The sequence below is a fragment of the Peromyscus californicus genome, unplaced genomic scaffold (assembly GCF_007827085.1).
Source record: "Peromyscus californicus insignis strain IS unplaced genomic scaffold, ASM782708v3 Scaffold_17__1_contigs__length_78620276, whole genome shotgun sequence".
Classification (NCBI taxonomy): Eukaryota; Metazoa; Chordata; class Mammalia; order Rodentia; family Cricetidae; genus Peromyscus; species Peromyscus californicus.
Window position 1 is genome coordinate 55,342,219 of NW_026294469.1, and position 288,358 is coordinate 55,630,576.

Consider the following 288,358-nt stretch of genomic DNA (forward strand, 5'->3'; position numbering starts at 1 on the left):
AGTTGAAGATCTGAAACACAATCAATTTCTGATGTTTATACTTCAGAAAGAAATTAGTTTTCAAGCTTGCTTTCTTCTATGGTCCCTTGTTTTGTTTGTCACACAAATGCTCATCTCTATTTGGAAAGATAACAGCATTTCACAGTCTGCCCATCAAGAGCTATGGATAAAGCGTAGACAAAGTGCCAGCCTGAAGGGATGGGAAATGTGGGTTGTCCTGTTTCCTTCTGTTAAATGCGTGTTGTACAACATCTCTCTCCCACCCCTTTCACCATTGCTGAGAAACTGGAGGAGTATCTCGCTATCATAATAAATAGATGTCATCACTGGTTGGTAGTTGGCTTACCTCTGTTTCTTGTTTCTATGATAAAAATACTCTGACTAAAGTATCTTAGAGGAGAGAGCTGTTATTTTAACTCATAGTTCAGGGCACGATCCAGCATGGTAGGGAAATTAAGGCAGTAGGAGCTTGAAGTAGCTGATTACAACATGCTCACAGTCAGGAGAACAGAGCCATGCATGCATGCATGCATGCATGCATGCTACCACTCAGCTCACTTTCTTCACTATTACAGTCTAGAAGTCCCTGCTCAGGGAATAGTCCTACCCACAATTAAGATGGCTTCTTTGCTGCACAAATTAAGCAATCAGTATAATTCCTCATAGACATGCCTAAAGGCTCATCACCCATGTGATTCTAGATTCTGTCAAGTTGGCAGTTAATACTAAGAGTCATACTTGTTCCCCACATTAGGCCATGATAGAATAGAATAAATGTCACCTGAGAGGGTGATGCAGTAGGAGTCATGGGAACAAGGAAGGATCAGGACCTCAGATAAGGTATGTCTGAATGGCTTTATAGGTCTAGAAAGCAGAACCAGGTTTTTTTTTGGGGGGGGGGTCTTCAAGACAGAGTCTCTCTGTTTAGCTTTCACTGTCCTAGAACTCATTCTGTAGATCAGGCTGGCCTTGAACTCACAGAGACCCACCTGCTTCTGCTTTCCAAGTGCTGGGATGAAAGGCGTGCACCACTACCACCTGGCTAGAAAGCAGAACCTTTTATGGAAGAGGAATATCCTGGCTCATGTGCCCTGAGTGTGCTGAGCTTAATATGCTTTGAAGCGATAAACTTTGAAAGATTTCTAATGATAGAGTAGGGATAGAGTTGAAGATAATCTAAGAAAGCTGTCCAAAGTTATACTCAGAATAAATGATAACTGTGGCATTTAAGTCCAAGCAGTGAAAATCCCGAGTTTACACTCAACCATCATGCCTGTTCTCTCTCCTAAGTGACAGGCTAAGTCCCACTCATCTCTGAAACATACAGTAGGACACTTAAGTTCACGGAAAAAAGGAGAAGACTTGAGAGGACTCAAGTTTAGAACTATTCAGTGAATTGAAAATTGGGTGGTTTGTCAGTAACCATTAACTTCAAGGACTCTAGTCAACACTCGCAGGAACACCATAGAAAAGAGAGCTGATGGGACTGGAGAGATGGCTCAGTGAGTAAAGGTGCTCACTGTCAAACCTGATGGCCTGACTCACATGGTGGAAGAAGAGAACCGACTGCTGCAGGTGTCCTCTGACCTCTGCACGCACCCCATAGAACCCCTGCTCACACTCGCAATATACATATAGGAAACAAAAGAGATCTGCTAATGATCAGACTTCTCACCAATCAGAGAAAATATTGTCAGTCTGTGAAAGTATCAAAACCTGAATATAATAGCAAGTAAGGACATGTTGGGTGTGAGAACATCTGGGAAGAGACTGTTCAATGCCCCGGTGAGCATTTCAAAGCCTTGCCATCGTCCTTGGGGATGTTTGGGTTCTGGATAGACAAAGAAGATACTAGATGTTGAGAACACATAGCTATTCAGAGGATTCTAGCTATTTGCTATACAGATGAACCCTGCGGAAGATGCACATGGAAGGTTCTGAGAGCTGGCAGTCTCGTGTCCATTTAAAGTAACAGACAGATCACCCTATCCAAAGCTATCCTAGAGTGCTGTGGGATGGTCTGTATGTCAAATCTGTTGCTCTGATTGGTCAATAAATAGAACACTGATTGGCCAGTGGCCAAGCAGAAAGTATAGGCGGGACTAACAGAGAGGAGAATTAAGGGAACAGGAAGGGAAAGGGAGACACTGCCAGCTGCCACCATGACAAGCAGCATGTGAAGACGCTGGTAAGCCACAAGCCATGTGGCAAAGTATAGATTTATAGAAATGGATTAATTTAAGATATAAGAACAGTTAGCAAGAAGCCTGCCACGGCCATACAGTCTGTGAGCAATATAAGTCTCTGTGTGTTTACTTAGTTGGGTCTGAGCTGCTGCGGGACTGGCGGGTTAGAGAGATTTGTCCTGACTGTGGGCCAGGCAGGACCAGAAAAACTTTAGCTATACTAGAGGTATTGCTAAGCCATCCTAAATGACTAAATCCTAGCCCCAGTTTTTTTTTTTCTTTTTCTTTTTCTTTTCCTATCACTAGCTCTAATATCCTCTGGTCAAGCGAGTATTCCTGTTCTTGCTCTCTCTGTAGGTCTGGCTTTGACCTCCATCTATCACTTGCACCATAGCCCACAGTTACGCTGTCAGCCTCCATTCAGAACAAGGCCATGCCTCTGTTAACTTGAGCGATTAGCTGTATACGTTGACAGCTCTCCTGATGCAGTGTCTGGCCCCATCTTCACACAACACAGCAGTGAGTGGCTCTGGGCAGTTTTGTTCTATAATAGATCCTTTGGAAGGTTTGTAGTTAATTAGCTTGGTGTAACAGCATACTCAGAACCAGTAATAAGTATGAAAATGACCTCATGGGGATTTAATCATGGCATACTAGGGCGATTTCTTTGTAATCAGCAATTCGTCAAGTGCAGTAAAAATAAGTGCAGAATCAAGAGTTCTCAAACAGCACATTCCTTTTCCAACTATAAATCTGTTTATGCTTACTCATTCTTAATCACGGAAAGTTGGATTCTAACTTGAACTATTACACACACACACACACACACACACACACACACACACACTAAGTACCTCCTCTTGAAATTTAGACTTTGTAATTCTTTTTATTGTTGACACTTAAACTTGAGGTTTCTGTCCAGTTTTTCATTTCAGAAACAAAACTCCTTTTGAAAGTTGGGTTCTGCCTAGCTTATGTCTGGTACCTCAGGGTACAGGAGACCTTTCCTTGGCTTTCTTTTGATGCACAGTCCTTCCCACACTACACAACCGGAAGTACTTCTTTGTTTTTGGTCTAAACATAGCTGCTCCTTGACTCTAAATGTATGCTGCCTGGCACTACCATAAATTTGAAAAATTGTTGAGTTAAATCAACATGTTTGTAACTTTTTGTCCTTGATTTTGCCCTGAGTGCTTAATAAGAATGAACAAGAATGCTGTTGTGGGATATTTGTATGTGGTATGAAGGTGTATTGTTGTTATTGGTGTAATTAAAAGCTGAATGGCCAATAGGCAGGCAGGAGGTATAGGTGGAATTTTCAGGGAAAGAAAGGAAGAAGAAGAGGAATCTAGGTGTGCGGGATATGCCAGGAGACATGGAGAGGAAGCAGGATGGGCTGTACAGAGTAAAGGTACTGAGCCATGTAAAAGAACATAGATTAAAAGATATGGGTTAATTTAAGTTATAAGAACTAGCTAGGAACAAGCCTAAGCTAAGGCCGAGTTTTCATAATTAATAAGTCTCCATGTCATTATTTGGGAGCTGGCTGGTGGCACAGAAAAAGACTCACGACAGAATGCTTTATTATTCAATAGTCCACCCATTCAGTAGTGCCCCCCTTCTATTTTGTAGAACAGTTTGAGAGAACTGATGTTAATTCTTCCTTAAAGTCTTGGAATTTAACAGGGATTTCATCTAGTTCTGGGTTTTTCTTTTCTTTTTTTGTATGCAAATTTGCTTTCATCTTTAATAAAATTAATTTCTGTTAATTTTTAAAAGAAAGAGTCCAACTGTGTATGGTCCAGACTGGCCTCAGATTTACTGTGTAATTCAGGCTGGTCATCTTGAGTTCCTGATCCTCCTGCCTCAGCTTCCTGAATGCTGAGATTATAGCTATGGGTGTAGTTTAGAAGCACCGGCAAGAGGACCTTGGAAGTAATGTGTATTAAGGATGAGGAAAAGAAAACATTGGAGGCTGTGGATGTGGCTGGTAGGATGCTTGCCCTGCATGTATGATGCCCTGAGTTGATTGTTACTATACACAAAAGCAGTCTTTAACTTAAATCAGATAAACGTTACTTAGAATTTCTCTATGGGGTTAAGACTTTGTGACTCTTATTTAAGAAGCCCTTAACTGATATCACAGATACCCCTTTCTTTTTTCCTCCAAAAGCTTTAAAAAATGTGTCTCTTCCATTTAAGTTTTTAATTAAATATAAAAATAATGCAAATCAGTGATCCACTTTATTTTCACACGTGAATAGTCACTTATCCCAGAACCACTTATTGAGGAATCCTCATTTCTGTGTAGCTCTTCAGTGTTAGCTCTACTGTACATGGAATGACATCTGTGGTGCTTTGTCCATCTTCTGTTGCTACAGCAAAATAGCTGAGGCTGGTTACTTACTAAAGAAGTTCATTTAATTCTCACTTCTGGAGGCTGAAAGTCCAAGATCCAGTGGCTGAATTTATGTCACTTCTTGCAAAGGCTCCCTTGGCTTTGTCACATCGTGGCCAACGGCATCATGGTGGGAACACAGTGAAAACAAGCCATCATATGATGGGTGACAGGAAGCCACAGAGATTCAGGGGCCATCCATGCTCTTCTTCTAATAACGGGGAACTGATTGAGGTCTGGTGAAAGCTATATTAGTCCTTTCCATGAATGAGATCTCCAGGAGTCCACTCACCTCCATTAGACTGTTCTTAAAGGGTCCACCACAGTTCACACCCCACCTCTAAGGACCAAGATCCCAGTGCATAAACTTTGGGGGACATACCTGAACCATATGTAGGCCACGACACAGCGTCAGGCCTTTTCTGGTCTCTGTTCTGTTCTATTATTCTTGCTCTGAGCTAAACGCTGACTAATTATTAGAGTTAGTTTTGTAACAAAGCTTGGCAGCTGTTTGGGGCAAGATTTAGACCTTATTTTTAAAAATGTCTTTTTCTTGTTTTCTTTCTTTTTCATTTTTGCTAATTGTACTTTTTGTTTTAAAACCACTTTAATTCCACAGAAAACTTTACTAGAATTTAAAAAATATATTTTTTTAAATTTTGTTTTATGTATATGAATGTTTTGCCTTCATGTATGTATGTGCACCATATGCCTGCCTCCTGCCTTTTGAGGCAAGATGCGGGCATTGGATCTCCTTCTGAAATTATAGACAGCTGTGAGCTGCCGTGTGGGCTCTGGAAACTGAATCCAGGTCCTCTGGGACATGTGGTCATGCTTGTTTCTTGCTTTCCTTTCCTGATGTTTGAGGGCAGTGTTTCTTCTGCGTTGTCAACTCCATCCTTGATGTCTTTCTTATGATTGGTCAAGTCTATTGGTGATATTTTATTTGGTTCCCTGACGTTTTTAGTTCTAACATCCCTATATACTTTTATCCCCTCAGATCCATGTTGCTAATTTTTAGATTTGCATTACTTCCTTTACCATCCATTTTGTGGGCTTTCTCCCCATTGTTGACTTTCCCCCGCTATGACCTAAGTTGAATTTCCTTTCTTGTTTTAATCTCCCTCGAGGCCAGTGATTACTGTTGCTCTTGCACCTTTGAAATTTCACGTGGAATTTCACCTGTTTAAATCCAACAGTCGAAGCCCTGTGGTGTTTTGGTGGAGTCATATGGTCTTCTGTTTTCATGTAGCTTGTATTTCTGTGTTTTGATTTGCACATCTGTTGGATAACTCTTTCGGTTTTATTTGGGGACATTTTTACATGACACCCTTGAGGATTCCATTTCTAATATGATTTGGAGAGGGGAAAATGAACTGCTGTGACTGTAATGACATCAAACCCACAGGATCTAGAAATACGCCTCCTTAACATCCACTACCATTTCACCAATGGAAATAAAGCTGAAAATGGAAAGACTAATGTGGATAGACCGTGAAGTTACAATTACTTAGGATAAATGTGGGGACAGTAAATGAATAAGGCACAAGGAGGCAGGGAAGGGGAAGAACAGAGAAGAAACAAGAAAATGAAAGAAACAAGGCGACGAGGGATGGGAAAGAATGCTGTGGGTGGGAAAAGGGCAAGAAAAAAGATAAAAGCAGGAAAAAGACCTCCTAATCACAAGAAAGCTTAAAAACAAAATTTGATACATGTAAGGAATAAAAATTTAAAACCTAAGAATGTTTATGTAAAAGGACAGGAAGATAGTCATACTAGTAAAGGAGTAGTTGGATGAAGGAGGACCTCTCTGCGTGCTGCTCTCTCTCAACAGGGGCAGACTGCTCATACCCTGTTCAGCTGACTCTGACAGTCAGCCTGCCTTGTCTGTCACCTTCTTGCCACCTGCAAACATTTCTGTATGAGTGGACTGAGCTTGTTACATGAGGCTCCTCACTGCTTTTCCCATGAGTCTCTTTCTCTCGTCAACATGCTAGGCATTCATTAGCTCAAGGTAGCCATGCCTGCGCTCTCCTTTCTTCCTTAATCAGTCCTTCTCTACGCACCAATTTCCAAGTTCCAGACAGCATCTCATTAGGCAATGCCTGAAGAGAAAATTGTCCTCCATCACGCTATCCTGACAGCAGCAACACTTGAGGCTGCTTTTTAAAAATTATTTCTTTCATTTTTTGAGATAATATAATTATCTTCAAACCTTCCCATATACCCTTCCTGTGCTTTTCAAATTCATTGTCTCTTATTTCATTAACTGGTGTGTGTGTGTGTGTGTGTATGTGTGTGTGTGTGTGTGTGTGTGTGTGTGTGTGTGTGTGTGTGTATAGGTGTGTGTGGGAGGGGGGTGTATTCCTAAATACATAAGTACAACCTGCTCAGGCTGTATAATGTGAATTGTTTGCATATGTTTTCAGGGTTGACCAGTTGGTTTTGGATAACCAATTAGTGTGCTCTTCCCTAGGGAAGTTTGTTTCTCCCATGCACAGCAGTCCTTAGTTGCCTGTAGACTTTTTTTTTTTTTTGCATGTGTATGTGTGTGTGTGTGTGTGTGTGTGTGTGTGTGTGTGTGTGTGTGTGTGTAGGAGTGAGGCCTTCTGGGATCTTCTTCAACCACATTAACATATCTGTTGTTATCTTTGTTCAGCTCATATTTAGACAGTCATGTTGGTGAGACTTTACGGATGTAGCTTCTGACATTCCTAGGAGACACAGTCTCACAGCAAACTCCCTGTTCCTTGGGCTCTTAAAATCCTTCTGCTCCTCTTCTGCAACGATCTCCAAGCCTTAGGTTGGGAGCCTAGAGACCCCTGAGCAGGAGCTGACCTGAAAGCCTCCTCCCTGAACTAGCTTTCAAGGTGCCAGAAGGTGCCACACAAGCTTCCAAAGGAGGCAAGCAGACAGCAGACCTGTGTAGCTATGACAACTATGAACCACAGTGACCAGCTTGGTCCAAGAAGGAAATCATGCCTGACTGGAAACCTAGCCAGCTACCCAGGGCTAGTGAAATTAGGGATCTTGGAGGAGAACCAACAACCGCTACTTTACTAAACTCACATAATCTCTAACTACATTCTAAACATTTGTTCTTATTCCCATATGTAAGTGTAGACCTCATTCTACATCAAAGAAACTTCTCTTTGCAACAGATGGAGACCATTATAGAAAACCAAAACCAATCAAAATGTTGAGTTGTGGAGCCCAGTCTCAGTGGAGATTGCTTTTTAGATCTCTGGACAATATTTGAATTTTTATTAACGTGTTATGTGGGCATGCCTGCCACAGTGGGCATGTGGAGGTCAGAGGACACCTAACAGTTGGTGAGTTAGTTCCTTGTTTCCAGAGTGTGGATCCAGGGGGTCAGGCTCTGGGGGTTAGGCTCCAAGAAAGTGTCTTTACCCACTGAGTTCTCTCAGCAGCCCAGATTTTAACACTAGTTAATGCTACTAGTTTACAATTTTGAATAAAATGGCAGGTCATGTTCAGAATGGCCCTGTGATGGAAGTCACATTATCTATTTTCTTGTGCTCTGTTGTTATAGTTTATTGTACAATGTTTATTATATTTTTATAACTAGTGTGATTTGAGAATAAATTACTTGTCTGCCACATCCTCTCAAAAGTGGGAGATGAGGCACTAGAAATAGTTCAAACAAATGAGGTTCTGGGGGTCGCTAAAAGAAACCACTTAATATGTTCTAAATCATTTGCAATTAGTGCGGATTCGCTGTTAATCATAGCAAACTGTGCAAGGAGTGCAGTACTCTAATTTATGCTCGGCTAGATGTTTTAATGGGAAATGTCATCGGCAGCACTAGTGGAATTTTTGGCAACAATAGCAAACTATGTGTGGTGGCTAATATGCCACATTAGGCAATGAGATAATACCATGCTGTTGACATGTATTCATTTGTCTCTCTAACTACAAATAATTGGAAAAACAAAAACTTTGATTTATTGGTGTCCTTGTGGATTTTGGAAAATAGCAAGCCATTATACCCACTTCATTTTAGTAGCATCATATAATTTAACAATGCAGTCGCTTGTGTTATGTCTTATACACTGTCACGGTGAAATCCATCAGAAGTTGTTTTGGAAGCATTTCATATTTTCATGACAATTGGAGCATATCTCAAATAAATTTTAAAGTTTCAGGGCACACTGAAGACTGAGTTGTAGGAACAAAAGGATGAAAATTTGAAATAGAAGTGTTTTTATTTTCATTCACAGTTTTTAACACTTGTTCATTCACAAAAGTTCCTTGGATGTTTGGGTGGCTCCAACTCATCTTGGACAAGATTATTCATAAATCCACTAGATCCACAATTAGGCACAGGCTGCTAGTCCACAAACCCACCCATGTTAACCTTACCAAGGCATGGTTTTATCTGGGACACCTGTTAAAGTACGAGTTCTTATACACTGTTTGTTAACTCACCTGTTAAACAAGTGAGTTCAGGACAGTAGCTATAGTTTTGAACAAAAAAATTAAACAGGTACAAATTTAAATTGAGACTTGATGAAAGACTAATTTGGTACATTTTATTTCTTAAATATATGTGTGTGTCTCCTGAGGAATAATTTACCTGTTTGGGCTTAGAGACAGGTGAGCTTTATTTATAATTTTAAAGAGATAAACATAAATGCTTTCATTTTGACAGAGAAATATATTTAATAACCATTTCTAGCCAGGTGATTTTATTTTTGATTAAGACGTAATATAGGCATGCATTTCTGATGTTAAGTGGAATTTCAGTATAGAGATATGGTGAGTAAAGATCTACCTGGACCTGCAAAATCCATTCTTTATGTACAGGCCTCGTTGCTGAGTAAGATCTCTGAAGATATTTGAAATGAAATTAATTGCACTTAATTATAGTTATTTTCCTGTGTTTTAGATCACTAGCAGGTATTCCCCGACCCAAATATACTTCGGTACCCACTAACCACTCTTTCTTCACCGCACTCCTCCATCTTCCCCAAGCTCTGCTAACAGCCATTTACCTGTAACAGAGCATCTATCTACTCACAGCTGTTCATAGCTTCCATGTTCAGCTAAGGTTACAGTTGGGGGAATTTTAAGACATTTAAAAATGAGGTCAGTAACCAAAAGGTTTTGCTTCATAGTTCCTATTACATTATTATGTAGAGAATATGCCCCAAGATGGTTTGTGGCTATGAATAAGCAAGTGAATAGAATCCATACAACAAGCAGACACTGGAAAATTCTTATTCAAGTGTTGACGTTTTCCTTTCAGGCCTCAGTCATAGGAAAAAGAGGTTTTGTTCTTTCTTTCTTTTTTTTTTTTTGGAGAAATTGGTACTTTATCATCAAGAATATAGCTGTCACTTGCTAAATCTTTGGGAGGTATGACATTGAAATCCAACAGTGTGAGGACCAGAAGACCAATTTAGGTCCTATAGCTGTGACAAGGTAAGGTTCATAGTGACAACAGGTAGGACTATGTAATTTTTTTTTCTGAATATTGGATGTGCTTGGCTTTGAAGTACTCAAGCAAAACTCTGAGCCTATGTTCAACTCAATATGACCTTCTGTGGGGAGAGGATCTTTTTTGTTATAGCTAACTTGCCAGAGGCTGAAGGAACATCTCATGCATCAAGCTGAATAACTCTCTCTGCTAAAAATGTTCTTTCCACTTTCTCAACGTGAGATAATTACAGCAAGCAGTGTCATTTTAGAGGAAATGAGATACCAAGAATACTCTAAAATTCTATTGTTTCATAATCCATGGACACCTTAAAACTCATTTTTTAAAGTTAACCCGACACATTGTATTGCAAAGTGATGTAATTGCTGGGGCGGGGTGGGGGGAGCTGTTGGCCTCTGTCAAAGCCTTATTCTCAATGTTTTTTTTTCTTTATTTTATAAGTCATTGGAAGTTTTTAAGCTAGACACCTGTCTTAATTTATAATTTAACATGGTGGCTATGTAGGAAAATATACACATATATTTTATCTAGAAATTGGTTGCAGTACTCAAACATTCAAAGTAAGGTAGTGTATGGGCTTGGGGTTTTTGTGTGTCGACTTGACACAAGCTGGAGTCATCAGAGGAAGGAGCCTCAGTTGAGGAAATGCCTCCATGAGATCCAGCTGTATTCAGCGATGAGCAGCAATGCTGAAGTGTGAGCCAAATAAACCCTTTCCTCCCCAACTTGCCTTTTGGTCATGGTGTTTCATCGCAGCAATAGAAACCCTAACTAAGACCGGTAGGTAGCAGGAACCAGAATTTTGAAGAAAGTTAAAGGAACAAGGTATCTACTATGCTTGTAAATCAACAAAATCGTGTTCACTTCCTATTAGGAAATTCACTTGCATTTTCAGTTCCTAAATCCTATACAGATCACTAGAATTATATAGCGACCAAATTCTATGACTTCTTTCCTAAGAAGTTAAATTACATCACACATTCTACTAAAACCCCAACATTTGTTAACCATTTACATATTTTCCTTAATTTGCTCCAGTCTGTTCGTGCTCATTCTGTGGCCGACATGCAACACAAAGAACAATACATTCCTGATCATGTGCTATCGCCACAAATATATAATCTGTCTGCCTTCTGAATAGTTAGGTGTTGGGATAAAAATTGTAGCTCTGTAAAATTAAATGTTATATAAATTTCTTAATTTGGGGAATTTCATCCATAGATAAACTAAAATACAGTATTACAAGATAAAACATTCAAAGTGTGTTTTTAAAAGTTCTACGAAAAGGCTGGGCCGTGGTGGCACAAGCCTTTAATCCCAGCACTCGGGAGGCAGAGCCAGGCAGCTCTCTGTGAGTTTGAGGCCAACCTGGTCTACAGAGTGAGACCCAGGACAGGCACCAAAACTACACAGAGAAACCCTGTCTTGAAAAAACCAAAAACAAAAAAAGTTCTAGGAAAAGAATTTAAGCAATTCATATATTCATGAATATAATAGTATGTGTATGATGAATATGATAATCTGTGTAAGATACACAGTATTGTTTATTCATTCCAAGTAGGCGTTGAAGATCCCTTTAGTGCTATCCTGTTTACAAGGAAAAGGAACATAAGTCTGTGAGCCATCTTTAAGGGCTACTTGCCAACTTGATGGTCCTGGGAGTAATTTAATGTACTTTGTCATAGAAGCTATTTTTATATTCTTAGAATTCTTTCCATTATTTTTCCATTGAAACTCTGCCATAGCCCACAAAACAGATTGAGATAAATCAGGATGTGTTGATGATGATTATCTGCCCCTGGGTGAGAGCTTATTTTCCTTGATGAGCAGTTACACAGGATTTACACCTTCTCAGCACCTTACCAGTATTGACTCACTGTTCATGGAAGCCCGCCACCCAAGGCATTAGTATTTTACCTTCATTTCCCACATGAGAAAACTTCTGTGCAAGGAACACAGCTAGTAAATGGCACAAGAGGGACCTGATGGCAGCAGACACTCTCGCTCCAGTCTGTGTTCTTTCAGTTAAATAAGTCAAAATATACACATTATTATTTTATGTGTACTTTCATCAAAAGATTGGTGCTGCTTTCAGGATTTAGAATGCTATATAAAAATCCCATGAGCTTTTAAATCTTATATACAGCACAAAATAAACAATGAGAGTAAATACAATATAAAATTCCAATATTCATATCGAATGGACCTGATAAAATTCACAGGTGATGAAACATGAGTTACTGAAGTATGAAGAGGAAATTGGTAATGAGTGCCAGGTAGAAGTGGTTGCTTATAATCCAATTGGAAATTTTAAGCAAGAATAAATAGTAGAGATATGAATTTGTAATTCAACCTGTTTCTAATAATACTGAGGCAGATGTCGAATTAGTTAGATTTATCATGACTAACACAAAGATAAAGGAAAAAGAGAGACATTCTAGATGGAAATGCCAAATGTTGAGGCACCCAGAGCACATCTGGAACAGAGTCAGCTGGATGATGAGTCCAGACAATGCAGAAGAATCTTGAAGAAATCCACTCTAGTCTGGTATGCTTTCACTGGCCTGTAAATCTGGATGTGTTCCTTACCTTACATTATTCTTACTTAACTCAAAAGAAATGTCTCAATGGGAATTCAGTTCATGCAAACTCAGGTAGGAGATAAAACACTTTGAAAGAATAAACCACGATGATTACTTTTTGTTTTAATCTCAATGGGTATTTTTTTCTCTCCCAATTAAGAAATAGAACATGTAGGTATTGGATACATTTAGTCTGTTCTAGTTGTCAAGTTGAAATTAAGTGTATAGAAACACTTGAAGGACTCTCTCATTGCTTGTATTTTATAGTTAACATTGTATACCAAGAATTTTAAATGTTCATAAATATTTTACATATATTCCTATGGATATTAGCTTCTTTTCTATAAGTGAAAATGATATTGACCAAAATGAGCCCATATTATGAGTGAGAAGGTTTTGTTCTATGGATTAGTTCTGGAAACAATGACTTAAGGAAATTAGTATAAATCCCATGATCTGAAGTTTGACCATTTGTAGCAAAACAGAAACAATAGTTTTCCACCCGCTTTATTAGGGTATTGATTTCTTTCTTTAAAAATTGCCCTGGGTGAGAATAACTCTCTCTGAAAATTCTGTTTTATTTTTAACTTGGGAGTTATTTTTTCTCATTTCCATTATAATTTCTTTTGCCCTAAGCTTATTTCTTATAATTTGTCTCCGAAACCATACGGTGTCTTAGTTACCATTGCTGTGAGAAAACACCATGACCAAGGCAACTTTCAAAAGAAAGCATTTAATTGAGAGTTTACTTACAGTTCCAAAGAGTTAGTATATGATCACCATGGCAAGAAGCATTGGCAGCTTCAGGCATGGCTCTGGAGCAACGGCTCTGAGAGCTCACATGATCCATAGGCTGTCGGCAAAGAGAACATGAGACTGGACCTGGAATAGGATATGGAAACCTCAGAGCCCACACTTCCAGTAACATACCTTCTCCAACAAGGCCACACCTCCTAATCCTTCCCAAATAATTCCACTAACTGTTGGACCCAGCATTCAAACACATGAGCATACAGAGGCCTTTCTCACTCAAGCCACCACACATGGCTTTATTATTACATTTTTGAACTTTGGAAAGAATTTGCATCTGCATGTGTATAGGTACACACACCCATGCACATGTAGAGGGCATGTGGTGTCCTGTTCCATCACTCACTACCGTAGTCCATTCCTTAATAATGGTCTCTCATTGAGCCTGGAGCTGAGGTGGTAGTCAGCAAGCCTCAGTGGTCCCTTTGTCCCCATTCATCATCCTCTCTGTGCGCAATGCTGGGCTTACATGCATTTGTGGCCTTGCCTGGCTTTTCCAGTGAGTGCTGTGATGGGAACTAAGCTAAGTTGCTAACTGCTGAGTCATCTCCCAGACCCTTTTGTATCTTACTATGGACTTTTTGGCTTTATTATTATGATGTAATAATATAATAATTTTATCCCCTTTCTAATATCTATTTATTTGTCTTTTGGTATAGAATCTCCCAATCTTTCTCAGATAGGACTATAACTTGTGATCCTCCTGCCTCAGCTTCCTCACTCCTGGGATAATAAGGATCACATTCAGCTTACAATCCTTATCTTAGTCTTTTATTATTTTAGTTCTATGCTGCATACTTTTGATCAGCAGAATCTTTGGTTCAGGGATTATATTTGAATCTTATAAGTCTTGGCTCCCAATGACCTAAGATGTTTAACATAGAAATATTAAAATTAGTTACAAAAACATTTGTCACACTTTCATCAAAATTTGTAATAACAGAAGGTTCTCAGAGAAATTAATAATTAAGACCATCAGTCCAGGTAGCAGAAGTGATTATTAACATGAAGACAAAAGTTTAGAGTGCATGGCTATTATGTCCTCAAAATAGAAAACGACTGATACTGAGTATGTTGTGAGCTCTGTGATGGACACCACAAGAAATTAAACACAGAGTAAAGTAAAGGGGCAGCATGGGCAGCTTTAGAGTTATCATCTGAACTGTAAATCAGTAGAAACTGCTCCTGGGAACACATCTGATTGCTCTAGAAAGTAATTAGAATGCTGCTGCTTCTCTCTGGAAATACCATGGAGGATGGATCCAAAATACATTATGTGACTGAGTAAAGTTTAAAACTGGTGTGATTTTACTGCATTCTGGCATTCTTGGGGAAATGTTGGTTCCATTACCAGCATGCAATCAGTCAAAAATGTTGACCCGTATGGATTCGTTGCAGAAGCTATAAGAAAACCTCACTGTTTTGATGTGGTTGCAAAACAATATGTTAACTGTATATGTGAAAGACCCAAAGTGATTGATAATAGTAAGTCTTTAAATATTTGCATAAAGGTTCAACTTTTAGGGTTTTACTTTATCTATGTATTTGTGTGTACTTGTTATGTGAGTCTGTGTGCACATGGAAATCAGAAGAGGATGCTGAGTGTCTTCTTCCATCAGGCTGCACTTACTCCTTTAGGGTAAGGTCTCTTCCATGAACGTGGGGCTCATGTTTCCATGGAGAGGCTGGAATCCAGCAAGCTCAAGCAACCCTCCCATCTCCACTCCCATCGTAGCTGCGATTATAGGTGTGTGCAGGATTCCCAGCTTGTGGTGTGGGTGCTGGGATCCAAATTCTGGTCTTCATGATGGCAAAGCAAGCGGCCTTCACGACGAGGCCATCTCTAACTAGGTTTCAACTGCTGTCCCTGTAGAATTAAATTAAGGTTTTAATGATCAACCCTTGTTTACTTAATAGGCATGTATGCATTTGTGAAAGAGGAAATGTATGTCTGATATACTTATTGAGGAAAAGCAAAGGGCTGGGGAAATGGAGCAGTCAGTGAAGCGCTTGCTATCTACGCAAACGTGAGGAGCTGAGTCTGGTTCCTTAACACTCATACAAAAACCTGGGTCCAGCAGTACACACTTAAACTTCCATGCTAGGAAGGCAGAGACAGGCAGAAGCTTGGAGCCAGTCTAGATAAATCCATGAGCTCCAGCTTCAGCGAGAGACCCATCCAAAAAGATAAAATGGTGGGTGTTAAAGGAGAACACTGATATTGCCTTCTGACCTCTGTGTGCAGATATGCACACATGTACTCACACACATGAACACACATACACACCTCACACAGATAGACACATTTGAAGTAAAGGGGGTAATCTATCAGTCTTCTTTTGTTCAAGAAGGTGCTGTTCAATGTAGGACTAACTTTGCTCAGTGGATATTGATAGCCGAGACTATACTGAAAACATTAATACAGGCACCAAAACCACAGCCACTAGCTGTAATTGGAATCTGGTTTGCATTTATCCACATGTATTGCTAAATTTTTAGGTATAAAGAGTGAGCCAGAAGAAGGTCTCCTATCCTTATACATAACTCATCCTTCTTTTGTTTCTGAGGATTCCTCCCTTCCTTTGTACCTTCCTTTCCTGAAATTCTCCCAGGCCTCAGGCTTTCTTCTTCAACTTTCCCTTCTCTTCTTTCTAACCTTTCCTGAAGAGTCTTTTCATCAGTGATTGACTATGAGGAGAGATTGTTATAAAAATGATTAAATAAAGGGGAATTAAGAAATCAAAATGTCCAGCTCTGTGATTTTGTTTTCAACTCACCTGTGGCTATTAGTACTTTTGAAAACTCCTAGGTTCACATTTTTATTTAAGTAAAAATTTGTATATGAAAATATCCTTGAAGAGATAATGAATGAACTTTCTACAAAGACAAAAACATGTTAGTCCAGGTTATAGTTGATTTTTATTTATATTGTGACATGGGTGCATATTCTTTGTTTCCAGAACCTGTCCCATCTCTCCCCTCCCCCTGGCAGAGTATTTTCTAATGGGTCTTTCTTTAAGGATAACATGTACTGTGAAAGAACTCACATTTTCTGCTTTTGTTAGTCAAGTTTTTTTTTGTGTGTGTGCAAATAAGCTCACTTTGAAAATGCATGATGAATAGGTTCACAGACAACATAATAGAAAAGTGGTATGGAACAAGTTTTTAATTAAACAAAAGTACATCTTGCAACTTGTTTTGTTACTTTTAAGAAAAACTGTTTTGGGATGATTAAAGGAATGAACGCCCGTGACGTGCATAGTCTCCCCGCCTTCAAGGCCAACTTGACTGATGGTTTTATTCGCAGGTGCAGCTTTCCTGACTCAGAAACCTGAGCTGTGACCGTACAGCATTACAGCTGTCTCACTCTACCATTTTCATAAACAAATGAATCTACCTTCATAACCCAAACAAAAACCTCATAAATCTGGGATTATTAGCAAAAATAAAAGTTGTCATTTTGAGTTTGGGAACAATAATAGAGATACGAGGCAACCAATGCCATTTTCTGTAACACTACGTGGCTTAAGGAAGTAAAACATTGTCAAAGATTTCTCTAGTTGCTACCTCTAAAGTTCTTGTCATTTCTGCCTCTTCTGTGGTATGCTTGATGAGTTGTTATCACCACTATAAGGATGTGTTCATATCAGATCTCTAACCATCCTATGAACTCTGTGTATATTTATTAAAGTGATAAATGGCAGAATTAAGATGTGTGCTAATCTCTGTTTTCCAGAGGTGAAAATGAGATGGAGATTTCTATGTATTTTGCAATAAAGAAGCTCTGTCAGGATACAGCTCTGTGGACAGCATTTATAGAGTAGAATGATCAGTTCTTGAGCCCAACTTGAAGGGCATTGGCCAGAAGGAGCTCTCTCCATTCTTGGGAGACTCAAAATAACAGTAACAACTTCTTATAAAATAAATGTGACATGTCATTTTACAAAGAGGAAAATGGGTTTTCAGTCCATTTCCTCCGTGACACTTACTTAGACTTTAAAACAGGCAACTTCATATTTTCTAAAGACAATAAAAGAAAGTTAACTTTGCTCATGCTTTTGATGATCCTGCAGCACCAGGAAAGTAGATGTGGCTCCAGAGAAGGTTTTGAAAAGTCACTGCATTAGAAAGTTTTTTTTTTAAATAGATTTTCTTTATTGATAAATGGTACCTGCACAGGTAAAGAGAGTACATGTTGTTCAGGGCAAAATAATAACTATCAGAATGTGTTGCTAGAGTTTTCCTGCCTGACCCACAGTCAGGACAAATCTCTCTCACCTGCCAGTCCCTCACCTGCCAGTCCCACAGACGCTCAGACCTGACCAAGTAAAAACAGAGACTTATATTGGTTACAAACTGTATGGTCATGGCAGGCTTCTTGCTAACTGTTCTTATAGCTTAAATTAATCCATTTCCATTCATCTATACCTTGCCACGTGGCTCGTGGCTTACCGGCATCTTCACATGCTGTTTCTCATCGTGGCAGCTGGCAATGTCTCTCTGACTCAGCCTTCCACTTCCCAGCTTTATTCTCCTCCTTGTCCTGCCCACACTTCCTGCCTAGCCAATGGCCAATCAGTGTTCTATTTATTGACCAATCAGCAACACATTTGCCATACAGAACATCCCACAGCAAGAATGCATCTTTCTTCACAAGACCCCTTTCAGCTTTTATGTCAAAGAACTTCCAAAACCACAATGATGATTATTCTTGCAGGGACTTCCTTCCTGTTATCAATAAATACCTTGGGCAGAATCTCTGATTAACCATATGATAACTTCATATATACTGCAATGAGTTACCATGTCCTATAGATGATATTATATGGTAGAGCAGCTTCTTCTGAATTGAAACATTCTCTCCAGGACTTAGAGAGGAGTCCCATGCTGTGGGATGTCCTATATGTTGTGAATATATGTTGCTATGGTTGATTGATAAATAAAACACTGATTTGCCAGTAGCCAGTCAGGAAGCATAGGCGGGACTAGCAAAGAGAAGACTTGGGGGAAGAGGAAGGCAGAGTCGAGGAGATGCAGCCAGCCGCCATGATGAGAAGCAAGATGTAAAGTACCAGTAAGCCATGAGCCACGTGGCAAAGTATAGATTAATAGACATGGGTTAATTTAAGATAAAAGAACTAGATAACAAGAAGCCTGCCATGGCCATACAGTTTGTAAGCAATATAAGTCTCTGTGTTTACTTGATCGGGTCTGAGTGGCTGCGGACTGGCAGGTGAGAGAGATTTGTCCTGACTGTGGGCCAGGCAGGACCAGAGAAAACTCCAGCTATAGGCCCAAGAACTCCAGAAGTAAACAAACCTCACCTGTCTGGGGGAGCTGAAACTCTTGAGTCACAGGGCTCTTCCCCAAGGGCTATAGATGCAGCAAACAGATGCTGGGGCAGAGACTGACCTGCTGAGGGGCTGAGGGATTTCTCCAACCTGCCAAGCTTCTAGCAAGTTGTCCAGAAAGCTCCAGCTTTTGTGAGTTGTGTCAGGGGTGGTCGTCTTGGTAATGCCTTTGATTCTTCCCTCCTTCTCTCAGTAACTCCTCACACATAATCCTGTCAGTAACCCAATAAACTCACTGGGTCACCAATTTAGACTGTGGCGCGATTTTGACTTTGAATGATTATGGGCTCCCTATCTGGGTCAGTAGAGTTGAGGGGATCGTGTCTTCCTAGGAAAAGTTTTATTTGATACACTAACTGAAGGGGACTCCCAAACAGGGAGTGGGGCCAGGGCTATCTTCCAGACCCCTGATTAGGCACAAACCACTACACCCAAATACCTGCTTTCACAGAGAGAGCCTTTATTAAGCAGGGAAGAAGTTAAAGTGGCTGCTTTCTGATTCAGGCAGAAAACAGCAGCAAATGACCTCACAGGTGTCATTCTTAAGAAGAGGAAAATGGGAAGTCTGTGTTAGAATGGGCTAGGATGTGGTGATAAAGGAGACAAGGGGTGAAGGGGAAGGGGACAAGGGAAAGGGGGCAGGGATATTTGTCCCAGAGGGACAAAGGACTGCCTCTGGATAGAGGGGAGACAGACGTGACACAGGCAAGTGGCAGTTTATAAATGGAAAGGGAGAAACCCTGTGTTAGGATGAGGTGTTTAATTTTAATTGGACATGTTAATTAGGTGAACCAAAGGAGACTTCTGATTGCTGGACTTTGGTAGTCAGCAGCAAGAGGGGGAAGTGGCCAAATAAAATAGATCCTGGTGGCTAGCTTTAGGACGTAATCTAATGGTTTTTAGCAAGGCAGAGGGAATGGGGGAGAAGGGCAAGGCCTGCCAGAGCCACATGCTCAAGTGAGCTAGTATCCCTTCACTAACTGATTTTACTGCATTTTATTGGCAAGTCATGATCCTACTCATAATATTTGTTGTTCAATATCCTGAGAAATGTCATCAATATTGAGTGTGGTGGTTTGAAAGAAAATGGCCCCCAAAGGGAGTGGCACTATTAGGCCTTGTTGTGTGGCCTTGTTGAAGTAGGTGTGACCTTGTTAGAGGAAGTGTGTCACTGTGGGGGCAGGCTTTGGGGGTCTCTCTTGCTCAAGCTTTGCTCAGTGTGACACTCAGACTACTTCCTGTTGCCTGCAAGATGTAGGACTCTCAACTCCTTCTCCAGCACCATGTCTGCCTGCACACCATCATGTCCCAAAAGTGATGATAATTGGACTGAACCTCTGAACTGTAAGCAAGCCACTCCAATGAAATATTTTCCTTTATAAGCATTGTTGTGGTCATGGTGTCTCTTCACAGCAATAGAAACCCTAACTAAGACATTGGGGGTTTAAAAGTATGAATGTATTTTATTTTTTAAATCAACCATTTTATTAAATTGGAAACATATGCTCACCAAAAATAAATCAAACCATTAGAGAATTATAAACATATAAAAGTGAAGAAAATGTAGTGAAAGTAATGATGGTAAAAATGAGTAAAACAATGAAATTTGTTAGTGTTACTAGTAAATAATATGTTTACAGAAATACACAGATGGAGATATGCAAAACATGGATTCTGTGTGTTCATAATTATGCCTCATGAATAATTTTAGACCCTGTCTTTAATGTAGTAATGTCAACAAAGGAATTCTGAAAAATTTCAACAAATGTGTACATGCAATTCACATTTCTCCGTAATCTGGTATATGTTGTCATTTTAGCCATTTAAAAAAATTTTGATACTTGAGCAAAATAAACCTCTAAAAATCTATGCAACATTGTAAAACTCCAGAGTTTTAGAGAAGAGCAATCTGAAATTTCAGGTTTCTGAATCACTTAATAGAGAAATTGGATATATTTAACTGAGGTGGGATATGGAAATGGGTAGGGGATCTGAGTAGGAAGATTAAGCCAACAGTTCTGTTCATAAGTGATTGGATTCGGTTTCTGTGGTCCTGTCCATGATCTCACTTTCCATAAATGCTACAGGTATGAGAAAAATGGTTGTGTCTTTCTCAGGGGCCTGTAGAAGAGTTGTCTGGAAGTAGACTAGAAAACTGAAGCAGAAGAAGGAAAGAGTAGCATTTCTGGAAACCCGAGTGAGGAAACATGTCAATAGGGGGATGTGATAAAGTGTGGCCAGTTTTGTAGAGATCCTGAGCTAAATGTGTTGGTGATACAAAGCTTCCAGATGGTCTGGCCTGGTGGTTTAAAGAGCAGGTGAACCTGAGAAATGGAGACAGCAAGTCAGACACCACAGGAAGATTTTTGCTTAAAGTATTTTGACCAAAAGGAATTAACGATGAAAGAAGATGGTAAAATGGAATGAAAAACTTATACTTACTTCTTAAGGCGTTTTAATATTTATATTTAACCATGACACTCCCACCTCCCACCCCCACAGGTGTGTGTGTGTGTGTGTGTGTGTGTGTGTGTGTGTGTGTGTGTGTTACATTTATATGTGTGCTGTATGTGCAGGTGTGCAAGCTTGTCACATGTAGAGACCTTCAGGTATCTAACTCTATTGCTCTCCACTTTGTTAATTTGAGGCATGTTTCAGGTTCTTCCTGCACTGGCACTCACATATTTCAGCTAGGCTGGCTGCCAGCAAGTCCTAGAGAGCTTATCGATGCCCACCTCTGTATCATGGTTACAGGCACACTGCTCTCCTCTGTGTCATGGTTACAGGGATGTATAGGGCCACAGCAAGCTTTACATTGGTGTTCCTGGGCCACTTCTTCAGCCTAACCATTGCACTTTTTGACTCTGGGCTGCCCATCCTTTTTCAGCTTTGGAACATTCTTTGCCTGTATCTTTTATAAGACTGCTCTCTTTGATTTCTTCTTCCATAAGACTCCAATTATATGTATGTCTTACAAAGGAATCTAGAAGCCTGCCCACAAGAGGAGCCAGCAGTGATGGTTAAAACTTTTCATCCCTTAAGACTGCATCAAAGAATGTACTCCTGTGTTGCTGGATCCTAATGGCTCCCTTGGGGGAAGAGGGTGAGAAGGTACGATGTCAACGATACAGACACTGGGAGTCAGTTGAAGGCAAACAGCAAACTCATTTATTCAATAATGGGGAAGGCCTTATATACCCTCCTCCCAGCACCCAAGCTGTGTCCCAATTTTGTGGCATTGTGTGGTCATTCCCTCATTGGCTGGGCATGATTAGGAACTCTGACAGTGCCTGTTGCTGGGCCCTCGGGCAGACTCCAGGTTGGCTCACAAGGAAATACATTATGTGTATGACTGGGCAACTGGTTTGAGCCAATTTCCTCAACCCTATGGGCCTGTCCTACTACACTCCTGTTTACTTGAAATTGAGTAAGTAGGAAGAATGGATAAGAGCACACCTTCCTTTTTTGTCAAGGAGGATATCTGAGTACATTAAAATGGATAATAGTTGTGGGACTTTTTACATATTCCATACAATAAATATATTTTATTTAGTATTTTTCTCAACTGAAAAGATAAAATGCATGTTAGCTTTTAAGTGGCAAATCTTATACTAATAACACAATCTGTCCTTTGTTACAATGATTCCTTTTATATTACAGAGTTATAAATAATTCATTGAAGGAGTTTTATAACAGTATCCATAGAAAATGACACCAACATTCTTTGAAAGGATCCACTGCCACTTTTGTTTGCTGTGACATTTTCTTTCAAATCTCCACTTTTTCCTGCATGTCTATAGTGGATTCTACTTAGAAGTGATGTGTGAAACATGAACGTCTTGAGAATATTAACATTTAAAATCAACTAATAGAGCCATCTGTTAGTTTTAGGCATGTGTATGTATCTCAAATCAGACTGGTGTTGTTGACATGGCAGCCAGTGTCACCATCAAGAGCAGCATCCTGTAGAAATGACATGACAGGAAAATGAAGGCTCCATTAAAATAAAACCTTTAGCACACTTTTATGGCTTGCATAATTCTGGATTAACTCACTGTAGGCACTTACATGGTCAGGTTGCCATATCTCTCTACCAGTGAGGAAAAAAAATGACAGGGTTTTCTGAATTTTCCTTAATACTGTTTTATTTGAAGAATCAAATCAAGCCATTGTGCAGTTTTCAGCATATCTGTTGGAGATAAAATACCTTTCATGAACTTGCTTTGCAGTGTTACTTGCTCGGTGTCATCCAATTCTTGCCCATTGCAAAGAAAATAGGTACTTACAGTATACATACTATAAAAATAAGGGCAAATGTATTCTCTCTTTACAGTTTTAAAAAATGTGCTGGCATTCATATTCAGCATTGTGAGCTGCTTTTAAATTCTAATTTAATATATCCCCCCTTTTGCTTTAATCTTAGTCAATTAGTGAAGTTCCACCAGCAGCTACTTCTAGGATGCCTGACTTAAGCATCTTCATCTTTGTATTTGAGGTCATTATGTGACTGTCATGCATACAGAATACACGCTTCATGTAGAGTACCACGAAACCTAAGAGCCTGGACCCCCTCCTCAGATTTCACTACTCAGAAGCATTGTTTGTCTTCACAATTCTCGCATATTTGCATCCACACATATCCACACATCAGTACACTACCCTTTTCCCAACATGTATACAGATAAACATGCACAGGAATAGATAATTGGACAGAAAAATATTTTACCAATCTAGTATCTGATTGAAAACATTATTAAGTCATAAATTAAAATTATTCTTATCAGAATTTAAGAATAAAAAATGAGGTGGATGGGAATGAGAGCAGGAAGGGTCAGGTTGTCAGGGAGGGATGGAGAGAGAGAGTATGGGGAGAGATGACTGGAACTGGGGGGCATTTGGGTGGTGGGTGGTGGTGGTGGAGACTTGGAAACCTAGTGCAGTAAAAACTCCAGGATTCTAGAGGGTGACACTAGTGAGGACTCCCAGTAATGGAGGATACAGAGCCTGAGCCAGCCACCTTCTCTAAGCAGGCAACTTCCAGTGATGGGACTGGGACACCACCTCCATCACACAACCTTTGACCTATAATCAATCCTGTCTGCTGTGGCAATGGTGGCCTAGGTGGGAGTGACCAATCAATGACTGGTCTAATTTAAGGACCATACCATGAGAGGGAGTTCATGTCCAACACTGCCTGGCTGACCAGGAACAGAAGGTTAGATAGCCCAGAGACCTAGGATAGAAAAATAAACAAACAAACAAATAAACTGATTCCTAATGCTATTCTGTGGTATTCATAGATTGGTGACTAGCCTAATCATCATCAAGAGGCTTCCTCTGGCATCTGATGCATGCAGATGCAGAGACCCACAGTCAAACATTAGGCAGAAAGAGAGCCTAAGTTGGAGATCTCCATTGAGTCCCTCCCCACTGGAGCTTGAGGAACTCCATGGAAGAGCAGGAGGAAGAATTGTAGGAGCCAGAGGGGTAACAAATATCAGGAGAACATGGCTCACAGAATTAACTAGGCAAGACTCACAGGGGCTCACAGAGACTGAAATGACAATCACAGAGCCTGCATGGGTCTTCTGCTTACATGTTATGGTTGTTAGCTTGGTGTTTTGTGGAACTACTAACAGTGGGGGGCAGGGTATCTCAGACTCTTTTGCCTGCTCTTGAGACCCTTTTCCTACTACTGGGTTGCCTTGCTCAGCCCTGACAGGGTTTGTGCCTAGTCTTACTGCATCTTGTTATGTTCAGTTGATATCCCTGGGAGGTCTGCTCTTTTCTGAAGGGAAACAGAGAAGTGGATCTGGGGGAGAGGGGAGGTGGAGGGGGAGTTGAGAAGAGTTGAGGGAGGGGAAACTGCAGTCAGAATATTGTATAAGAGAATTTTTAAAAAGATTTTTAAAATGAACTATTAAATTTAATAAGAATTTCATAGTAAGTTTTGCTTTTTCTGAAAATAGCCTTCAAAGGACAAGAAAAAACAATGAGACATGTAAGAGGCTGAGACATGATGTTTCACACTTGTCTTAATTCCTGCTTCTATAAACAGAGTAGTTTCATATAGTTCATATTCCCTCCTTTCTCACCTCTTGTTATGTAATAATTTCTTTTGAGATTAAAATCCCCCATCTAAGAGCAAAGCTTTGTTAAGACACAGGATGTTAAAGGGGAGGTGACACATTCTATCCTACAGGGGACCTCATGAAGTTGAGGAAGTGAACAACTCAGTAGCTTCAGGAAGTCACTGAAACTGACCAGATTTGCTAGGCCCCTTCCTCTCCAAGTGTATATATGCAGTAAGACTACTGAAAGACATTTTCAGACCAGCCAAGCAGCCTGGAAGGAACAGTGGCTAGCTGAGCTGCCTGGAAAGGACATCCTCCAATATGCTGAACCGCAGTCTCAGGATTTTTGGGTTTTTTTGTTTGTTTGGTTGTTTTTTTGTTTTGTTTTTGTTTTTGGAGTCAGTTTCTCTGTGTAGCCCTGGATGTCCTGGAACTCACTCTGTAGACTGGGCTGTCCTCAAACTCAGAAATCCACTTGCCTCTGCCTCCTGAGTGCTGCCATTAAAGGCCACCCCTCATTCCCCCACCTCCCCCACTACCCCGGCTAAGTGCTCCTGGTTTTAAGCTTTCATGAGTAGTTTATTCCCCAGGAATATTGTTACATAGTGCTTCCTTTTAGATAGTCCAACCATTAAGTTCCTTGAAGAGGTACATGAACCTTACTATTCTGTAATCCTAATTTCTAGGTTAACAATACTGTTCATAAGGAAATCTTATTATTACCCCCTCTGCCACAGTTTCTCTAATGCTGAAATATTTTTGTGTCTATCCTGTGAATAAGTCTTCAAATGTATTCAGTACTTGTTTATGAATTGAATTTGAATTCATCTCCAAAAGTTAAATTTAGCATACTATAAATACTTCAGATATTGACTAATAACTCAGTGTCTGTCACTCTGCATCAAAGAAGGAAATCCAATGGGCAGTGGTGGTGCACACCTTTAATCCCAGCACTCAGGAGGCAGAGGCAGGTCGATCTCTGTGAGTTCGAGGCCAGCCTGGGCTATAGAGTGAGTTCTAGGAAAGGCACAAAGCTACACAGAGAAACCCTGTCTCAAATCTCCCCCCCCCCAAAAGAAGGAAATCCAAGCTATAAAATAAGGAAGTCAAGTTAGAAATAGGGGGTAACAGGTTTTCTGTACCCTGATAATGTTTCTCCACTGACACAGTAAGCAGGATCGAGCTGAATTACAAAAGTAAAAGACCAGGTTTATTTTGGGCAAAACCACTCCCGGGTGAGTCCTCCAGTGATTGAGGCAGGAGATTGAAAAGAAAATCATATGGCCAAACTAAAGGGAGGCACTTATGTACCCTGTAGTTGAGGGGTGATGACATGTCTGCCACAAGCTGGGTTTGTGCCCAAGTATGGTACGCTTTGGGTGGGGACTTGGGCAGCTGGTAACTTCAGGGGAGGAGCCACCAGCACTGCCAAGAATGGGGATCTAGACTTTTTGGCTGTTTTTCTTCGTTGGAGGTTTTTTGAGAGGGTGGGATTTGGAGAGAGGGACATGGGTCTTTCTCAGGGGCGAGCTGGAAGTTCCAGCTGAACAGAGGGCAAAGGAAGAAATCAGTGTTAATGATCATCTTGTTGTACAACATGCTAAGACATGGGGTAATTTCAGGGCAATCTCCCTTCAAGGCTGCAGGCAGAAAAATCAATTTTCCGGTACAAATCTGTCAAAATGAGCTTTGATGTCTAAATTGAAGTAGGCCAAAAAAAATTGCTTTAGTTGCAAATTGCTGTAGTTTTCTAGAGTGGTAGGAAAATGTCCATTAATTTCACATATTTTCTAAATTATGAGTTAAAAAGCTTAGATGGATACAACTTTGGTTTTTTAGCTTCATTAAAACCCATTATATTTTTATATAACTTACCAACTTTATTGTATATTTATAATAAATCTTTGAAATAGTTGCAGTAAGTTAAATAAGAAAATTAAAACAGAAAGGATAGTGAGTTATATGGAATGGAAAGAGGGGAGGAAAAAGATGCCATAGATTAAGAATAAATCATGGACACAGCAGATACAAGTAAGAAAAGAATCCTCCACCTAGGGAAAGACTAGAGAAAAAAAAGATCAGGTGCATCCTGGCTTCTGATCCTCACTCTTGGCTTCATCTGTGATTAGTCAACCATTTTTGAGCCTATTTGCAGACCTTGAGTGTCTTTGCTCTTCTGAGCCTCATGCACATGCACCTGAGCAGCCTGTGCCTTGAGGCTAGAGAAAGTGGTGGCCTTCTCTGCCCTAGTGCTTTCTTCTAGACACTGGACCTCACTTCTAAGCACTGCCTACCAAATGGCCTTGCCAAACACAGTCCTTCTCTTTCTTAGGTGATGTGGTAGTTTGAAAGTAAATGGCACATAACATCTGGAAATCCAATTAGCACTTGTTGCCTGTGAAACATCCTGCATGTCTCCAGGCTGGATATTTCTCAGTGAGTCTGAAAAAGAGAATTTTTAAAAATGGTACATTTATTAATTCTCTCTCCCTCTTCTACTAATGCCTCCCCCACACCTCTATTAACATGACACCTTTTAGGAGTTCATGCTCTCTTTCCACCATGTGGTTTCCAAGGATAGATTCAGGTCCTCAGGCTTGGCAGCAATGTCTTTACTCACTGAACCATCCCAACATGATGCCTGGCAATCCATTTCTCCCAAACACATTAGATATCTCAGATATTTCAAGTTTTTTAAGCATTTATATGTGTGCACTCTTCCTAGTAAAACATAATTATCATACAAGAACTTGCATATATTTGGCAACCTGTGATATAGATTCAAAAAACAGTTTAATAGTAGCATACCAATATAGGAAATAGATTAGCTAAATACTGGAAAAAATCACAGTATATGGAAGCATATTTCTCAAAGTGAAAGCCTTCTCTTGCCTTTTCCAACTGTGATAAGGAAGCTAATATTGCAGTTTTATTTGATTCTGAAGAATTAAATCACATTTCTTCACTTGATGTGTGGGAATTCTGAAAGACAGAAGGATTGTGATGAACAGTAAGAGGCTGTGATGGGGACAGTGAACTCCACCACTCAGTCATTCCTGGTCCAGCTGGATGTAGCACTGGGGACTGTATAATTTGACTTTTTGTCTCCAGTATTTTCGTAGCCCATAATAAAATGAAGGTAGGGAGCCAATATTCAGATCCAATGACTAATTTACTTTTTGTTTGCTTGTTGAGACCCATGCTAGGCTTGTGGACTCCGTGGTCATTGTAGTATAGTCTGTGCTACTATGGGGCTCACAGGAAATGAGAGTGGAAATCAAGATTAATTATTAATTTATGTGTAGCTAGAGTTTTCCTGCCTGACCCACAGTCAGGACAAATCTCTCTCACCTGCCAGTCCCACAGCTGCTCAGACCCAACCAAGTAAACACAGAGACTTATATTGCTTACAAACTGTATGGCCATACCAGGCTTCTTGTTAACTGTTCTTACAGCTTAAATTAATCCATTTCTATAAATCTATACCTTGCCACATGGCTCGTGGCTTACCAGCATCTTCACATGCTGTTTCTCATCATGGCGGCTGGCAGTGTCTCTCTCAGCCTTCCACTTCATAGCTTTTTTCTCCTCCTTGTCCCGCCTATACTTCCTGCCTGGCCACTGGCCAATCAGTGATTTATTTATTGACCAATCAGCAACACACTTGACATACAGACCATTCCACAGCATTTATGTTAATAATTTTGATTAATTTAATTAAGTAAAGCTAATAGTTTATTATTCATAATAAAAATTAAGATAATCCCATGCTTAGAGTTTTTCAAGCAGAAGGTAAAATGTCCAAAGGCATTTATTACATTCATACACATCTGCACCGACATAGATACCTTAATTCAATAGCTGGCCTATCCATCAAACTTCCAGAAACAGTCTTGCTTTTTTAGGTCCTGAGTACTTTTAGTCCCTTCTCTTAAGGTATGGCAAAGGGAGAAAGAAGATCATAGACTGTAAGATAAACTGACTGTAGCATTATATAACCTGGGATGTTTTTGTCCATCTTTAAAGCAAGAAATCTTAACAGCTTTCTATGAGAATTAGTAAGTTTATGTTCTGAAGCATTTGTATGCATGTCACATATCAATACATAAAGAAATGGCAGTAGTTTTCATGTTAGGAGGGATGGATGGGTGTTGCATTATCACAAAAATGGGAAGCTTTTGAATCAGTTGCTGGGAGAGTATAATACACCACACAAAGGAAAAAAAGTGCTTGAGGACATAGCTTCACCAGTCAGCAAATGAAAGAAGATTGCAAAGGGCATTTGTAGGTTGGAGACTGATTGTGGTGGCAGAAGAGAGGAATCACATGTCCGATATGTCTAGAGATATTCTCATGGGACCTAGAGTTGAGGGGTCCTTTTATACAGTTGGCATTGTCTGGGGAGTTTGAACTAACCTTAGGAATCTGAATGAGCAGAAGCATAGGTCTTGGGTTTACAAAAATTAGAATTAAAACCCAACTCACCAGCTGAGTGGTTTCTGTGTGATAAATAAAACCAGTAATATTACTTAACAAAGAATAGTTGGTGATCTAAGATAATGCAATAAAATGTGTATTGTATTGTGATTACATAATTTATTGAATGGCTATCATTATCTTAAATGTTATGAGAGTTCCTGGAATCAGGGTAGTTGTGTGATTCTATTTTAATTGTAGAAGATGCAGAATGAGTAATGGAGATTTAACCACTGGGTTATGGTCAAAGAACTGCAGAATTTGAACATGGGGAGAGCCAAGAAGGTGGCTCTTGCAGGGTGAGAAATGAGGTGCCAAAGTCAAAAGTACACTCAGGGATTTGTAAGGAGTCTGAGGCCATAGATTTAGAGATTAACTCGTGATGCCAAGTGCTTGACTGTCAATATACCTTGTGCACAGAAACATGTTCAGTATCTACAGAAACTAACAGAGCCCTATGGCAAGACATGCACTATGGACCCAAGCCATCAATATCTATGGGAATAGGGTTTTCTGAGCAGACTGAGGCAAACATCAAGGCTATGTTTCCTGACCCCTGAAAAGGTCTTTGAAGTGGTATATAAAGGCTGTCAATCTAATCTGTCAGATGCAGCCAAGGATGGAAAAATATTCATAAGATCTGTCCATTTGAAATCTGAAAGTGATCTAGAGAGGAACTCCAAATAAATAAAATAAAATAAAAAAATAAAAACCCCTCAGTGTAAGATGTACATAAATGAAAGGTAACATGGAAAGCTGTCTGTATCTATAAATAAAACTCTTCTTTGTTACTATGGATGGTAATTTAACTGTTATTCTGAAGAAAGGGAGAGAGCCAAAGAAGAACAAGGAGAGAGGCAGAAATGAGAGAGTGGATGGTTGATAAGAGCTGCCTCTGGTGACTTTTATGAGACCAAATTTGTTTATTTTCTCACTTAATTATGTTTGTTTCCACTGGAAATCTGTAAAGACAAAAGCCATCATTTCAGAGCATTAGTAATGATTTGTAAAACATGTTTATTTTACAAATTCTGTCTTTCTGTAATGATGATTTTCTATGTATACGTAGCATCATTCTGATGAAGGCTGTGATTAAGAAGTCTTTAGAGCTGTGCTGACTCTCTACAGCCCACGACATCATGATGTCATCTAAGATGGCTTACAAGGCAATATCTCATGTTTGACATTGAGTTTAATGAAATGTTTTGGTACTTCCAAAACTCAATCTCTTCCATGCACTTCAAAGGGATCCTATGTAGATGAGTCTCTCTCAACAATAGACAGATAATAGAATTGGGCAGCCTGCCTGGCTGCAGTTCCACATCTATGAGTCCATGAGCTCTGTTCTCCAGCACCATTATAGAGTCATTTCTTGCATCTGACTTTTATTTAGAGTATGTGAAGCCAGCTTTCCATGGCTTCTTCCTGGTGCTTATAAAACAACCATGAGGTGAGAAGTGAAGAGCAGACACACATGTGGCTGAGCAGATGGCAGTGCTGTGACAGAGAAAAACTCCCCGCCATTTATTCGCTTGGAAGAAAGCAAACAATCTGTGGAAACTGAGTGTGTTGGCGACTGCACAGCAGCCCCGCCATGTTTGTTATATCAGCAGCTCTTTCTCTTTTTGAAAACTGCCTTCAGAACAATCTTTTCTATTGTCAGATCTCCTCACCTGCTACCCAGGCTTGCTCCAAGCAGCTGACACACTGTCTTACATAATGGAGACTGGAGATTATAGACTCAAGAAAACTACAGTCCTGTTTTCTTTTGTTCTTAAGAACGTGACCACCTCTCCTCCTCCTCCTCCTTCTTCTTTTAATTTTTTTACTTTTTGTTTTTCAAGACAAGCTTTCTCTGTGTACTTTTGGTGCCTGTCCTGGATCTCACTCTGTAGACCAGGCTGGCCTCGAACTCACAGAGATCCACCTGGCTCTGCCTCTTGAGTGCTGGGATTAAAGTCATGCACCACTGCTTCCCAGCAACACTCACTTGTCACCCATTCTATTTTCTGTCTCCTACGCTCTCCTCTGTCCATCTCTGTTTCTCGCCCCCCCCCCCCCATTTCAGAAGCACTTCTTATCTACTCCAAGAGCAACGCTTATTGCTTCCATCTGTCCTGCCTGTTCGAGATATTTTGATTACTTCTTGCATTTTCCCACTTTCTATTACTAGTTCTTTCCTAATACCAGTTAAACCTAATCTAACTTTTCCCATTAGGGTAAAATAAGCAACAGCAACAAACCCCAAAGCAGTGAGCTGTCACTGCTGCCAACAGCTCTTTGGTCATCACTGCTGCCCCTGGTTATCTGTATCATCCTCCCTGCTTCCTCCTTCCCCCTTGATTTTCATTCACATTGCATTTCCTTAGATGTTCCCACAAGAGGTGCCCCCACCATACCCTGACTTCTGCCCCTTCCGTTCTTATCAAGGAAATGCTTCTAAGTTCTGTGTCTTTTCAGTGTCAACACTATCATTTTGCCCTGGTCATTTAGATATTCCTTCCTGAATGTTCTCTAAACTCACAGCTCTAGGGAGGACCTATATGTTAGTGGTATGGGGATTTGTGCAATGGTTGGTTTTCATTGCCCATTTGACACAGTGTAGACCCACTTGGGAAGAGAGTCTCAATGAGGGGTTATATAGACCAGGTTGGCCTATGGGAATGTGTGTGGGGGTAGTCTTGATTAAATTAATTGAAGTGGGAAGACCTACCAATAGTGGGAGTTACTATTCTCTGGATTTGAATCTTGAATAATTGTATAAGAATAGAGAAAGTAAGCCAAGAATTGTGTGTGTGTGTGTGTGTGTGTGTGTGTGTGTGTGTGTGTGTGTGTTTGCACATGGCATGTGTGCATTCATTTCTCTCTACTTTCGACCACAGATGCATAGTGATTAGTTGCTTCAAATTCTTGCTGCTTTGATGTCTATGTGGTGGATTACATTTATTGATTTATTTACACAGATGTTGAGCCATCCTTTCATCTGTTGGAGGAGGCTGAGTTGATCAGGGTGAATTACCTTTTGATGTGCTCTTGGCTTTGATTTGAGAGTATTTTATTGAGAATTTCTGCATCTGTGTTTACTAGCAGGATTGGCCAATGATTTTCTTATTGTTGCATCTGGCTTCATAAAGTAATTTTTAGAAGTGTTTTTCATTTTGTGTTTTACAAAACAATTTGAGAAGTACTACTCTTAGTTCTTTGAAGGTATGGTAGGATTCTGTGATGGATCTCCTAGGCCTGGAATTTTTTTAGTTGGGAGATTTAAAACTACTGCTTCTCTCTCATTGCCTACAATGCATCTATTAAATTATTTATTTCATCTTGATTTAATTTTGGTAGATCATATGTATTTAGAAATTTATCCATTTATTTTGAATTTTCCAGGTCAGTGAAATATAGATTTTCCAAGTATGCCTTTATGATTCTCTGAATTTTCTCAGTATCTGTTAAAGTGTTTGCATTTTCTTCTCTAATTTTATTAATTTTGGCATTATCTCTCTTTCTTTTGGTTAATTTGGCCAAAGGCTTGTCAATCTTGTTAATCTTTTCAAAGTACCAACTTTTTGTTTCATTGATTTTTTTGTATTATTTTGTTTGTTTCCATCTTTTATTTCAGCTTCAACTTTCATCATCTCTCCCCCATCAACTCTATTGTTCGTTCATGTTTTTCAAAGTCTTGTGGTTGCATCATTAAGTTATTAATACCCTATCTCTCCAGTTTTCTTTATGTAGACACTTAGTGCTATAAACCTTCCTCTTAGAGCAGCTTTCACTGTGTTCCTTAGATTTTGATACATTAAGCTTTCAATTTCACTCATTTCTAGCAATTTTTAAATTTTCATTCTTGCTTTCTGCCATCATCCAATCTGGCTGCAGATTGCATGCGACTTCCCTCCCAGCCTAATAGTTTGTTCTTAGCTTCCATGGGTTTCTGTCATTTTTGCTCTTGATGATATCTAGCTTTATTCTTTTGTGGTCAAACAATAAACAGGATCTTCTGAATTTTCCTAAATAAGTTAAGGCTCGTTTTATGTTCTAACATGTCATTGATTTTGGAGAAAGTTTCATGGGGTGCTGAGAAGAGAATGTCTTTATTATTGTTTGGGTTGAATGGTCTATAAATGTCTGTTAGAGACATTTGATTTCTACTGTCATTTAACTGTTGGGATTTTGTCTGGATGGCCTGTCTGTTGGGGAGAGTAAAGTATTGGAGTAACCCACAGTCACTCTGTTTGGGTTGATTTGTCATTTCAGAGCTAATAAATTTTGTTCTAAATGAAATTTGGTGCCCCTGTGCTTGGTGTATAACTATTGAGAATTACAATATCTTCTTTTGAATTTTTCCTTTCATGAGTAAGCAAAGTCCTCCCCTATCCATTCTGACTAGTGTTGGTTTAAAGTCTATTTTGTCAAATATCAGAATAACTACACTTGCATGTTTCTTCTTCCATGTGAGTAGACGACCCTTTTCCCTTCTTTTATGCCAAGTTGGTGTATGTCCTTGATAGTGAGATGTGTTTTTTAGAGGTAGCATGAAGATGGATCCTGTTTTCTAATCCACACTGCTAGTCTTTGTCTTTTTATTGAGGAGTTGAGACCATTAATGTTGAGATTTATTATTGAATAATGCTTATTAATTGTTGTTACTTGTTATTGTTGTGGCTTATGTTATTTGTTACTTGTTGCTGCAGTGATGTTGTCTTAAATCTCTTTTGGTTAAGTGTACTGGAATTATATAGCCCTTGTGCCCTTTTTTTGTATTTTTAATTTTCTCTTGAGACTGAAATATTCCTTTCTGTATTGGCTGTAGTGCTAGATTTGTGGCTATAAATTTCTTAAATCTATTTTTATTGTGGAAAGTTTTTAATTTTCCTTTGATTATGACTGATATTTTTTCTGGATGTTTGACCTCCCAAAGGTCTCTGAAGTGCATTGGTGATCATTTAAAAAAATTATAGAACATCTGTTTTGATTATTTTGAGAGAGTTTGTTTTCTGGCTCTGTCTATTTGGTGTTCTGTTTGCCTCTTGTGCCTTAATAGGCATCTCTTCTCTTAGATTTGGGAGATTTTCGTCTATGATTTTGTTGAGAATATTTCTTGTGCTTTTGACCTGAGTCTCATCTCCTTACTGTATACTATTATTCATAGGTTTGGACTTTTCATTATGTCCCAAATTTCCTTCATGCTAACTTCTTGGGACTTTTCAGGCTTGACATTTTCTTTGACTGAGTCATCGATTTCCTCTGCCATGTCTTTGAGACCTGATTTTCTCTTTCACCCAATCCACTCTGTTGCTGACACTCTGAGCTTTTTGTTTGACTTCCTGAAGTTTCCGTTTTGAGTCTTATTTCACCTTGGCATTTTTCATAGATTTTACCTCTTTATTGAATTTCATTTGTCACATCTTGAATTTTAAAAGTTGTTTTATTTAACTGTTCATTTGTGCTTTCATGGTTCTCATGCAGGCATATGTTTATATCTTCTTTGAGTTCCTTGAACATACTTATAATTGTTTTTGAAATCACTACCTTGTGTATTGTCTAAGATGCTTTTCTCAGAGAACATTGACAGTGGGGTTGTTAATTTCTGGAGGAGACACACTGCCTTGGTTTTTCATGTTCTTTATGCTTTTGCGATTGGACATAGACATCGGGAATCAGGCTGTTGTTAATGTTTGGATATCTGGTCTCAACTTTGTTGAGTGGTTGTTTAGGTCTTTGTTTGCTATTAACCCAAATTGTTAGGTTTCAGGCAAGCTGAACAATGTTTGATCTTGGGGTCACTCTGTGTTGGTGTATGAACAGGGTATAGAAAACGGTCTCAGCTTGGCTACTGATAGGTGCAAGTTCTGGGCCTAGGGGTAAATCTGTAGTCATAGAAGAATCTCTCTGCTGATCTCCAGGATTTTTAGAGGGATCTGGGTTTTACAGGTGGTTTTGGAGTTCCAGGTTGGATTCTAAATATTTCCAGTGCTGGGCAGGGTGGTAGATGAGGGGACTGATCCTAGATGGAATGTTTTATTTTGGATGAAATTTATACAACTACTATCACTACTTTTTAAAGAGTTTTCCTAACTGGGCGGTGATGGCACATGCCTTTAATCCCAGCACTCGGGAGGCAGAGCCAGGAAGATCTCTGTGAGTTGGAGGCTAGCCTGGTTTACAGAGCAAGATCCAGGACAGGCACAAAAACTACACAGAGAAACCCTGTCTCGAAAAACCAAAAAAAGAAAAAAAAAAAAGAGTTTTCCTAATGATTGCTGAAAATTTCCTGTCAGTTGTTTGTCTTAGTTTAGAATGATACATGTATTTTAATTATACAATGAAGAAACTGTAAATTTAGGACAACCTCCTTATTCATGCATAGGGATAGTTCTGATATCTCAGCACAGATCACTTTGTAGAATTATTAACACAGAGAGCATAGTAAGGAGAATTTATTTCAGATATAAAATTCTTTAGAGAATTTCCTTCTAGTTATTTCATTTACCAGTTTCATCAAGGAGGAAGACCTTTTGGATGCCAATACCACTTGAGACACTTTGGTTTTACTAAATATATGGACAGGAAGAGAACTCAATAGTAGCCTGGGAAGTAGATTACCAAAACCTTCTCCCAAGAACCTTTGCAGACATGTTTTGTCTCTCACACTTAAAAAACATTTTTATCAATGTACTAAAAACTGGACAACTTCATATAATTTAGATTTCTAGCTACCATGGGGGAAATTAGAAAATCCAGAAATCCTGGGTTTACATTTCTGCTTGTCAAAATTGATCCCAGTTACTCACTTGCTCCAGCAAAACTCCACCTCCGAACAGTTCCACTCTTGAGAACAGTGACACCACCTGAAACAAAACCTTCAAACAGATGAGACCACCAGGCCATTTTATGTCCAAACCACAGTACTCTGCCCCTGGCCCACATGGACTCAAGGCCATCTCATTATGAAAAACATATTTACCTTAACTCCAAAAGTCCGTATTGTCTTTAACTGTCAAATACTGTTCCAGAATCCAAAGTCTTTTGTGAAATTTGAGACATTTTCTTAAGCCCTATAAAACAAAACAAAACCAGTTATGTACCTCCAATATACAGAGGTGCTGAGCAAACATGTCCATAGGTCGGCATACATTTCAGGGTTATAGCATCTCTGGAAACCTGGGGTGTCCACTGTTAACTTATGTTTCACATTCCCAGCCAGCCTCATGCGATGGCCTCCCAAGGTCTGCCCTCGAAGGCTCTAAGGAACGTGGTCTTGAGCATTGTTGAACCTCTCACTCTTGCCTCTCTCATGCCTGCAAAACCCAAACACTGGATGACACAACCACGTTTCCTGCCAGCCTGAGAACTTGCAGCCCAGCCCTCTTGGACCCAAACTGGAGTGGCCTCTGTCTGCCTTGGCTGCTGAACCTGAGAAAATCCTTTCGTTGGGCAGTTGTTTTGAGCAGAGGACTTCTTCAGAAGCTCAGTTGAAGATCTCGGTGTTGAAATGCCTTAGCATCTTCTACAAGCCCAAGCCTTCCAGGGGAGGGCTCATGCCTTTAGGGTACCTTTGGTAAGGCCCTAGTGCTGAGCATGAGGTTTTTCTTCAATGATGCTGATCTCACTAACAGTTGTAGCTGCTTTGGCATCTGCCTTGTCTGCAGTATTAAACCCACCCATGCACTTCCTTATAATGCTACACTGTCCATAGCAGTGATTCTCAACCTGTGGGTCGCGACCCCTTTGGGACTTGAATGACCCTTTCACGGGGGTCACATATAAGATATATTGCATATCAGATATTCATGTGACAATTCACAGCAGTAGCAAAGTTACAGTTATGAAGTAGCAACAAAAAATAATTTATGGTTGGAGGGCTCACCACAACATGAGGAACTGGATCAAAGGGTCGCAGCATTAGGAAGGCTGAGATCCATTGTTCTATAGCTTTCTGCTCCACATTCTGATCTCTTATGATGCAACCTGAACGCTGCTACCCTGTACTAAAGTTTCTTCGTCAAAGCAAATTTTCGCATTGCTTTTGAATTGGCTCCACTCAGCATACACTCAGAATGCGGCCATATTCTTTGCTAGAATGAAGCATGAAGGGCCTGTTGAGCAGTTCCTAACAGTCTTTGTTCACCTCTGCAACCCTGGGATTCAGGCCTCTTCTGTCTACCTTTCTCTTGCATTCTCGTCTTCCATACTCCCCAGAGAAGAGCCCATCAAGCTCTGCTTACAGAACTCTGGTGCCTCTCTAGTCCACAGCTCCCAACTCTTTCTCCTGCTTTCCCTAGACCATTTCCTAAAGCTTCCAAATTACAGTCAGGTTCATCCCAGCAGTCTCTCCACTATTGGCTACCAGTTTTCTGTATCCGTTGCTCTCTTGTTGCTATGACCAGTATCCGAGAACAGTTGACTTGAGGGAGGGAAGGTTTATTCTGACTTGAAGTCCAAGGGGGGAAGAGCCAATCATCAGTCATGAGAGGAGGGTGAGGAGTCTGGCTGCATCACATTTCCAATCAGGAAGCAGAGAAAGAACAAACCTCACAGTTTGCCCCGGGAACTCACTTGGTCCAGCAAGGCTCCACCTCCTGTGGATTCTACAACCTTCCAAAACAGCACCAACAGTTGTGCTGACACACTTTATGAAAATGTCTCTTGAATATCCCCAAAAGAATTTTTGGCAGAGCTCAGAGCAAAGTTAATAATACCCCCACTGAGATCATTTAAGACTATATACTTAGCCTGCTGTCCTACTGTGTACTCAGCCTGTTTATGTTTAATAAAACAATGTAACCAACCTTACTATGCCTTGAATTTTTCATGTCATCAGCTTTTACAAACCTAAGCTAATGCATATCTTTAATCTTAAGTGATTTACTCTTCCATGGTCTTAACCCAGAAGGGGTTTGTGTGAGTGTGTGTGTGTGTGTGTGTGTGTGTGTGTGTGTGTGTGTGTGTGTGTGTGTGAGTGTGTGTGTGTGTGTGTGTGTGTGTGTGTGTGTGTTTTGTGTTGATCATTTCCTGACAACAGCCAACAGGTTGTAAGCAACCTTAAAACAAGTATCTGCCTAGACGTTGGAAGCAATGTGTGGATCTAGTTTGATGATGTCTGCGTGGCTTTGTTTCCTCTTCTGGGTCAATAACTTCTTTCTTCCCTTGTAAAGGCTTAAGATCAGTTAAAGGTCTCTGTAAGGAATCCCTCATCTATTTCCCATACTACATCTTTCATGCTGCTCAATAAGTAGAGCATAAAACCCTGTGTTACCCTAATTGTCGTGCTAGAAACCTCATCCAACTACTGAGGGATCTGGATGCAGAGATCCATGACTAGGCCCTGGGTGGATCTCTGGGAGTCCAATTAGTGAGAATGAGGAGGGTTTATATGAGCGAGAATTGTTGAGACCAAGGTTGGATAAAGCACAGGGACAAATAGCCAAAGGAATGGAAACACATGAACTATGAACCAATGGCTGAGGGGTCCCCACTGGATCAGGCCCTCTGAATGGGTGAGACAGTTGATTGGCTTGATCTGTTTGGGAGGCATCCAGGCAGTGGGACCAGGTCCTGTGCTCATTGCATGAGTTGGCTGTTTGAAACCTGGGGCCTATGCAGGATTGTTTGGCTCGGCCTGGGAGGAGGGGACTAGACCTACCTGGACTGAGTCTACCAGGTTGACCTCAGTCTGTGGGGAAGGCTTTGCCCTGGAGGAGATGGGAATGGGGGGGGGGGGCTGGGGGGAAGGTGAGGGGGACGGGAGGGGGGAGAACAAGGGAATCCATCGCTGGTATGTAGAACTGAATTGTATTGCAAAATAAAAACTAAAAAAAAAAACCAAAACCCTGTGTTAGGGACAGGCACCTCAGAAAGACTGACGATACATACACAGAAAAAGATACAGGCATAAACACAGGCCTGGGACAAAGAGATTGTATGAACACATATAGTAGACAGACTACAGAGAAATCAGTAACCACAAACTACAGATAGACAGAAGACACAGAGAAGTGGAGAATTCAAATTTGGGCTCAACCTTAGTCAAATTAATCCAAGAGGAAGTGACTTTTCATTCTTTAATGCCGCATGGAGGCATTTGAGTGTTCTCTGGGACTCTCATTAAAGCATTAACTGATGTAAACAGTGAAGGGCCAAACATCCAAACAGCTGAGAGTCTGGACCAGTTCACATTCCAACCACAGTACTTTGTCTCTCATATCACTGGTGTTGGGAGAAACCAGCTTCCACATCAGGTGTGTCTTTATGGACAGGCTCGTGCAATGTGCTACAGAGGATTCCTGCCACAGTGATGGCAATGAGTGTGACCTTGCATTTGAATGCCCGTTCTACCTGTCTTAATAAAATTCTAGTCCTGAGTCACGTATCAGCTGCAGCCTCAGGAGACTCCAGGCCACCTAATCATTTCCAATTTCTTGATTGACAGAAAATTAAGCTTCTGGTTCTTGAAAGAATTTGTGACCTAGCTAATCCAAGCATATATTAAAAAAACTCAATAATAATAATAAAAATGCTCTTTTAAGAAGATGTAGACGTCTCAACTGAAAATCTAATGTGACACTCGAATAGGTACAAAGGAGTAGGCTGAGAGCATACTTGGTTTTCCTGCATCATGAAGAAAAGGCCCCTTAGGCTCATGGCTCTTTCCTTCCCACTCTCCCTGAGTGAATTACTGTCACACTTCGTGTTCCGAGTCCTTAAACATCAAGAATGATGCACTACATCAGAAACTAGATCCAAGTTGTTCATATTTGAGAATTTGAGCAAGAAATGGGAGCAAAGTGTGAACTTTTTAAATTTTAAGGTGCCATTTTTTTTCTGACTTTACTAGGAAAAAAATCAGTTATTAATCTATTTCCGGAGGGAGTAGTTTCACTAATATATTTTTAAAAGAGAAAACTAGAGCCCAGGGCAGCTCTCTTTCAGTTGTTTGTTAATGACTCAGCTGTCCCGGCATAAATTCTGAGACAGCAAGGAGTTGTCTTTTGCTCAGGGACACTCTCGTGTACAAACCCTGATGAAAAGTCAGGAGCAACTTTAGCTGAGGTGCCACTGGGTATAAGGAGATTGGTAGCAGCCTGTGTTTCAACATGACAGGAAAAATTCCCAGATCAAAACCCCATTTCGCTATGGATATAAATCTGAAGGCATTTGAAAACGTTTATTTGAAGGTTACTATTGTTCAACAAAATTCTATTTCTTTTTATATTTTTCTTTGTTCACTTTAGTGATAAAAACAATGGAAGTATAGCTTTGTGGTTGTGAGGGAAAGAAGTTGAGGTCATCTGTTTTCAGTTTGCAAATTCCCGAATCAGATGGCAAATGCCTATAACCTAACAATTGGGACACTGAGACAGGAGGGACAGGAGGGACAGGAGGGTCCATTTGTTCGAGGCCAGCCTGGACGCTATCTCAAAAAAAATAAAATAAAATAAAAGAGTGAGAGTGACTCATATTGAATTTTGCTAATGTGTGCCATGGCAAAAACCAATTAGAACGAACCAGTTGTGAAAGAAAAAAAAAGCTATATATGTGGCAGTGTTAAAATTAAATTTGTCAAGCTTTATTAACATGCATGACATAACAACTTTTAGTTAAAATTTCACCTTTGGGAAGAAATCAAGTTTTATATCATTTGGATTTAATTCTTCCTTTTAAAACAAAAATACTTTTTCCACAAGAGCAGGAGGTGAAGGGAAGCGTTAACTTGGTAGTCGCATTTCCTCTGAGGAGTCTGTGTCCAGCGGAGGATATTGTGTACAGTGCGCATTTCTCTGAGGAGGGCTCCGTTGTATGCATCACGATAATTTTACTAGGATCTTTGACCCTAAAAGGTTGAAAACCTCTGGTTTTCATTTTGTTTTTTTTCCACTGGGGAGTACTTGGTCAATTTATATCCACTTTACTTGAAAATGTATTCGTGGATTAATAGCTGGACTTTTTTTTTTCTGTTAAAGCTTTTTGTTAGGCAGGGGTGGAGAGATATTTCCGCTGGTCATGTGCATGCCTCACAAGCACAAGGACCTGGGATTGATCCCCAGAACCCACAAAAAATAATTCTGGATGTAACAGTTTGTGTTTGTGATCCAGCCTAGTCTACCTGGCAAGCTACAGGTCAGTGAGAGACCTTGTCTCCAACAACAAGGTCATGGGATCCCTGAGAAATGATGCTGAGGTTGTCCTCTGATCTCCACATTCTTGTGCCCTCTATGTTCCTGCACACACATTAAAAAGGAAACATTTATAATGAGAATGAAGCCTGCTCAGTCTAAGGTAGCCTCATTGACAAAACCATTCACTGTTACTTCTGAACCTCAAAACCACGATATTGAGGCTATCCTTAAATTTTGAAAAATAAGTGTGTCATGTTCTCTAGGCAAATGCTGATTTTTTATTTTGGAAATGAAAGATTCTAGTTCTGTTAGAAATGTAACAGTGTACCACATCTGCCCGTAGGGGACTGAACAAGCATGTTCTATAATTCATTATCTTCCCTTCCACAGGTCGTTCTCAGAAAGTTCACATAGTGAGATACAGAGAAGTAGAATGCATTCAAATTCCATGAATCTCATTATTATATTGGTGTATTAAACTGAGGCAAGGCCTAGAAGAAGTCATCCACAGTATTTTAACAACATGTTCCTTGTAGGCAAATGTCATGATCGTTAAGGTCAGCTGAAATTAGAGAGAGGAGAGATGGGGACGGCATGGCATCTTATTTTCCTTTGTCACAGGAAGGACTTGGAGCAGATGCCTGCCAACCTTTGTGTTACTCAATAAGGGGAGGTCCTCACAATTTAACAACCATCAGGGTCCCTTCCCAATAAAACAGTTCCCTTGAAAATGGGATAGTTTTGACTAGCTCATTTGCAAGATACCTGGCATGTGATTTTCTTAAAAGCCTAGGCTGCCATACAATATGCCTATTTTAATCTAAAATGTACATCCTATAGTGCACCCTAACAGTTACAGTAGTAAAGAAGTTTACATATAGACATTGACATGAACATTGATGGTTCATAGATCACCGTTAATTTTACGTAGTGGGATAGAACTGTAAATAATGTTGCAAAGAGCATTTTATTGTGAAATGATTACATTAGTATTTATCTCGAAATCTCTCACATCAAAGTTTTTGACCCACGCAATATTTATGAGTTAATTTTCTTTTTCCCTACATCAATTTAGCAATTTGAATAATAGTCTTTATTATAAAATAGTAAGGGGGGCCACTGGCAAATATGAGCCAACTTTAAGACCCCCAGTGTGACACACAAAGAGCCACTGGTAGAAACGAAGCAAACACTGACTTCAGAGGCACTGTCACTTGCCAGTTAATCTTTAAACAAATGGTTGAGATTATATGGCATATCTTTGGGGACTTTCGAAATGGACAAAACAAGCTAGCACATTACCTGTTATATTAATGAGAACTGTGAGTAGCTGAATGAGTTCACATGAGGCACACTGAGGCCATTAACAAGCCAACAACAGCTCCTACATTAATCAGTCACATGTGGAAGCTTGGCACACTTGTTGGCACACCTTCTCTTACAGAATTAGTATGCTTTTCCTTTAAAACAAAAAACTTAAAATCACTTTCACTAAAGAACTCCCAAGTAAATGTCACACAGCTGGATTAAAGTAGCTACTCAAACAAGCACTTGCCCAGAACCAGATTCTGTGCACCTTACTGAACTTCTCTACATTATAACAGTTCTTCTGAAGTCGTGATGCTTCCCTTTGGATTTTAAACTTTCACTATCAATTATGTTTTTGTGTACGTACCCATCACAAAAACTTTAACAATTCACGGCAGAGTTAAAACTAGGAAAACAATTGGCTTTATGTTCTTTACAACTTCTGTGTCCTTTACCTGCATTTATACTTCCTATCACCTAATAGTGCCCTCTCTTGTCCCCCTTTCTATGTCTTATGCTGTACCCACACATACATTGCTTACATATATACATGTATACATTATAGGCTAGGATCTGCAAATGAAGGAGAATGTATATTTCTTTTTCCCTTTCTAAGATGGGGTGATGTACTGGCTGGTTTTGTGTGTCAACTTACACAAGCTAGAGTCATCAGAGAGGAAGGAGCCTCAGCTGAAGAAATGCCTCCATGAGATCCAGCTGTAAGGCATTGTCTCAATTAGTGATCAATAGGGAAGGGCCCAGTTCATGGTGGGTGGTGCCACCCCTGGGATGATGGTCCTGGGTTCTATAAGAAAGCAGGCTGAGCAAGCCAGAGGAAGCAAGTCAGTGAGGAGCACCCCTCCATGGCCTCTGCATCAGCTCCTGCCTCCAGGTTCCAGCCCTGCTTGAGTTCCTGTTCTGACTTCCTCCAGTGATGGACTATGATCTAGAAGTATAAGCTGAATAAACCCTTTCCTCCCCAGCTTGCTTTTTGGTCATGGTGTTTCATCACAGCAATAGAAACCCTAAGACAGTTGACCTCACTTAATATTGTATATTTTAAGTCCATAAAATACCCATAAATTTTATGATTACACTTTTCTTTAGACTGAATAGTGTTCCATTTTATAAGCATACCAGGTTTTCATTATCCGTTCACCTGCTGATGAACTAGATCAGTTCCATTTTCTTGCTACAGTGAATAGAGCAGTAATATACATAGAGTGCAAATATGTCAATGGTAGAGTATGGAGTTCCCTGGGTACATGCCCAGAACTGAAATTGTTGGCTCACATGGTAGTTCTATTTTTAATATTTTGAGGAGCCCACAAACTGATTTCCATAATGGCTATGTTAACATTCAGTCCTGTCAACAATGAATCCTTATTCATGAGGTCCTCATTCTCCACATCCTTTCTGATACCTGCTATCAGATTTTTTCATGCTGTATGCATCTTTATTATCATTGTATATTTATTATTTAAAACATTGATGACAGCTATTTTGACTGGGGTGACATGGTATCTCAATGTAGTCTTAACTGCATTGCTCTGATGGCTAGGGATGTTGAAGACTTTTAAAAATTACTACTAGCCATTTGTGCTTCTTTTTTTAATCGGTCTATTCAGTTCATTATCCTACTTTTTGATTGGCAGTTTTATTCTAATTTCTGCATTAGATTCTGAACATTAAATTCTGTACAGCTGGTAAAGACGTTCTCCCAGCCTGAGGGCTGTCTGTGGGGTTAGATGTTACTTTCCTTTGCTGTGCGAGTTTTTATTTTCATGTGGTCCCATCTGTAGAGATGTGGGGCTAGTTCCTGCTCTGCTGGGGCTCTGTTCAGAAAGTTCTTGGCCTCTTCAATATTCTTGAAGATTATTCCTTGTGTTTTTACCTAGAAGTTTTAGCAATTCGAGTTTTAAATTAAGGTCTTTTATAAATTTGGAATTGATGTTTGTACAAGGTGAAAGACACAAATTTAATTTCATTCTTTTGCAGGTGGTTATCCAGTTTGGTAGCACCATTTATTGCATGGACTATCATTTTTTTCCAATATGTGTTCTTTCCTCCTTTGTCAAAAATTAGTTGGTGTAGCTTTATTGGTTAATTTCTGGATCCTCTACCCTATTCTGTTGGTCTGCTTGTCTGTTTTTTATTGGTCTACTTGTCATAGAGTATGTAAGTACCAGGCTGACTTTTTCGATACTGTTGTGCAGTATAATTTGGGTTTGAGCATTGGGATAGGTGTTACATGAAATCTGTAGATTAAAATTTTGGTAGTATAGCCGTTTTCACAACATTTAGTCTGCCAGTCCTGGAGCATGGAAGTTCTTCCCATCATCTAGTGTCCCTCGAATTTCCACTGGGAAGGCCTTTGTCTCCTTTAGTTAGATGTAGTCATTGATACTTAATTTTTGGAGCAATGGTTTTGTTTCATTTACTTATTTTTGCTTGTTTTTACATCCCAACCAAAGTTTCCCCTACCTCCCCTCCTCCCAATTCTTCCCTTCCCCCCACCTCCCTTCTGCCCCTCCCCCATCTACTCCTTCACTGCTTCTCTTCAGATACAGGTGGGCCTCCCTCCCCTGGCTATCAGCCAACCAAGGTATATCAAGTTGCAGTGAGACTAGGTACCTCCTCTCCTATTAAGGCTGGATGAGGCAACCCAGTAGAAGGAATGGGTCCCCAAAGCAGGCATCAGAGTCGCAGACAGCCCCTGCTCTCACTGTTAGGAGTCTCACAAAAAGACCACAGTCCACAACTGTAACATACAGGCAGAGGGCCTAGTTCAGTCCCCTGCAAGGCTCCCTAGTTGTCAGTTCAGTCTCCATGAGTCCCTATAAGTCCAGGTTAGTTAGTTCTGTGGGTTTTCTTGTGGTACCCTTGACCCCTCTGGCGCCTCAATCCTTCCTCTCCCTCTTCCATAGAATTCTCCAAGCTCCTCCTAATGTCTGGCTGTGGGTCTCTGCATCTATTCCCATCAGTTGCTAGGTGAAGACTCTCTGATGACAGTTGGGCTAGGCATTGACTGACCTATGAGCATAGCAGAATATCATTAGGAATCATTGACTTTTTTTTTTTTGCCAGTCATGTTTGGTTATAACTTAGGTCTCTGGTGTATCCCACCTCTGGGTCCTGGCCCTCAGGGGTAAGCTCCCTCTCAGGATATGGGTTTCCAGCTGGGTCTGTCATTAGTTGGTCACTCCCACAGTTTCTGTGCCTCTTTACCCCAGCACATCTCGTAGCCAGGTCATATTGAAGGGTTTGTGGTTGGATTGATGTTCCAATCCCTCCACTGGAAGTCTTGCCTGGTTACAAGAGATGGCCAGTTCAGGTTTGGTATCCCCTATTGCTAGGAGTCTTAGGATTACCCTCATTGATTCCTGGGAGTTTCCATTGTACTAGATTTCTAGCTCATCTCAGAGATGCCCCAGATTCCAGTCGTCTTAAGTCTCCTAGTACTTAAGAGCAATTTTAAATTGAATATTTTTCCTAATTTCTTTCTCTAAGAGTACATTATTGGTATATATGAAGTCTATCTTTTAACTTTGATTTTTGTGTCCAAAAACTTCAAGCGATTATTAGGTCTAAGCGTTTTCTAGTAGACTCTGTGGGAATCTTTTCAGTAAGGAATCATGTCATCTGCAAATGAGGGTATCTTGACTTCTTTTCCTGTTTTTATTCCTTTAAATGTCTTTCTCTTGTCTAATTGCTATAGCAAAAACCTCAAGCACTATATAAATAAGAGAGGGGAGAGTGAGTATCCTTGTCTCGTTCCAGATTTTAGAGGAAATACTCTATTTGCCTCCATTTAATACATCATTGGCTGTGGGTTTGTTGTATATAGCCTTTATTATTTTGCAGTATTTTCCATCTATTCCTAACATTTCCAGGAATTTTATCATGATGTTCTTTCAGCATCAATTGAGAGGATTACGTGGTTTCTGTACTTCGGTTTGTTTGTTATATTACATTCATTAACATATGTATGTTCATATATATGTTCACACATGTGTTCATATATATGTTCAATATAATGTATATTGAACAAATCTTGCCTTTCTGGGATGAGACCATTTGGCCATAATGTATGATTTTCTTAATGTGTTCCTGAATTTGGCCAAAGAGCATTTTAATTCCAGATGTTCTTGTTCCTGGGAATCTCAGCACCATTGACGTGGCCAGCTCTTCCTCATCTTCTTTCTTTCCTAGTTTTCCTGCAGGTACCCACTTCAAACCTATATCCAAACTATACTCAAGGGTGAAAGAAGAGACTGTACTGGTCTCTTTACACTTTTTATGTAATTTGCTTGTTCCGAAAACTTCGGTAATTTCTGTGTTTAGTCTCAGCCTTATCAAAGAACATTGTGTTTTATTTGATAATAAAGGCATATGCACAGCTTACAGAAATACATAGGAAAAATAATTGAAAGCACAGTCCAGCAGAGATGATCAATTTGTTTCTTGCTTTTTATTTGGAGTGCTGTTTTGAAAAGTATTGAAACAATGGATTTAAAAAGAACAAAGTGAGATTTCTGTTATGCCCTTGAACCTAAGAGTAACCAACCAATGTCTGATCTGATTTAAGGCCCACTCTATGAGATGGAACTCATATCCAACATTGCTTGGGTGATTGAGAAGCAGAGACTAAATAGCCCAGAGACCTATGGTAAAACCAAATACTACTGGTCTTAAAAAAAACAATGACAAAATGATTCATAATGATATTATGCTATCCTACAGATGAGTACCTTACTCATCCATCATCAGAGAAGCTTCCTCCTGTAGCAGGTGAGAACAAATACAGAGATCCATGGCAAGACATCTCTCTCTCTCTCTCTCTCTCTCTCTCTCTCTCTCTCTCACACACACACACACACACACACACACACACACACACACACACACACACACCCTTGGAACACACAGCTCTAAATGGGTTGTCTCCATTAAATCTTTCCCCTTGGAGCTCAGGGAACCTGAACGAAGAGGAGGCAGAAAAAAAGTGTAAAAGGGAATGGAGGACATCAAGAGAACAAGACCCTCTAAATCAACAGAGAGAAGTTCATATGAACTCACAGAGACTGAAGCAGCAAGCACACGGCCCGCACGGGTCTGCACCAGGTCCTCTGCATATATATTATAGCTTTCTGTTTAATATTTTTATGGACCTATTGAGTGTGTGAATGGGTGGGTCTCTGATTCTTGTGTCTTCTCTTAGGCTCTTTTCCTTCTGTTGGTTTGTCTTGTCCAACTGCAACGTGATGGGTTTTGCTGTCTTTTATTTTGTTATGTTTTGTTATCTCTTAGAAGCCTTTTCTTTTCTAATGAGGGATGGAAAAGAAGTGGGTCTGGAGGGGAGGGGAGGGGAGATGGGGAGAAATTGGGAGGAGTAGAAGGAGGTGATTAATCCTACAATAAACATATTGCATGAAAATAGAATCTATTTTCAATAAAAGGGAAAATTAAAATCAATTTTGCTTTTTTGTTTTAATTTTGCGTGTATGAGTATTTCATCTGTATGGGTATATGTGTGCTGTGGGAGTGTCTAGTGCCTGAGGAGGCCATAAGAAGGCATCAGATGCCCTGGAACTAGAGTTACAGATGGTGCTGGGCCACCTCATAGGTACTGGGAATTGAACCTGGGTCCTCTGCAAGAGCAGGAAAAGTTCTTAGCCACTGAGCTAATTTTCCATCCCCAGAACCTTAAATTAGTAGGTAAACATTTTTGTGTACCACTGCAAAAGACAAGTACTACCATTAAATTGTATTACATTCTAAAAAATAACTTTGTTGTTTCAAGTTATACCATTATTGAAAAGGCTTATTAAACATTTATTTTCACTCTTTCATTGTAGTGTCTCATTTTTCTGTGAGTATAATACAAATAATGCTATTGAAATAAATTTAATGTTCTTGAAACTTTTTCACTTAGTCTCATTTTAAATAGAATTAAAAAAAATCCCCCATCAGATATATCCTCCTCCAGTGGGCCAGCAGCATTGGTGATGTGCGTTGTATTGGCTGCCTGACATTTGCCCTGCCTCTTGGATGGACATGCTCTGTTTGGCGGTGACTGTGGCCTTTCTAGGTTTCAATGACATTAGATTATTTTTTTCAACGTCTATCTCAGGAGAATTAAAATGAATTTGTCCTGGAAACCATCTTATGCTTTTATGTTTCTGTCTCACAAGCCGCGACATGGTATTATTTGAAACAGTATGGCAAAGTTTTACCTTGGCAACAAAAATCTTGTTTTTAAGTCTGGTATTACATAGATTTAAACTTTCAACATGACATTTGAATATGTTGATCTTGATATCCATGTTCCTGTGATAAGAGTTTTTGTAGTCTTCTGTTGGCAGAACATAGTATTATCAACTGCAGTTGATATTATTAATTAAAATTAATTAAATAATTAATTAAATTAATTAAGGGGATATCAAGCAATATTCTTCTTCACTTTGTGCTTTTTCACCCTATCTCCTTGTCCCAGGCTCTGCTCTCAGGACCTACCACTCTATTCTCTGTTTTTATGCACTCTTTTAAACCAGACTACACATGTAAGCGAGATCGTGTAGAATTTTTCTTCTTCTGTCTGGTTGACTTCCTTTATGTTTGCTCACTTCACTTATGTTATCACCAGTAAAAGCCTGTCACTCTGACATACACACATACATACATACACATTAACATATACTATCATACACACATACTAACACACTTACATACTAACACTAATATCCACACACAAAGACATACTAACACTCACATACACTAACATACACACTTAACATATGCACAAACATACTAAAACACTGACATGCACAGGCACTAACACACACAAACACACTAATATACACTAACACACGCACATAAGTACACACTAATATTCACACACAAACACAGTAACATACACTTACATACATACTAACACTCACACACAAACACATACATATACACTAACAGATGCTAACATACAAACACACACATGTGCACTAACAAACATGTTTCTAATTTCTTACCCACTCATCCTTGATGGACATTGTGGTTGTTTTCATATTTTAGCTTTTGTGAATACTGTCCAGTGACCTCAGAATACAGACAGATACCTTTATGGGGGGATGATTTCATCTCCTTACTGCCCAGGGAAGAAATTGCTGGACCACAGGGGAGTTCTTTTTAAATTTTCTTTAGGAGTGCCCTATAGGTTCCCACAGTGGTCGTGCAGTCGCCTGTAGTACCAACAGAACACCAGAATTCCATTTTCTCCACTTTCTCACCATGATCTGCCATTTTAGCCTTTTCATAAAAACCATTGTAATGCAGAAGAGGTGACTCTTCACTATGGTTTTGATTACATTTTCCTTGTAATTAGTAATGGTCAACTGTAAGCATTTCTGATGTTTTCGTTCCAGAGAGTTCTATCCAAGTCCTTTCTGCAGTTTTTAATGGGGTCCATTTTTTTTTTTTTTTTTGGTATTGAGCTATGTACATTCCTTATACATTTTGGTTATTAATCCTGACCAGATACATGGTTTGCAAATATTTTCTCTAAATTAATTGTATTGAATGTTTCCTTTGCTGTAAAGAAGGTATTAGTTGGATGTGAGGGCAATCTGGCTGCAACATCTGTCATCCCATTGATCACCAGGGTTGATTTGACTGATCTGGCTGGCTAGGCAGGTGTCCCCTTCCTCTCTTACTGCTCCATACAAGGGAAGCTGCTCTTGGTGGAAGGGATGACCTTCCCCGAATAGAAGAGGTCTTCGGTCAAGGTTATACAAATAGCTGCACTTCCCTACTAGAACTTCCAAACAAGCTGTCATGAAAGTATTAGTTTTATGTAACTATAAGTATTTTACTAGATATCAAATATAATAATCTGTGACATTTGATAGAGTGTATAGTTTTTATATACTTCACACCTTTCAGTGCAGCAATGAAAATGCTTTAAAACACAGGCATGTCTCCAAAGTCCTCCATGAAATATTATCCGAGCGAAATACATTTCTTTCAGGGACAATCTTCTTCCTCAATGTACAATATTTTATACATTGTATTTGTTTTAATGTACCCTTTCACATTGCTGATTTTTATCTTTTCCAACTTGAAATTGGAAAGGACAAAGGCTAACTTGCTGTTTTGTAACAACAATGTTGACTAGAACTTGACTAGAACTTGAAAATTACCCCTCTTCTTATCACTCCCTCCCTCCTTTTCTGTTCTCTCCTTCCTCTGTCCTTTTCCTTTTAAAAGCTTGTAGTTCTTCTTTACATCATTTTTTATCCCATGGAATTAGATATTTACCTATGTATCATCAAGATTTATCTTTTAAATAAATATTTGACAAAGGTAAGAACCACTCAAACTCAGGTGAAAGTAATTTCACTATTTTTATAATACTTGCCAATAATTTATGCATAATTCTTAAAAAAGGTGAAAACACAAACTTTCTTTAGGGTTGCTTTAGATGCTGGTTGACTCCCTAGGATACTTAAAGAGAAATTTCTGTTTAGATAAGTTGATAAGAATAAAAATTGCTAATGAAGTCATACTGAGAATTTAAGGTTTTTTGAAAGACACATCAGAAATTTGAGACAACTGTAAATTTCTATCTATAAGTTGTGTTTTTGTACTGATTGAAAATGACAGAAATAAACTGTTGTCATGCATGAACATACACACACATACACACACAAGCCACATTCTACACACCACACCCCCCATACACTCACACACTCCACCCCCCACATACTCCCACACATACCCACCACACACACACACACACACACACACACACACACACCCATAACCCTATTCCTTCTTTGTCAATACTTAACCCTACCTAGTCTCATAATTTTCTCTTAATTTACACTTCTGTGGATTATTAAAGTTCAGATTATCACAGATATCTTAATTGGCAGAATGGATCCATAGTGATTTATTTGAAGAGCAATATGTTGTGTTATGAAATAAATGTTTTTCTTTATTAGAGACAATGAATATCAATATATTACAGTCTAACCTAAATGAGTAAACTTTTTTTTCAGTAGTAGAGATAAATCAAGTAAGAAATGTGATAAGAATGACTGCTCTGTATCTGAGTTGGGACACAGGGCTACCCCTCCGTGCCCTGGCCATGCCATTAAGCTTGTCAAAACTGCTGTCAGATCCTTGTCTTTTTCTTGTATGACCAGATGACATGACCAGTATTTCACATGGTAGGTAGAACATCGAATGTAAGGATTCATACTTACCACTCATTTCAGTGACTGCTATACAAAAGTGCCTAGTCATTGTATCTTATTCTGATCATGTTTATTGTTAATATTGGAGGAAGTGAAATGGTAGCCGAGGATTGCTCTCTTATTTTCTGATGAAGAATGCCTCTATTCCTTGTTGGAGGGTGTTCTGGTTAGTTTAAACTGTCCACTTGGCCCAAGCTAGAAACACCTGTGAGGGACTAAATGAGGAACTAACTGGACGGGTTTAGTCTGTGGAGGATGGTCTTCATTGTTAGTTGATAAAGAGGAAGATCCTGCCCACTATAGACAGCACCATTCCTGAGGCTGGGCCTGAGCAGTGTAAGAGTAAAGAGAGCTGGCAGAGAGCAAGCCAGCATGCATTTACCCTTCTTTGCTCTTGACTGTGTGTGTGATACGACAGCTGCTAGAGTTCCTGCCTTGACTTCCCCTAGTGAAGGACTGTAACTTGAAACTATAAGCCGAGTGAGTGAACGAATGCTTTCTTCTCCTGTGATTTTTTTTTAATTTTATTTATTTATGTTTTTGGTAGTGACGTTTTTACCACAGCAACAGTAACTAGAATAGTAAGGGAAATTTGGGAATACATATAGGGTGTTTGCCATGGCCAGTCCTACAAAGGCACAAACTAGAAATTTACAGAATTATATTTTCACTCCAGGAGGCAGGATGTCTATCTTACTCCTGATGGCTTGAAGGAACAAGCACGTGAAAAGTTAATGTGGCTGACCAATCAATGTCTTTCACAGCACACCTACACATGAAGACATGGTGAGAAGCAGAAGACAGTCAAACGAACAGTACAGGGATCTATCCACTAGAAAGGATGGGGAAAGGAAATAGAGGGGGCTCATTGTTGCAGATTTACCAGCAGAGTGGCTGTGAGCAAACTGTCCTGATAAGAGAAAAACATCCTTTCTGGAGAAAGAATTATTCTGTTATCGCTCAGCACTTGGGCTGTGAAATCTAAATACATTGCCTTGGGGAAGGAACAGCATGAACTACTTAGAGCATGGAAATCAGTGCTCAGTTTGAGTGGAAAGCAGAGTTTTAACATCTCCTGTGTGAGAAGGGTTTCCAGAGCCTAGATTTTTAGAAAAGAGTAGAAAACATTTTTTTTTTTCAAAATCTCTATTTTTCACACGTCAACCCCAAGCGTAGAAGAGTGAACATAAAAAAACAAAAACAAAAACCTATGGAGAAAATAAAATAATTTTTTAAGTTTTTACTTCCCAGGAAGAGAAAACCTGGTCTGGCCCTGGGACAGAAGACAGAGCTGGCCAAATGAGGATCTCCTAATTCCTGCCCCAAAGTCTTTCTCTATGGGAGAAGTACAGCTACCTAGATAGGCTGGGAAAGCAGGTGAGTCTGGAGTCTTAGTCATTAATCTATTGCTGTGAAGAGACACCATGACCAAGGAAGCTCTCCTAAAAGAAAACATTAACTGGGGCCTTGCTTACAGTTTCAGAGGTTTAGTTCATTATTACTATCATGCAGGGACCATGGTGGCATGCTGTCAGGTGCTGGAGCAGTAGCTGAGAGCTACCTTCTGATCTGTAGGCAGAGAGAGGGAGACTCTGGGCTTGGTATGGACTTTTGAAACCTCAAAGTCTACCTCCAGGGCACTCTTCTTCCAGCAAGGCCACACCTCCTAATCCTTTTAATCCTTTCAAATAGTGCCACTCCCTGGTGACTAAGCATTCAAATATATGATCCTATGGGGGTCATTCTTATTCAAACAGTCAACAGTTGGCATTAGTAATCCCAGGGTGTGGCTTCTGAGAGTAGCTTCATGAGTTAGATGATCACATTTTCAGTATGGCATCCAGTGTGGGTTGAAAGAAGAGCTAGAGGCTTGGAGTGGTGGGCCTGGGCATAATTGCCTCCTCAGTTCCCACTCACTGGGACTCGCTTGGAAAGGAATCTGTGAGTATCTAGGCTCCAGATGAGAGTCTAAAATATGGAGGAAACAGAGATCGGAGAGAGTGGTTTTTCAACAAGTAGATTGGGGTGCAAACTACAGGTTCTCTGAACCGTAAGAAGTATGTTGAGAAATGTGTAAGAAGCTGTCAGACTCTCTTCTAAAGACAGTCTACCACTTGCCAAAAGTGACTACGAGTCCTGTGACTCCTAACCTTCCCCAGCTGGTGACATTGTCAGGTCTTTATGCTAGCCTTTCTAAAGGTCTGATAACAGTGTGTCCTTTTTTTGCCTGAATTATCCATTCAACAAGCCACATGGCAACAGTCATCCTTTGGACTTCTTTGCCATCTACACCTTCTCTGGCAGGATCACTAATTAGTTATTTTCTTACCTTGAGAAGTAGGAAATTTTTCTGCGTCTAGGGTAAACCGTCCTATCCAATAGTAGTTTCATACCTACTTTCTCCCACAAGCTTGGCACACCTTGAGGTCTATGCATGTTGATTTGAATAAGAATGCGCCCCCACCCCCAGGCTCATGTATTTAAATACTTGGTCTCCAGCTGGTGACATTGTTGAGCAGATTTAGGAAGTGTCCTTGCTGGAGGAAGTCCTTCACTGAGGACAGGCTTTGGGAGTTTGTAGCCTTGTTTCCAGTTCGTACTCTGTTTCCTGTTTGTGGTTGAAGGAGTGACTCTCAGCTTCCTGTCCCTGCCACCACAAACTGTCACTTGCTGCCATTATGGACTCTTATTTCTTCTGAAACATAACCCAAAATAAACCTTCACTAAGCTACTTTTGGTCATGGTATTTTATCAGTTACAGAAATCTCCAGTATTCTAGCACTTTAATAACTAAGATGTCTCCCAGACCCAGAATTTTCATTTTTCAGTGTTCTGTTTCATCTAAAATTAACATTGCTGCTCTAGCTCTTCTTTTGTAGTAAGATTGATTTGACATTGGGTGTGGGGGAGCCCAAATGGCTTGACCATATGGCTGCCATGACAGGCTTAGAGCCCCAGACACAGCTTCTGGCAAGCAACATCTGGACCCAGGAAAAGCCATAAGCTGACCCCATGCAGTGGGGCCTTCATCTAAGGGGAAATACCTGACATTCCAAACATCCCCTACCCTTAGACAAATGTCAGCCAATCATGGTCCTGAACCCTGGAAGTCTCCTCACACTAACCTCTGCTATGATTAAAAAAAAAAAAAACCCGACCCTGCCTGGGCTCGGGGCCCTCTGCTCTCACTGGTGCTTTGGACAGAGAGTCCAAGCTCCGAGCTTGAAAATAAAAGCTCTTTGCTTTTACATACAGGATTCGGTCTCTGTGGTGGTCTTCTGGGCGTCCCCATGATCTGGGCATAACAACACAGCAAGGCCAATGCCTATGAAGTCACAGAGACAGTGGCAACATGTGTAGGTCCCTGCACAGGTCTCGATCCGATGGGTGCCAGTGCTGAGGGGGAAGTAGACACAAATCCCGGTCTAACTCAGAAACCATCTCCAATTGATAACTAGTCACAAATGAAAAATTAGTTTTTTCCAAGAGAGTCCCACTGGGGATACAAACCACTCCTAAGGCCAGGCCTCATGCTTAGCAGCAGAGACAATCCAAAACAAACTCATTGGTGTTTTGGGAGGGTTTTGTTTTGTTTGTTTGGTTTTTTTGTCTCACAATGCTCTGGTGCATTTTTTTTTCTTACACTACATGCCATTTGTTTGTGTACTATGCTCTCCACTTTTGTGTTTTTGTGGGATGTTTGTGTTTGTCGGTGTGTATGTCTCTGCATCTGTGTTTTGTGAGCTTTCTCTTTGGCACTTTGATTTTCTGTTCATTCAGATTTCTGCTGGTCCTATTCAGTTTTTTTAATCTTATTTTATTGTTGCTTTTTTCTTTTTCTTTTTATCTAGATGCCTGTTTGGGGGGAATTTCTTTGGTTTTTTTTGTTGTTGATTTGTTTCCTAATGAGAGAGAACAAGAAAGGATGTGGATTTGGGGAGGTGGGAAGGCAAGGAGATGGGGAGATGGGGAGGTGGGGAGGTGGGAAGGATCTAGTAGGATTGGGGAATTTTGTCCTTTTTTAAAATGGCTGCTGCCTTGTAAGCCACGGCTGTCTGAATCAGCAACTGCAACTCCACAGCTGAGCAGCAGTTAGGCCACAAGGGCTGTAGTTGGAGGGGATCTGTTCCCTCTGGCTCCAACTCTCGCAAAGCTAAGGAGGGAACTTAACTAAACCTTTCTCCCTCTAAAGAACTCAAGATTCAAAAGTTAAGGTGGAATTCTGCTCTTCAGAGAGGCTGAATAGCAAGTAGCTCACCCCCTCTCTTTGCTCATGACCTCCAAAAAGCCCTCCTGCTTCTCCTCGCCCCTCCTTATAAACCCTTCTCTACCTGGCTCCTCCCTACCACTTCCTGTCAGCTAATTGCTGACTCAGCCTTCTGAAAACCAGGTGAATTTTATTTAATCAAACACATCTTTGTATCATTAAACAAATGTTCCAGAGTATAAACAAAAGTAACACACCCTGAAATAATATTCTGCAACAGGGGAGAAGGGGAGCCATAATCAGAGTATATTGTATGAAAAAAATCTATTTTAATTAAAAGAGAAAGGAAGGGAGGGAGGGACGGAGGAGGGGGGAGAGGGGGAAGGGAGGGAGGGAAGGAAGGGAGGGAGGAAGGAAGGAAGGAAGGAAGGAAGGAAGGAAGGAAGGAGATTGGTTTAGTTTCTCTTTCTTCATCTGGTTACCTTGAACTTAGATATTTTTATTCTTTAAATATGACATCCTGCACAATTAGGCGCTATACTTGAATCCACCCTGTGTTTGCCTGATGATTCATTTGTTTGCATCATTATGTTTAAAGTGATACATCCTGGATTAGTATTCACTGCTTTGTTTATTGCTAGAAGTGTTTCCTTCTGCTGATTCTGATGTTAGTTGAATTTTATGGTAACATTTTGTGTTTTCTTAGAGCATATCAATTATACTTTTTACTTTATTACTTTGGGTGTGGATGATAAATGTCTGTGTGTGTGTGTGTGTGTGTGTGTGTGTGTGTGTACATGCCTACATATGCATGTGGAGACCAGAGGATACTTTACTGCTCTCTGCTTTTCCCTGGAGTCAGGTCTCTTACTGAATATGGAATTCATTATTTTTCAGTCAGGCTGATGTCCAGCAAGCTTCAGCAATCTTCTCTCCAGCCCTCCTCCCATGCCAGGGTTACAGCATTTCAGAGTCGTTCCCACATTTTTACATGAATGCTGGGGATCTGAACTTGAGTCCTCTGCTTATACAGCAAGAGCTCTTAACACACACACACACACACACACACACACACAAAAAAAAAAAAAAAAAAAAAAAAAAAAAAAAATTCCTGTTATTCTCCTTAATTCTCAAGCAGGAATTATAACACATTTTTTTAAATTTACATTTACATTTTCCTTCAAATAACACTATCCATTTCATATGCTTAGAAAATTCTCAGTAGCTCCTCCAATTTCCTATACCATTTCTATCATTTTACTTAATCTGTTCCCTATACTCACTAATCACCAGATGCATTTTAATAATAGTATTTCATTTTTATGTATTTATATGTAATTTTTAGTGCTAGAAATTGAGCTTAGAGTCTTGCACATGCAGGGAAGGAAGTCTCTCACAGAGTTATCCCACCGACCCTATTTATTATTTTAAATAATTAGTTTAACTTTTAGAGCAATTAAAAAGAAATGAGATAATTGTTTTATTTTCACTTTATTTTTTCTCTTTTTCTATGCAGAGTGTCTGAACTAATTTACAACTGTCTTACATTGATTGTAGAAAATGTGTTTTGTTGTGACTTCTTCCTACATGCACACGATATACTCCATCATTTTAACCCACTCATCATTCTGTTATCTATTTCCCCTCCTTTGTTCTTCTTTGATATTTTCTTTCTATTTTCATGCTATCTTTTTTCCTTCTTCTGCGTTCCACCTGCAAGAGAAAACATGCAGTATTTGTCATTCTGAATATGGCTTATTTTGCTAAACATAATGATCTCCAATTTCATCCACTTTCCTGCAAATGACATAATTTTTTTTCTTCCTTGTGACTATCTAATTTTCTTTATTCATTCAATTACGGCACCTCAATTGATTGTATAACTCAGCTGTTGTGAACAGTGCCGATATGCAGCTATCCCTATTGTGAGCTGAGTCAGTTCCTTCAGGTACCCACAAAGAGGTTGTATAGCTGGAATATGAGGGTAGTTCTTTGCCCAGTGTTTTGAGAAATCCAGATTTCCACAGTGGCTGGACTAATTTACATTCTCACCAATAGTGTATCCTTTCCCCTTCCACTCTTACCAGCATCTGTGTGGTTTGCATTCCCGATCATAGCCATTCTAACTAAGGTGAGATGGAGTCTAAATGTAGTTTTGATGTATGTTTTCCTGATGCATAAGAACCGAGTGTTTGTTAATTATTTATTGGCAATTTGTACTTCTTTTGAGAACTGTCTGTTCAACTCATTGCCCATTTATCATTGATTAGGACTTTTGGTATTTAATTTTTTAAAAAATTATGGTCTCTAGGCATTTGTCCCTGTCAGGTGTATCGTTAACACAGATTTTCTCCCAGGGTGCGGGAAGTTTTCTCTTCACTCTGCTGACCATTTTGTTCTCTGAGCCTCCTTTGCTGTGGTTCCTTCCATGTTTACTACTTTCCTGTTGCTGTGGTAAAATACTGGGACCACCGTCAGCCTCCGAAAGGGTTTGTTTAGGCTTATAGTTCCCGAGGTGCAGAGTCTGTAATAGTGGGGCATGATAGCAGGAGCAGGAAGCTGACTGATCACAGTTTGTCCTCACATAGGAGAAAGAGCAGGGTGGAGAAAGACACAGGGAGTGGAATAAGTCTACAAATGCTCAAAGGCTGCCCCCGGTGACACCCTTCCTCCAATAAGGCTGCATCTCCCAAAGGTCCCATAATTTTCACAATCAATGCCTTCAACAGTTACCAGGTATTCAAATACATAAGACTGTGGGGGACATTTCTCATTTAAGCCAATACCACACACACATTCTGTATGTGTATGTCTATTAAATTGCTCTTTCATATGCTATACCCTCTCCCTTATTTTTTCAGCTGTTTATTATTGACTTCTTTGAGTAAAGTGATCATTTTAAAAAACATATTTTTTTTGTCAAATATGTACTTCAATATCATTGGAATCTGTTGTTACCAAAAGAGTAACAGAGTTTTGGAGGAATCATCTTGCCTTGGTTCCATTGTTATGTCTTTTGTTTTATTACCAAGAATTGCACATCGGTTGGGATGATAATCATTTAGATTTTTATGTGATTTTTTTTTTTAAGGAAGCAGTCTTTTCTTGGCATACCAGCCTAGGATACTGGTCTGTTGTGCAGTACTGAATTAATTGATAGGATTTTATATAGTGCTATGTCAAAGACTGAGTGATCCATTTTCCCTGTGGGTCTTGCAAGAGTGGTGCCTCTCTGTAAATTAAGGCAGGTGTGTGGTAAACAACATTATATATGAGGTCTACATTCTATGGTTGTTAACCTAGATTTGTTAGCACTATGGAGTCTGAATTTCTAAAATCTTACTATTTTCTTTCTTCCTGAAGAAAAACATGGAAGATTTCTTATAGTAAGATACAGATTTTGTTTTCTATATTTCCTATGTTGAGGATGAACTCCAGTTTTTGTTAATATCATCTTGCCCAGCTTGCTTACTGCTGCTTTCACAGTAGCTAGAATAATGATTGATACATAGATCTTTATTGGAATACTCATTGAAAAACAGGTAAAAATATACATATGTGTATATATGTGATGTATCTGGTATATAAAATATGTGTTGTGTATATGTACATGGGGAGGGGAAGGAAAGAGAGACAAATTCAATAAAAGTATTTAATTGGATTTTGTATGTTATAGTTGATAGGAACAAAACAACCTTGGATGAAACACCAAGGAGAGTGTGTTATTCAAATAGAGACAGGAGGGCAAGTGCAGGAACCTGGGGAGCACAAACGTAAGGTTCTCTGAGGGAAAATTCAGAGACTAAAGTTGTGGAGCATCTATGTAAAGTTGTATTGGACTCATAGTGTAAGAGTGACCTGTGCCCCAGAGGCTCTGACACCCAAGAATGGAGATATGGCAATGAGATTCAGTGAGGGCTCTAGTGGATGGAAGCCTGGATCCATCTTTTTCCTACACCTCACAGGACCGCTACCACTTCTCTGAGCTTTTGGGTTTCACTTTTGAGCATATATTAAAGAATCTCACAAGACACCGTTTCACAAAATTGACTGATGACTTTACTCTGGAGGCTTTGCTGATGATTATCTTCATAAAGGAAGCATGGGAAGGCATTTTAGAGGGAGTGCATGAAAACAATAGCTTGCTATGAGAAGCTGACATGTTTCCTCCTGACCCAGAGGCTTAACAGGAGGATTTTGTTTTCTGTGTTTCTGTGACTTCATTTCACTTTTTATTTTTCTATAATAATTGCATTCAGATAATGAAACGCTTATACATGCGAATATTTTTGGAAGAACGACAGTGTATACGAGACAGTCATCCCAAACTCCTAGCATAGTGTTCGGTTCTTTGCTAAGTGATGAATACACAGTTTGACTATCATATGTATTCATTATTATTCTACATAATCTGTTTTATGTTCAGAAATTTTCTGTAGAACAAGATGGTATGGAAAATGCTTGTTATTGGTAACAATTTTGATATCCAGAGGCAAGATGTGTAAAATTTAATCCTCCATAATTATCACATCCCACACTATTTTCTTCTGTAAGCGCTACTTGCTAAATATAGGATGAAGCAGTTGATACTTACAGTCAGACCTTGGTTGTGAATATATTTTCTTTATAGGAAGGTTGCCAAATATCTCTGAGTGCATCAGAAGATGCAAATAGTTCTCTAAGCAGAGGCAGCAGAATTGGTTTGGATTCATCTGATTTTCTACCTCATCTGCTTTGTGAGCCATGACATGTGCGATTACACAGTAGAATCTCCACGCAAGGCTAGCAAGCTACTAGATGATGGTAAGCTCATTTGATGTGTAGACAATAAGAAAGATTTGTTACAATTCTCACACATTTCTCCTTCCCCCCAGGAATTAAATTTTCACGCAAGTGATTCACCTTGTGTGACAATGTAATCCACCATGAATTATTGCTTCCTGTCATGATTGATTCATGAGTTGTTTAGGTGACTGAGATAAATGTTCTCCCTAGAATCTCATTTTGTGTTATCTAGCTTTCTTTGCCTTTTACTTTGGATGTTTTTTTCTTACTAAAAGACTTTTTGATATAAGGATCATTTCTTTATATAGTTAAAAAAATAAAACCCACAATAGATACCATGAGCCCTACTTTCTTTTGAAAAATAAACGTGCAAAGCGCATTATTAAATGCCAGTAGTGTGTCAACTATAAATAGAACTGATGTTTCTACATCCTGCTCAGTTAAACTTTTATATACATCAACCTTTCCATCCACAGCATGGAAACCTGCCATTCCCCCTTTGCTTCTGAGCTTGATCACGTTAGATGGTTAATAGAGGTGGAACTGTGCAGTATTTATCTCTGTGGCCACTTTGTTTCACTGAACGCAGTACTCAAGGTTCACCGATGTTATGGCATGTGGCAATATTTCATTATGCTGTCAGCCTGAATGAAATTCCATTATGTATGTGCCACATTTTGTTTATTCATTATTCTGCCATTGAGCATTAAAGTTCTCTGTCTTGACTGTTGTAAAAGGTGTAATACACTTGAGAGTGTAGATAGCTCTTGGAGATCCTGATTTCAATTCTTTTATGAAAGTTCTCCAATGGAAGATGGCTTGGTTATATGTCAGTTATTTTTTTTACTTTTTGAAAGATTTTCATAATGCTTTGCCTAGTGATTGCACCATTTTACATTACTTTCAATAGTGCACTAAGGCCCAATCTCCTTAACACTTTACTAATACATTTGTTTATTTTCTAAAGATTTAGTGTGTGTGTGTGTGTGTGTGTGTGTGTGTGTGTGTGTGTGTGTGTGTGTGTGTGTGTCTCCATATGTGTACAGGTGTGTACATGTGTCTATGGAGTTCAGAAGAGGGTGTAGAACCTCCTGGAGCTGGAGTTACAGGAGACTCTGAGCTGCCCAGTGTAAGTGCTGGAACAGAACTCAGGTCCTCTGCAAGAGCCAAAGGCTCTCAACCTGAGTCCTCTCTCCAGCCCCCATTTCTCTATTCTTACAGTGGCCATGCTGACAAGGGTGAAGTAGTACTTTCCTGGAGCTTTACTTGGTATTTCCCTGATATTAGTTCTGTTGAGAATCTTTAATGTGCCTGTTGGACATTGGTACATGTTTGGATAAAGGTCAACTTGAGTCCTTTGGTAACTTTCAGTGTATATTACTGGAAGGCACTCTTTCCTGAATTGTAGGGATGCTGTCTTAGATGCCTTGTTCCCTTAGCACATAGGTGGTTTGAAGATGTATTTTCCTGTTTCAGAGGGTGCCTTCTCACTGTCACTCCTTCCTCCCTCCCTCCCTCCCTCCCTCCCTCCCTCCCTCCCTCCCTCCCTCTCTCCCTCCCTCCCTTTTCTTCCTTCCTTTCTTTTTCCAATTTTTAAAAATTTATTTATTTATTTTACATCCCAGCTACAGTTTCCCCTCCCTCTTCTCCTCCCAGTTCCTCTCCCTCCATCCCCTCTCTCCCCACCCCCATCCCCCCAATGCATTCCTCCTCTGTTTCTGTTCAGGAAAGGGCAGGCCTCCCATGAATATCAACAAAGCATGGCATATCAAGTTGCAGTAAGACTAAGCACCTCCCCTTGTATCAAGGCTGGGCAAGGTGACCCAGTATAAAGAGTAGGGTCCCCAAAGCCAGCAAAAGAGTCAGAGACAGCCCCTGCTCCCACTGTTAGGAGTCCCACAAGAAGACCAAGCTACATAACCATAACATATATGTAGAGGACCTCACTCAGTCCCACGCAGGCTCCCTGGTTGTCAGTTCAGTCTCTGTGAGTCCTATGAGCCCAGGTTAGATGATTCTGTGGCTTTTCTTGTGGTGTCCTTGATCCCTCTGGCTCTTATAGCCCTTCCTGTCCCTCTACAGGATTCCCCGTGCTCTGCCTAACAATGTCATACGTTTCTTGTCTTGCACAGATGCTTTCTAGTTTGAGATGTCACTGGCCCCATTTTCTTTGGTCAGCTGTGCCTTTTTGGGTCACAGCAAAGAAACAGTCACCAAGATGAATGTCATAAAAATTCTCCCATTTTTCTTCTAAGACTGTTATGGATTTTGGTTTCTCACCTTTGAGCCTTTGATCCATTTGAGTTGATTTTTATGTGTGCTGTGAGACAAGGGTGTAATCTTACTATTTTTTATGTGGATATCAGTGTTTGCAACACCATTTGTGGAGTCAATTCTTTCCTCATGTTGACTGTGTATGTGTGGGTTTATATCAGGGTTCTTTTTTAAAAAATATTTTTATTAGTTCTTTAAGAATTTCATACAGTGTATTTTGATCATATCCTCCCCTTTCCCCCTCCAATTCTTCCCAGATCTACCCCACCTTCATAATCCCTCCTCGTGTCCATTTTTTAAATTTTAGAAACAAACGAATTCAATGCAAGAAGGTTATCAATAGTAAAAACATTACATAGTGGTAAAGGAATCTGTTCTCCAAAGGGTCAAAACAGCTCTAAGCATGTGTGCAACTAGCATTAGGATTTCCAAATATATAAGACACAGTGATGACTGAACTGAACTGAGAAACAGGCAGATATGTCCTTATAGTGGGAAACATCAAGACATCTCATCCAGTAATTGACATATCAAACAGGAAATCAGGAATGCAGAAGTCCATCAACTTGAATTAATCTACAGCTCTTGAATTAGTTGAACGATTGAATTGACAATCAAATTGAATTAACTACAGTTGAAAACCCATTACCATATAAGGAAACTATATAAGGCTCTGTGTCAGACTGTTGTAATAGCTTTATTTCTAATTTGTTAAAATTTGAAGACAATCAGAATGTCCTTCAGTGGTAAATTAAGAAATGAGTGCCTCTATGGAGTGGAGTACTGTGCAGTGATACTAAAACCACATAGAGACCCAGCTGAACCTACGATGATGAGTATTGTGAAGTGAAAGAATCCATTCTAAAAAGGTTTAAGCACTATAGCGTTCCCTTTCTCTGATGTTCTGTAGAAGGCAACAGTAGGATGACAACACCCTAGTGGCTCCCGGTAGCCTTGATGTGGGGAGAGCTGGGGGCGAAGCACCTGGCCTTCTTTAGGGTGATGAGCTCATTCTGCAATGTGTTATGCTGTTGCATATGTGACAATGTTTGTCTTAAGGCACTTGCACCACAAAAGTCCTTTAAAGTGGCTAATGATGCCTCAAAAGCACAGGATTCCTGCAGAATGTGAAAAGATAGTCATTTTTTTTTTAAATCCATGAACATGATTCACTAATGCATGTAGGGAAATGGTTACTCATCTACATGATTTTTAAATCAATCAAGTTTGTAAATTCAAAGGATAAATTAACTAAACAAGAGCACTATATTCTAGTTAATAAAGTTCTTTCCCATCTGTCTAAGAATTAACAACTCTGAAATAACTGTGTCTATAATGGAAATAAGAAATGGATGTCTAGTAGTATTGACTAGATTTTACTGCTGGAGTGGGAGAACATGTGGAAATGGACTAAAATTGGACTAATCAGTAGGAATTCAAATTTAATTCAATATAGATACCAATGATAACATACAAAAATACTCATATAGATAGGTAGATAAATAGATGATAGGTAAATAGATAGATTAGATAGATGATAGATAGATAGATGATAGATAGATAGATGGTAGATGATAGATGGTAGATAGATGATAGATGATAGATTACAGGTTAGATAGATGATAGATGGATGATAGATAGATGATTGATAGCTGTATCATCTATCTATCCATCCATCTCTATCTATCTATCTATCTATCTATCTATCTATCTATCTATCTATCTATCTATCTGAGCTGAAGAGACCTACAAACAATGCCCCAGTAGAAATTTCTATACCTTAAAATTATTTTCCTTTCATTTTTGAGCTTATAATATAATTGCATCACATCTCCCTTCCCTTTCCTTCCTCCAAACCCTCCCATACACCCTTCTTGCTTTCTTTCAGATTCATGGTCTCTTTTTCCATTAATTGTTGTGACATGCATATATGTATATACATATTTAAGCAGTCATTGTGCTGGCTAGTTTTATGCCAACTTGACACAAGCTATAGTCATCTGGGAGGAGGAAACCTCAACTGAGAAAATTGTAAGTCTAGACTGTAGGCAAGTCTGTAGTGTATTTTCTTAGTGATTGATGGGGGAGGGCCCAGCCCATTGCAGGTGATGCCACCTCTGGGCTGGTGGTCCTGGGTGCTATAAGAAGCCTGAGCAAGCCATAAGGACCAAGGCAATAAGCAGCACTACTCTATGGCCTCTGCATCAGCTCCTGTTTTCAGTATCCACCTGGTTCGAGTTCCTACCTTGACTTCCTCAGTGGAATGTAATTCAGGTTATGTAAGCCAAATAAACCCTTTCCTCCACAAGTTGCTTTTGGTCATGGTGTTTTATCACAGCAGTATTAACCCTAACTAAGGCAATCATGTTGGTGAGACTTTATGGATGTAGCTTCTGACTTTACTAGGAAATACAATCTTTAACAAATTCCCTGATCCTCTGGCTTATAGAATCTTTCTGCCCCCTCTTCCAAATAATCCCTGGGTTGGATTGTAGATGTATTAGTTGGGATTGCACTTTACAACTTTGCACTTTGATTGGTTATGGCTTTCTGTAATGGTCTCCCTCTGTTGCAAAGAGAAGTTTTCTTGATGAAGGGGTGAGGACTCCACTTGTCTTTAGAATGTAGCTATGGATTATGCTGGCTTAGTAGAGTGGTAGTTGTAGTCATGATCCAAGATCCATGACTTCACTAGCCCTGAGTAGTTAGTTAGGTTTCCAGTACCAGGCATGGTTTCCCTTTTGTTGAGTGAGTCTCAGGTCCAATTAGAGAGTTATTGGTTATACCAATGTATCCATGCTACTACTATACCCTTCCAGTTACTGTACCAATCTGGTCACTGTGGTTCATATGCATTGTTTTTAGGTTGGACTATTGGTTGCTTCCCTCCTTTGGAGTTTTGTGTGGCACCTTCCAGTACCATGAAAGCTAGCCCTTAGAGGAGGCTTTTAAGTCACTTCTTCTACCTCACAGGCCTCTGAGTCCCATGTATAAATTATGTGATATCCTCAGCAATAGAAATTCACCTTCCACTTGTTGAGGGCAAATAGGACAATACCAATATTCTGTAATATTGTGGGAGTGTTTGGACAACCCAGATCAACAACTGAAAAGCAGGCTTCTCGTGTTTGGTATTGAGGCTTTTGTTAAGTAGTCTTTGGCTCTTGGATCTGGGCATTGTCAGAAAATTTCATTTAAACTATGTATCCATATTTATACACAGAATTATGTGTATCATAAGTTTTTATTTAGATTAAAGGTTAATAGTATGATTCCTTATGACTTTTTCAGACATTCTTACTGTTATTTTACCCTCCCCTTCCTTCTGTTGTATTTACCTCCCTCCTCCTCCTTTGAGAATGCATACAAGGTATTGTGATTATACTCACCCTCATTTCTTCTCCAACTTCTCTCAGATCCACCCCACCTTTATAATAGCCCCTTCATGTCCATTTCTTATTTCTTTCTTTTGAGACTATAGTATAATTACATCTTTCACCCCTCCCCTTTCCTCCCTGCAAACCCTCCTATGTACCTCTCCTTGCTCTCTTTCAAATCCATGGCCTCTTTTTTCATTCATTGTTGTTATATGTAGACATGTGTATGTATAAATAATCCATTAAGTCCAATTTGTGTTGCCTAGTTCTTTTTTATTATTATTCCATTGGTCTGTGTTCATTTAGTATTCTTTTTTCCTGGTGCCATACTGTTTAAATTGCTATGGGTTTGTAATATATTTTAAAATAAAGAAATTTGATGCCTTCAGCTTTGTTCTTTTCCAAAGTTGCTTAAGCTAGTAGGTGATTTTCATTGTTCTTTATTAACTCTGAAACAACTGTTTCTATTTGTACTAAATCTGTAGACATCTTTGGTTAATATGATTTTAATAATATTTAGTCTTTTATTCACAAGTTTGTGTCTCCCTTAATTTCTTTCAGCAATGTAATTTTTAACACATACATTTTCTTTCTCCTGTACCAACTTATCTCCAAGTATCCTAAAATCAAACACAACAACGCATTGAAAGGTTCATATATCCTTAACTGAAATTTATACCTGGCATGCCAAGAAGAAAAGACCCTTTGAGCATTATTAGAAAGAGTTCACTATGTCAGAAAAGAAACTTTTATTTGTGGGAGAAATTGAGAGCCCTGCCTTTGAAATCTATTGAATGTCTTTGAATGTCTATTTCTATCTTGACAAGAGTATTGCATCCTTTACAGTAAAAGTATTAGTATCACAGTAAAAAGTATTAGTTGGTTTTAAACAAGGGAGGGGTCTAATCAGATTGACTTGTCTTTTTATGTTGTTGCTTATATGTTTTTGGAGACAGTCTCAGCCATAGCTGAAACTGTGCTTGAATTCTTGAGTCTCCTGCCTCACCTCTCCTGAACACAAGGATTAAAAGTGTGCAATATGCTTTGCTCAGATTTAGTTTTAAGAGAACTCAGCTCAGTTGGGAATATATACTGTACTAAGAATGTGTGTTTTGATGCTCTGGCAGGAGTATAAACTAAGAAGCTATTGCAAGTTAAACAATGGATGCATGTAGGAGGCTCCAGTTAGAAATTAGGCAGTAGAGAGGAGATACTCTAAAGAGTGGGTACCACTTGGGTACATATGTGATAAACAGGAGAATTTTCATTTGCGCTGTTGATGTGAGTGCATAGTTGGGTGGTGATGATATGTGCTGGGTTCTTCTTACCTCCGTCACTAGCTGACATGTTAGCGTCCCTGGTCAGCTATTCATATCTAAGTTTCATCTACAAACCTACACATCCTCTGGACTTCTGTTGTTCATCTTTCTACTTCTAGTGCCTTGGCTCTGGAACTCTTAGTGTGTGAATACCCAATTTCTCAGAACCTCTAACTTCTTAAACATTTCCCAATAACTCCATTTGACTGCTCTCTGATGGCACTGCTTCCCCGTCAGATATCAGGTAGGTGACGTAGTTCTTTTGGACCTGGAAGCCAGCATAGCATCTCTTTGTCTCTTTAAGTCTTCTCCAGCCTTCATCATCACTGTCAAGCCATTGCTATTTAACCTTGTTTCAGTAGTCCTTGTCTAGACACCCAGCAGTCACCCTGTCTGGGCACATCACCCTAGTCACCTTTCACAGATGTCTCCTCACAGCTCTCTGGATATTTATCCACTCTTGAAGACTTTGGATGAGGGTTCTGTGTCCCCTTCTCTTACCCACTTCCTGTCCACTTCCAGCACAGTGTCCTTTCTAAATTTTGTTCTTCCAGTTTCTTAACCTCTGCTTGAAATTTCTCTTTCTGCATTTTACCACCCATCTATTCTCACAGTGACACACTTGACTTGCTTTTAAATAAATATATTTCTACCTCCCAAACAACAAATTTGGATTCTTTTTCTGTCCAGCCCCAGAGGCCCACCCTTCCAGTTGACTTGCTCAGGTAACAAACTGCTAGTGAGTCAACTCTGTCTTGACCTGACGCTGCATCATTTTTTCACTACAGGTACATTAACCTTTTCACTCTGCCCCTAGCCTACTGATTGATAGCTATATTCTTACTCTTGGAGCTCACTCTCCCAGCCCATTGCCTGGTGGTTAAGTTTTTCTCGTAAACCTCAACCCTAGATGAACTCAATTCCATTCCATGTCTTCTTTGTATCTGCCTACTTGTGGTGGGCAAGCGCAATGAGAAAAAAACCAGTTCATACAGTGGGGCTTGCTATCTTAATTTTAAGCTTCAGGTAAGATTTTTATCAGGTAGGCTCTGTATTAGCAACTTCTCTCATTGTTGTTACCAAACACCTACAAGAAGCAACTTCAAGAAGAAAAGAGTGGTTTTGCTCACAGTGTGATGTGGAAAGCATGGAGCTATGAAAGTAGCAGCGTGGAGCTGAGAGTCCTCACATTTCTGTGGGTAAGGAAGCAGAGATTGGGTGCAGCAGTCCTCAGTTGGCTTTCTAATTTTACCCTTTGTTTGATCTGGCATAAAGCCCAAGGGAAGGTGCTACCCGAATTCGAGGAAGACTCTTCCCCTTTAGTTAATTTTATCAGGAAGCTACATATCCTAAGGTGAGGCTCACTAGGTATTCCCTAATCCATTCAAATTTGTGAACAAAACTAACCATCTCAGGCTTCCAATATTCCCAGATCATCCAACATTCTTTCTACTATGTTGTTTTCCTTCTTTATAAGTTAAATATTACAAACGTCATTATCTATCCTTAACTCCTTGACTTGTTTTTTTCCTGCCTAATTTGCTTCTCTGATGCTGTGATAGAACACTGGCCAAAACCAGCTTGAGGAGGAAAGGAATGATCTCGTTTTACTGATTACAGTCTCTCACCAAGGAAAGTCAAGGCATGAAGCTGGAGGCAGGGGCTGAAGAAGAAACCATTGAGGAATACAGTTTGATAGTTTACTCTCCAGAGCTTCATCAGCCTGGTTTAAATAACCAAGTACCACCTGCCCAGGGGTCACACAGCCCATGATGGACTGGGCCCTCCCACATCACTCATGAATCAAAGAAATGCCCCCACAGACTTACCCACAGGCCAATGTGATGGAGAACTCAACTGAGGTTCCCTCTTCCCAGGTGTCTCTAATTTGTATCAAGTTGACAAAAAATAATCAGCACAGATACCATAACTGAAAATTCTAGTCTAAACCAAAAAATGAATTACGGAATAATCACCACACAGAATATTCTATTTTGCTACAAATTTTTAGCTTTTTTATTTTTGCATTATTTTATATTTGAGTACAACTGAGGAATTAACCTTTACACATTTAAGTGTATAAATCTTGTACTCTTTTAAATAAACTTAGTCTTAGACATTTTCTTGTTTTGAATGCCTCTTTAATAAAAATTGTTTCTAGCTCAGCTTGTTGGCCCAACCCTTTAATCCCAGCACTCAAGAGAGAGAGGTCTGCAGATTTCTATAAGCTCAAGGACAGCCTGGCCTTCATAGTGAGTTCCAGGACAGCCAGGGCTACACAGAGAGACCCTGTCTCAAAAAAAAAAAAAAAAAAAAAAAAAGCAACAACAACAACCAAAGAATTGCTTTTTAAAAAAAATTTCATTTTCAAATGATCAGAACTTGTGATGAGGCAGGGGTGAGGGTGTAAGAGAACAGGAAGAAGTGAGAGGAGAGCCGGGGGACTGAGAAGAGATCAGGGGACATGAGAGAGCAGCCACCATGCTACTGCAAGTGGGTTAATTGTTCATGTCTGATTCAGCAGAAGGTCTCCTGAAGGGATGAATGGCATGGCTCTCCTGACTTTAAAAGTTCTCACTCCATAAATCATCCAAAGCAATCAAGTGAAAGGTTGCTGTGCTTTGGGCTCCTATGTTACTCAGCTGGAGTTTGTAACTCCATGTATAGATCTCCGTGTACAGTTCTGAATTCTCTTACCTTCTTTACTTCACTGACTTTGGAAATAACCACCTCCAGGTTTTAATAGGTAATGGGGCAGTACCTGGTGATGAAAAGCAGTGATTGAAATGCTGCATATCGTCGATGCTAATTTTCTTGATTAAGTACTCTACCTCCTGCCCCACTAGGAAGAAATTTTAATGGACTTTTTCAATGTCCACTAAATGTTAGGTCCTTGGTCTCTGGTGATGTGCTGAGATGGTTCCCTTGTTCTTTGTGCGTTAACTGAAAAGCTGAGTAGGTGAAGGTCAGATGCAGCACACTGCTTTCATCTGAGAGGACAATGAACAGGTAGATTATCTCAGCCAGCTAAGAAGTTCTACAAGCACTGAGCAAAAACAATTGCTTTCTTTTACTGCAAATTTCAAAAGGAGCAAGGAACTGCACTGGATTAACAATTACAAATGAATGTATCTTCTCATAATGGCAGAAGGCTCAACTGCCATATAAAAAGTCCCTACACTGATTTAGAAAGGGGACGGACTCGCCGGCCCCTACTATACAAGCTCATCCCAGCAGAATGGCCTTTTCTCTGTCGTGTCTTCCTCTTTTGCTAGCCCTCTTCTATTTTCATTCTCTGACTCCTCTTTCAGAACGCTCGCTTTACCCTCTTGGTCCTGCCTTCCTTGTTCATGGATCTGAGTTTAAAGAGCACAAGTCCTTTATTCTTACCAAGGACTAGAAGATCTCCATTCTCCCAGATGACTGACTCAAGGAAACCCGTCAGACTGAGTTCGAAGAAAACAGAGAGTATAAAGGATATTAAAAAGGAGAGTATTTTTCTGAGCCTTGGAAACAAAGCTTCCAGGGAAGGGCTGCTGCTGGGCTCTTTCCTATAGCTTCCCATCGGTTGATCTTACCATTCATACCTCATCTCAAAGAGAAAGAAAAGAGGAAGCCTGGGAGTGTATTTGAAAGGAGACTTTTTTTCCCCACAGATTTTAAAGGAGCAAGCACCTATGAAAATGAGAGAGAAGGGGCAAACCTTAGAGACACAGTGCCATGGTCTCTGGCTCCAGGTGGTGGGCTCCTGAGCTCAGACCATGTGAAGAGATTTCTCCTTCACTCTCATCTGAAAACAAGATGGCCTGCAAGAGGAGATGGGCCATTGGTGAAGCTGGAGGCTCCCCATCAGGAAGTGGGAAGCAACACTGTATAGGACATTAACAGAATGAAGAAAAAAAATGATCTTCACAACTGATGTAGAAAAAGCATTTGACAAAATCCAGCAACTTACATGATAAAAAAAAACACTCAACAAACTAGAAACAGAAGAGAAATTTTCCAGTCAGATCAAGGGAACTTGCAACCCCCACAGCTAACATTTCACGCAGCGACAAAGGACTAAACACTTTCCAGCAGCAGTGGAGAAAAGAAAAGGATGCTGGCTTGTTGTGTTGTGACACTCTACCCATGGTAATTAGGGAAGGAGAACAGACAAAGGGCAACAACTTGGAAAGGAACAAGCAAAATCCAATGATCTAGTATCACTGACAATGTACAGTTAAGTCAATTTGACATTTTTCTTTTGTCCTTGAGGGGTTGATTTGTGGGAATGAGTTGAGATTTAGAGGGAGTAGAGGGGGTGCCTTTGAATTTATCAAAGTTTTGAGATACCAGATAAGCATGCCAAAATCAGTAAAATTCTTATGCACTTGCTCCCTCATGAAATTTATCTAGAAAACACTTCTTACTTTGATTATGTGCCTTCGCTGATGTCTCTGCCCTCTTATGAAAGTAAATAATGACAGAAAAGCTGGCAATTAACTGTGGTTCCAAAATTATGCTCCATAGGAAAACCTAACTGGTAGTCTTACGTGATAAATTAGGAGCTGGAGACGTTTAAATGCAACTCTTAAGTTTTCAGGATGGGCAGATATGGGCTCAAAAAGAAGAGCAAACTTGAATTCTTTCAGAACCTGCCACCTCCAGCACGTTGCTTATGGGTATTGATCATTGGAGCTAAAGGCACTTGAGACCCAGCAGATAAGGAAGGATTCTCTGAACTGACTCTGTAGACTTACAGGCAGGCTATTAAATTCGCAATCAGAAAGATGCGTAACCTGAACCAGAAAGAGAAGAACATTTGTAGCACCAGGGAGGGGAGTCTCAGCTGGGCCTGCGCAAACAAATGTATAAAACACTTACCTATCAGTAGTCCTTCTCAAGTTCATTTTAATAAGCACTCCACAGTTTACTGTGCCTAACACAAGCTTTGCTTGTCCAACCTTCAGAATTCAGTGTGTGTGTGTGTGTGTGTGTGTGTGTGTGTGTGTGTGTGTGTGTGTGCGCGCGTGCCTGCATGTACATGTGTGCATACGTGTATTAAAAAGAATGGCTTTCCCTTCCCCTTTAGGACTACTCATATATGCTACAAAAATTACACGAATCTATACGGGTTTCTTTTTCTGCCAATATTTCTTCTTCAGTTTACTTCTAAGGACCCAAATGTGGACGTTTTCCCTCCTCTATACTGTCCTAGCTTGAGAGATTGGTAATATGGGGTTGGTGCTGCTTGCAAATTCACTATTAACATTTAGGGAAAATTCCAAACAAAAATGAAATGTCTATATGTAAGTATAGGAAAATTCATTGCTTTCTTAATATGTTAAAAGACAAGACACACTGATGATGGTATAATTAAATCTATAACAAATACTCAGTTTTCCCAAGTTGCAAAAAAATCTAATTTGGGGGAACGAAAGAAATCTGATCAGTTACATGTTTTTGGAGATGCTCCCTTCAAACTGATATTACTCCTATTTAGTGGGAGTTTAGGTTTTAATCACTATTTTTTTTTTGGTATTTTTCTATTAGAATACATAATTGAACTATTGTTAGTTAAAAGTGGATAATTTATTTTTATTTTGTTTTATTTATAACATAAAGAGCAACCTTTTCTTTTTATTGTAGATGTATCCAACCTTCTTATTAAATAAGAAACACAGAACCAATGCAAAGAAGAAAGCCAAGAGGTCAGAGCTAAGAGCTAAAACCTTACCCTTCCTCCTGCAGTGGTCCTACCTCTCCAAACCAGAGCTACCCCTGTGTTAAAGTCTTTATATAGAGTTCCTGTCCTGCCTTCTCATTGGTTGTAAACCCAACCATATGACCGCCTCCTCACGGCCTGTCTGTATAGGCCTCCAGGTTTTCCATGATTGGTATTAAGATTAAAGGCATGTGTATCCAATAATGGCTGTATCCCTGAACACACAGAGACTTACCCAGCTCTGCCTACCAAGTGCTGGAATTATAAGCGTACTCCACCACTGTCCTGCTTTCCTATGGCTTGCTAATAGCTCTGACCCCCGGGCAACTTTATTTATTAACATACAAATAACATTTTAATACAAATAAAATATCACCATTTCTGTTGTTTAATTTTTTTTGATTAGTATACAAAAGAGTGGCTTTCAGAATGACATTTTCATACGTGTGTCTCACTGTACTCTGAAGGACAGCTCTTTAGGAAAGACCACACTCCAGGTCTGTTATGATTGCTGTGTTTTCTAATGTCAAGCTTATTTTGTATTTGGTATGTTAGACAGAGTGATGGGTTTCATAAAGATAATTTCTTTCATGTATATTATATATTTTAAATATTTTTTTGTTTTTGAAAATTTCACATGAGTGCTGTAGTTACATCATTTCTACATCTCCTTCTCTACCTTCAAGCACCTCTCATGTCCTCCTCATGCCCTTTCAAGTGTATGTCCTCTTCTATAATTACTATTATGAAATAATACACACACTCTATTGAGCCTTTTTAGTGTTCCTTATCTACATGTGTGTAGGGCTGCCCACTTGGGATCGGATCACCTATCAGGGGGCTCATCCCTGGAGATTCCCCATCTCTCAGTACCCATTGGTTGTCTGTAGCTCTTCATCTAAAGGTGGGAACTTGTGAAATTTCCATTATCAATCTTGTGATGTCAACTGATATTGTCATTATGCAGCTCTTGTTCAGGCAACCATATCATTGAGATTTCGTGGGTACAACATCCCCACCATGTCTCGAAGACACTACCATCGGGCCTTACAGTTGACCTGCCCTTATAATCTTTCTATCCTCTTTTCTGCTATGCTCACCAAGCCTTAAATATAGGCATTGCATTATAGATATGTGAATTGGATCTGGGAACTTCATGGTTACTTATTCTATACATTTTTGACTGGTTGTGGATTTCTGTAATGGTCTCGATCTGCTGCAAAAATGAAGCTTCTTTGATGAAGAGTAAGATACTAACCTGTGAGTAAAAGGATAAGTGTTTAGAATACAGTTAGAAATGATACTGGTTTAAGAAAATGGCAACAGTAGATTCTCCTTTAGAGTCTGGACCTCTACCTAAATGAGTAGTTGAATACATTTATAATGCCAGCCATGAATTCCCTCCCATGGATCAGGCCTTAAGTCTAGTTAGACAGCTGTTGGTTCCCCACAAGATAATAGAGACACTGTTGCACCTCTGGAGATATCTTATTGGCTGGTCATTGGTATGTTTCACAAGCTTTATAACTAGGTAGTACTATTGATTTTTTTTTCTTGTCAGCTTGCACAGCACATTCCAATACTATGAGAGCTATTCTCTAGACAGAAGGCTATTGGTGAAATTATTAAGGCCACTCCACGTAGTTAAAAGGGAGGTTTATTTAGTGGCATAACTTACAAATGAAGGGATAGGTAGGTTGCAGGGTCTGGGAAAGACGTAACGCAGTCCGGCGGTGTTCTCTGGAGAACTCTGCTTGGTCTACTACCTCCAGCGTCCAGGGTCCAGGAACCAAGAGAGACAGCACATCCAGATCTCGGGTCTTCAGGGTCCTCTCTTGGCCCCGCCTTGTAGGTGTGACAGTTACTGAAGCCTCAATGGGGGTTGGAACTTCCAGATCAAGGTTGGAATGGCTACCCACTACAGAAGGCTTCCAGGTCAGTTCCAGTTTGATTGCTCCAAGTCCTGTGTCCAAAGCATGTGGTGTAGGGCTTACATTCAAGTACTGAAAGGCAACCCAGGGCAATAGTAATAGTCCATATTGTTTGGGAGTCTCTTGGACCCCCTGACCAACAACTGGAAGGGAGCTTTCCCATGCTTGGCACTGCAGTTTCTGTTAGTTAGGCTGTGTCTCTTGGAAGAGATTATTATCACTCTATGTGGCATAATTCCATTTAAACTATATATACGCACATGTACACACACACAAGATTATAAAACAATGTGTCTCCCTATGCCTTTTCTGAACATCTTTAGTGTTATTTATCTCTCCTTCCTCCCTCTCCCTTTATAGTCCTTCACTCCCCCTCCCTAATTAACCTTCCCATTTTTTCCTTTTCCTCTTCATAGGTCTTCTGTCTTGTTAGCCACATCTCTATAACGCTTTCTTTCCCCATCCCCATTCCCATGTTTCCCTTTTAATTTCCTAGTTTCTGTGGTTATTCCAGGTGATATACTCAAATCTAAAGAGTTGGAGCTAGGATCTACAAATAAGAGATAGATCATGTAGCATTTGTCTTTTTTGATTCTGGGTTATCTCACAGTATATTTTCTAGTCTGTCCATTTGCCTGCAAGTTTCATGATTTCATTCCTCTTTATAGCTGAATGGAACTGCATTGTATATATCTACTAAGTATATTATATATTTTTACCATATTCAATTCTATCTCCTCTCATTCCTACCCTAGAACCCCTTCCCCTTCCAGGAGTCTCCTTTCCTTTCCAGTGTCCCTTTCTTTTTCATATATAATGTATATTATTTATATGTTGTTTGTGTATCCGTATATAATCTTGGATCTACAAATGCAAGAAAACATGATTTTGTGGTATTTGACTTCCGAGTCTATTCTATTTGACTTAAGATAATGATCAGTTGGAAGAATTTTCCAGTAAACTTTATAATTTTATACATTTTATCATTGAATAAAATACCATTGTGGCATGTATGTATGTATGTACCTGTAGGGGCAAGGAATTGATGTGGAATGTCTTACCCTAACTCTTGTCACTTAATTTTTCTGAACATGTTCTGTACCTGAACTCAGAGTTCACAGCTTTATCAATACCAGATAACCCTAGCTCCAGGGATCTTCCGAGATTCTGTTTCCCCAGCGCTAAGATTAGAGGTGTGTGCCACCATGACCAGCTTTTGACATGGATGCTTGAGATCTGAGATGAGACCCTCACATTTGTGTGGCAAGCATATTACTGACTCAACAATCTCCCCAGATCATCAATGCACTTTTAATTTTTAGTTGATGAAAATGACAAGTGATATTGAACTTTTTTCATGTTTATTTGGCCATTTGTATTTCATCTTTTGAGAAATGTTTGTTCATTTCTTTATTCCATTCATTCGTTGGGCTGTTTGCCTTATTATTCAGGTTTTTTTTTCAATTCTTTATGTATTTTAGAAATAGGTCAAACAATTGATATTATAAGTAGAGATGTTCTACAGTACCTACAGACTATAGAAAGTACTGCTGGCTGTAGCTGGAGAGCTTCTCTCCGGGTCCCACAGAGCCCCGGCAGTCCGACAGCCCACTTATAAAATAAACACACAGATGCTTATATTATTTACAAACTGTATGGCCATGGCAGACTTCTTGTTAACTGTTCTTATATCTTAAATTAACCCATTTGTATAAATCTGTACCTTGCCATGTGGTTCGTGGCTTACTGGCATCTTCACATGCTGCTTGTCATGGCGGCAGCTGGCAGTGACTCCCACTCAGCCTTCCACTTCCCAGAATTCTCCTCTCTCCTTGTCCTGCCTATACTTCCTGCCTGGCCACTGGCCAATCAGTGTTTTATCTATACAGAACGATATCCACAGCAGCTGGCAAATTTTCCGTGGCATGCCTTGGACCCTAGCACCTTCACTCTGCACTTCTTCTGGGGAACTAATGAGTGTTTATGGCTCAGACAAAAGTCCCCCATGTGAAACGTTGTGTGTTTCTGACTTAGGATTAATCCCCCTGGCTAAAGATATTTCATATTTCAGGATACCCCTGACCTTTTCTGTAGGTTCCCAGGATGTACCCATGCAGAAAGTGACCTATATCTTTAAACACATTAAATTGTCTTTTAAAAATGGCTTTGTATTGCTGCTTGCTCTATTCAAATGCCCACAGAGGCCAAAAGAGGGCCTCAGATCTCCTAGAACTGAGTTACAGACAGTTACAAGCTACCGTGTGAGTTCTGGGAATGGAATCCTGGTTCTCAGCAAGAGCAGCATGGGCTCATAACTGCTGAGCCATCTCTCTAGTCCCCTGTTCGTGCTTCTCGAGTTTCTGTTTCCCATTTGGTATCTTCCCTTCTCTTTGCCAACATGTATCTTTCCAGGGATGTTTATCTCATTCCCTTTCTCACTCTCCGTCCTCCGTAAGCTATCTGTCAGTGTCGATTTTCTTAGCTTGTCTACCATCAACCATGGTCTCAACCCTCTGGTGTTGCACTCTGTACTCAGTGGAGATCACTCCCCCATTGAACCTTCTGGAACATCACACTGAGCCTCCCTCCTGTTTTCTACAGTTTCTGTTCCCTCTTCACTGTTGAAACGAGTGTTTTTCTATCATCACTCTCCTCATGGACAGTCGTTTTCAACCGTTGCATGATTCACCCTCCAGCAATTCTGGTAGTTATTAGGTGGCTGTCATGTGCTAGCTCCCAAGTCCATGCTGGTTTTCAGTATAGTCACAGCCACATTGTTTACTCACCCATTCGGTTTTTCTCTAACTACCTCTGGTCCTCCAGCTCTACTTACACAGTGTCACGTGATTCTAGTTCTGTGGCTCTGATGTGCACTACTAGAGAGACCGGTCCTCTCGTCACATTTGCTTCCACGGAGCTTAGAAATCACAGCTCCAGTTTTCTTAAAGGGGAATAGCATTGTGCAAAGCTCCAGGGAACAGTCCCTTCCTCTGTAGGGAAGTAGCACCGACAGGGTAGGGATGAAGCGCCAAGGTTGTAGAAACAGTGGTCACAGATGGTCTGGAAGAACATTGCAGGGATACACGTTTTATTCTGACTGGGAGGGACCATCAGGATTTTAAGGGGGAGAATCACATGGCCTGATTGCTACGTTTTCTGGGAAAGTGTAAAAGATTTGTGAAAGATCATAAAGCGAACATTGTCTAGTCCAGGATTCTCTCCTTCCCATTTCCTCTTTCTTCTCTTTCCCCATCTCCCTCCTTCTTTCCCTTCTCCCAACTCTCTCTCTTTGTCACTTAAAGTCTGTCATGCTCTGTGGCCCAGGGTGTCCTGGACTCTCAATCTTCCTGCATCAGCCTCCTGAGGGCTAGGTGTGTGCCACCATGCCTGGCTTTCACCATTCTCTTAACTTTGACATTCATATAAGACTTGGTGCTGAGGTAAACTTAAAGAGAAACTCATTTGGGGAGCCTTGGAGGAATCTTGTTAAAGCTTAGCCAGGCCACTCTTGGGTTGTTTGAAGCCCTTTCTCAATTCTGCCAATCAACTCTTTTGGTTTTCCTAAATGTGAAACGAGGGTTTTTTTTTTTTTTATCCCCCGCCCCACAATGCTTTTCAACACTGTAGTCTGTCTGTGTAGCAGTTTTCCAGAGTTGCCATTCATACTACAGGTCCAACAGGCTAACCCTGACTTGAAAATAAGGAGTTGTGGAGGCTGGAAGTCCAATCAGATGTTGTCAGGCATGCTTCTTCTGAGGCCTCTGCCCTGCCATAGAGATGGCTGTCTTCTCCATGTGACTGTAACCTCTATGTATGTGTTTATAACCTAATGTTTTTGTATGGGGGACATCAGCTATATAGGATGAGTTACGGCTCATCTTAACTATTTCTTTAAAGACCCTATCTCCAAATAGTCTTATTTGGAGGTACTGAGAATTAGAAGTGTGAGTTTCGGTGGGGTGCAATTCAAGTCACAATGACCTGTAATCCATATTTTCTTACCTACGTCGTTTTTACTATGGTTCTAATCTATAAGAAAAAATGAGGGGCAGGGTAGAAACCACATTTCCCCACTTTCAGAGCAACCTTCTAGAATGTACCTGGAGGAGGAGCATGATGTGTCCTGAGATCCTCACTTGAATATCTTTTCCTTTGTGCGTCTTCCTCATATCAAATCCTTGACCCACCTCCACCTCCAGTTCACTGCTGCTCCTCATATAGAACTCCAAGGAGATGCTTCAGAGACACTGGCCAAGCACGTTCCACCCTTCCCCATGAAACCACCACAGAGCACATGGAGGCATGGCATGCCTGTGGAAGAGATGAGGCTGACGCCAATGAACTCTCCTATAGCAGATGAGAATGAGTACAGTGTGCTTTCAGTGAAATACCAAGAGTTCAGAATTTTCTTATTTGGAAACCCCGGTAGGCAACTGTGGTATGGCTCTGAGTTCCCAATAGAGTTTCTAACTCCTTACGTCTCTGTAGGGGAGAACTGTTACCCGAAGCCCTATACTCCAGCCTCATCGCAGATAGTTCTTATGGCTTCCTGCCTGGCCTACCTTGGGGTTTGTTCTATGCAGTATCCTTCAAAGGCTTTTCAAAGACTGTGGCAGTTGTGTAATACAATTTTCTCTGGGCATCTAGAAGATCAATTTTAGCTAAACTTGCCTCAGAGACAGAGTTAATGGTATGTAATTTTATAGGGAAACTCTCAATATAAGCTTCACAGCCATTTTGTTAGTTTAATTATGATAGTGTGATCATTATAATAATTTCAATAATTACAGTATTTTTGTGGTTACGTAAATGGTAAATTCTCGTGTATCTTTTGTAGAGCTAGATAAACCATAATTCCACTCAGTAAGAAGCCTCACCCTGTTTTATTGCCATTTTTGCAGTCAGTGAAATTTAAGGTATTTATCTGAAGAGGAAATTAAAACAGTATCTTGAGAAGAATTTTGCTTTCTTCGTTTTGATTCTGTAATTTACACCGTTATAACATTTCTGGTTACACCTCAAGACAAATAGCAAAGTCATTTATACGTTATGGTATATATTATTTTTCAAACACAGTACTAAGTCCATTATAAATGTCACCTGATTTAATAATCATATGAATCAATGATTGAAATTTATTACCCTTACCTTATAGATAGGGAAACTGAGGCCTTGATAGATTAAAATACCTTTTGTAGAGCCACAGAGCACGTAAGCAAAAGGAATGCAAACCGAGCAGGGCAAATCATGTCGGTTAGAATTCTCTAGGATGTGATGGTACCCAGTGGGAGAAGCTGGCCACTGCGCTTCCGTCATCCTGAAGGCTGAGCCGACAAATCATCAGGTAGATTAAGGTAAGAGATGTAGTTAAACAGGCAGCGGACATTGTAAATAGCAACAAAAAGTAATGCCCCGATCCCCAGGGTGCGGACAGCACTACAGAGCAGGTGAGCTGTGGAAAACATCCCAGCGGAGCGGACTTGCCGACCTTCGTCCATGAGTATGAATAGAGAATGTGCCTTGCTGCCTGGTGTCGTGTACACACGGGTAGAAAATGTCCGGATGGCACGTCAGTAGCAGGTAGTAATACTGGATGACAGATAGCTGCACTGCAGTCACTCTGGATCCTAAGGAGCTGGAGCACATGGCAGATTAAAAAAGAGACAGCAAACCAGAGCCCCAGTTACCACTGCTTGGAGCAAGAATGCAGAGAAAACAGGCCACCCTCAAGAGCGACTTTCTAGAGCCATCAGAAATGCCTTCTAAGGCTCCCTTGCCTAAGGTAGGCTTGTCCTCCAACCCAGGCAGAAGGTGAGCCTACACAGGATTGAGTGAAGGAGGAGGCCCTCAGAAGTAGAACGTCTGATAATCTAAAACATGAGCAAAAATAAATGCAAGACTGAATAAAAGGCTTTTTCAAAAAATTTGATGTGCAATGAGATGAATAGTCTTTTGAAAACATGTCAGATGGCTAATAACTGAATAATCAGAACTTTATGACCTCAAGAGAAAATTTAGTATCCACCCTGAGATTTGTGTTTGCGTTTGGGAGAACCAGGAAAGGAGTAGAAGTGAGATTTTTATCTTCCGTTCCAAAGACACTGTGACAATGTGCCTCCTTTGCTTTGTGAATGTATTTGGAATCTAAATCTGATCACATGCAGACTTGATGACGGGTTTTCTAAACATTCACAATGGGGTCGATGACAAAAGCCCTTAGATGATTAAATCTGTATGAAAAAAGAACAGCAAAGGCACCACAGGCTGTGACTCTCTGCACCTGTTAGCAATTCAGGATGTGTAAGAAGGGGGCAGCGAAGGAAAGAGCACACTGCAATCACACAGCTCAGTAGAAGTTAGACAGCCTGAACAGCACAGAAGCCATTTCAACCATATGCGCAGATGTTTAAAGCATCTCTAATAAGTTACAAAACATGGTACCACCATCTCTTTATAACAAACCGAATCATCACTTCCATTTTTTTTTCTGCTGACAGAATCATTTCTGTTATTACCATGCTCAGAAGAACTAAAGAAGGCATTGCGCATTATTCATATTTGTGTGCTGGTTTTCCAATGTGCAGCCAAACATCCTGCTGAAGAATTTTGCATTGCGCAATTACAACCAACCTTCGAGTGCTGTTTAATTTTAATGTAAACATCCCAGAATTGGGATAGTGGTTGTTTATAATGGCTATTGAACAGTACAAGGAAAAAAAGAATTGATAAATAAATTTATAATGCCTCCAAAAGGGGGCTTTATAACTTTTAAGAGAGTCACACTTATACATCCTGACTAAGACACACTCTTCCCTGGAAGGCAAATGTGTTAGTGTGGGGACAATCTGTGTTGCCTTTCTGAAAGAAATGTGACTGCTCGTCGATTGGCTTTCTGGAGGCTATGCTGAAAACTCATAAGCTGTGAGTGGATAGAGGACATAATTTTGGTTTTCTCAAACCATATTTACTTGGTTGGTTACTTGGGTGAGATATTTTAGAAGCACACCATGTTAGTGGGTTTTATCTTCCTTTGCCTAGTTAACTGAGACTGCCCCAGCTTCACTCTGTAACATGCCCGTTCCTCTGTACAGGTTTGCAAGAAAAAAGAAAAGACTATTTCTCTCAAGGATGCTGTAAGCATTGGACACGGGGCATAGGAGAGACCTGCAGATCTTGGACACCACAACTGTTAAAATTTTTATCACTAATATGTAGATTTGAAAAATATTAAGAAGATATTGGGGTAGAAAATCAGAAGTTCTGCACATGACAGCCCTCTGCAATCCAGAGCACATCTCTTCTCAGTGGGACTCTACATTTGCACACAGTCTCAGTTTTTCATTCTCTGAATCTGATGTGTACACTGTCACACCCCTGCCCCTCCTCCTCTGTCCCTAGCTTGTCCTTCCCACTGAGGCATCTACCGAGGTACCTCGTCTGCTCTTTTCTCATGGTTTTAGGATTGAAAAGTTTTGACTTTGACATTTCTCTGGAAAGCAGACTCTGTTGTTTTTTTTTTTTTTTTCAAAAATTAAAGAAAATTTTAATTGAACTCTGTTTAAAAGAAGGGAGTCAGAAATAACACCCTGGGGTTCATTTTGAAAGGAACCTTGAGCAAGCTACAGGTGAATCCCAAACACTACATGCCTGCTAATGCCTGCTAGTGCATCTATCCATTTCCCAAATTCTTCTAAGCCATCCCCTCACCCAACCTAGAAGTTTAGAGTAGAAACTTACAGCCATGATTGCTTGCAGGTTCATGTATCTGATAAGTTTTAAAATAAATAGTATATAAAATGTAGAGGCAAATCTACACACAGTTTTTGTGAAAAAGACACGCAAGAGTGACAGAGGGAAAGATATGACCCAGGAGACACCAAAGATTGTGCCCTCCTGATTATTCAAAAAAAAGGAAGGGAAATTCATGAAGGTTATAAAGATTGTTCAGGTCTCAGGGTTAGGAAGAGTGTCCTATGCCTCAATCAGCCTGCCTGCCATTCCGGGCTGATGCCCAGCTTTGCAAAGTTGTGCAATACCTTAATGTCACTGCTCTCAGTCTTCAATTTCCTGATTATGAAATGAGAATCATTGTTGCTCTCAGGGGACCAAAAACCATACTTCTACTATCATACCACATACTTTCTTGTTAATGATACTAAAAATGTGATTAAAACTTTCAATATTTAAAAAGTTTTATTCTTTGGTAATTCCTTACGTGGATACACTGTATTTATCCTACTCATATACCCCACCCCCAAACTTTTAGAAAGTAACTGAAAAAATACATTGCTAAAAGTAAAAAAAAAAAAAAAGGCCCAGAGTAGACTGATGTCTTCATTCAGGTACATTCACTGAATCTCTTGGTACAGGACACGACAGGACCAACCACACTGTCAATGGCCACCGTATAATGAGTTGTGCATAGCATTGAAATACTGGGAACAAATGCCCAGGCTCCTCTAATTTGCTTCTAAAAGGCATTTCTTATTGAGGAGGTAGCACACTGTACATTTTACAAAGCCAACATAAAATGTGTAAATAACTAAAAACACATTTTGTGCTTGAAATGTCCACTTAATACAGGATAGAAGTAATTTAACAACAGCTTTCAGGGACGAGACAAGTTTGAGCAATCATTTAAGTGAATGAGAAATAATAACCAGAGTGACTACATGAACGGCCTTGAGCAATAGCCAAGAAAGTTTGAATTCTTGGTGCTTCATGGAAGGCCCAAAATACCAGCCTATGGGTCTCCTCTAATCAGCCTATGTATATCTGCAAGGTAGTAAGAGTTGGAGAAATCAATTCTAAAAAGCCTGTAGAACTCTTCATTGGTAAGACCAACTTCTAAGAATGTGAAATATGTTATCTGTATTAGATCTTTTGTCACTGTGGCAAATACCTGAAAAGATTGTTTTCAAAGGGGAAAGATTTATTTTTCTCATGATTTCATTGGTCCACGCTAGGCTAGCTCCATTATTTGGGGGTGATATCAAGGCAGACCATTCTAGCTGAGAGGACATGGAGATGAGCAGTTCATCTCTGGCATTTGGGAAGCAAGAAGTCATACAGGAAGGCGCCTGAGTCAAAATTTGTCTTTCCTTGGCATGTCCCCATCCATCTATGTCTCCATTTAGTCCATGTCTCTTGTTTTCTTACACCTCCCAATAATGCATCATATTATGCACCCATCAGTGGATTAATCCTTCTATGAGGTTGTAGTTCCCATGATCCAATCACCTGTCAGTGATAAGATCCATCAGCTTGGGATGAAGCCAACCTTCATGAAGCTGGGCTCTCAGTGTGACTGATATTATAGTGATTTCTTGGAGGGAGCTATAGACATCAGCAACTCATCTCAAAGGAACACACTTGAAACCCTGATGGATCCATTTGTCACTTGTATATACAGATTAAGATAAAGTCAACAGACAATATAAAAGCCAAACAATGTCAATATCAAGCCATAAATAATTTGAGAGATAATATTGCAATTCTAGTTAGGGGGATGGTTTGGGGCAAGGCACTCTTAGAGACATCCCATTTGTTGTGAAAACTAAGCTGAATGTTACTTTGTTGGATGGAAGAATTTTGAGGACATTTACAGGACTTTTGCCCATTAATTTCTATTCCTTCTGAGAGTTAATTTTTTTAGCTTGTCTATCGACTTAAAAAATTGTTCTGAGCATGGAATTCCTCGCTATTCACTTTCATCTCATTACTATGTTTTCAAGTTCATCTCCAGGCACAAATTCTACTTGACATATTGTCTGATTATCCAGTGCTTCCCATGAAATAGCAATTAGAGAAAAAAGAAAGCTTAACATTTAGCATTCAGCATTGTCACAGGCAAAGTTAGCAATCTCCGCAGATACTACTCATTTGCTTGCCCAATGTGTTAGATCTTTGCAGCTCCACTTCCAAGATTATATTTTGTGCACTAAAACTTTCAACGTTTTCCCTTTCCATTTTTTTCACTGCTATGCAATTTAGGCAAGATGAAAGTACTATTAAAACCTTTCTAATACTTGGCCCTGGAAATGGAAGGTAATCTTCATTGTCATCTTGACTGGATTTGAAACTAAGTGTTGTATCTCTTAGCATGTCTGTGAGAATGTTTCCAGAGAAGTTGAGGAAGGTAGACCCACCCTGAAGTGTGGTGACCTCATCTCATGTGCCAGAGTTCTTGACAGAATAAAAAAGGAGAAAGTAAACAGCCCCAGTGTTCGTCTCTCTCTGCTTCACATTCTGGCTGTGGTAGGAGGACCTCATGGTAGGTAGAGTGGTTCTTTTGCCCAGGTCTTCCCTGTCATGATGGTCCATACCTTCAAATTAAGGCAAAACAAACCCTGCCTTTCTTAAGATGATTTTTTAAAAGCATTTTGTCATAGCAACAAAAGTACCTAACACACATTTACCATGTTTTCTTCTGATGAAAAGCTTTTACTACAACCCAGAACATAATCAATTGCCAGTCCATGTCCACTCAAAGGTTGGCTCATACTGTATGGCACATTTAAGGTTCATTGGCAGTGAGATCACACAGTTTCAGCACTAACTTCTAGTCATTTGCTTCCCACATATTCCTCTGTTAATTTTGAGGGGGGGAATGAGAAAAATCTAATATTATTCATGTGATAAAAAAAGAAAATAATCACCTGTCATACTATTTGAATCTGGAAAAAAATCTTAAGGAATTCTAATTCAGGTGCATCATCTGAATGCACTTTCTTATTTATAACATCAAAAGTGAAATAAGAACAAAAAAATGAAGTAATCATGTCTTAGAGACCAGTAGTACTGGCCCCCTGACATTTGCTTTAATAATGAAAATGAAGTGTACAGTTTCCAAACAAGACTTCAGAGATGCTGAAACCAAATGCACAGTTTTAAAAAAAATGCACATTTTCTAGTCATGTTGTCTCCCAGAAACTGCACCGGACCCGAAGTGGAGCCTGCATTTAATTCCAGATTCGACCCACTGGCATGTGGTAGGTTTCACATGGCTGCAGCAAAGACTGCAGATGCAGGGTGGGGCCCTGGTTTGACTCTCAGTAAGCTCCATGGGTCTGTGGAGAGTACCACAACTCACAGTGAAAGCTGTAGATCCAAGAGGAAACCCCAGCAGACCCAGGTCAATGCCTGACCCTCAGAGGAAGACCTGAGATAGATCCTCTGGTCCTAAATACCAGTCTCATAGAGCGAAAAGACACCTCAACTCTGCTAGGATGTAGGCTTCTACTGAACACCACTACTGAAAGATAGAGGGGGACTTAAATTTTAGAAATAAGAAATATGAAAGAAACAAAGAAAAACTCAGCCAATGAACTAACTCTGGGCACAGAAATCCTGATGCAGAAAGGAAACCGCATGAAACAAACAAACCAGACAACACATCTACTCCACAAATCACTAACCTCTTAGTAACTGTATCTAATAAAAATTACTAGGAAGAAATTCCAGACAATGAATCGAAAGATGATTATGAGCACTTTCAAACCCTTAAAAAAATAGAAGAGACTACTTCAAGGGAACAAAAAAACAGATAAATGAAAAAAGAAGTCAACAAAATAAGTGAAAATAGACTTAGAATTGCTAAACAGAGCCAAAACTGGAAATGAAAAACTCAATGAGCCAAGTAAAAACCCGAGTTCAAAAATCTCACCAATAGAATGGATCATGCAGGAAATGGAGAACTGGGGATGCAGGACAGAGAAGAGGAATTGGATCACTCATAAATATCAATAATAAATTTAAAATGAAATATGAACAGAAAGTAGGAAAGTCTGGAAAACCATGATACGACCTAACCTGCAAATTATAGACACAGAAGGAGAGCACCATACCAAAGGCATAGAGAATACTTTCAAGATAATCATAAAAGAATATCTTCCAAGCCTACAGAAAGATGCCCACCCACATGCAAAAGGTCCACAAAACTCCTAATAGACAGGACCAGAAGACAGGACCACCATGTGTTACAATTAAATATTAAGAAGACAATAAGGAAAAATAGTCAAAGCTTCAAAGAGAAGGGTCTATAGAAACTTTTAAAACCAGAAGGAGCTGGGAAGTTGTATTCCAAGTTCAGAAAGACCACAATTGTTAACCCAGACTCTATACCCAGCAAAACTTTCTACTAAAATTGAAGGAGGATAAAAAAAATGCTAAGGAGAAGTATACATTTTCTGTGAATTAAAAACTAATTAAAGGGATTTATGGCCCCTAAACCTGATCTACAGAGGATACCAGAAGGAATATGTTGTTTGAAGACAAGAATAAACATATGCAAGTGGCCACTGGGAATAAACAACTACAGAATGTTCGCCAAAAGAAATCTAAAAAAAAAAAAAAAAAACACCACAGAAACAGCAAGATGGTGAAGCTCTACATTGATTTCTATAGTGGTTGCACCAGTTTGCATTCCCACAAGCAGTAAATAAGCATTCCCCTGTCTCCACATTCTCATCAGCAACTGCTGTTGTTTGTTTTCTTCTTAACAGCTGGATAATATTCCATTGTGTAAATGTACCACATCTTCATTTTACATTCATCAGCTGATGGATACCTAGGCAGTTTCCATTCCTTGGCTATTGTAAATGTAGCAGCAACGAACATGGATGAGCAAATCACTATAATAATAATATAGTACTGGGTTGGAGAGAGAGTTCGGCAGTTATGGGCACATGTTCTTGCAGAGGGCTCTCCTTTTCTTGCATCCTGGCCAGCATCTGCTCTCATTTGTTTTTTATCTTGGCCATTCTGCACAGGACAAGATGAAACAGTGTTTTTAACTTGTAGTTCCCTGGTGACTCAGAATGTTGAACATTTTTAGAGTTTCTCAGGCTCTTCTGTTTTATCATTTGAGAACTCTCTGTTTAGTCAATTTTAAGCTGAGCTATTTGTTTTCTTGATGTTTCGCTTTCTATTTGCATATTCTAAAACATAACCCTCCATCAGATGCATAGTTGGTGAATATTTTTTCCCATTCTATAGACTGCCTCTTCACTTGAATGATGGCATCTTTTGCTGTACAGACTCTGCTTAGGAGGTTCCTGTAGTGCCATGTGTCAATTGTTGGATCTTAGTGCCTATGCTACTGGCCATACATTCAACCCCAATTTTCTCTTCTATCAGATTCTGGGTGTCATGTTTTAGCTTGAGGTCCTTGATCTGGATTTTTAACAAGGGTCCTGGTTTGGGTTCCATGCATTTCTGGGGTCCAGCATTGGGGGTGGTTGACAGTCAGGCATAAGGGTGGGGCAGCTCTGGGAGTTCTCCCTGGAGTACTAGATTCTATGAGGTCCTGGGTTGGGCTCTGTTCATTCCTGGGGCCCAGCTGAGTAGGATGGCTCACAGTCTGGTGGGCAGGTGGCCTCTTCTTAGAACGCTAATAGCAGCTTCCTAGTGTATGTGTGTTTGCCCTAATGGGCTGACTAAGCTTGTGTTCTCTTCCTTTAGTGGTATATACACAACTTCAGCTGAGATACCAGAGGAGGCTGGTATTTTTAACCCATTCATTTTGATACTTAGGTAATTGTTTCTGCATTATCTTGTTATGTTCTCATATAATCATGACATTCTATGAGGTTGACATAAAATTATATAAAAATATAAAAGGTTTACAATCAGTTAAGCCAGGATCTCCTTCCAGAACAGCCCTCTCTCAAACTTGCCCATGTGTTGGTGCATGCCTACATACCCCTTGCTTTGCCAACCCATTTCCTATCATCTCATTGGCTATGACGTGTGCATTGTATACCATTCCTACCTTTCTGCATAAATATGGCTATGGGTGACTTAACAATTCACCCCCCATGTTTTAATGCCTCCTTTCCTTGGTAGCTGATGTTCTAGATCTGTTCAGAAAATAGATGGAGCATATATAAAAGGATTGTCTTTGGCAATTTGAAGAAAAGTTAGGCTTCTTAAACTCTTAAATGATGCAAGGGGGTATCTTGCTCTGGACAGAATTGGAGCATGGCTAGACCTGTCTAACGTCCTAGACTGTCTTCCTGTCTGTGCTGAGTCTCTCAGCTCCTTTCTGGCGGGTCACTGCTGGCAGCCACAGTTCACCTCCAGGTGCTTCAGTGATTATGGAAGTTTCTTCAGCAGACCTCTTCACAGAGCGACTTCTTTGTGTAACTAGGGAAAAATTAATCAAAGCAGCGACCACTTACTGAAAATCAGAGAGAAACGATTTAGCTGTACTACTGAGTGTTCAGTAAATATTCTGTATTTTCAATTTTTTTAGCCTGTATTGGTTTTTTGCCTCTGTGTTTGATCATCTCCAAAGCGAGCTCATTTTGAGGAAATGATCCCTATTCCTCTGAGCTTCTCCTGCTTTTGTGCAGCTTGTAAATGCAAGCTCCGAATTCTCTTTCTAGACTTCAGTTCCCATTTTACTTTTATAGTCCCCTATGAGAGCCCAGGAATCTGATGTCATTTCCAGTACTTTACTGGAAATTAGGTCTTGCTTTTAGGTTTCCTATCTTTTTATTCTTTCACCAAAATCTCAGCCATCTTCCAAAGTCCAGTCTCAAATAAAATACACTAGATCTCTAGTTGGAACATTGGCTGAATAGTGTCATGTCTTTTGTTGCTAAAATGATTGACATTTCATTCCTTAAAACTCACTTTTCACTTGGCTTCAGTCAGAATGCCACCTTCTAGGGTGTTTCTTATGTATAATGTTTTCTTTTGAGGCAGTGTCCTGTGTTCAGGGTGTCTTCAAACTCGGTATATCCAGTACGGGCTTTGAACTGATTTTCCCACTACTTCCCAGAACGGGGATTATTTACTACCGTACATGCCCTCCTGTTTCTATTAATGCTATGGTCATTACTTCATGACCCAGTCATTGTTCATTAAACTCTTGAATTATAGTTCTTTCTATTATATTTGTTTGTTTATTATTTATCTATTTACTTTGTGCAAGTGTGGGGCGTTTACCCACCAACCCCACAGTTCCCCAGAGTTGTCTTGAGTGCGAGCAGCAGGGAATATTAGATAGAAGGATTTAGATTGTGGAGATAAATATATAGAAAGTAATAGCCTTGAGAGGCCCTGGAACCTATTCCAACGAGCCCTGACTGTCTCTGCCCAAGGGTATTTATAGAGATGCCAAGGGGTGGAGCAAAAGACCTCCCCCAGCACAGCCAAGTGCAGACCATCTCAGACACCTGCACTTAGGCCTATGGTCCTAATCATTCTCTATGCGGATCTGCTGGGCAAAGCCACAAGGAACCTGAAAACGGGCTCCCACATGCAAGAGGGAGCGTGTACACCAGTGTGTGTGTGGTGGTCAATTGACAACTTTCAGGAGTTGGTCCTCTCTTTCCACAGTGTGGGTCATGGGAAGTGAACTCACTTGATCAGACATGGCTGCAAGTGCCTTAGCGTACATACTCAGCCACCATCTCACTGGCCTCAAACTCTCATTGGCCTCTGACATATGCTTCTAATGAGGCACTCCACCTAGGTTCCTTGCTTTTGTTTTTATGTTTTCCGTTCGTATGCACTTAGCAAGTGTCTGTTAAGCTATTACCATAGCGGATTTACATTCTAGGTTCTTAGAATTCATCATTGAAGAAAATGAAGTTCTTTGTCCTCTTAAAATATTAGGTACACATAAACAGAGAACAACAATAAACATGACACCTTGGTGATCAGTGTGATTTATTGATTGTTGTAGGAAAAATAGATGAGAAAGGTAAGAAGTGACAGAAGCATTGGACTCTGATCATGGCTTGCAATTTTAATAAATAGCTCCCCGAGTAACCTTTAATGAGTGTCTATCTCGGCAAAACTTGAAGGCAGTGAGGGAGCCAGATGTGTGAACATTTGGGTGCAGTTTTCCTAATAGACAGTGAAAGAGCAATGAAGAACTCCTAAAGTAGGCATGGCCTGGTTTGTCTGATGCAACCAGGGAGACCGCCAGACCTCCTGCTGTTCCTTGGAGTAAGAAAGGGAGAGAGCCATGGGGATTCATTCAGGAGAGAGGTGATGCGGTCTCATTTGTGGCTCCAAAGAACCCTTTGAGGCTGCTCTGTTGAAAATAAGCCATCAGCTATCAGACTTAGACACAGGGGCATTTCTTACCGTTGACAGCCCTGCGATTGAGGGTCGTAGCAAGAAAATGACAAAAAGAGGCACACATTTTAGCACTCAGGCCAACACCCTGTTCCTGATGGATTTGAAATGCACTGTAAAATGGAAAGAAATCAGTGGTGACCAATAGAGTTCTAACTGAACTGACCCAGGTGCCATCACTTGATATGTGGAAAGCACTGAGACGGATAGTCTCAGAGAAGAATTAGGTTCAAGGCAGATTCGTAATTTTAGGATTTCTTTGGGAAACCCAAGTATAGAAGTTCAGAACAGAACTGGACGTGCAAGTCTGTTGTTAGGTGAAGCTGTCAAATGTGAGAGCTTTTAACATATCAGCAGTGTTCAATGCTCTGAGACCTTTAAGGTTATTAACTGACCGAGCACAGATAGAGTATGAAGTGCTGAGCTGTGGAAGGTTCACTGAGTATTAAGAGGGGGAGCATTCAAAAGAGGAGGATGTTTGAAACAGGAGTCAGACCAGGAGAAAGGCACACACAGTTTGGATCGTGATCCTTGCAGCTGAGAATTGTGAAGATTTTGGTCATGGCAGAAGGAGCAGTTACATGGTATGAAGAGACACCATGACCACAGTCACTCGTATAAAGGAAAACATTTAGGTTGGGGTGGCTCACTTTTTCAGAGGTTTACTCTGTTATCAGCATAGTGGGAAGCAAGGCAGCATGCATGCAAACATGGTGCTGGAGAAGGAGCTGAGAGTTCTTACATCTTGATATGCAGGCAACAGGAAGTGGTCTGATATACTGGGCATGGCATGAGCATATACAATAGGTCAAAGCCTCCACAGTGGCATACTTCCTCCAACAAGGCCATCCCCACTCCAACAAACCCACACCTAACAGTGCCACTGCCTGTGTGTTTATGGGGGCCAATTACACTCCAACCACCACAGGTGCAGTAACGGGATTTACATTTCACTGGGATCTCACTGGGAGGCAATAGACAAAGGCCAACAGGCTGCAAGGTACACTGAGAGGTCACTCAAGTGCTGATCCCATGGTGTGTGTGCATGTGTTTGTGCGTGCATGCATGTGTGCATGTGTGTGTGTATGTCCCAGACAAGTATGTGAGGTTACACAGTTTCTCAAAAAGTCTACTAAACCAAATCAGTCCCATCTGTGTCTTCCTATACTTTCTGAACATTATCATCTCATAGAAACTGGGTTTCTTTTTATGCCTCCTGGATGTGCATCTCAAAACTCACAGACTTGCATGCCAGTCTTCATGTACCTAACCTTCATTCACAAAGTATACCAATTTAATTCAAATTTTGAGTGAAAGTACAAGATGACTGAAATTTGGAGTTTTCGTTTCAGGAAGGATGGAGTATAGAATGAACAGGGAAGACAGAAAGAAAATAAAAGGGAGCAGATTCTTATGTATTTAAATTTTTTATAATTATTGATGAAAATCAAACATAAATTGATAGATTTCTCTGTGATATATTGATGCATAAATGTGTCATGCTAATTGCACTAAAACTATTCTGGTAAATGAAAAAGAAGGGACCTATTTCAAACTGTTTCCACAAGGACATTATGTAGTTAGAAGGTTTCTCTGGTCTCACCTGGCCCCTGTGGATGCACAGTTGCTTATAAAATAATCATTCAGAGGCTTAATATTATTTGTAGCTGCTCGGCCATTAGCTCAGGCTTATTACTGACTAACTCTTACACTTGACCCATAATTCTTTTTTGTTGTTGTTTTGTTTTGTTTTTTTGAGACAGTATTTCTCTGTGTAGCTTTGGAGCCTTTCCTGGAACTCACTTGCTAGCCAAGGCTGGCCTCAAACTCACAGAGATCCACCTGCCTCTGCCTCCTGAGTGCTAGCAGATAGAATTAACCACCCGACAAAAAGACCACACCCCATTGTCAAGTTAGATTTTTTAAATAATTAGAAAACAGGTGAACACTTCAAGACCTATGAATATGCCAGACCCCTCAAAGCACAGGTTACGAAAGCAGAAACAAAGAGTGGTCTATTGATATAGAAAACTTCCTACACAGCAAAGACACTGCCTATAGAATGAGAAGAAAATTTGCCATCTACATCTGACAAGGGTCAAATATTCAGAATATATAAAAATGTGGAAAAAAAAACCCAAATAATTCAGCTTAAAATGAACAATGATCTCAATAGGTGCTCCTCAAAAGACACAACGTAAGTGGCCAGTAAGTATGTGGAAAATGCTCCATATGACTAGTCATGATGGAGATGCAAGTTAAGCCTGCAGCTCATCTTACCCAAATCAGATGGCTATTATCAAAATACACAACAAAACGTAACAAGTGCTGACAAGGACATAGACCAGAGGGAGCGTGTCCTCACAGTGGCAAGGGATGCAATGAGTGCAGCCATTGTAATGGCAAACATGGAGGCTCCCCAAAATACCAACAACACCACGAGCATGTGGTACAGCTTTCCCCACCCTGGACATATTCCTAAAGGAGATATTAAAGAGATATCTGCATTCCCATGATTATTGCGACCTTATTCCTAATAACTAAAATATGCAATCAACTGAGGTGATTCTTGGCAGATGAATGAAGAAAATGCAGAATTTATGCACAACAGAATATTATTCAGCAAAAAGAAAGAAATACCATCATTTGTAGAAAAATAGATTGGAGCTGACGGGTGACATATTAAGTAACTAAACCATGGAAAGAAAGACGAACGCAGTATGTGGCCATTCAGATGTGGAAGCTACAAAGGTAACTTCATTGAAGGGAGAAGAATAGTGATTCCTGGAGGCTGGGAAGGAGAGATGGATGAGGGAAGGATTGGGTAACGGATATTACAATATAGGTGGAGAGGAGAAATAAGTGTCAGTGCTCTGTGGCACAGTGGGGTGCGGTAGGGGAGAGCTAACATCAAGAAGTTTTACTGTATTTATTGAAGAGATGCTAAGTGTCTGGGATGGAGAAGCTAATTACCCTGATTTGGTCATTACACATTGTATGTATTGAATATTACACAGTACTTCATGCATATGCACAATTATACTATTACCATGCTAGTTATAAATAAAATTTAAAGTATGTGTGATTTTAAGTGAAATACATAGGATAGTGTGATATTTATGGGGAATATGAATGTGTTGCTTGTAATGGTACTTTGTATGTGTGTGTGTGTGTGTGTGTGTGTGTGTGTGTGTGTGTGTGTGTGTGTAGTGCTGTATATTGTAGCTAGAGTTTTCCTGCCTGGCCCACAATCAGGACAAATCTCTGTCATCTGCCAGTCCCACAGCCGCTCAAACCCGACCAAGTAAACACAGAGACTTATATTGCTTACAAACTGTATGGCCGTGGCAGGCTTCTTGCTAACTGTTCTTATAGCTTAAATTAATCCATTTCTATTAATCTATACCTTGCCATGTGGCTCATGGCTTACCGGCATCTTCACATGCTGCTTGTCATGGCGGCGGCTGGCAGTGTCTCCCTCCACCTTCCTGTTCTCTCAATTCTCCTGTCAGTCCCGCCTATACTTCCTGCCTGGCCACTGGCCAATCAGTGTTTTATTTATTGACCAATCAGAGCAATTTGACATACAGACCATCCCACAGCAGTACATGTGTGTGGTCTGTGCGTATTAGTGTATGTACAGAAGTATGTGCATGTGGGTGCACATGAGTATGGAAGCCTAAGGTCAACATTGCTTGTTCTTCCTCACTTTCTGCCTTTATTTTGGGGGATAGGGTCTCTCTCTGAACGTGAAGTTCACAGATTTGACTGCATTGGTTAGTCAATGAGTTGCATTGATCTGCCTGTTTCTGCCCCTGTCATGCTCAGGATACAGGAGCCCCCACCATCCCCTGCCTTTTATGTGGCTTCAAGGGCTCTGAGGGACTCATGTCCTTGTGCATGTACTATAGGCACTTTACCAGCTAAACCAGTTCCCACGCCAGTAATTATTAATAATTTTGAAACTTTCACTATTTGCAGATGATATGATAGTATACATAAATGACCTCAAAAATTCTACCAGGGGACCTCTACAGCTGATAAACACCTTCAATAATGTGGCAGGATATAAGATTAACTAAAAAAAATCAGTAGCCCTCCTGTATACAAATGATAAATGGGCTGAGAAAGAAATCAAAGAAACAACAATAGCCACAAAGAATATAAAATATCATGGGGTAACTCTAACCAAACAAGTGAAAGACCTGTATGACAAGAACTTTAAGTTTTTGAAAATAGAAAATGGAGAAGATATCAGAAAATGGAAAGATCTCTCATGCTCATGGATCGGCAGGATTAACATAGTAAAAATGGCAATCTTACTAAAAGCAATCAAATTCCAACACAATTCTTCACAGACTTCAAAAGAACAATACTCAACTTCATATGGAAAAAAACTCAGGATAGCTAAAACAATCCTGTATAATAAAGGAACTTCCAGAGGCATCACTATCCCTGACTTCAAGCTCTACTATAGAGCTAGAGTAATAAAAACATCATGGTACTGGCATTAAAAACAGACAGGTGGATCAATGGAATTGAATCGAAGACCCTGAAATAAATCCACACACCTATGAATACCTGATTTTTGACAAAAAAGTCAAAATTATACAATGGAAAAAAGAAAACATCTTCAACAACTAATGCTGGCATAAATTGATGTTATGTGTAGAAGAATGCAAATAGATCTATATCTATTGCCCTGCACAGAACTCAAGTCCAAGTGGAGCAAAGACCTCAACATAAATCCAGTTACACTGAACCTGATAGAAGAGAACATTGGAAGTAGCCTTTAATGCATTGGCACAGGAGACAACTTCCTGAATAGAACACCAGCAGCACAGACACTGAGATAGACAACTTAACAAATGGGACCTCCTGAAACTGAGAAGCTTCTGTAAGGCAAAGGACACTGTCAATAAGACAAAACGACAGCCTACAGAATAGGAAAAGATCTTCACCAACCCCACATCTGACAGAGAGTTGATCTCCAAAATACATAAAGAACTCAAGAAACTAGTCATTAAAATACCAAATAATCCAATTAAAAATTAGGTACAGATTTAAACAGAGAATTCTCAACAGAAGAATCTCAAATGGCTGAGAAACACTTGAAGAATTGTACAACACCCTTAGCTATTGGGGAAATGCAAATCAAAACAGCTCCGAGACACCATCTCACACCTGTCAGAATGGCTAAGATAAAAAACATTGATGACAGCTTATGTTGGAGAGGTTGTGGAGTAAGAGGAACACTTCTCCACTGATGGTGGGAGTGCAAACTTGTACAGCCACTTAGGAAACCAGTATAGCAGTTTCTTTAAAAATTGGGAATCAATCTACCTCAAGACCCAATACCAATTCTAGGCATATGCCCAAAAAGTACTCTATCATACCACAAGAACATTTGCTCAACTATGTTCATAGCAGGATTATTCCTAATAGCCAGAATGTGGAAACAATCTCGATGCCCCTCAACTGAGGAATGGATAAAGAAAATGTTGTACATTTACACAATGGAGTATTACTCAGTGATAAAAAAAAAATAAAAAATAAAAAAAATCATGAAATTTGCAGGCAAATGGGTGGAACTAGAAAAAAATCATCCTGAGTGAGGTAACCCAGACCCAGAAAGATAAGCATGGTATGAACTCGCTCATAGTGGATATTAGATGTAAAGCAAAGGATAACCAGACTACAATTTATAGCCCCAGAGAAGCTAGGTAACAAGGAGGACCCTAAGAGGTAGGCATGGATTTCCCTGGGAAGGGGAAATAGATGAGATCTCCTGGGTAAACTGGGGGTGGAGGAATGGGAGGGGAGGGGATGGGAGATGGGAACATGAGGGATAGGGTTGGTCTAGCTGGGGGTGGGACAGGGGGAGAATAATGAAAGATACCTTGATAGGGGGCACATTTGGGGGTTAGGGAGAAACCCTGTGCCAGGGAAACTCCCAGGAATCCACAAGGATGACCCCAGCTAAGACTCCTAGCAATAGTGGAGAGGGTGCCTAAACTGACCGCCTCCTATAATCAGATTGGTGACTACCCTAACTGTCATCGTTGAACCTTCATCCAGTAACTGATGGAAACAGATGATCCACAGCCAAGCATTGGGCTGAGCTCCAGTCCTGTTGAAGAGAGGGAGGAGGGGATTGTATGAGCAGTGGGTGGGGTCAAGATCATGATGGGGGAACCCACAGAGACAGCTTACCTGAGCTAGTGGTAGCTCACTGACTCTGGACCAACAGCTAGGGAGCCTGCAGGGGACAGACCTAGTGGGAGGAGCTTGGTCCTGCCTCAACTTGATATACCATGCATTATTGACTCCCATGGGAGGCCTGCCCCTTTCTGAAAGGATAAGGAGTGGATGGAGGAGTAGATGAGAGTTGGGGGTAGGGAGGAGATGGGAAGAGAGGAGGTGGGGAAACTATGGTATGTAAAATAAATGAAAAAGTTTAATAAAAAATTCAATATTATTAATTTTGAAATTTTAGTATATAAATTAGGTACATTTAAATGCATAGACAAAATTTTTAATGTTTTTTCTTGTACAATTATGATCAAATCTATTGTTAGCTTCTTACTTTAGAGTTATGGTCCATGGTGATGTGAATCTCACAGTGAAGTATCTCACACTGTGTTGTGTTAGGTTTAGTAACAAATTATAGCATTCATTTGCAGTGTTGCCCCTGACCGGAACTCATGCAGAGATCACTTGCTAAGCTGCTGAAATTTTCCTCTTGGCTTTATATTTGAGGATCCTCCAGGTGTCTCTTGACAGTGAAAATACTTCATAATTACAAACGATGATTATTAATTCGCTAGCTCAGGGTCAAATGTGACAATTTCTGCCTTAGAACAAAGCTCATCTTCAGCCTCCAGTAGCAGCATTGAATGGCATTAGGAAATCTTTATTTGTTGCATCAAATACAGCTTTTTTAGTTTCCTATTGACTAAGAACATTAGAAAAAACACATGTATTGTATTTATTCATCACTGAATGCATGAAATAGTATATGCAACACTGGTCTGAGTTGTGAGGCATAACACAAAAGCATACACTACACCCACCAGTTAACAGCAGCTGGCAGACGTTAGTGAAATGCTGAAAGAAGCTGGCTCCCTACCAGATTCTATTCATATCTCAGTCAGATGTTTTGGGAATGTTCAAATTTTCTGCGTATTTGAAACAATAAACGTAAAGGCTTGCTTGTATTTATCCCACTTTGTCTGTGATGGATAATCAAGACACCCACGCCCCTGCCTCTGTTTCAGTTCTTCTAGAACCAATGATCAGAAAATCACTCATTGAGTGTGCTATGATTAGTCACTGTAAAATGGCTTCCCATAGCAAGAAACCCTACACTAGATCTATACTAGACAGATATCTATATTTCCTAATGTCTGTGACAACATATGATGAGATAACAGTTAGGATCCTCATTTCCAAAGGCATTCAAGAGCTGGTAAGCAGTATATCTGGGATTTGAACAAATGGTCAGTCCAGAGAGATGCTCTTTCCTCTCATATATACCTTGGGTGTAACTTAGCAATATCAACTTAGATAATGACATCTTATATTAACACTTAAAATTCATGGCATAAAGGTTATTGAGTGTCGGCTCTAAAAATAGGCTAATCAATTATTTTATTTTGAGTGTACTATCTTTCTAATTAGCCTTTTCCAATATTGAAATTAGTACTGCAAATTTCAAAACAGTTTGTATGATTGGTGATAAGGAATTGTCCTGTGTGAGTGTGTATATACCTCTGTATATATTATATCTAAGTGTATTCATTCATAACAAAAGTCAAATCCAAATTAAAATATCATATGTACTCAATTCAAATCTCATCATGTTGACCAGTGTATGCAACTTGTATATCTATTTACTTGTCTTTAAAACAGTAATTATTATTATTGTGGTGATTTTTAGTGCCTGTATATATCTGCTACTGTTTTGTTGAATCTCTATATTCCTTAATCTTATTTAACTGTCTTTTATTCTTTTGAGATCTGAATTAGGTAACCACTCTGCTGCCCAACTGATGATGAGGAAATTAACCAGTAAAATCTTACAGTAAAGAGAAGTAAGCACATTTCAGTGCTAAGTCTCTGTTACTGGGAGAGATGGGTTTGTTCATGGAGAGGGATGGGAGCCAACAGCTGCTCCTGCTGCTTCTGTGTAGACAGATGACAATGGGTAGTTTCTCTGCATATACTTAGACATTATAGTGTTGATATTTAATATCTGCTCTCAGACTGGGAGTAGAGCTCAGTGATAGACCCCTCTCTAGCATGTCCAAGGCCCTAAGTTCAATTCCTAGCACAGGAAAAAAAAATCTGATTTCATTTAAAATAATTTCATTAACATTTACTCTTTCCCCACAAACTGACAGTAACACAGTAAAAACAAATAGAAGAAAGAATGTGTGCATCAGATACCAGAAAATTGTGAGATATTTTCCCACTTCCTGTCTACCAAAATTTTTACAATGGTATAGTAATGAAATGGTGTGTAAACACTGGAATTTTCTAGTCTAAATACATGGGATGTTACATTGGTGGCCTTTAGATTACTGGTTCCAGAAGATAATGTAGGCTTTGCAATCTTAACCTAACAGTCCACTTCTACAATAAATTGTAATGCAAAATCAAAAGACAGACATTTTGGCTCATGAGACATGTTCCATACACCCCTTGGAAGCAATTGATTAATTTATATTTGGAGGTAACAGGACCCAGAACCTTTTGTCCTGTTGGTTCATGGACAAATTTGAACACCTTTCCTTTTTCTTTAGAAACTGTTACCAACTTGATAGACTGATGTTTTCAGTGACCATTCCTCAGTCAATGCCCCCTATAATGCTATAATTAAATTCTTAGTATTTTGTAGGAAACCTTTATTTTTCTCCTTTCTCCCCAGGAACACACATGTGTTTGTACTTCAAACTGACTGATTTGAGCAAATTTTCTTTATTCTTTTATTCCTTTTCTGATGCCATAATAGGGACCTGTGATGAAAGTGTGTGTCTGAGGCCTTGATTACTATGCTGCATTATTTCTGCAGCAAGTGTATAGTCCTTCTACTGTTCTTTGATTTCAAGCAGATGTGTAGTCTGTCTGGGAAGATTCTGTGATTTCAGATAGGTGTGTATTCTGTCCAGGAAGAGTCTGTGAAGCCAATGTGCAGCAGAATATGTTCTTATCTCAAGCCCATTGAAGCAAAATATTGGGCTAAATCTGTGAGCTAATGTGACTTTCTGCATTTATTTTTGATTTACATTTTTGGTCTTGTATTACTATATCACAACAGAACAAATTTAGTAGAAAAAAAAACATGAAAGAAGTAAGGAGCATAAAGCCAGTTGAGAGGTATTAAGACTCTGTAACATGTACACTGTTTTTTAGAGTAATAGGAGAAATAGCGTACAGATTTTAAACAAGTGTTAGAACAACACTCAGTTAGTGGACTGGTAAGAAGCAGACAGGGATCCCATGTCCTTCTTTCCCTCCTCCACAAACAGAAGGGACACTTACATGAGGGCGTCAGCCTCATGCCCACGTTCACTAGCTGCACCAGTGCCATGGACTGTCCCTCCAAGAACATTTCAAGAAGGCACACAATGCAAGTGCAAGGTGACAGCTCTGCAAAAAAGGCTTCAAGACTGTCCCTTGTGACTCATTTGAAACACATTGTATCTTCGGTCTCCACATACAGAAATTCTGGAGCCGCCTGTCAGGGTGGCTTGATCGCTATTTAAAGTCTCTGCCCATGCACACACATTTTATGGACTTGGTTTTCTTTCTTTCTTTCTTTCTTTGTTCGTTCATTCATCTGTCTGTCTGTCTACCTACCTACCTATCTACCTACCTACCTATCTAGTTCTTTTTCCCCAATCAGGCTAACACAACTGATCCACAGCCTCATAAGCATTCTTTCATCCTTTTTCTCTTCTCCATTCATTTTTTAAAAATTTCCTTCTCAACCAGGATGCTCATGCCCTCACCCTGCTAGGTGGATGGTCAGATGCTTTCAGCCTGTAAGGTGGACCCTATCCAATAGTTCATTTTTCTAGGAAGTACTTTATTGGTGCAGCAGAGAGGGTGTTGCAGACAGAAAATGATACCTGATGTCTACTTACTTAAACCCATATGTTCTTTCCCCATAATGTTGTGGCCACGAGGTTTCCTGTTCATGTTAGCTTTAATTCCTGCAGTGTGCTTAGAGACAAACAGCTCTAACTCCTAACTCCGTCACTGTATGGGCCAATGTTGAATATTACAGTAAAGACTATTACAGATTGCTTTTTCCATCTCTAGTAAGGTCAGGATGTGGCCGACCTTAACCTTATTCACTTGAGCTGTGACTTTTAAATCTATAATTATTAATCATGGATTTTTCTGAAGGATGGCTATGGGGTGCTATTACCACATTCCTGTGTGTGCCTCAGTTAAGCCCAACTCCTGTCCTTCTCCAATCAACCTCAGTGGCTTATTCGGTCCTGCCTGAAGACCATCCAGTAGGGGGAAGACACAGGACTATGCAGTCACACTACAAGAAGGTTCAGTCCCAACTATGCATAGATGAAGATCCGAGGTGAGTCTCCCTGGGAAACCATTTCCAGAAGTCAAGCACATTTCACATTTATGATGTGTATTAGATGTATTTTAATCTATCTTATATATCAAACTTATGTATCTTATATATCAAGCTCCATGGGGAAAATATGAGCCTAAGAGTCCTATTTTCAAAGGACCTTAAGTGAAATTATGGGAGATAGAGCATGCAGAAACAGTCTGGAAAGTGAGGCTGGAGTTTGGACCTGCTCAGGATATGGAAATCAATCTGTAATCTAAATATCATGGTTGGGTAACATTTTATGTCTTGTCCTAATGTGTTCCCATTAGAGGCAGGCCTGGGGGAACACAGATACAATCTGCTTTCCCCATTGTGGAGTTTTTCCTGTGATTCTCTGAGGTACAATTATCTGTTCTTAATATATTTGACTTCCCCTAATTGGAGCAAGCATCTCTCCAGATCTGCTCTATCAGGCAGTGTACTGTCGTATCTTCATTTTATACAGGTCAAGTTTGTTGACCCTGAAACCTCCATCTCAATTCCAACCCTACACTCTCCCCTGTTAAGATATGAGTATTTGCTGTAGCCAAGAATTTCAACAATAAGATCATCACAATGATCCTCTACCAATTAAATTGAAGAACATGGAACTCCAAATGTCATTGGTTTTCAGCTAGCCACCAGAGGTCACTTGAGTAAGGACTGTCTCTCTGTAGAAATCTAGATTTTTTTTTTTAAGAGTATTAGGAAGTAATATCCCCAGGGCAGGTTTGGAGCACATAGCAAGCTAGAAAGAGACATTCTCAGCATGGGAGGACACTGAAGCCCCACAGTGTGCTGCAAACATCTCAAGAGCCTCGTGGTGCATGGCTGGTCCACAGCCAGTGCTTGTGCTAACACTACAGACTGCTCTAGAAAAACCATGTGAGCATGAAGGAAGAGTCAGGATTTTTGGGGCTGGAGAGATGGCTCAGCAGTTGGCAGCACTGGTTGCTTTTCCAGAGGACCCGGGTTCAATTCCCAGCACCCACGTGGCAGCTCATAACTGCCTGTAACTCCAGTTCCAAGGGATCTGACATCGTCACACAGGCCTATGTGCAGGTAAAACACCAATGAGCATGAAATAAAAATAAAAAGATTTGAAAAAAAAAAAGCTCAGGACTTTCCTCTGAACATCTGAGAAGACTCCTGAAGAAGAGTATGAATAGAATAGTTTGGAAAGATCACTGCTGGGTGTGCATATGGTGTTCTTCGTGTCTATGGTCTCTGGATCTCTCGGGGTCATTGTGTGAAACAGGAATGATAACAGTAAAAAACAGACACCACCTGGGCACTACTATTGTTTTGGGCTCTGCATCTTACTCATCCTCTGATCACTATAAAAAAAATTATAAGCCGGGCGGTGGTGGAGCACACCTTTAATACCAGCACTTGGGAGGCAGAGCCAGGCCAAGCTCTGTGAGTTTGAGGCCAGCCTGGTCTACAGAGTGAGAACCAGGACAGGTACCAAAACAACGCAGAGAAACCCTATCTTGAAAAACCAAATACATACATATGTACGTGTGTGTGTGTGTGTGTGTGTGTGTGTGTGTGATGTGAATAAGGTTCAAGTTGGCTGATAGTTTGGGAGGTGGTAGTTCAGGACTGACTGGCCTCCTTGTGCTGGCCCCGTGGTGAGGCAGCTCCTGTTGGAGCAAAAGCACTCATCTTATGACCTCAGGGAGCAAGAGAGAGAAGAAGGAATGAGCTACCATCCCACCATTCCCCCCCAAGAGCACACTCCTAGTGACTGGAAGTCTTCCCACCAGGTCCCATCTCCACTTCCCAATAGCACTACCCTGGAGAGCAAGCCTTTACGCATGGACCTTAAAGAACATTTAGGACCCAAACTTCAGCAGGTTTTGTTGGTTGTTATAAAACCTGACATTCATTTTTGTTTGAAAATAGAAGCGCTGTGGCATGGTTAAAACCCAGCCTTAGCTCCACTCTCCACTGGTTAAAGGTTCTACTGTGAAAATTACCTCCTCGGGGGAGATGTGAACAATGTCTACCCCCTTCTTCTTATGGGCCCAACCACAGACCTATATACGATCCCACCAATGTTCACCCTGGGGACCCAATGAGTTTATTAGGCTTATTGAAAGAGCACGAGTGAGGAGTTACAGGACTGTGAGGGTGACCACACAGCAGTCCCACGGGCAGCTCTTCACTCACCATGACATCTTCCCCACAGCTACAACAGATGGTGCTCTCTCCCCCTTTCCTCCTCAGCCTGTAGACTGCTGCCTCTGAATTCTACTGGACAAAACTGGATACAAATGGCTGGGAAGAGTGGGTGGATACTCAGATGAGGATCCAGAGACACACATGCTGATTGTGATGCTACCTGTGTGTAAGGAAGCACAGCTGATCTTATGAATCTGGTGACAGTGTGGCTCAGAGGACAGTACCTTGAAACAGCTAGCCTCACCATTAGACTCTGGCGTGTATTTGCACATGAATGCCCTCAGTGTTTCTTGGGCTTATAATCAATATGTCAAACATTTAGATTTAATTCAGATGTACTGCTACACAGCATCTTTGCCTTATGAGTATCTGGGGACGCTGTCAATTGGATCACAGAATTTTGATTTTAAAGTATACACAGTCTAGACAGCATAGATTTGGTTGCTCTGTGACCACACCTATGGTATTATTTTGGAGAAAAACAAGTATTCCCATCCCAAAGATATGACTAAGAACACCAGAGTATTTTTATTATACCCTCCAGGACCCAGTATGTGTCTCCTTCCATCTTATAATGTGCCAGCACCACAGGGTTCCACATATTAATATTTACAAACACCGTCCCAAAATGTTCTGTGATGTGGATTTGGCTTGGGAAGCTAAATGCTCGATCTTCAGCACTAATACTCCTGCTCAAAGAGTAATCAGAAAGTGAACAGCAAGCCCCCTTCATATGAAATGTGTAATAAATCATGATCAACTCTAAGATGGCATGCTGCCCCTCTCAATGCAGTGGCAACCTTTCTGGATGTTTCTGTGGAAACCGGATCCCTGGTTAAAAGGTCAGAAAGAATTCATTCTGTTTGATCACTTATGGTTGGGAATCATTTGGCCTAGGGAATTTCAGCATAGCATGGACAGTTTAGATGTGCCAGGACACTTTAATCTTAATAGTGGGCATTTCCCCTCCCCCAGCTAAATTGCCTGTGTGTACTATGAAGCTATTGGCTTGGAGAAACGCATGGGACAAGAAATTCTGTCTTGGAGAAATGCATGCCACTCAAGCCTCACTTTTTGCTCAGTAGCTGCTTCTTTTCCTTTTTCTCTTTTATTTAAAAAGAAGCACCACTATATTGGAACAGAGGATAATAGGCAAGCTTTTATTAAGTCGCTTGAAATTTCACTGGTGGGACTGATTTACAGAAGGAACAAGCATTTCATTTTTAAACATTCCCCCTATAAATAGTGGAGTCAAGCCTCTGTGGTGCTGTGGGGTGACACAGGAAAACAGTTGAGGACATATTAGTAAGACTCTGGTTTCTATCACTACAGAAAGGACAAGTGTTGAATCTTGATAAATAACAGGAAAGAGACATTGGTAAACTTTTAATAAGGGTATCTTTCTTTTTCTTTTCTTTCTTTTTTTTTTTTTGCAAATTCATAGCGCCCACAATATAGAACACAGATTAGCATTTGACAAACCAAAAAGTAGCATGACATTAAAAATAACAGGTGTAGACCTTTTTTCATATCCAAAGTCATAAACTGAAATTTATACAACAGATACTTTCAGCCAAAGCACTACGCAGGAGGGGCAGCTGTTGCCAAAGCACACTTCTCAGGTTGTGCCAGAATGAGAGAGTCTGCACGTTCCTAGTATGCACTCAGTCCCCACTTAATACCTGCCCGACAAGTCGCAGATGCCTCCCAGGGGATAGAAGCAGATGATTTCTTTGAAGGTTTTCCTCAGTTCTTGACTCCGGAGTGCATAAATGAGAGGGTCAATGATGGCATTGCACATGATCAGTATGAGATACAAGTTAAAATGAGACATGAAGCACACACAGTATGGATTCTGCGGACAGGAGATGTAGAAGAGTAAGTGGAGGAAGAAAGGGGCCCAGCAGACGACGAAGACCCCGATCAGGATGGTCAAGGTAATTGCCCCCTTCATGTTGGCACCCTGGCGGATGGTACCAGTGCCAGGGAGGACAGCAATCCTCTTAATGTGAAGCCTCGCCATCAGGAACATGTGGACATAGAGAGAGGCCATGAGGACCAGCATGGTGAAGAACATGGTAATGAGGCAGATGATGACAGCGCTGCTGTCCGAGTAAATGATGAAGAGGATGCCCGACACTGTGCATGCTGCCCAGATACAACTTATGATGATCCCTACCCGCTTAACCGTCATAATGTTATGGTACTGGAGTGCGTAAAAGATAGTGAAATACCTGTCCACCGCAATGGAAAGCAGGCTGCAAATGGATGCAAGCAAGGAACTACAGATCACAGAGTCAATGACATTGTCAATATTCACGGTGAAGCTCTGAGCGTCCGTATCCGTGCTGTTTAAGAGGGTGATGACGATGGTTTCCGACCCGTTCGAAACGCTCACCAACATATCTGCCACAGCCAGGCTACAGATGAAAAAGTACATGGGTGAGTGCAGGTTCTTGTTCTTGGCTATTGCCACGATCACCAGAATGTTCTCCAAGAGGCTTATGACACCCAGAGTCACAAACACCTCGGGGGAGACAAAAAGTTGCTCATAGCATCCTCCATCGGAGTACCCTTTCCCCAGGGACGCGCTGGTATTGCTGTGCAGCCCATAGCTGCTGCGGTTCCAGAGGTGGAGGGAAGTATACATGCCATGGTGGTGGGTGGAATTCATCTTCCTGCAGCAGCTGGATTCGAATCCTCCTTGGATTGATCCAACCTCCTGGGTCAGGGAAGCTCCGGCGGTTTTCTCCCAGCTGTATGTGTGTGTGGAAGTTGGGAGGCTGCAGTTGGCGCCTGCTGTGAGCACCGAGCACGGTTAGAAGCAGCGGGGCTTGCAAAGGAGTTGTTGGTCTCTTCTGCCTCTGCTCCTCATCCCTTTAGAAACTGGGGCTTCCGAATGCTCATTCTCAGTTGGCCAGTCCGCCTTTTGCTTTTGTTCTCGTTGCCGTTTTTCCTTTTAGCTTTATTCACTCAGGGTCTTTTCAGAGTCCTTTCCCTGAGAGTCACTGTACAGCTGCGAGCCGCGTCTGCGCGCCCACACTCACACCGGAGCCTCTCAGAAGTTCAGCTTCCAGCGGGAGCATCCCTGTGAGCCAGAGAGGCTGGTGCCGGCTGCTGATTTCTGAGAGGTGGGGAAAACTGTTCTGAATGACTCCGCCTCTGCTTCCTTCTGACCAATCCATGTTGAGTGGTTTTCTGAGCCACCCATCCTGCACAGGGCAGCACCGGATCAGTGGCCGAAGCGGGCGGGGTGAGAAATAAGCATCTTGTAAAACATTGGGTTTTCCTTTTCAAGTTTTAAGAAAAATGACTTAATGGTTCGAACACATTCTGTGATAGCGCCGAAATCATCGGGAATCAGCCAGGCTCATTCCTACTTGCGACAGGGGCTGCATGTGTGTGCGAGGGTAAAATGAAATGAATTAGCAGGCTGTCCTGTGCTCCTAAAGGAAATGCTGTCCCTCTGTCCGGGATCCCCCTGAATGAGTGAAGGTTCCGTTTGAAAGACTCGAAACACAGGCACTCTTTTAAGAAGATAGGTAGGTATGCTGTGGATAATTAGAGTTCAGCCAGGAATTAACAATGGGTTCACTTCTTGAATGCTAGTAGCCGTGTTTCTTCGTTGCAGCTGAGAAAGTTCTCATTCACAATATTTAAAAGTTCAAGTGGCATTAATGAAAGCATGTTGATCGTGAACTTAGACAAATCAACATTGTGTCCATGTTCTGTGTGGTGTTTGGTTGGTTGATTGCTTGGTTGGTTTGTTGAATTTTTGTTTTTGTGGGTTTCTTTCTTTCTTTTTTTAAAGGTAGAGTTCTGGGTTTTTTGTTTGTTTATTTTTTTCTTCCATAGTTGGAAGTGTCACAAATTAAAGCTGTAAATACTCCGGCTATGCAATTACTCAGGCCAGGTGTAGTGGGTGCATGTTTAGGTATGTTACTTTGAAGGGATCACAGGAAAATCATGAGCAATTAATTAAACTTAAGGTTATGACATTTTCTATGTCATTTTCTTGTTACAATTGTTTTTGGATTTATGTGTCAGTGGTTTGTAAGGATTAACCATAAGATATAAACCAAGACAGAACTGTTCATAGTGCATCTTTAGTCCTCTACTTCTCTCTCTCTCTCTCTCTCTCTCTCTCTCTCTCTCTCTCTCTCTCTCTCTCTCTCTCTCTCTCCCCTCCCTCCCTCTCTCTCTCCTGTGACAGAGACAATGCTAAGCATTGCTTCTGAACATTTTGTTACATTAGTGTCACCATGCATCTCTGAAACTAAGCAGGATGTACTACTGAATTCTGGCTAGTAGACAGTGTAGAAGCTGGTACACACCGGGTCACCTTCCTTTTGATTCTGCTCTCTCTCCTTCTGGCAAATGGCTGCAGAGTGTCTAGAAGCCTTGTGTATAGCTGTTGGAACCTCACCAGAGAAGACATCCATGTCTCAGTAACTGTGCAGAATAGAACTCCTCTCTACATTCCTTCCTTCTTGAGCCTGTCAACTACCATGCACATGCTAGGAACAAGGGGCAGCCTTTACTATTGTAAATTCCCAAGCCCAAGGTTCAGCTGTTAACAGTAGCTGACAATTAATACCTCCGGACACTTTACTAGAGTCTCTGAGAAGCAGTAGCATGAATTACATAGAAACCTATTTACCTTATTCTTCACATTTTCTTCAATAGTGAATTGTCTAACTAATAAGTAAGTGATACAGAAGAGATCCACTGGGTTGTTTAAGCATCAGATAATGAACTGAATGATCTTTATGAATAGCTCTTGCCTTCATACCACTTCTCTCTATTACATAAGTGCACATGACGTTTCTACCTAACTCACAGTCCCTACTATGTCCAATATATCAAACTGGGGGACATGCTTTTGGGGTCATAGCAAATAATGTATTCCTAACCCAGCATCATGAAGGTTTTTATTGTTTTATTGAAATTGCCTGTGGTGGAATGTTATTCCTATAGGTATAATATTAGAGGTGATCCTAATACCTGAAGTGAATTCTTTAATAACTGAATTAAAGAATTTCACATAGAGGCTTTTTCCAAGAATAACTTTTAGTGGCCTTTTCTTTTTCTTCTCTGTATGGCCATACCTTCTTATTTACTTTCCTACTTATTTTTATTATTACTTTTTGTTCAAAACTAGACATACAAAATAATACGTTGCAGTTACTCTGGAAATCATATTTCCAGACTACATGAAGTCTATTGTTACTGTTGTTAGTAACAATTTATCATTGTTGCTTATTCACATGACTTCTAGTCCATGTACCCAATGAATTGTTGGATTGGAGATCTTATTTGTTAGTGGGTGATGGACTGAGGCAGCCACAAACAGTAAGTCTCCCAGCTCCGCATGTCGAAGCAAGCTGCAGTGTGCCAACCTGGCATGGCTGCTTCGCCTAGCTTTGCTCTCTGTTGGCACAGAGCAGAAAGCCATCAGAGGTGAGGACTTAGGGTGTTCTTGGATCTTTTATGGCCTTAGGCACAGGTCCACAAATAGAATGGCTTTCTGTATTCTCGGAGCTTGTTTTATCTGTCTCTATGGAGACCCAGGTCAGAAACCTCACTTGCCTTTACAAATTTTGAATTCTTTTCTCCCAGTTGTGCCTAATAGGTCAGACAACCACAAGATTAACAGTTGCTCCTAGTGCCACTGGGGAAAAGTCTATTCTTACAGGAAACATTCTAGGTCAGGGAAAAAGCCCTGGAAGTCTGGTTTTCCAGGAAGTCCACCAGACAGGTGAGGTGAGTGGCTTCTCCTGTAAAGGGCTGGGCTTCTAAGGACTTCTACGTCAGGCTGTCCCCGGCACTTCCTAATAAGAGCTGCTTTTTAGTATTTTTCTGGCTGCAGATTTTCAAGGCTGTGAACCAAGCTAAGTGCCATGATGTTCAGTTTTAAAACTTGCTGTAATTTAGTAATTTACTTGAATAAATTCTCCCTGGATTGCTTGGCACATTGGTTAATTTTTTTTCATGTTGTATGCATTATGATGTTGACAAATGTTGCTAGTGGTGTGGATTTAATTGGTGAGAGATTTTCACTAGTCCTTGCTTTAGCATTTTTACTGAGATTATACCTCGATCATTGCCTTTTATCTTAAAATAAATCTTCATCAACCCTCTCCCTTAACAGATGATGATGAATGACTAAATAAGTATTTTGTAGTTTTCCTACATCTTTTATAAAAGTTTGTCATATGAGAAAGGAAGTAATAAAAAGACTTGTTTGAAAATCTTAATAAGATAATGTGAATTTTGAAACAGTAAGTACATATTAGTAACAAAAAAATCTGTTTATTCCATTTTTTTATCTTTTCATGAAAAAGGTTTTGTTTTTGGATATTAGTATTAAATGAAAATCTTATAAAAATCAAATACATGTAAAGTCTCAATTTTACTTATTAAATATAAATTTAGAATTATGGTAAGTATGCTGAAAAGATTACCTACCTCAAAGTAGACATATTATTCATTTTTGATTTGCCTTTTTTCTGTGAGCTGGAACAGTACAACCAACAATGTCAAAACCACTGAGATTATTTTGAAAACTTTATTGTGATTTTTTTTTTAAAAAAAGCAAAACTTAGGTTATAACTTATTTCTGTCCTAGAGAGAATATTTGCCTTAGATTTTATAACAACGAAAATAAAACATTCCCATAGAGAAATATTTACCCAAACCACGGCACCCCTCAACCCTCCTTTTAGGTGATGTTTAAAGGTTTTTTCACCTCATAGTAAAGAGTTCCAAAGTTCAACCATTTCGGAAAATGTTGCAGACTCATCTTCTGCCTGAAGTTTAAAGCTTGCAGGAGCAGATCAAGTTCCTCGGCTCTCCCACTACAGAAAGCTGCTTACCTCCATTCCCCCCTCGACACCTGGGACACGGTGCCTCTCCTCATCTTGTTCATCAGGTGTGTATTGTCACACTGTGTTCCGCTGTAGCATTTGTTCCCAAATGTAAATTTATTCCAAGCTTGAGCAATGCCAGGGAACATCTTGAGCATAAGGCAAATTTGGGGCTTGGTTTTCTGATTGTATGCAATGTGGGAGACTGTACCCAGCTAACGGTGAGAATACCCAGAGGACACCCAGACATCAGTGGTGACCTCAGGTAGCACTGCCTATGGCACAAGCCCAGTCAGGCACGGATGGGCTGAGACCCTGTGTAGGTCTGAGGTGATCTTCTGTTTATCTCCCCGCATCACTCTCACACTGTCGGCTTCCAGAAACTTCCACAGGCAGTTCACAGGCCTTTTCCTTCTCTCAGTGTGTTGTGGCAGATTGTGCATGTGCAAAATGCTGTTACTGTTTTTTGTAGCTAGAGTTTTCCAGTCCTGCCTGGCCCACGGTCTGGACAAATCTCTCTCACCCGCCAGTCCCATAGTTGCTCAGACCCAACCAAGTAAACACACAGAGAGACTTATATTGCTTACAAACTGTATGGCTGTGGCAGGCTTCTTGTTACCTAGTTCTTCTATCTTAAATTAATCCATTTCTATATATCTATACCTTGCCATGTGGCTCATGACTTACCAGTATCTTATATCCTGCTTCTCCTCATTGTGGCTGGCAGTGTCTCTCTGCCTCAGCCTTCCACTTCCCAGAATTCTCTCTCCTTGTCCCACCTACACTTCCTGCCTGGCTACTGGCCAATCAGCACTTTATTTAGACAGAGTGATATCCACACCAGTTTTTCTTTATTTCTTTAAATGTATTCATGATGGGTTTTTTTCCCTTGGTATTTTGTGCCTTATTCCATTTTGCCGATAAAACCTTCATTTTAAAATTTTATTTAAATATGACTGTACAACACATGATTATTTTAGGAATACATATGTCCTCTGACAGGCAAATTAAATGTGCCATGATTTGCAATATCTGTTCACTAAATCCCAGTTTGGGACACATTGCTCAGATTATTCTAACTACAAAAATTGTGCTTATTTAAAAATCCTTAGCTGAGCACTGTAGCTCACATCTCTAATCCCCCTACTCAGGAAGCTGAGGCAGGAGAAATATCATGAGTTTAGGGCCAGTCTGGGCACGTCACAAGTTCCAGGCCAGCCTGGATTGCATTTGTGAGACTTTGTTTCAAAAACAAGTTCAGTGAGATATCTTGGTTGTAAAGATGTTTGCTGCCAAGACTGACAACTGACTTATGTCATCAGAACCACTTGATGAAAGAAAAGTCCACTCCCACAAGTTGTCCTTGACTGCCACACACATTTCTGAACACACACACACACACACACACACACACACACACACACACACATACACACACACACACACACACACACACACACACACACACACGCACACACATTTGCACACACACATGCACTGAATGTTTTGTAGATTAGGATAAAAGTTTCAGTGAGTTATCATAACTCAAAGTAAATATTCTGAATTAGTTCACACTTCCAAGTCCCATATCTTCTGTCTTGAAACTTTCACCTTTAGAAGGTCACTTCAGACAGGAGACAGGAGGCTTACGAAGGGGAAAGAAGAAAATGCACTATGTTGTCCTTATGACCCCAATCCTCAGTATAGGGTTGCTTTTTATTTTTTTTAAACATTGATGACTGTAGGAAAATCTCATTTTTACAGTGTGCTACTTTTGACACTTTTAAAAAGGATTCTTTTCATTAAAGATTCTCTCATGAGGTTTTTGTCTGGGATCTGGGAGGCTAAGGTGCTTGAGTCCAGGCTCTTCAGTGAACTTGACTGTGTGATATTGGGCAAGTCACTTAACTTCTCCGTATTGTTGTAAGGGATGTAGTACCTACCCCACAGGGTTGCTGTGTGATTAGCAAGAGATAGTAATATCTTTAAAGCATTTAAGGTTCCTGAAGAAGGTGCTATTTAAATATAAGACACTTATTAACAGTTTATTTGTAATAGAAAATGTTAAAACAAAACAAAACAAAAAACCAAAAACCCTGACCAGGCGGTGGTGGTGCACGCCTTTAATCCCAGCACTCAGGAGGCAGAGGCAGGTAAATCTCTGTGAGTTTGAGGCTAGCCTGGTCTACAAAGTGAGTTCCAAGACAGAATCCAAAAGCTACACAGAGAAACCCTGTCTTGAAAAACAAAACAAACAAACAAACAAAAAAAACCCAAATCAATAAAAATGGAAGTGTTTAATGAGCACTGCATGCACCACAACTTAAACTATTCCTTATAAGCACTGCATGTGCCCATGATGGACCTGGGCAGCATCCCCAATGCACAGATGGTGGCTCCCAGTAGCCTGTGCGACATGGAACTAGGAGCAACGTGGCAGTACAATTAAGAGCCCGAGACCTGGGCATCGTGGCAGCTAGCTGAAGACCTCCAGGCACATTTTATCACTGCTGTGGAGCCTAACCAGTGACCAGAGTGGTAGGGGAAAAAAAGATTTGTGTACAGTCAAACAGTGAAGAATCTAAAGGACAGAGAACAGTCAACAGGTCCCACAATAGAAATTGCAGAGTTCTCCAACAGGTCAACATAGAGAAAAATTTCCTTAGATTGGTAGGAAGAGATGCCGTCAGCCATCATAGTAAGATCAGGAATGGGAAGGTGAAAGGGAGGTTGTCACTTGGCATTCCTGAATTGAAGGCTGAGAGAGAGTCAAGGAGTATGTACACATGCAATGTTTGCCCAAGAACTTCTGGGAAAATAACGACAAGGAGCAAGGCATTTGTTCATTAAAAGCTCTCTCTGCTGGGGATCTAGCTCAGTTTGTAGAGTGTAGCTGAAGTTATCCTGCTCCTGCCCAGCTCCCGCGGCCCTCAGACCCAAGTAAACACACAGAGACTTATATTACTTATAAACTGTATGGCCATGGTAGGCTTCTTGCTAACTGTTCTTATATCTTAAATGAACCCATTTCTATTCATCTATAAGTTGCCATGTGGCTCATGGCTTACTGGTATCTTAACATCTGCTTCTCATTGTGATGGTTGGCAGCATCTCCCTGCCTCAGCCTTCCACTTCCCAGAATTCTCCTCCCTCTTTGTCCCACCTTTACTTCCTGCCTGGCTACTGGCCAATCAGTGTTTTATTTATTAATCAATCATCCACAGCAGTAGAGTGCTTGTCTAGTGTGCATGAAGCCCTAGGTTCAATCCCAGTACTACATGAATGGATGCGCTCCTATAATCCCAGCACTGAGGAGGTAAAGGCTGGAAGATCAAAAGCTCGATGTTATCTTTAGCTAATAACAAGTCCAAGGCCATCCTGGGCCACATAGACCCTATTTCAAAGAGGTGAAAAGGGGGAAGAAAATCCCCTGCAGCTCATCCTTGGAATAAAGCCATCCTAACAACTACATCTGTCTGTAGTGTGCAGCATCCAGCAGCCTCTTAAACTAAAAAGGGCTGTAGGTCTCCTCAGCTCTCCTCCTGACTCGGCAGCACAGCTGTGCTGTGATGGGTACCAATTTATCAGTTACTGCACATACATTTATCTTTTTGGCAAGCATATGCATTTATTTACAGCAGGAAATGGTAGCCACACTTTGGGGTGCTCCCAACACTGCACATAACTGGTGAAAGCAGGAAGACAGATTCCCCCTGGTTGATGAATTAACTAGGATTATTTTTTAATTTCTTATTCCTTTGTTGTATTTTTAAAATTTGGTTTTATGTTTTAAATACAATAAAACTCCCCTTATGGATTTTCCTTTCAGAAGTTCTATATATGGAACTGTCTTTGCCACACAAGTTTACTGTTGCTTCCTTTTTGAGGCTTAGCTAAAACCCCTAGTGGGAGAACCTGGGTTCATTTCCTATGTTGGAAAGCAGTTAAATATGAATATGTTATGCGTAGTGTGTATGTATAAATCTACCCACTTTATTCCTTCTTAGCAATTACGTTTTGGTACATTTTGTCTTTCACAGGATTGTTATACTTTAAGATTTTGCTAAAATCACTCTCCCTGTGTCCAGTGGAAATTACATTTTTATGGCAACTGAATTTTAATTTAGATGGAGGTTTGATTTTTTTTTGATCTATGACATTATTTTACAAATGAGACTCAAGGTATTGTTACTGTCCTGGTTCACACTCCAAATATATCCGAGCCAGACTTAGAGTCCACTTGATATGATCCCAACCGTATCTGCTTCCCTTCAACGATAATGAACCTGTTAGTTCAGAGACGTGATCTACTGATACCTGAAATCCCCCTGCAGCAACAGCCAAGCCCTCTTCACCCTCAAGCGAGAGTCCAAAACCACAACCCTCTTTTTAGTGGAGTAAAAGTGTGGTAAACTTACAATAAATACCTTTGAAGGCTTTGGCTTTTCCCCATCGGCTCCTTTCTTGGTTCCTTTCTCTGCAATCAGTGTAGCTGTCTTTCTTTTTAAATACCTGCTTTGTTCACAGCATTTTCACTAATCAAAACTTGGTTGTAAAAACATAGAAATATAATTCTCATTAGATAGCCATAATTCTTAAACGTGCCCCAAATAAAATAATATACTGCTAGGTATGTATTCCATAACAATGTGGTGTATATGGCTAAAAACTTAATGTATGTCTCAATTTCCTCCCTACAGTATTAGAATAACAATTGTCAGCATAATCACTACAAAGGACCGCTGAGAGAATTAAATGACCTAATATCTAGGAGGCCTTCTGACGTGTGATTTATATAGAGTCAATGCTGTGGAAGCATCAGCTATATTGTATGTTCCCTGCCTGAAGTCTCTAGGAACTTGTAGTCTACCCTGGGAATTGGACATTCTTTCCACACTTCAGTCATGGGAGTGATGTTTTTTTGTTTATAGAAGAAAGAATTTAATTGGAGGCCATTATCATCATGGTGGGTAGTGTGGCAGAAGGCAGACATGGTGTTGAAGCAGCTGAGAGCTCACATCTGACCCACAAGTTGCAGGCTAAAAGAGAAGCTGAGTCTCTGATTTGCAAGCTAATCTAATAAATATTCTCTTGTAATTTATGTGTGTAATATACAATATATTGTATCATGATTTATCTGCACACACGTAGCCATGTCTAAAACATTTCCTCTCTTGTTTTTTCTATTTTTCTGTGATATCTTCCTGGAACCTTCCTATTGAAACCTCAATTCCCACCTCCATGACATACCTCCTCCAACAAGACCATACCTCCTAATCCTTATGGGAGTGTTTTTAAAAGACCCCTATGGCTATTAAATTCTTTTTATTGTTGTTGTTGTTTGTTTGTTTGTTGAAACAAGGTCTCAATATGTATCCCTGAATATTCTGGAACTCACTATATAGGCTGGCGTTGAACTCACAGAGATCCACCTGCCTCTGCCTCCCTTAGTGTTGGGATTAAAGGCGTGCGCCACCATGCCCAGACCATCTGGCTATCAAATTCTTATTGACGAAGACAATTCTTTCTGTGTACACATACTTCATGTATCATTAAACTTCCATTTTGGGCACAGCACTAGCTTAGGGTAGCCTGACTACTCACTCCATGTGCAAATACGTACATGTTAGAACCCCACCCCACCCCACCCCACCCCACCCCACCCCACCCCAGTGAGCTCATTTGTTTTCACATAACCGGAGGAATACAACCAAAATATGGAGGAGAATCCTCCTTTTCAGGGTAGCCTTTGTATTTATGGCCCACACTGGATAAACTACTTACTTCCTGTGTCAGGGGGTTTTCCTTAATCAAAGGTTATGGGAAAAGGAATATAGGTTATATATAATCTCTTCTTGTTTTTATGGGGAGATAGATGCTGACAGAACAGCTTGCTTCATTAAGCCCTCACTTGAAAGTATTCTAAACACATTGAAAGTTAGAAGTATCTATGTATACTGGATATTTTCTCAAAAATGTTCTTACAAAATTAACCTTTATAAATTTAGCTGGTTTTTAAGTGTTTTCTGCCATTTCCTGCTACATTTTTGTTTATTGGTATTCTGTGTTGGGTATTATTAGGAAATCCTCTACTTGGATAAAATCATAATACTTATAATAAAAACTTGGTATTCCTCCTTTTTTTTTTTTTTTTTTTTTTGGTTTTTCGAGACAGGGTTTCTCTGTGTAGCTTTGTGCCTCTCCTGGAACTCACTTGGTAGTCCAGGCTGGCCTCAAACTCACAGAGATCCGCCTGGCTCTGCCTCCCGAGTGCTGGGACTAAAGGCGTGCGCCACCACCGCCCGGCTGGTATTCCTCCTTTTATTTTCTCATAAATTTAGATTTTCTTGTATCACTTGTCTCTGATTTTCATTTGGGCTTTTTTTTTTTTTAACTTCTTTTTATTCTTTCTAAAAAAAAATAGAGTTGATAGTTTTGTACAATAACACAGCAGACTTAACTGTTTTTAGCACTTTTCAAAAATAAAAAATCAAATAACATGCCTCTTTACTATCCACTTGTCCTTATATTGTAATTCTGCAGTCATGAAATCTCATAGTAACGTTAAACACCCACAAATGCCCGTGGAATGTTTTGTAAAGCCAAATCCCCCACAGGATGTAGTGGCTAATCTTGGTTGTCAACTTGACACACTTAGGAAGAGGGGCCTTCCTTTGAGGAATCCCCTCCATCAAATTGGCCTGTGGGCGTGTCTGTGGGGCATCTTCTTGTTGTTAATTGGCTAAGAGGGCTGTGTAAGAAAAGCAGTTGATGCCGGGCGGTGGTGGCGCACGCCTTTAATCCCAGCACTCGGGAGGCAGAGCCAGGCGGATCTCTGTGAGTTCGAGGCCAGCCTGGGCTACCAAGTGAGTCCCAGGAAAGGCGCAAAAGCTACACAGAGAAACCCTGTCTCAAAAAACCAAAAAAAAGAAAAGCAGCTGAGCAAGCCTGAGGAAAGTAGCCAGAGAACAGCATCCCTCCACGATCTGGGCTTGAGTTTCTACCCTGGCTTCTCTCCGTGATGGACTGTAACCTGTAAGCAAAATAAACCCTTCCCCCAAAATTGCTTTGGGTCGTGGTGTTTGTAACAGCAACAGAAACAAAGTAGAAAGCAAGCTGAATTTGGCTGTGAGATCTTAGGTCCTGCAACCTCCCCCCCCCCAAAAAAAAACTGTCTTGAAGTTTCTTTCATAAATTATTTGTGCATAGGTTGTTTTCACTTTTATCTAGGCAATCTTCCATTTCTAAAGGTCTATAACAACGTTTAGGATGTGTGTTAGCTTTCCATCATTAGGACAAATATCTGAGATAAGAAAAGGAAGAAATATTTACTTAACTTACAGTTTCATAGATTTTAGTTCATTGTCATCAGACTCCGTTGTTTTGGGGCCTACAGCAAGGCAAAGCCTCACGCTGGGAGTGCATGTGAAGAGCAAACTGCTTACCTCATGGTGGACAGAAAGGGCTGGTGTGGCCGCATCTTCTTCAAAGGCATGTTCCCGATGACACCTCCTGAGCACCCTAACACCCACCAAGGGCTAATGTTCAAGCTCTTAGCATCTGAGTTTTGGGGGACATTTCAGTTACAAACGGTGATAAGAGAGAGGATGTAAACTCTCTTACTTGAGCTAAGCCACTGCCGTGTTCCCAGAGTGAGGAGCTGGTGTCACTGCCAAACCTTTTTTGTGGTGGTTTAAGTGAAAAATGACTGCCATGGGCTCGTATATTTGAAGACTTGGTCACCAGGGAGTGGAACTGCTTAGGAATGGTTAGGAGATTAGGGCCTTGTTGGAGGAGGTGTATCACTGGGAATGGGCTTTGAGTTTTCAAAAGCCCGCACCAGGCCCAGATTCTCTCTCCATCTCTGCCCGCTGCCTGTGGATCAGAATATAAAGCTCTCAGCTACTGCTCCAGCACCATGTCTGTCTGCTTCCCACCATGATGATAACGAACCAACCCACTGAAACTGTAAGCAAGCCCCCAATTAAATGCTTTCTTCCATAAGAGTTCTTGGTCATGGTATCTCTTCACAGCAATAGAAGAGTAACTAAGACACCGTTCAACCCATTGTTTGCCTAGGAGGAAAGCAAAACAGTATTGGGAGAGTTTGGCTTTGTGTCCAAGCAAGAGATGTGAGACTATACCTGTGTGAGGTTTCCCACACTTTCAAAGACAATTTAGGATAAAGTCCAGCAAGGAAAGGGTTTTAATTATAAGGCTGTATCGAGAACTGAGCTCTGTTCCTGGACAAACCCTGGCCTTGCCACTGCATTTCAAATGCTATTAGTTTTCTTTTCTATATTGCTAGTTTTGTTTTTCAAATCTAGGTTCCTGATCCTCTAGCTCCTATATAGCCTAACTTTAGCTATTTAGGACTCCACACCTCTGCAGCTCGACCTTATACACCTGTGTGTCCAGTACTCACCATCCACTGTTCATATATCCCCCTATTCTGGTTGAGTTCTCTGACATGGTCGTGTGTCTTGGGTCACAGCAGGCTATAGTTCCATAGAAGCAGCCAGCACTTTGAGAAGATCTTCCTGCATCCAGTGCCATTTCCAGGACCAATTCAGTGTAGTGGACACAGGGGCAGAGACACCAGAGGCAGAGGAGCAGGAGAAGGTGGTGGCCTGGAGAGCTTCATCACACAGGCTATTGTAGAGCCGGTAGTATGCTCAGGACCTAGAACACATGTGCTGGTCACAGCCTTTCCTGTGCCCTTTAGTAATTAACAAGCTGGTCAAAACAGCGAGCAGATTTTCTTTAAGGATTAAAGTTTTAACTGAGAATTGGCTAATTTAGGGAGTCCTTTCTCCATCGATAACCCAAATGCAAGGACCTCAGGGAAAATGAAATCTCAGCAAGTCATTGTTTAAAAGACCATTGGCCTCAGTTCTGCTGTGGTCCCTCTTTTCTATGGGGCTTGCTTCTCTACTGCTTTTAGAAGTCTGCCTAGCAACAAAGTGGGCTGCTACCGAGATCTTTTTTTTTTCCTCCTTTGCACTTTAGGATTCTGTAAGTGAGCCAAAGTGTCACCACACTTCGGCCTGCCTGCTCAGAGATGAAACAAGCTGGTCTGGCTCAGAATTACTGTCATGTCATAAATAAGTCATTATCAAAGGAGGGTTTTTAGATGAGAGATTTGATATTAAAATACCCCTTTTCACCTTTCATTTCCAGAAGCAATCTACTTCTAGGATGATTATTTATAACTCCTTCCTATCATTTGTTATATTGTTGGGACAATATGTCTTCTGCCTTAAGATGTGCATTTCCAAAGTTTCCTGTAGATAACATTTTTCCCTGAAGACTCAATTAGAGTGTCTTTTATTGGCATGCTACTTGTTTGGAAAGATAGAAAATGTGCCGATAACTATCTGGCAAAGTGAAAAACGGCCCAAGATGTATGCAGATTGGATTCTGAGGGAATATGCTGCAAACCTAATTGAAATATTCCAGACACAAAATGAATTTGCCTTCAACTCACACCCAAGATGGCCATCTTGTCAACATTTTAAATAGATCCTTCACTCCATTCCCAGACATCATTCTAGTTAATGTCTGTATAGTCCTAAAACTTTAGTTTCTGATAAAACATAGTAACTGTGCTTCCGTAAAGAACTTGCAGCCATATAACATCTCAACATGGTCATACAGCTTATGACTAAGACTCCTAAAGTATAAATAAACAAATATTTGAAAGATTATTTAGCCTTCATTTATACCTACTAATTTTAGCCAATTTTGGATAAAATATGAGTTTTTTGAATCAACATTTACCATCCTAAAGCAGGGGACTCATGGGGCTAAATAGATGACTCAGTGATTAAGAGTACTTGCTGCATTGTCAAAGGATGGGATTCAGATCCCAGCATCCAACAGAGCAGCCCACAACTGCCTATAGCATCAGCTGCAAGGGATCTGAACCCCTCTAGACTCTGTGAGCACCCAACACCCACCCATACACACACTTGCATACATATATGCACACTCATACACACAATACACCTTTTAAAGAAAGGATTAAACTTTGAGATTTTAAAAATGAAATTGAAAGATATTCTCTTCCTCTGAGAATAAATAATTACTTGGTCAATAGTATTTTCACGTATTAAGTTATGATAATCTATGTTTTCAGAAAAAATTAAAATTCTGAAATTATTTAAATGATCATTGAGCCCCATTCACCAGAACATTTTTGAGCTATCATTTCTACTACTAATTCTTATCCTTATAAAAATTAAGGCTCAATATACTGTTCCTGATTTTAAGTCTTTATTCTTTATGTGTTTTACTGTATTTTGATTGTAATTTAAGTATACATCTTAATGGGAATACCATAGTAGTTGAGCATATCAGACATCATGCACTAACCATTGGCCTCTCTTTGTCCACATTGCATCCTTCCCACCCTGTCCTCTAGTGTCACCACAGTGCATGGGTTGACATGGGTTAGTTTTCATACATTATAGAGAACACACAGTTGGTTTTTATGAGTTCTGAAGAAACTAATGGGTGACTTTAGGCAACAATCCATAAAATTTAGAACAAAATTAAAACTTTAGTAGAGAATTAGAGGGGAAAATAAGGTCATGACAACATCAATTATCCATCTTTCCTAAAGCTATCCACTCTTTCATTCATGCACTCACTCACTCTCCCAAATGTCTATGATAGACCGGCAGTGTTCTGGTGGCTTCAGAAGCAGCCTAAGTAAATAAGGTGCTGGCTTTTTCCAGCTGCTCTTTCATTGGTACAAGAGAAACGGAAGGATCTAATACTAAGTCCATAGGTGCTGAGGCTGCTTGGCTCCTGACCCAGCTGAGAGGGATCATGTTTCCTCTGGAGCAGCACTTCTCAACCTGGGGGTCACATATCACATGTCTGCATATCAGATATTTACATTACGATTCATAACAGTAGCAAAATTACAGTTAAGAAGGAGCAATGGAATAATTTTATGGTTGAGGGTCACCACAACATGAAGAACTGTGTTCAAGGGTCCACAGCATTAGAAAAGTTGAGAACCACTAGTATAATGTATTTATTTCATGTTATTCTCATGTTGTGGCACTATGATACCTTAAAATTTCATTGCACATAGCATCATTTTACATGGTCATCGTATTCTTAACTAATTGAGAAAAGTTGAATGATTTCTGAACAAATCAGTAAATCAACTGTGTATGAAGTTTTATTTATATGTATACATACACACACATAATTTCAACCAATTCTCTCAGTGTTCAACATCATACTCAAGTGTTATTTAATAACTACTGGGAATCTCTTCCTTCCTTCCAACCTCTCTACCTGCATTTTGTCTAGTTTATCCTGTGTATGTGCATGCATGTGCCATGGTGCACATGGTATAATCAGAGGACAGTTTGTGGAAGTCACTTCTATCCTTTCATGATGTGGATCCTGGGGATCAAACACAAGTTGACTTTTTTTAATCTTCAAGTTTATGTGAGAGAAAACCAAACTATTTTCTTTTTATTATTTGTCTTATTCTCCTTTGGTTTATCAACATTTTCCAGTATTGACCAAAAGCCATAATAACTGAGTTTCCATAGATTACTGCATCAAATTTAATTGTTCTTTTCCAATGTGGTAAGCCCACAATCTCTCACAGCAAGCACACAATTCTGCTCATGGATTTTCTGTCTATATAATCAGGAGGATATAGCCTAGGATGATTATAACAATGCATATACCTCCCTTTAACATGATTAATAACAGGTTTTATGTCTATGACAATAATGTCCTTTGGCCTCAGTTGCTCCTACAACTTCTCCAGTGAACCATGTAGTGTGGATTCTGTAGCTTGAGGATATGACTCTCTTTTGCCCGTAAATTTATAGAACTTTGAAAATGCATTACCCTGTGAATGGTTCAGTTATTCATAGCTTTTATCATGGAGAAATTTCCACACATTAGACTCTTAAATGAGTTTCGCCTCTTTTTAAATGAAGGGTATATTTAATGTTTATGTAATAAATTTTATCTCTGCACACCCCCTGGCTATAGAATCACAAAATCATATTTTACCCACTAATCCCCACCAAATATTTGCAAGCCATTTTTCTATTGTAGCAAAGTAGTCCTAGATTTTTACTTCTCCAAAATTCCACAAAATCATTTATTTCTGTCTAATTAGGGAGACCAGTTGTTTTGTGAAAGTGAAACTTAGTGATTACACACATGCTCACTTCTTAGGAATCTATGACCTTGGTCACCAGCACCGTGGTATGTATATCATGCCTTCACTTCTTATGGATTTCACATCATACATCCCGATCCCACTTATCTCCCCATCCCCTCGCCTCTACCCTCTGCCCTTGGGACCTCCCCCACAAAACAAAATAAAATTTAAAAGTATAACCCAAATGAAACAAATCTCAGTGTGGAAGCTGTAATGTGGCACAGTGAGTCTCACAGTAAACCCCTTACTTAGTCCATACATCTTTACTTGTAAGTGTTCTTTGCAATGAATCATTGGCCTGTGGCTCAAGGCCTCTGGCTTCTGCTAACCTGTCGATAGTGGCCCTCACTTGGACTCCTCCTGGATATCCTATTGTTGTCCTGTGCCATGGAGATCCTGTAGCTTTGAATCTGCCAATCCGGCCCCTTCACGTGCTCCAGCAGATCATAGATGAGGTGGATGTTGGGATGGACCAACTCATAGCCCTGGTTCTGGGCCTGAGTAGTAGCTGAGTTGGTCAGCCCATCAGCTTTCCCTCTTTGTCACCACCAGGGTGAGCTCTCCAGCACTGCCCAAGCTAACTCATTCAATGCAGCAGACAACAAAGAGCAGGGCCAGTTCTCCTGCACTCATACCACCAGCCAAGGTCAGCTCTATTTTTTTGCCTAGACAAGGTATGTGGTTCGCTCTCCCAATTGTTGCAGTTGGTGAGGGACAGAACCAGCTTTTCTGTTCTCATGCCCCTGAGACAGGCTCTCCCACCTGCTGCAGTTAGCAAGTGGAGGAGGGTGGGCAGGTATTTCCTCTACTCATGCCACCACATGGCATACAAGGGAGGGGGGCAGGTGCCACTCTCCTGCTCTCACATTCACCTGTGCCCCCTACCACCACCAAAACAGGGTCAGCTCTAGTGTGCTCTCCAGACAAGGTGCAGGGCCTGCTCTCCCACTGCGATGCCTCCCAAGGCCAGCTCTCCCACCCACCAAAGGTAGCGAGGGGAAGGGCATCTTTCCCTTACCCATGCTACCACATGGCTCTCAGAATGAGGGGATATGCAGTCAGCTCTCCTGCTCTCACACCTTCCAGGCTGGCTCACCTGTGCCCCCACCAAGAGGTTCAGCTCTACTGTGCTGCCCGGTGAGGGGCAGTGCCAATTCCTCCCACTCTCGTGACCAGCTCTCCCACCCATCACAGGCATTGAGGAGCAGGGGATGGGGTAGGTCTTCTCTTCCCTGCCCACCCCACCATAGGGCAGATGAGGGGTGGGGCCAGATCTCCCACATACTTTCAAGGGGGTTTATCCCCTGCACCCCCTCCCCCAGTCATCAGGGTCAGCTCTATTGTGCTGCCCAAGCGAGGTGCAAGGTCCCACTGAGGGGCAGGGGCAGCTCTCCCAGTCTCTTGACCCTGGAACCAGCTTTTCTTGCCTGCTGAAGGTGACAAGGGACTAGGGGTGAGGGGAGTATTTCTCCCTCGCCCAGACCACCGCACGACAGTGGGGCTAGCTCTCCCACTCTCACACCTTCAAGGCCAGCTCACCTGCACCATGCCAACAGGGCCAACTCTATTGTACTGTCCAAGCAAGGTGCAGGGCCACTCTCCCAAGTGCTGCAGTTGGTGGGGGGCAGCGACAGTACTCCCTAATGCTGCAGTCAGTGAGGAGCGGAGCCAGCTCTAGGCATCCCTATCCTCACTGCTTTCAGGTGGCAACAGGAGCCACGCACCTCATAGCCTTCACTTGTATTTGAGGTCTAGTCATTGTAGATCCAGTGATTGCCTCTGGACTGGACAACTGAAATTAACAGGTTACATGGTGTTTATACGGCCACTTATAGTGATTGTTTGAGAATGACAAGGTTTGGCAATTTCTTAACCACCGGTCTTAGCACAAGAGGGATAAAAGCAATGCTTTGAATTTACCCCAAGAAACCAAGACCAGTTCCATGCTTGTAGCTTGAGTTCCACTGCATGACTAAATCTAACATTTATCAAACATTTTCAAACAATTTTTTTTTCTGAAACTCTCTGTACTTATTAATTTGTTCATTCTATAAGTGTAAGTATTGGTTGTTTGGAGCTTCTATAACAAAATAGTGTAAACAATAGAAATTTCTAGTCTTCCAGTTCTGGAGTCTGGAAGCTCAAGTTCAACATGACAGGAAGTTAGATTTTTCATGCTCCCGCCCCCATCTTTAGCTTGTCTTCTCCAAGCGTCTTCATATGGGCTCCCCTCTTACAAACAGGCAAATTGCCTTTTCTCGTTAAGCACACAAGTCATATCGCATTAGGGTGAATGTTGATGACATCATTTTAACAACTTCTTTAAAGGCCTTAGCTTTGTCTGGGTGTGGTGGTGTATGTCTGTAATCCTAGCTCTTAGGTGATGGGGTATGGAGGACCATGAACTTGAGGCCAGCCCTCAAGCAAGACCCTGCAAGAAGAAAAAGAGAAGAGAAGGAGAGAAGGGGGGGGGAATCCCACCTCTAAATATAGTCACATCCTTAAGAGTTCAATAAATGGATTTTGAAGGTACATGATTTAGTGTCGGGGTTCCTCCTCTTCTTCCCCCTCCTCCTCCTCTTCCTCCTCCTTTTCTTCTTCTTCTTGCAGGATCTTGCTATGTAAGCCAGGCTGGCCTCAAGCTCATGATCCTCCACACCCCATCAAATATTCGCTTTCATTCAACATATGTTCAACCATTCAGGCCTTATTCTAGTTTGGGGTATAGAGCAGAGTCCAGACGACTGGAAATAATATTCTAGTGGGTAGGTGCACAGGGACTAAGTGAATCAGGAACGCTGAAAACGTCATGCTCCATTTTCTATCAAATTCTAAAGTCATGAAGATCAATGTGAAAGGATTTATAAAATTTTATAAACAAATCAGTATTTTGTCCTTAAGAAGGTGACCACCTCTTGACTGCTGGAAACTTCTCATTGTCTTATTGTTCCTAGTGGGAAGAACTGCAGTCAATTAAGTTTAGAGTCAATGTGAAATAATTGGTAAGTGGTTAAGAAGGAAGGTTTGATTTCTTTCTGTTTGAACAATTGTAATTTGTCTGACACTTGACAGGACTTGAAAATGTAGCTGGAGCTCTGTTAAAGTTTCACTTCATTTAAATGCATGTTCTCTTACTGATGACAGGGTTGAACCGTCTACTGCCAACTTTGAACCACTGCCACAAAGATGAGCTTGCTGCTTTGTTTTAGAACCATGGGATTTGGATCTGTGGCTAAATCGTTTACATATTCAGTCTATAGATACTGATGAAATCCATGCACATTTCAAGTAAAAGCTGAAGTTTCCACGAGTCTGTGTTTTGTGACTTCCTGTCACGTGCTCTCACGGCATGTTTGGTGAGTTTGTGTAAGTGAGACTCTAGCACGATTTCATGGGTCACCTTCCTGAGATAGATCTCAGTGCTCTTCAAGGGTTTCCCTTGCTCCTGAAGGTGATCTCTACTCATCTACGGATTCCTAGACACTCACCCTCACCTAGCCTGAGGCCTGTGTCAATACCTGCTTGGTACCCCAGTCTCATGGGTTCTTTGTCAGCAGTGACTGGGAAGCCCAGTGTGCCCCACACTGCACTGCCCTCTCCTTAGCGGTTTCTCTGCCTCCTCATTTTACACAGCCTTCTGATGGACATGCCTCTTCCCAGTACAGCTGTTGACGTCTCTAGCTGAGGGCGTAAAGGAGTTTTGATTCTTTCCTTCATCTAGTCACTCATTTATCTTCCTCACCACTGGTTTTCTGTCCCTATAATACCTCAATAATTATAAAGTATTAGGAACACCTCCCCCCCCTCTCACCTCCACATGCCAGCTGTCACGCCTGCTCTCTCTCTCTCCCCCTGTTTTTCCACGCTGGGGTTCAAACCCAGGGCCTTATGTACACTACAATCCTCTACCACTGAACCTCATTTCCAGGTGTCATATTTTCTACTTTTTAATTACTAATTTTTATTTAAATTTTTTCTCATATTTTTTTTTCAGAGCTGAGGACCGAACCCAGGGCCTTGCACTTGCTAGGAAAGCGCTCGACCACTGAGCTAAATCCCCAACCCCTCATATATTTCAATTATATACTTTCCCCTCCCCCAGCTCCTCTCAGATCCTCCCCACCTCTCTACCCAACTTCATGTTCTTTCTCCCTCTCCAAAACTTCCAAAAAATGAAAATCACAACAAACATATATATATATATATATATATATATATATATATATATATATGCACACACATACATATATAGATAGATATAGATGTATCAAAACAAAAAAATAGTTCATTTTGTGTTGTCTAACTATTTCTGTCATGGGACCTTTTTTGAACTGTGACTGCCATACCCGGTGGCATTCCACTGGAGAAAACTGATATTCCCTTTCCTAGCAGGTATTAATTGTTAGTAGCTCCTAGGTGGTGGGACTTGGTGTCCACTTCCCTTTCTCCATGCTGGGATTTTTGTCTGGTTTGAATCTGTGCAGTCTCTGTGCGTGGACCGTCACTGTCTCTGTGAATTCATGTGCTTCAGCATGTTGTGTCTGGAACATTGTTTCCTCGGAGTCATTCATATCTCTGGCTCTCAGACGCTTCCCCCCTCCTCTGCCTAGCTCCCTGAGCCTTGAGGGAAGGGGTTTGATGGAGACAATCCCATTTAGGACTGGATTGTCCAAGGTCTTTCACTCTGCACATTGTCCAGTTGTGGGTCTCTGTGTTAATTAGCATCTACTGCAAGAAGCTTCCCTGGGTCCCAGCCTCCTGAGGTGGCTGTGGGTTCCTGACAGGAGGTTCTGGAGGTCCGCAGAGTCACAAAGGAATGGAGATGGGCTAGAAGGAAAGGCTAAAGGGGGTGACTTGGGAGAACTAGAAGAACCCTTTGTCTGCAGCAAGAGGCTGAGTACCAAGGAGATGGAAAAGAGGGAGAGGACCCTATCATAGTCTCTTGATTAAGATGAGAAACAATAGTCTGCAGTTCAAATCCTTGATCGAGGCTCATACATGTGATAGTGTTTAAAGGGATATGTTAATTTGTGATCCAGTCCTTTCGATATTTTTTGCCAGAGAATGGATTTAGATAAGAACTAGAAATGATGGGCTGTAAAATCACGGAAGCATGAGCATCTCTGCTAGCTCTGAAGGATGTTTTAAAGTCACCACTCACATTTTAAGGACAATGTTCCTTAAGTGTGAAGAATATACATTTGTCTTATCTTGGACAGTGGAGCAAGCTTCACTTTGATCAGAAAAAAATGATATAGAAAATGATCTCCAGGCCTTATTTTTCTAGACACTGCTTTTAAGTCAGTAAAATTACTATCTAAGACCATTTGCCCTCAGAGTCTCACACATCTTTATTTTAAAAGAATTGGTATCCTCTGTGTGTTATGGGGATGGCAAAAATGATTTACCTGGAAAGACAGGGGCTGAGAATTACCACAAATTGAAGGTAAATCTACTTTTCTGACCAACTCAGAGACAGCTGGGAATGTGACTTGCTTAGCTTATCGGGCCCTGTTCACAGGAGCAGTAACAACAAACAATTGAAATACTAAAAATACCCCTTTCTGCCTTTTAACCACCCCAGCCCTCTGGAAAAGGACTAAAATAAAGTTCCAATATGAACTATGAATACAAGTGAGTAAGTCAATCAAAATTTTTGCACATAAAAAAATCCACTGGAATTATTAATCATTCAGTAGAATGACGCAGATATACAAAAGTTTGTGTTTTCCGTGACAGCTGTTTGGAAAGCATGTAATTACAGTGATAAGAATTGACTCATTAGCATAATCTGTTTTCTTCTAAATATCCTGGCCAATTCATATACTTCCTTGTATATAATTAAGAACATTTTAAGAGTCTCATAATGTTTTGAAAAATATGCCTCCATTGGATTATAGATAAAAAGGCTTCTGGATGTACATTATTAGTGGCTAGCCCTAACCTTAAGCCTAACCTTAATATTCTCAGCTCACTCTCTCAATAGCTTACCATATTTATGTCAACATTTTCAGTGACTTCTACTAAATACCTATGAAAAATGAACAAGAATTATCATGTTGATCCTATTGTATTGCAACCCTATTTTAATAAAATGTAACATTGTCATATTATAAGAATTTTTTAATTGGCTAGAGAGATGGTTCAGCAGTTAAGAGCACTGACTGCTATTCTAGAGGACCGGGGTTTGATTCCCAACATTCACAAAACAGCTCATAACCATCTGTAACTCTTGTGTGCTCTCTCTTCTGCCCCTTGTGGGCACTAGGCACTCTAGTGGTCCCCAGACATACATGCAGATAAAACACCTATACACATAAAATAAAATAGAAACAAATTTAAAAAGGAAGAATTTTTTTTCCCAGAACCTCTGCTCTGCCATTTGCAAGCTATGTGACCCCTGCTAATATAAAACATTAGATAATTGGATGTGTAAGTATGGTGATATTTTATTTGTGCTGAAATGTGATTTTATTTGTATGTTGCCTGGGGGTCAGAGCTAATAGCAAACCATAGCAGAAGCCAGGCAGTGGTGGCACACACCTTTAATCCCGATCACATGACATGTTCAAGGATACAGCCAGCATGGAGACACATGCCTTTAATCTCAATACCAACCATAGAGACCTAGAGGTCTGTATAGACAGGCAGTGACGAGGAGGCCATGTGGTTGGTTTTACAACCAATGAGAAGGCAGAACAGAAAGTCAATAAAAAGACACACAGGAAGTAGGCCTCTTTCAGAGGGGAAGGACGGCAGTGAAGGATAAGAAAGGGTTTTTAGTATCAGCTCTTGGCTGCTGCTCTGACCTCTTGGGCTTTTAACTCTGCATTTGGCTGTGTGTTTCTTATTTAATAAGATCGTTACATCTACATATAAGTGGTGAATATAGCATACGTTAAGGGTGTTGAGTATGCAAGTCACATGAAAATGCTCTGTCATTGTTAGCTTTGACTAATATTACTGCCAGTTTTGGTAGGCAAACACTGTTTCTCAATTTGAACTTGCCTTAAATAACCTTTTCAGCATTCTACTGACTAACTTTTATAGGCTTTGTAGTTTGTCTTTGTTCTTATTAGAACACATTGTCCTGGAACTTGACAGGAAATGTTTGATTCTACAATGCAGGTAAAAACTGAGAATTGCCCAAGCACACATACATAAATCAAAATAATAAGCCCTCATAGAAAAAAAGTCACCTTTGTGTCTTTTTCTGATTTCATTTACTTTTCCTGAAAGAGAATTTATCATTGTAATGAAATAGAAATTGGATTTTTTTAAGATATTGGATTTTATACCAAATGTTATAATTCCATTTTTTATTTAAAGTTGATGAGAAACATTGTATTAGTCAGGGTTATGTATCAGTCTCGAGTAACAGAACTTATAGAAGGAATATAACTTACAGGCTGCAGTCCAACTAATCCAACCATGGCTGGTTGTGAACAGAAGCTCCAAGAATCCAGTAGCTGCTCAGTCCACAAGGCTGGATATCTCAGCTAGTCTTCAGTATATACTGGGATCCCAAATAAGTGGATCTAATGCCAGTGAAGGAATGGATTTGCTAGCAAGGCAAGGGAAAGCAGGCAAAGAGCAAAAGCTTCCTTCTTCCATGTCCTTATGCAGGATTCCAGCAGAAGGTATGACTCAGGTTAAAGGTGTGTCTTCCTGCCTCAAGATTCAGATTAAAGGCATGTGTCTTCCATTTTTGGATTTTAGTGAATTGCAGATGTGATCACGTTGACAGCCAAGAGTAGCCACTACAAACATGGAGTGCCATTTAACTTAGGTCTCAAGAAAATTCAATTATACTCATCAATCAATAACTGTATGATCTGGACTTAGTAATAATTTAATATGTTAATATTGAAATGTGTAATTTTGAGGGCTCATTACAATGTTGGCTCCATAAGAAACTCATTTACCTGCCTTTTTAACTCTGTATTTTCAGCACTTGTGTGTTAGGAGAACTTCATTAAGTAATTATTGAATTAGTAAATGGCCAGTAGTTCACTATAAGTATTGTGAATTTTTCAAAGACTCTGAAATGTTTCAGAAATATAAAGACTACATACATCATGAGATATAGTGCAATGGGAAAACTGAAAGTAAACAATTACAATTCAAGGTAATTAGGACATAACAGACACGTAGGCAGAGTGCAGCCATATCACAACAAAGGGCATTGTTGACTCTACCTGGAATGAATATGGAAGGCAAGAAAAGAATTCAAAGAACTGATAGTTTCATCAAGCATCAAAAGGTATATGAAAATTCACCAATGTGCAGAGACGTAGGAATGCAGTCAGTAGAAAACATCTGCTTTAAAAAGAAAAAAATAGTAAACTTTAGAAGTTCATGTACTGTACTCAAGGATTTAGACCTTATTTTAATCAATAAGACCTTGAAAGAGTAGGTCAAGTTGTTCCCAGAATGATCTCTGTCGCTATGGCATAGAGAGCTGGTTGGAATACTTTAAGCCCCAAAGCTGTGCAATCACATAGAAATGTAATGGAATTTCCTTATTCCCCAAATCACATAGATTTCAGGGATCCTGTAAAGGTCCACAAGCTTGAATGACTAGAATTAAATAAGTAAAGTATAAAGAAGGTTTTGAACAGTTTTAGATTCGTAGTATCACCTAAGTAGCTAGACTAGCAATAATAGCTACAAACAAAACCTTGGCAAAGAACCCAAGACAGCACCTGACTTAATCTGGTCAAGTGTAAGTGTCATTTGAGAATCCAGGAACTACTGTTACGTTCAAAAGAGAGATCATGTTTGAATATTAAAATGACAGATGTAGCCGGTGATGGCACATTTGGTTTTAATTTATCCATGGAAACTGGGAGGGCTTAGAATTGAGGATGGAGCCATATGAAAACCAACACTTAGTTTTTTGAGTTGGTGAATAAGAACAATCTATGAAGAATTCGATAAGGAACCAAAGGAATTGTAAAATATAAGATGCAAAAGTTGACAAGGTTGAGTGCATTGAACACATCTTGTGAGGGGAAGACTACACCGTACCCGTTATGGTGTGTGTGCAGAGTATCACTGGTGACTACAGCGAGAAGACGGTTAGAGAGGGTGGAAGCCAAACGCATGATGAATTATAGAGAGACCACATCTGGAAAAGTCTGGTTGTGACTGAAGAAACAAGGAGAAGCCTCGGCCTTGGTAATAATCTCTGAGCTGCTAGGACCAATCATTCAGAAAGGTTATACCTAATTCTAGGAGATTTAGTTATATAAATAAATACATTCTTTCTTGTGGGGTCGGTTTCTCTGTATAGCTCTGGCTGTCCTGGAGCTCACTCTGTAGACCAGGCTGGCCTCAAACTCAGAGATCCACCTGCCTCTGCCTCCCCAGTGCTGGGATTAAAGGTGTGCACCACCACCTGGCTTAACAAATACATTCTTGATTTTTTTTTCCAAGAGGATGATAAGGAGAAATCATTGAGAAGATTAAGAATTTTCAGAGATAAAAGAGAACAAATCAGATATAAGAATAAGGGTAAAAGCTTTGGGGACAAAGAGGAGAAATTAGAGTGACCCATGTGGAATCACTTGAAGATTTGAGGTATATTTGAAACATATGGGAATCTTGAAAAGAAGGGAGGTACTCAGAAAATACTTGTGAAATTAGCAAATGTAGCTTTTGGTGTTTTGAGTGTGGCAGGATAGGATGGTCACCTTACTTTATTAGAAAGTATAAATGATAAAATATTTAGCTTCAGAATTGCTGAACTTGAGCTCATGAAACTTGTTTATCAAGACACCAAACGGCCAGGTGGAAAGCCGTGATTCAGGGCAGGTGGGAAGGTATGACTGTGTAGATGGTGACAGTGTTGAGATAAAGGAAAGAAAAAGAATCTGTAAGTTTGGGAGAATTTCCCAGAGAGAAAGAAGAGTCTTCAGTTCACCAAATCAGCGCGTGGGTGCCCAATCACATTTGAAGATTGATAACAAAGATTTCTTTTTCCACATCAAGATGTCCCATGTAATATTTGGTAGTACCAAATGGATAGTGTCTTAGTTAGGGTTTCTATTGCTGTGAAGAGATACCAGGACCACGGCAACTCTTATAAAGGAAAACATTTAATTGAGGTGGCGGCTTGCAATTCAGAGGTTCAGTCCATTATCATCATGGCGGGGAGCATGGCAGTGTGCAGGCAGACATGGTGCTGGCTACATCTTCATCAGAAGGCAACAGGAAGTGGACTGTGACAATGGGGATAGCTTAAGCATAGGAGAACTCAAAGCCTATCCCCATAAAGACATACTTCTTCCATCAAGGCCACTCCTCCTAATAGCGCCACTCCCTTTGAGACCATTTTCTTTTAATCCACCATATTCCACTCCCTGGTCCCCAAAGGCTTATGACCATATCATAGTGCAAAAATGCATTCTGTCCAACTTTAAAAGTCCCCATAGTCTATAACAATTTCAAACTTATTTAAAAGTCTAAAGTTCAATGTCTCTTCTGAGACACATGACAATCTCTTAACTATAATCCCCTGTAAAATAAAAATCAAAAAGCAGATCACATACTTCTAACATATAATGGCACATGATATCCATTACCATTCCAAAACATAGGGAAGGGAGTATAGTGAGGAAATACTAGACCAAAGCAAGACTGAAAACCAGCTGGGCAAACTCCAAACTCTGCATCTCTATGTCTTATGTCAAAGTGTTCTTCAGATCTCCAACTCCTTTCAGCTTTGTTGACTGCAACACACTTCTTTCTCTTGGGCTAGTTCCACTCCCTCAAGCAGCTTTCCTTGGCAGGTATCTTACAACTCTGGCATCTCTAACATGTTGGGTTCTTCAAGGCAATCCAGGCGTCAACTTCACAGTTTCATGCAATGGCCTCCATTCAGGGACATTCTGGCCTCAGTGATTTTCCTTAGTCTCAGGGGCAAATTTCCTAGCCCTTTTCTTCTGTCCTTAACTACAGAACCATGTGGCTGAAGCTATCAAGTTCTGCTGTTCACTGGAGCTAGAACATGGTCCCCTTGTTCAATTATATCTTCATCAGCTCTCTGTCCTTCACTGCCTAAGCTTGGCTGTCCTGATAACTGGATCTCTAAATCAGGTTGGCCGCAAACTCAGAGATCCATCAGCCTCTGCCTTCTAAGTGCTGGGGTTAAAGGCATGTACCACCACACCCAGTTCTAAGCTTTTCTTTAATTCCTTTTTACAAGTTGGAAACTTAGCTGGGTAGAATCTTGCCCTGAGGTCACCACTCCCTTTATTCCATTTCTTTTCTTCTTCTTCTTCTTCTTCTTCTTCTTCTTCTTCTTCTTCTTCTTCTTCTTCTTCTTCTTCTCTTTTGGTTTTTCAAGACAGGGCTTCTCTGTGTAGCTTTGCACCTTTCCTGGAACTCCCTTTGTAGACCAGGCTGTAGACCAAAACTTACTATAAGCCACAGTCATCCTAGGGTCCCCCCTGCTATGTAGCCTTCCTGGTTCTGTGGGTTGCAGTCTGATTGTTCTTTGCTTTATATCTAGTGCCCACTTAGGAGTGAGTACATACCATGTTTGTCCTTCTGGGTTTGGGTTACCTCACTCAGGATGATATTTTCTAGTTCCATCCGTTTGCCTGCAAATTTCATGCTGTCACTGTTTTTCTCTGCTGAGTAGTACTCCATTGTGTATATGTACCACATTTTCTTAATCCATTCTTCAGTTGACAGGCATCTAGGTTGTTTCCAGGTTCTGGCTACTACAAATAGTGCTGCTATGAACATAGTTGAGAACATATCTTTGTGGTATGATTGAGCATTCCTTTGGTATATGCCCAAGAGTGGTATGGCTGGGTCTTGAGGTAGATTGGTTCCCAATTTTCTGAGAAACCACCATACTGATTTCCACAGTGGTTGTACAAGTTTGCATTTCCACCAACAGTGGAGGAGTGTTCTCTTTGCTCCGCATCCTCTCCAACATAAACTGTTATTAGTGTTTTTTGATCATAGGCATTCTGACAGGTGTAAGGTGGTATCTCAGAGTCGTTTTGATTTGCATTTCTCTGATGATTAAGGATGTTGAGCATTTCTTTAAATGTCTTTCAGCCATTTGAGATTCTTCTTTTGAGAATTCTCTGTTTAGCTCTTTAGCCCATTTTTAAATTGGATTGTTCAGTATTTTGATGTCTAGTTTCTTGAGTTCTTTATATACTTTGGAGATCAGTCCTCTGTCAGATATGGCATGGGTGAAGGTCTTTTCCCATTCTGTAGGCTGACTTTTTGTCTTATTGACCATGTCTTTTGCCCTACAAAAGCTTCTCAGTTTCAAGAGGTCCCATTTATTAATTGTTGTTCTCAGTGTCTGTGCTACTGGTGTTATATTTAGGAGTTCAAGAGTACTTCCTACTTTCTCATCTATCAAGTTCAGTGTAACTGGATTTATGTTGAGGTCTTTGATCTACTTGGACTGGAGTTTTGTGCATGGTGACAGATATGGACCTATTTGTAATCTTTTACATATTGACATCTAGTTAGACCAGCACAATTTGTTGAAGATACTTTCTTTTTTCCATTGTATAGTTTTGGCTTCTTTGTCAAATATCAGGTGTTCATATGTGCGTGGATTAATGTCAGGGTCTTCAATTCTATTCCATTGGTCTGTATGTCTCACAGAGATCTGCCTGCCTCTGCCTCCCGAGTGCTGGGATTAAAGGTGTGCACCACCACTGCCCAGCTTTATTCCATTTCTTAATCTGTTTATCTCCTAGAATACAGGAATTAGCTTCATTCTACTTCCTGGTGTTCCTTTTCTCTTCAAAAAGCTTTCTCCTTTTCATTATATATCTTCATCAAAGTTAACACTAGTAATCACAAAACAGAATCTATAGTAGGATGTTTTGAGATTTCTTCTGCCAATGGAACTAATCCAAAAGTCTTCATTTTAGCCTCAGGCAAACTTTTCAGACAAGGGCAAAAAGTAGCCACATACTTCACCAAAAATTACAAGAATGATTTCTAGGCACCATACTAAAATTCTTCTCCTCTGAAATGTCTTAAGCCAGCCCCTGACAGTTCAAATAACTCTTAGCACCACTGTCTTCCATGCTCCTACTAGTATGGCCCATTAAGCAGTGCTTAAAGCATTCTACTGCTTCCTAACCCAAAATACCAAAGTCTAAATTTCTCCAAACAAAAACAAGATCAGTCCTATCACAGCAACACCCTACTCCTAGTATCAACTTCTGTCTTAGTTAGAATTGCTGTGAAGAGACACCATGACCATGACAAATCTTATAAAGGAAAACATTTAATTGAGGTGGTGGCTTACAGTTCAGAGGTTCAGTCCATTAACACAGTAGGGAGCATGGCAATGTGTAGGCAGATATGGCGGTGTGCAGTCAGACATAGTGGTGCATAGGCAGACAGGGTGCTGGTTACATCTTGATCAGAAGGCAACAGAAAGTGGACTGTGACTCTGGGAGTAGCTTAAGCATAGGAGAACTCAAAGCCTACTCCCACAGTGACACACTTCCTCCAACAAGGCCACACCTCCTAATAATGCCACTCCTTTGGGGGCCCATTTTTTTTTCAAACCACCACAGATAGAAAATGTAAAGACAGGAGGCCTTACCAAAAAAGATACTGAATAAAAGTTTCAGAGGGATCACGCAATTGTTTTCCAAGAGACAACTTGGAGAGAGAGAGAGAGAGAGAGAGAGAGAGAGAGAGAGAGAGAAAAAAGAACAATTGCTCTTTGCTGTGTTTAGTGGAAATTGATTACTTCAAGACTAAAGAGAACAAAACTGCTTCAGTGGCATTCCTACTTTAGCAGAAGAAATTCTACTTGAAGGAAGATTTGGGAAAAGACAGGTCAGTAATTTAATTTTGTAAAACGTTGCCTTCCTCTAAAACTCCTTGTCCTCAGTCTTGATCAAACATGGTGATCTTGTTTGAGCCATAAATCATACAGTAACACAAATAAAGTAAATGATGTTAGGTTGCTCAGGGGCCTAAAGTAGCCATGCTGATTGAATAGGTAACAAAGAAAATAATCTGACTATAAGTCCAAAGCCAGCTGCTCACACTGAACATGTATATCGAAGGGTCCATAATTTCCATTTGCCTGATGTGAGCAATTGGATGCTATTGCTTATTTTGGGAATAATATAAACTATCTTATAAGCTAAATTTATTTTGTAAAACATTTTGTTGTTCTTTTCTGTGTGCTGGCTTCAGAACTGTCTGTTTCAATTCTGAAATGGATGTTTTCAATTCTTCTGGAGTTTCTATTCAGTATCTTTCTCTGTAAGGAACATTCAGGAACTTGGAAAGAATGACCTTCAAATCCAGGGCTACCCAAAGGGCAGGATTCATTAGCATAGACAATCAATGTTTCCTTCTGATTTTACATTTTCTGTTTGGTGCTGCAAAATATGGAATGGAACACACCCAAAAGAAATCAACACTATCCATCCGATACTCAAAATTGACTGGCATTCTGAATGTTTATTTGGCGACATTTAATATACATGTTACAGACATTTAACATGCATGCTACAATGTATTTAAGGTCCTTGTGGATTACCAATGACTGAACAGGGCAGGATTGGAATCTAGACTGCATAGGCCATATTCCTTATTAAGAGATAAGGCTTTTTCTCCTTTTATGAGGAGGTTTCATTATTGCAACTGTTTATAGGTGAGTTCACAGTGACTTGCATTTATAAAATGGCACAATTTTAATTGTACTTACAAGACTCTATTTTTGATGTTTGACCCTTAACCTTTAATTCCTCTTCCCTTTTTACTGAACCTGCCATCTGGGAAAGCTCTTAAGAAAGCCCACCACAGGCACTGGCAGAAACTTCAGATCAGGCAAGCGTCACTTGACTGGGCATATTTTCCTATATTCTATCCTTTAACCACAGTGAAAAACCCATCAAATCTGAGCCATTGAAAAGTTTAGGATGTGTGTTTTTTTAATTCAATGCTAGTATCAGCCTGAATAATGCACATTTAGGAGACATATGTAGTGTGGGGATGGAGACAGAGGTATAAGGGGCTGGAAGAAAGTGAGGGGTAAACCAGTTCATGGAGAGTGGATTTTATATTTATGTTTTATTGTTATAGGCAGCTCAGGTTTCCCCAAAGACACACCAAGGCTGTAGCACTGAGGCAAGAGGATCCAGAGTTTCAAGAGAGTCTAGGCTACATAGAAGGATCCTGTCTTCTTTAAAAGGATCACTAGCACAAGGCTTATGGGACTTTCCATATTTGTTCATGGACAGTTGCACGCTGCTCAAGTGGTTTGGGGGGTTTTGTTTTGTTTTATTTTCAGGGTTTTATTTAGCTTTGAAGTTTCTAAGAACTGTTCACACATGTGGCCTTTTTAAAAGTGATGCTTCAGCTAGAATAGCTTCCTGTAGTTAAGCCCCTTGGGGCTCTGTGGAGCATTGCCATGGCTACCAGGTGTCACCGTCTCTCTTGGGGCATTTCAGAGAAATCAAACAGCAAGGCTGAAACTGTTTTCGAGTATCATTCTTTCTCTGTTATTCTCTCAAATTTAGCACCGCTAGATAATCTCCAACATTGTTTACTGTTTCAAAGATGGTATCTTTCTCCTCGGTACACTGGCAGTGTGTGTCCTCTTTCGTTAAGAAATTAATGGTGCCAGACAGTGAATTGTGCTTTACCAAATTAGGCTGTTCAGTTTCATAGAGTGTGATAACATTGAAATGTGTCCAAGATGTCATCTTTTATACTGTAACTAAAAAGATTATTAAAAAAATAACATTTTGCTAGGAGACTATATAATATTTTATTGTATCTGTTTCACTTCTCAAGTAATTAGTATCCATACTTCATTACATTTATCATGGTTATGCCTATAATAAAAATTTGACTATATTAATAAACTATTATTAATAATGATAACTTTTAGTATTTTCATCTGTTGTAATCTGTGTATATTCATATTATTTAGTAGCACACACGTTCTAATTTTACATATTTCTTAAAAAAAGAACTGACATGAAATAACATTTAACTCAACCACAGCTATGTAATTTTGACAATAAAGGTGTGTGACCTGTAATCACCCAGATCCAGATGGTGTTGAATAGGATGGAACACACCCAAAAGAAATCATCACTATCCATCCAATATTCACAGCCCTTCCTCCTTTCTCTGCCTCTTAGGTGTTTTTGTGTGATATTCCCCAAGTCTTCGATGTTTCCTAGGGTGATTTGGGGATTACAGCAAATCTGTAGCTTATTTTATATAGGATAACTGTTTTCAAATTAATTTCTTCTAATCCATGCACACAAGGGGATCTTTCCATCTTCTAGTATCTACTTCAGTTTCTTTCTTTAGTATCCTAGAGTTTTCACTGTAGAGGTCTTTGTTTCCTTGGCTAAATTTATTCCCAGGTACTTTCTTTGTTTGTGGTAGCTATTGTGAATGGCATAATTTTCATAATTTCTTTTTTCAGTATGCTTGTACTAGCATGTAAGGAAGCCCATTGTGTGTTGATTTTGTAACCTGGTCACCTTGCTGAAAGTGTTCACCAGCTCTTTCTGGTCTTTGGGTGCAGCCCATGGGGTCTCATGTACAGAATGATATCATTTGCAAATAAGAACACGTTGGTTCTTTTCTTACTTGTATCCACTTTATTTCCTTTTCTTGTCATTTTGTCCTGGCTAAGCCTTCAACCATGACATGGAATAGGATTAGGGAGAGGTAGCTCCCCTATTTTCTTACAGACCTCAAGGGGAATGCTTTGAGGTTTTTTTCTATTTAGTGTGATATTGACTTTTTTTTTCTTGTATGTAGCTTTTATTATGTTCAGATGTGCTTTCTCCATCCCTAGCCTTTCCATGAATTTTATCACCAAGAGATGATTGATTTTTGTCAAAGGCCTTTACTGTATCTATTGAGATGATTCCATGATTTCTTTCTTTCTTTAAGTCCATTCATGTGATGAATTATATTCATCTGATTTACACATGTGAACCATCCCTGCATCCCTGTAGTAAAGCCAACTTGGTCATGATAAATGATCTTCTTACCATGATCATGAACTTGGTTTGCAAGTATTTTATTGAGAATGCTTGCATCTGTGTTTATCAGGAAGGTCTGTCTGGCCTACACAGGAGGGAGATGGGCATTCTGACTGCAATACCAAATATGTCACTGAAGATTTTCTTTTATCCAATTAATGTAGACCCAGGACTGGATCTCACAGTGAAGAGGTTACCATGGTAAGTGAATTAAAGATAACAGCACTTTCTAATCTTTGTTCTGTGTAATATAAATGATAGATGGACTCTCTTCAGCAGTGAGGGACTCCATTCTTTACATGCGGTAGTTGCTGGCATAAGATCAATCACAATAGCTGAAAACTATATGCACAGTGAATTAATAAAGAGATTCAGACTTCAGCCTGTGGTTCAGGAGGAGGAGGAAGATGTTGCCGAGTACAGAACTGTTCCTGGTCTGAGCCTTCACTGCAGCAGCTAGGTTGGGAGGATGGGAGGGTAGAACCACAGGATGCAGTGAGCATGACCTTACAGGAATCTTGGGTAAGAAAGTCTAAGTTCATTTATTACTCAGCAAACCTTTGTGAATCTGTGGTGATATTTTAATTGTGCTGAAATGTGATTTTATTTGTATGTTAATAAATAAAGTTTGCCTGGAGATCAGAGGTTATTAGCGAGCCAGGAATAGAAGTCAGGTGGTGGTAGCCCACGCCCTTAATCTGATCACATGGCAGGCAGAGTCTCTGTGTGGTCAAGGACACAGCCAAGCATGGTGACCCTTGAGTCTTTAATCCCAGTACCAACCACAGAGACCAGGAGGTCTGTATAGCCAGGCAATGACAAGGAAGTCATGTGGCTGGGCTTAGAGCCAATGAGAAGGCAGAACAGGAAGGCAATAAAACTCAAGACACACAGGAAGAAGGTCTCTCTCTCAGGGGAAGGACAGCAGCAAATGGTAAGATAAGGTGGTCTTGGCTCTTCGCTAGTGCTCGGATCTCTTGAGCATTTGACTCTGTATTTGGCTCTGTGTTTCTTATTTAATAAGACCATTTAGAATGTTGTCTACATGAATCCGACACAATATTATATACCAGGTATATAATAGTCACTAGGTAGACACAGCTACTATCCTGGTGCAGGTTAGAGTCATCCATCATCATCATAGAACAGCAATATGTTCACTGGGGCTGTGCGTGCATAATTGAAGTTTGAGTGACTGTTTTTTTGCAGTTGAAGGATGAGACAGAGTAGAATAGAATGGCTTGTTCCCAGTGGATACATCCTCACAACCTGATTATACCTTTATCGCAGTACTTACCACATCCCATATTTTGTTCCGGTGATGTTTCTGCAGATATGTTTTCACCTCTATGTCAAAATCTAAGCATAGAACACCTCCTTATTTTTGCATCATCCACAATGAGGTGCCAGAGTCAGTGTAGAGCAAGGTTGTTTAATTAAGTCAGATAATGAGTGTAATACCTTGTGTAGAATAGTTTGAAGAGTCTGTACATTTGAAAGAAACATTATTTTAGAGTCATAACTTGATTATTCAGTACTGAGCAAGAGGTAACTAGCATGACCTTTAACCCTCATCAGTGTTCCTGGGCTCAATTACACGCTATAATTAAGGAACTGAAATTCCTGATGAATAAGATAAAGATTTTTTTAATACTTGTAATAGTCACTAATGATATCTAGACTATCCTTTAGACTATTCTACTAATCTAATAGGAAAATAAACTTTTCTTTGAAAAATGTTTGATTTGAAAAGATTTGGATGGCTTTGTAATAAAGCCATTACAGTAGGCATTGTAATTTGATGAACTATATAATAATCTCGTTTTTTAAAGTTTTATTTCTACCTCATAGTTTTCCCTTTGGATAAAATTTATCTTAACTTACCCCAAAGAATTATCATAGTTTTATCTTCCAACTTTCGTTTGAAACCATCATTTTCCGAAAAATTTGGCCATTATTTCCTGAGCTCCTTGTCAAAAAAAGTTTCTTATATGAATTATTAGGGTTCTTTTGTGTTAAAATTGCCTTAAGATTACTTTTACTTTAGACACTTTTAAAGATGTCATACTGAAATTCAATTTTTAAGCTCAAATATTTCAGTTCAGCATACTGTTACCATATTGTTCTTCACAATTAGAGCATAAATTAGCTTGTCAAAAATTATAATCTTAATTTTTAAAATGATTTATTGAGAAGCATGAATACCAACACAGTCACAAAAACTTTGACCTACAATGAGTCCTGCCTACAAAATATGCTAAGGCAATGGTGGTACAGAACTTGTGGGAGTAGCCAACAATGTCTGATTTAAGCCCACTCCACGAGAAGTAACCCATACCAGAGACTAGATAGCCCAGAGACCTAGGGTAAAAGCAAACACTACTGGTCATATATATATATATATATATAACATGCTAAAATTATATATAATATATATATAACATGCTAAAATTATATATAATATATATTATAATATATATATAATGACTCCTAATGATATTCTGCTATAATCATAGATCAGTGTCTTATCCAGTCATCATCAGAGAGACTTCCTATGGCAGCAGATGGGAACAGATGCTGAGAACCACAGCCAGACATTACACAGAGAGAGAGTCTAAACTGGAAGTCTCCATCAAATCCCTCCCTCAGAACTCAGGGAATCCCAAGGAAGAGGAGATGGAAAGACTGATTACAAGAGTCCAAGGGGATGGAGGGCACCAGGAGAACAAGTTCCTCTGGATCAACTAAGCAAGGCACATATGAGTTCACAGAGACTGAAGCAGCAAGTACAGGGCTGACACGGGTCTACACCAGGTCCTCTGTGTGTATATTAGGGCTTTTAGCGTAGTATTTTGATGGGACACCTGACTGTGTGAACGAGTGGGTCTCTGACTCTTGTGCCTGCTCTTGGGACTCTTTTCTTTCTGTTGGGTTGCTGTGTCCAACTTCAGTATGAGAGTTTTGCTTTGTTTTATTTTATTTTGTCATGTTCAGTTGTTCTCTTAAAAGCCTGTTTTTTTCTAATGAGAGACAGAAAGGGAGTGGCTCCAGAGTGGGGAGAGGAGGTTAAAGGAATGGAGAGGAGAGGAGGCAGGGGAAAATATAATCAGAATATATTGTATGAGAAAATAATCTATTTTCAATTTAAAAAATTTTACCCTATCTGTGTGCCTTTTCAGAAAATTTAAAGCATTTACATTTTTAATTGTTAAGACTTTGAGACTAGAATATGTTGGGGAGAAAACAAGTTATATACTGTGATCTTTATCTTTTCACTTTGTTACTTTTGAGGAGTCATTTCTGTTCTATAATCTGTCTTACAAACCATGAATCTATTTCACTCTCCTTAATTTTACAAGTGTAGAATATATGGTCTTTTATTTTTGTTTTGTTTTTTTCCCCTCAACTTTGACTAATTAAAGACTTTCAGTCCTCCATCAGGAATAGAAATTGCTATGAGCCAGGTCCCATTAACAGGGTGGTTATTGTTTCTTTAGACAGATAATCTCTTTTAATCATGGGCACATGAATCTGTATCCTATATAATTCAGTGATGTGTGGTCTCCAGTCTAGAACACTGTTGAATGTTCCCACTTTAAACATTTTTCCATAGTGAGACATCTGCCCATAAAACATACAGACTAGGGGCCTCTATTCTAGAATATTCTTAGTCATTTCCAGACTGAGACAGTGAGAGGTCCCGCTCTCTTACACCCAAATAATTCCCTTTTATCAGTGATACTATTTCTTTGCCTTCTATTAACTATATTGTTTTCCTTCTTTATTCAATTTCTTCCCATATTGCACATCATTTCTCATAATCTCAATCCTTACAGAGGAAACCCAGCCCTGGGCATGTTCCTTCTTACCTGTTTTCCTTATAGCTTGTCTCCTGTCCTTGTACAATGAGAATTTAGTTAGCATTTAAGAAAGTATTTAAAGTGTTCTCTGAGAAGTACAGAAAGGGGAAGATACTGAAACCATACAACACATATACACATTCAGACATGTACAGATATACATGTATGAATATGTACCTGTAATGTAGGAATAAAATGTAATGTTTTATTTAATCATCATGATGAGCAAATAAAAGTAGCTTGACATTTACTAGACTAGATGATTTTAAAGGTTTATAACTATTTTCTTTTAAAAATACAATTGTGGTCAAATAATACATCAATGAATAAAACTATTCAACAAATGCAGTTTCTTAAAAAAGGACTGAAGGTAACACTATTTAATACTTGAATTCTTGACCCTGATCTTCATAAATGCAAGATAGGAAGGATACTTTTTGCATTATTCTGATTGCTAAGAATAAAGAGCTTGTAATAAGGATACAAATGTAGTATGCTTAATTAGAAAATTATCTTAGAAATTGACAGACAGGAAAAGGAGAACCAAAAAGGAAACATTTAGTGAAAAGGCCCTTTCATTGCTGAGGTTATTCCTGTGGTCACTGGGCCATGGTAATATCCACACCTCCAGAGAAATATACAAGATAATTCTTGGAAATTTTCACTTGATGTATGGGATGCAAAAGAATTCATCCAGTTACCTGTGTCTTTCTACCTCCATCCCCTCTCACCAAAGGTCAGAAAATTCCCCTTGGGAAATTACCTACCTTTTAAGAATCCTGCTGGGGCTAACTTCATCACACAATACTCAGAGCAGGTAAGGAAGATCTATAGCTCCAGTCCTTGGAGATGATTAGTAGTGAAGGATATGTCTACTTCTGCAGCTGAAGTTAGGGGTCATCAGAATAGACACAGAAGCAACAAGTGTATCTTCATGTCTGCCTGCCTGAAATCTTTCAACAACTAAATACATATTTTAAAAATCTCCTCACCACCAATGAGCCCACCAGGCTCCAATGAAGAGTTCCAAACTTCTCATCACACAGACAGCCCAGGTTAAACTCAGTGGGTCTCAAAACAAAACACAAATCCTTGAGTGTGAAAAGGGACTTGTAGGAGGAAAGGGGACTGAAGGGGGGCAAGACAAAGGAGGGCGGGGAGCAAGGGTATTCAAAATTGTCTTTAGACATGTATGGAAATGTGAAAAAACAAATTTAAATAAAAAACACAAGAAGTCACGTCATCAATTACTTTATTCCCTGGCATGACTATATTGTACATGTTTGTTAAAAAAATGCATTTATTCTCTGTGAGTTCGAGGCCAGCCTGGACTACAGAGTGAGTTCCAGGAAAGGCGCAAAGCTACACAGAGAAACCCTGTCTGGAAAAACCAAAAAAAAAATGCATTTATTAATCCTTTGAGAATTTCATACAATGCATTTGATCACATTTACCTCTAACTTTTCTCCTTAATTTCTCTGATATCCAACCCACTTTCCTGCTGCCTGACTTGATGTCTTCTTGTTTAAATTTTATTTTTATTTTTAATAACCCGTAGATTCCAATTTGTGCCACTCATCCACTTCTGGCTGTTCTGAGGGTAGCCAGTTCCTCAGTTAGGGGAGAGGACTCAAGAGCCTCCCTAACCCCTCTGTGCTAGAATATTGACTGGTTTGATCTCGCGTGGGTCTTGTGCAAGCAACCACAGCTTCTTGGAGTTCATGGGTACAGTTGTCCTGTCATGTCCAGAAGATGTTGTTTTCTCTGGTGCTCCCTGACCTCTGGCTCTTACACGCTTCCTATAACCTCTTTTGCTATGGTTCCTGAGGCTTGGGTGAGGGGTGCTGTAGACATCCCATTTGTGGCTGAGCACTTTTCAGTCACTTATTCTCTGCACATTAAACAGTTGTGAGTTTCTGTAGGTACCACCAGCCACTGCACAAAGAAAGGACTTTACTACCAAATATTTATTATTAGTTTTAGTGAAGAATCATATGACTTGAAAAATACCTATAAAGATACTTAATTTAGTTGCTAACTAGCATTAAAATATTTTAGTTAGGAATTTATAGCCTTCTGTGGATATATTTAACTTATTTCAATGAATTTGATTTATCCAAAAAATAATTTCACTGAGTACCTTCCTTAGAAGGCATGCTGAGTTTTTCTGTCTGGAAACTTTCACTGTCGTGTATTTCACCCTCAGAAATGGCACTAGAAATCATCTATTTCAAGCCATAAAGTGCAAGGAAATTTTTAGAAATGGGCATTTATATAGACTTTACAGCTGTGTTTGATCAAATCTGGCACAGGGCATGGAGTGGTGGGTCATTTCAAAAGAGAGCATGCTTATCATTCCCACAGAACCAAGGTAACTTTCTTGATTTAACCAACTCAGCCTGGGATAACTCTTCTGCTCTTTTCCAAATGTGAGAAAGCCTTATAGTCTCTGGTTCTGTTTACTTCCCCCCTTTTCCTATAATTTCTTTTCTGTAATGCATTTTCTACTTTGGTATTCTCTGCCTATGATTGTTCCTACAGTTCCCCAACCTCACCAGAATAAACATATGCTTTTTTCACTCAGGTAACACTCTTTGGAATCCTATTTATAACCTTTGCTTACAGTATTTTTAATCTATTAATGAGACCAAGTCTTCCTATACCACTAGGCTGTAAATACTGTGCCTTTACATTTCTGCATTTTCCCCTGTATCAAGTGTGGTATCTCACATGCTAAGCATATAAGATACATAATTATACTTACTCATTAAATGAAGTGATGCTAAAACAGCTGTCATCTCAATTCCTGCTTTGAGCACATGGTCAAATGACATGGGATGACTGAGGAATGCATGGAACATTTTCTTTGGCCTAATTCTTCCTACTTACCTACCTATGTGTATTGAAATAATCACTAGAATTTTTACCAAGTTGAGAACTGGCTTTTTGGAGTCCATTATCTATGGTGGGACACCTTGCACAGCCTTGATGCATGGGGGAGGGGCCTCAACTGCATGTACCAGGCTCAGCTGACTCCCCATGGGAGGCCTTACCTTTTTGGAGGAGGGGAGTGGAGGTGGGATGGCAGGGGGAGGCTGGTGGGGAGCAGAAGGAAGGATGAGAGGGGGATCTGTGGTTGGTATGTAAAATGAATAAAAACATCTTAGTTTAAAAAGAATTATTGCCAAGTGAAAGCAAACCTAATAAAAAGATAGTCTGTATTTTAAGCTGCATCAGGAAGTTGATACAACTCTAAAGTGATGTACTCCTTTCCTGTGTAGTCCAAGGACTGAAGGAGTGCCAGACCTGATGTCTAACTGCTCAGATAATGACTACTTCTCACAATGTGACAGTAGAGAGCTAGACAGTGTAACTAAGAATTGAGCATAGAGTTGAAGAACTACTTCGGCTTTGAAATTATGTGAATGGTCATTGAGCATATGAAAACATAGTTAACTTCTTTAGTGATTTAGGAAAGCAGCAACCACTTACAACAGAAATTTACTCCCATGAAGATGGCTATGATAACATTTTAAGACAAAAACATGAACCAGAAACAACCCCTTGGAGGCAATAAAGGACAACAGAGTAGCCTGTATTGTTTGAGAAATTCTTGGACTCCCCTGACTGAAAACTCAAAAGAGGGTTTCTCATGTCTGGTATTGGTTTGTTGTTGTACAATCTATGGTTCTTAGGGCATTGTCAGACCAGGTGGCATGAATTAATTTAAACTGTATAGTATGTATATACACACACGTATATGTATTTTATGTAATTTTGGGTAAATAAAAAATAATATGATATTTAATAGCTCTTTTCTTTCTTTATTGTTATTTTTTTATGTGTATGGCTTTTTTGCCTGCAAGGATGTCTGTGCATCATACACATATCTGGTGCTAGCTGAGGTCAGAAGAGAGCATCAGGTTCCCCAGAACTGGAGTTACAGGTGCTTGTGAGCTACCCTGTGTGGTCGGGGAATCAAGCCCAGATCCTCTGCAAAGCATCCAACGCTCTTAAATACTGAGCCATATCTCCAGCAGCTTTAACACTTTTTCAAGCATGCTAAACATTGCTTTTCTCTCCTCTCTCCTCCATTCCTTTCCTTCCATATTGGCCTCTTTTCCCCCTCTAAAATTGAAGTCCACCCTTTCTCATATCCCACTTCTTAATAACTTGCATCCTGCCACTTCCCTCTCCCGCACTCCCAAACCTCACACTTCATTTCCTACTTCCTTCTCAGTCTCTTCAGAGGTTTAAAGTTGTTGCTGTAGCGGTCTTTCACTTCCTTGGTTAGATTTATTCCTAGATGTTTCATTTTCTTTGAGTTTGTTGTGCATGGAAGTGTGTCCATAATCTCCTTCTCCTTGAGTTTGTTGTTGGGGTATAGAGAAGTTATTGATTTTTGAAAGTAGACTCTGTGTCTCCCCATGGTGTCCCAGAGTTCTTGCAGTTTCTTTTTCTAAGGTTTGAAAGGATTTTCGTAATCTCTTCTTGAGCTGTATTATTTCTCTACCTCATTTTTGAGTCCTGACGGTCTATCTTCTCGATCTGTCCTACTTGTTAGTGTTTCTCCCCTTCGTTTCAGCTCGAGTCCTGCAATATTTCTATGCACTTACTGAATTCAGCTCTCACATCTGGATCTTCAATTTCACTGAGATGTTTGTAACTTCCTTGAACTCCTTGAGTTCTCTGTTAAAGTTTACAGTTGTTCTTTTAAGTTCTATGTCTTGGAGCCTACCTAAGTAATTCTCACTGAAGAACACATTTATAGGACTCGTGGGTTTGGGTGAGGCATACTGTCTATCTTTCATATTGTCTTAGGGATGAGACCTGGGCATGTGAACTCCTTGTGTGAGTTATGAGTCTAATGTGGACACAGCAAACTGCATTGGTGCACAGCACGTGCTACCCAGCCTGACCCTGGAGGTATGAAAAGCACAGTAAGTGAATCTGATAAGAATCCTTTCATTTTACAGTAACAACTAAGACAGTCTATTCTCCAATGATTAATGAATGAAACACTTGGAAAAATCTCTCTATCTATCTCTGTAAACTATGACCTCAGCTCATCAGAACAGTTTTTTATTTAGAAACACAGGTGAAAGGATTCTCAGTCACCATGTTTTAGGAATTTCTCTTGTAGTTTAACTTCAGGTCCTGGAAAAAAAAACTGTGGAAAGTTCTAGCAGATTATACAGGAGGAGATATTGGGATACATGTTCTGGATAGATGAGCACAGTCAGTACAGAGTAAGTAGCTTTCTAGGATTAGGATGGAAACTTAAAAGCTTGCCATGGTGTTCTAATCTTGGCTGCACATGTAATCCCCTGAAGGCTTTAAGGGTACAACTATGCCTGGACTCTGCTAACCTCTACCCAATTTATTTGGTATAGTATGAGAGTCAGGGATATGCTCAGAAATACCAGGGAAAGTATTTGGGGCAGTTTTCAACAGGGACTATCAGAGAATCTTATGATTGTATTTATTAGGGAATCATGTGAACAAGTTTTATAGTTGAAGCAACAAATCTTGCTAGAGGCCAGAAGCCAGACGATCAGGGTATAGTCATCAGTGTGAGTAGCTTGGTCTCCTTGTGGAACTCCTAACAGTGGGAGCAGGGACTGTCTCTGACTCTTTGCCTGCTTTTGGAACCCTTTTCCTCCTACTGGGTTGCCTCATCCAGCCTTGATATGAGTCTTATTGTCACTTGTTATGCCATGTTTGGTTGAGATCCCTGGGAGGCCTGCTCTTTTCTAAAGGGAAACGGAGAAGGAGTGAAACTCACAGAGATGGGAGGTGGTGGGGAGGGCCTGGGAGGAGAGGAGAGGGGGTAACTGTGGTCGGGATGTAATACATGAGAGAAGAATTTAAAAAAGAGAAAGTGTTCTGGAGTATTCTAAAGTTTAAACAATTATTAAGTCGAAGAATAATGGAAATGGAAACATTTATACATGAATAATAACAAAACATACCAAAATTATAAAATATACTGAAATGTTTCTTGGAAATTCATAATGTTGAATATCGAAAGGCTGAAAATTAATGATAAGGCTTCAAATTAAGATTTCAGGTTTGTATTTTTAAAACCATGAAAACACAGAAGAGTAGAATAAGGAAACAATAAGGGAACACAAGAGATACTACAAATGCTAAAGAAATAGAAATTGGATTTTCTGAAGACACTAGTAAATTTGATAACACTCGTTACTAATGACTGATTTGAGAGACAGAGAATGTCAGAAGAGAGTACAAAAACTACAAAAACAAGAAATGTAAAAATTGGAGAAAATAAAATTTAGCATAAATAACTAGGGAAGATAAAACAATAGAAGCTTTAAGATAATCCAGAGTCTTAAGAAATGTTTATATATAATTTTACTTAAAGGGGGAGAGAGCATTCTAAGTTCTCATAGACATTTCCAGAAAATAGAAAATGATAGAATATTATCTAATACATGTTATGAGTCAGGTGTAAGCATAATATAAAAAATAAGGAAATAATAAAAGAAAGAAAATTCTACACTATAGCTGTTTGTCAAAAAATAGATTTAAAATGAGTCAAAGCATATTGAAATTGAAATTCATGATACATGAGTTACTGACACATAATAACTCACCCCAAAACTTACTAGATTAAAACTATAAACATTTATTGTTTCATATGGTTTCTGAGAGTCAGGTAACCAGCCAGCCCAGCTAGGTCATGATGGGTTTCCCCTCTAAGCCACTGCTGGGGAAGGTTTTCCAGGGAGGGTTACAGAGATGGATGGTTGAACCCACATCATTCAAATGGGACGGATCAGAATGACAGCAGGTTAGTCACATCCTTATAGTCAGGACAGGAGGACACTGGATACCATCAAGTAGAGGTTGAATTTAGACACAGAGTGAGCAACCCGAGTCGGTATGAGTCAGGTGTTATGGGGCCAAGAAGGTGGTGTGACCACTGTAGTTTCAATGGCCTTGTTTGAGTGATGCTACTCCTGATTGCAAAGCCCAGCACCGTGAGATTAACAGGAACTGTCTTATGAGTCCCTTGATAAGGCAGCTTGGCTAGAATATTTGGTCCACAACACCAAAGAGAGAAGGAAAACTTGAGGGTAATTACTACCAGCTCTCCCTAGTTCACCAAAGCATATGGACTTTACACCCATCTTCACCCAGTCCTTCGTGGAATGTATTCAATGAGGATGATAAGAAGAGGCTGAAACATCTATTCATTAGAGGTTTCATCTGCCTACAGCTGTTCCTTGGTGTGATTCTCAAGTTTCTTACCAGTCGGAGTCAGGAAGTTTTGGTTCCTCTTAACATTGGCCTCTCTATAAGGCTGCTCCAAAAAAATCTTTGCAGGAAATGGAAACCATTACAGAAAACCGTAACTGGACACATTGCAGAGATCAGCAGGTCATGGGGACCCCAGCCCCAGTGGATATATCCACAGCACAGTTCTACAGCTAAAGCTCAAGGAATATTGCAGACCATGGGGAAGAAAGATTGTAAGAACCAAAAATTAGGAAATCTGTAGTTTTTTTCTCCTAGAAATGGTTAAGTAAACAAGACTGAAACAATGTCACTATCAGTAGACATGCTAATGCAGAAGGGGGGATCTCAAAGGGTCCCACACCTAGATAAAGAACTAACTAATGACTAATAAGGAAAGAGGAAGAACTAGTGTCTCCCAGGGATGAGTCTCCTTGACTTTGACTGGCTATCCAATACAGAGTCCTGAGCCATACACATATAAACAACAAAAACAGACTTGGCAGATTATAATTATGTATTTATGCATATACATATGCATATATATATAAATAAAATCACAGGAAAAAGAGGCTATCAATTTGCAAGAGAGAGGAAACATGGGAGAGTTGGAGAAAGAGGACATGGGAGGGGCTAGAGGAGGGAAAGGGAAAAGGAAAATGATATAATTATATTTTAATTTAAAAAGTATTTAAGAATGGCACCTGACTTTCTCTCAAGTGAATCTACATTGATAGATTGACTCAAAGCATAGTCTTTTGTAGCACAATCTCATGAGTGACATATCACTTTATCTTATTCGACTGCTCACTGGGAACAAGCCTACAGTGACTGACTGAGGTGAAGAGGTTGACTAAATTGATTGCTACTGGAGAAGCAGGCTTTCATTGGGTCCATCTTCTAAAAGAGTCCATTGGTTGATAGAAAAGCAGAGATGTTTCCAGTTGAAAAAAAATCCATTAATATAAAACACAACACTAAAACACTTTTAAAATGAAAACAAAAAATTGTCTCAATTAATGTGGTAAAAAATGGTAAAATTCAATATCTGAATATATTAAAATAATGAAAGAAATCTATGTAAGAGAGCTGAAAATAGAAGACTCCAAGATGAGGAATTGTTTAAAATTTTTAAGAAATAATAGAAAAAAATACCCACGATTACATGGAAGGATAATAAAAAGAGGAGCAGCATTAATGAAGTAAAAAATTCAATTTTTTTCTTAAAATTGTCCTAAAATTTCCATCCAATAAGCAGTAATTCATTGAAAATAGATGTTCTGAACATTCAAAGAGACTTGTGTAGAATGTGAATACATTTTGACTTCTTTCTGGACAGGGTTTTTCACATAAAGTACCCAGTGCTTTTTTTATTCTACAAAAGTAGTTTAGAGGTGAGAAATTTTCTTTACCCCTTCCCATTCTCCTCTTTTATCTTTTTCTTTTATTTCATGAAAGAACAAAATAAAATGTGGGCATTTTCTCTTTATCTGAGTTGACAATAGGAAAGTTATTTGTGGGTGTGGAGGGATTGGCAGATTCCAGTACCTGTGAAATACTTCTGGTTGATATTAACTGCAGCACAGAGTGACTTTCGGGTTTACCTTGGGCTAAAATGTCACTTTCAGATCACACTAAATCCCAGGATATGAAGCCACCTACTATTGTGTATTACATAAACTGTGCATTCCTCTCAAGTAATTCACACCCTGCTGTGATTGTCCCAAGGCATTTTTATAAGTATTCCCAGATTGGAGGGCAAAAAAAATGGCATAGTTTTATCTTTATTATGTTGTAATTCTCATCTTCTCCCTTGAAATTCGAAGTAGCTATTCTAAAATGTCTGTCATTGTTGTGTTCCCTATCTCTTTGAGATCATAGTTCAACTGCATTCCATTGTTTTAAAATAATGTGTTTATTTATTTGTTGAGAATTCCATACAATGTATTTCAATCATTTTCATCCCACTCCTCCAATTACTTCCAGATTTTTCCCTACCTCCCTAGTCACCCAACATCATATATTCTCCCCCATCTCAAACACACACACACACGCACACACACACACACACACACACACACACACACACACACCACCACCAACAACAACAACAACAACAGCAACAACAAACCCACCACATTGTATCCAGTTTGTGTTGGCCAACTTCTCCCAGGTATGATGCTTGCCCTAGAGTGTGGTCAATGTACCAGGTGCAATTCCATCAAAGGAAACTAACTTTGTATCTCCCAGCAGCAATAAAATAACAATAGCTCCTCAGCTGGGGGTGAGACTTTGTGCCTACCTTCCCTTTTCTATGCAGGGATTTTTGTCTGGCTTGAGATTGTGTAGATCTTGTGCATGCTGTTGGCCACTGTGGATTCATGTGTGCATCTACTGTTGGGTCTGGAAAGCACCGTTTCCTTGAAGTCATCCATCTGCAGCCCTTACAGCCATTCTGCCCCCTTTCTGCATAGATCTCTGAACCTTTATGAGGGATGTGATGTAGACATCCAATATAGGGCTGAGCATTTTAAAGTCTCTTATTCTCTCTCTATTGGCTAGTTGTTGATTTCTGTGTTAATTGTCATCGGAAAGAAGAAGCTTCTCTGATGATGGCTGAGCTGATCTATGGGCATAGCAACATACCATTGGGAATCTTTTTTTAAAAAACCCCCGATGTCCATTTATCAGAATAGTTGTAAGTTTTCCACCAGGTCCCATGGTCTATCTAGCTATGGGTTCTTGGCCTCAATTACCGTGTGGGCTCCATCTCATGGAGCAGGCCTTAAATCCAGCAAAAGGGTGATTGGTTACTCCCATAACATCCCTACCACTGTTACAAGAGTGACATATCTTGCCAGACAACACACAGGGTTCATAATTGGTTATACTGATGACTACTTCTGTCTTCTGGTAGTATGCACAGTATCTTCAGCTAGATTTCTCCATGTTCTGTATTTCAAATATAGTGTCTTCAACAATAGTGTTTCACCAACAGTATTGGCAATAGCCTGTAATGTTTAGGGAGAGGGGTTATGGGAACCTGTTGGCCAACAATCAATAAGGTGACTCATTCAAGGTACTGGGGGGTTTTATTGGGTACCATATCGTACCTAGCTGGGGTCTTGTTCCCCCTTTGGAGGATAACTCCATTTTGATATATATGTGGAAACTTCTACAATAGTAGGTTTGCATGAAGCTTTTTCAAATGGCCTCCTCCTCATTTTCCCCACCTCTACTCTTTCCTCCTCTCCCCAAGCCCATTTAATCATTCCTGTTCCATTTTTTCTGGCATGCAGACACCATCTGCAGTACAATTCTTTTATAGATCATTGTGAATTACAGTTGCATACTTTTACTTTGGGTAGTCCTCATGCTACAAACTTTGAAAGAAAAATTTCCTAATAAATTTAAATTGTTTTAAAAATGAAAAGTATAAAAAAATAAAAATGAAAGCTAGATTATTACCCTTCAAACTTTTTTTAAGTATTTCATTCATTTTCATATTTCATTTTCATTATAGTTCTACCTAAGAGGCAGGAAAAGCTAGTACCAATTTTTACAGGCAGATATCTTTTTTGTGCACAGATATGACACTGCTATAATTTCAACTAGTCTGTGCATACATCTAACATCACATTCTACCAACTCATAGATACATATGACTCACAGTAGGCGTGTCTTTTCCCAGAAATTCGCAGGATATTTATGCCCTGCTTCTCCAAGAATATATTAGTAAGACATTTCGTTGACAGATAAATACATGCAAGTCTTGTTGTACTTCCTGTCCTCTAAATAAGTATTAATTATTTTTCTGTTTCTGTGATGAAACACCATGGCCAAAAGTAACTTTTGGAAGAAAAAGTATATTTTAGCTTATAGTTCCAGAGGGATGGGAGCTCATCACGTAAGGAAGCATGGCAGCAAGAGGCAAGCATAGTGGCAGAAGCGTGAAGCAGAGAGGTTACATGTTCAAATGCAAGCAGGAGGCAGAAAGAACAAGCAGAAAGTGGTGTGAGGTTTTTAATCTCAAGGCCAACCCCCACTGACGTACTTTCTTTAGCAAGGGCTGTACCATCTAAACCCATTCTGACACTGGCACCAACTAGGGACCAATGGTTAAAAGCCTGAGACTATAGGGGACATTTTTCTTTCAAGACACTACAAAGTAAAAATACGTAGTTACAAAGATTTTTTCTATACTTTTAAAAATTAATCAAAACTTATGCTTTTTTTAAAAAAATAAACTTTATTATTTAAAAAAATCTTGGAAATTAAAAATATTACCCATGGAAATTAACCAGACCTAGGGTCTATAGTATGTCTCAATGAGCATATATTCAGTTATGAAGGAGGCTACTAAGCTAATTGTGTCTCTAGTACTAGCTCTGTCATTGGCTCTTGGTTTGAATGGTGGTGAAGTATGTAAAAGCACATTCCATAGTGAAAGTGGAAAATCCAGTGTGAAGCTCCACCATTTCAGAGTGGGTATTGGAACTGCATAAAACTTTTCTGGTAGCAATATTTATTCAACTTCACCTTCTAAGGCAGCCAAATAATAACAATATTGCATAATTTATGCTAAAAACCTTAATTAGGACTGCCATTTCTAAATGTATCAAAAACAAACACATTGCTAGTGTAAGTATAAGGTAGCCTATTTGTAACTGAAGTGGGGCATAATTTTAGAGGTCTTTAGTGAAAGTTTCCCAAAGACTACAAAATAAGACTCTCCTAATTCGCAGTTGCTTTGCATGTCTACGTTCCTTGTTATTATTTCATATCCTCATTTTCTCTCATTATCTTTAATCCTTTACTGTTTGTTCTTTCTTTTCCCCTGAATTTGTCATAACACAGGAATAAGGCATGATTTGCACGATTTAAATTTTGCTGTATACAAATGTGCTACTGAAATCTATTATATATTTCATTGTGGCTAAATTATTCTTCAATAAAATAGTTAAGATTACCTCTGGAGGTATTTATATGAGAAATATTTGTTCTTACTTACATTTTAATGGCCAAGATTCAATTAAGACTAAGCTGTTGAACCACACAGAAATTGAAGTAGCAACATGTAACACAAAAGATGAGAATATAGGATCCAGTTGGAGAAAGATCTCTTTCTTTATTTTAAAAAAATTACACTTGTTTATCTTTGTGTTGGGGGGATATACACCATGGCATGTATGTGCAAGTCAGAAGACTCAACTTTCAGGAGTCAATCCCTTCCTTCCAACATGGCATCATGGAGGTCAAACTCAGATTGTAGACTTAACATCAAGCTCCTATACCCGCTGAACCAAGTTTCCACCTTCCCCACCCCCCCCCTTTTTTTTAGATAGGGTCTCACATGGCATAGCCCTAGATGGCCTGAAATTCATTATGCATCTTAGGTTAGCCTCAAACTCATGGCAATCCTTGTGTTTCAGCCTTTCTAGAATTACAGGGATGAGCTATCATGCCCAGCTCTAGACCTTCTATTACACCAAAATGAGGATATAATCCATTAGAATTTACATAATAACATGTGGATTTGGAGAATAAAGAAAGATCTCAGCCTTCCCATTTTCTCTTTTCTGTAGAGTAGAAAAGACTAATGAGTTAAATTTGGTTTTGGACAGGGAAATATATACTGACCAAAACAAAACAACACCCTATTGTATTAGAAACTGAGCCAAGTTTGAAGGTCTACCGGGTTGGTGATTATGATGGTTCTGTGGAATGACCAATTCAAATATTTGTTCATTCTCTTCATTGCGTATGTGGAGAATCTGTAGTCATGTGATGAAGCTTGTATATGTACAAACAATATAAAGGAAGCTGCTGGGATTTCAAGACTTTCAATAATGTAAGAGGACTTCATGGAGAGGAGAAAGCAAACTTCAAACAGACAGAAACACTGAAGGTTCCAGTAGAATAGAAGTCATGGGGTCCTAGAATCATCAGAGTATATAACTGAACACGCATCAGGGAGAGGAAGTTGTGGCCTGTTTGGAAGACAGATGTTGGATGTGGAACAATTTAGAGAAAGAATTTATTCAGGCTGTGCGATAACTCTGAGTAAAGAGGAAGAAAGATGAAATGGGACGCTGATGCAATGGGCCGAATCAAATTCTCACAACAGAAAGGAGACCTTTGAAGATGAGAACAATATAGAGCCGAGAGGAAGGGTTCTGTGTGTGCATCTGCACTGATGTTGAGTCATTTAAAGCAATGTGGAAATGTGGAAGAATGAAGAAAATCTCCAGCCATCACTTGCTTTATAAATGGATAATAGGAAGTGGCTGTCAGCATAGAGGATAACAACAAAGATGGGAAGACAAATTGAATAGTTACCTTTTTAATTTTTTCTCATATGAGGATTATAGAAAATTGTATGTTTAATAGCTGAGTAGTGATTTATTTGCAGTTCAAAGAAAACAAAGCACACAGATCTTATCTCCAGATGCCAGTGTACGACTTGATCAAATTTTAAAAAATACTCTATTCTCAGATTTAATCAAAGCAAAGAAGTATGTAAGATAATTTCAGAAAGATTAACTTCAGCCATGGAGTTTCTGTTAATGGTTCTGTATTTACCAAGGGACAAATAGATGACTGTCAAGAGTAATTATAAATAAAGCTCTTTGAGGATAAATATGTCACTAAGATCTCATGGTCAAGAGGACTTAATTTAGATGTTAATTTGTGGGATCCCTTAGCCTACATATAGTAATCTAAACCCTAAACTAGGATTGGGAAAGATGGTCTCTTTTTGTGCCAGATTTAAGTACAATGCTGTTTATTGACTTATTTCTTATGGCTTGCTGAGCTGCTATCTCATAGAACCCAGGTCCACTGGCCTAGGGGTGGCACTTCCCACAGTGAGCTGGCCCCTCACACATCTGTTATCAATCAAGAATATGTACCTACAGGCTTGCCCACAGGCCAAGCTAGTGGGGATATGGTCTCAATTCCCTCTTCTCCAATGATTTTGTCTTATGTCAAGTTGATATAAAAGTAGCCAGTAAATGTACCAAGAAGACAAAGGATGGAAGAAGAGGGGAGAGGGAAGAAAAGAGATTTTAAATTTCATGTCCCAGACTCCACTTTTGCCTCCTCTCAGTCCTGGCTCTGATGTTTTCAGAACAGATGACTCACCAGGCCTCAGGCTGTGATTTATCCTCAAGGTTGAGTTCTCTTCATATGTAGGCTGAATTATGAATAAGTATAACATCTTTAGGTTTTATTTCTGGTTATGCCACTGATTGCCTTTTGTTCTGATAACACAACTGAGTGGAAACATTTTTGTCATTTTTTAAGTCTTGTCATAAGGTTGTTTCTTCTCAATGGGATTTAAAATGATACTTTGAGCTTCTAAGAACAATACCATTGAGGCTGTTAATCAGAATCTCAATGAATTTATAAACAACTCTGTAGAGAATTTTTACTTTTATGAAATTTGTTCGGGTCCTGGAGAAGTCCCACAAAAGACCACCATCCACATATGCAATTAACAAGAGCGTTTATTATTCTAGCGTGCTGGGGCCTGCCATCCCACACAAAGGCAAGATGGCAAAGACCCCACAGAGGGAAGTGAGGGCTCCCTTTAAGACTAACTAAGGGAAGTGTCCAAGGAAATTAGCTCATCTTACATATGATTGGCTTAAGCAAGTGGCAAACATATTAGTATGTTCTAATTGGCCAGGGCTAGTCAGAGGCTGATCAGGGATACAATTTTCCATTTTTGGGCAAGCCTGGGCAAGTCTCAGGCTTTGTCCTTATTTAGTTATCATCTTGAGCTGTTTTATGGCTCAGGCCTGGACTGCATGTACCTGGCCTCCTCATCCTTGCTGTTGGGAGTGTTGGAGATTGATTGTCCTTTGTTTACGGCTCCTCCTCTGAAACTGCCTGTCCAGTCTTGGGAAACTAAAATTGAAGCCTGGTCTCTGAGAGAAGACTGAGCAGCCTGTTAAGGCATCTACATGGCTCTCTCAAAATTTATTTTTATTTTTTTAGTAAAATTAGATATTGTGTTTTATATGTGAATTGGTTGCTAAATATTTAATTAAAATGTTTTGTGCTGGACTAATTTTTCTGTTATATTTTAAATTTTCACTAGTATTTAATAAATACCAAAGTAATAAAAATTCAATGGTTTTCTTGTATTTTTGACATAGATAGTATATAAAAAAATTTAATTTCCATGTCTTCCTATTATTTATAACAGCTATTTATTTATTTATTTATTTATTTATTTATTTATTTATTTATTTATTTTGCCCTGGATGGAGTACCAATTAAATGCTAAAAGAGAAGTATCAGCAGAAATCATCTGTACTTGGTTCCTGGTTTTATGTGAATACTTTTTACCTGTGTTTGCATCTTATTTTTCTCTACTGTGAAATGATGAAATTAACAGTTCCTCATACATGAGATTCTATGAGAATTCTATAAAATAATCACATAGAAGTCAATGTCTTATTTGCCCTGCTGCATCTTTAAGCTGTGAGGAAATCTGAAAATGCACGACAAAGCTGCAGGAGACAGAATTTGGAAAGATGGAGTCCAGAGAACATGGATTCTGCGCTTGGTGGTTGTGTAGCAGTTTTCCTTCAATCAAAACATTCCTTTTTAGAGTGAGGAAGGAGGCTACTAAGAGGCAGGAAGCAAGCCAAACATACAAGTCCCAGGAAGCTGGTATTTCTAAGGGTCACGTGGTCCTTCCCGAAGATGATATGATCAGCAGTCACAGAGAAGAGGAAGCTGTACTTTCTGAGCTGCCTGCAGGTCATGTAGGGAGCTTTGGTGATATAGCTCCTGTGAGTTTTCACCATCTCCATGCTGGCATGGCTTTTTGGTGATGCATTCACCTTTGAGTAATCACTCTTAAGTATTAAGTATTCCCTCATTCATGCTGTTAAAATAGGCCCAATAAACTTATTGGTTCACCAAGATTGATTTTGATGGAGTCATTAATACTTTGTTCTATCATTGGCACCCAATGTGGGGGTGAATAGATGTGTGTTCACGTCTCTACAGGAAAACTTACATAGCAGTGGTAAGAAGAATGCATGCTCATTGCCATGGTCTCTGCTTCTCTAGTGTTTATGTCTCTGCATGATTCTCTACCTTTCTTGTGAGCAAGAGTAGCATACAGTAAAAGTGAGAATATGTATGTGATAGCTATTCTTGATTGTCAATGTGACTACATCTGGAATTTACTAAAACTCTAGCAGCTGGGTACATCTGAAGATTTTTTTTCTTAATTAAATAATTTGAAGTGGGAAGACCCACTTTTAATCAGGATCTTTTGGGGTGGAAAGATCTGCCTTTAATCTGGACCATACCTTCTGCTGGCAGCCTATAGAAAGGACATGGGAAAAGGAAGCTTGCCCTCACTCTTGCTGGCAAATCCATTCCTTCAGTGGCGTTAGAACCTACTTCTTCAGGATTCTGGCATATACTGGAAGACCAACTGAGACATCCAGTCTCATGGACTGAATGACTACTGGATTTAAGACTTTCTTTTGGTAGATAATCCTTGTTAGACTAGCACAATCACAGCCTATAAGTAACTCTAATAATTTCCCTTTCTATATCTATATCAATTCTGTTCCTTGAACAACCCTTTCAAAGAGGTCACATTATCCTGCATATAATATATTTTTGACTCATAACAGCAGAAAATTACAGTTATTTCATGAAGTATCCATAAAATAATTTTATGGTTGAGGGTCACCACAACATGAGAAACTGTATTAAAGGGTCACAGCATTAGGTAGCTTAAGAACCACTGAGCCAGACTCTAGAGGAATCCTGCCCAATACATGATTGATACTGCTTATGACCACAGTCTTACTGTGAGATTCTCTTCTCTCCTACTGTCTTTGAAGAAGCTAGCTACTGTATTGTAAGCTGCTTATAAGAAGAACACTCAGTAGACAACTGGAGAAGGTGGCCATGTGAAGGCCAGAGAGGACTGACAGTAACCAAGTGACCTTGACAGCAGTTCTTCCTGGCTTGAATCGCTGGTGAAACTACAGAACAGGTAGATCTTGGAAGAAGAACAGCCAAACTATGCTCAATATGAAAATGTCCAAATTCCTTCCTCTAGCTTTTTGAAATATTCAGTTTGTCATCCTTAGCTCTAGTTGCCTTCTGTGAAGTAGCACACCGAGACTTCTTTCTCCTAACTATCTGTAACTTCGTACCCACTAACCAACACTTTGTAACTGTCGAAATGTTGAACTCCATAAGGAATTCAAACCCAGACTCTGCTACAATTCAGCAGAAGACTTTTATGAGTTTAAATGTGACCCAAAAAAATGTTGAAAATAACTTGAGTTTCATTCTAAATTTTGATATAGAAATCATGGTTCTGTATAATTTGCCAAAAAGGGTGATAGTTGGAATTACAGAGAACTCTACTAAAGACATGAAAAAGTTATGCATTTAAACCTCAACTCACCAAATAAATTACTAATTACCCACCAAATAATTACTAATTATTAATTAAATAAATTACTAACTAGCACATACAGTTATTCCTGTGCAGATTACACATGTCAATTCTTTCATGTATATTATAGTAATCCATGGTTCTAAAGTCACTATAGACCACTAATGAGGAAATTCCATGGAATCTCTCTGATAATCAAAGGAATTTATTCTGGGTTAACTCATAACAAGCATAAAGGAGTTGGTCATGGAATCCAGGAGGAGTGGAATGTGGTCCAATGCAGTTCTCTGGAGAACTCTGTCTTGATCCACAGTACCAGCATCCAAGACCACGAGGTAGCCAAGAGAGAGTGAGCATGTACTCATCCCAGGTCTTAAGGGGTCCCCATCTCAGCCACTCCCCAGGAGGGGCAGGTACCTAGAAGGTACCTGCTGCCTACTAGGGGCAGTGCTTCAGGGTACAGACAACCATCCCTACAGCTCCCCCTTTTGTCTAAGGAAGAAAGTTTTAACATAAAACTATATCTAATAGGAATAATTATCAAGGAGAAATAAAGAGTAATGGCATAAACAAATGGAACTACAACCAACAAGAGCAATATCAAAGAAGAGACATATATTAAAATCTAGAGAACTCTAGAGCATAGGTAAATGGCATGTTACAGAGATCATTTCAGAAGGTGTCCTATCCTGAAGAATTTGAATCTAATATGTTCTACCTAAGATAGGAGAAGAATGTGACTGTAACTGTTAGTCTTCAATCCCATCAAAGACCTGAGAAGGAATGTAATAATACCTGAGAAAACAGGAGATGGATGCAAGCAACTTTTGGGAGTCTTGTGAGAGCAGACAGAGACAGCTGGCAGCCTGAACAGTCATCTAAAGTTTTTCAGCATCATTGGTGCATTCAAATTGGCTGTAGACCTAGAGTATCTGACAGACCATTTTTAGAAGTAGAAATTCTGAAACACCATCTTATCCTGTCTTGACAGAGTTTAGTAGTTTCTTTACCTGTGTCCTACTCATCCAGAAAGGACAGCATCCATACTGTCAGCAGTCAAGGCAAAGGCAGTTCTTTGCCTAGTAGGCCATTTTATGCCAAAAAGACAAATTTCCAAACAGAAATGTCTTAGAAGCCCAACATTCTCTCAGGATCAAATTGGTGCTAGCAGGAGCAATCATGTCTCATGTCAACAGAATTCTAAGGTATTTAAATGCCATATTCTCTAGGTTCATGAAGTGTTTGAGGATTACCTACCCATCTAACCTATGTATCTATAAATCTAGACAACCTAACTAATATAACTATAGAGATGACAATCATAGGTGACTATAAATCTGTAAGTCTTATCTACCTAAATAACCTAAGGACTAAGGCTTCATGTAAACAAGATAAACAGTCTGTAAGCAAATGTATAGTAAAAGAGCAATGATCTCAAAATTGTGACAGTACACAAAATAACTTAAGCAGATGTAGTGCAATATGCAATATGACAATAATCCTAAATATGTATCAATATATGAAATATTGTAAACAGAGTTAGAACATACATACAATATGACAAATATAATTTTACATTTGTATCAATACAAAATATTTCAAATAAGAGTAGAAATATGTGTACATTACAACAAATATAGTTCTGTATTTGTATCAGTATACAAATTATCTTAAACAGGAATATAAAAATAGTTTACATTTGTATCAATATATAAGAATCCATAACAGTGCAATTTATCTAAGGCTGATATTTTACTAAATTTGTTCAGGGGAAGCATGGAAAATGTGCCATAGTAGCCATAGAGGCTAAGGGCAGAGGCCCCACATTGGGCACCAGATAATGAGGAAATTCCACAGAGTCTATCTGATAATCAAAGGAATTTATTCTCGGTTGGCTCACAACAAGCATAAAAGAGTTGGTTGCAGAATCCAGGAGGGGTGGGGCACGGTCCAACACGGTTCTCGGGAGAACTCTGCCTTGATCCGAGCATCAGCATCCAAGACCACGAGGTAGCCAAGAGAGAGTGAGCATGTACTCATCCTAGGTCTTAAGGGGTCCCCATCTTGGCCATGCCTCAGGGTGGGGGGCAGGTACCTAGCAGTTACCTGCTGCCTACTGGGGCAATGCTTCAGGGTACAGACAACTACCCCTACAGACCACAAACACAGAAGATCTTATACTCACTCACTTAAAATAAGTGACTGACAGCCTAATCTCAGCTGCCCCCAAGGTTAGAATTATTCTGTGTTCTTTCATCTCTAGCAGTAAAGAATGAGATCACATTGACTAACTTAGGAACTATTAACAGCTACTAAAGGCTGTCAGGTTTCCCACAGCTGCCTGTCTTGGATTCTTTCTCAGAAATATGGAGTATGTCTAGCTGTAGGTTTACTTTTAAAAATCAGGGTAACAAGTTCATAATTGAACAGCATGCTGTTTTTGCTAGTGTTGAACCACAAAGTCTTCTACAGTTAATATCTGTGTTCTTGTTATTTTCCTAGTAACATGTGTTCCCAATTATATCATAATTTAAAAGATTGGCTTAATAATTATAGATAAATAATATGGCTAATGGGTTAGAAATCACAAGGCCAAATGTTCTCATTTTGCAGATTAGGAAATGGAGGCAAACACAATTCACCATATGTAAATGTAAGGAAGCCCACAGGGGAACCAGAGCAAAGGGCAGACAAGGCTGAACCCTAAGCTCTTAGCTCCCACTCCGGTCCTCTTTTCCATGACTTAAAGCACCATGTAATAACTGGTGGAACACTGGTTCATAGTGCTGTCTGTAAAAGGGAAATTGGGGGGACCGCAAATGAGTTCAGAGCCAGTCTTCCCACACGCAACTCCAGTTCCACCCTGACCTGGGCATACAGGGAAAATGCTGCTCAAGCTCTCTTTCAAGTTTGAAGTTTAAAAGACTTATCTGGAATATTTGCTAAGTCTATCTACAGGCTCTTGAACACCAGTCAGACGAATGAAAACAGAATTTTCATGAGACATTCTGCATCCCATGAGAAGTAATCCACATATTAAGCGGGTTCTCTGGTCTGGCCCTGTTGTGTTATACATATTAGAACTGCAGTGATAAGGTGCAGCCAGACGTTGCCGAGCTTTGGTGGCGAAGTCAAGAGGCTGTGTCCAGAGTTCCCCAATGGTTGTAGGCAGGACTGAAGGAACCAAGGGAGGAGTTGCCTCCACAGAAGGGAAGTCAGAAACATTGTATTCTTCCCATTAAAAGTTATATTGTGACTTCTTTTTTCTATTTTTTCTCTTATTAGAAATATTTTTCATACAATATATTCTGACTATGGTTTCCCTTACCACAACTCGTCTGATTCCTTCCCACCTCCCGTCCCATCCAGATCCACAGCCTTTCTTCCTCATTAGAAAACCAGTAGGCATCTAAAGAATAAAAAATAAAATAAGATAAAATAACAACAAAGAAGTCAGAATAGGATAAAACAAGGAAACAGAGGGAAAAATGAGTGGAAGAAAAAACCCACTGGGGACACATATAGAAGCTGAGACACACGTGTTCACACACACAGGAATTTCATAAAAACACAAAACCAGAAGCCACAGTATGTACCCAAAAGACCTGTAAGCTAAAAACAAAACAACAACAGCAACAACAACAAAAAACCCTAACAAAACATTATGAGTCAAAGAGTCAATGATCCTGTGATCCCCATGGACTTTAAGGGAGAGTGTAGCTGGAGTTTTCCTGCCTGGCCCACAGTCAGGACAAATCTCTCTCACCCGCCAGTCCCAAGCCGCTCAAACCCGATCAAGTAAACACAGAGACTTATATTGGTTACAAACTGTATGGCCGTGGCAGGCTTCTTGCTAACTGTTCTTACAGCTTAAATTAATCCATTTCTATTAATCTATACCTTGCCACATGGCTCATGGCTTACCGTCATCTTTACATGCTGTTTCTCATCATGGCGGCTGGTAGTGTCTCTCTCACTCAGCCTTCCACTTCCCAGCTCTATTCTCCTCCTTGTCCCGCCTATACTTCCTGCCTGGCTACAGGCCAATCAGTGATTTATTTATTGACCAATCAGCAACACATTTGACATACAGACCATCCCACAGCACTTCCCGTTTTCTTTTCTTAAAAAGGAAGGTTTTAACCTTTACACATCTCCAAAGTCAGCTTGGTATATTTGGGAATTTGGGCGTAGCTTCTCTTACTACTTCCTGCTGGAGGGGGGCGCTGTATCTTCTGGGGAAACAAAGAAAATTTTAGGATCATGGAGTAGTCCGTGAGGCTGTATCATCTGAGCCTTGAAACGGTTCTGGATGTTGGATCATCTGGGCCATGGTGTCATCGGAGACCTTTCAGGGGGTCTTGGCTGGTCAAACCTGATGTATCTTAATCTGGAACAAATCCATAGCCTCTGGCTTTCTGTGGAAACAAAAGCAGAGACTCTTTTCCAAAGCAACATATCCTTACATCCAAATTTTGAAGTCAAGGTACCTTTAAAATATACATTTTGGCATAACTCAACAGCTTTTGTAATCAAATGTTTTTCTTTAGTTACGAATATCAAAGAGAACATAATCCAGATTCTCTGTGTGGTAGCCATCTTTACGTGGCTTATTTTTTTATATTAGCTTGAGCCTATTGCTTTGAACTGCAGCCTTTTAAGCCTGAAATGGTGCTGGCGCTGTGGCTGCTGACTCCGCCCACTTCAGCTTCCCAACATGGCGGTGGTACGTTTTCCGCCAGCTCTGGGAGACATCAACTCTCAGAAATAGTGGGTCTATGCTTCTATCAAAGCAGCGTGTAGCCCAGAAACCTCTTTTTTTGTTTTGTTTTGTTTTGTTTTGTTTTGTTTTGTACTAGCAAAGGCTAAATCCACCACACAGCTTAATGTGCCACTTGCAGAGGCCTCATTCCCGCCATACTGCAGGTCCAGCATGCACACCAGGAACCCGCCAGTAGCTCAAACCAGCAGCTGCCGCTCATTTAAGAGAGACAATTAGGAAGCTGTTTTTAGCTCCGTTTTAGAACCTTTTTTCTCAGGTTTTAGGTGGAAACTCTTGCCACCACGTTGGACGCCATTTGTAGCTAGAGTTTTCCTGCCTGGCCCACAGTCAGGACAAATCTCTCTCACCCGCCAGTCCCAAGCCGCTCAAACCCAATCAAGTAAACACAGAGACTTATATTGGTTACAAACTGTATGGCCGTGGCAGGCTTCTTGCTAACTGTTCTTACAGCTTAAATTAATCCATTTCTATTAATCTATACCTTGCCACATGGCTCATGGCTTACCAGCATCTTTACATGCTGTTTCTCATCATGGCGGCTGGTAGTGTCTCTCTCACTCAGCCTTCCACTTCCCAGCTCTATTCTCCTCCTTGTCCCACCTATACTTCCTGCCTGGCTACAGGCCAATCAGTGATTTATTTATTGACCAATCAGCAACACATTTGACATACAGACCATCCCACAGCAGGAGAGCATTGTTTTAAAATTTTAGTGAAATGACTGTCAATCAGCAGAAGTTGTTAAGCATAATAGAAAAACAGGTGAAGGATCTCATTGCAGGTCAAATTGTCCTTAGGTGAATCTTTAAAATAGTTCTTTGCTTAAAAACAAAATGTGTTGAAGAGAAAAATTGTTTCTAGTAAGATAAGACAAAACATGCTTCAACTCTCCCTCCACCATAAGGAAATAGAAAGTAAATTTCAAGAGAAGCCTGCTGAATCAAAACATCCCGAAGGTGTGGGGTGAGTGTTGACCTAGAGCTCATAGCTTTAAAAAAAAGAAAAAAAAAGAAAAAAAACTTCTACCATTTCCATATTTCCTGAATTATGTATGTAAGTTGTTTCTCATATGCTTATAAAGGCAGTGCTTTCCCATGTCGAAAGTTGCAATCCTAAAACAAGTCCTAATTCCAAAATGACTAAGAACTATTACAGCAAAGGAAGAAGAGTCTCTAAAGAAAGGAACACGGTTATATCCATTCCATGTCTTACTAACCTTATCCAATAGATAATGATGACCGTTGTTAACTGTGTGTGTCAGCAACCAGCAGCTCTTGGCTGACTTGTGTGCTAGGTAGCTCAGAGCAATGCTATTGTCCAATATACAATACCCAACAGGAAGAGAGAAGGCAATTCATGTTCTCTAGATGCGTAAGTGTACATGACCAGAAATGATCAGCGTTAAATTATACACACAGTTATAAATGAAAGTTTGACATCCCAGGAAAATAACTCCCTTCGGGTCTATACAATTGATGTTACATCTCAGAAAATGATTTCTCAGTTTAAAATTTCTTCACCTGCTTTCTGTTCAAGCTGATTGCTCCTGTTAAAATAGAGTTGTATGGTTCAGAAATTAAAAACTAGGATTTGCAAACAAATGAGTCAAATAATTTCATAAAATATAAAGAGAAAATATAATAAGAGAGTAAAGATGTCCTATGATTAAGCAGAATTGGATTTTCTTCCTCTAATACCAATAAAAATGGGCAAATTGATGTTGTCTCTGTTACACAAGCCCCAGATGATGATGGTTACCTACTCACTTTCCTGGCCACTTCCTCAGTTAGGGAAAGCTGACACAATTTATATGAATTTAATCAGAAAAATCAAAGGTCATATGAGTTTGCCATCATATTATGCTAATGATCCCACTGAAGATACACAACACATATTAGCTTGTATGTTCGTGAGTCAGTAACTTCAAGAGAAAAAATTGTCATAATTCTTAGCATCATGCCAGCTTTTACATTTTTTTTGTTTTGTTTTTTTGTTTTTCGAGACAGGGTTTCTCTGTGTAGCTTTGTGCCTTTCCTGGAACTCACTTGGTAGTCCAGGCTGGCCTCGAACTCACAGAGATCCGCCTGACTCTGCCTCCCGAGTGCTGGGATTAAAGGCGTGCGCCACCACCGCCCAGCAGCTTTTACATTTTTTTAGTTCTGTAAGTTTTAAATGATACATTTCCCCTTTAAGCTAGATTTAATGCTTTACTCAATAAATATTTGCTGCTAATTCACCAAATTATTATAAACAAAAGACACTGTTGAATGTTACACAGTAATTAAGAACAGATAAAGGGGCCAGTGAATTGACTCAGAAAGTAGAGCACTTGCCAAACAGACATGTTAACCTAAGTTTGATCCCCAGGGACCCATGTGAAACTGGAAAGAGAGAACCTGTATCACAAATTGTTCCCTGACCCCTTGCCTGCATGCTGTGGTGTGTGGTCACCCACACACAGTAATGCACAAGATTGGGAGAAAAAGAATTCCTTTCCTTCCTAGGGACTTGGGGGAAAATAGTTGTTTCCTTCCCACATTGCCACTGTACCCTTTCATGTGGCATCTTAGCTGTGACAGGGAAATTCTACAGCATCTGCTACTGTATTGAAAAATTACAGTCCCTATTGATCTCACTGGTCAAAGTGAGTAGAAGTAAGTTTCTGCCAAAAGCATTAAATTTAAGTCACTATGGAAATCAGATAGAGAAAAGTACAATTTTTATTTGAAGGAAACATGCCTGATTTATTGACCTACAATAATCTTTTCTTTCTTCCCATGAGCCATGCACACTCAAGCTTTTACATCAATAAAAAGAGTATAGAATTCCCTATCACGTCACTGTGTGTGAAGACAGTGAAGCAGTGATGTTCATGTGTAACTCAAAGAGAAATACAATCCTGTTGACACCCTGAGTTGTAAGAAATAAAACAGAAAGGGTAAGCAGGACATTCTCATTATTGGTATTACTTCATGCATACCAAACCTTCCTTCCCCAGAGATATTTCTCTAGGTTAGCATTTTTAAATATTGTCATATCAAAATGTAATAGTGCTGGTATATCCATAAATGTGTTTTAAATCATTAGTACAAATAGATCACTCATTGGTTTCCTAAACTTTTTATTTCTCTTTATATCTTTTATAGCATCTGTATATTTTCCAATCTTCAGATGCTAGTCCATCACTGAATACTAGAAAGAAAATGGTAATATGAAGCATTTCACCATTAATACAGTACCTGCTCACATTTTTTGTAGTTTCTTTCCACCTTGGTCATGCTAAGAAAGCCCTCCAATTATTCTTTTTTTTTTCTTTTCTGTTTTTATAATTTTTTTAAATTTAGAAAGTCCTGGAAATTTCTTCCTTACTTGGAAGGTGATAATGTTGTAATTCTAGCTCCTGTCCTCTGTGTCAACCTGGCAGTGCCCCAGTGTTTGATATCACATTAATTTCTTTTAATCACACGTGCACCTGTGCCATGATGCACAGGTAGGTGTCAGAGGTCAGCTTGTGGGAGTTGGATCTCTTCTTGAACCATGTGGGTCCCAGGGATCGAACTTGGGTTGTCAGGCTTGGCGGCTAGCACTCATGTGTCTGGCCCTGTTTAGTTTAAAAATAGTAAAGGCCTCTTTCACGATCCCTGCACTATTTTCTGTGTTTGAAGTATGTATGTCTGCTTTTATAAATAAGGTAAATGACAAATTACTTTTATAGTATTTTGACCCTACCTATCTTAAAGGTCCTAGTACATTTTTAGTTTTGTTTTGAAAAATCTGTACTCTTCTCATTTCCAATTTTGTTCACTGGATTTTGTTAGATAAAGGTCATGCTACATCTAAGTTTCTGTAACAAGTTGTGTCTCATAAAATTTTCTCGGGGTTTGACTGAGTTTGTAATTTGATTTGATAAGCTTTCCATTTCTAAAATCTCAATTGGATTTTTTTTTCAGTATGTCTTTCTTGTTACTGAATTCTTCTTCTACATCCTGCATTGGCTTCCTTATTTCTGTTCGTATTCCATTTGAATTCATTCAGAAATTTGTTTGTAGCCTCTTTCATCTTGTTAAATTTTCTCATAATTATTATTTTGAATTGTCTAATTTACTCTCACTGGAATTCATTCCTGTGCAACTGGTACTTTTTAAAGAGATTGTCATCCCTTGATTTCTAACTTTTCTTGTATTTTTGCACTGGCACTTGCTGTGGATATCGTTCTGTATAAATAAAACACTGATTGGCCAGTGGCCAGACTGGAAATATAGGCAGGACAAGGAGAAAGGAGAATTCTGGGAAGTGGAAGGCTCGGTGGGAGAGACACTGCCAGCCACCACTATGACAAGCAGCATGTGAAGATGCTGGTAAGCCATGAGCCACGTGGCAAGGTATAGATTAATAGAAATGGATTAATTTAAGCTATAAGAACAGTTAGCAAGAAGCCTGCCACAGCCATACAGTTTGTAAGCAATATAAGTCTGTGTGTTTACTTGGTTGGGTCTGAGCGGCTGTGGGACTGGCGGGTGACAGAGATTTGTCCTGACTGTGGGCCAGGCAGGAAAACTCTAGCTACAGGTACTTATGTATCTGGAATTATTGTTATCTGAATTTTTTCTGCTTTCTGTAGTAGATTTATTTGCAATGTGGGAATAGACTGGTGGTGTAGCTCAGTAGCTACACCCTTAATCCACATGTTCTTAGTGCCAGACTCAATCCTCAACACCACTTCGAGAGTCGAATATTAACTACCAACCAACCACACAGCTTCTAGAGAAGTCCACTATGAAAGTATCATAAAATAACTGTCCTTTTAACTTCAATAATTGTTGAAGGATAAGTGAGCAAACATCGTACAGTGTGCCCTAAGATATTAGACACTGAAGTTAGGAAGGGAAGGAAAACGGACTACGGCTCAGGATTATTTTAAATTAAATAAGGAAAAAGTGTCAAGGAGGGAAATGTAGGCGGGGGAGGGGGATTCAAAATTGTTGGGATCCACAGAGAAGTGTAGAAAGTTATAGTTAGGAAGTAAAGAGGAAGAGATGGAGAAGAAGGGAAGATAAAGAGAGGGGTTTGATGGAGACATCCCATTTAAGGCTGAGTGCTCTAAGGCCTCCCACTCTCTGCACATTGTCTGGCTGTGGGTCCCTGTATTTGTTCCCATCTGCTGCGGGAGGAAGTTTCTCTGATGATGGCTGAGCAGGAGTAGAGCTGATTTGATTTGAGTAGAGCTGAATGTCATTAGGAGTCATTTTGTTGCTATGTTTTTAGGGGTGTTGTTTGTTTGTTCTTGTTTTTATTTTGTTTTACAAAGTAGTATTTGATTTTACCCTAGCTCCCTGGGTTATCTAGTCTCTGGTTCCTGGTCACCTAAGCAGTATCAGGTACGGGTTCCATCTGATAGAGTGGGCCTTAAGTCAAGTCAGATAATTTCTTTTAAGCTTTTCTTGGAGGTGATGGTAGATTTTTATTGTGTATTTAATTTTTTTCCTCAGCCTATACTATGATCCATCTGCGAACCCTATCTACTGTCTTGTGTAATATAATTTCTTTCTACTTCGGCTGTGAATATAGACTCCTGTCCCACATGACCCTCAAAAATTGTGATCATTGTCAGGAGTAAACTCTCTGCCTGCACAGCTTTGTTCTCTCAGGTTCCCTGACCCGCAGGCTCAAGTTGCCATGCTCTCTCTGAACTCCTTGAACTCTGGAATCTGTTTCCTTGATGCACAAAGACCACCAAACTCTGTTTCTGTGGGTTTTTTTTTTTCCATCCAGCTATTTGGAAATGGCTCCAGGACATTATGTTTCTTTTACCATAATCCCATTTGTCTGTTTCCAAGGTCTCAAAGCATTGTTTTATAGATTCTAATATTCCAGTTCTATTACACATTAATTATTCATGTGCAGAAACAAAACTATTTTATGATTTTATTCTGAACTTAAAAAAACTATCTTGGAAGGACTCAAAATACTTAGATAAATATCTGAAGACTTGGTCTTCATTTTTCTTCTTTTGAAGCACAGGAGGTTCAGAACTGAATCCAATTTCTGTTAACCTCCCCGCATTGTATAGTTTTGGCATCAATCAGATAGTACACCCTGCAACTTCAGGACGGACGTGGCTTCTGTTCACCTTCTGTGACGCTTTTGTTGTTGTTATTGGTCTAGTACTACTTATCTTCCACCTCTTCCCTTTGTCCTGCAGAAGGCAGCTCCTGCGGCAGCAAGCGTTCCTCAATAGACTCAATCCAATCTTAATCTTTTCTCACTTGTACAGAAGTCCTGTCTCCTCTGCTCAATAAGTCACTGAAGCCCTACCAGAAAACTCTAACGAGGTCAGAAAGTTCCAGAGTCCTTCCTGGCTACTCTGTGCAGGGGCAGATTCAATTCTAACCCTGTTTCTCTCTTCATTTCAATTCTGGGAGGATTTGACTTCTTGGTTTCCCCTTTACCTCTGTAACACTTCTATTGACATTGTATCTGCTTCTGTTACTTTATCCAGAGTTTATGTATCTTTTACTTGTAGGTATGTGTGTATACACCTGTGGGATGCATACATACAGTAGTACCATATTACATATCAACTCCAGTGCAGTGACTACACTAGACCCCCTTGTCTTCTCTTCTAAAGATGATGAAACTATAACAGTTAATACTAGATTATCTTCTAGTTCTCATATTGTGTCTTTCTATGATTTTTGATAACTTTGTATATTCAAGATGACCTTGATAGTAATAAGTCAATGAATATAGGTATGAAGCCACTATACAATGGAATACTTTAAATGCATATATTGATATATTTACATATAGCAAGCGATGCATATACATACATTCATAAAATATGGAAAATTATTTGATATTGAATCTAAAACACAGTTGGACACTTTGAGGACAGTAATTATACACTTACAGATCATAGAGAAACAAATTGAATGTGTCCAGGGAAACAAACCTTAAATTTTTTATATTAAAAATGTGGATTCTTAATCAAAATTTTTAAAAACACCATAATAAGTCATTCAGGTATGAGAAAAATATTCATAATTGCGCAGTGTCTCCAAACAGGAAAGAAGTAATTGCCATGAATTTGCCAGCAACTGTAATAGGACAGGTTTTTCATTGAGTTGGGATAAAAGTCTTCCTCGGTGCACTTTCTTTCCATTGGAAGAGAAATACCATTCTACCTGCTCAGGAAAACAGACCCAATGGAATAACAGAGTTTCTTATCTTCAGCCACAGCTTGAAGGGACCGGGAAGTCTAGAATTGGAGTCCTGGAAGGTCCCTAATTGTGATGCCGGTGTGCTTTCAGCCTTGTGATAGAAACAGTGAGGAGAATGGAAATGGTGTTCGGCAGCTGAGGGGAGGTCCTCCCTGCACTTGGTAAAAAGCCAGCTCGCAGGCTACAGGGATTTGCCATCTGTAAGGGCTTGTATAAGGAGCAAGCTCGGTGCCGCAGATTCCATTTAGTTTCTTAAGACTAGGATCATGCTCCCTACAGCAGTGCAAGACTGTAGCTTGCACACTTGTGAGACACAAGTGAGGTCGAGCCAGTGGGTGATGGGGAAGGGGTGAAGGACACAACTAAATTAGTGCGCAAAATGCAATCGAGCTTTTCTTGCCGATTTATGTTGTTTTATTACAAAAGAACCCAAACATAATGCATGTGTTGGACAGGAACAAAGACTTCTGTAAAAATCTCACTTTGGGGCTGGTAGTATGGCACAGTGGGTAGAGGTGCTTGCACCCAGACCTGGGGACCTGAGTTTCACCCCTGATCCCTCAGGGTGGCAGGATAGAAGTCAGAAAACACGGCTGGTTTCTCCTTGTCTCCGGAAATGCATTGCGACGGTAAGTTCCTGATTCCCAGTTGAGGAGCTGCTACCTCTGTTCCAGTTTGCTTCTTTGTCTCTGTGATAAAACGCTGACCCAAACCCACTCAGGGGAAGAAAGGGTTTATTTGGCTTATAGGTCTGCCATTAAGGAAGGCAGGAACCTGGAGGCAAAAACTGAAGCAGACACCATGGAGGGACACTGCTTACCAGCTTGGTCCCATGGCTTGCTTGGCCTATTATACAACCTAAGACCTCCTGCCCCGGGATGGCACTGGCCACGGTGGGCTGAGCCATCCCACAACCATCATAAATCAAGAAAATACCCCACAGACCAGCCTGATAAAGAAAACTCTTCAACAGAGGTTCCCTTTTCTCACATGACCTTAGTTTGTGTCAAATTGACAAAAACTAACAGCACAACCTCCTAAAATATTTTTCTTAGCTCTATCCTTCCAAGTAAAAATACACCTAAGCCTATTATGACAAAATAGATGATGTTATACATAAATATTAACACAGAACTAAAGCCAGTACATTTCTGTTGTCTTTAACTCAATGCAAAGTTTAAACACGTTTGTTTAATCTAATTTTTCCTTTTGAACACAATATATATTTAAAGGTGTTTTTAAATTCCCTTTCGTGGGGCCCGTGAGACTGCTTGGTGGGTCAAAGTCTTGGCTGTGTAAGAGTCACCTCTGAGTTGGATCCACGGAGCCCATGCAAAGGGGAAAGAGAGAAGTGACCCACAAAGCTGTCTTCTGACTTCCACTTTCTCTCCATGGTATGTATGTGCATGCCCATAATCACCCATGTATACACAACAATAAGAAGTCAAGTTGAAATTCTCATTAACAAATAAGCATGTGAACTTCTTTTTTCCTAACACAAATATGCTTTTTTGTGTGTGTTAGCCCATAGGCAATCTACAAAAGAAAACCTGTCCATTTTCTCTAGTGGCAGAAAATTTATATGGCTCTTGATATAACACACATATAAATTCCCTTCTCATGCCTTTAGATTTTTATCTCACATAGGAAAGCATGTATAAATATATTTTCGGCTACATAAAATTATAAGAAAAAATTCTCTCATGCTAACTTATCTCAAAGATGAAATATTTTGTAGACTAGCAGCTCATATAAAATAGATGTTTTTCACAATTCACACAATGGCAATTGAGAAATTGGAGAGTCTTGAAACTGTTCTATATTTAAATTATTACTGTGAAGATATTATTCAAAAGAGGATTTCATTAGTGTTCCGACCATTTCCAAAGCCAGATTCACTCACAAAATGATCCAGTCGGAAAGCTGGTCAAATTCCAGGTCAAAGTGCGAGTGATGTTCCATATGAAACTATACCATCGGGGTCCACACTGATGGGGCAGTTCTAGAAGAAAGGAGGACACCAGCAAACAAGAAAGAGTACAGCTCTGTTTTCGTGGTAAGACAGGACATAACTGATGGGCTAGCAAGGACAGATGGTTTTGCAAGCTGTAGGAGACATTAAGACTGAAGATGCTCCGCCATCTTGCTGTAGCTTAGATATCCTCTGAACCTAGCAGAGTAAATGACAGCCCACCCAAGTGAGTCTGACCAGAGGCAAAAATGACAGCCCTCAGCTCAGCCCCTCCAGACAGCACCACACCAATCAGGCTAGAGGACTCTCAGCCCGCCCTGCACAAGCATTGGGGGCCAGTCCTGCAGCAACAGAAGAGCAATCAGGAGTTTCATGTGGAAGAGCTCTTAAAATCAATGGGCTTTTAATGGAGCCTTGGATTCAGGATTCACTTATGTGCACTTATGTTCCTGGACTGTATAGAAACAAACCCCCTAATTTATATTGTCGTATTTTGAGATCATTATTACACCCAAGTACCCAAGTTAGACGTACTTGTGCCAAATGTGCTGCATGACACATTTTTTTTCACAGCTTGTACCAGAGTTCTCATTTACAAAATAAGAGCAAATGCAGGGTAGGTGTGCTGAACAGCGCAGAGACGAAAGATGAACTGAGGCAGGCTTTGACAAGGATAGAAATGTGTACTTGATTGAGTTTCTACCATGTTCTAGGTAGTATGTTTGAATAGGAACACCACGTTCCTGACCACAGGTAAAGACCACTCAGAAATCCCATCCTTCCTAATTATTTACTTAGTACCTTGCAAATAGGAGTTAGTTTTTTCCCTATGCAAATCTTTGTACTTCCTTCCATTCTGTATGTAAAGTTCAGAGGAAGGCAAAGGAGATGCAGCTCAGCAAAGCTAAGAAAAGAAGAAAGCGTGTTTGAAAATCAAGGACTTGGAAGAATGGCTCAGTGGTTAAGAGTGCTTAAGGATAGCCAGACAACAACTCACAACTCTAGAGAAGCTAGCTAACAAGGAAGACCTAAGGAGGGACACATAGATCACCCCCAGGAAGGGGAAATAGATGAGATCTCCATGAACAAACTGGGGATGAGGGGTGGACAATGGAGGGTAGGGGATGGGGAATGAGAACATAAGGGAATGGGATGGTCGAGCTGGAACAGGGATGGAGTGGGAGAGCAATGAAAGAGATACCATGGTAGAGGGAGATATCATGGGGATAGGGAGAAACCTGGTGTTAGGGAAGTTGCCAAGAATCCCCAAAGATGACCCCAGCTTGGACTACTAGAAATAGTGGAGAGGATGCCTTAACTGAACTGGATTACCCTAGTGATCAGCTCGGTGAATATCCTAACTGTCATCACGGAACTTCCCTCCAATGAATGATGGAAGCAGATGGAGAGATCCACAGCCAATCATTAGACAGAGCTCCAGGAGTCCAGTCAAAGAGAGAGAAGAGGGATTCTATGAGCAAGTGCATCAGAATCATGATGGGAAACCTGCAGAGACAACAAAACCAAACTAATGGGAACCCATGAAAGTTGTATCAATGGCTGTGGAGCCTGCATGGGACTGGACTAGGCCTTCTGAAAGCGGAGACAGTTGTGTAACTTGATCTGCTTGGGGGCCCCCCTGGCGGTAGGATTAGAATCTATCCCTGGTACATGAGCGGGCTTTTTGAAGCCCACTACCTATGACCAGACACCTTGTGCAGCCTTGAGGCAGGGGGAAGGGCTTGGACTTGCCTCTACTGGATGTGCCTCCCCATGGGAGGCCTTGCCCTCTTGTGGGGGGAAGTGGGGGGCAGTTAGAAGGGGGAGGCTGGGGGGGGTGGGAAGAGGGAAGAGGGGGATCTTTGATTGGTGTGTAAAATGAATGAAAAAAAATTCTTAATTAAAAAAAAAAAAGAGTGCTTGCAGCTAGCTCTTCCAGAGGACCCTGGTTCAATTACTAACACTCACACTGAGAGGCTTACAACCACCTATAACTATAGTTCCAGGGGATCTAATACCTTCTTCAGGCCTCTGCAGGCACTGTACTCACAGACACATATCCACACATAATTTAACAATAAAAGTAAATCTTAATGAAACAAACATATATTCAACATGTATACAAAAAGGTTTGGAGAACATTATGAATATTAGATCCAAAGAGGTAATTTTGGAGAAACGTTTGTATAAATGGCATTTGTTAATTTGCTTTGACCTCAGAAAGGCAAACTTTTCTAAGCCTTAACTATCTTCCCATGATTCTTGTTTTCAGTGATGAAAACTGTTGACAAAGGACAGAATAAAGGAATTTTCTTTCATTCCATTGACTGTCTTAAATTTTTTTTTTCTTATAAATGGGTGTTGCTAAAATTCTTTCCCAGGAGAAGTCAGCAGCATCTACCCCTTCTCCTAAGGTTCCCAACAATAAACCCAGGCATGAATTTATGAGGCTTTATTACAGAGCTTAGGACTGGCTAGTTTCGGGAATGTGGGTATTCTCCTTTCCAACAGGCCACACCTGGAAAGCCTTTACCCAGCATGAATAAGGGCTTCCCTGTAGCCACATAGACATAGATGAAACGTGCGCGCGCGCACGCACACACACACACACACACACACACACACACACACACACTTATTCTCCAACTGCCTATATACTCTAGCCCCTCCCCCAAGCCATGTGCAAGTAAGGCAGAGTTGCATACAACAGGTGATACAGAGTGGCTAGGTACTCAGATGAGGGTCTCACAGTGCTCCCCAACCCTCTGTGAGGGGTATAAACAGTCATCAAGCCCTGCTGAGATAATTCTCTTAAAATGAGGTGCGCCTGAACTCCCCAAAATGGCAATTGCTTGGCTTAGAGGACAGTCATTCATAACAGTGGGGGGTATTTTCAACCTCTGGAAGAAAACTTTATGTTATCATGAAAAATCTATTCTAGAGACAAATTGTTATGAGTCAAGGACACATAAAGACATGGCTGTCTCTTGAAATGTGTTAAATCAATTTAAGAGGTCACGTACAATGGCAAGAAGCACCACCTCCTTCAGACCCTATAGCCCAAGGTCATGGGTGGAGCAAATACCACTACAATCGATACTTAAATTACTGACATAACACAAGAAGTCACTTCAAAAGGAAAAGTATACTACGCAAATGTATCAGCTGACATTGAAACTACTCTGCTTCTCTGCCTAATGATGTCTGCTGCCTTATGTGTACATAGTCCTGCTTCAGGCCTTATCATCATCGTTACACACATCCAGATTTTTCTTTGTCTTGGGTGCTAGTTACAAGTATTATTTTATATGCAGCAAAGCAAAATCCAGCTTAGCAATTAAGAGCACTTGCTGCTCTTGCAAAGGACCAGAGTTAGGCTCAATTATTTCTAGGTAAAAATTGGCTCATGACCATCTTAACATCAGCTCCAGAGATCCGATAGCCTCTTCAAGCTTCCCCTGACAAGTGCATTCAGTTGTATTCACATGAATGACACACATACAGGGACACCCACATATACACATGGAAATAAGTTGTATGCATGTATTGTGTGTTTTAAATAAATAGTATCACATTACAGGTGTTATTCAGTTTGTTTCAAAAACATTTTGGTGCTTTTCCAAATTTGCATACATAGGTTTGGTTGATTATGAAAATTGTGGTATAGTGGTAGATGTGATATAGAGTCAGATGCAGTGGTATCGGTATCAGGTATTCAAAGTCAGACTCAGATTCATAATAAGTTCAGGGTCAGTCAAAGTTACATGAGTCCCTGTCTCAAGACAAAACAAATGACCTCCTAGCACAGTAGTCTTTGATGTGGAAGCTTCTCTGTTCTTTGGAGAGTCAAGCGATTGTAATTACTGATGACTTAAGAAAGAAACAGCTTTTAAAGAGAATAAAGCCAATCTCTTATTACTGCGTGCTGATTCTCTCTTCTCCAAAGTCAGCATTTATTTGACAAGCCAATGATAAGCCCTTTTTTGCTTAGTTTTAAGTTTTTCTTATATGCAGCAAAACAAAATCCAGCTATTTCTAATAACTGGTAGTCAATGGTGGCAGTGGTCTTCCACTAGAAGCAGTCGGTCCAAGAGTTTAAAACTGTGTCTCTTAGCAAAAAGAAAAATCTATGTGACCACTTACTTCACATTTTATCTGTCTCTAAAAGTCCTACTTTTAAGAGTACAAATGAAGTAGTTCTTTGTAAGGAGACCAAGAAGAATGACAGGGAAACACAGAGAGTGATTAAATTTCCTGTTATTTTGTGTAATTTCCTCTGGCAAGTGGTTCAGAGTGGCCTCAGAAACTGCCCCAGGACTGGTCCTCTGTGAAAAGCAATTTCAGGGGTATATTTTTCTCATCACTCTATCAAGAAAGCTCCAGCCCATCCTCACTCTCTTCCTCCCATATCACTGCTGAGTATACGGTGTTTCTGTTGTTGTCAGAGGACACTGGAAGGAAGGAGAGCAGGGTACATTTTCCACTCAACCACTGTCTAGTTAAATTGTTAAAGCAGGTGGTTATTCAAAGCCATGATGGATGGATATGCATAAAAAAGTACTTAACTGTTGATTTGGTTCAATTCTCCTAAGTTTTGAAGTTATCATAATAACTTACGTTAATTTACTACTTTCCACGTCCCAGACATTGCAACAATAATCCTAACAAGTAGATCCTGATATTATTGAGAATTTTTACAAGTAAAACAAATGAAATACAAACTGGCTAAGTAGTTTGTAACTCATACTGCATGGCTAGTGTGCTGTGGGATGTTCTGCATGGCAAATGTGTTGCTGATTAGTCAATAAATAAAACACTGATTGGCCATTGGCTAGGCAGGAAGTGTAGGCGGGACAAGGAGGAGAATAAAGCTGGGAAGTGGAAGGCTGAGGCAGAGAGACACTGCCAGCCGCCATTATGAGAAAGAGCATGTGAAGATGCCGGTAAGCCACGAGCCATGTGGCAAGGTATAGATTAATGGAAATGGATTAATTTAAGCTGTAAGAACAGTTAGCAAGAAGCCTGCCACGGCCATACAGTTTGTAAGCAATATAAGTCTCTGTGTTTACTTGGTCGGGTCTGAGCGGCTGTGGGACTGGCGGGTGAGAGAGATTTGCCCTGACTGTGGGCCAGGCAGGAAAACTCAATCTACACTAGTGGGCAGTAGAGCCAGTATTTAAAGTCATATTTTTTCTCATAAATCACAAACTCAATGTTCACATTTTCCTATTTCAAACTGAATAAAACTAATAGATGGATTATGGGGCCACAGAAACATTCACTGAAAACAGATATGAGGTTTTTTTCTACACAAAAGAATTCATTTTTAAGCAGGATCTTATAGAGCCCAAAGGCTGGACTTGAACTCACTGTGTCACAGAGGAACTACAAATACTCCTGCCTCCACCTCCATGATTATGGACATTCACCAGCACACTCAGCTCAATGAAAGATCATGTTTCCTTAAACTGGAGGGTCAACCTAGGGTTTCAAGCTTTGCTAGGCAAGTGCTCTACCAGTATGCATATCCCCAGGCCTTTTTTGATGTTTTCATTTTGTTTTGTGGTTGGTTGAGTTGAGGAGAAAGATTGGTTTAGGGTTTTTTGAGATAAAGGTTCTCATGTTGATGAGGCTGGCCTGGAACTCACTATGTTACCAAAGATGACCTTGTACCTTTGGTCTTTCTGCATCCATCTTCTGAGTGCTGGGATTCAAGCATGTGCCAAGATGCCCAATTTTATGTGGTGCTGGAGGAGAAACCCAAAGCATTGTTCATGCTAGCCAAACACTCTACCAACTAAGATATTCCTTAAGACTAATGGAAGAAATTATAATAACATAAAATAAATAGAATCCATTAAAAAACCAAAATAGCACTGTGACTTCAACTGTTCATCATGTTTTAATGTGTTCCCAGAGAAAACTGTGCTGTATTTTGCATTCACTCATATTTCTGATATCTATGTAGAGCTGTAAAAATTGCAAATGACCAAATAGTCAGTAAAATGGAACCTGGACCATTCCAAAGACAGTTCAGATTAATATGTTTGTAATAGACTGCTTTTCCTTTTATAGATGAATCAACTATGAAAACTAAAAATGTAAATACTTTTTGAACCTCAGAATGTAAAATATGTTTTGTTTTCTCTCCATTTTCTTTATGGCCTAAGAACCAAATTAAAATTAACTATGTGCAATTCTCTGTAGCTTTTTGAATATCACTTTTATTTTTTAAAACTGTAATTCTTTTCCCATGATAACTTAATCATGGGCTTCTAAATTTTAGACTCATTTCCTTTCTTTGGACTGAAATACAGTCTTTTCTGGCATAGCCAGGCCAGGCTCTTAGGTAAAGGATTTCAACATATAATTGTTTTGTGAATACATTTATAAGTCACTCTGAACTTGCCATCAATATTTTTTGTTTCAAAATGTTACATTAAATCTGTTTTAATTAGATAATTTAATTTACATTAAATGTATGTAGAAACAGTGTTTTTTTAACTCAATAAATTTATCTGATTTTATGTGTTAAGTAAATTCATTTCTGAATTTTTTTCACCTCTTAATTATAACTGCCCAACACTGTTGAGACCTGGATCCTATGGAGGAGGAAAATTGAGATCGGCTAGCTGCTCAGGAGCATCCCTGTTGCTCTGGATGTTTCTCTAGTTAATTGAGACAATGAACCCTGTATCTTCAATGATGCAATTCTGACTTAAGTGCCATTTGATGTTCCTTAGTTTTCTTACTGTCTCATCAAACTCAATTTCACCTTTCAGCTCTGGTCCTTGATATCCTCTGCTGTTTGTGTGTGGAAGCCTGAACAGGTGACAAAGACTCACATTAACATCTACAAGGTATCTTTTTTCTTTTTGTTTTCTAAGGGCTATTTTATTATTCCAAAACACAGAGCAGGGTGGCACAAACGCTCTTAGCCATGGAGGTGGGAGATCACACCGACTGCTCACACCTGACCATCTCTTCTGCTCAATCCAAGCTGGCAAGTTCCTCTGCACACAGGAAAATAAATCTCTTGCTTCCCGTTCTAGAGCTGAGTCCCCTGTGGCCATCATTATGTAATCTAATTTTCTGTAACCACTTGTGATTATCAGTTTCCTACTGGCTAGTCAGTCTCTCTCTCTTGGCCTCTTACAAAATAAATTCTCTGATGTCTGGCATAACTGAAGATTCTAACAACTTTTTGCTCATCTATTTAAGTGCTAAATTCTGTTGTCTTGGTTTGGGTTTTTATTGCTGTGATGAAACACCATGATCAAAAACAACTTGGGAAGGAAATGGTTCATTTTGCTTACCCTCCCATATCACAGTTAGTCACTGGAGGGGGTCACGGCAGGAACCTGGAGGAAGTAGATGACACAGAGGCCAAGGATGAGTACTGCTAAACTGGCTTGCTTCTCAAGGCTTGCTCAGCCTATTTTCTTACAGCATCCAGATGCCCAGGATGGCACCACCTACAATGGGTTGGGCCCTCCACATCAATCATTAATTAAGAGAATGCCCTATAGACTTGCCTACAGCCCAATTTTATAGAGGCATTTTCTCAATTGAGAGTCCCTCCACTCAGATGACTTGAGTTTGTGTGAAGCTGACATAAAAAGTAGCCAGCACAACCATATGTAATTCTAACAAAGATATTATCAACTCAATGAAAAATATCACCATATATTCCCAGTTGTTATTGTTAGAGACCACAGGTTAGGGGACTTATTCTACTTTTAAAACACTTTGAGGTGTCTTGTTAAAAGTGCATTTTGGAATGAACCAAGTGCCTTCTTGAGGCTTCCACAGATATGGACCAAGAAGACCACATTAGATTGTTTGTAGCAATGCTGCTTCTAACTCAATAACTTAAGAAACAACATAAAAGCAACCAGCAGCAATGTGGATAAACAAGGGGGTGGCCACAGAGAGGCGCATCATACTCAATAAAAATGAGTGCACCAGCAGGACGGTGGTGGCGCACGCCTTTAATCCCAGCACTCAGGAGGCAGAGGCAGGTGGATCCCTGAGTTCGAGGCCAGCCTATTCTACAGAATGAGTTCCAGGACAGCTAGGGCTACACAGAGAAACCCTGTCTCAGAAAAAAGCAAAAGCAAAAACAAGAGTACACCAGAGAGACACTGAATTACACACCCACAAAGATGAGTGGAAGAAAAGCAAGTGTTAAAACACAGACATGACCGAATATTTTTAAATATAATTTTAAGTTAAAAGCAATATTGTATATTGCTTATTGGCATATTTATGTACAGTAAATGTATAAAAGCATATTGTTGACAGCAGAAGAATGGTTTATGTGGTTGTGTGGTTGAGGACTGATGCCAGAGAAGAACCACAAGGCATTTACTACATTTGTAATGTTTCATCCGCCAAGGTTTGTCATGGGGACCCGATTGTAGTGGGTAGCTGTTCTAGCTATGACCTTGAAGTACCACCCCTAGTGATGCAGCTGATGACTGCTCTACCTGCCTATGACCTTGAAGTACATGCCCCTGGGGTGTGGCCGCTAGGGACCCTTAAGACCTGGGATGCACGTACACAGAGTTCTCTTCACTCCCTTGTAGTTTGGATTCTGGGACTGACCAGGCAGATCTTGGAAGAAGATCAGCATGGGACATTGCTCAGCTTTCCAGACCCTATGATAAATTCCCATGCTGTAGTGAGTTACCTCCTAATAAATTCCTTTGCTCATTAAATAGGCTCCATGGATTTCTCACATTACCTGTTAGCTAATATTCTTTGGGCACTTGTGTGTCTGATATAATTCACATATATTATTATGTAGTTGCAATCTGATACAGCCATTTGAAAAAAATAACTGAAGCAAATACATATTCCCTAATGCTTCAAACCAGTGATGTGGTGACAGGACCACAGAGAAGGAGGAACAAGGAAATGAACGTGACCCAGGGATGCTCTAAAACCACAAAGGGCATCTGTGCAAATTACAGAAGAAAGTCCTCATTCCACTCTGCAAACAGACTTCACTAGTCCTCAGAGAACAACAAAGTTTCCTCATATGACCTGCTCATGTGGTGAGAACTTACCCCTGAGACTATTAATCACTGCATTTAGTTCAGAAATAACTACGAATTATTGTGTGCATAATGATCCTACTTAGCCTTAATCTCTTGAGCCTTTATATCAATGTCAAATTACTATCATATTAGCAGGGAGCAATTTTTTATTATAAACCCTTAGAGAGAGACATGTGCTGTGTTTAACATACCTATGATCATGTAGATCAAGGAATTTTGCTACACTTATTTTATAATCAGACTTAAGGTAAGAAAAGACTTATCTGAAGAAATGCTAGTGATAATAAGAGATTTTGCTAAATTACCTATTTTTAAGGAAATAGATATAGAATACTTTGTATTCTCTATGTGAATTTTCTACTACATGTAGATATAAATTAATGCATACAGAATAATGCAGATTGTTCTAAGTAGACTTTTTTCTTCATAATAGCTGTTTTCTATAATGATACAACAAATCAATAATTAATTTCAAAAAAATAAAAACCATACAGGTTTTAATGATATTCACCATAAGATAAACATGTTGGGGTTTCTTGCACACTTGTAACATTCCTTGTGTTGAATGCACAGCAGCAGCAGCTAACATAAATCCCTTCTACTCCTTTTCTCCGACGGTCACTTTCTAAAGGTGGTGCTCTCCTCTTTATTGATGTTTCTTTTTTGAACAACAATCTTCCACTCACACCTCCACTGTCCCTAGATAGCTATGAGCCTCCCCAGGATCAGTGTTATTCATATAGAGTCCCCAGGTTATACAGCCAAAGAAGCCTGGGCAAAGCCTGCTTCTTCCGTAATCACTAAAACGCTTTAAATTCCAGGTATGTGAGCAACAGAGAATCCTAGTTTTCTCAATCAGACAGAGCCCCAAACCATGATGGCTTATGTCTACAGTGTGGAATGACCTTTGTCAAATTTTCCCTTTACTACATTCCAACCCTTCCTATGTTTGCCAAGTTAATCTTCTCTAAATATCACTTCCGTTATACACATCACCTCTGGTAAAATGCCACTTGCCTCATATATCGGCATTATTTGTTTTTCAGCTGAACACTGCAATATTGAAGCAAAGTATCATAAACAGGTTTCAACAAGCTGCAAGTGTCTGACCGCCTAATGACATCTGGGAATGGAGGTTAAGGCTCTGGCCCTGGCTCTTACACTGCATAAAGACAAGTGAGATGCTGTCTTTAAGAGCTAAACAAGTAAAATGTCTTTGTACTGTCAAACAATAGTAGCAATATCAGAAAGGAGATGAGGGAAACATATTTGGAATTTAGGATATAAATAGGACCAGAAGAACCAAAGGAGGTCTTCAGGACAGGATGAGGGCATAGAAGAAAACCTCTTTAATCTATCCCAATCAACACCAGTCAACACCTCAAAACAAAACCAAAACAAAAGTATCCTTTACTGAAACATTCTACACAATAAATGGGGTTTAAATCCATAGGATTCGTGGGGCAGGGGCCAAGCAGAAGGTTGGAGCCACTGTGGCTTTTCTCTGGTGGGTCATCTCTTTATAGCTATCCTACCAGGGCCGGTTTCCATGCCCTCCTGTTGTGGGATGGTCTGTATGTCAAATGTGTTGCTGATTGGTCAATAAATAAATCACTGATTGGCCCGTGGCCAGGCAGGAAGTATAGGCGGGACAAGGAGGAGAATAGAGCTGGGAAGTGGAAGGCTGAGTCAGAGAGACACTGCCAGCCGCCATGATGAGAAACAGCATGTAAAGATGCCGGTAAGCCATGAGCCATGTGGCAAGGTATAGATTAATGGAAATGGATTAATTTAAGCTGTAAGAACAGTTAGCAAGAAGCCTGCCACGGCCATACAGTTTGTAACCAATATAAGTCTCTGTGTTTACTTGGTTGGGTCTGACAGCTGTGGGACTGGCGGGTGAGAGAGATTTGTCCTGACTGTGGGCCAGGCAGGAAAACTCTACCCACACCCTCCACTGGTCTATCTTGTACACTGGAAAAGAAGGAAGCCAATAGAAAAGAGAAACACAGGGATTTGATTCCCTCCAGGGTAGTGATGGGTTTGTTAATAGTAGCAATTTAAACAGTGACCAATATTTAATATGTTAAAATGATTCTGACACTGGTTCCAGGCCCACATTCCTTTCTGAACTCTGTACATATGTTCAAGTAATATATTATTTAACTGCATTCATACAACATGGAATCCACAAAGTCTAACTACAGTCAAGTGAATTGGCCTCTCATATGATAACAAATAATCTGACCGTTTGCTAGTCTCCACTCAACCCTTGCTAAGGTCTGAATGTGCCTGCCAAAAAGCATGTATTGGAAGCTTAATCCCCAATACAACAGCCTTACAAGATGCAGCCAGATGGGAGGTGTGCAGGTGCTAGGACTCCATTCTCATGGTGATTGGTGCTAATTATGAAAGGGCTGGAGACTCTCTTCACTGTCTTTCATGCACGCATTCTATGCTGTGTCTTCTACTTAGGAGGAAGAAGCAAGGATACCCTCACCAGACACATCCCCTTGATCTTGGACTTTCCAGCCTTTAAGACCATGAACCAGAAAACTTCTCTTATTTATAAATCACCCAGTCAGCTGTATTTTTATATAGTGCTACAAAAGACACTGTGGTAGTTTGGATGTAATTGGCCCTCATAAGTTCATAGGAAGTGGCATTATTAGGAGGTATAGCCTTGTTGGAATAGGTGTGGCCTTGTTTGGGGAAGTGTGTCGCTTAAGAGGTGGGCTTTGAGGTTTCCTAGATGCTCAAGCCATGCCCAGTGAGCCAGTTCACTTTCTGTTGCCTTCCCATCAAGGTGGAGAACTCTAAGTTCCTTCTCCAGCACCACGTCTGCCTGCAGGCCACCATGTCCCACCATGATGATAATGGACTAAACCTCTGAATCTTTAAGGCAGCCCAATTTTAAATGTTTTTCTTCATAACATTTGCCATTGTCATGGTATCTCTTCACAGCAATAGAAACGCTAACTAAGACAGATACTAAGATACCTCCTAAGTTCAGATAATAAATTTCAAGGAAAGCTCTGCCCTGATCATGTCCTTGTAACACTTTGAAATGACAGTGCATTTCTTACAGCAGTGATAGGTTTTTAGAACAAAAGGCCTAACAGTCTTTTGTTACTCATTTGGAAAGTGTGTGACTCAGAACTAAATCTTTATCCAAGAGTCTTAGTAATGCATACACATCATCTGAAACAGCACTGAGCATGGGGTTGACTGTTTGGGGGACATACGGTCTTGGGACAATTCTGAAATAGCTTGGTGGAAAAAGTATCAAACAGTTCTTAAAACTGACATTTCCCCCTGGGCTTGGGGATTTGTGATTTGACTGTTCAGGGAAGGTTAAGACTTCTGGTAGAGCACAGAACCAATGAAGCAGAAGGATTTTGTTGTCAATAAAATTGACAGACAGTACGTATATCCTCTCTGCTTAGAAATGCACAGGGTAGAGACAGCTGTGCTATCTCCATATAAATATCAGATATCCATCCAGATAGCTACCTGGGAGATGGTGAGAAGTAACTGGCTTTTAAAATAAGCCAGAAAGTACAGGGTGTGCACAAAAGCAAAACAGCTCAATTCTTTCTTGCCATGTCCCCACACATTGTGTCTGTAGCTTAGTTCTTTATTTGGCAAGCAAAACCAAAAAGCAAACCAAACAACGTCATTTGCCACGCCTTCCCCTCCTGTATAACAAGTGAGTACTCCTGGAATTGGTAGCAACAATGTAAAGTTCCAGTGTGTTTAATGGTTGTGTCATTTCTGTTCTGAAACCCCACTGCTCTGGCTCTTTCCCCTTTTCTACTTCAAAGACACTATACAGTGTCGGGTGGACATCAGATTCTGCAGTCCAAGTTCTCAGTGTCAAGGTGTGACTTTGCACGGACACTTGTGCAGATGCCCACTATTACTCAATAGCTCTCTGCTTCGGTTTCTTCTCCTGTAAAACAGGACAAAACTATTAGCACCTGAATTAATAAATGCTAAACGTCTTCGACAAAGACAGAGTCACATATGCACTCAAATGATGTTAGATTTGTTCTTCTTAATTTCTTTCTCTGTCCAGCGTGGTTCTCACTAAAATTGAAACAATGAAACGTCGTTGTAAGTTATCTGTTATTTTTTTTCTCCATCTCTGCATATCCATTGATTTTTCTAGTTTCAGGTTTAAGGGTAGAGGTAAAATAAAGACACACGTTAACAAGTGACAATTTGAATATCTCTGTGTGTGTGTGTGTGTGTATGTGTGTGTGTGTGTGTGTGTGTGTGTGTGTGTGTGTGTGTGTGTGTGTGTGTGTGATCCATGTGTGTGTACCAGTGTTAGTATTTATGTTGAGAAAATGCCCCAACGATGCACTGAGATCCAGGTCTGAAGACGTGTCTGACAAGCTAACTGGGAAGAGAGTTTCAGGATGTGTCTGATGGCTCAACCAGTCAAGTGCTTTGGGGGCAAGTGTGAGGAACTAAGTTTGACTGCAGAATCCATGCAAGAAAGCTAGGCAGAGTGGTACACATTTAATCCCAGTATAGGAGAAGCAGAGAAAGGTGAAGTCCTGGGACTCCCTGGATAGCCAAACACCAATGTAACCTATTGGCAAGTTCAAGGTCAACTAAGAGATCTTTTCTCATAAAACAAGGTGGATTGCTTCTGAGAAATGACACTGAGGTTGACCTCTGGACTTAACACACACATGGACACACATTTGCACACACCTATACCCACAATGATGTGTGCACACACACATACAAACACAGAGTCTAGACTGTCTTAGCTTCCATAGAATCAGCCAGATCTCATAAATGTGTGGCAGAGTAGAACAAATAGTAGAGGCCTTTGCTACATATTAATCAAAGAATCATAAAGGTCCTTTGTAACTGTTTAAATAATAAGAAGAATTAATTATAGAAAATCCATTCAAATGAAAAAGTTAACATTTCTGAAGATGAACATTTCTATTTACTAACAGGGAAAGTTCTCACTGATACAATTTTATTGAAACAGTAAAGCAAATGATACTTTTAAAAGTATATAAAGTAAGAGACCATCTGTGTAATGTCTATGTCCTGAAAATGTACATGACAGATAAGTGTGATAGCTAATCTTGGTTGTCAACTTGATACATGTGGGGAAAGGGAACCTCAATCAGTGAATTGCCTCCATCAGACTGGCCTGTGGTCATGTCTGTGGGGCATTTTCTTAAGTGCTAATTGAAGTAAAAGGGCCCAGCGCACTGTGGGCAGAGTCCCTAGGCAGGTGGGTCTGGGCCATATAAGAAAGGTGGCTGAAGGAGAGCAAGGTAGTGGATCCAATAAGCAGCTTCAGTTCCTGCCTTGGGTTCCTACCCTGGCTTCCCTCAATGATAGGCTTGTAAGCCAAACAAACCCTTTCCTCCCCAAGTTGTTCTTGGTTTAAATGTTTTCTCACAGCAACGGAAACCAAACTAGAACAGCAAGATGTAGTAAAAGTCGGTGCAGCAAAAGAAACAAACAAAGAGCTTCCAAAGCTCATTGATGTAGAGATGCCCACAAAGAGTCACCCAGGAGGACCGTGCCAGACATGACCACAAGAGGAGAGCACCAGTGTGGGTAAGAGGAGTAAGAAGAAGGTCTACTTCAGAGACTTTCCTGGGATTTCCACAGGAAGGGCAGGTCTAGCCTCAGTGCATAGCTTCAGAGTGGCTGGTTTGAAGAATGCCAGTGGGTTTGGGTTAGAGTGGTAGCCTGTCATTGCCAAATACCTGGCCCAACAATGATGAAGAGCAGAAGATGCGTTAGCTTGCTGTGAGAGAGACAGATAAAGAGGTGGTCAGGGCTATAGGCTTGGGTTTGTTTGTTTTGTATGTGAAACACTTGTTCCATCTGAAGCCTTTGCTGTCTCCAGATACCCTGCAGTCCTGGAAGAGACAGCCTCTTCCTGAAGCCATAAGTGTCAGAAGCCCCAGAACACAAAATGATACTGGGTGTGGTAGAGCATAGCTGTCATCCTGGAACTTGGGAGGTTGAGGCAGGAGGATAAAGAGTTTGAGGGCATCCTAGAGTACCTAGTGAGATCCTGAACAAAAGAAAAATACACAGAAAATAGGAAAATAAAATGAATAGAATTAGCTCTGTGATAAATAGAGGAAGAGGTGTGTGCTTTGTTTTTGTTATTGTAGTTTTTAAAATTACATTTATGTAACCAGAAGGTTCTCTCCCACCAGTTCCCCAGTAAACACTCAGAGGCTTATATTAATTATAAATGCTTGGCCAATAGCTCAGGCTTATTACTAACTATCTCTTACAATTTAACCCATTTCTATTAATCCATGTACTGCCCTGAGGCTCATAGCCTTTACCTCTATCCCATTTTATATGTCTAACTCATTCTCCGTCTGGCTCTAGACTCTCTCAACTCCTCCCTCCTTCTCCCTGTATCTCTATTTGGCTTTCCCACCCAGCCTTATTCTGCCTGGCTGTAGGCTAAATCAGCTTTTATTGTCAATGAGAGCAACACTCATTCACAGCATACAGAAGGATCCTCCCACAGCACATTTATTTCTTTGGGGAGGTGGAGTCAGAGGACAACTTGTAAGAGTCTGCTCTCTCCCTTCTCCCACGTGGTCTGGGATTGAACTCAGCATGTTCAGGTTTGGCAGCAAGTGCCTTTAGCTACTCTTGCTGGCTGTTCTTGGTGGTGGTGTTCTGAGGTAGAATTCTAATATGCAGCTCAGGCTGGCAATCGTCCTACCTCAGTTTCTTAAGTCGTGAGATTATGGGAATATACAATTACATATAGCTTTAAGAATAATTTTTACAGGCCGGGCGGTGGTGGCGCATGCCTTTAATCCCAGCACTTGGGAGGCAGAGCCAGGCGAATCTCTGTGAGTTCGAGGCCAGCCTGGGCTACAGAGTGAGTCCCAGGAAAGGCGCAAAGCTACACAGAGAAACCCTGTTTCGAAAAACCAAAAAAAAAAAAAAAAAGAATAATTTTTACAGCAAATATTGACTATCATAATTTTGTCTGTTAATGTAATTAGCGTGTCTCATCTAACTCTCTGAACAACCACATTTGATAAACTGTTACTATTCATGTTTCAATGACGAAGGCTGACAGCTGTGATCTTTTCAAAGTCAGATCTGGTGAATGAAGTTCATAATGAGACTAGTTGGCGTCAGATGACAGAGTATTTTGTCAGTTACCAAATTGCATATTTTCTAAAATTCACACTTGATCATGTGTTACTTTTTACTTTTGTAAATAAAAATCAAAGGTTTTGAGCATTGTGATGAGTAATCTTGATTGTTAATTCAATGGGATTTAGGATCACCTTAGAAACAAAGCTCTGGGTACTTCTCTGAAGGAGATTTAGTTAATTGAAATGCAAAGACCAACCTTGAATGTGGGTAGCACCATTGTTAGTATTCTGACCCACCTCTTGGGGACCTGTCCAGCATCCTGACATCATCTTATGTAAAGTCCCTTTAAGAAAAAACTCTTCCCCCTTCTCTCTCTCCACCCCCCCTCACCAGAGGTAACATGCACCTCTCTCTCTCTCTCTCTCTCTCTCTCTCTCTCTCTCTCTCTCTCCCCTCCCTCCCTCTTTCTCTCTCTCTCTAATAATAAAAACTTTCCATGTGGATGCCATGTCTGTCGTGTGAGTAACTTTCCACCACTCCACACTGCCATCGTCCCCTGCACCCGCATGGCATGTCTCACCTGCTGCAGGGCACCTTGGTCCAAACCTGCCAAGACCTCTTGCAAGCCATTGCATAACATAACAACCATTCTGTGGGCTAAGGTCTGGACAGCTTAAAATTGGAGTAGGCAAGATAAGCACATGCATTTGCTCTGCCTCCAGACTATGGATGCAAAGGGACCAGCTGCCTTATACCCCTGTTGCCATGTCTTCCTCACAATGATGGACTATAACCCCAAACTGTGAGCCAAAATCAGGTCCTCTTTCCTCAAATCGCTTTTCTCAGCTACTTTTGTCATAGCAATAAGAAAAATAGCAAATATGGATGTATATTTATAGAAAGAAATTGGTAAGTGTACAAACATGTATGTATATTTAAATCATATGTATATATACAAACAAACACAAATGTGTGTATATAAATAACAGAGTATGTAATCAAGGCCATGTAATTAGGAGCAGTCCTAATCAAAGTGCAGGGTCCCAGGGTGCCTGGCTGCAGTACTGTGGTGTCAAGTGACAGTGATCCTATGCTAACAATTAGCTGCTCATTCCTGGAGCCAACCTTGTGAATATGCCCTCAGGAGGACTGGCTCCATTCCTGGTCTCTTATTAATTGCCTTTCCTACATGGTGGATATCGAAAGACCATTCTAACTTAATCCCAAGTAAATCATTTGTCTCCTATTCTCTCACTTTCATCATCTCTAAAATTGGAAGGACTGTTAGTATCTACCTCTTGGTTGTTGCTTTTTTTGGGGGGGGAGGTTTGGGGTTGGGGGTGGGAGGCAGTAACATGTGTAAAGCTCTAGACACATGGTTGACGTAAGAGTCTTTACCTTCTGGTAACTCATATCATCACTGTGATAGAAAACTCCTGAAAAGAACCCATGTCTACATAGACTGACTGACTGATTAGAATGTCTGTACTGTGGAGAGATTGGAATGTTACACAGCTTATCTTAGCTTCATGTTGGAACTAACCTCCTAATAGATTAAAAACCTTTGGAATCTATTAACTTAGCAAACCTACTGACTTCCACTAACCCAAAAGCTAAGGATGTCATCCGATAGCATCTGAGCTTCTCATATGATAGCATTCCTCCCTTCTCAAATTCCCGCCAATGCATTTTAAACTTGCCTTGACTTATGACTTCCTTTGTTCTGTAAAACCACAAAATTTTGTAAAACTTCTTCCATGTAGAACATGGAATTTGGGGTACCCTAAATCTGTGTTCCTGGACCATGGTCACTCAAAATGTCTCTCAGACAAACTATGTCTTATTCCCTTTAAAATGAGAGCTGTTGTGTGTTTTGTGTTGGTGGATTGGAGCTGAGGGCCCCCATGGTGGGTGAGAGAGAGCGACATCATGTAGACAGCACTCATATGGAGAGTTTTATTGGGGGAAAGGGAGAGAAGGGAGCTGAGGAGAGAAGGAGGAGGAGGAGGAGAGAAAAAGAGATGGGAAAGGGGGAAGAGAGGTGCAGATGTGACCTTGTGGGAATAGAGAGAGAGAAAGCAGGCAGGGCCCCACCCTTTTATGTGGGGGTGTAGCACATGTGCAGAGAGAATGTGTAGCAATGAGCACATGATATTGTCAGGACCCTAAGTGGGTCAAGGTATTGCCTGCATATTGACCAGAGGGTGGGTCTGAATGCTAACATTTTGATCACCACCTATAATCAGGATAGAGCTATGTGACAGGGCAAGATAGTGCAGGGGTTCCTCCATCTTCTATTCTTGCTGTGACCATTTCAGGTTTAACTAGAATTTGATCTCCTTGTTGGAGAATGTCATGGAAAACTACTCACCTGTATTTTAGGAACCCAAGGTCAAGATGCCCCAGTTAACTTATCTTATTAGATTCTGTTAAACTTCTTGCTTGTGCAGCTAACTGCTTATCTTAGCTTCTGACAAACTGCTTGCTTACTCAAAGCCCCCTTGCTGCTGATGAGCAAGATGCCAGGATGTGGTTTTGCTCTCCCCGCCCCCCCAAAAAAGAAACTCGGGGTTATACCTCCGTCTTGAATATCTGAATGTAGTCAAAGTCAGCTAGAATGAAGATTTTTCATTTGACTATAAACTGTGCCTGAGGGGTCGCCTTTGGGAGGCTCCCTGTAACAACTGTCCTGTCACTATATTACAGGGAGCCCATGAAGTCTTTAGAACATTAGGAAATAGATGCCTATGATAAAGCAAGCAGATGAATATATATACATGCACACATAGCATCAGAGGCCTACAGGAAAGCTTTCCCACATGAATATAGTATGTTGATGTGATATTTCCGTATAGATATAGTTAATCATTGTCATTCAAAGTGGGTAAATATCTTTGGACCCAAAGCCAGACCAGAGTTCTACCAATCTGGATCTAATGGAAAACTCTGTGTGTGTGTGTGTGTGTGTGTGTGTGTGTGTGTGTGTGTGTGTGTGTTGAACCCAGGGCCTTTGGCATGTTAAGCAAGTGCTTTATTTCTGAGCTACATCCTCAGCCTCTAGAAATATCTTTAGTGGATCTACTACCCTTAAATTTAGAATAGTAGGCATAAATGAATACTATCACTGCAGTCTACATGAGGCAAAAGATTTGCTGATGTTTTGTGGTTCTTAAATGAATAACAAATGAGTGAAGGACTTTAGTTTCTATTTTATCCTATTTTCATTTGTCAAGTGTGGTGATATATTGTGTCTCCCAATATATTGTGCATCCTAATAAACTTATCTGGGGTCAGAAGACAGAACAGCCACTAGGTAGACATAGAGGCCAGAAAATGGTGGCACATACGCCTTTAATCCTAGCATTCCAGAGGCAGAGATCTGTCTGGATCTCTGTGAGTTCAAAGCCACACTGGAAACAGCCAGGTGTGGTAACAAGAGCCGTTAATCCCAGGAAGTGATGGCAGGAAGCAGAAAGGTATTTAAGGCATGAGGATGAGGAACTAGAGCCTGGTTACGCTTTTAGGCTTCAAAGCAGCATTTCAGCTGAGATCCATTGGGATGAGGACACAGAGGCTTCCAGTCTGAGGAAACAGGATCAGCTGAGGAATTGGCAAGGTGAGGTGGCTGTGGCTTGTTCTGCTTCTCTGATCTTCCAGCATTCACCCCAATACCTGGCTCCGGGTTTGATTTTATTAATAAGACCTTTTAAGATTCATGTTACAGTCAAGAAGTTGCTTCAGGTGTCAAGAAATTTACAAAGGATGAAGTAAAAGGACAAGGAACACTTTATTCAAGGCTGTTGCAATGGAAAAGAGAAACTAAACCCAGTTTTGCTGAAACAGGGGATTAGAAAACTTGGGAACAGTTGGAGTGAGCTCACAGAAGAGTCCTGGAGTGTGTCAGTAGGCTGTGTGGTCTACACAGGGGCCTTCTGTGCTTGCTAATTGCTGCTTATTAACTTGAGCTACCGCTTGCCCTGTCACATAGCTGTTGATTGACTGAGCTGGGGAAGCAGATTCTGTCTTTCTTGGAGTTCAGTTTGAAAGAGATGGCTTCTAGGCTTTGCTGAAAGACTGTCCTGGGTTGTAATAGGGTAAGAAACTATGAAAGATTTACAGCTTAAAGAGACAAAGAAATAAATGACTAGGGAAAGTTCCTGCTGTTGGTTCAGCAGAGGAGAGCTTTGTAAGGTCATCTTCTTGGTGGTGGGCAAAGAGAGAAGACAGACTGATACAGAGAAGTTAGAGTTCAGGATGAGGGAAGAGTTGTAAGCAGGTTACAACTGATTCTAATTCATTTAAAAAAAAAAAAACATGATTTCTGGGATAGGGGTTCAGCTCAGTGGGAAAGCATATGCCTTCCATGTGTGCAGCCCCGGGTTTCATGTCCATCACTCTAACTTTTTTAATTAAGGAGAAAGTAAATAAAGGCAAAGCATCTTCTATATAAATTAGATGAAATATTATTGACATGAATATGAATTTTCCAGATTTTTTTCAACAGTTTCTGGTGAGTACACAAGAACAATGCAAGAATCTAGACCATGCAAATTATAAAATATGAATTATTAAGGTAGCAATTTGTGAAATGAATACTAATAATGTCACTTGCATTCAAAGTTCCTGCATTTCAAAAATCTCAAGATTGGCACGTCTATAACACAATTCACATCTTCCTTTTTAAACTCGAAGGCTGGTACCAGGCCTGAGGTCAATGATGAGTTGTTCCAGGATTTAGACTCCTGTGAGGAAGACAACTTGATGACTCTCTGTCAGGTGTCACAGCTAAATTATCAAAACTCCTAAGGCTTGGCTTTCATGTTGTACCAAAACTATTCCCATGTAGCCATGAGCATAGCAGCAAAGACCACCCTCCACTGTGGGCAGTTACCCAGGATGGTGAGGCTGCACGCAAGAGCAGAAATGCTCATCTCATGGGAACCAGACTGCTCTCCCCGGCGGTGGCAGTGAGAGCAGCTCCCCCGGAACCCCTTGTAGAACCAGAACTGAGAAAATGGTGAACCAGATCATTGGTCTGCTCAGGTACCTGTTCTGTCAGGCACATTTATCCCAACTCCCTCCTTAGTACCCTTTTTTATCAGTCCCTTGAAGACAGACCTGAGGCCACAAACCCCTTTGGTCCTTCCCAGTGTGGCCACGTTGATTAAACCTCTCTCTGATCCTCCCCACTGCTCATTTCTTGGTGCAGCTAGCTGGGGCAGGTGGCAGAGTCTGACCTGCTGAGATTCACGGAGCTATGGGTTCCATCCTAAAACTCCATGGTGTACGTGAGCTGTCACCCAGTTCATCTTCTTGGACTGACCGCATCTTCCCCTGCCATGTTCTCATGTGGGAAACAGAAGCATCCCCTCAAGCTGCAAGTGAGCAATCTCACCAAAGCTTTCCAAACTTCATCTTTTCCCAGGCTTCCTTAACTCACTCTCTGAAAGCCATAGCCCTGCCAGGTTAGAGCAGGGCATTTCATTAACCACTGTTGCTACTTCAGGTCTCCTCCTCGGAGTGGCTGTGTCTCAGACACTTCCATCTCCTTCAAATGCCCATTCAAATATAACCGGCAGTCATTTCTTTTCAAGTGAGTTACCTTCTTTCCTATTTTATTTATCTCCAATGAACCTATCATTGTTTGCTATATTACACTCTATCATCTATCTGTCTGTCTATCCACCTATCTATTATCTATTTTTTCTACTGATACAGAAGCAATAAGGTCCATTAATGGAAAACTGTTTCCTTCTGGTCAAAAGAATGGCATCTGGGTGGCCTGAATGGAAACCTAACATTCCAATTGTGCATGTCAATCACCTGGCTAAGGGACCACCCCTTAGGAAGGCAGATACACTGTAAACCAGGCTAAACAAACAGGAGGAATAATTTCCACCTTAATCGGTAATATAGTCTTTTTTCCCTAATCCTTCCTCTTTCTGCCGTCACTTACTGAGCCACAGACAAGCAGCTATGAAAGTCTGTTTTTCTGAATGACTCAGAACAGTATGACACTCCCTTCTCTTTTCCTGTCTCTTTCCTAAGCGTGTTTTTCTCAGCACTTTCATTCACTCTTTCATTAAACCCCTCCTTACTATGTGGCTGCTTGTCCACGATGTGCCATGTGTTCTCGATGTCAGCTGAACTCAAATGGCTTTGGCTCTTTCTCTTCCCTGTATTCCTTCTCCAGGCAGATCCCAAGATCCATGGCTTGCCTGCTCTGGAGTTTTTCTCTTGAATGCTAGTAATATTCTCCCCAAGTTTCCTGTTGAGTCCATTCTTAAATTATTTTATTAAAAAGACTAATAACATCAAAAAGGTACCTCAATTTCACTGATAACATGCGGTAATTCTACCAGAACCCCTCAATTTTCCAGTAACACCATCATCTATGTAGTATCTATCTCGGTATCTATGTGTGTATATGTATGTATGCACATATCTGTCTGTCTGTCTCTATACACATCCATCCTCCATCTATCTATCTCCAGTGAAGCAGCAAGGTAAATGATGGTAGTGGTGTTTGCTTGTTCATTTGTTTAATCCACACCTATATCTAGCCAGTAGTGAATACCTTGGGAAATGGCGATTCAGTGTTCTTCCCCCTTTTACAACTTCTGTAACCTCTTCATACAAGTCTGTGCTTAGTATCTAGAAACGATCAGTGAGGTTGAGCACTGGAGAATGTTGTCCACCAGGCTTTGTGTATGTGTGATTGTGCTAGATGCTTATTTACAGCTGGATGATTTACAGTTGGAGCTGCAGAGGTGGGGTGACAAAAAAGGTTGAGTGTGTGTTATTTGATAGAAACAAGCGTTAGGGAAATAAATGACCCTCCCCTGCTCTTCCTCTTGCTCTTGGCTTTGCAGAAGTAAGTCCAAGGGGCATTATCTGTTTTAGAGAAGATCATCTGTATGTAACACTTTGCATGATGATCTTGGTAGGAAATGTGGCCCTTGTCACATGAAAGAACATCAGCCTGAGCACACGGGAGCCCCTTAGTTCTTTCCTGGAGGAGGCAGGCCCCAGAAGCCTGAGAAGGGGTGAATTCCCAAAGGGCCCTGAAATCATATGTCATTTTTGCAGGTTTAATTATTTGCAAAGATCTTTCTCTGCAGGCAGCAAATACTTGGAGGCAATAAAGCAGGGAATATCTACACAGTTTTAGTTTTAAAGTTAGAATTTAAATATGCTATAGTCGTTGTGTGAGGGACAGTTGGAGGGGACGTTTGCTCGGGGCCTAACAGATGCTAGATAAGGGAGCTTCCATTCATCTATATCCCCAGCCCAGTTGCTATAGTATTTTATAATGATCAAGGTAATCCCTTTACATCTTTCTCCTCTTGAAATTCTTACAATGACTTCCTACTTGATCTGTGTTAACAATGAATAACAGTCAGCTCCCACAATCAGAAAGTGACTTTGTAACGTTTGAATGTTTGAAGTTTTATTTCTGTCATTTGTTTCTTTATCATCTATCTCTTCTCCATCCTAAGATCTTTGGCAAAACATCTCACAGACAATGTCAAGGCAGAGACATACATAATTCAAAGTAGCCTATAGATATGTTACCAGTCTTACTACAAGGATGGTCCTGTCTTTAATGTCTTCATAGAGGTGAGAAGGGATGTAGTAGTCGTAGTACTAGTAGTAGTAATTAATAATGTCTTTCTCCCACAGAGTATCCAAGACAGCACAGCAAAGGACACAAGGCCCTAAAGCATGAATGACTGTGGTCACAGAACCAGGGTAAGTGCAGAAAATGAAAACCTGAGAAAGAAATACATATACTACTGACCATAAGTGTCATACAGCTATCTCAATGAAAGTCAATTTGTTTCACTTTATTGTTATTTTATTTTAGTATTGAGGACTGAATGTAAGGCTTTGCACATGCTGACAACTCTGCTACATTTGAACTATATCCACAGCCCTCTTTTTATTTTTAGTTGTGAGATAGGGTCTTGATGACCTTGAACTCCTTGAGCTCCATAGGACAGTGAGGCCCTGACTTCAGAATCTTCTTCCCTCTGCCTCCCAGGTTGTTCAGATTACTGTCCTGTGCCATGAGGTCTGGCTTTGACTTGATTTACAGAGAAATGAACCCTGTGTTATTTAAACAATATTTATTATAGAGAAGCAATCTACAGCTTATTGTTTGATGTTATAAACTATTTTACAAGCACTCTGAGTAACTAGAAAAAATGAAAGAAAGCAATTCTTTGGCTGACTGTTAGATTGATACAATAGCCGGCATGCTACAGGGGAGTTTTAGAAGTGGCAGCTAGAAGGCTTTCTCATCCAGCAGCACATAAACCAGGGCAAGTTTCTGATGACTATCAACTGATGCATTTTTATTGCTACTAATGGCTATCCTAATAACACAGCAATACTGAGGATGGAAATGGTAGCATTCATAGCATTAAGTCCTTGAACGTATTCCTTTAAGCACTCTCTAGATTTAAAAAGAAAAAACACATTAAATTCCTTCAATAACTCTCATCTCATTAGATTGCACATTTTGTAGCTAAGAAAACAGACACAGAGCAGCTAAGTATCTTGCTGGAGAGGTCACTCAGAGATCATTCAGATGTAGGACCTCTGTCAGTGTTTCTTATACTCACAACCTCGTACAGTCACCTTCGTGATGAATGTAACTGTAAGGGAAGAATGAGAGCTGCAGGTGTAGCTCAGTTGGTAGAGTATTTGCCTGGTATTCATGAATCCCTGGGTTTAATCCCTAGGCTTCCATAGAATAAGGAGGGGTGGTACACGTCTGTACGCCCAGCACAAGGCAGGTGTATGCAGAATGGAGAGTTTAAGACCGGTGTATAGCTATATGGTGAGTTCAAAGCCAGCTTGGGGGCTAGCTGAGAACTTCTTTTAAAAGAGAGAAAGGGGACTTTGGAGATGATCCAATAGTGAAAGGCTCTTCCCCACCACCACCACCACCACCACCACCCAAGCTTGGCGAACTGAGTTTGATCCCCAGACGCCATGTTAAAAAACTGGATGTGGTGGCATGCATCTGGAATCGCATCTGTATCTCAGCTCTCTCGTGGTGAGAAGGGGAGCAGAGGCAGGAGAATTGCTGGGAGTTCTGGAGGCCAGCTAGCCTAGAGTTCACAGGAGGGCTGAAACAACCGGAGAGAACTGGCTTCAATAATGTAGGAGAGCACCAACGCCCAATACTTGTCCTCTGGCCTCCACATCACACTCCCACCTCCTCCCACAATAATAAATAACAAACAAATGAGAAAGAGAGAGAGAGAGAAAAGGAAATATAAAGCAGAAGCAGGCTATCGTTAGTCACGTGATCATCCCTGCTGTACAGAACGAGATCCAGGAGGAGAAAGAAAGGCAAAACTAGAGTCTTTTTGACATTAGCTGGGAAGAACACTCCCAAAAGAGAGACTCAGATGATAGGCTTCACGTTTGTTGAGGCTGGTTGGATTTGTTCCATCTTTCCAGGCACCCCAGACAAGGTTGGAGAGTACATACCACTGTGGGCGGTCCCGCTGGTCAGAGTAACTCTCAGCACCTGCCCTTCTAAGAAAGCGTACTACACCGGTGAGTGAGTGTCTTCTGCGAAGTCTTGCCCAAATGTTTGCCATGTGGGGAGCAGTAGATCTGTCGCAACGGTACTCAGCAACTGTAGAAATTATAATGTGAATGAGTAAGGCATGTCTGTTTGAGAATCCCGAGGATCACACTGCTAACTAGCTCCCATGCAGTTCTTCAGCATTAGGCGGGATCCACAACAAAGAGCATTGCCCTCTGCTCCACCGGATCAGCTGCCTGGTGCCTTTTAGAGAAATGAAGTTACAGGTCTCGTCGCTTGTCAGTCTCTCAATAAGCAGGTGATGTCATAAGGCCTCTTGTTTAGTTTTCAACTTTCATTTTTCTATATTTTAATACTTTAGTGAGAACACTTCTTTATGGGATATTAAAAAAAATCACCGTTAAACATTCATGAGTTTTCCATTTTATCCCATAATTGAAAATAATTTTTAAAAAGTAAGTGATTGGCATGAGATTTTATAAACTGTACATTTTTAAGTGTCGTTTTTAACCTCTGTCTTTCTGAACAGAAATGAAGTTTGTGGTGCATATAGTGCACTGAGTGGTATAAAATGGCAAAGCCAGATTAGGGAGAAAGGAAGCAAATAAAGCTTGGGCAGATGCTGACCCTCAGCTGAGCAGAGCATTTAGCCCTTATCTTCCAGTAACTATGGCAAAAAAGATGGAAATGTAATTACTTATACAACTTATTTACTTGTCTCCATAGCAACCTAGCTTTCTGTATCTCTAGCACTAAAGTTATTGCACCATTTTGAAATTAACTTTCTTAGAGTATGTCTCTCATTTAATTGAGTTGCTTGAGGTTAGAGACTCAGTGCACAAAATAGCTTCGTGAAGGGGTCTCCCCACCCCATCCCACACACCATTCATTGACCAGCAAAAGAGAAAAAGCCAAGTCTACACAGGAGATGCATAATTTGTATTATTAAATCAGAAGGGAAATTTCTTGCTTAGGTCCCCTGGGTGGTGCATCAGATGGTGTCCTAAGCAACTTTATTGGAAGTGAATCAGTGAACCCCCGATGTCTGTTTCCATGGTGAAGTCTAATATGATTTTGAGCTGTAACATTAGTGCCCCTGTAGGAAATGCTTAGATGTTGCTTGTGTGGGCTTCTGGCGATATATGCTAATTTGTAGTTGAAGCCCTGACTAGAACATGTTGTGGATTTGCCATGGTGGTCCATGGAGACCAAGGATCTTGGAGGGCCACAGAATTCACTAAGCTGCAAGACAGAATGGGAGTAGTTGATCAGATCACAAATCATCTTTGAACAGAGTGAAGTGTTCTTGGATCCAACATGTGTGTTGTTTCTTCACAAAATGATCTAGAAAATAATTTCATGACTAAAGAAACAAAACTGAAAGCCGTGGAGTTAGAGAGTTAGATAAACGCTGTGTTACCTTGAGTGTGAGAGGTCAGAACCTGGTTGGTCCTTGAGCTGACCTGGAGTTCTCTTCAGGGCATAAAAACAAAGATCAGACTCTTTGGAGAGTCTGGCTTAGTGTCAAGTGAAGCAAAGACATTCCCACTTAAGCAAAGAGTTCTTCAAGAGGTGCTGTTGCTTACTCACTCGGTGTCTGTCTCAAACCTGCAGGGGCGTGATCATCACTAGGTCATACTTCAGTTCACTGTTGTGTGGAGAGAGTGTGATTTGTTTTATTAATGTCTTCTTGATGTAGAAAAATGGGGTGCTGGGTGCTGTTTATTATTATTAGAAGTAATAATAATATTAAGGTCTGGGTTTGTGGTAGGGTATATGAATATGATTGCAAGTGCACAGAGAGTCCAGAAGAGCTAGATCCTCTGGAGCTGGGGGTACAAGCAGTTGTGAGCCACCAGACATGGGTGCTGGGAACCGAACTCCAGCACTCTCTGGGAGCAGGAAGTTCTCTTAACCATTGAGTCCTCTTTCCAGACCTGCATGCTACTCTTTTTTTTTTTATTGTTTATTTTTCAGGACAGTGTTTCCCTGTGTAGCCCCAGATGTCCTGGGACTCTCTCTGTAGACCAGGCTGGCCTCAAAATCATAGAGATCTTCCTGCCTCTTCCTCCCGAGTGCTGGGATTAAAAGCATGAGCTACTATGCCCAGCAACCTGAATGTTGCTTTTTTAAATAACATAATTCTTTATTGATTATTTGGGAATTTTACATTATGCACCCCAATCCTGTTTACCTTCCAGTCCATCCAAATTCTCCCCTCACCCCTGTAGCATCGCCTCCCAAAAGAAACCCCCTCCAAAAAAATCACAGCAGAAAAAAAAAAACACCAACCTGCTTGCTCCTCCATCTCTCCAACACCTCTTCATTTATCCTAATAGCATTGGGTGCTGTGGTGTGTCATACAGTACATACCCTTTTGTCCAATCAGACACACCCACAAAATGTTCATTACAATGAGTCATTGGTCTAGTTCAAGGCCTCTGGCATACCATCATCACTGGACCCTCACCGAAACTCCTCTCTGATATCTTGCTATTGCCCGGAGTCATGGAGATCCTGGGGTTATCATTCTGCAGGACCAATCTCTTCCCATACTCAAGCAGGTCATAGATGGGATAGATGTTAGGGTGGGCCAACCCAAGGCCCAGTATATAGGTCTGGGTAGAAGCTGAGCTGGTTGGTCTGGGCCACTAGAACCAACCCTCTCAAGCAAGGGGCAGAGCCAGCTCTCCTATGCCTGTGGTGAGGGGTGGGGTCGTCTCTCCTGAGTATAGGGCCAGCTCTCCCATGGGGGTTGGAGTCAGCTCTCCTGCTGCAGTATCCACCCAAAGGCAGGACCAGCTATCCCCTGGCCAATGAGGGCCAGGCCAGCTCATAATGGCCCTCGGATTTCAACAAGCATGGTTCCTATGACTCTCTGTGACAACGCAAACCATGGACATCATCACAGACCCCAGTTGCAGCAGAAACTCAAACCCAGACATGGCCCCTGGCAGCAGCTCAGGCCCAGATGTCACCATGGCCTAGGTGGCAGCACAGGCCACCCAGATCAGTATGGCCCACACAACAGTGTGGCCCTTGAACACCAACATGGTCTCAGGTGGCAGCCCAGACCCCTGGCATTGGCATGGCCTTTGATGGTATCAGGAGCCACAGACATGAACATAATAGACCCTGGCTGCAGCAGAGCCACAGACCCATGGCCCGGACAACACCATGACCCCAGGTGACAGTGCAGGCCACTTATATGAGCATGGCCCAGGCAGCAGCACGGCTCTTGGCTGAATGTTGCTCTTAAGAGTGAGAGAACAATTAGGTTTTACTCGGATGGAGGCAATTTCAATGTGTCATATAACAATGCTTCTTGTGGTGGTTTGAATGAGAATGACCTCCATAGGCTCTGGCATTTGCATACTTGGTTCCCAGTTGGGGACGTTAGGGGTGTGCCTTGTTGGAGGATGTATGTCACAGTGACTGGAGTTTGAGGTTTCAAATGCTATGTACCATTCCCAGTTTGTTCTCCCTGATTCCTGCTTGAAGTTTAAGGTGTGAGCTCTCAGCTTGCTGCTCCAGCCCCCGTGCCTGCTCCTTGCTGCCATGCTTCCCCGCTGGGATGGTAATAGACTCTTATCCCTCTACAGCAGTGGTTCTCTGCTTGTGGGTCCAGACCCCTTCGGCAAACCTCTACCTCCAAAAATAATACATTACGATTCATAACAACAGCAAAATTACAGTTACAGAGTGGCAACAAAAACAAGTATATGGTTGGCGGAACTGTGTATGTGGAACTGTATTAAGGGTCTCAGCATTAGGAAGGTGGAAAACCACTGGACTAGAACCTTAAGCCCACATCAACCCTTCCTTCTCTAAGTTGCCTTGGTTATGGCATTTTATCACAGCAGTAGAAGAGTAATTAATACACTTCTCACTAGGTTTTCAACTTCTTTTGTTTCATCTTTACATAATCTCCTAGTTAGAACTATGCTTAAGGTATAATGGTATCACTGTTCAAGACTTTGTCACCCCCAGTTGTGACCAGGAATGTAAGTTCTGTTTGGGGTGGTGGTCTTGTTTATTTTTCCCTCTACATCTTGATAAAGTTGTTCACTGGTGTCTTGTAGAACTGAAACCAAATGCTAGTTGGTTTTCATTTAACCTAGCAATAAAATGTAATACACAAAACAAAAGATTTAAACAAAATAGTAAAATTGAACTAAAAATAAGATTTTTCACCTAGAATGTGAGTTATGTCAACCTATGAGTGTATATGGTCTCTTATTCCTCTGAAAAAATCAGAAATATAAGCAATAATTAGAATGAATTGGCATCATACTCCCATTCTTGACAAAGTCTAACCCAAGAACTAATGGATACATTAATATTCCACATTCCATAAAGTTAGCATTATTGCAGCTGAGAGCCTCTGCTATAAAACACAAATATAGATGGAGCAAATATACAATGTTTCAATTAGAAAATTGGAAACTTAATATTTCCCTCTGGCCCATAGGAGCCTACATGACAGCATGCTTATGACCTATAATGTACTGAAGAGATAAAGTCAATGTAATGGCACCATTTTATTATTAATAATGATCAAGTGTGCAAGTAACTGCAGTAAACAGTATGTTAAATGCTTCACATGTGTTCTACCCATAATTCCCATTGGGACCTTCTGCCATAGATGTACTGTTATGTTCCCAACTTAATAACAAGGAAATCGACCTTTGGAGAAGCAAACTAATAAATAGCAAATTATTATTTGAATGGATGCAGTGACTTGATAACTCGTAGGGGAAACACACACCTAAGCAGAACTTAATGAATATTGCTGCCATCAGAAAATACTATAGAGAGTCAAGAGAGATGGCTCAGCTGTTAAGAGCACTTGTTATCTTGCAGAGGACTCAGCTTTGGTTCTCAGCACCCATAAGGAGGTTCAAAGACGCCTGTAACTCCAGTTCCAGGGGATCCAACACACTTTTCTGGCCTCCACAGGCACCCCTCCCTCCCCACACACAAATCGATAGATAGATAGATAGATACATACATACATACATACATACATACATACATACATACATACATGGATACATAGATACATAGATACATAGATAGATACATAGATACATACATAGATACATAGATAGATACGTAGATAGATACATAGATACATAGATAGATAGATAGATAGATAGATAGATAGATAGATAGATAGATAAAATTTTAAAAAGAATCTCCAAGACATTGTCAGGAACTAAAAAAAGGATGTTGTGTGCAATGGCAGGCATGGATCGAGGATTTGTTGTGTTGTTTTGAAGACAATTCAGTGATACACATGCAATGCTACTATATGTACATATGTATCCTGATGGCTCACTAAGTGGTCTTGATTCATATTCTGAGCTTTTGTTTTTAGCATTTTAAAAAAGCATATGTATGTTTCATAAATACTTGCTGAGTGCTGAGTTACTTATTTTATAAAATGACTCAAGTGTCGAAATGTTTCTATCAGAAACATACTATCCAAATAAACTAAAATTCATTCATGTAATTAATATAGTAGAGATGGCAAAACCCTGAAATGGTTACTGTAGAACAATTCGAAAGATAGAACATTTCAATTTAGCATTAGACATAAAAGGTGTTAAATGTTTGGTGAGTTTGAAGTCATTACATTCTATAAATTGGAAGAGCTGTTGCCAGTATAAGATAGTTAATTTATATATTGCTGGAGTATCCTAAAGGGGGTGGAGGGGAGGGGCAGTGGCAGTTACTGCCTCATGACGACTACTCCTGAGTATTCTGTAAATGGTTATTGTCTCCTAAAGAGATGGGGAATGATGAGACAGTTACTGTAGCGGTGACGTTTTTTAACTGTCTTCTGTAGATCTCATTGGTTGGAGCAGGATCCTGATACGAGATTCTGGAATCCTTGAACACATGAAATCTAGCATGAAACAGATAAGACTGACAGCATTTTGTGAGTCATATATACTTAGAGTCTGGGGGAGAAGAACAGAGCCTGCCCTGCAGGGCTGCACCAGGAGCAGAGTGAACAAGCCAGGCTAGAGGAGGAGGATCCAAAACATCCACAGAGTGGGGAAGACCCTTTGTCCTTCAGTGACGTGACTGGCTTGTGTGAATAATTCCACATTCTGTTGGGGAACAGAAACCTACTACTTCATGATAGGAGGGCATCTAGGGACCCTTATTCTTGGTGGCACAGTTGGGAGAGGAACTTGTGACTAGGCCACCCAGAGGCCTCCCATCAAGGAAGCACATGGTATCAAGTCGTCTTTGTTTTGGACCTCGTGCGATAGGTTGATACAAAATACTGTCAAAAGCTAAATCGTGTATTTCAAACAGGGCCAATGAAAGTCAGTTACAGTGTGACCCATCGTTGGACCAGGAGCGGTCCTTTCTTAGATCACTGGTAAAGTGATGGTCCATAAAAATAGCCCTTCAGGGTTCTTTCTCTTTCTGCACAGTTGGCGATGTCTGGGTCTTGCAGAACTCCGAGAGACAGCTGCTCTTTGCCTTGATTGCTATGACTTCCTTTTGTCCTCATAGAAACCCCAACTGGAAAACCAACAGGAAGAGGAGTTCATTACTGTGTGGTTATGAAGTGCAGACAATAGATGTAAATCTTATCTCACCAAAGCAGGCAGAACAGGAGACAATCCCCAGCTCTCTTCTGAGCCCCTTTTGATATGTTGGCATCTCAGCCCGTGGCTTCCCATATTCAGGCTGACTTAGCTTTAATTAGATAACTGTCCTTTACCCAGATACAGGCCCCAAACCTGCATTTCCTCAGGATGACCACATTCAATTTACAAGCAACGGTGGACAGAATAGTAGGCATTAAAGACGTAGAACTGGATTCTGCTGTCAGAACTGCTGGTAGCCATGAATAACAAGTTCCCTGATTTCTCTGGTGGTGAGAGCTCTCCTTTGCAAAAAATAATCAAATTCTGCCTCTCGGTGCTTATACCAGAAGTCTGGATCGAAGGCATCCTTAAAAAAAAGTAAAAACACAAAGATGGCTCCTATTCACAAGCGTAAGCACAAAAGGCTTCCTTCCAGGGGTAAGGTTTGCTCCAATGCTGAAGTATATAAACCTGGTTCATTGGTTTGTCTGCTTCCGGTGATGTGGCCCCTCCTCTCAGATTTCATTCTAGATGTCTTTGCCGCCTCTCACAGGCCCAGCCTTGGTTATCTCTGTAATTGTTCTTCTCTCTATTGAAAAGGAGGGAGGGGGGAGGGGGAGGGCAATAAGAGAGGAGGGGAAACAGAAGCATGAGGGGGAGGGAGATGAGAGAGGGATGTGGGTGGGGAGAGGAATGGGAGGGAGGAAAACGCATCATCTTATCTCTGGCTCAAGTTTCTCATTTTAGTTTCCACTGAATCCCGTTGCTGGTCACAGGGGGTGGGGGAGGCTGTGATAAAACTCTGTAGGAGACTCAGAGATGACAAATTAGACACCATTTAGACTAACGTCATAAAAGAGACTTCCTGTTTGCATGAGTTCGTTGGCACTGGCAGTCATTGTGAAAGACCAATTATCTTTCTTTCTGCACAATTACTGTTCCAGAACGATCCACTAAGTAAGTCTGCCTCCTGGTGCCAGGTCCGTCTTTAGTGTCTTTAGTCACTGGAGACGGAATTTCCGTGTTAGTACTTTAGAGTAGGTGTGTCTCAAGGGCCTTGGACTTTTAAAAGTAACCATGGTTTGTTTTTGTTTGTTTGTTTCTGTCAGCTCTGTTTTGTTTGGAGACAGGGTCTTTCTACGGGTCTTTCCATGGAACGCAGGTTGGCCTGGATTTTTGTGTTGCAGCCTCTGGAGTACTGGGATTACATGTGTGAAGTGTGTGCTGTCGTGCCTAGGCTAAACGAGCCCATCTTAATTACTAATCTTTTTCTCTTTCAATCTAAGAGCAAGCATAAAAACAGGGCCCTTTATGCATAGTTATATGGGAAAGAAATTCTTCAATTTCTTTCAATTCAACAGGGCCTGTGCTTGATATGTTGTTGAGATTTAGTGATGTGTTGATTTAATAGTAGCCTATTGTTATCACATCAAGATTATTAATTGGATGTCTTTAATTTGATAAGGCTTATTGTGACTATTTTTTAATCATTTTAAAACAATAATGATTTAAGAAAATGACACAATGAAATAATATAATCGCTAGCATGCTCATTACCTCTGTTCAAAATAGAAAAATTAATCCTTGACCTCTAATTTATTATGGGATCTTTCTTTAAAGTTGAAAACTAGGTAAAAAGAGCTCAATTCTAACATTTAAGGGCAACCAAAAGTTCAGAAATGTAGACCATTATTCTAAGCAGTACAACTTCCTGTGCTGAGCAGTACATCTAGTCGCTTGCCTACCTGTCCAGACTTTAAAAGGGGCTCACAGTCCAGGTGCATCATCAGTGTTAAACCCATCGGATTCGTCTCCCCTGCTGTCGGCCGTCAGATTGGCTGGTGAAAACCACACACGTGTCTTCTCTTCAGAATTGTTCAGAATAAGGTTTGTCAACAAAGGACGTAGCTGTCTCTGAGGCTCTGCAGAGTTTTGCTGCTGGTCTGCAATCTTGCCTCAGGAAGTCCCTACAGCTTCCTGCACTCTGCTCCCCCAGGCTTCTCACCGCAGAACATAACACCACCAATCTCAGGTACCGCCAGCCCCATGGTACCCAGCAGGAGCCTGGCAGATGAACCAAGGGCATGAATTCTGCCTCCTTTTATTATTATGTGCCTTTAAAAACTGCTGTTAGACTTCTCTGGAGTTCTGGATTTCTCTAGAGAAATGAGAACAACAAAGACACACACACACACACACACACACACACACACACATGCATGCATCATACGTTGTGTATAATAAATCAGATAAAATGAAGTATCTAGCACCTTGTCAAGCTCCACATATGATAGTTAAGGTGATGTTACTCTTAGAAATTCTGACTATGACAAGCCTGGACATGGAAAACTGAGCCTAATTATCTGGTATTATGAGCATGATCCTAACCTGCTGTGAAACAATAATCAAGGCATGAGATCCAGCAGACTTCATCTCCTCACTTATTAGAAAGTCTCCTTCCAAGTGCCCGGGAAGTACGAACAACAAAGTCTGGGTTTAGGGGTTCAGAAGTTAGCTTGGTTCCGATAGAATGATTCAGTGAGATTTATAAGGACTGGGAAAACGAATGAAACCACACAGTGCTTGCTCCCTTGATCTACAACTTTTTTATTATAATTGAGCCAATTATGTTGCTAGTAATAAAACAAACTAGGTTTCTTAGAAGCGTATTTAAGCTGTTTTTTTTTTTTTCTAAACAGCACTGTGGTTGATACAAGATCATGAGATGAGTGAAGTCTCAATAAAAACAAACAACCATATCAATTCAAGAGCACTGTGACAAAAGATGTTTCCTCATAGACCTTTTAACATTCCTGCTTGGAAAGACAGATTTACTTGACAGAGCGAGCTGGCTGTTTTTCTCTTTATAGTCCATGTCATCATGCAGAGAAAGACATTGCAGAAATTGGAAAATGCTTTTCCATAAAATGTAATAAAGTGATGACACAGTAAGATAAAATACATTGACAGTTCTAGTTTATTCCAAATGACTTTTTTCTTCTGTGTGTCCCTTGGGACAGAGGACTAAAATTCTAAGCCAAAAAATTGAGAACACATGAACCGACAGAGAATGTTTATTCTACAGTGTGAGTGACATGCCAGGAAACACGATTCAGATGCAGATATGTTATTCTAGCATATATGTTACAGGACAAATGCCAGAAACTTAAAAACATCTTTTTATAGGTGTGTATGTACATGTGTATGTGCATATATGTGTGTGTATACATGTATACATGTGTATGTATATGTGTGTGCACACATATTCTTTGGTCTATCACTACATGGGTCTGGTGATCAAAACTCAGGGCCTCATACTTGTGCAATGAACACTTTATCCAATGAGGTCCCCTCCCCACCCCATGATAACTTTTTACTTAAAAATTGTTCTAGAAAATCCAAGGTGGAAGCTTCGCCATCTGCATTGAAAGCCATAGAAATTTCACGCTCGTGCTAGTAACTTTTATGCACACATTATTTGCCTCTTACATTTCATTATTTTATTTATTTTGAAAGGATCAATACAATCAATGGCTAGGAGCGAGTGCTAAAATAGATTTTTTGCATCGATATTCACACCTAAAGCATTTGCAGTGGGACTTCGTGTTGTCATTTGAAGACATCACGCAAAGCCTAAACTCGAGGATTTTTCCTCATTTAGGATTTTCTTGCCCACTCCATTTCCCGTGACTTACGCCTCTGTTCGTTTTCGGCTCAGGTCTAATATCCTACCCCTCCCCCATTACTATCTTTTTTCCCTCCCCAAAACTTCATAGGCCATCATCATTGGACGTAGTTTATGTGACTTGTTAATTACCTCTATTCCTCAAGGACAGCGAAAGCCGCTCAAAGGCAAGGCTTTTAGATGTTTCTGTGACCATCTTGTGCCCCATTTTGAAGTCATTTTCTCCTCCATCCCTAGCACCAGATCACCTAAATTGGGGGCCATGCCTCAAGCCAACCGTTTATTGTGAATAAGCTTTGCTGGAACTTTCCCTCAGAACCTGTGAAATAAATGTGGCCTAATTCCCAGGGCCTGAATCCACCGGTTTGCCTCTTCTCTGTCTCAGGGATCAATATCTGCTCCAGGAGGCACCCTCATACAAAAACTTTGGGTATTAAAGTTTGTTTTATATATTTATATTTATTTACATATTTATATTTGTTGTATTTATATATACATGTGTGGTGTATGTGGGTGAGTATATGTGCTATGTGTGGGTGGGTGGCCATGGAGACCAGAAGAGAGTATTGGATCTCCTGGACTCCCAGAGTTGGAGTGACAGGTAGTTGTGAGCCACCCACTGTGGATAGTAGGGACTGAACTCGGGCTCTCTTGAAAAGCAGCAAGAGCTCTTAACAGCTGAGCCCTATGTAGATGTGCTTTTAAGTAAATACTTTTTTTTTTTAATTATGTGGAACATTTCTAGAAATGAGGTAGTTAGTTGCTTTCTTAAAGAATTGTTAACCAACATCATCAGGTAAACAGTACTAGGATGTTGTGGAATATTAATTTAAGATGTGTTGCATTCGTTTATGCTGTGGAATATTTGTTTAATAATGCAAAGACATGTTACATTTGTTTGATTAAACAAAATTAACCTGGGGTCAGAAGACTGAGTCAGCAACTGAATGACAGGAAGTGGTAAGGAGGAAGCATGTGTAGCTAGGGTTCTTAAATGGGGGCTGAGCAGAAGGACGTGCTGATTTGGGGGAGACTCGAGCTAGGAGAGAAGGTGAGCTACTTGCTCTTCAGCCTCTCTGAACTAGCAGAATTCCACTTCAGCCTTTGAATCCTGAGTTCTATAGAGGGATAGGGAGCTAGATAAAGTTCCCTTTAGCAGCCATGACAGAGCTGGTGCCTGAGGGAACAGAATTCCCGCCTGGCTACAGGCAGTGTAGCCAATCTGCTGCTGGTAGCTTCAGAGTTGCAGATTGGGACAGTAGTTGCTTTAGGGGCAGCTACTGAATTTAATGAAAAACAACAGTAAGAGATTTGCATTAAAACACACTGATGACGTGACTGCAGCTCTGTGATGACTGACTGAGGAGGGATACCTCAAGAATCACACTGAGACACACTCATGTGACTACAGATCCACAATGAAACATTCGCATGACTGTAGATCTGTGATGACTGGCTGTGGGGAGTAATACCTCAAAACTGAGCAATAACTACAAAGTTCCAGAGCATAATTTGAGTAGGGGTCATACTTAGAAGATCCTCAATGTGCCCTTCTAGATCTTTCCAACGAGCTGTAGTATATAAATAAAAGGTTACTGTGGGAGAAAACTTAGGACCAGCAAACGTTCAACTACTGCAGGAAAAAGATAACTTTTTTTCATTTTTGTCCTTTTGGAAATATTTATGGTCATTTTTGTTAACAGAACTGACCTAATGCATTATAGAAAGGCTTTTACTAAATAAATGTTGTTTCATGAAGCCATTTGTCTAAGGCTGAGTTTAGCTTTGAGTGATGACGAAGTGAGAGTGTTATGATCTATGTTGCCTATGGATGACTGATGATTTTGTTTGGGAGAAGCCACAAACTTCTAAGAATGCAGGCAAACTGCTATTGTGGCAATGCATCATTTTGAAGTGCTCAAATCACCGGGAGGAACATTTAAGCCATGCCAACGTAAATACAAAGAGAGGAGCTGTTGAGAGATAATTAAGTGGAAATTTGTATTCCTCAGTCCAAGCTGGAATTTATGTGTGATGATAAAGCTGTGAAGAGCTTTTAAGCATTGAGTACATCCTGAGTGTTAAGCCCATAAATCTAGCAGCCAAAAATCTTTATTCTTACTCAAACAGGGTAGAAGAAAGTCTTTATTATTTTTATCAAGTTTCTTTCTCATGAAGTTTCAAAAGAATTAACTCTCGAAAATTACTGGATGATTTTTTTTCTCTCAATTAGAATAGCATGTATTTGATTTTCTGAAAAGTTCACTTACTTTTTTTTCTCTCTCAAGAGTTATGCTGACACAGTCTAAATAAATCCCAGGTGAAAGAGCTATCATTTTTGTGAAGAAGAAATTACTTAATGTTCCCAAATCAAGTAGGTCTGTGATCTTAGGCAATGTATTTAGGTCAACAAAATAAAAATGACTTTGTGTGCAACATGCCTGTAATGCAAATTCCAAAGGGTTGCTTTCAGCAGTGAGATTCTTCTAGGAAATAAGTGAAGTAAATTATTTTTCATGGATTTACATCAATATAGCAATCAGTTCTAAGGAATTTTCAACAAAATGGCTCATTTCCCTCACAATAGTTCATGAAACCAAAAGTCCAAACTTTCTGCTGTTTTTGTCATGGTGAATTTGAATGTTTTATAGTCTTTTCCAATTTGTGAACAAGAGTTGAAACCGTTCAAATCAAGCTCTCATCTGAGAGACTAGACAGACACTTGAGGCTCTCTTGCTATTTCCAGCTCCTGTGGTGCAGATGTGAAGTGTCCCTCACAGGATCATGGATGGGTGGCTTCATTGACAGCTGGTGGGCTTTTGAAAAGTGATGGATTCCGAGGACTCTGATCTAATCAATGTATTAATCTGGATAGATTCATAAAATGATGGCATCACGGGAGATAGGAAGCATTGCCTCACAGAAGCCCAATTCTAAGGTTGAGGAAGCAGCAGGAATCTATGAGACAGGTTCCAGACAAGAGGAATCTGCATGGAGGAGGGATTACAGATCTGTGGATTAATCAGAGTAACTTGAGACCTGTCTAAAGCAGGGCAGCAAATCGTGAGATAGACTATGAGAGACTCACTAGAGAAAGTCAGGGAAGGGCGAAAAGGAGGCTAGGGTGCTCTTGGACAACAGACACAGGAAAATGACGGGACTGGGATCCACCTGTAGAAGAATGGTTGTTCACATCTGTGCACATCCAGCTGGACAACAAAAGCACCCGAATCAAATCACAACAAAAATCCCAAGAATTTGGGAAGTGGGTTTTGGCAGTACCCTGGCAGATAGCTTAGCTTTTCCCATGTACTTCCAGATTAATGACTACAAGGTCATCAGATTTTTTTTTATGCCAACTATGACAAAAATAAGAGAAAACAGCATCCAACTCATTGGGACCATATCATCTATAATGCCCACTGTATAACAGAAGTGGGAAAACATTGTCAAATAAACAGAAATGTTTGATCTGCCATGAAGGAGAAAAGTGACATTTTTAAGAAGCAGGGAAGACATCTACTTAACCAACTTTGGACTTTAAAGACATGTTTTTAATTGTACAGGTATGGAATGGGCATCACACACAGAAGCCTTCTGCCAGATGTTCAAGTAAGGCTCTTCAAAGGGAAGGCACTTGTTTGCATTGTGAGACAAGCCATCAACCCTATCGTGAAGCATTCACTTGTAGCTGGAGTTTTCTCCAGTCCTGCCTGGCCCACGGTCAGGACAAATCTCTCACCCGCCAGTCCCGCAGCCGCTCAGACCCGACCGAGTAAACACACAGAGACTTACATTACTTATAAACTGTATGGCCATGCAAGGCTTCTTGCTATCTAGTTCTTATATCTTAAATCAACCCATTTCTATTCATCTATAAGTTGCCACATACCTTGTGGCTGACCGGTAATTTTACATCTCGCTTCCTCTGTGTCCGGCTCGCGACCCCTGACTCAGCCTTCCTGTTCCCAGAATTCTCTTCTCTCCTTGTCCCGCCTATACTTCCTGCCTGGCTACTGGCCAATCAGTGTTTTATTTATTAACCAATCAGAGCAGCACATTTAACATGCAGAACATCCCACAGCACTCACTAGCTTGGAAGAATGATTGATAGAGTAGATTTGTCTAGGCTTCAGTGTCTGGCAGATATTTCATCATAAATAAATAGTGTGCTGGCCATCTGGAAGACAGTCAAGAACAGGAGCCCAGTTTTGAGGGAAAACTGAAAAGTTGGGACGTTTTACTTGCTACCATTAGCTTAAGTACTTAGCTTGAAAAATATTTTGATAAGCTCCTTGGCGGTGTGCACTAAAATGATTTTTCTTTTGATGTTACATAGTGAGCCTGCATCAACATTCAGAGATGAGAATAGCTCAGTGATCCGGTATTTCCTGAGTGGCTAGTTCATATATGCTACGGACACAGACAAAGGATGCATTCAAAATGGACCAGTGAGCTTTTGTGTAACAGCACAGAAATACTTGGATGTACTTCCCGATTAATGACTACAAACAGCATCTAAGATGGCTACCTTTTTTTTTTTTTTTCAAGTTCCTGGTGATAGCAAAGGAGAGCAGCAATGACTTCTAAAAAGGTTACCAAGTATTCTGATCATTTCTAAATACATATTTGCTTGAGTCTTCATTCTTTCCATTCCTGAAAGGCTAGGCGCAGAAGCAGATATAAAACCCAAACGTACAGTTTAGCACATACAGTGATGTGTCACTAAGTTCAGCACATACAGTGATGTGTCACTAAGCATCACTTCTGCTTTCTTGGCCATTAAAAAAGCCACCTCCTGGCTTGACTTTGATCCACAGGAAGCATGAGTCCTGTTAGGTTTGCTCCCTGCCTGTGCACAAGCATCTATCTGCATGTATCCATTTTCCCCTTACAGCTGTTCCTTCCGGGTCCCAGCACTGTGACGCCTTCCAGAACACTTACTCATTGTTTCAGAACGAATTTATGACAAATAAGAAGTCTCAGCAGGCGGTCGAAGTTAAACTCACTTAGTGCCACAATTCACCCCACCCGGTCTCCAGAACACAGGCTGCTGGATGGTCTTTCTTCATTCTCACATGGCAGCAAATGCAGGGGTGATAAGGGGTGAGACTCCCAGCCTCAGTTCTCTGCTCTCACTGGAGCTCCAGCCCCTTTCTCCTCGCCAGCCAAATGGGTCTCATTAACAGCCTTACAAGTCCTCTTCCCTGGGAAATGTGTTATTTCCTCTCTGAGCTTCACTTTTGTATTTTACACTTCATTCCTCTTATTTGCTTCCCTTGGGAGGAAGTCGGGCAAATCATGGCCCTTTGTAGATCTTGATCCTGAGTGGGCAGCTGTCTTTCCAGCTGCTAACCCCAAGGTTGGGCCCCGTCTGAAGCAGTCACAAAATTTAGCGGGTGTGATGGTTATCTGTGAAGTGTAACAAACTAATGACAAAACCAGCTAATGAAGCAGAGGCAAGTGTTTAAGAAGATCTACATGGAAGATTTAGAGACTCACTCTTGTGTATATCTAGGAGAAATGTCTAGGAGATACTGCGGGTGTAGAAATTGTCAGAATGAAAACACAAATACACACACACACACACACACACACACACACACACACACACACACACACACACATATATACACACACCCCACAGGCCAATAGCCAAGGAAGAGACCTCAGACTTTCTAAGACTGTCAGTTCACAAGACTAATATCCTAATCTCCAAAGATAAATATGCAAGGTTTTGTGGAACATACTATGAATCAAGCCATCTATAGGTCATCAAGTGAGTACTGTTGTATGATGCAATAGAAAGATATTCTCCTTTATCCCAAAATTTAAATACATACTGCTAGTATGAAAAGAAAAGCATGCAACACAGCAGTGAGTACAGCACTCATGGATTACATAAGGATGGAGAGAGAGGAAATTCAAATACAGACATAGATGCAGAAGTGGACATAGCTGTAGATAAAGTTAATGTAGGATGGCTACTTGGGATATTAAGATTTTGCTGTTAGCTGCTAGTGCTTTTAAAAATGGACATGATAAAAAAATAAAGGAATAAATAAGAGGGAAATGCCAACACAGCATCGAACAGTAAAATGAATGCAATGTGTGTGCTGTAGTAATTTGCTGTAGTCACTATATTGTACAACAGGACTCTCCAAGTTATTCCCGTTACCATACCGTTACCTGCTACATTATGTCCTACAACGACCCTGACTTCTAGACATTTGGCTATTTGCCAAGACACATTCCTCAAATTAAATGTTGCATAAGACAGTAAACACAAACTCACAGGACTCCAAAGTGCTGTGACTAGAAGAACTTGGGTTTGGAGCATATGAAATTCTCTGTACCCTCCTGGAACTTTTCCTCCATCTCAAATTTTATTAAGAAAGTAGCACTATTCTATTTTACCTACTGCTTTGCAACTTGCGATGCTTCATCAAATGTACTCTTAAATATTTGCCCATTTTAACATATTAATTTTTCATTACTATCTGTACACACACAGAGTCAATCATTGTGCAGTAGAACAACGCTCATTAAAGGAGTTCTCTGAATTTCACAGCATCTGAGCAATACTGTGCATCTGGCATCAGCATTTTCTGGCAACGGCAATTTGAAGGGTATTCATTAAGATGTCAGCATTAGTGACTGACAGAGAAAATCGAAGCAAAATTATTTTTATATTTATAATCTATGTACTTTCTCTTTGGTACTTCTAATGGATATTTATGGCTATAATCAGAAAACCTATGGTAAGTATCTTCTTTAGTCACATATAAATAACTTATTTTATGAAATGATAAACATTATTTTAGCAAAAATGGTTTTGTGTCAAAAAAGGAAACAGTATTGCATCAAATGTACTGAAAAAGAAATAGAAAAATCATTGCAAAAGGGTATTAACTCTGTCTGGGGCTTCTGATGTAATTCTTATTTTTCTTATTTTCATGTGGTACAAACAAGTACTGAACAACTGCCTGAGGGAGGTAGAAAATATTTTAATAAATATTGTATGGAAAGCCTTAATTCAGGCTCACAAAAGAATTTACTAACATGATGACGTGTTAGTCTGTAGGCATTTAAAAACCCCACAGAAATTAAAATGTTCCATATGTACATGCACATATGTATGTCCATGTCTTAGTTACTTTTCTATTGCTGTGAAGAGATACCATACCAAGGCAACTAGTGAAAGCAAGCATTTAAGTGGAGGCTTACAGTTTCAGAGTGTTAGTCCATGACCATTGCAGTGGGAACTATGGCAGCAGGCCGGCAGGCATGGTGCTGGAGCAGCAGCTGAGAGCTCACATCTGATCCACAGGAGGAAGCAGAGGGTAAACAAACTAGGAATGACCTGGCCTTTTGAAACTTCATAGCCCTCCCCCAGCGACACACCTCCTCCACCAAGGCCACACCTCCTAACCCCTCCTAAACAGTTCCACCAATTGGGAACCAACTATTCAAATATGTGAGTCTGTGGGGGTCATTCTCCTTCAGATCACCTAAGATGTATGTAAAAATATCTGAAGTTGGAGTCATAAAGATGAGTGACATCGACAACAGAACACTTCGAAGTATGAACACCCAATAGAAATAAACTTCAAATACTATCATTAGGTCCGAATAGATATACAAGAAAATATTCAACAAAAGAGGGCAACGAAAATAAATTTAAAGGAATCTCATGAAAAGAACTAATAGTGCCTAGGGCACACCTAGGACACACTGCCACAGGACCGTGTGCAATACGAACTGGATGTGCTGACACCTGATGCCCAGTCTCCTTGGGGAGCCAATGAAGAGAGAAAGACATGATACAAATTCAAGGGCTAGTTAGACCAGAAATGACATAGAATTTGAGTCTCTACCGTGACTCGTGAATGCCAATGAGGACATTTGATGAGAGAAGTTCTGTTTGGAGATGGATAGCCGGAACGGCCAAAATAGACTCCAGAGGTGAAAAGAGCCCCGTGTTGCACTGAAGCCAACCACTCTAAAGGCTGGCCTTGGAAAGTCTCCACATGGGTTTTCCCAGATCTGAAACAGCTTTCGCTTCTGAAGAAGATTCTGATTGGTTTTCTCCACTGAACCTTCATAACACTGATTTCCAAACTGGACGACACACCCCTCCTGCCTGCACTGCGTCTTCCACCCGCTTATTTGGAAATTGGATATTTGAAGATGCAGTGGCTGCAGTTTAAATCAGATAAAGCCACCAGGCATAGTGGTTGGTGCAGGCCTTAATTGCAGAGGCAGGCAGATCTCTGTGAGTTCAAGGCCAGCCTGGTCTACATAGTGAGTTTCAGAGCAGCCAGTGTGGCCCTGTCTCAAAAACACCAAATTTTAAAAAAGAAAAAAAAAAAGCCATCGATTTCCCAGCATCCTTATAAGAAAAAGATCTCATGAAAGTGGACTTGTGGAGGATGCCATGTGAAGATGGACGCAGGTGTGGAGTCCGTAGTGACAGACTAGGGAGTGCTAAGCACAGCTGGTGACTTGCAAGTAGGCGGTCTAGAGCTGCAAGAGAGCACAGCCTGCCGACAGGTAAGACTTCAGCCTCCAGAACCGCCGGAGAAGACGCTTCTGTTTGAAGCCACCTCACTTGCAGTAGAGTGTTCGCGTCCGTGGAAAATTAAGGTTGGCATCATTAGAGGGAGAGAAAAAAAAAAAAAGTGGACCCTTTTCCTGAGTCGGTTTTGTTGCAACAAGAAAGGAGAAATAGTTTCGCCCATAGATTTCCTAAATGGAGAACACACACAAGAATTGGAGTCACAGAAATTCAAGAAAGAATACTAGTAAGTGTATTAATACACGTTTTCACCGCAGTTGTGGGGGGGAAATTTTGAGTTAACAAGGGCCAAAAAGAGTGGAGCCTCCACGCTGCCATCTGGTGGTCAAGAGATGGGAGGGCACGCCAACTTGTTTCTCTGAGGTTCAGTGCAGAAATACAGTTTGTGAGGCTTGGAATTGTGAAGAAAACTAAATTTTCAGCAAAATGGAAGGGAAAAGGCGACACAAATCTTCCAGTGAACCCAGTGCACATATGTGCAGTACTGAGGACACTTGGTACTCCTCCAGTTAGCTGGAATGTAAGACTCAGGGAGCCCCCATGGAAAAGTTAGCCAGCCTATGCCCACCAGCTCCTCTCAGAACATAGTGAAATGACAGTCTTCATTAGCATTCACACAAACACACAAAACAAAACTAAATAAAAAGAAAGAACAGCAACAGCAAAATAATAACATTTAAGAAAAAAACACTAGCAGGTGCTGGAGAGATGGTTCCTTGGGTAAGCACTTGTTGCACAGGCAGGGGGCCCCGAGTTAGGATCCCAGCACCAAATCCAACTACAGCAATGGTGGGCAGTAGAGTCCCTAGAATTACCAGAGAAGGCTAGCTGGTCACCTTGCTCCAGGATCAGTGACACCCAGTCTCAAGTAAGTGGGTTGGAGAACAAGAGCAGGATACCCCTGCCCTCCTCTGGCCTCTGCATGCAGATGAGAATCTCCCCCATCATTTGCATACCCTTCATACATACACCACACACACACACACACACACACACACACACACACACACACACACACACGGTGCGAGGGGTGCATCAATACCCAGAAGCTAAGTATGTTGCTAAGAAATGAGATTATTTTTTGTAAGAGAAAGTGAGAGAACCTCAAACATTACACTAAAAACAAAGAAAAAGAAAAAGGTTTAAAAAATAAATAAATGAGACTAGAAAGGATTGCCCAAGTTTAAATTTATGATAAAGGGGGGAGGATCCAAGAGGACTTTTCTCCATCAATGCTCAGACCATCTGCTGTCTCATTGGTTCTTCCTTGCATGCTGTCATGAAGCGACATTTTTTTTTTTCAGTGACTCCTGAGTTTAACTAGGATGGCTTACATGGGCAAAGGTGAGAAGCTACTTACTGGAACAAATTTTCTACGTGTGTTCTCCGTAATAAGATTTGTTCTTATTTGTTTGCCTCTGAGGGAAGATGGCTCGGCGGAACTGAAGGAATCTACTTATGAGAAAGACTCGTGCCGAAACTGAGATCAAATAAAATGTTTGGAAAATCCGAGAGCGAGGCCTCCAGTGAAGCAATTTGGGGGCGGCAGGGACTTGCCTTGTGCTTCTTACTATCTAAGTGAAGTATGTGTTGCAGGGATGTGGACTTTCTAGAAGCCAGAGGAGGAGACCTAGGCACTGAAATGCCTCCCAAGCCATCTTACAGTGATGTAGGGGGCAGATCTTAAAGGGTGGGACCTGTACACACACTGTTACATGGAAGTACACAGTTTGTGTTTAAAAAAAAAATAGCTTGTTACTGTTAAACTATATGGCTTCAAAATTTACCAACAAAGTGTGAAATAAATACCCTGAAGCAAACCACAGAAGTTGTCTAATTATATCTAAACATGTCTTGTAGGGTGTACTAGGTAAACAATAATGAGGTAAGTAAACCCATATGTAAATATGATACATTACTGGTTATAATTTTGTGTGCAAATGTGTACTCATGTGTAGGTACACATGTGTGTATAGGTCTGTGTGTCCATGTGTATGTACATATGGAAGCCAGACATCAACTTCAGGTGCCCTCCACCAGGTGCCAAACACCTTGTGTTTTGAGACAGGGCCTGCCACCGGCTTGAGGCTTTCTGATTTGATTAGGCTGCCTGCCCAGTGAGTATCAGGGATTTACCTGGCTCTGCCTCCCCGGTACTGGGATTACAAGTACATACCACCATGCCTGGCTTTCTAGCAATAACTTTTAAACAATTTATAATTAGAAGTTATAATGCAATCATATGATATGCAAGACGGAGGAACCATACTTGGAAGAAAAGGGTGTCTGGTCCCTGTCTCTTTCACAACAATTAAAATAGATTCTTAGAGACTACACATACTCAAGGAGCCAAAAGCTAAACTATCATCATATCGCATCTGAGTCCTCTAGTAGAACTTTCCCACTTTGTCATAACCCATACCCCTATGGCCCCCACTGGTACATTAGTTAAGTGCCCTGATTTATGACTTCCTTTGCTCTGGGGTAATACAACCTTATATAACCACTCCCACAATGGAATATAACTTTGGGGGAACTTAAATCCACACTCCCAGGCCATGGCCTCTTGCATTGGCTCAAGAACAAATTCTGCCATACTCCCTCGGATGTGAGAGCTGGGTTTGTGTTGACATTACCCACAGGCTTCTAAAATTATGCACGAAAATGACCAGAGTAGAACACTGATCATTACAAGATATATTTCAGATGAAGTAATACTTAAAATTCAGAATCTCAGTTTTTGACTCAGCATATCTCAATTCCAAATTCAAAGTGTTCAAATCTCTAGCAGAAGTAGGAACCTGTGCAATGAGAGGCCTTACTGGCCCCTTACTATAGCACTTAATATTAATTGTAAATGATATTTCCTAGTGGGACAGTATTTCAGTGTTTTTACCACCTGTGTGACAGCTCAGAATTACCCAAGTATGAGCCCTAATCATTATTAATATTATCAGAAAAAATATTAATTTGGAATAAGCAGCTAGAAAGAAACTGAGGTTTGATTTTACTCAATAAATAAACCCTCATATATGTTGTGATCAAGGGCATGTAATGGCTGAATAGTCAGTTAATGATAGACAATGAACCATGTGTTCAGAAACACAGTCTTCTACTAGCATGTTAAACTGTTAAAACATTGATATTTCCTATAATTTATTTTTATACATTCTCTATAGATCCCAGATTTTCCCAGAATATAATTTTAATTTCCTGAGAACATAGCAAATCTTAACTTATACAACACAATACTCTATTTCTCATTCTGGAATCTATAAGTTTCACCTCCTGATTAAGCAAACAACTTAGACATACATGAGAAAGAAAAGCTATTTCTCCCATGTATCCAACAGGCACACTGTCATCACCCATTAGAGAAAGGTGATTCTTAGAAACGTCATTGATTTGTTGCCATTGATTCACATTTAACTAAAGCAGAGTTAGAAAATGACTGTATTCTCGGGAATCACGCTCATCCGTTTTTACGTTCAGATCAGATTACTGAAAGTCAGAAACATGACTCACAGGAAGCAATTTATCCAAGGGCACAAACCTCTCTAAAGAGGGGAGCATCCATTTCACTTCTTCCAATATTCTGACACCACCCATCAATAGGACTGAACAGTCTTGTAAACTTTTTTAAAGCATTTTGTATTCTGGAAGTGTCTTCAGTCGAGGTGAAATAAAGGCCACTGTTCTACAAATACACAGTCACCAAGAAACCATGACTTACAGACACAGTATGCATCGGAGATGGTGTTTTCTACCATACAGAGTTCAGACAGCGAGGCTCCAAGCCCTAAATTAAAATGTCAGTCTGAAGACAGCCTTGGGCAGATTTTCCTCGTGGAATATTATCCCAAAGCTCCACACTATTGACCCATGCATGCTATTTCCAGGAACCGTCTGAGTGTCATGGATTTGTCATTGTGAATGTTGTTTGGGAACTGTCGTCATATGATGTCACTGCAATTCAATCTTGCACTTTTCCGTCTCACCACATTAGGGTGGTAAACAGCTCTTCCAGCAATGCTGGCCGGGGAAGCCGAGAGCCCAACTTCAGATCCTCACCTCTCTCTCCTCTCCTCTAAATCCAGTCAACCATTCTCCCCCCAGCTCTGTAGCAGACTACCTGATGTGGCCTCTCCTCACTCTCTGTCCCTGTTCCCAGGGGCAGATCCTGGTGGGATACCCTGCCTTCCTCCATGCTGTGTACTTCCTCCCCTCTTCCCTTTTCTATCCCATTCCTAAGTGTCAGCTCCCATTACCTAGAAATACATTCTACCCAGAACACTCAGTGACCACACTTAATCAGGATCCCAGAAGAATTCCCTACTAGACAACACAGAGCCACCACACCCTCTTAAGAACCAGAGAGGGCAACAGAAACCAAGGAACAAAGTACCCACCCAGCAAAGACAAGGCCAGATATCAGCAACTAGAATTACAACCAGCCCAAACCCAGATGCCTAGGTGCTAGCATAAAACCATAATCGATAAAAGCTGGGACAATGTTACCACTAGAGCCCAGTAACCCTACTACAACAGGCCTGGAGAAATGTAATGGAGCCAAAGCACAAGACAAGGATGTTAAAAATAACCTTTATGAATATGATAGAGGTCCTTAAAGAGGAAATTAGTAAATCCATTAAAGAAATCTAAGTAAACACAGATAAGCAGTGGAAGAAAGTGAATAAAAGAGTTCAAGACCTGAAAGTAGAAACAGAATCAATAAAGAAAACCTAAACAGAAGAAATCCAGAAATGAAAACTTTAGGAACTTGAACAGGAACCTCAGAGGCCAGTCTGACAACAGAATACAAGAGACAGAAGAGAGAACCTCAGGCATTGAAGATAAGACAGACGAATTGGATACCTTGATCAAAGAAGATATTAAATCTAAAAAACCCAAGCACAAAACAACCTAGAAGTCTGGAACACTATGGAAAGACCAAGTCTATGAAAAAATAGAAATAGAGAGGAAGAAGAAACCCAGGTCAAAGTCACAGAAAATATCTTCAACAAAATCATAGAAGAAAACTTCCCTAAACTAAAGAAAAAAGTGCAGATCGAGATACAAGAAACATACAGAACACCAAATAGACTAGACCAGAAAAGAAATTCCCTACAGCACATAATAACCAAAACACTAAATGTAGAGAGAAAAAAGTTACAAAAAGCAGCAAAGGAAAAAGACTAAGTAGCATGTAATAGAAGCTAACTGAAGTTATAAACCAAATGGACCCAACAGGTGTTTACAAAACATTTCACCCAAACACAAAAGAATATACCTTTTTTTTTTCAGAACCTCATGGAATGTTCCCCAAAACATCAACAACAAAATTGAGCATATAAATGGACATAGAGTAAGTATCAATAGATACAAGAAAAAAAATGCATCCTATCTGTCCACCACAGACTACAAGTAGATACCAATAAAAACAGAAACAACTGAAGGCTTAGAACTCATGGAAACTGAACAACTCACAAATGAATGAAAAATAGCTAAAGACAGAAATTAAGAAAAATTAAAAGCTTTCTAAAATTGAAGGAAAATAATAGCACAACTTATTCAAACATATGGGACACAATGAAGGCAGCTCTAAGAGACAAGTACACATAGCATTAAGTGCCTACCTTAAAAAAAAATTGGAGAGACTTCATACTAGTAACTCAACAGCACACCTGAAAGCTCTAGAAGAAAAGAAAAGAAAAAAGAAGTTGCACGCAAAAGGATTGTAAGAAAGTAATAATCAGACTCGGGGTTGAAATCAGTTAACTAGAAATGAACAATAAAAATAATCAATAAAACAATGAGTTGGTTCCCTGAGAAAAATCAATAAGACCACCAAACCCTTATCCAAATTAACTAAAAGGTGGAGAGAGAAGATGATCCAAATTAACAAAATTAGAGATGAAAAGGGCAACATAACAGATACTGAGGCAATCCAGAGAATCATAAGGACATACCTTAAAAACTTGTACTTCACCAAATTGGAAAATCTAAAAGAAGTGGATAATTTTCTCAATATATACCACTTGCCAAAGTTAAATCAAGATCAGATAAGCAATTTAAACAGACTTATAATCCCTAGTGAAATGGAAGCAGTCACTAAAATTCTCCCACCCACCCACCCTCAAAAAAGCTCAGGGCCAGGTGGTTTTAGCACAGAATTCTACCATACTTTCAAAGAAGAGTTAATACCAGTACTCCTCAAATTACTCCACAAAATAGAAACAGAAGGAGCATCACCCAATTCAGTTTTTGAGGCCACAACTACCTTGATATCCAAACCACATAGGGCTCAATAAAGAAAGAGTATTACAGACCATTTCCTCTTATTAACATAGATGTAAAAATTCTCAATAAAATACTTGCAAACCAAATTCAAGAACATATCAAAAAGATCATCCATCGTGATCAAGTAGGCTTCATCCAGGAAATGCAGGGATGATTCAACATATGTAAATTAATAAATGTGATTCACCATGTAAACTGACTGAAAGACAAAAACCACATAATTATCTCATTAGATGCAGAAAAGGCCTTTGACAAAATCCAACATCCCTTTCTGATAAAAAGTCATGGGGAGATTATGGATACCAATGACATACCTCAATATGACAAAGGCAGTTTACAAACAAGCCAATAGCCAAAATCAACTTAAATGGACAGAAACTCAAAGCAATTCACTAAAATCAGAAACAAGACAAGGTTGTCCACTCTCTCCATATCTATTAAATATAGTACTTGAATGAACACAAACCCTTTGTCATATGTGAAGGCCTGGCTTGGGTGACTATATGTTCTACAGACTGCAGTCCCCTTTGGAAAGACACCTAGACACATCAGAAGCACAAAGTAGAGCCCGTGATCTTTGAGGATGTGGCTGTGAACTTCATCCCAGGAGAGTAGGCTTTGTTGGATTCTAGTCAAAAGAAGCTCTACAGGGATATGATGAAGGAAAGCTTTATGCACCTGGTCTCCACAGAACTCAAGTAGTTGAGGAAGACTATGGACATGAATGTTATGGTCAGTGTGGTAAAAACCAGCCATGGCTCCAGAAAACATTGTTAATGAGGCCAAGCCTCCCTCCATAACAGTCTATGAAAGCAGTTTGTGTAAAAGAAACATCATTGACCATTCATCCTCGAATGTGTACCTCAAAGACCAAACTAGAGGGAAATGATCTGAATGTAAGGGACCTGTGGAGAAAGCTTTGAAATATCAGAGAAGGATATCAGTCATTCTGAATCAGGTCAGGTACTTGAAAATTCTTCTAGAAGGGAGAATTTTCCCTATGAAAATCAACAATGTTATGAGCATGTAGGAGCCACCCTTCTAGTCAGCATCATGAGAGAACTCAAGCTGGAGATAAACTCAATGAGAACGTCTACAGAAGATACACATATGGTCAGATACATAAATAAAGCCATTTGTGTGCAAGCAATGTGAAGAAGCCTTCATTGACTCCAGTTACCTTAACCATGAAAAAAGCCATATGGGGAGAAATGTCACACACTGTTTCTGTGAGCCGTTCTGTACCTTTTTATGTAGCAGCATGTTAAGGTGTGCTATGATAGTATGATAAGAGGATCCCTGGGGCTTGTTTGTGAGCCACTCTAGGAAATTAGTGAGCTCCAGATTCAATTAGTTCAAAAAATAACATGGAAGGCCAATGAGGTGGCTCAACCAGAAAAGGTGCTTGCCACGAGCCCCAACAACCTAAGTATGATCTCCGAGATTGACCATAAGATAGAAGGAGAGACCCAACTCCTGCAAGTTATTCTCTAACCTCCACGTGTTGCACTGTGACATGTCCCCCAATAAATACATGTAACTGAAAATGTAAAGAAAAGATGTAAGGTGGAGAAGGGATTGAGGAAAATGCCCAGTGTTGACATCGGATAACTATGCGAATGTGTATACATGCACGTACACACGTACACACACTCTTTTCTTTTCCAAAACAAGGTGCTCAGAAACTAGGTAGAGTTAGTTAAAAGAGTTTAAGTTGGATTTCTGCTCACATAAAAAAAAATAGAGAATATTAGAAGATTGACATCTGAGAACCCAAAACTTAAGTTTCTGAGAAGAAAACATAGGTAAACCCACAAGTTTACAAAAGAAGACCCACAGAGCCAACATGAAGGTCAATCATGCACACTATTCTTTGGGGAAATGTTCTTAGCTGGAGTGTGAGAAAGACAGGATCTCTCTAACAGTGTGTGTGTGGGAGTGTGGGCGTTTACATTCCGAAGGTGCCGGTGACGGCCAATAGCAAAGCTGTGCGGTATGCGTACTCTGACATCACTATTCTGTTCACATGACTGAACCTCTGTCGATGTCTGAACATTCATGCACTGAGGAGAGTGGTAAAGCGGCCACAGCACTGCTTGAAAAATCAGAACGAGACGTAGAAAAGGAAAAGAAAGGAAATGAGATGACAGGGGAGAGGGGGGAGAGAAGGGAAGGAGATGAGGAAGTGGGGAGGGGGAGAAGGGGACAAGGAGAAGATGAAAAACAACAGGTTGAAAAAAAAAAGGCAACAGTAATAACGGAATATTCTCTCCTGTGGTGAAACAAATTCCATAAGAAGCTAAAGGACACCTGTGCTGTGTGGCACCATTAGAAACACAGAGAAGCAGTATACATTGTCTCTTGTTACCGTGTGATATGAAGGTATAACTAGGTAGGACGTACATAGTTGCCCATGGAGATGAAATAAGGTGTGGTGAGGAGGGAGATCAACCAGCTTGTCACACTCACTCACACACATACTGGTTTATGTTTATCATATTTCATTATTATATATTATATACGTGCATGTATATATGTATATACATATTAAAATATTTTCTATATATGTGGATGCATGTGTGGGGTGTGCATGTATATTCATGTGCATGTATGTTCGTGTGCATGTGAAAGCCAGAGGACCACCTTTGTTGTCACTCACAGGAACTCTGTCCATCTCCTTTGAGGCAAGTCTCTTCATGAATCTGAGCCACCTCATCAATAAGCTTAGACTGGGCTGACAGTGAGCCCCAAGGATCCTCCTCCTGCCTTATAAGTATACACCACCTGCCTGGCATTTTTATGGTCCTTGTGCTTGCAAAGCAGGCATGGTACTAATGGTGCTGCGTCTCCATCACTGAACAAGCATCTCCAGCCTTGGCCACAGCCTTACCTGTTTGAAAGTCTTGATGGTGAGGACGGCTACCGCATTCTTTCTGTTCTCTTGCTGTCTTTGGAAAATACTGCACTTAAAGATAAACATGTAAAAGTCACCCAAAAGTAAAAAGTAATGAAAAATATCTACTTCTGGTTCTATCAAAAGGTGATTCAGTGTAGGGCAAAGATTGATAAAATTCAAAACATAGTTTAAGGAAGAACTTTGAGAGGTTTTTTTTTTTTTGCTTGTTTTTCCAACTCTAAAAAATTAGTCATATGGTTAAACTAAAGATTAATTAAAATTTAATTTATTCTGGCATGCTCTTGTCAATTATTTTAATTAGTGCAGAAAATAATGGACTAAAGTGTTTTTAAAATAGTGGAAAACTAACCACTCTTTTGTTGAAGTGGTTTTCTTTTGTCTATCATGACTTAATTTCTAACACATCTTTACTAAAAACTATGGCTCTGGGTTTATGATATTATGGCCAGTCTTTATGGGCAGAATACAATGGTCTGCAAGTCTCATGTGTGGACAGTATAGGAAAGTAAATTTGCTATTGGCTGAATGAATATTTATTTATTAATATTTCAATAGTTAATACATTGATAATAAAGTATATTTTTAAAAATTGTTTTTTATGTGTCTGTGGATGTGTATATACACAGCTCCATGCAGGTGCCCATGTGGCATCCCTTGGAGCTAGAGTCACAGGCAACTGCTAGCACCTAATATGAGTGGCTGGGAACCAAACTGGGGTCCTCTGCAAGAGCAACACTCTTAGCTGCTGAGAGATCTCTCCAGCCCCACTAAAGGGTTATTAAAGACTACAATATCCACATAACAATTAGTTGGTAGCTGATTTTGGTTGTGATATGAGTGAACAGATGTGTGACAAAATTTCATTTATTGCTCACAGTAGTCTTTGAGGAAGGCACTAAATCTCTACAAGGTTTATTAAGTTTTCTACTTTATAGGAATCTGCAGTAAATTTTGTTCACAGCTGCTTCTTGAACAGGTCTTCCAAAGTAGGGATAGAGATTCCTTCCACAAAGGAGCCAGGGTTGCTTCATGAGACATGAGACATGCCTGACTGGACTATTCTTCTACTTGGTAGAGACTCTGGACTTCCAAAGGTTTTAGGCAGAGATTATCCTACTTGATTGCTCTGTATCAGTAGTGGAAGAATGTGGTGGTTTGAATAAGAATGGTTCCCACAGGATCATATATTTGAATGTTTAATCACCAAGGGGTGGTACAATTTGAAAGGATTAAAAGGATTCGGAGGTGTGGCCTTGGAGAAAGTGTGTCTTTGGGGGTGGGTTTTGAGGTTTCAAAAGTCCATGCCAAGCCCGGAGGACCTTTCTGCCTACAGATCAGGACGTAACTCTCAGGTAGTGCTCCAGCACCTGCCTGCATGTTGCCATGCTTCCTGCCATGATAATGGATTAAACCTCTGAAACTGTAGATAAGGCTCCAGCTAAATGTTCTCTTTCACAAGAGTTGCTGTGATCATGGTGTCTCTTCACAGCAATAGAACAGTGACCAAGGCAAAGAACTTGGGGCTTTTCCATTTGAAAGAATCTTCACCCCTTTCTGCATTCTATTCTCTCTTCTTAACAAAAATAGAAAGACCGGGTGACCTTGCTTCTATTAGCTGTTGATTCCTAGGACTAGACTTCCCTATAAATGTGTATGTACTTGAGATCAAATCTAAGCACATCAGTGAGTATCACAACCTCTCTCAAGCTCATTCTGATTCTCAAGGTGTTACTCAGTTAAATGATATTTGATTTGGTCATGCAAATTTTAAGTCTGTCTTATCAGAGAACTGCATTAGATGAGGAATTGTTCTTGCTGCTCACACATTATATGAGATGCAAAGAAGTGTGTGAGTTACTACTTTTCACAAATGGTTCATCTAATAGAGTGTCTTAGTTGGGGTTTCTATTTCTGTGAAGAGATACCATGACCATGGCAACTCTTATAAAGGAAAAACATTTAATCGAGGTGGCTTACATTTTCAGAGGTTTAGTCCATTATCATCACAGTGTGACATGATGGTGTGCAGGCAGACATGGTGCTAGAGAAGTAGCTGAGTGTCCTACATCTTCACTTGTAGGCAACAGGAAATGGTCTGACTCACTGGGTGTAGTCTGAACATAGGAGACCTCAAAGCCCAACCCCACAGTGACACACTTCCTCCAACAAGGCCACACCTTCTCCAACAATGCCACACCTCTTAATAGTGATACTCCCTTTGGGGGCCATTTTCTTTCAAGCCACTACACAGAGAAAGAACAAATACAGAAAACCATTTATTCTCTTTAGACAAAGTTATTTTATATTTCCAAACAAGACTTTTGATGCAATTTCAAGGAAATTAAATGAAAACTTTGAAAAGCAAAAGTTAAGAATCTCTAGAAGCCCATGGGACAATTTTGCCATACAATGTAATTTTAACTATGCAGGACTAGGTTGGGCAGTGATATAGGCTTTGTATTACCCAGCCTTAATAGAAGAGCTCAGATGATTTATCAGCATTATTAGGAGCTTTTGTTCCATTAAAGAAGGAAACAAATGCTTGGCAGGTCAAGAGAACTTTCTCATGTATCAGAGAAATTTGAAGAAGAAATCAAAACAAAATAATGTGCAGTTTTGTTCCAAGTTGAGGTTATCACCAAATTGTTTTACTTATTAAAGTTCCTATTATCTGCAAGTCTGACAAGGTTATCATGAGATGAAAGTTTTATTATCTCTTTCTCTTGCTCAAAAGTACCCAGAAGCTTTCCCATTTTCTTTAGTGTTCAAGTGAAAGCACATTGTAGCCTGACCACCGCTTCAGTAGTGACATTAATCCCCAAAATGGGTGATTTCTCACCCATTTCCCTACACGCTTTATAGAGTTTCATCATTCCAAAGCTATCCTCAGCTTGATTTCCTTTGTATCCCTTCTAGTATATAATTAAGGACAACATTGGACCACTAGTCTTAGGTTCCTCCTGGTTTGGCTTTACAGTTTACAAAATGAAGTTGATATTTGTCTTTTCAATGTCATATTAAGTACCAATGAATCATTACACACAAAAGCTCTACAATAAAGATAAAATAAAAATTTGAACCACAAGTAAAAATTACTACCTATCATTCACATGCTGGTGCAAGACTTCTCAGTTTGGCAGGTTTTCCTGCTCACTTCTTCTCTACTGATGGACAATGACTAAGAATTCTAGACCTCTTAAGATATAGCAAACATTATACTGAGTACTTCAAATACTTCCATGCACTTAATCCTCATAACCATCATTGGAGTACGTTGTATTATGTATAGGGAGCAGATAAATCCCTAAGTGAGTAAAGTCCTGAATGAATGTGTGTTGTTAACATAGGCACAACCATTTCAAGGATCCTATAGCCTCAGACTCATGGAGAAAAAGGCAAAGTCTTCCCCCTGGGGTGAGGCTCAGTGGTAAATGGCAAAGCCTTCCTCAGGGGACCAAGTTGGAGAGCTAACAATGAGTGCAGAAAATGTCCACCATAGCTTTTTCTCCCAGAGTGTTCATGCCCTGAACTGCTCCCCTACAGAGACTGGTCCTACTGAGATTAGCTAAACTTGCCTCCTTGGTCTAGCTGCACACCACAAGCCCTGCCTTCTTGTTTGTCTAAATGTACCATTCCAGCATCCTTGTCAACGATGTGCAATAATGCACCTCTTTGTTCAACTCTATATAATAAATAATATTCTGGGGTGCTGAAGAGTCTCCTGCTGAGAGTTCAGTTCAGCTGATACCAGATTTCTGTCTGTGTGTCTGTCTGTCTCCATGAAGTTGGAATTCTTAATGTATCTGGTGGGGTACAGGCTGCAGCAGGCTCCCTGACTGATCTCTCGAGTAACTGAGACCCACTCACTTTGAACAATTAGTCAACACTCTAGAGGTAGCTTCTTTAATATTCTGAGTTCCTGTGCACATATCAACATGTTGAAGAGACCTCTGTGCTATTTGTTGATTGCAGCTCTGATTTCAACCACTAAGAAATGGGAACCACCTGGACCCATCAACTGATGACTGAACCAAAGGAAGGTGTCACATATACACAATGGAACAGTTTTCCATCACAAAAAGAATGGATCCTGTCATTTGTGACAACATGAAGGGCATTAAAGACCACAACAAGGGAAACAGGCTAGAGACAGAAAGAGCACGCGGGGTGATCCCACTCATGAAATTTAAAAAGTTAATCTGGTAAAAGTGGAGAACAGAATGGTGTTTAACATAGTTGGGAAGTGGGAGGCGATATGGTGTTGATAGATGCAGACCATGTTGCAGTTGATAGGAGTGAGAAAGTTCTCTTGTGTGATGTCAGAGAAAAAATGATTATAAGCAAGAAGAGTGTGCTGCATACTTCATAGAGCAGAAAGAAAGGATTTCCAATGCTTCAGCACAAAGAAATGCTAAATGATAGATGGGATAAGTTTGTTTACTTTAATTAGAAATTATGTGATGAGTACATGTGCTGAAACACCCATAGCACCCAGAGATTGGAACCATTTTCTGTGTTTGTATATGTCTATTTAAAATTTTAATTTAAAAGACAAAAACTAATCAGTTGAATAGAACTTCTCATTCATTTGTACATTTCTAGGGCCTAGATCTAAGTATTCTGTTGTTCTCTGAAAACTATGCAGATAGACAATGATTTGGGAGAAAAATCTGTTTGCTTAGATGTTATGGTTTGAACGTGAAGGATCTCCCTAAAACTCATGTGTGGAAAGCATGGTCCCTAGTGTAGAGGTATTCAGAGAAGGTGTGATTGAATCACAAGGGCTCTGAATTCATGGATGGGTTAATCCATTGATGGATTCACAGCTCAATGGGCTAGTGGCAGGTGGGGGAAACTAGGAGGTAGGGCCTAATGGGAAGAGCAAATGACCTATCAGAATATATTTAATCTCTGGCACCATTTTGTCTCCATGACTGTATTTCCAAGCCATCAAAAGGTGAGATGCTTTGTTTCAATCACACATTCCCCGACCAAAATCCTCTGACTCTTCATTGGCCAGATGCAAGAGAGCCAAGCCATTGGCTGAAGCCTAGAGAATCATGATTCAAAACCAATTCTTCCTCCTTTAAGATGATTTTTCACAGTCATTTTGTCATGGCAATGTAAAGCTGATAGACACACTACAGAAACAAATTGTGGCATTTGAAGAAGGAACAAGAGAGGGTGCCAGAGGATTTCATGCATGTGAGTAAATTTAGATTCTGTAACGGCCTTCAGAAGAGGGTATAGACCACATTTTAGAGATAGAAAATGTGTTCATGGGAAGGTTTTAAATATCACACAGACCATGAGCCCTGAGTAGGAAGCAACATTAGAACCATTTCTGACTTCTGTTACTTCCTCTTCCACACATTCTGAGACGATTTATACACTTCAGTAAGACTATATTCAAGATTTATTTATTTTACAATAAGAAGAGGGGGCTCAGGCTGGGAAAATGGCTCAGTGAGTAAAATGCTTGCTCTGTAAGCATGAGGAACTGTGTTCAAATCCCAGAACCCAAAAATAATCAGGATATAGTAACACATTGTTTCTGTAATCCCAGTCTTCCCATACTGAGATGAGAGGAAGAGTTGGGGGAATCTCTGGGACCCAGCAGCCCAGCTGGCATGGGATGCACAGCACTGAACAGCAAAGAAACTCTTTCAAGCAAGGTTTAAAGTGAGGGCTGATACCAGAGCTGTCCCCTGACCTCTGTACACATGCTGCCACATACACACAGGTGTGCCTGAACTCACACGCACACACTCCATATACGCTGAAGAGGAGGAGGAGGAAGAGAAGGAGGAGAAGTAGAAAGAGGAGGAAGAGGAGGAGGAAGAAAAGAAGGAGAAGAAGAGCAGCAAGAGGAGGAGGGCCATACCTTCCAATCCAGAACTTCTCTGGTTAATGCCTGTTGGCATTTTTGTGTTCTTTGAATGTTCAAAGTAAAACTTAGTCTTACCTGGGGGGGAAATCATCCAGGAAAAACACCAAAGTGAATGGCTACTCACTTTGTAAGCAAGGAGGCAGCAAGTCACCAGATTTGAACACAGAGGCAGAGGAAGTGTTGAAACAGACAGTGTACAGACTCCGCCCAGTGAACAGCGTGCTTTGCCTGGCCTTTCATCAGGGAGGGATCTTTCCTCAAGCTTGGAGTTTCAAAAGCATTTCTGCTCTTGGTCTTAGGATTTTTAGACTGACCCTGCATGAGCTTAGGGTTCAACAGGGTTCAGCAAAGGGTACCAGGTTCACAAACCACTGTAGGAATCCACAGACCATCTTGAGGGCAAGAATAAAGAAAGGTTCATTCAACTTTGTTGAAAAACAAAAAAACAGAAATCAAAAATTATGAGTGCCAAAAGACTTGGAAACCAATGAATATTCTGTCAAATATTACATTTGGTAAAATTTTGTTGTAAGGAGAAGGGATCAGATTAAGAGCTTGAATTTCATTCAGCAGGAACAGTTTCAAGTGTCTGCATCCAAAAAAAAAAGTGAGTATTAGGAACAAACCAAGGCTTTCTGAGTGTCGATTAGAGAGACCTACTGCTGTGGGAGGTTAAATGTACTCAATTCTTTAAACTCTACAAGCTACCAACTACATGTTTCACTAACATTGAAACATGTATGACCTTACTCATAAATATATGTTCTGATTTTACTAATGTTATTTTTCTGTAGTTGCTATTATTTATAATTTGACATATAAAATTGTGTATATTTATTAGGCATACAGTGGTTTTAAAATGTGTGTACATTGTCAGCTAAACCAAGCTAATTAACATAAGCATTTTCTCATAATTCTTATCATCATTCACCTTCAAAGGTGAATTCATTCCTAAAAGGTGATGATCAGAAAAGTGAAGTGAAAAGATGTGTCATACAGTATAGCTGCTGGTTTAATAATAATGTATGGTCTGCTTCCAAATTGCTGAAAATATTTTGAGTTTGTTCACAACCAAAGAACTACATTAATAATTTTGCTATGTTCTTAAAAACATCCCTGTATGAGGAATATATTTGTTTAATTACATTTTGCAATGTAGTAAGTGTTAATCTTTAATATATTGTAAGAGGAAAACCATCAATTAGGTACAAAATAGTGCATTTATTTTCCTATCTAGCAAGCAGAGAAAAGGAAGCTTCTGGGTGAATGTTTGGATTTTATCATCTATAGATTCTCCCTGCCTCCTATTGTAAGTACAACACTGCCCCCTAGCCCTCATTCTGCATGGAGAAGATGTGTTTCCAAAGAGCAAACCATTCCTCAATACATGAATTACGTTTCTTAATTAAATAAGAATGTCAATGTTAATCCTGTCATCTTTTAATCTCAAATGCTTCATTCTTGTTTAACTTTTAATTGGCTTTATCTTTTGATAGTCTAAGTGGATATTAAGAACAGGGTCGTAGGAAAAGATATAAGGCTAGCCCATTGCTTTAAAATGTAATTGTGACAGACCCAACGTTGCATTTGAGTTGGAGAAATTGTGGGGTTCCTCTACCTGATGACATATGGGAAGGAGTCTCTTAGAATGCCTTAAGGAAGCTTCCTGCACCCCCTGCAGGGGTCCAAGCAGCACACGGGGGGGGGGGGGGGGGGGGGATTAACTACCTGAAAACACCAAGCCCCAGGCTCTGCAAAGAGAACAAAAGTGTGACATCTGTCGTGACATCTTGAATTTTGTTGTTCCTACACACTCTAGGAAGAAGGGAAGACTGGCCCAAAGCTGGGACGGAAGCTCAATAGGAAACATATCGGCATGGTTACGGACAGAGCCTGGGTCCTGAAAACACTTCACAAGCTAGGCTCAGCCACCCGTCTCCAATAGGCCAATCAAGAGACAAAAAGCAAAGTGCTAGAGAGGTCCCCAGAAATCCACAGAGATACCTCCACAATAGACTACTGGCAATGGTCGAGAGAAAGTCCGAACTGACCTACTCTGGTGATAGGATGGCCAAACACCCTAATTGTCGTGTTAGAAACCCCATCCAATGACTGAGGGAACCGGATGCAGAGATCCACGGCCAGGCCCCAGGTGGAGCTCAAGAGTCCAATTGGTGAAAAAGAGGAGGGTTTATATGAGTGAGAGTTGTTGAGACCAAGATTGGAAAAAGCACAGGGACAAATAGCCAAATGAATGGAAACACATGAACTATGAACCAATAGCTGAGGAGCCCCCAACTGGATCAGGCCCTCTGGATAAGTAAGACAGTTGATTAGCTTGATCTGTTTGGGAGGCATCCAGGCAGTGGGACTGGGACCTGTCCTCAGTGCATAAGCTGGCTGTTTGGAACCTGGGGCTTATGCAGGGACACTTGGCTCAGCCTGGGAGGAGGGGACTGGACCTGCCTGGACTGAATCTACCAGGTTGAACTCAATCCCCAGGGGAGTCTTTGCCCTGGAGGAAATGGGAATGGGGGGTGGGTTGGGGGGAAGATGGGGGAGGGAGGCGGGAGAACAAGGGAATCCGTGGCTGATATATAAAATTAAATTAAATTATAAAATAAAATAATAATAATAGTCTAAATCAAGAAAAGGTGATTTGTTCAGTGTGGGCACATTGAGAAAACCTAAGGTCCATTAACACTTCCCTCAAGTCCATCTTTGAAGTCATAACATAAGATTTATGTTTAATAGAGGGAAAGAGGTGTGCAGGAGCTGGGGGCCTGTGGTGGCCATGTAGGGGGGCGGTGCTCAATATGGTGAAGACAGGCTGAGTGATGCTGGGGGGGGAGGGTCCAATTCATCTCATGCTAAGCCAGGCATCACCCAGGGTTTTCTCTGCACTCAAGTTGATGGGAATATCATTCATGGCAGCACTTTATTGCAAAGAGATCAGCCTATGTTTTAAGCCAAAACTGACTGATTGTAAGTCTGCTTCTCATGGCTGGGTCTATTAATAGAGGTGGTATCTACTCTGAGTCCCTCTCAGCATCACCTGATGGACCTGGACACAGCTGTTCATTCCACTGGCCAGAGCACTAGAGTGGGTCCTTTTTTTTTTTTTTTTTTTTTTTTTTTTTCTTAGAGCACATTTGTCAGCATAGCTTTTAGAACCAGGAAATGTAAGATCGCAAGTGAAACCTTTATTGAGCAGAACAGTAGCCAAGCAGAAGCTGGAGCGTGATCTGTGTCATTAAAAAAAAAAAAATGAATACGAGGTGGGGGGGACTAAAATAGGGTCATTTTAAATAATCTGACAAAGACGTGATGGGACTGGAATGAGAAAAGATGGCGAGGCAGGGAATGGGTTTGAAGAAATAATGGCTGAATGGTTCCCTATCCGAGGAAAATAATAAATGTCCATGAGGAGCTCAACAAACCCCCAGCAAGAAAGCCTGAGCCCAGAGCTGGGGGAGAACAGGCTGGGGAGGACTGGAGAGAGAACGACCAGGACACGTGTCCCACAGACACAGAAAGAAAGGGCAATAGCAGCCAGAGATGCTGTCTTTAGAAGCTCCCGATTTTCATCTTAAAGCTGTAGTTCGCCATCTCATCGGTGAAGACAAAAACCCATGTGAGTGTTTCAATATGGGTGACAGTTCAAAACTGTTTGAAAAAAAAAAAGATTTGACAAAATCAAAGCACATAGCAAGGCTCTGTCCTCCCAACACACACACACACACACACACACACACACACACACACACACACACACACACACCCCAAAAAACAAAAAACAAAAAAACTCAAAAATTCAATGGAGATTAATTCTAATAATCGTAAGCAAGCTCTGGAGAGGAGAGAGGTGGTTTGAAAGAAAATGCCCCTATAGGGAGGGAGTGGCACTATTATGTGTGGCCTTGTTGAGGAAGTGTGTCACTGTGGGGGTGGGCTTTAAGGTCTCCTATGCTCAAGCTACACTCAGTGTGGTACAGACTCTTTCTGCTGCCTGCAGATCAAGATGTAGAACTCTCAGCTCCTTCTCCAGCACCATGTCTGCCTGCATTCTACCATGTTTCTTGCCATGATGATAGACTAACCTCTGAAACTGTAAGCCAGCCCCAATTAAATGTTTTCCTTTATAAGAGTTGCCAAGGTCATGGTGTCTCTTCACAGCAATAGAAAACCAGAGAGAGAGAGAGAGAGAGAGAGAGAGAGAGAGAGAGGGAGGGAGAGGGAGAGGGAGAGGGAGAGGGAGAGGGAGAGGGAGAGGGAGAGGGAGAGGGAGAGGGAGAGGGAGAGGGAGAGGGAGAGAGAGAGAGAGAGAGAGAGGGAGAGAGAGAGAGAGAGAGAGAGAATTCTTTCCCCTTGAGAAATAAAGCTAAAGCTAGCATTGGTATCACTACTGTAATACGTCCCACAAAGTTATTATCCTACAGCCAGTTCAGGACAACCTTGCCGGTGTGAGTACCAAAGTATGCCTGAATTTAACAGCTCTCTCCTTCCTCCATCAAGACAGCAGCACCTGGCTGCTTCTCTTTCTTGTGACACCCTGATCCTGTTACAAGGAGTGTAATAATAAATGATGTTCACCTGGATAATCCAGTCTATATTCTCTAGTGTAGGAGCCTTAATATATCACACCTGCTATCAAGATTAAATTTGATTGTCAACTTGATTAAATTAAGGAACTCGGACTTAGGGCATTTTTAAGGATTAAGCAAGAGCATAAATCCAGCCTCGAATATGGACCACATTATCTCTTAGCCTGGGGTCCCAGACAGAATAAAATGAGGTGGGGGGGGGGAGAAAGCTAGCTGTGTTGGCATCCACCTTTCTCTGCTTCTCAATCTGCCCAGATGGGAGCTGCTTCTGCCTTCGTGCCTAGCCTGTCATGGTGAATTGCAGCGTCTGGACCCTGAACCTGAGCCAAGACCTGCTAACCTCTTTTACATTGCCAAAGCCAAGCATTTTATCCCAACTAGAAAAGTACCTGAAAACCACATGTCTGTGGGATGGTTGGTCTTCACTGTTGGCTTGATTACAATGAGAGTGAGTCACTTAGTTGACAATTCCACTTTAATTTAAGGTGTCATTGCCAACCATTTTGGGGGGTTAGCCTGTGTATGTCATTGAGGGCAGTTATTCAGTCTACCAGAGCAAGGATGGCTTGGTGCTATCCTTATCATTCAACACTACTCTAGAATTCCTAGTCTTTGCAAAAAGATGAGACATAAAGAGGAATGAAATGCCTAATGTCTACATCCATATTTACATGTGTGGTCACAAAACGCCATGAGAAATGCATGAAAAGCAGTGCCCCGGTAAAGTTGAAGGATGCAGTGTTTTCCACAAAATAACCCATATTCTTTTGTGCTGTTGTGGTTAATCTTGTCAACTTGGTTGGATTGAGAAGTCTGTAGGAGATCAGTAGAGATAAACTTGTATTAATTATTCGTTTGTTTAACTACTTGGCATTTGCACTTAGCTTCAACTTAGCCTTCTTTTTTTCGAATTAATTGTTAGAAACAAGTTGAAATTGTTTGTTAGGAAGCACCTGTCTTGAGTGACAAGGCTGTAAGGGAGACTCGATTGCTTTTATACAATTATAATGTTTGATGTCAGCAAGGCTTTTAAGTAAAGGAAGATAGCTGTTTACACATACAAAGCTACAGTTACAAAGAAAATATGCTGGCTTTGCCTGCTAACCCAGGTTGAATATGTGCTGGCACTTTTAATATGTATAGAAAATAAAGGACTTGGGCTAGAGAGATGGCTCAACCGTTAAAGGCTAGGCTCACAACCAAAAATATAAGGAAATAAAAGACTTTAAAAACCAAATTCCAATCTTCATTTAAAAAAATGATTTATTCTGTCTTTCAAAGCTGATAAGAAAACTGTGACTACTCTCCAAAATAACTGTAAATTGTCGTGTAGAAATTGGAAGTTCCAAAGTGAAGGTTGATTCATTGTGTTCATCTGTACAGAGATGATGCAGTTATTTGGATATGAAAGAAAGAAGTGAGAAGGCAGAATCTGTGTTTTGTTGTTACTGTTTTTAATGATGCATCCAGGCTGGGCAAGGGCTCAGCTGGTAAAGCACTTGCACACAACCCTGGCACATGAGTTCCATCCTTGGAACCCACATAAAGGTGGAAGGAAAGAACCACAGAATTGTCCTCTGAACCTTCACAGCTCCTCAATGGTATGCATGCTCCCCGCCACACATCATGCACAACTGCACACACACACACACACACACACACACACACACACACACACACACACACACACTCATGCATACACAGGCGATAATAATAATAACAATAATAAAACGATGATGATGATTATGATGATGATGATGATGATGATGATGACGATGATGATGCCAGGCATTGGTGGTGCATATCATTAATCCCAGCATTCAGGAAGCAGAAACAGACAGAAGCAGAAGCAGATAGATCTCTATGAGGGTAAAACCAGCCTGGGCAACATAGATTCTGTTCCACACATGCACACAAAAATTAATAATTTTGTACCTTTTGACATCCATACTCTATAAAGGATGCCATGTCTTTGATCATTTGATTTCTATTTTTTGAATTTATTTTCATAAATATGTATGTGTGTGTATGTCTGTGTTAGGATATGCCACTTGGGTGCCGGAAGAAGGTGCTGGAATAGGCAGTTGGTGAGACCCCAGTGTGGATTCTGGGAACCAAACTCAGGTCCTCTGGAAGAAAAAGCAAGCGTTATTAACTGCTGAGCCATCTCTCCAGGCTCAAAATTTGATTTTTTTTTTTACAAGAAGTGTGTTCCTAACATATTTATCTTAAAAAATGACTTGCCATGAAAATTTAAGTTAAAAAAAACTGCTGAAATCACACAAGTGTCTCAGTAATTTTTAAAGCTATTCAATCCCATTCTTCATTTTAAAAAAAAAAATTTCCTTTTTTAAAGGCCAAATTTCAAAAGGTGATGCGCTATGAGGATAATTATTACAGAATAATGGTGCTGATTATATATTCCAACTAGAAGGCACTCTACTGCCCCTTTCATCTGTTAACTTTTACCAGAAAAGAAACATGCAGCTTCTTTTATAACACTTGAATGAATAGTAATTAAATTTTATGCACCATCAGCCAGTCAAGTTTAAGAATATTCCCAATGGCTGTCATAGAGCATAAGGCATGGGTTTTTTATTATATTCATGACAGAGCAATGTTCTTTGAAGTAGCTGACCTTCTGGCCCTAAGAAACTGAATAAGGACAAATACCTTTTAAACTATGCAAGCCTTTTGATACTTCAATGAAAGCTCCAGGTGGAATGATATAGCATTCCATTCACCCTCCATGTACGTGGCACTACAAAGCTCAAGATAAACACATGCATATTTCCAGCATTATCAGTAACATGGAAGTAAGATAGTTCCCTAAGATAGTCTCAGTGGTAGTCTGAATGTAATTGGCCCCCTTAAGCTCATGGGGAGTGGCACTATTAGGAGGTGTGGCTTTGTTGGAGTAGGTATGGCCTTGTTTGGGGAAGTGTGTCACTATGGGAGGAGGCTTTGAGGTTTCCTATGCTCAAGATAGCGCCCAATGTCTGAGACCATTTCCTGTTGCCTTCAGGAAATAGGGCTCTCAGCACTACTCCAGCACCACATCTGCCTGCATGCCACCATGCTCCCCACCATGATGATAATGGACTAAACCTCTGAAACTGTAAGTGAGCCTCCCCCGCAATTACATGTTTTCCTTTATAAGGGTTGCCATGGTCATGGTGTCTCTTCACAGCAATAGAAACCCTAACTAAGACATTCCCCCAACTCAGTTCGGCTCTGATGACTTCTGGGCTCTGTGTGTATGTGTGTTCCCTTCAGCCTGGTGAGCCATTGGCCAGGCTTCTTCATAATCCGAGATCCCAGCTTCTCTCTCAGGTCCCCTATTCCTTTCTCTGTTCCTTAAGACACAAAACCTTTAATAGAATGTTACCTGTCAGCTCCACAACCCAGGAATCTCTTTTATAAGGACAAGGAAACCACTCTTTGGAGTATGCTCAAGGATGACAGCGCCGTCATATCCCAGTCTCTGTGGGAAGCTGGGAGGCTAACTTTGATAGGCTCCAAAGTAAATCTCATCTAAATTAAATGAGATCACTTTCCACTGGATCAAGCCAGTTATTATAAACAGAGGCCTGTAATCTGCTCCCATCCATGTCCTCAGCTCTTAAAACTTCTGATCTTAGAACCAAGTTCTGGCTTTATTACACTAGCAGAATAAATAGCCAGAATAAAGTGTTTGTTCCTGTTGAATTTGTTCAGTCATGTGTTTTGCTTTGACAACATGCAGCCATGCACTGAAATAAAAAATTGATAAGGGCCACAGTTATGTCCAAGACTCCAGTGTTGACTTGCTGGTTAGAACTCCCTGATTGGAATGTTATAGATCCGTGGCTAGAGTATCTTGGGCTCTCTTTAGTCCCCTTACTAGATATTTATTGTCCTTCTCTACCTCTTGAATTACCATCCTGTCAACTGTGAGGAAGATCCTTTTGGAATGCATTGACTAAACAGACCACTGGTTTATACCAGTTCCAAAGCTAAGGATGTCATCAGATAACGTATCAAACCTATAGCGGAGACTTCCCCACTTCACTCTAACTGCCTACCTAATCTTTCTCCCAATGTCTTTGAAAAATTCTGTAATTTATGCCTTTCTTGTGTTCTAAAACTTTAAAACGTCATGATACCATGTCCAGGTTTGAACATGTTATTGGGGCTGCCCAGAGCTGTTCCCGGCCATAGTTGCTCATATTTGGTGAAAGAGTAAACTTATTTCTTATACTCTTTGAAATGAAAGCTGTGTGTTGCATGGATACAACTTTGTTTGGAGGTGAACTCACTTGTCACGCTCATAGAAGCAGCTTATGCCTTAATTGGGTGGTTTTATGATGCACTTTAGGCTGAGACCTCTCTGAAGAGGAAAAGAAGGAAATGAGAAAAATCAAATTGAAATTTACAGTGCACTGTCAAAGATTTTGTAAGCCATGAGTAGAGCTGTTGATGGAGGTAGCACTGAGTACCTTCAGGTCCACTGTCGTGTCCATAAAATAATTAAAAAACGGACACCGGGGAAACTGAAGGTCAATTTGCTGGAGTGAGAGGAAGAGAAAGATGTGTTTAGAAGCAGTGTTGTGTCTTAGATTCTGTTGCTGTTGCTGTGATGAAACACCCTGAGAAGAGCAACTTAAAAAAGAAAGGGTCTGTTTTGTCTCACAGTTCAAGAGCACACAGTCTATCACGGTAGGGAGTTCAAGGCAGCAGGAGCTTGAGGCAGCTGGTCATATTTCTCTGAAGTCAGGAAGAGGAGGGTGAAGAGTGTTTGTGCTCAGCTTGCTTCCTTCCCTCTTACACTGCCCAGGACCGAAGCCCAGGGAGTGGCACAGGCCACATTTACAGAGGTCTTCCCATCCCAACCCCTCCCCCAAATCCAATCTAGCCTATATAATCCCTCACTGGTGTGCCTGGAGGCTTGTCTCTACACTTGAAATCCTATAGAGTTGACAGTCAATATTGACCATCATCACTGTCTCAACAGCTGCTCAAGTACTTCGACGTGTTCACACTAAATTCCATGGAACTGCACAGAAAGGAAACTTATCTAGTCTTGTTGACTATAGAAAGTGGTGAACAATTATTGTGTGTGATTTTTGAGTTGCAGTAGCAATTAGTTAAACAAAGAAGAGAGAAGATTTGAAATGAAGGGACTATATCTTAAATGGACCATAGATTAGATCAAAGAACATAACCTTAACTTGAAATTGAACCAAACACATTCTCTTAAATGTGGATACAAACCCTAAAAAAAATGTACTGCAGAATATGGCTGCACAGGAAGGTCCATGAAGGGTTTACAAGATCTCATTTATGATTGAGATCTTACTCAGAGTGAGTGGAGAGCTGTGGAGAATTTCATGAAAGAGAGCTGTAAAACCAGATTGATGTCTTGAACTGATGGAAATGGATACTGTGTCTCTCTGTAAAAGAAACTGGTATCAGTAGAACATTTTAAGAGCAACATAAGAAATGAGATGGCTTAAACCAAGACTGTGGGAGTGATAATTTAAGAGAAGCATTAAAATATAGAATTATGGAAGATGACAACTTATGGTCAGGAATTCAGTTCTGACACTAACATGCTTCTTGTACTTGTTTTTAAGAGTCTGAATTGAATGCTTCCTATGTGGCAGGCACATGCTGGAATCTAGAAATATATGATAAGTAATTGTTGTAACACACACACACACACACACACACACACACACACACACACACACACACACATTATTCCTCTTTGCGGAAGGGTTAATCTCAAAGTAGCACTAAAAGTGGGAGACCTCACAGTCCTAAGGCTGCAGCTGGTTTTGAAAGATGACTAAATCAGGTAGGTATGAAAAAGAGGAAAAGGTATCCCAGGGAGTTAGAATAATGTGAACAAAGATACACAGGGATATGTTTCTCTGTTTAAATGTAATTTACATCTACCCTGAGAAAAAAGCTATTATTTTTAATAGTTTTTCCTTCAGAAAAATTAACTAATCATGTGGACTTTTACACATTGAAAATGGTTCCTTGAAATGATTCAGTTTGAATGAGTTAAGTATAGCAGGAAGGGAACCTGAGAGGAACAGGGCAGTAGATAAAGAAAACCATTCTGACCAAGGTGAAGTTGAGGGCCTTGTTGATAGGAAATAATGGTTTGATCCTATGTGTATATTTAATCAATGCACAGAAGTTTCTCTCGCCTAAATACGAGGGAAACAGTTGTGTGATCGTATTTATAGTGTCATCCTTTAAACCACATTTACACTAATTATTATTATATGCCTCATAAATGAAATGGAGCAAAAATGACATTCATTTAAAAACAATGTATGGTGTGGAAACTTTAAGATTAGATGATCCAAGGAAGTATGCAATCAGGGAAAATCAGAATAAATATCAATTTGATCAGAGCTTTCGGGAGAACCTCAGCACAGAGGTGAAGGAAAACAAGTTCCACCTTAAATTTTCTTTTTTGGAATAACGATGTGTGGTTCTCCAAACCAATCTAGAGAACAGACATCCTCACTTCACCAATTTTCTCATTCTACAACATAGCCAACACATTCCATGCATTTCACCATTTAATCAGTGCATTAAAATCTATCTCCATTTTATTAAGCATTGCCCACAGCAGGCAGGAAGATGCTTCTTCACTATAGGTGAGCCTGACCATGGCACCATGAAGGAGGAGCTGTCCTCACTTCTCAAACTGACACCCCCCATGAGACTGGAGAGACAAACTACCTGTTGGCACAGCCAGCAGTCCCCTCCTTTCCTCTCTCCCACTCCCCACCTTCCTTGTGTTTTTCCTTTAAACAGTTAGTTGGAGTCACCTTCTTTTACATCAGAGTAGAACTGAGGCACACCATATCGTCAAAATGCTGCATTTGGGCCACTTTTCAGTTTCCCATTTTTTCTCATTTTTCCCTTTGTATACCAAAGTCATAATAATTTTCTTTTCTTGAGTAACCTTTCAAATGCTGCCACATTTTCAAGGCTCTTAATATCAAGAAAGTGGAATTTCCCTGCAAATTTCAATTTCTGTATGGCTAAATAAAATGCCATTGTGAATATAGAGCACATTTTCTTTGTCCATTCATCTGTTGATGGATATCTAGGCTAGATGTCTTTCTTAGCTATTCTGAATACTGCAGCAATGAACATGGGTGTGCAAATGTGGTGTTCACTTAAGAGTCCTTTGGATATATACTCAGAAATGATATAACTGGGTTTCATGGAAGTCCTATTTTTAGTTTTTGAGGAATCTTCACACTGATTTGTGTGGTGACTGCCACAGTTCACAGTCCTACCAAAAGTGCATAAAAGTTTGTCTTCCCCATATCCTTCCAGAATTTGTTGTTTTCTTGAGGATAGAAATTCTGACTGGAGAGGATGGAATCTCTATATAGTTTTAATTTTCATTTCCATGATGACTAAAAATAACTGTCATTTGTATGTCTTCTGTGAGAATCTTCTCTATGGTTAGTTTGCCCATTTATTGATTGGATGAGATTTTATGAATTTAAATTTTGGTCTTTATATATTCTAGATATTAATCTCATCTTAGATGTATAGTTGTCAACGGTTTTTTTCATTCTGTCTATTGTCTTTTCAGTTTATTATTTATCTTGCAAAGTGGAACATTCATTCATTCTTGAGGTTACTGGAGTCCTTTTCAGAAATTCTATATCTAACAGTGTTTTAACTATGTTTTCCTTTATCAGTTTCAATGTTTTGGGTCTTACATTACACTTTGAATTTATTCCTGTGAAAGATGAGAGAAATTATTCTTATTTCATTCTTCTCCATGTGGATACCCAGTTATCCCAGCACCATCTGATGAAGAGGGTGTGTGTGTGTGTATGTGTGTTGACCATTTTGTCAAAAATTAGGTGACTGTGGCTGTGTGGGTTGATTTCCATTTTGGTGAGTATTATATTGGTTATGTAAGTAATTTTTGCTTTATTATTTTTGCCATATTAATTTTGGCAGCCCATGAACACCGGAGGTCTTTCCATCTTCTTGTATCTTCTTCAGCTTCTTTCTCTATTGCTTTACTGCTTGGCTTTTACATTGTTTTCACTGTGGAAGCTTTCACTTCCTTGGTTCAGCTCATTGCAAGGTTGGTTTTCCAAAAGCTGTCTTGAATGGAATTATTTCTAGATTTCTTTCTCAATATGTCCATTGTAAGTATATAGAAAAGCTAGTTTTTCATATTTTAACTTTTTACTGCTAATTTTATGAAACTATAAATTATAAGGATTTTCTAATGGATACATCAGAATTATTTGCAAACAGAATCACATGGTCTCCAAATAGTAAAACTGTGACATCTTCCTTTCCTATTAGTCTCTAGTTTACTTCTTATCACATTCTTGTCCTGAAACTTTAAGTACTCTATTGAATAAGAGTGGAAGTAGCACCCTTACCATTCCTACTTTTAGAGGAAATTCTATCTGTTTTTAATATTTACAGTAATATTGGTTGTATTTTTGTCATATATAGTAGCCTTTATTCTCTTGAAATGGGTTCCTTTTTATCACCATCCCTGACTCCAAGTTATTCCTCACAGCTATCATACTAAAAACAGCATGGCGGTGGCATAAAATCAGATTAATTGATCAGTAGGATAGAGTTGAGGACCCACATATGAGTCCTTACTCATATCTGATTTTTGACAAAGAGACCAACTGTGCACACTGGAGGAAAGACAGCATCTTCAACAAATGGTGCTGGTCAAACTAAATATTGACATGTAGCAGAGTGAAACTAGATGCTTATTCTTTACCTTGCACAGAACTCATCTCCAGATAGATCAAGGACCTCAACATAATGCCTAATACCTGACTGAGGAGAGAGAGGGAATTCACTTAAACTCATTAGCACAGAAAAGGATGTTCTCAACAGGACCACGATAGTGCAGGCATTAAGACCAGCAATTAAGAAACAGGACCTTATGAAACATAAAAGGACACAGCCCTTCAAGTGAAGAGGCAGCCTACAGAATGGGAAAATCTTTACCAGCTATACAACTGGCAGAGGGTTAGTATCTAACACTCAGAAACCTAAAATCAAGAAAACTAACAGCCCAATTAGAAAATGAAACGTGGAACTAAACAGAGAGTTGCCAAAAGACGAAACACAAATGGCTGAGAAACATTTTTTTTAATGTTTAACATCAGGGAAATAAAAATACTTTGAGGATCCCTGTTGACCCCCGCCACACTTGCTATCAGGGAGCCTGTAGCCACAACAGCAGGCATGGACCCAGATAAGTTACCTATGTTCTCTCTACCCTCTCCTCCTTCATTCTGTCCCCCTAGACAGTCTGCTGATTGTCTCAGAGACCGCCCTCCTTCCTCATCCATCTCCCTCTCTTTGGAACTTGAAGCCAATTCACTTGTTACCAGAGACCTTGTAGCCACCGACCCCAGTCCCACTTTGATACCAGGGACCCTGCACCGGCATACATGACATGTACCCAGATAGACTCCCTGTGTTCTTATCCCACCCTGCTCCGTTCTGATTGCCTGCAGCACTCCAGCCTCCAGGCCTTGCACAGGTCCTACATTCTGTGCCCAGGTCTTGGCTGGTGAATTTCCTGAACCCCACTCCATCAATTTCCTGAACCCTACTCCATCTTCACCCCTCCAAATCCCACATCGTCTCCACGGGCCCAGTCTGATCAGCCCTGCCTGTGTGGTTTCCAAGTTTTAAAAGACCACGGATCTTTTAAAAGATCACTAAGTCTACTGTACCCAGCAAGGCTATTTGCCATGGTTAAAAGAATTCATGTCCACCAAACCAGTCATACAGAGAATACCGAACGCAACGCTTTGGACTAAAAAGAGAAATAAACATAGCCAAGTGACTGTAGATTTTAAAAAATGAGTTTTCCTATATACATATATGATTATATATGATATACTGAAATGCAAATATGACTAAGAACATAAAAAGCCAGTAAGGTGACTGCAAGCAACACAACACCTTTAAATATTAATGGCCATAACTCCTCAGTCAAAAGACAGAGGTTAACTGAATGGATTAAAAAAACCAAGTCCATCTTTCTACTATCTGTAAGAAACTGAGCTTTAAAAATGGATACAACCTTTAAGTGAAAAGATGAAAAAAAAAAAAAAAGATTATTCCAAACAAATGAGATCAGAAAGCAAACAGGTGTTGCTATCTAATATCTGGCAAAGTGGACTTCAAACCCAAAGTACTCTGAAGAGATAAAGAAATTTCATTCTAATCATGGGAATGGATAACCAAGAAGACATCCATGTGTTCTAAACATATAGAAACCAAACCCGATTTCATAAAAAGTGTACTAATAGACTTGAAAACACAGATTAACTCCAGTTCAAATGATCTCCATGCCTCACTTTCTCCAGTAGGCAGGTCATCTAGACAAAAAAAATAAATAAATGAACAGAAATGTCAGACTTGAATGACATTATACGTAAAATAGATCTAATAGCACTCTAGTCTTTTTTTTTTTTTTTTGGTTGTCAAGACAGGGTTTCTCTGTGTACCCTGTCCTGGAACCCTCTCTGTAGACCAGACTGGCCTTGAACTCAGAGATCTACCTGCCTCTGCCTCTTCCTCCCACTGCCCTGCTACAACACTCTACTCTTAAAAACCCCAGACTAGGGCCTGGAGAGATGGCTTGGTAGTTAAGAGCACTGGCTGATCTTCCAGAGATCCTGAGTTCAGTTCCCACCAACCACATGGTAGCTTACAACCATCTGTAATGATGCCCTCTTCTAGTATGCAGGCAGAACACTGTATACATAATAAATAAATAAATCTTTAAAAGAAAAAAACAGACTGAAACTTTAAATCAGTGAATCTCAACCTTCCCAATGCTGTGAGCCTTTAATACAGTTCCTCATCCTGTGGTGACCCCCAACCATAAGATTATTTCATCGCTGCTTTATAGCTTTAATTTTGCCACTGTTATGAATCTTAATGTAACTATATGATTTACAGAACATCTGTGAAAGGGTCATTTGAGCCCGCTAAGGGGTCGCGACCCACATGTTGAGAATCACTGCTTTGACCATTCACTATCAATGCTGAGGAAATAGAGCTTTAACTTCATGGGATTGAAAAGCTTTGAAGGTGTCCTAAGCCAACCTTCAGCTGGCAATGGAAAAGTTATGTCTAAGTATCAATTTTTTTTTTCTGAGACAGGGTTTCTCTGTGTAGCTTTGCGCCTTTCCTGGAACTTACTCTCTAGTCCAGGCTGGCCTCGAACTCACAGAGATCCGCCTGCTTCTGCCTCCCAAGTGCTGGGATTAAAGGCGTGTGCCACCACTGCCCGGCTCAATTTTTTTTTTTTTTTTTTTTTTTTTTTTTTTTTTTTTTTTTTTGTTGCTTTTTGGTTTTTCGAGACAGGGTTTCTCTGTGTAGCTTTGCGCCTTTCCTGGGACTCACTTGGTAGCCCAGGCTGGCCTCGAACTCACAGAGATCCGCCTGGCTCTGCCTCCCGAGTGCTGGGATTAAAGGCGTGCGCCACCACCGCCCGGCTTCAATTTTTTTTTTTAAAGTCCTTAATTTACCTTCCGTGTACTCAAAGTTTCACAAAGCAGGAAGTATAGACGAGAGTGTCCTAGTTATCTTTAACTGTCAACTTGTCACAGCCAAGTATTATTCGAGAGAAGTCTTTAATGAAGAATTGCCTAGGTCAGATTGGCCTGTGGGCATGGTGGGCGGTAGTGTTGCTGAAGGAGAGCCCACCCATTGTGGGAAGTACCATTCCCTGGGCAGGTGGTCCCTGGCTGTGTAAGAGAGCTAGCTAGCTTGAAAGAGAATTAGCAGGCAGCATTCCTACATGGTTTCTGCTTCTAGCTCCCTCTTGAGTTCCTTCCTTGACCTCCTTCAATAATAGACTGTATTACTAAATTAAACCTATAAGCCAAAATAAAGTCTTCCCTCCCTCTAAATTGCTTTGGGTTGTAGTATTTATTACAGCAACAGAGTGAAACACTGGTATCTATGCATCACACGGGAGTCTAACTGAATGGAAGCAAGTTACTCCTCACTCCCAGAAGCTAGAAAGCCAAGACATAAATAGGCTGTCTTCTGCTCTTTCCGGATTAATCAGCATCTCTGATAGATTTAAACCTCCCACTGTGTAAACAAGATGCAAGCTAACATCTCATTTCAAAGAGAGTCCAGCTGTGTAAATCCTATTTTTATATCTTCACTTTTATTAGCATAGCAGCGGCCAGTGGTTATAATGAAAAGCACTTTAAAAGCTATTTAAATGTCATTTATTTATACAGCATTTTTTGCATAATAACATTTACCACCATCTACAAAAGACCAAATAGATAACTAAGCCAGGGGGATATTTATGGATGTATTCATTTGTTTTGCAAACCTTGCTTAGCTGTAGGTAAATTAATGTGCAAATTAAATATTCATGACCCAATTTATGTTATTGGTTTATATTATAACATCCAGGTGTTATTTTTCTCTTTCTTTGTATTCTATGATAAATATCTGAGATTCAAATGCAAACATCAAGCATAATTGTTATGCCTGTGTATCAATAAAAATTAATCATGAGCCTCCCTTGGAAGAAAGCATTTAATCTTTAAAATAAGATAGTTCTCCCTGAGAATCTTATTTTCTACCTTAAAATAATTTTACATCTACAATACCAGTTATATGGAGGCAGCAATTTGCTCTTAGGATCCATTCACATCATTTAAAGTTTAATTCACATCATTAAAATAGAAATAATTTTTCTTTATATGGATTATATGTAATAATTTGGGCTGTATTATAACTATCATAAATTAAACTGCTAAAACATTAAAAATTTTATGTTTAATTAAAATGACATTTATAAGCATGTTACAAAATAACAATTGTAAGTATTATCACATGTATGCCAGGATTTTATAAAATATTCCATTTCCTAAAAACAAAATTAGGATAACTGTATTTTATATTTTGGTAATTGCTTGGCAGTGGGTTTTTTTTGTTTTTTGTTTGTTGTTTGTTTGTTCATTTGTTTTTTAGTAGATTAGGCTCAATAGGAATCATGCGGATTCTCCAGTCTGCTTCTGTAGTCTGTGTGTTTCAAAATGTGCTGGTTAAAGTATCTATCTGAAGAAAATTTTGGTCAGAACACATCATTGGAAAGGACAGATATTTCAGTAGGTTATTTTTCTTTGATGCATATAAAAATGAAAATGTCATTATCAGTATGAAATTTGAAATTATGTCAATGAACTTTTTGTTCTCTTCATTTTAACACAGAAGCTGTAACACACATAAGCCAATTGGATGCAAAACAGGAAGTATATACATGCTCATTACATCAGGATTTTTTTTTCTCTTCATCATAGAATCAAGTCAATTGGGGACTAATTATTCAGCATCACTTAAATTTTTATATGATTTATTATTAATGTGTGTGTATAGATGATGTGTGTGCCTGGTGCTTGTAGCATGACTCTTAGGTGGATGTCAGAGGCAAATTTGTGGTTTGGTTCTCTCCTTCTGCTGGGTGTATTCAATCCCTGGCTGTTGAGAATCTCTAGACTCACCATTCTTGTGCCTGTGTCCCAGAAGGGAAACACATTTCTAAGAGTTACTCTTGGCCCTGGGTTCTCACAAACAGCATGGGATGCCTGGATGTTGGGTTGGTGGCTTCTTTAGAGAGAAAATCTCACCTAGGCTTGTTTCCTTTTTGTTGAAACTCTTTCTGTAATAGGAAAAGAATCTGTTGTTCTTCATCGTAACTCAGACTTTCACAATACTGACATCATTTCAGGTTGATCTGGATTTCCTAGGCTGCTGCCTGTCAGTTAGCACATAAGCTCCATAGTTTTCCCATATAAGGTTCCATTAAAACTATGAAATTCAATGTGGAATGACCAATTCCTGCTAGTTCATACTTTTAGATAATAACTTACAAGGCAGGCTTGAGAAAAGATGGAGATTTTTGAGATAAGAAATAAAAATTATATACATTCCGCGCTTGAGTACAGATATGGATAGCAACGCCGTTCCTGTGGTATGAGAGCCTTTTAGAAACTAATTTCACCCAACTAATTTGAAACTACTCACGTTGAAATTAAATAACTAGCATTGCTTTGTTAATATTTTATGTTCATGTTAAAACCACATGTTGCCTAAGAACCTTAGAATGATTTATAATATGATGTGACTACTTAGGCTTATTTAGAAAACCCTTAGGTAGGAAGCAAGAGACTAAAGTCAGACAATCTGGTTTCTGGACTGGGGTCAAATCTTTGAACAGTTAATTATACTTTGTATGGGAAATCCCCAAATTTCTTTGCAAAGCAGGCTCTCCTCTGGGAGGTTTGGTCTGAATTATGTGTGTGAGTAATAGGAATAGTGAATTACAAAATAAAACTGTTATGATCTCTAAGAAGCAAGCAATTGTAAGAAAAATCTCCTATACTCCTGGCAGAAAACCCAGAAGGAGCAATAAATACAGTTCTGATCATATGAAGGTTGTGATCTTCTCTCCTTTCAACTTAAGTAAACAAACAAAAAAAAAGCTTTAAAATGCTTGTGGAAAAATAAAACAAAAGTTGAAAGAATCACAAATTATAAAGACCAGATACTGAGAGATAAGAGCTATTGCCTCTCTGTTCTATATATTTAGAATATTCAGTTTCATGGTATTGTTAAAAACAACTTCTCAAAGATGAAAAGACATTCTCCCAGGAGAGACCAGGGACTTAGGAAAACAGATGAGGAAAAAGCTCATGAAGTAACAATATCACTGTGTCTTCTGAGTGTCTATTGAGTTCCTGTATCCTCACGCTTTAGAGCCTTAGCTATTCACTCTGACTTCACATTCATTTAAACCCAGATATTCTTAAATTATATGGTAAAATGTCTAAGTCTGGCCCAACTTAAAGGGATAGCATAATTCTTATGATTTCATCATTGACTAAGCACCATGTGGATGGGCAAAGAATTGAAATTTGGGCACCATGAAAATACATAAAGAATTGAACATTTTTTATATCTTCTAAGTTTATAAACTGTAAGTACCAAAGTATAAAAATAGATTTAAAAATATGGCAATTGTCACATTCTTAAATATTGAATAACATGTTGAAATTCAAGACTATTATATTCCAAAGATTATGTTACCAATTCTTTGGATGAATAAATTTCTGAATGTGGGTAAGGCACACAATCTTTCTGTGCTTCCTTTTCCTTATTTGGAAAATGATGCTACAATAGTACCTATATATGATATAGATTTGAAGTTTTCCTTAACATGTATCTTCTCACTGGTTTACCAATAACAGCATGCAGTTCTTCTTCATCCCTCTTTCTACTCAGCTATAGGAAGTGATGAAAGGAAGACATCCATATAGCTAAGATTGTCACACCCTTCTGCTCCATGAAGTCCTCCAAAGACCTCAGTTCCTTCTATTTTGTGGCTCTGCCATTCTTCACATCATCACATTCTAATAGACCAAAATTTCTACCCCAGCATTCCACTTTTGGTAGGCTAGCTTACCTTTTCTTCCTTTTCCTCTTATTCACTGATCGAAAATATCAATTTAATGCTAGAGCTAACTCTGTAGATTCCCATTTCTTTTTTCTTTTCTTTTTTTTTTTTTTCTTTTTTTGGTTTTTTAAGACAGGGTTTCTCTGTGTAGCTTTGCGCCTTTCCTGGCACTCACTTGGTAGCCCAGCCTGGCCTCGAACTCACAGAGATCCGCCTGCCTCTGCCTCCCGAGTGCTGGGATTAAAGGCATGCATAGATTCCCATTTCATAGTGATGTTGTAATTCAGTTCTATGCACCTAAAATTGAATTCACTTTTAAGACCTATGTCTTAAAAAGACATCACAACCATGTTACAATACAGTTCAAAGGTGGTGTGGCTTTCTCGTGCTTTAAGGAGAAACACCAAGCTCCCTCGGAAGCCCTTCCATCTACAGGATAATTTCTCCTTGGGGGTTTTCTAGGCTTCGCTACAGTCTGGTTTTCTTGTATTTTCTGAATTGGCATCTCAAGACCTCATGCATTGATTAAATTCTTCCTTAAACATTCTTCTGCTTCCTTGTCCTCTGGTTAAAAGATACTTATCAATCATAGTTCAGCTCACAGTTCAAACAGACAGAGCATTAGCTCTCTGTGGGATGAACTTAATGACATTTTTCCTCAGGATCCTGTCCCATAACTCTATGAGGATCTGTGAATATATTATCATTATACAAGCAATTTTTCTGTCAATTACTCCTTTATTTTCGAAGATGCACTTCTTCCAGGGAAGTACTGACTGTGCGTTGGTACCTCCACTTTGACACCCAGGCAGAATTCCTAACAAATGCAGTAGACTGTCAAATAAATAGTACAAAAACGATGATTCTTTATAAGAAAATATAGAACACTTCAGATGGTTGTCAAGACTCATAAGGAAGTAATTATTGGGTGGGATGATGTAACTTCAGCCTTCTAAGGTAGATATTAGGGCAGCACTGTAGAAAATGGACTCTACGATCTACTGACTGGGGTGTAATCCTAGATCAGCTATGTGATCACTGGCAAGAATTAAGACCTCCCTGCAACTCAGGTTCTTCATCTATTGTAAGGGTCTAAGAATCGCTGAAGAAAGACCCCAGACTCAAATAATATCCAAACACAAAGAACGTTTATTCCACAGAAATAGCCAGCATGCAGGGAGGGGTTGATCATCCACACAAAAATCGTGATGGCCACCTGGGACAAAGGCAGGAAGGCCCTTTTAACAAGGAACTTGGGGAATTTTAAGTGTGGTGAGCTAATCTTGTTCTAATGGGTCGGTCAAGGAGCAGTTACACGGGGTGCGTGCGTGTTATTGGACGGGGCTAGGAATAGTTCTACCCATTGTGGGCATTTTAGTCATATATGCTTACTGACAGCCGTATCCTGTAACTTTGCACCCCCACCCCGCCCCACCCCCAGCTTTATAAGGCCAGGTTTGAAACTGTTTAGCTGATTGGCTAAACTTGGCTGGGTTACTTCCTGGACCCAGGCTTAGGTCATTTTCTACAATGGAGTTGCTCTGTGTCACTACGGAGAAAGAAACTGAAACGATCAGTGTTTATGCAAAGTCTGGGAGTGTGGCTCAGGGTAAAGTGAGTAGGATACACAATTCCCTACATAATTAGACTCAGACCCCATGTGACATTTTTGTGTGGCAAATACCACATCAAATCACATAGCCAAAATTTTTAATTCCTTCTTATATAACAGCTCAGGGGAGGAGTCCATACCTTTCCCATGACCTAGCTTGGGGTAGTTTGAAAGAAAATGGCCCCCAAAAAGAGTGGCACTATTAGGAGATATGGCCTTGTTGGAGGAAGTGTGGTCTTGTTGGAGGAAGTGTCACTACGGAAGTGGGCTTTGAGGTCTCATATATGCTCAAGATACCACCCACAACATAGTAGAGCTAGCTGTTCCTGAAAGCGTAGATGTTGGAGACCCAACCCTGAGGACTCAAAGGTCAGAGAATCGGCCCGCCCCTTGCTCATCACTGCCAGGGGTGAACTGGCCAGGGCAATGCTGGAGAGCCCACTCTGGTGGTTAAGACAGGGGAGAGCTGGCAGGCTGACCAACCCTGCAACTACCCAGGCCCAGAACCAGGGTTATGTGTTGTGTTTGGAAGAAGTCTGGTGGAAGATCCACCTCTACTCCCCTCCTCTATCTCTTTCCCTAAACCAACCTCTTCAAAGCCCGCCAAACACAGCTCCTCCCCTAGAGAGGCTCAAGACCACTCCCACAGGGTGTATAAGCTGCATTCCAGAAAACAGACATGTGGTTCTTCCAGTCTCTCCGGCCCGTTTCCTCTCTGAGGGGCCAGGAATCACCAGGGAACGCTTTACCCATTAAACCTGGGCTTTTCCATTTGGTCTGATTCGGCCTAATTTGGATTGCTGTGTCAATGGAGAGGCCTTCAGGGTGAAAAAGACTTACCATATTGACCCACCCCAGCATCCACCCCACCTGTGATCGGCTGGAGCACGTGAAGGGGCAGATATACAACTAAAACACAAGTTCATTCTCCTTCACCATATTGAGTCATCTTTCCCAAGTATCATCATCTGGTGCCACATGGTAGAGTTTCTATGGTTGTGATAAGTCGCCATAACCAAAAGCAACTTGTGGAGGAAAGGGTTTAATTTCATCTCCTATCTTGTCACCCGTCATCCAGGGAAGTCAGGCCAGGAACTCAAGTCAGGGACCAGGAGGCAGAAACTGAAGCAGAAGCCATGTAGAAAGGCTACTTACTGGCTTGCTCAGCCTGCTTTCTTACACCATCCAGGCCCACCTGCCTGAGAATAGCACCTCCCACAACGGGATGGGCCCTCCCACCTCAATCACCAATCAAGAAAATGCACAACAGACTTGCCCACCAGCCAGTTTGGTGTGGGCATTGTCTCAAGATTTTTTTTTTCTTCCCAAATGACTCTGGCTTGTGTTGAATTTACATAAAACTATCCAGCATAGCATCATAATCAAATTCAGTTACGGTAGCACACCTGATAACTCCATAGGAGAGGTCAGGTGTTCCCATGAATGGTAGCAGATTTTCAACTCAGAAACCCTGTGGTTGCTGCATGAAAATGGAACAAGAGCATGCTTTCTGGGTAGATGGATACCTACACTCAGGATAGCATCTAGCATTGTTCCATAGCCACGTTTTCACTTTTTGTCTTTGTTTACTGGACTATATTCATTGCACAGAGGGATGAGTTTCATACAGACTTTTCTATGCAGGTTTACTGTGTACCTTGAGCATACCGTCTTCACACCCCATCCCTCACTGTCACCCTTCCTACTCCCATCAGTCCCCATTTGCTCCCCCCAGCTTCATTTCTATTTTCATGCCATATGTGCACACGTATGATTTTGCGTACCTATACAAAATATAGGGACCACAGGGAAAACAGTGTGTCTTTCTGAGGCTAGCTTAACTTAAGATGATCTACAGCTGCATCTATTTCCCTGCAAACTGCACACTTTTGTTCTCCTTTATGACTGAGGAACATTCCATTGTGTGTATGTACCACAATTCCTTTCTCCATTCCTCTGTTGTTCTATATATTCGAATATATGTTGTCATACATATTTGAATGTTTGGTCCTTAGGGAGTCAAACTACTTAACAGGGACTAGGAGGCATGGCCTTGTTGGAGTAGGTGTGGCCTTGTTAGATTAGGTGTGACTGTTCTTGAAGGAAGTTTGTCACTGGGGGTGGGCTTTGGGGTTTCATTAGCTCAAGCCAGGCCCAGTGTCTCTCTCTTCCTGCTGCCTTTGGATCTAGATGAACTCTTAGCTACCATGTCTGCCTACATGCTACCTGCCATGCTGATAATGGACTAAACCTCTATAAGCCAGCCCCAATTAAATGCTTTCCTTTATAAGAGTTTATGAGAGTTGCTATGGTCATGGTATCTCTTCACAGCAATAGAGCATTGACCAAGACAGATACCTAGCTTGTTTGGATAATTTTGGCTATTGTGAACAATGCTACAATATACATTAGTGTGCAATTTTCTGTGATGGTTCAACTTGGATTCCTTTGGGTAAACACCCATGAGTAGTCTAGCTGGGTCGTAGGACATATTATTTAATTTTGTATTTATTCTTCAACAGTGTCATGTATGAATGTGTTTTAATCATATTCACCTCCTCTGCCCCTTTCTCATCCCCCTCTGCTCTTTCTGGAATACTTCTTCTTCCCACTTTCATGCTGTTCTTTTTATAACACACCGAGTTTAACTAGAACTACCCTTACATGCATTGATGTGGGGTTATTTACTGGATTATGGCTCACCAAGCAACCATTAACTGCCGATAGGGTTGGAGCCTAATGTGCCTTCCTCTATCCATGCTGGAATGTTGACAGGCTCCTTCTTGTACAAATCCTATTAGTTAGCCTATTGGAAGCACTACCCCTAGTGAGGCTTCTGGTAACTGCCACACCTACCTATGACCCACCCCTGGGGCGGGGCTGAGACTGGAGCCCTTAAGACCCAAGATCCGGATGTGCCAGCATGTTCCTTGTGATCCTGGATGCTGGATGGTAGACGGAGCAGAGTTCTCCAGAGAACCCCGCTGGACTGCACCTCACCTCTCCCAGATCCTGTAACCAACCCTTTTACTGGCTGTAAGTTACCCCAAAATAAACCTCCTCTTTAACTACGTGGAGTTGCCTTGTTAATCCCCACATTACACCGGTGGGCACATCTTGCCTTATAGGTCAGTACCGTCACATGTGGGATCCTCTGCTGGGTAAGACCATTGATGGTTTTTCATTCCCAGAAGCCAGCAGAGCACCTTCTGGCACTGTGAAAGATAGCAAACAAGGTTTTCAGGCCCGTTCTAGCTCAATTCCTCTATGTCCTACAAAGCATTAGCACCTTTATCAATAGAGTCTTACCACCTTCTTCAGGAGGGCAGCCAAGAGCAGGGGCGATTGCTTGTGTTGTTTGGAGAGCATTGGAGACTTTCTGATCAATCACTCATAGGGATATAAGTTAGATTCCAGGCTGTCCAAATATGCAGAAATGAGCTCAGGCTGAGCTATAGGACTTCTGATGGTTAGATAAAAGTCAGCATTCTTCAGGAACTTGTGAAACTGGTTCCCATCTGCCATAAAGAGTCATCTTCCTTACCTCTAGCAGAAGAATCATATAACTCTTCACTGGCATGTACCTGTGGCTACAGAGTAAAGTCTATGCAGCTGGCCTCCAGGCTCCCTCAGTCCTTATTCACAAGTACCTGATAAACATTTCACAGTCCACACTAGCATCCTAGCTCTTCTCACCTCCTCCTCTTCCCTAAACTCCCTCCAGCTCATGAGTGTCCCCCACCACAGCTACTCATCCTTCTAACCCAGCTATTCTCACCTCTCTCTCTCTCTCTCTCTCTCTCTCTCTCTCTCTCTCTCTCTCTCTCTCTCTCTCTCTCTCTCTCTCTGCTCTGGACTCTTCCAGACACCTTTGGATGTTCTCTCATATCTACAATAAAAACCTTAATCATATCAAGGAGCAGATATATCTGCAGCTTCTTTACTGTCTCCCAGGCATATGGTATCCCATATCTGACACTGAAATTTTTACTTAATGACCTATGGCTCCTGGCAAGAGCATAATCTACTCATGCAGGATACATTTATTCAAACTACTTTTTTTACTTTTTTTTTTTTTTTTTTTGGTTTTTCGAGACAGGGTTTCTCTGTGTAGCTTTGGAGCCTGTCCTGGAACTCACTCTGTAGCCCAGGCTGGCCTCGAACTCACAGAGATCCACTTGCCTCTGCCTCCCGAGTGCTGGGATTAAAGGTGTGCGCCACCACTGCCCAAAGTTTTTAATATTATTTTTAAATTATCTAATAAAACTATATATATTTATGGTGTGCAACATGATGTTTGGGTGCATGCACATTACAGAATGGTTAAATCAAGCCAAGCAACACACTCACTGCCTACCAGTTTATCTGTCTTGGTATGAAAATACTCCAGATGTGCAATACATTATTTTTTAAGTAAGGTCATCATGTTATACAATAAATCCCCCATATACTTACAGGTAAACAAGCCCCTACATTATATTTTGTCAGATCCACCTAAGGAATAAAATTATACATGACTGAGCACGGGAGGGGTGGGGTTCACCATCCAAAGCAGGCAACAGCCTACCTTCCTGCATCCCTTTGACCCAAGAACCCAATTTGATAAGCGTTTAGTCTTCTTTAGCAGGAGCCAAAAACCCCTTCTCTGGCCCACAAAGAACTCTGCCACTGAGGAGACCCCAGAAGTGCCTGACCTTTTTCTCACGCTCCAGGGAAGACATCACCTCCTAAATTGTACTCAAAGGACTGTACCTGTTGTGATGTGATTGCATCTTTTTTTTTTTTACATCAAAAACCCTACCCTGCTTCACTTGGGTCTAAGAATTCTTTGTGTAAGGAGCCTGCTCTCTGAATAAAGGTAGGAGCCAGCTCTCCTAAATAAAGGGCTCTCTCTATTCCTAACAGTCTTAGTAAGCATGGTGGTCTGTCACTTTCTTGGGTGATCTAGCCATCTTTAGCATGGCTCTGGTTGTTCTTTCTCACTGGGAGGGAAACTCTCCAGACCTGCCAATCCCTCTGAAACAAACTCTGGATTTCTTTTTTGTTGTTGTTGTTTTTGTTTTTGTTTTTTTGTTGTTGTTGTTTTTCAAGACAGGGTTTCTCTGTGTAGCTTTGCGCCTTTCCTGGAACTCACTCTGTATTCCAGGCTGGCCTCTGAACTCACAGAGATCCGCCTGCCTCTGCCTCCCAAGTGCTGGGATTAAAGGCATGCGCCACCACTGCCTGGCATCTGAATTTCTTACCAGTTCTGCTTTATAAAGTTTTACTTTCATAGAGGTTTTCGGAGGCCACCCAACTCCTCGCATCCTGTTAGCCAGCTTCTCCAGTTGGCTCCCTGGAGATTCTAGCAGGCTGTGCTTATGTGCCATCTGTCCTCTTCCCAAGGGCTCTCTTGGACAATCGATTTACTCTCTCAGAAACACACACACACACACACACACCAATTCATGAAGAGAAAAATCATCATTTAGAGCTGGGGGTAAGCTGAAATACATGGAAGAGTCTATATTATGTGCGGTTCTGAACACCAGAGTGACACATCTCTTAAACAAAAAATTTCACACAATGGGCCCCATAGTGGTTCTCAAAAGAATTAGGTCTCTGTAAACATAGCTCTCAAGGTGGGCCAAGTGCCCTTATGGGGAAAATGTTATACCTAATCTCCACAAGCTAATTTTTAATGTTTTGACAAGATCTGGTGATGAATCAGCCTGCCTCCATCTTGGGCTTAAAAGCTATCTTATAATACAAACTAGGCTAATTCCTGATTATGATTAAATCTCTGCTTCTCAAAGATTGAACTATGTTTCCCCTGGAACCTTAATTACAAATGATTCTGTACTGCCTATTCCAAGAAATGGCAACCAAGTCTTTGTTTCAAAAAGTTGTGAGCGCCTTGCACCCGTGCCATTTGTTTGGGGAGGTTCTTAAAACAGTCTTGCAACCTTATCTTTGTTTCAAAAGGTTATTATGACCACCTGTTATTATGACCACCTTGTTATGTTCTGTTTCTGTAACCCTGCCGATTTGCCTACCCAATTCCCCATTTGGAAAACACCTACCCCTGAGCTATAGAAACCCTTATTCTTGCCTTTGTCCAAGGCTGAACTCTTGAACCCCACCTTAAGGAAAGGCAGCCCATTACATGGATTAAAAAAAAAAAAAAAAGCTTGCTTTAATTGGCTGTGATGATTTGGGTCAGTGGTCTTTCTCCTCGAATCTTTGGGATTAATACCAGAAAATACAGAAATTGTAAAACTAGGCAATTTGGTTCATATCCTAATGGAGTTCTGCTGATGAAGTGTGTTCTCTGGTTTGATTATTTTTAGATACTGCCTTGAAAACTGGCTACGTAATTTGATCAGGATCTGTTATGGCTAAAGAAACTCCATTTTTGTCTCTGACTCCAGTCCCTGAAAGTTCCCAGTAACCCTGATTCAGTGATTCCCCACCCACCCAAAAAAATATACAGCTGTGACTATCTACTTGTTACATGACTAACAGCTTTTTTTGTTTCTGTAACTTGCTTATGCAGATACCCAAAGATTGTTTTGAGTTGCCTTAATCACTTAAATTGACAGAACATAACAGTTTTTACTTGATTGCATAGATATGGAAAATCTTCATGTGGTTTTCCCCTTAAAAGTCCTTCCCATAACCTTCCTTCATGGCAATCCCAAATTTGGCTCAGAGATTATTTGTCTTGCTAGCAGTTAAGCAATAAATCTTAATTATAATAGGATCGAGGTTGCAGTCTTTTCCCAGGGGTCACAAACTCGGTAACAGATACCTTTGTGTTTGCAAGCTTTGCAGTGTTCAAATATGTAAACCTATATTGGTTACTTTGCAGTTGCTCTGATAAAACATCATGGCCAGAAGCAACTTATTAAAAGTACAGTTTAATTGGGCTTACACTTACAGAGGGATAAGTGTCCATTGTGGCCAGGCAGAGGCATGGTTGGGCTTACAGTTACAGAGGGATAACCTAGTGACAGGAGCAGGAAGCCAAGAGTCCTTCTCTTCAAAGGCAAACATAAAACAGTGTGTGAACAGTGTATAAAAAGCAAATAAAAGGAGGACATGACTGCTCCTAAAGAGTTACAGTTTTTATTAGAGAAATAAGGGAGAAAACAGACAGAGGCAGAGACAGAGGCATCTGGCAGAGTCCAGAGTGGACATGACCAGTAGACTGAGCTGGGTCATGTGAAGAGAGGTGGGAGGTGAGAAGGGAGAGAGAGGGAGGGGAACCTGGAGTGATGGCCAAGAGGCCAAAAGGCAAAAAGAAAAGGCCAAAAGCACCGGCAAAGTCAAACTGGTTGGGTTATACAGGAATCAGAGAAGCTGGGAGAAGAGCAGCCCAGCCCAGCCCCTGGACTGGAGAAGTTTAGGGTAGGGCAGGGTATGCCAGTCAGGAGAACCCTGTAACAGGTAGGCACTGGTATGCCAGTCAGGAGAACCCTGCAACAGGTGGGGACTGAGGGATGCTGGGAAAACCTGGTTGCCACCTTCAGCATTGATATGTTAATAGGCACCTCAGTTAGCCACTTGTCTTGTGTTTGAGAATGAGTAGAAAGCGAGGAAGTGGTATGAGACTTAAGCTCTCAAAGCCTGACCCCACTGACATACTTCCTTCAGCAAGGCCCTACCACCTAAACCTCTCCCCGCCCCCCCCCCCCCCAAAAATGCCACCAACTTAGTATCTGAACCTATGGGGTTTATTCTCACTCAAAATACTATAATACCCCACATCTAAAACAGTGTTAGTTACCACCTCACCAAAAAAGGACAATTCAGGAAAAACCACCAAAAAAAAAATTTACAAAAAATCTTGTGTGCGTTGAAACTCAAGCGACTTCCAATATAACGGTTACATCCCAAAGATGGGAGGAGAAAGACCACCAACCCAAATCATCATGGCCAAATTAATTAAAGCAAGCTTTTTGTTTGTGCCCATGGGCTGCCTCCCCCAGGGCAGGGTTCAAGAGGTCAGCATTAGATGTGGGGAAGACAGGGCTTTTTTACAGCTCAGGTGTAGGGGTTTCCAAATGGAGGATTTGTTGGCAAAACAGGCAGAGTGACAGGAGCGGAACATAAGCATGACAAGTTAGTCCCTCCTGAAACAAAGACATGGTTGCTAGGTGGGCAAAACAAGGGAGTCCCAACAGGTAGTCATGACAACAGGGAGTCATAACAAGGTAGTCATAGGGGGTCATATAACTTTTTGAAACAAAGGTAGGGCTGCCAGATGGTTATAATCAACTTTTTGAAACAAAGACATAATTGCCATCCCTGGAACAGGCAGTACATCACAATTCGTAGCTAAGGTTACAGGTGGGGCATAGCCCAGCCCTTGAGAAGCAAAGGTTTAGTCATAAACAGGAATAAACCTAGTTTGTATTTACTATAAATGGCTTTTAAGCCTAAGGTGGAGGCGGGCTAGTTCTTCATTCCTTCCTTGTCTTATGTGACCCTGTCAGATCCTTGATAGGGTCTTAGCACTCTTTATCCAGAGGGAGAAAAATATTGTAATGCATCAAAATATGCATTGCTCATTCATAAATTACATGGTTGGTTAGCACAAATAGAACAAATATTTTAAGGCCATATAATCTTGGCACTATAGGTAGTTATTTTGTCTCCTTTGCCAGAGAATATCCTTGGACTTAATGTTCAAGCCCTTTGCTGAGGACAAGGAGTGATATACTCTCCTCTGTAACTACTTCCTGCTGAAACTGGGACACCATTGTCAGGATCCAGGAAAGCTGGAATATTAGTCAAAGGCTGGGAGGGGATAAGGGCAACGGGGTATTCATCAGGAGCATCTGATTTGTTGACCCAGCTGAAGAGACAGGGAGTAATAACATCAACTGGACTGGTTCACATCAGCTTTCAGAAAGTCCAGGGCTTTATGGTTTTGTAGGACTACCTGGGACTGGCATGGTGTAGATCACCTTTGGAGCAGTTTGTGGTCCGCAGTTGATTTCTAGGTGGTGCCTACCAGCTGAGTGGAACTCTACCAAGACAGATATAGACCAGGGACAGAAGTTAAAGAATTTAAAGGAAACTTTTATATTTGGAGCTTCCCCCTCAGGAATAGGCAATAGGCAGGGAAGTTTAAGCTATTGATTGGCAAGAGTGTTTATCTGGAGTCCATTTGACCTGTGAGAGGGGAATCTAAGTCTTATGTTTTTTTCTAACTCCCTGAAGTTTACATTAAAATCTTGAGCTTGTGCCTGAAGGGAGTAGTTAGTCAGTGCTTTACCAGTTTATCAGCACTCCATTGATTAATGCCAAAACTTGGAATTTTTGAAATCTTAGTGTAACAATACATAGAATAATTTGTATTTATATGCCTTAAGTCATTTTTAGATCTTCATAATTTAGACTTCTTATATCCTTAGATGTTTATAACTTAAATTTTTAGACCTTTGTAATTTATATAAACCTTAAAGTTTTTATCCAATTATTTACCATTAGATATACATAAGTTGTTGATTACTGAGAGCAGTCTTTCCAAAGCAAATGTAAAAGTTGCAACTTAAACCTTTTTATCTTTTAATATAAGCCTGTTAGTAGGCAAATCTGTCTGTGAGTTTGCCTTTTTTTATCAGGTGACCTAATAACTCTAGAAAAGTAAGTCCTGGGTTTTATATGTGCAATGCTTTGACCAGGTTGGTGCTGCTAAATTGATGAAGTGACAATTAGCTGTCTACATCATCAGAGATCTGAGAAAGATAAATTATAGCAGGAAATATAATCCAAATGGCCTATGAATCATATAAATGACAGAGATTTACCCATTACCTAGACTGTGGCCCTAGGCTCCGGTGATCTTAATGGCATCATTGGGGGCAGTGGTTGTCTTTAGCTGTGATACAGGACAACATCAGGCTTTGGCTGCCAGGCCCAGGTCTGAGAGATTTCCCTGTAGGGGAGGAAACTGGGGGACTGTTCTTACTTTGACAAGGCAGAGTAGGGCAGTCAACCCAAGCCTCTCTGATTTTCTCAGCCCCCAGTATCACCAGGGCATCCTTAGGGTCCCAAGGCAAGTCAAAAAAAGAACTGGTATCTCTGGCTGAACTTCCAATTAACCAGAAATAACCAGTGGACCATGAGGACATCTCCTTTCACCCTGCACACAGAAATGCTTGGCCTAATTGGAATCCCACATCCCCAGATCATTTGGGATTCTACAGGACCAGAACAGAACCAGAAACCAGATATCACAGAAAAAATCAAAAAGTGTCCATAATTTACCAGAGGAGGCCTCTACAGAAAAGGGGGGGGGGTGCTTGCTGTTTTCCCTTTTTTTTTCCTTTTTTTTCTTTCTTTTTTTTTTTAATGCCATTTTCTCAGGCAGTTGGAAGAACTGAAGGTGTGCCTAAGGGTCTTGGAATATCTCCAAGGAGCACACCTGCCAGGGAGTAGCTCTTCAGTCCTAGAGGGCCAGAAAGAAGCCGTCCCCACCCCCCCCCCCACCCCCCGCCACAACTTCTGAATTTCTGAACTTGGGGTCTTGATCTCACTGGGGAATTCCAAATGTTAACCCCAAAGACGGGAGGGGAAATGACCACAGAGCCTTTGGTCAGCAGTGCAAACCAGGAACCACCACCATACAGATTATTCTATAGTCTTAAGTACAACCTTCAGTTGAGGCCAAAGAGTAAGGCCACACTATGCCAAAGAAACTGTACAGAAACCATCCCCTACCAAAGGCATGAATGATGCAGAGATCACACCTTCAAATGCAAACCCCTTAAGCTCAGACTATTTCAGCAGGATCTGGCTTGGAGTGAGTTTTGTTTGGGATGTAAAAATATCCCATATGTGTTTGAACAACTGGTCCCCAGCGGCCAGTGCTGTTTTGGGGACATTATAGAACCTTTAGGGGGTAAGGCCTAACTAGAAGCAGGCCACGGGGAGGGGCAGGAATTAAGGTGTATACCCCAACCCCACTTCATCTCTTCTACTTTAGAAGTGAGCAGCCTCATACTCCTACCACAGCAACCAAAAGCTGTGCCTGAGCCCTGCCTTCACTACCTTGATAGCAAGCCACAAGTCAAAATAAACTGTACCTTGCTTAAATTGTATTTAGTCACAGCAGTGGGGACTGTAGTCCATAGAAATCATCCTAGAGAAACCCACCATCTACAGCTCCGACCCTAGATCTGCTTCATAAACTACCTCAGCAAGCTTCCCTGGTTTCTAAACTCCACCAAGCCCAGCCTCCCACCTAAAACCACCTTGCCAAACTAATCAAAAAAGAAAAACAAAGCTGCCTAAATATTTCAGCATCTGGATTCATAGTTGAGTGCCCCTCACTTGGCAATATTCTGATGAGCCAACCATCTTGCTGTTCCTGATACTGATGCCTATTTTTTTTTGTGGATCCTCTGACTACAGCCACCTAGGAGAAAGTGGATGAGAGAGAGAGAGAGAGAGAGAGAGAGAGAGAGAGAGAGAGAGAGAGAGAGAGAGAGAGAGAGAGAGAGACTGCTTCCTGTCCCCTAGAATATCTAGCACATGATAGACATGAATCCTGGACTGGAGAAAAATAAGACACAAATACTAAATGAGGTTTTTATTGAGGCAAAAAATGCCTGCCATTGACCATCCACATCCATGATTACAAATAGGTTAAAGCTCTAAACACAGGGAAACATGGATGAAGGATCTTCAACGGCTGCAATGGCTTCAATGCAGAGTCAGGGGGCGGCTCATGCAAGAAGTTTAGTGACATGGGTGATTTTTTTTTCTCCTCAACCTCTCAAGTAAATTACCCATAGAAATTTTTCTGATAAAGTGGTAATATGACAAATAATATAACTGACAATCCCACAGGTTCAAAGTTCTCTATGGGGCAGGACTGGCAAGGGCCAGGCTCTAGAAGGCCCTTTCCTAGCCCTAGGATAGACTACCCTGTCTTCTATATGGAAAGAAGCCTGGTGAGCTCCTCAGCTCTGAGGACAGTGCAGCTTTCCAATAGTCATTGTCATCACCAGATGTGTGAGGGACAATAGGAGTAAGACATTCCACATGCAGGTGAGCAAGGCGAGCTACTCACCAGTCATAGTGGCAATACAGACGTCTCTAGTGGGCAACCAGGAAGGGTTTTTGTCTGCCCCAGTGAAACTGCTCTCAAATCTGTTCCAGGATGAAAAGAAGCAGAGTGTGAGGAAGAACGCCTGCTTGGGCAGCAGCAGCAACAGACTCAGCGGAAGGAAGCCTTAGGGGAAAGAAGTAGTCTTCAGGGGACCACTGAGTGGCCATTAAGCATAAAGAAAATGGCTTTAAATGAAGCCAATAGTCCAATGATGAAACGTTACTCCAGCATGGACACATTTCTAATTAAAACTATCCCATTTTTACCTCTGCTTCTAAGACATGAACTGAGTCAATGCCTTCCTTACCATTAGCACACCTAATTTGTATCCTATTTTTCCCTTCCCTACTCTTTCCCATTCTACTCAAAAGAAATCATATTTGTTAGCATGATAACTAAGCTGTGATTTGCATTTGCATTCTCCAGGTAATCTTTCCCATGTCTCCCAACTGCCCCTGGACATAGGGAGTTTCTTCTGGGCATCTTTGCCTTTTTGGGTTCCATTTTTTAACCAGAGGAGTACTTACTTACTCCATCAGTAGAAAAGACCTTCAAGGAAGATTCCTTTTGTTCTCCCAAAGACACTAAGGCACTAAAGCCAAAGTTTAGGCATGCCTGAAGGATCCAGTGGCCAAAGATAGCCACTAAGTGATCTACAAGTGTGATGTAATCTGTTCTCAGGTTGCATACCACCTATGACCACAGCACCAATGTTTTTACTAAGAACTCTGCACATGTGTGGAACTCTGAAGGCCTGGGCATCTACTAGTAGAGAGTTTGAGGTTTAATCAAAACCTGGAGACCTTGAATTCCTCAGCAAGCAAAAGGAGAACATGGTCAATGGCTACAGCATTCCTACTTTATCATTCCAGTACAGTGTCCACCAGGGTGTATGCTGTGAGCTCTGTGAAGCAGGAGACCCGCCCACTCACTCTTACTTCTTCCTGGGTTCAGAAACACATGAAGGGATTTAAAACCTATCATAGGAATTCAATTTTCTTGACTTCAGTCCTGTGATTAAACTAGGGCACCCTGACCAAGAGAGTTGGGAGCTACTTTCTCAGACCCAGGGACGATCTAGAACTGCTGCTCTCCCCCTAGTGGTGACCAGCTGCTGTGTTATTGACACAATGACATGTTTGAATACGCTGAAATGCATCCCTGGAGATGAGGGAGGAAGAGCCAGGGGAGGAGCAAAGAAAGACTATTCCCCAATTTAAGAAAATACACTTAAAGAGATTCAAACAAAAGAAATGAGCAGCTGTGACTGTGAAGTCACTGAAGAGAAGCACGAAGATGCTCCTGCCACACAGGCACCTGGAAGATGTCCTTTGACAAATAGAGAGCTTCAGGGGGTTCACGATTATTCAGGTAAGGAAATCACAGTTCAAGCCAAAGCATTACATTATATGTTCCAGGCAGCTCTGCACCCGCCTCCACATCAAAAAACACCCTTTACAAAGAGAGGGTTCTCTGATTTTCTCACCCTTTTGTGGCCCCTTCCTTGTTTGCTATTAAGATACAAGTACTGATAACTGCTTCAGCAGCTACAGACATACAAAAAAAAATTGGCATGGGACGTAATATAAAAGGCACATGTCAAATAAGGGAAATACATTAAAACTGGAAACTGGTTAACCCTAAAAACGTCAAGCAAATATTTTGCTATCTTCTGGACAATTAATACTGTAGATGGCATCTCTAGTTTTCGGCATCACTATATTGATTCAAAAATCACATAGTTATCAAAATTGGAAGTTTCAAAGCTAATTCCAAGATATAAACAGGGAAGACAAGGTACAAACCATAGGATATTGTGGCTTTGAAAATGAGTATTGTATAAAAAGCAAGTATAACAAGAACAAAAGCCAGAGTTTTTGTACTACACTCTATTTTCACAATTTTATTCTAGGATTTTTACAGAAATGGAGATATAGATTCCAGGGGGCTGACTGATGAGCTAAGCTGCCTGGGTCCAATCAAGGCTCTTCCACTGACTGACTGACTGACTTTCAGTCTATTGTTTCACTTCTGCAAAGTTTTCCCCCACCCACCCACCCACCCCATATGTGACACAGAAGAAAACCAGTTGTGTCCTGTAACGCTCAAATGGGGTAATTCATGTAAATTATTTAGCTCAGTATCTGGCACATGCTAAGTCAATGAGTGTAGCCAATGATATTGAAAGAAAGATGAAGTGACACCATTCTGTGTGAAACGAGCCATTCAAATCCAAGATTTTTCTAAGAAAAAGGAAAGGGGACTAATTTGGAGAACTCTATTGCTACCTAAATAATGGTACAGTCTTCTTTGAATGTGGCTTCAATTAGTGAGGAATGCAAGTTGCAAACTGCAACTCTAGATTGTAAAGTATACTTGATACATCAAAAAATTAAAAATGGAATTATAGAAACTATGGAAAAGCTTACCTTAAGCCAAAGAAAGGAAGAAATGGCAGAAAGGAGAAACAAGGGACAGAGATAAATAAGTTAAAAGTAACAGAACAGTCTATTTTAATTGTTATATGACTAAATGCCAATGGTCTAAATATGCCAATTAAAAGACAGTTACTATCAAAGTGGATTAAAAAAAAAAGGTTCAATGACACGTTACCTGAAAAGGTCCACTTTAGGTGGCTCACACTTTTGAGAAGCCCACACCCATGTCTTAACTGTGTATTATCCTATTCCTAAGAACCTCTCTCTCTCTCCCTTAACAACTATTCTTAAATCTATAATATAATACAGTCTTTTAATAAACTCTAACTTTGGTTCAAAAAAAAAAGGTGTTGTGCCGGGCGGTGGTGGCGCACGCCTTTAATCCCAGCACTCGGGAGGCAGAGCCAGGCGGATCTCTGTGAGTTCGAGGCCAGCCTGGGCTACCAAGTGAGTTCCAGGAAAGGCGCAAAGCTACACAGAGAAACCCTGTCTCGAAAAACCAAAAAAAAAAAAAAAGGTGTTGGGAAGATGGCTCTGTTGGTAGAACACTCACTATATAAGTGTGAGGCCCCGAGTTGGGTCCCCAACAAAGCACCTATGTAAAAAGCCAAGCATGATGGGCAGGCTTGTAACCCCAGCACCAGGAAAACTGCGATCAAAGGATCACGGGCACTTGGTAGTACCAGTCTAATTGAATCAGTGCGCTCCAGTTTTAGTGAGAGACTGCCTTTAAAAAATAACTACAATAAGGTGGAAAGCAATTGAGAAAGACACCCGGTGTCAACCTCTGGCCTCCACGTGTGTGTGTGCACATGCACACACACATACACTAAAGTCTACTTTAACAAGGACTAGAAATGTTAAAGCTAAAACAAAGAGATCTACCACACCACAATTACACTGCTCAAGAGATAGCTGGAATAGCTAAATTAACTTCAGACAAAGCTGGCTTCAAAGCTAGGAAAGCTGTCAGGGACAAAGTGGAGCATTATATGATAATAAAAATCATAGTTCTCCAACAAGACATAAACAATCTTTATGCTGAACAGAATTTGCCTGCACAATGCAATAACAAAAATTCATTCTAGCAGACAGCTGTTGGGCATTATGGTGCACACCTGTAATCCCAGCATGCAGGAAGGTAAGGGAGGAGGATCTTGAGTTTGAGGCCAGTCTGTGCTACATAGTGAGTTCCAGGTTAGCCTGGGCTACATAGCAAGACCCTATCTCAAAAACTAAATAAAAAGTAGGTATACTAGAAGACATGGATGAACCCACTCTTACAGTGGGAAACATCAATAGGATTCACCCTACTAAATGAACGTAACAATCAGAGAATGAGTAAAGATGCAGAGAAATTAAACTGCACTTTCAATCAACTGGATCCAATTGACATTACAGAAAGTTTTATCTATCAACAGAGGACACAATGCTCTTAAACTCAGAAGGAACATTCTCCAAGCTACTGAGCTAGGCCACTTTCTGAACTATAAAACATACCTTAATGAAGGGAAAAGTCAAAATCATATGTCTGCCCACAGACTGTAGAGCTACTATAATGATCAAGAACAGAAATGTAGCTGGAAGACTCCAAAATATTTGAAGACTAGAGTCTGAATTCTGAATAATATATGGCACAGGGCTGAGATGTAGCTCAGTGGTAGATTGCCTGTCTAGCATGTGTAAGGCTCTGGGTCCAATCCCCAGTACTATACACATGGAAATTATAATATATGGGTTGAAATATAAGTCCCAAAAGAGTGTTTTATATTTTCAACAAACTGAAAATACAATTATAAAATTATAGGCTACAGTGGCGCCATGCATACATTCAATGCATATGTTGTAAGGAAGAACAAAAATCAGCAGTTTCCTTCTTCCAAATCTAGCAGAGGAAATCCAAGTCAGAGCAGAAATTAATGAAGTTGGATAGCATAAACCAGTACCCAAAAAGATGAACATAAAAACCTGAGTTTTTAATAATCAATTTTGAAATCTATAAACCTCTCTTGGGGTAACTTAAGATATAAATTGCTGATATCAGAAATGAATGAATAGATATCACTACTGATCCTATCAACATTAAAAAGAAAATAAAGGACTAGAATTGTAACTCAGAAGCAGAGCACTCAATTTGGATGTGTGAGGCCCTGCTGAATTCGATCTCCAGCACTACAAAGAGAGAAAAAAAAAGGTGAATAAAAGAATGAATAAGTCTATACCTACAAATTTGATGACCTAAGAGAAATAGACCAGTTCCTTGAAGAACACAATCTAGAGAGATTCATAAATGTAAAAGATAGGTCCTTTATCAATTAAATAAGTAGAATCAATAATTAATAGGCCCTTTAAAGCAGAAAGCACCCATACCCACTGGTGAATTCTTCCAAAAATTTAAGGAAAAAAATGACACCAATTTTTCATAATTCCTTCAGTAAATAGAAGCAAAGGGACTCCTTATGAACTCAAAGTGGGAAGCCATCATTACCTAATACCCAGACAGCCAAAGACATGGCAAGACAGGGAAAATAGAAGTATTTTGTATGAACAAAACATTGGCAGCAGAACAATCAAGCAGGAATCAAACAACATGAAACAGCCAACCACAAGTACAGAACAACAGACCACCTGAAAGAAGGTGAGGATGAGCCCTGGGGATGCAAATCCAGAGAAAGTAGCACTGAATGGCAGGTCTGACCATGGGAGGTAGCAATGTTTGCCAAGAAGCACAAGAAAACCATCACCTATACAAGAAAGCAGGAGAAGTAGGAATGTCAGCAATATCCATTGATTACATGCTGGATAAGAAGGTCAGAACTAAACACTGAAGAACTTCAGCCTTCTGAGCAACACCCTGTGCATAGGATATCCCAGAGACCTAGAACCACTGGCCTCAACTCCAGAGAAAGCTGACAGATGGCCACAGGGTCACAAAACACAACACTAATAAGAGTACAAGAATAATTGCTCAAATAAAATCAACAGGCTGTGGAGAGAAAAAAAAAGAAGAATGTGGGATCCCACAGAGGCTTCCTAGTGAGAACTTACTCAGGGTCAGAATTTCTGGGCTTGCTTTACCCAGCAGGGCTGCATAAGGAGATGATTTGGCCACAGACGTGTTTACCAGGTGTTTGGAAAGATCTACACTTGGCTGCACAGTGTACTTTGATCTTGTAAAGGGGAGGTCTTTTGTCTCTCCCCTTGACACATTATAAAAAGCCCTTTTCAATAAAGGACAAGGCTGGTGGGTATTGATCCAGGCCCTCCTAGTAGTAGTGGTAGAGAAAGACATGTTTCTGTCTTTCTTCTCATTGGCTAGGTCTCTCTCTCTATCTATCATTTTTTAGTTCCTCTCTCCTCCACCTAAGAACCCTTCAAAAGGTGGGAACAGGTCATAGCTGGACTCCCACAGTCCACCACAATGGTGCCCTGAACGTGGGACCTAGGTACAGAGGACAAAGAGAAGGAACGCTGCAGAGCAGGGGGCATGCCGGTAATTAATCAAAGGAGGTGATGATATTCTAATCTTTGGGAATAAAATTGTAAATATAAAGCAGAGTAGTTAAAGTTAGGCTGCAGCAAGTATTTTCTCTCCATTTAAAGTTATAAAAATGTTTTGGTGAAGGTTTAACTTAGAGTAGTTTTTCCCCAAACATGGACAGGACCTGGGATGCAGAAAGCAGCATCCAGGATGGAACAGACACTGCTAACCTGGCCGTCCAAGAACAAAAAGCTGCTTCAGAAACTGCCAGCTTCAGAAGCCCCCACCACAAGCAGTAGCAGCTAGGCATTGGCAGCTGAGATGGGTGGGGTATCATCAAGTTCACAGGCAGCAGATTATGAGAGCCAACACAAACAGCAGGTTCTGCACACTTTCTGCTGTGGCTGAGCTGTGGTGAGGAGAATGCAGTCAGCTAGCCAGAGGACATGGCTTGAGGCTACATGCAACCTTGACAAGCCAAGATGCCTTGATGTGAGAGAGGCGAATGGCAGGCAGCGGTGGTGGCTTGGAGTGTAGCAGAAACTTCAGACCCCAGCAGCCAGAGCAGGTCTGTTGCCTGGAGCCAGAGTTCCTGGTGGCCAGAGGCCAGCAAAGATGTTGTGGGAGAGGCTAACAGTGAGCAGCGGTGAAGAGCAGAAGCCCTGTGGAGAGACTGCTGCCTCAGGCAGAGAAGCAGCCAGATGAGCAACTGAGACATGCCCCTGCATGGAAAGGCAGGTATGAGAACTGCTGAGGTAAGGCAGAGCTGAACGGTGGAGACATGCTGGAAGCCAGGAGCAGCCCAAGCTCCCAGCAGCAGGATGTGGCTGAGCCATGGAATTGCACTGGGGGCAGCATTCGGCTGTGCAAGCAGGGCAGCATGCAGAGAAGGACTCCCAGTGGAGCAGGTACCACTGGTCTCAGCTGGATTTCCTCCCAGACCAGTGTTGCTGAATGAGATCCTAGCTCATAGCAATGGGGCAGCATTCAGCCATGCAGTGTGAGATTCAAGAGAGCCCCCTGGGCCTCAGGACACAGTTGTCCTGGGCAGATAGGTAGTTACAGGAGGCATAGACAAACCGAGACTGTGGAAGCTGAATGGAGCCAGCAACAAAAGCTGGACAGTTTGTTTGCTGGTGGTTCATCCTGGCTGTATGAAGAGGTCTTCCTCAGCCAGCTTTTGCCCTGAAGCAGTTTTCTCCTAGGGGAAAGCTAACTGAAAGTGCCTCTGTAGCTGAGAGCGAGGCTTCAGAGATGCTTGTTTGAATTGGGTTGCAGGCAAGGGAACTGCAAAATTTTTTGGTTATGGGACTCCTCATATTTGGAGCTGTTTGCTTCAAACTCATTACGACTTAGACTGCTATACAGGGACTTCAGGGCAGCTGACAAGCCAGGCCCCAATTTCAAGTGCTCAGAGGAACTTTAAGACTGGTACTGGAATTGTCTTTTTGAACTTTTTGAACTTCAGACTTAAGAAATGGGATGGACAGGAGTGATTCAATTGCAATGGACAATTTTGGCTTTATTTATACATATAGACTCTATCAACTGTGATGACTTATGAATTGTTTTGTGTATGCATATATGTTTTATTAACTGTGGTGATTTATGAACTATTTTGTATAAAAAAAATGGAACTGTCTGTTTTGTGTACAAATGGAGAAATTTGTTTTTTCTACCCAGGCTCAAGATGTAGCTTTAAAAAATTATAAAGAAAAGGTGGAGTTAATATTCCTCAGTCCAAAAAAAAAAAAATTTCCTTGTCCTTTGAGTTGATTAATGTTACCTTGTGTTAACATACCCTATGTTTTGTTACCAAAAAATGCAAAAAGTTCTATTAAGAAATTGCATTTGGATATTTGCTAAAGTTTGTAAAGTGTAAATAGTTCTATTGAGAGTTTGCTTTTGGATGTAAGTTTGTGAGAATTGTAATTGTGTATAGTAATATTCATTCTAGAATTATGTTAACCTGTTAATGTTAATAGTGATGCTAAGGAGTCTTTAGATTTGATGTGGTTGCATCAGGAGTTTATTGATTTAAAAAAGGGCTTGGTGCAGCTAAGACTGCTATAAACATCTTAGACCCATTCAAAAAGGCCATTCTATCTTTACCATCCTCTACTCCTTTACTGGGAGGTGTGGTAGCTGCAGGGAGCAGGAGCATTGCTGTAGTAATTCCAGCTATTCCAGCTACTTGCAAGCTCTTAGTGGAAAAGCTGATTCAGAGTTGCATGAAGTTAAGCTCTGTACCCTCATTTGAGATTTATATTATTAAGAAGGGGGGCCTGCAGGATCCCACAGAGGCTTCCTAGTGAGAACTTACTCAGGGTCAGAGAATCTGGGATTGCTTTACCCAGCAGGGCTGCATAAGGAGATGATTTAGGTCTACACTTGGCTGTACAGTGTACTTTGATCTTGTAAGTGGAGGTCCTTTGCCTCTCCCCTTGGCAAATTGTAAAAGTCCTTTTCAATAAAGGACAAGGCTGGTGGGTTTTGGCTCAGGCCCTCCCAAAGATATCCTGTGTTTCAGTCTTTCTTCTCATTGGCTAGGTCTCTCTATCACTTCTTAATTCCTCTCTCCTCTACGTAAAAACCCTTCAAAAGGTGGGAGCAGGTCAGAGCTGGACTTACACAGTCTCCTGCAGAAGAAGAAGAAATCAGCTCCATCAAAACTGACACAACGTGGCCAAGGGCCATTGACTCTACTAAGAATAGTGAGTGTGCACAGAAAAAAAAAATGGTTAAATGACCCAGAAAAAAAGTAGAAATCACAGGATTTCAAAATTTTACACACACATCCAAACCTGAAGATATTCTCAAGGGGATTAATCAAGAATAATCATTTATCTAGGTTTTAAACAAACAAACAAAAACAAAACACCAGATTCTACAAGAAAATGTGACAATACAAAATACTCAGAACTGTAGTTCCAAATTTTGCAAGTGTTCTGGCTGTCCAGACTATCAGTCCAAAGGAAGGAAAAGCCTCCTTTCAGTTATATATGTAAGGTCTCAAATATTTTACCTACTGTGGACCAATTATCACGAAACTATAGAACAGGATTTCCTTTGTACAATGGAGGAAGGACACCAAGAGAAAGATGGTTCAGGTCATCAGTGAACAGGGGATGAAAACATGAGAAATGTAATAGAAATTCCAAGGCTAAGGATGAATACTGTCCAGCTGGCCTAGGAAACTATGTGTTCATCTTGAACTAAGATGGAGGACATAAGAGGTGTGGGGGAGCCATCTGATAGCCAGGTGTATTTGTCCCATACTGAGAAGTTTACAATTCTATACTAGCATTTCAAGGAAGAAAGTTATTGAAGATATGTTGAAATACAAATGGAAGTTGAGGCAATTTACTCTAAAAAAAATTGAGAAAAATAACATCATAAAATAAAATCCTATAAGAGATGACAATGTCTCTAATGCTTATTATAGCATTATAGACTCCATATTCTTTTTAAAAATAAAAACATTTCTATTTATAGACTCCATATTCTTTTAAAAATAAAACAGAAAACATTTCAAAAGGAATATAAAATAAGTACCAAAAAAAGGAGTCAAAATATAAAGATGACTTGAACCCTGAAAGAAGCCAAATGTGCAAGGTAAGATCCGTATTTCCATGACTTGTTACCAGTGTGCACACAGGTCCATGCAACACAAAGAAGCCAAACCTCAAGCAAAAAGCCACAGTATTATGGGCTCCAAATCCTAGAAGATGAAGATTAATACTGTACACTAGTGGGAAAGGAAATCCATGAGGAAGACAAGCAATTCCAAAAGAAGAATCCAAATAGCCCCCTCGACCATCTTAGGTCCTTGCCAAGCAAGCAAGAGCAGAGTGTGCACAGACAGGAAACCTGTAGCTTCCAAAAGGCAATGCTCAAGAGGCTGAGATAAGCTGCACAGGGACAGCATGTGTGTGCAAAGAAAGCACCCAACTGCACATCGAAGGCAGAAAGATGAACTTGGATCCCTCTTTCACACAATATGCAAAAATCAACACCAACTTGGCATTAATCCTTCCCAAAGATCCACCTAAATGGAAGATCTAAACATGAGACACCCTGAAAAGCCAACAGAACAGCAAAACTCAGCAACTTCTGGTACAGTATCCAAAGTACACATGACGGGGGTGGGGACAGACTGACTTTTACCAGTACACAAAAAGCTTAAAATGTAAAAGTGTAGTCGAGGGGCAGAGACTGAACAAGCATTTATTTAACAAGGTGCTTGTGTCTAGAATATTTTGAAGAATTCATACAACTTATTAACAACCCTATTTTTAAATAGCCAGAGTGTCTGAATGAACGTATCTCCTAAGAAGATGTGCGAGTGGCCAATGAGCATACCCAATGGTGTTCAGCACCATTAGCAACAGGAGACAAAGACAAAAACATAGTGTGGTGCCCTCTGCACGCTCAGTGGAGTAGCTCCAATCAAATTAAGGTGAACGCCAAGCAGATTGTAGAAAATTGAAATCCATATACATTCATGGTGGGAATGCAACACAGAAAACAGCTTGGTGCTTCCTCATAATGTGCAACCCAACTTCCATAGGGCCCACCACCTTCATTCTTAGAGAAGGACTCAGGAAAAGTGAAAACCTTTTATCCTCCTGAAAAAGTATGCATGGATGGCCCCAGCTTTGGCCTATGACACTTCCTCCCTGTTGCATCCTTTCCAAACACCCATAACCTCAGTCCGGGTTATGAGCATAGCCAAGAGTTAAAGGGCAGGCTACAGGAAGCCTGGGCCAGTGTTCTTCAAGACTGACAATGTCTTTAAAAATAAAATAAAAACTGAAACGTGCCTACATTTACAGGGCCACAAGGGATGTACTTTGGTGCCATGCATGGAATACTGAAACAGAAAAGGGACATTAATAGAACACACTGGTAATATCTAAACAAAGCCTGTAATAGGCAGCAAGATACTCAGGTCAGAGTCTAAACTTTGGGAAATATGCTACAGGAATGTAAGACATTAACACTTGAGACAATGGGATGAAGGATGTATAGAAACTCTATGGGTTCTTTCAAACTTTTATGTAAGCCTAAGATTCTTCCAAAACTCAAGTTGGTTTTTTTTTTTTTCCTTTAAGCAAGGTAACTAAATATAACCCTTTCCACAATAGTGACTGCTGGAAGTCAGTGCTACAACCTGTCCAAAATTCTTATCCTTCCATCTTAGAATACTACTCCAGAATATACAATGAATTCAACTATGAAAGCCTCAAGGTACTGTTTCATGTATTTTTTTTGATAAAACTACTCGACTGTAAGATATGCTTCGGAGAAGTGAAGTAAACCAGGAAGAGACCTCTGCACAGTGCCATACTCTTGTGGCTCGCAGGATTAGACTAGAAATGCCCATTTGGAGAGTCCAGCACAGTTTTTCCACCTAAGAAATAAAGAAGGAAGACAGAGCAACGTGGAAAATAAGAGGGCGAGAAAGTAAACACTTCCATGTCACCCGACAGAGTGTGGGTAGCCATGGTAAAATCTCCTGAGGGAAGATCACTTCAGAGTACCTGCTTTGTATCCTCCTGGCCCAGGAGAGTCAGTAAGACTCGCTATCTCTCAAGTTAAATTTCTGAGTCTTATGTTCTAACTCAGGTACTTCAGTGGACCAAGTCAATCGAATTCTTTGACAAGTAGCTGAGTGCCCCTTTTTGCATGTGTATATTTTTGTTTTAAGACATATTCTTTGGGGATATTATGCAATGTGTCCCAGTTTCCCAATCTTTTTTTTACAAGCTCTAATACTTTCATACCCCTCTTACACATCCCTCTAATCCCCATCTGAGGGGCTTCGGAACAACACCACAGTGACTGAGCAGTTCACAACACCCACCCAGTATGCCCAACAGATACTAGCTGGCCTCAACTCCCGGCTCCTACAACAGCGCTTCAGGAAACAGTCCCAGCATGCCTCTTACCACAGGGTAAACATTCAAAAGCTGTTGAAGTGAGTCGCAGGGAACATTTATAAGGTTGCCTCCATTTATAAATGACTTAGTCTCTCCTCACCAGCCACTTTCCATACTTCCCCACCAGCGCTCAGCACTGTCTACTTCTCTAGTCCATGCCAGCACTGGGAGTAAGTAATTCTTTCTCCTTCACTCCAGTTCCTCTTATTACCATTAATCAGGACTTTTAACTATAAAAGTCAATCAGTAATTGACCAGGATTGAAGAAGAGGGTCCAAAACATAACCCCACAAAAAAATATTTTCAAAAGATTCATATGGAACTTCTGTAGCTGAAAATTGATAATGTCTGAGGTTAAAACATCCTGGGTAGGAGATGGGGATGTAGCTCAGTTGGTAAAGCGTTTGGACAGCGCGTACAAAGCTCTAGGTTTGATTCCCAGTACCAGTACCAAGAAACAAGGCATGATGGTGCATGCCAGTAATCTCAGCACTTGGGAGGTAGAGGCAGAAGGATCGGAAGTTCAAGGTCATCCGCAGCTACATAGCAAGATTGAGGTCAGCCTTGAATACATGAGACCCTCTTTCAAAAGAAAACAAAAACAAAAAACACTGAGTTGCAATTATCCCAGGAGAGTTTCCAGGCAGTTACACTGAGTGAAATGGCCAGTTTTCAAGTACCGTGGTGTGAGTGTGTTGGCTTCACAAGCAAACCATTCTGAAAGGACAGAATTCCAGAACAGTGGTTTCTAGGGCTTGGGACTGGGAGATCTGAAGCCACATAAGCAGCACTTGGGGGAGGTATCTCTGAAGAACACCAGAGGCTCTGTCCCTGCCAGGGTCCTAGTTGCGATGCTAGACTATCATCTACAAAGATGTTGCCATTGGTGAGCACTGAACGAAGTATGAGAGTTATCAGCATTGATTCACAACATCATGTGGATCTGTGGTCACCAATCACATTCTCAGCGCAAACAGAGACAGGCAATGCGGCATTACTACAAACAACATCAGTGGGCTTTAATAAATAACCGAAACTATGAAAGCCACAGAAAGAAAGAGACTGAAAAGTTAAGCTAAGTGCCAGTTAAATCAGCATCAGAATGCCTAATGAGGATATCATGGGAGTCTCATCCCACATGCACACACAAATTAAGGCTTCTGTGGGACATGCACTCGCGCACACACGCGCGCGCGCACACACACACACACACACACACACACACACACACACACACAAAATCTGAGGAAATAATGGCCAAAATGTTTTCCAGTTTTCCTGAAAACTACTCTTAACTCACAGAGCTAAGAAATTCAATGAACCCACATCCCCAACACCACATCACATTCAAATTTCTCAAAGCCAGTGACAGACAGCTAGTTCTAAAAGCAACCGGACTCATGAAAAGCTAAGTGCCAGGCCACTTCCCAGGACAGTCTAAAAAGCAGTTGGATCAAGGTAGAGGGAGAAGATGCAGATGCAGTCCACCTCTCTCCAAGTGTCTTTCAAAAGCAAAGGCAAAAATGAAGATGCTTTAAGACATCCAGCAGCTTAAAGAGACAAAAAAAAAAAAAAAAAAAAATCCCTGAAGGAATTGATCACCAGAGCAGTGTTATAGGAAAGATGATGCCTCCAGTCAGAAGGGCAAATGGCATGGTAAACCAGCTCTAATAAAGACCATAGTAAATTGTGAACTTGTAGCTTAACACGACATGATTTCTCAGATTTTTTTTCTAACTTCCTGGAAGATAACTGAGTATTTAAGGTAAAAAATAATATTCATTGTAAAGCTTATGGCATTTCTAAACACCAAATCTACCATAACGGCACAAAAACTGAAGACAGAAAGTGTCAGTGTGGAGTTGTAAAGTGCCTGCCCCAGCTGTTCATACACCATAGTCAACAAGTACAGATAGGGTGAATTCAAACAACAGACTTGTTTGCTCAAAATTCTGGAGGCTAGAAATCTACAGTCAGGGCGCTGGAGGATTAGATTCTGCTGAGGGCCCTTCCTGGCTTTCAGGCAGCCAACTTCTCCCTGTATGGTGATCCTGTGACTTCTCCTGGGTGTATATGTAAAGTGAGAGATCGAGCAAACTCTCTGGAGTCTTCTTTCACAGGGATACTAACCCTATCCTGATGGTCCCACCCTCATGAGTTCCTCTATCTCAAAGTACTTCCCATCACATTTGTGGTTAGTGCTTTTAACCACGTGGATCAGGAGACACCACGTCCATAAGAACTGCTGTTGGATGCATGATGTTTTCACATTGTGTGAGGGGGGAAGGGGGCACAGCGAGAGCACTAACCAGAGTAAGGTTTTTTGTTGTTGTTGTTCTCTTTGGCTTTTTAATTCTCAGCTAAACTAAAGGAAGACCAAACGTGGGGAGAAGAGGAAATCTTTTTTTTTTTTTTTTTTTTTTTTTTTTTGGTTTTTCGAGACAGGGTTTCTCTGTGTAGCTTTGTGCCTTTCCTGGGACTCACTTGGTAGCCCAGGCTGGCCTCGAACTCACAGAGATCCGCCTGGCTCTGCCTCCCGAGTGCTGGGATTAAAGGCGTGCGCCACCACCGCCCGGCGAGAAGAGGAAATCTTAACTAGATGAGAAAAAAAGACAATGGTGTGCTTAATCCTAAACACATCATCACATTAAACATAAGTAGTCCAAACATCCAATTGATTGTCAGACGCTGTTGGAATAAGTAAGGGGAGAGTGGCTATAATGGTAAGTTCTGTCAGTCTGATAGGATTTGAAATCACTATGGAGACAAACATCTGAGTATGGATGTCAGTGGGTTTTGAGAGTTAGTTATCTGAGTCAACAACACATACACAGGCTTGGGGCCAGAATGGGAGAAGAACTAACAAAAGAAAAATAGGTAAAATACTTGAACTTGAACTTCCAAAAAAAAAGAAAGAGGGATAGACAAAAGCAAATACATAAAAAAAAGATCATCTCCTCACTAAATATCAAGAATAAAAATTAAAGAAACTATAAGATACCATGTTATATCTCTAAGAAAAAAATTGACGTTGAGCAACGAAAATTATTATAAGTAGTAGGAAATATAAGTTTGTGTCCATCTTGAAAAATAATTTACATTTCTTTCTAAAACTGAAAACCTATATGCTCTGAGATTCAATTTCTCTGCTATCATATTTCTTGCCAAGTTCACACACAAAAAAAAAGGCATGTGTGATTTCCTGTTTGTCATAGTCAGGGGATTTGTAAGCAAAATATTGTCACAAAACATACATAGCAGTGACAATGAGCAGTGGCCACTGGCATAAGTGTAAAGTCTCAAGAGTATTCATTAAAAAATGCTAACACTCAAAACTAAGTAATATACTGTTGAGAGACACAAATACAAGTGGAAAAGCCAAGTGTGACATTAGCTACCTCTGGTGACCTTGTCCCATCTGCTAGATTGGTGCCCATGTCACACCAGTTGTTAAATATTTTGAAGATTAACCCTCAAAACAAACAATCAAAAAACACAACAGAGGCTAAGGGACTATCACCACAAGATTCAATTCCTACCCATTTCAGGAATGAACAGCAAGCAAAAAGCCTGAACAGCTGAGGCTTTAGGTAATTTTCTGTTGTCATATGTGTTTAAGACTATGTTTTTTTCTTCCTGATGTGTGCACACACACGCACACCATACAGCCCACAGGTTCCTGTGCTCTGCCATTCCTGTCACTGTGACATCCCATCCTGCAATAAAGGATAGACCGTGGCTTTAGAAATGACAGTGTATGGTTTCCATGTGGAGTCAAGGTCATACAAGACAAATTCTCATTGCTGTGCAGTAAGGCACTCTGAGAAGCCCTGTGGAGAGATCCATGGCTCGGGGAGCTAAGGATTCCCAGAACAGCTAGAGCTGGCTGGTTTCCAGATGTGAGGCATCTAGAAAATAGAGCTATGTGTCCAAAGCTGATGCCTTAAACTTCATGAAGTGTCCACAAACATACAGCACCAGACAGCCCAGAGGTCTCTAATTCCTGACCCACCTAGGACAAGGGAGATAGCACTGAACTTTGGATAACTGTTGTCAAAATAAGAAACAAATTTCAGAAGTGGGATGCTACTACCAAGGAAAACCTAGAGTGTGCGCTCCAGTGTGGACCTTCAGAGTCTCCCTGTGCTGAATGAGGGCTGATGATGTTTTGCACTATTGGGAAACACAGTGCAGCATCATGGAAGAAGTCAGATCACTGAGGAGTGTGCCACTGAAGGGGACATTGGAACTCAGACGTAACCCTTTCTCTTGCACCTCTTGGAGCAGTTGAGCTCTGCCATGAGCGCCTTGTTCACGATGTTTTCTACATTGCCACAGGCCCACAAACGATGGAGCCAGCCAGCCACAGACTGAAGCTTCTGAAACTCGGGGCCAAAAATATATCTCCCCACCTTGCAGATTTAATACCTCAGGTGTTTTGTCGCAGTGACAGAAAGCTGGCCACACCTACACCCTATGGATTGGACAGTGGGCGGAAGCTAGGCAGACCTCGAAGAGTAGCACTCACGGACTTTGAGGGAATTGTCAGTAAAACCTTAGTGACGAAAAGTCACCTGTTGTCAGACATGGAAAAGTACTAGGCTAGAGAACAAGCCCCTACCCTAAACCAGATGCCCCCAAAGATAAAAAACAGGTCAGGCAGGTCAGGTAGCATAGCAACAGAACAATGGGCCCTGACCAGTGACCTTACCACCTAGCAGTCTCACTTGCATGACTTGCACATAGCCCTTCACTTGCACGTCCCCCTTCACCTGCACGTACGGCAAGTCGTGCACCCCTTCCCTCCTTCCTGCCCCCTCTCATGCTATATAAGCCTTGCTGAGGAGAATAAAATTTGCAGCTTGATCTGAACACACTGTCTTGCTGTCGTCCTTTCGTGTCTCCCCCCGTCCCTCTCATTGTCTCCCGCCGGTGGGTCGCCCCCGTTGACACCCCGCTGGCCGGGGCAACCTGTAAGGGCACATGGGAGCTGAAGAGAGACTATTCAGGAGGCTGTGTCGTGGCAGAAGGCTTAACAACGATGCCATGTCCAGGATGAAGAAAGCACAAAACACAGCTAATGAACTGGACAGCCAGATTTTGACCTCAGAACCACTGATATCTAACTGGTGGGGCAGAGACCAGCTGAAGAAAGAGCTACCAAAAGGATTCAGGGACAGTTGTGTTTGAAAATCTCCACCCTCTCCAGATGTGCAAAGGAAACTGTTAAATGGTTTTTGAGCAAAGATCTTTCCGGGAACCCACGGATAAGACTCGGCTCTGAAAAGTCGCAGGTAGCACCTGCAAACCCCCTTCACCAGATCTTTGAGAACCTTGCGGCAAGCAGCGGGAAGCTCTGTGGATTGCAAAGGTGCTGCCCTCCACCCGCCTCATCAGCAGTCTGGGGTAAGGAGAGGCTTATTTTGAAGAACTCCTAAACATGACATCTGTCCTACAGAACTTGCCCATTAAGCAGGAGATCCACAGGGCTGGGAGGGAATTTGACAGGAGCAGTCTGGAAAACCATGCTATGGACAAACAAAAGCCACCAATGAGAATCACGCAAAGATAAAGACGACCAGTGAGCGCAGTAAGAGAGACCGGAAGAGCTGCTTCTGTGCGACCTGGAGAGAAGTCTTCCTCAAGACACTATTTCAAATGTGGCCACATGGACTTTGGAACTACCGTAGCACATGGGCTTCGGTGACACTAGAAAAAGCCTGTGGCAATTACCTGCTGCATGTCCTCCACAAACACTCAGATGGGAGGAACTGGAACCCAGTAGCCTTAATCACATGCTGTCACCCTAGAGTTGCCTGAATGAGGATTTTAGTGAGATGAAATTCACAGATGAGGGAGAACTTGGGGTAGGGCGGGAGATACAAATTTGCCAATGGAAAGCACTAGGAGCTAGAAGGCGAGTTAAGGTACCAGCCCCCAATTTTCCTGGGTTCCTAGCATTCAGACCCTGCGGGCTTCTTCCACAGCATGGGGGTAGACAACAAACATTTTCACCTACTCTCATGCTTTCTTGGATTGCCCATTCCTATTTATTCTCTAAAAAAAAAAGAGAACAAAAAAAAAGGAACATGTCATCAATCTTCCAGTGACCCGTGTTAACAAGGAAGTAACAGCACAAGAGGCAAGGACTCTTGCCAATGGCTAGCTGGTTTCAACTTTCCAGGTACGTGAGACATTCTGACACTGTTTTGAACATCCACCAAATATATAGGGTTTGTTGTGCCATAACAGATGTGTGATAGCGTTTAGAAAGTGGAACTGGGATCACCAAAGAACAAAAGTCTAAAATGGGAGATGCTGGAGATTTGACAATGAGCAGAAGCCAAGATGTCTCCCCTACACGCCCTACCCTCTGCCTTGGCCCTCAGCTCCACTCCCTCCTTCACACCGGTACAAAGCCTTCCTCACAGTAGTGGGACCTGGACACATTCCATCACAAATCTTTTCCAGAAGGAGGCGTCATGAGGAAACCACTAAGGGATTTGTAGCTGAGGGCAGCTTAGGCTTCTGAGCTAGCTGATCTTTTGACATAAGTAAAATCATAATAAATTCCTACTCAAAAAATCCTGTTTTAAACTTAAAAAATATACAACTTCTCAGGTCAAGAGTAAGTGATCTGTCCTTTTCATATTTTTTGTTTTGTTTTGTTTTGTTTTTTTAAGATCATTTTTAAGGGTTGCTATGGAAATTTTCATATGTGGTTCCCAAACAAAAACACTACTCTGGTGAGAGGAAAAATGTAAAA

The 288,358-nt window shown here is 40.4% G+C and overlaps 1 protein-coding gene and 2 long non-coding RNA genes across 3 annotated transcripts; 1 reads left to right on the top strand and 2 right to left on the bottom strand.

Moving 5' to 3' along the window:
* Positions 1-105,658: 105,658 nt before the first annotated feature.
* Positions 105,659-108,019, bottom strand: Mc4r (melanocortin 4 receptor). Its single transcript, XM_052742371.1, has one exon. It carries the CDS (start codon positions 107,191-107,193, stop codon positions 106,195-106,197), a length of 999 nt encoding a protein of 332 aa, XP_052598331.1. The 5' UTR covers positions 107,194-108,019; the 3' UTR covers positions 105,659-106,194.
* A 2,938-nt stretch (positions 108,020-110,957) lies between these two features.
* Positions 110,958-200,097, top strand: LOC128112922 (uncharacterized). Its single transcript, XR_008219230.1, has 3 exons — positions 110,958-111,450; positions 182,939-183,016; positions 200,030-200,097. It is a non-coding gene; the product is annotated as an uncharacterized LOC128112922 (long non-coding RNA).
* Positions 200,098-201,896: 1,799 nt separating this feature from the next.
* LOC128112923 (uncharacterized) lies at positions 201,897-226,888 on the bottom strand. The gene is made up of 3 exons (XR_008219231.1): positions 226,755-226,888; positions 226,422-226,478; positions 201,897-202,001 (listed from the first exon to the last, which is right to left on the bottom strand). It is a non-coding gene; the product is annotated as an uncharacterized LOC128112923 (long non-coding RNA).
* Between the last annotated feature and the right edge of the window lie 61,470 nt (positions 226,889-288,358).

Bases quoted from the DNA above. Each gene is read 5' to 3' on its own strand.
- Mc4r (XM_052742371.1), bottom strand. From the start codon at position 107,193: ATGAATTCCACCCACCACCATGGCATGTATACTTCCCTCCACCTCTGG.